This window comes from Artibeus jamaicensis, unplaced genomic scaffold (genome assembly GCF_021234435.1).
Source record: "Artibeus jamaicensis isolate MK-2021 breed Jamaican fruit bat unplaced genomic scaffold, CSHL_Jam_final contig_3207, whole genome shotgun sequence".
Lineage (NCBI taxonomy): Eukaryota > Metazoa > Chordata > Mammalia > Chiroptera > Phyllostomidae > Artibeus > Artibeus jamaicensis.
The window spans coordinates 102,729-391,086 of record NW_026521758.1 but is presented as its reverse complement, the minus strand read 5'-3'; the positions used below and the strand labels follow the sequence as shown (position 1 = coordinate 391,086).

General features: G+C 37.3%; 1 protein-coding gene and 1 pseudogene across 2 annotated transcripts; one reads left to right on the top strand and one right to left on the bottom strand.

Annotated features, from left to right (window-relative positions):
* Positions 1–102,868: 102,868 nt before the first annotated feature.
* CCDC148 (coiled-coil domain containing 148) lies at positions 102,869–218,010 on the bottom strand. Of its 2 annotated transcripts, XM_053663545.1 has the most exons (11): positions 217,755–218,005; positions 152,403–152,465; positions 151,120–151,241; positions 140,886–140,989; positions 134,748–134,830; positions 134,172–134,323; positions 132,942–133,037; positions 132,682–132,863; positions 110,033–110,171; positions 107,664–107,870; positions 102,869–102,934 (listed from the first exon to the last, which is right to left on the bottom strand). In XM_053663545.1, exons 2-11 carry the CDS (start codon positions 152,428–152,430, stop codon positions 102,902–102,904), a joined length of 1,146 nt encoding a protein of 381 aa, XP_053519520.1. In that variant the 5' UTR covers positions 152,431–152,465; positions 217,755–218,005; the 3' UTR covers positions 102,869–102,901. The 2 variants fall into 2 exon arrangements, with proteins under 2 accessions (XP_053519520.1, XP_053519521.1); XM_053663546.1 differs by lacking the exons at positions 102,869–102,934; positions 107,664–107,870; positions 110,033–110,171 and having other exon boundaries at positions 132,678–132,863; positions 217,755–218,010.
* Positions 200,647–201,040, top strand: LOC119044106 (NADH dehydrogenase [ubiquinone] 1 alpha subcomplex subunit 5-like; annotated as a pseudogene).
* Positions 218,011–288,358: the final 70,348 nt, after the last annotated feature.

The following is a 288,358-nucleotide window of genomic DNA, read 5'->3' as shown; positions in this document are numbered from 1 at the left end:
CAGCTTAAAAGTAATTTTAAAGTATTTTCCTATAACAGATCTTAGGTACTTCTTGATGACATTTTTGAAAATAAGTTGAGATTTTATCTCCAAGTCCTATCTTTTAGGAAAATTGTAGGTGAATAAAGAAGATCATTTTACTGTAATTTTTAGAAAATATAGTATTGGCATAGATTGTTATTAGAAGGAAGCAAATTTTTTTTCTGTAGGGCACAAAACTGTCAAATACTACAAAGAACTTGCTTGTGACTGATAATAATTAAAGACTGATGATTAAAGCATAGCCATTTTTTCTTCCTCTCTCCATAAACTTGGTTTCTTAATGTTTTTAATAGAAAGTTTAGAGAAAGATAGTATTGCTTTTATTTCACAAAGTTTTGAAAAGCAGCTTAGGTGGGTTAAGACACTATCAAACTAGTTATCCTGGTAGTGACTGCAAATCGTTCCCACGGAGGGAATGATTCCCATGGAGGGAAGGAAATAACTGAAGGATGCTACGCCAAATAGAGATGCCTCAGGAAACCAAAATCAGATTTACCATATAACCCAGGAATTCTACTTCTGGGTATTTATCCAAAGAAATGTAAAACACTAATTCAAAAAAATATATACATCCATATGCTCATTGCAGTAGTATTATAATAGCCTAGAAAGACAAGTGGATAAAGAAGAGGTGTTATGCATATGCAATGGAATGTTACTCAGCTGCAAAAAAAAGTGAATTCTTGTCATCTGTGACAACATAGATGAACCTAAAGGGTATTATGCTGAGTGAAATAACTCAGCCAGAGAAAGAAAAACACTGCAGGATTTTACTTATATGTGGATCTAAAAAGCAAAATAAACAAACTCATAGATACGGAGAATGGTTGCCAGATGGCAGAGGATTTGAGGGGCTGGGTAAAAAAGGTGAAGGGATTAAGATGCGCACATTTCCAGTTATAAAAATAGTCATGGGGATGTAAGGTACAGCATACAGAACATAGCTGATAATATTGTAATAACTATGTACCGTGTTAGATGAGTACTAGACTTATTGGATAATCAAGTTATATAAATGTCAAATCACCATGTTGTATACCTGAAACTAATATAATATTGTATGCCAACTGTAATTTAGAAATTATTAAAAATTCAAAAGGTAAAATACCACCTGCACAAGATAAGGGAGGGGTGGCAGGGCTCAGTGACGCCAGGCGTCAAAAAGGTGATTGTTATCTAGGTTCACACACTGAAACTGGTTTTCCTGACTCACCAGTTTATTTACGGTCAGTCTGAATAGTGTCATCATTTCTTTCCATGTCGCTGACTTTTTTGAAGCGTTTGAAAAAACTGTATTGTAGAATGTTCCTCATTTTAGATATGTCTGATCATATTCTCTGGGTATCCATTTTCTTTGGTTCCTCTTTCATGTGAATTTTCTGTAAACAGTTTATTATGTCTCAAATGAGGGTTAACAAACTACAACGAGGAGGCCAAATCCAATCCATCACTTACATTTAGAAATAAAGATTTACTGGAGCAGGAACAACCATTTGTGTACATATTGTCTATGGCTGCTTTCCTGATATGAGGGCAGAGCGCAGCCGCTGTTACAGGGACTATACGGCCTACAAAGCCCAAAATAATTACAATCTGTCTGTCTGTCTGCCTTTAATGTTTGTCAATTCCTAGTCTAGAAAATTGGTTAGATTGAGATAAAATATTTTTGGCACGAAGGTGCTATTTTTCATACTGTATCACCTCATGAGGCGCAATGTCAGGCTGGCCCACTATTAGTGATGCTAAATGAGTATACTCGGTTGATTAATGTGGCAATAGCCAGATCTATGAATTGTAAAGGTACATGTTGTTTTCTTCTTCTTTCATTTAGTAAGTAATTCATAGAGCAAAACTTTGCCTCTATATAAATAATCCTATTTCTTAAAAATCTTTCATCTGAAGGTTTTACCATCAATTGATGATCTTTGCCTATATTGTTACAGTAGGGTTTGAAAAATGTGTTTTTCTAAAGCTATCATTTCTTCAACATTTATGAGCTAATACAATATAATAGTCTAAATTCTCCTTATAATTTTCCTACTCCAGAGCTGGAATCAATTTTATTTATAGGTGAAAATGGCATTTAAAATCGATATTTAGGAATGCTCATTGGTCCTGAAGTTTCACTGTTACTAAGACCTTTCAGTGACCCTTTCCAGAGGAAAAAAATTATTTGAAAAAAGAAAAATAGTCCCATTTTTACTGATATTTTCACTTTATATTTAATAGTGTAATTGTAAAAATTTATTTAATATTGCCATGTTTTCTTGTACACTGAGTCCTAGTCCTGTTAATATTAAAATGTACATTTATATACTTTATCTTACCACGAATGTAAAACATTTTAAGTTCATAAAATCAGTGTCACCACCAATAAAAAGCCTACTGAGTAAAGTTTAGGATTTCTTTCCAGTCCTTTTTCCCTTAGAATATATCTGAATGAGGATATACACGGTATTTTTTTCAAAGGTTACTCAAAATATTTTTTTCTTTATGTGGTAATAGTATCTTAGTTGGGGAGGCTATAAAAACATTCTAGTAACAGGATAATTTGAATATAGACTGAATGCTAGATAATACTATGGAATTATTGTTCATCTTCTTGGATACCACAATGATATTGTGGTTAAGTAAATTACTGACCTTATTCTTAGCTACTTAGTGCCAAGGTATTTAGTGGTGAGGTGTCGTGATGTCTGCAACTTTCTTTTAAATATTATGTCACAACACTGTGTGTGTGTTGTGTGTGTATGTGGAGAGAGAGAAAGAGTACAAACAATAAAGCAAATAAGGCAAAGTACTGAAAATTAGTCTATCTGGTAGAAAGTCTTTGTATCACTCTAGTAACACTTCGTTAGACTTGAAATTTTAGCAAAGCTTTGAATTAAATAAAACGGTGAAGAAAAAGAAAGATGATCATTAGTTCAATATGGATTTTAAAAAGTGATCCATATTCACATGCATCCATGCTTTGCCACTTATGGCAAAGTTAATTAACATGTGTATCTTGGAGAAGCTTTTGATTTTGCTCTGTTTTAGCAGAGGGGTCTGACCACACCTGGAGCCCTAGGTGCTATACTGTGAAAGGGAACAGACAAAAAGAAATGCAATCAGGCGAGAACGGCGTGTTAGGTCAAAGAGAATGTCAAGTTCTCCTGGCTTTCCTTCGCTCCAGTTCAGTTATCCAGAGGTTAGCTAAGAACGGAGCCCAAGCATATTAGAACATTTTGTTTTTAAGCAACAGCATTAATGCCGCTCCCTTCTACCATCCCACTAGACCTAGGGTCAGCAAACTTGTTTGGAAAGGGACATATAATAAATACTTCAGTTCTGTGGGCCATGTAGTCCCTGTGTGTGTCACGCTGTATGTGTCACTGAGGCACGTGCAGTCAGAGACAACTGAATGGACATGATCGTGTTCCACGAAGACTTTGTTTATGGACATAGACATTTTAATTTCATACAGCTTCATATAACATGATTTCTTCTTATTTTTTCAACCATTTAAATATGTAAAAAACATTTTTAGCTTGCAGGTAATAAAAAAAATAGGCAGAAGCACTGATACGGCTCAACCAAGAAAACAAAAGGGAAATTCTCACCATTGTGCCTTTGTTTGTCTACCTTTTAGCTGCCTCACTGGGCTTTGATGAAGGAAAGGGGCTCCTTTGGATACTGTGACCCTGGTCAGAGAAACTCTGTGCCCCTCAGCCACTGAGCAGGTGGTAGCAGGCTGCTACCAAACATCCAAGACTAAGGTCCACGAGCTGCTCTAAACAGAAAGGCTCGTTCCAAGTTTGTAATCAGTGTAGTTGGGAGAAGCCATAAGGTAGGTAATAATTACTATCAACCCAGGATCCACATGGAGCTAGAGAAGTATGTCATTCTCTCTGCAAGTGAAGCCACCTCGCCCACTGACTGTGCACCCTGGGGCCTTTACCTTGACAGATCAATCTCATGTTAATACCTCTGTGCAATCAAATTATTTTGCTTCTAGATATAAATGTGTCTTATTTAAACAAAGGTATCTTAGCTACTGGTACAAATAACTTCATAAGTAATAACCTTTATTTACAAAAATTTATATTCTTTGACAATACTCTTCCCATAGTGACCCTGAACTAGTGAGGACATTCCTTTAAACCCTTCTCCACTATAAAGGACAAATGAGTTGAAAACATGCACCTCTAGAAAGAGCTTAGAAAAGAAAGGACTTACAGGGATGGAGGTATATTTGGGGGAAGAGAAATACATGACAATCCTCAACATTTAAATGGGTGTGAAGGGGAAAAAGGTTCAGACTTTTTCCATATGGTCTTAACAATAGAAGGAGGATTAATGTGTGGAAACTAGTGGGACAGATCTGGGCTTACTACCAAAAAATAAGGAAAAAAGGAAGGAAAAAAATCCAATAGCTGTCTGAAGATGAAACAGACTGCCCTGGGAGACAGAAAGTTTAGCATCAGGAAGTACATATACACGTGGGATGCATGACCTCAAAGTAGAGAGGCAGCAGAAGGGATTTAAAAATTAAAATCATTGAACCAGATAACTTTTAAGATTTATGACCTTTAATAATTAGGCTTGACAATTTTAGAATGGCATTTTTTTTATTATGAATAAAAAGGCAAACATAAATAACCAAAAGAGTGAGGTAATTCCTTATGCTTCTAGTTTTAACCACAACAAAGATAAGTGTGGCTCAGACACCTAAAACTGACCAAGGCTCTACCATTTGCCTGTAGTGGTTTACTCTAGTTATATTCATTCTTCCACATAATAGATATTTACTGAAATTGAGTTACCTACAATGTACCAAATATGAGGGCATTGTGGTGAAGACAGATACAGAGTCCACTCCCACAGAATTAACAACTTACTTGTAATATAACAATTTAAAAAGTAATTTCAATTTTAAAAAATGGTAGTTGAGATTGTGCAAATACAGGGTACTGTGATGGTCTTTAAACACAATTACAAATCCTTTGTTACTCCTACTATTGGAAGTTTACATCTCAATTTCCTTCACTAAAATCTGGATGAGCTTATTACTGCTTTCACCTATAGATAAAATAGAAGTAATACTGTGTGATTTTCAAGGCTAGGACATAAAAGGTCATTAGGTGTCTGCCTTGTTTGCTGGAGCCCTGAGGTACCCAGCAGAAAGCCCAACTACTCTGAGTCCTCCTCATGCTTTGAAGAAGTCAATTCAAGCTTCAAGAGACCATGCAGAGCCCCAGCCACACCTAGCTTTCTATGTATCCCAGTCTAAATGAAAGAAGTTACCAGATTATTTCAACCATTCACTCTCAGCCATTTGAGTTTTCCTGGCTGATACTCCAGACACCATGCAGCAGAGACAAGCCATCCTGTCTGTGCCCTGTCCACATTCCTAACCCAATGAATCCATAAGTGCAATAATAATATTATTGTTGTCTCCTGCTAATAAATTATGGGTGGTCTGTAATGCAGCAACATTTCATTACAACAAGTACCATGGAAACATTTCAAGAAGACCTAACCTTGTCCAGGGGCCAGAGAAGGCCTCTCTGAGGAAGTGACAGTTGAACAGAGACTCGAAAGAGTAGGAATTAGCCACAGGAGTGTTCTGGTTAGAAGGAACATTCAGTCTGAAGAGCCAGTGGAGGCAAGAGAAATCTTGGGGCCCTTCAGGAACTGAGAGAGTATAGTAGTCTGGAGAGGAATGGAATGGGCAGGAGTCAGCTGGGAGATAAAAGATAAAGCAGAGTGCCCAGGACTCATCTCGAACAAGATTAAGGCCTGTGAACTTTATCAGAAGTGCTCAGATAAACCACTGAAGGGTTTTCAGCATCAGAATGACTTGATTGGATGTGTTTGCATTGCAGACTATGCTGAAGTAGTGAGAAGTTGTAGGGAAGAGATAATAGTGGAATGAATGGTTAGGATAGCAAAGGCAATCACTGTTTAAAAGGTGAATTCAAGGGACTTATTAAGCCATTGCCTGTGGGAATGGAAAGTGAAAAAGGAAGGAGTCATCTGGGCTTCTGAGTGGGCAGTGAGGTGAGTGGTGGTGTCATTTTCTGACAAGGAAACACTATCAAAGGAACAGATCGGAGTAGGTGATGAATAGCTTCATCTAGGACATGGTGAATTTGAAGTGCCAGGACACAGCTGGTTAAACATTGTAAACTGAGAGGAGAGTATAGAGAGAAACTAATATCGCTGAATTTGTACTTTACCAGGTACTTTACAAATGTTATTTCCCTTAATTTTGATAACAGCCATGTGGAAGTATTCAAAGAGGTAAATAAGTGCCTGAAGTCATAGAGACAGGATGCAGTAGAGCAGAGACTTAATATAGACTTTCTATGTTCAAAGGGAAAGCCACAGGGTACTCTTCCACTTTAAAAAATCAGTGTAGGTGATACTCTTTGGATTTGGGGTCAACATAATCAGTATTTGGTAGTGCCTCTCTGGTCAGTTTAATGGGTGATCTGAAAAACTAACGGTTTTGAAGGGGGGCCAGAGCAAGAGAAAGCTGCCCAGCTGGTTCGAGCCACAGTGCAGACAGCAATGCCACTTGGCCTGATAATGCAGTGGGTCCACTGGTGCACTCCATATTCTGGATGACTAGTAGGATCTACAGAGCCTGAAACAAAATGTTCCGGGTTTTTGTATTGTAGAGACCCTCAGAATTCAGGAGCATGCTCATGTCTTCTTCACGAATTATGATTTTTCTTTTTACAAATAGCTCTTGACTTGCTATTAGACCTTGGTAATTATTTTGGTAGCTATTATTTGTCAAGCAGATACAATGTGATATAGTAAGTGCTTTCATGTTTTATCTTATTCCTCACAACTAGATGAGGGTTGGTATCAACTGGAATTTGCCTTTAAGACACCAGGTGACAGTGACTCTGGCTACTCAAAATGAGCCGAGTGTGACTAACAGTACAGACTAATAAATTGAAAGTGTATTGGGCTTGAGCACAACCTGAAGACATAGGTGACTCCCACAAATGGGTGGCTCATGCTCCTTCCACACTGACATCCCTCCCCAACCCACACCTATGGCCCCTGAGGCATTCTCAATGATTGGCTGACTGAGGAAGAAACAGATAAGCCAGTTTTATAGCTGGGTCTATGCATATACTGGCCCAACATATATGGTGGACAATGCTGCTCTGAGGTGTGCCTGGAAGGTAGTAAAGAAGGGAAATGTTGCATGTTGGTATAATTTCAAGAAGAGTATCTCAACGTTCACTTTACCAGAGGTAAAGGATTAGCAACTACCGCATCTAAGCTACCCAATAAATATTTTTGAGTAATTTAGTAAATGATGAGTTAATAATATTTTGTGGGTAGTAGTTAATGGTTTGGCCAATTAGTCAGGGACGTTGAAAAACTATGGTTGGGGGATTTGTGAGAGGAAGTGTCATTGAAGTTATATAGATGGAGCTGTCTGAATTGGTACAGAGTGTAGGAATATTACATGGACGTGATTTTAAACTGATAAGAACAGATACTACAGTCCTCCATCAGGACTTCCGCCAAGATGGAGGCGTGGGTGGAAACACTTTGCGTCCTTGCACAACCAAACCTAAAAACAACAAAATTTTAACAATAATAAACGCAACCAAACCACACAGAAAATCAACAATACGGAGTCCGAAAACAATGAAATGCTCAGCTAAACCGGTGAGAGGGGCAAAGCCAGCATCGTAGCGGGTCGGGCAGGGAAGATCCCCTGACCCAGGAGGTGCACATTCAGCCAAGGGCCTGGATCCCAGGTGCGGGCTAGCTACAGGCGGACACAGGGAAGAGGTGCAGCTGGCTGTCTGCGGTCGGTAGAGCATTTGCGCGCAGATAAACCAGTGAACAGGTGAGCATTGAAACCGGGCGGCACAGGGTGCCGGGCTCGTACATTTGCGCTCAGATAAACAGGCGGGGGCGAGTGGTGAGGCAGACTAGGCAAGCGGAGAGGACCACCATTGCTCCTTCTCTGACCCCGCCCCCACATACAGCATCACAAACCAGTGACCTGGGCGGCCCCATCCTGGTGAACAACTAAGGTGCCTCTCCTCCTACATAACAGGCACAAACAGATAAAAACATGGCTCAAGAAGAACTCAGATCCCCAGAGCTAATAAATCTAAGCAATGAAGAAATAGCCAAACTATCAGATGCACAGTTCAAAACACTGGTGATCAGGATGCTCACAGAACTGGTTGATTTTAGTCACAAATTAGAGGAACATATGAAGGCTAAACTAATTGAAAGGAATGGTATTGCACAGGAAGCCAATAATAATGGAAAGGAAACTGGGACTCAAATCAAGGGAGTAGACCAGAAGGAAGGAAAAAAATGACCAAACAGAAAAATATGAAGAAACAAGAATTCAAAAAAATGAGGAGAGGCCTAGGAACCTCCAGGACATCTTTAAACGCTCCAACATCCGAATTATAGGGGTACCAGAAGGGGAAGAGGAACAGCCACAAGTGGAAAACTTATTTGAACAAATAATAAAGGAGAATTTCCCCAATCTGGCAAAGGCAATAGACTTCCAGGAAATCCAGGAAGCTCAGAGAGTCCCAAAGAAGGTGGACCCTAGAAGGAACACACCAAGGCACATCATCATTACATTAGCCAAGATTAAAATGAAGGAGAGAATCCTAGAAGCAGCAAGAGATAAGGGAACAGTCGCCTACAAAGGACTTCCCATCAGACTGTCAGTGGATTCCTCAAAAGAGACCTTACAGGCAAGAAGGGGCTGGAAAGAGGTATTCCAAGTCATGAAAACCAAAGACCTATATCCAAGATCGATTTATCCAGCAAAGCTTTCATTTAGAATGGAAGGACAGATAAAGTGCTTTTCAGATAAGATCAAATTCAAGGAGTTCATCATCACCAAGCCCTTATTATATGAAATGTTAAAGGGACTTACCTAAGAAAAAGAAGATAAAAAGGATGAACAGTGAAAGGACAGCAAACTCACAGTTATTAACAACCACACCTAAAACAAAAGCAAATTAAGAGGACAGCTAGATCAGGAGTGAACCATAGAAATGAACATCATGTGGAGGGTTAGCAACAGGGGAGTTGGAGATGGAGAAGGGGTGAAAAGGTACAGAAAATAAGTAGCATAGACAGTAGATAGAAAATAGATAGGGGGAAGGGTAAGAATAGTAGGGGAAATACAGAATCTAAAGAACTTGAGGCACGTGTTCATGAACTAAAGGGGGGATGGTGGGGAAGGGGTGTGCAGGGTGGAGGGGAATGAAGAGGGGGAATAGGACAAATTTAATGGCATAATCAATAAAATAAAAAATATATTAAAAAAAGAACAACTACTACAATTGATTTTAGCCAAATGGCTGAGAAGCAATACATGGAGGTGATTTTAAAGACCGAGGTAGAAGAGGTTATCTGTTATGTGTGCATGTCTTCTTCCCCAGCAGCCTGGTACTTGCTCAAGGGGCTTAAGACAAAATGCTCCCAGCAGTAGAAACAGAAGCTATGCATTGCCCAATTGTCACTCCAAGCTCTTGACAGGGTATAAATACACTGGGGAAACTAGCCAGTGTTTGCTAGTTACATTATATCACACCCATTCTATTATGAGAAGAACAGGAAAAGAATTTGCATTTTCCTTCCCTATTCACCTGTCGGCATCATCTGTGCACTCACCAAGTCCTACAGGACATTTCTTCTTCCTTAGGAAGAAGGAGAAGGGCAATGTGCTGACACCCAGTACTCACTACACCTGTATGCTGCTGTCCTTGTAAAACAGAGGTATTGTCTATTGATGACTCAGGTGCATCATGAGCTGAGAGACAATATTTTGTGAAGTTGGGTGCTGTTTTACAGGTAGTGGTTTTTCTCTGAATTAGTGACTAGTGCATCATGCTATTTCTCAACACTGTCAGAATATGTACATAGGTGGACCAATAAGTACAAATGAGAATGATGCTGCTCATAATTAAACCTAAAGACATATTTGTAAAACTTGTTTCCCATCCTTGAGACTAGTCCCTGCTGGTTTTAACTTCTAATACTTTCATCAGGAGGACAATAATGGTCACATTAAAATAGGAGCTGATGCAAGTACTTGCCTTTGGAGTTTATCAAACCACCAAGCAAATAAGTAGAAAAGAAGGTTACAGTGCTGGCTGAACAACTGACCCATCAAAAGTAAACAGGACTGCTGTTATTTAACAGAGGCAGGGAGAAGTAGATGGAACCCAAGGAACCACCAGGATACCTTCTGGAATTGCATGCTCAGTGATACAAGTCACAACATGTAAGCTAGTCCCTCAGAAACTAAGGTAGAAAGAAGTGAACCCATTAAGTGAAGGACCTCACCCAGCCAAACTGCTGGCCAAAAGCAAAAGGTATAGGTAATGCATAGCAAAGAAAGGCAATTATAAATTTTATTCTGTGATCTTAACCAGATAGAAGGTGTCCACCAGAGGAAGGAAGATAGTCATGACTATCTCCTATCTTCACAGCCTCTGATGTTCCAACCATTTTCAAAGCTCAGTTGTGCAAGATGACTCTGTAAGTTGTCCAGATATCTCTTGATAAAATCTTCTTACTGCAAAATTCAACTAAAAGTGATTTCTGTTGTTTGCAAACCAGACCCCTAGTTAATACAGTGTGGCTGGTCTGCATACTTTCCAAGATTTCTTCCAGCTTTAAAACAAAAAAGTTATATAAAACTCATGTTAGAATACATAAAGTAAGACTATAAGATATATAAAATAAGATTGTAAGCACATTTCCTTCACTAACTTAATAATTCTTATTTAATATTACCTGATAGCTCTGTGTGTGTGTTTTGCAGTAATTCTAAACAAAGGATAAACATCAAGTTCTTGAAGCTATGTTGTAGCCAGTAGAGTGGTGGAACTTCATGAAAGTTGTCATTATGTTTCTCCTAATCCATGACTTTATACTTTCTTCATTTAACCATGGGTGCCAAGTTTCTGCCTACCTAGCCCTGAAGCTTTATAAAATCTTCCTGGAGTTTATATATAAAAGGTCAATATTTCATTACCAGAAAATGCTTAGTAAAACTCCCTAGTTAAGGGGTTAGTGGTAGACATCAATTTGTATACAGTGGTTGCCTCTGTTTCACTCACAAATGCTGTGTGTGGTCTTGGAGAGCACAGCATTCCTCTGCAGCTGAAGAGTAACAGGAGATCATTTGCCCCTTCGTATCAGTGTAAATGATGACTTGGAGAAAGATAATACAGTTTCAAACATCCCAGTGCCCAAAAAGAAATTTTCAAATATCTATCATACTAATTATGGGCCGAGGTAAAAGTCTGTGTTTCTGGGAAGAAAATATGAGATAATTGGTTCTTGAAAAGACCAGAGCATCTAGCTTTTCCTTTATAATTATAGTACCTGTGGTCACTTTATTAACACATACATATAAAAGAAAATAATGGTAGGCACTAAAATGATTCAGTAATGCTTATTTTGTATAAAAATGTATTTTAAAGAGTTTCTGAATATTGTCTGCCCTCTACCAAACATATACATGATGACATCCCATTTTACATCCTAAATAAGTAACTGTAACCAACAGTCATATAACCAACAGACAGACCAACTTGCCATATAATAGTAGAAATCCAGAAGCTTTTTAATGAGAAAGATTTCTAAAATCAAATATCAAAACCATAAACAACAAAGTAAGAGCAGACCAGACTACTAAGCAACAGACCCTCTCTAATTTCCTGTGCTTTGGAAGAGACCGCTGACCTGAAGCTGCAAGGCCCCTAGAACGACCTTCTGCTGAGCATGTCTGCCCAGCTGCTGCTCCACCTGCCCACTGACACAGATTTGCTCATTAATTTTCACATTAAAATAACTGTACATTGCTTTGTTCATAAATTTCTTAGCTTTCCTCTGTCAATTATGTTTGCTCAGCTGCAGTCCATTAAAGGACACTACAATTATGTCCAAATAATCTGTGTATTCATGCCTCAACATATGAAAGCACACACAGAGACACACACATGCCATAGTTAGTTATGCTTTACTAATGAGCAGGTTCTAAGTGTTATTATTATTTGACAAAATTACCTCTATGGGTTGGAACATGGCATGTTGGCTATCAGTGGGGTCTTTTAAATTAATCTTTTAAATTAATGTTAATTTGCCAACACTTCTGACTTCATTTAAAAGGCAAAACAGGCAGGCTCACTAAGAATTATATCTGTTTAATGCCTTCCGGTAATCCCTGGTTGACATCAGTTGGCGCCTCCACTTGGAATGGAGATTGGTTGTCGGAGATTTAATGAACAAGAGCATTCAACTAATTTGGGGAAATCTCATGCTGAGAGGCAAACACAACAAATGTTTGTAAAGTCTCTGTTAATGTCACGTTACTAAGCATACTCTTTAAAACCCTCAGAGATTAGACTATGAACCCACTTTAAACACACTTAATGTCTTCCAATACAACATGCTGTGTTTCCCATATTGTTAAAAAAAGAGAAAAAAACATCTGGTTTTACTACTTAGAAAATGCAATAACTGTCAATTCTAGTGCTGTTGGCAACTACCTCAAAATACTCACTAGATTAACAGTCAATTTAGTATTAGGAAGGCAGCTGGTTCTAGTTTCTTCCTTCCCAAATGGTCATCACCATCTTAAACTTCAAGTGTTGATATCTTACAACAGAAAAATTCTCTTCTTTAGGAAACAATGACTAAAAACTAGTGTTTATTACTATAGAAAGCAACGCTTTCTTCATTAAATGCATGGGCATGCACACCTGCTTGGAGAGAAATGCCCAAGGTTTGTCCTTGTGGAGGGCTTCTTCCATGAATTTAAGCTTTTACCTACATGACTTACCTGAACTATTTCAGTGAGGAAGTAGCACTAGGAAAAGAGAAATAAGGGGTACTTCTACAAAAAGTGGGATCTTGTCAAGAATTTTATAGGTGATTTGGGGCCCATACTTCAGAAAATATGCAAAGAACTTAAATACATTCATTCTTAAACTTCACTGAATTTCAGAATTCCCTGATGATTTTCAAAAACTGTTGCCAAAGATTCTAATTGACTTGCTTGGGGACTGGCTTGGGCATCAAAACTTAGAATGCTCCCAGGTGATTCTATTGAATGGAAATACTGCTCAACTATTACATTAATGTTGGCCAATAATGTTCTTAAGGGCCCATCCCTTCCTTTTGTTGGTTATGCCCAATTTTATTAAGTTTTCTGGTTATGAAATGATACCCAGAGGAACTTCTTGGCCAAGTAAATCTGCTTTTAGAAATCTTTGAAATTATCATCTAGAGTACATAAAATTTTTTTAATATATCAAAATTATTACAAAGGAGATAAATGGAAGAGACAGACTATTTAATTATAAGGAACAGCAATTATAACTGAAATGCCACAACCATATCCATCTTTGTAAAAGCAATCATTGAACAGAGAAAGGAATGTCCATGTTAGCTGCAAGATAGTTTAACTTCAGAAAAGTTACAGATTGAATATTTTAACAAGCATTTATAAACTGTCATAATGATAAGAGAGAGGCCTCTTTGCTCAGAAGGGTGATCTAATTTCTACTTGTTTACTCTGCAACTTTCGATGGCAATGGGAAGCAGTGATGCTAAGAAAAGATAAGGAAAACGAGATATGACCATTATGTGTGCTTGTTTTCTACTCTTCCCTCTGTGTATCTAACATAAAGAACACTTAGTAAAGAAAAAACAGGTCTATAGTTGTTTGTGTGGAAAATAATACAATAAATAATAACACAAGAATAACCTGGGTTTTGCGGACTCACAACTGTAAACCGACTTTTGCCCCATCCTGTGTATATATTTAAAATTACCCCCAAACAAAAGAAACATCAATATCGCAGAGCCATCGCAGCTCACAGAGCTACACACTGCAGTGACTAGGGCTGCGACATAGGCCCCAACAGGCCCCATGGGAAGGCTGTGGGGAGCTAGTGCATTCGCAGCCCTTTAGGAAACAGAACCACTGTATGCAAAGGAATATGTCCTCATGTCTATTTTGAAGATTATTTCTGATACCTGAAAATGATATCTTCTATTTAATACTCTTGTATTTGGATTAGTACATTAACTTCTATACATTGCACATTACTTTCCACTTTGCCCACCAGTTTGAAGCCCACAATCAAACAACGATGAAAATGGAAAAGTATGATTTATTATTTTTAAAACTACTATGGGTTTTTTCTTATTATCACAAAGGTACACCCATTGTGGAAATTTTGGAAAATACAGAAATATAAAGAAGAAAATCAAAACAATCTTTCATTTTATTACCTAGAGACAAAAACTGTTATCACAGGGTTATGTTTCTTTCCAGACTTTTCTTTGTATAGACATCACAGAAAGAATATTTTGAAAATATTAATTCCATCTATATTATTTCTCCTGGAAATCATATTTCCCTTTGCCCTTCCACTGGTACGGAAAACAGAAGTAGTGAAACTCCCATGCGCCAGCTCTATCACTTTCTACCCCTTAGTGGGTCAAACTGCAATGTCTGGGGGCTAAGTAGAAATACTGAGATAGCTTATAAAAGCATCCAAGAACATGGGACTGGTTCCCCACTTTCCTGGTATAAAATGCCTCCCAGGAAAGCCCTGCATTCCATATGGCATCCTGTCCAGTATGACACAGGAAGAGAAGGAAGTGTTTAGAGATGATATGAGAAAACATTTGTTTCTCACAGTTTGCACAAGGTCTTACTGGAAGCACGTGCTGGGAAAACCAAAGCTGGCGAGACCCAGAGGGTCTTACTAAAAATCATCAGGACCAAAGGCCACGGCAGGGTCAGCAGCAGCAGCAGCAGCAGCAGGTGTTGGCCCAAACCCTACAACTAAGTTGGTCCAGTTATGTTACCAGTGAATTGTGTAAGGACCAAAGCCATGCCCCATACAAGAAATACCAAGGACATCCTGGCAGGGGTAGTGAAGACCTTGAAAGATGCAAGGTAAGGAAAAAAGCAGTGTTCAAAGTTTATTTAAACATGACGTCAACTCTATAAGGGAGTCAAAATCTGTAGGCAGACCACCCACTCAACGCTCCAGTGCCAGGAGGCTGCGAAGCTTTCCTGCACACTTCTGCTGGCCAGGATGGTACCATTAACCACATTGGGTTACTCTGCACTTGAAGTGTGACTACTCCAAACTGAAATGTGCTGCAAGTATAAAACATACAGCAGATTTCAATGACTTCATATGAAAAAAAGAATGTAAAATGTCTGAATCATTTTATATTAATAGCATACTGAAATGATAATGTTTCTGAATATATTGGGTTAAATAAAATTTATTATCAAAGTGAATTTCACCTTTTATATTTTATATCTTTAAATGTAGCTACTAGAAAATTTTAAATTATATATGTGGTTTAAGTAACATTTCTATTGGATAGTGCTGCCTTGTACCCCGGGGAGGAGGAGGGATGAAGCGAAATCTCAGAGGATAATGAGGACCCTGAGGGCATCGGAACCCGCAGGCTGCCAGCTACTGCACCCTTCCATTGCAGGGGCTTGCCTGCCCTCCAGGAGACAGTCTGTTCTGCCCAAGGAAATAGAGATAATCCAAAATGAAAGAGCTTGAGATACTTTTAATTAAAAACTTTCTATCTTCCCCTGAAGAAGAGGGTTGGTGCATAAAGAAGTTGGGATCAGTTACTATTTTTCACGCATTTGGGAGTGGTATGAATGAATAGTTGACCTTGCTACAAATGAAAGTCTCTTATAGAATTGATATCATGCTTTATATAAATTTGGAACCTATTTTTTATCATCTTGCATACATTAAGTTATCTCTCCCAACAGGATAAAACTTAATGCTAAGGGAAAGAACCCAGATACATCACATTTGTATAAAATGTCCAGAAAAGGCAAGCCTCTGCAGAAAAAAATATATCAGTGGTCATTTGGGGCTGGGAGAGGGAGTTAATACAAATGGGCCTAAGTGCTTATTTTGGGGTGATGTAAATGATCTAAAATTGGATATATCAATGGTTGTACAACTATATAAACTTACTAAAAATCATTTCATTGTACACTTAACATGGGAATTTATTAAATGAGTTATTCTCCAATAAAAAGGTTTTTACTGTTAAAAGTAGCTGTATTAGTAACCTCCTATCAGCAAGCTGAATTTTTGCACAGTTTTATGAAATGACATGGGAAACAGAAAAGTAGAAAATGAAAACTATCAGCAATCTTGCCTTTAGCAAGCACCCCAGTATCTATCAATTTATTGTTAGGATATTAAAAATGAAATGTAAACATTTAGTAATTAGATAATAAAGACATATTTCAAACCTTATATTATGTGGCCAAATATATATATATATATATATACACACACACATATATATCCATGTGCGTGTATATGTATGTGTGTATATATATATATACACACACACACATATGTATAGATAGATACATAGAAAAACCTATAATCAAATGAATTTATTAGCAAATAAAAGAGACTGAAAACTCAATGACTAAAGCTTTCAACTCGAAAGGACAGGGAAAAAGCTCGGTAATGTTCAGGAGCATGCTGCTTTCTCTGTCTTCTCTCCAGACCCATCTCTAATGAAATAAGCCACCATCTCTTACCTAATCTAAGTCCTTCATAAGCATTTGTAGTCTCTCATCCCCACTGCCACTTCCTATTTCAGACACTGTTCCTGACATAGCTACTAAGGAAAATTTATAATCAGCTTTTTGGATCATCAGTTTCTACTTATCCAAAATAATATCTGAGCTTTCATCAGAAAAAAAAAACAACTGTGAAATTTTCTAAAGAGAAGCCTTGAAATGAAGAGCTATTCGGGAAGCATGGTCATAGATTAGATCTTAAATTTGGCATATATATCAGCTCTCCTTAACAAAATTTCAGTGGAAAAAAAATCAACAGGATTTTTTAGATAAAATTTTATACAATAACTAAGATATTTTTTAAAAGAAAAACAATAAGAGTTCTATCAGATAGCAAACCGAATGGCTAAAAAAGCATGGTATCCATGTTTTCTAAATATAAATATAGATCAGTTTTTATTTCATATAATCAAGAATGTGTATGGATATAAAATCATAATTAGAAGTGTAATATATATGATACAGGTGAAATTTCAAATCAGTGCATAAGAGCGAATCGCCAAATAATTGTTTAGACAATTAGCTATCAATTTAGACCAAAAAATAAAGGTCAGACACTTAGCTCCCATCATTCATTCATGGAACTAAATCCCAGGTGGCTAAATTTTGGAAGAAACACGGGCAATATGTATAGTATTTTAAGACAGTTAGGCAGGTCTGTTTGTAAGGTTACCATGTACCATTTCGAAATTTGTATTTTGCCAAAGTGATGCCCAGGCAGGAGTATAAATGAGGACTGATGTCCAGCTTGGTTGTACTCATAAGCCACATGCCACAGTTCAGAAGTGGAGTTTTTCTTTTTCTAATTTGTCTGCTTCCAAATGAGGCACCATGCACTTTGTCATCACAAGAAAGCACCTTCTCTAATTAGTACAAAAACCTTATATGCTAGCAGCAACCAATAAATAATAGTTAATAATAAGTAGGAAATTCATACGTACATAACTTTTTTTTACACAAATGGTTGCTATAAATAAAATGTGTCCTTTCAAAACTGGTATGTTGAAGTTCACATGCCTAGTGCAATCATAATTGGGGGGTAGGGATTTGGGGGAATTATTAGGTTTAGATGAAGTCATGAGGGTGTGCCTTCATAATGGGATTTGTGCCCTTATAAGAAGAAACATAAAGAGCTAGCTGCCTCTCTCCCCCCATCTTATCAACATAAAACAAGAAGGCAGCTGTCAATATGCCAGGAACCAACCTGGCTGTCAACTTGATCTTGGACTTCTGGCCTCCAGAACTGTGAGAAAAATTCATTTCTATTGTTTAAGTCACCAGCTATGGCAGCCAAAGTGCTAATACAGTGGTATGTTACTATAAAATATATAGTATTTTTGTTGTCCTTAAATTCATTTTTATGTAGGTACAAACAGGTGGCACACACACACATACTGATAACAGAAATGATTTCTACAGAAGAGATTGTATGAAGATAGTGATTAAGGGTTACTTTGATTGAACTTTAATGTTTTATTATAAGAATGTCTTCATATTACATGTTATATCTCAAATAGTTTAAATGCTTAAATATTTTAAGTAAAAATATGTGAGGTCTCATTTTTAAAAGTCCATTGTTAGTAATCACTCATATTTAATGAATATTTACTTCATTCCAGGTAGTATGTTAATATCTCATTTATTCCTTTCAACAACTCTATGAAATAGATACTATTTATGTCTTCACTGAACAAAAGAAGAAACTGAAGTTCAGAGAAGTTCAATGACTTGGCCAAGTTCATGCAGCTATGAAGGGTACATCCAGGACTCTCATGTTGAGAACCTGGAGTAGGACCTTCTCGCTCAACCTCTGTGGCATGTTGAGAAATGAAAACAGGGCATCAGGAAATTAGCAGGTAGTTAAAAGTTTGGCAACAATTTCAATAAAATAATAAGAGCCAAAAATACATTATAATAGATTGAGAAGGGAAATATAATTAATAAATAATATAAGTTTAAAATTTACATTAAACCACATGAAATGGTGAATACTTAAATAATTTTTGACCCACAAAATGTAATTTGCTTATGGTTTAACCTAATATATGTGTTCATTTATGAATATTGTTTTCAAGAAATTTTATCTTAGAATTTAAAATATAGGGAAAAAAATAAAGAAGACATCTCTAAACCCTCGAGGCTATGTATACGTGTTTTTAACAGATCTGGAAACTGTTACAAGCCTTCTTATTCTGACATGAGAAAAGTGTGCCTACAATTATAATATCAAATATGAGATTTATGAATTGTATTTAAAATAGAGAAAAACATTTTAACCAATACACCAATTTTTTAGTTTTAGGATGGTTACAAAAAAATACAACTTCTGGTTAAGAAGCAAAGGCTACCAGCAATTTTTACATGTTGAACTTCATTTCCCTAAATCACAGAATGAGGACTGTGCTTTTATCTATAACATCATCCAAAATATTCTGAGAATTATTTCCTGATATATTATCCTCATTTTTTAATGGCCCTTCTCACTGATTTTTCACTGGCATGCAAACATTGGATTCATAATCATCTTTCCCTTTAATTTATATTTTATGTATTGATTTTAGAGAGAGAGATTCACTGTTCCATTTATTTATGTATTCACTGGTTGATTCTTCCATGTGTCCTGATTGGGATCACATCTGCAACCTTGGCGTATTGTGACAATGCTCCAACTAAATGAGATACCCAGCCACGGTAGAAATTCATAATAATCTTAATTACAACCTTTCACATGAGTTGAACATACAGATCATAGACTCATAACAGTGGATCATTCACTTAGCCCACGAAAGTCATCCAGTTCAAATTTACAAAGGACAAAACAGAGCATTGTAGAGGTTAAAACAGGGCTGTCAAACTCATTTTCACTGGGGGCCACATTAGCCTTGTGGTTGCCTTCAAAGGGCCAAATGTAATTTAGGACTGTGTAAATGTAACTACTCCTTAACTAGGGGCAAGGAGCTTGGCACTGCTGCCGGGTAGGAATACGGTTCTGAGCCAGATAAAACATAGTGAAGGGATTCAGCCCTCGGGCCTTGTGTTTGCCACCTGTGGGTTAAAAGAATGACTTCCCCTAAGTCACACATTATCCAGGAAGATTTAACACTAAAACCCTCATCTTCTGGTCTCTAGTCCTTGGTAATCTTTTTACTATGTTTATAATGTGCTTATTCTATCCTGTTATATAATGTAGATCACAGATGTCAAACACAAGGGTTGGCCCTTGTTTTATCTGTCCCGGCACCTTGTTTCTACCCAGCGGCAGCGCCGAGCTCTTGCTTAACCGTTAAGGAGTAGTTACATTTATACAGTCCTAAAACTACATTCAGCCCTTTGAAGGCAACCATGAGGGTGATGTGCCCCCAGTGAAAATGAGTTTGACACCCTTGAGATTAATCTGATTTTCCTTTTCTTCTTTTCAACTGGAGTTCTGAGTCAGCTAATTTTGATAATTATCAGGACAGGAAGAAAAAGATTAAAATGGTTCAACTCCCTGGCTATGTGGAGAGAGTCTATTAGAAGAATTAGAAGAAACTAAATTAGAAGGTCCCTCTCACTGCTGGGACCTCACATCTGATCCATTTTTTCCACCCTCTCTAATTCCTGTGGCTCACTGTTGTTTCCCCAGCCTAGTTTCAGGCTATCCAATCAGCTTTTCGGCCAGTCACCTTTGCCTTGTTCTTTAGTGTTTAGTTGTGTGTACGTTTTATCTCTGACCCATGGCACAGCCTGTCTTAGTATTTCTACTTACATCTTGGTTTATGCTTGTTTAATTGTTTTCTCTCTGGCTGTTTCACCTCCTAGCCTTGAGCCTGGGCTTTTCTATATTCTCTATTTTCTTTATAATAGAACAAACTCAACTCTGAAGTCCTGAAGTACCTAAAAAATAATGTGAATTTTATCCAGAAAATCTTTAGGAACTTCTTGGCATCTATGTGAAACTCCAGATTCACTGTGCAATCTTGCGATTGGAGTTTGAGATAAGTGTCCTGCAGTTCACAAAGGAAGCTTCATCAATACAAGTGAACATCACTGTGAAAAATGACTATGTCCTCCAAAGTTATTAATAAGTCGAAGGGACAATTTTTTAATTGCTTTATTTTTTTAGAGCAGTTTTAGGTTTACAGCAAAATTGGACAGAAAGTACAGAGTTAGGACCTTTTTTTCCATATTTTTTATTGTTGTTCAACTACAGTTGTCTCTATTTTCTCCCCACCTCTCCCCCGTCCCCAGCCGTCCCCACTTGCCACCCTTAATCCTACCCCTCTTTGGTTTTTAGGAAAACTTTTTTTACATTGACTAACTATAAAGAAAACTTACTGTGATTTATGTTATGAAATGAAAAAAACCTATCCTTAATTTATCTTTTGTGAAAGTCCACTCAGGAGCTAGCAACACCCTGTTATTATTTCTCCTTTCTTTTTTATTTTTTTAAATAAATTTATTTATTTTTTTGAATTAATTATGCTGTTACAGTTGTTCTATTCCCCCCTTCATTCCCCCTCCACCCTGCCCCCCCAACCCCACCATTACCCCCCCTTAGTTTATGTCCATGTGTCTCAAGTCCTTTAGGTTCTATATTTCCCATACTATTCTTGCCCCCCCATCTATTTTCTATCTACTGTCTATGCTACTTGTTTTCTGTACCTTCTCCCCCTTCTCCTCCTCCCACTCCCCCTGTTGCTAACCCTCCTTGAGATCTTCATTTCTATGTTTCCACTCCTGATCTAGCTGTCCTTTTAGTTTGTTTTCGTTTTAGGTGTGGTTGTTAACAACTGTGAGTTTGTTGTCCTTTCACTGTTCATGTTTCTTTAACTTCTTTTTCTTAGATAAGTCCCTTTAACATTTCATATAATAAGGGCTTGGTGATGATGAACTCCTTGAATTTGGTCTTATCTGAGAAGCACCTTATCTGTCCTTCCGTTCTAAATGAAAGTTTTGCTGGGTAGAGCAATCTTGGTTGTAGGTCTTTAGATTTCATGACTTGGAATATTTCTTTCCAGCCCCTTCTTGCCTGTAAGGTCTCTTTTGAGAAATCTGCTGAGAGCCTGATGGGGACTCCTTTGTAGGTGATTGTCCCCTTACCTCTTGCTGCTTCCAGGATTCTTTCCTTCATTTTAATTTTGGCTAATGTAATTATGATATGCCTTGGTGTGTTTCTTCTTGAGTCCAACTTTTTGGTACTCTCTGAGCTTCTTGGATTTCTTGGAAGTCTATTTCCTTTGCCAGATTGGGGAAATTTTCTTTTATTATTTGTTCAAATAGTTTTTCCACTGGTGGTTGTGTCTTTCCCCCTTCTGGTACCCCTATAATTCGGATATTGGAGCGTTTATAGATGTCCTGGAGGTTCCTAAGCTTCTCCTCATTTTTCTGAATTCTTATTTCTTCATTCCTTTCTCTTTGATGATTTTTTCCTTCTTCCTTCTTGTCCACTCCATTGATTTGAGTCCCAGTTTTTTTTTCATCTCTATGGTTTTCCTGTGGAATTCCATTCATTTCCCTTAATTTAGCCTTCATATGTTTCTCTAAGTTGTGGCTATAGTCCACCAGATCTGTGAGGAAGCTGATGACCAGTGTTTTAAACTGTGCGTCTGAGAGATTTGCTATTTCTTCGTCACTTAGATTTATCTGTGGGGCTTTGAGGTCTTCCTGCGACATTTTTTGCTTCTGGCCCTTGTTAGGGAGGAGCAGCGCCTTGGATTCCCAGGTCGCTGGGTTGTGACGCTGTATGTGGGGGTGTGGTCAGAGCGGGGAAATGGCAATGGCGCCGCCGCCGGTCCAAGTGCTCACTCCCTCACCCGCGTGCAACCATGCAACCTCAGTCAACTCACTGCCACCGCCTCCCCACTAACTCCTCCGTGTCGCTCACCCGGTGGGCCGCTGGGTTGCTCACTAGGTCCAATCCTGGGTTTGGAACCCGTGCGACTGGATTCGCGCGTCTGGATTCCGCGCCCAGGTCGACTCCTTTGTAACTCCTCACCCGACGCCGGTTGTTTCCCCACCGGTCGGGCCGAAGAATTTGTTGTTAGCGGACTTCTGAAAAGTTCAGTTTTCCGTGTTCTGGTTGTGTTTTCTGATGCTAATATTTAGTTGTCCCTAAACTTGGTTGTGTGAGGAGGCAGGCACATCCAGCTAAACCTCCATCTTGGCGGAAGTCCAATAAATTTCAATATGCATGACAAATCTCCCCAAGCGGAGGAAAGCAGAAGACTCCTATTTCTCCTTTCTGATGTAACACAATGTTACATCTGAAAAGAGTGCTGGAGAGATGCTGTAGAAGGAAGCAGCTTTTCTTCCTGGTCCTGTATATACCCTTCCCGCCCCTGCCACATGGCTGCCGGCAGCAGGTGTGAGAGACGCCCAGTGGTGCTCGTGCCTGTGGAGTTCCAATGGCCCTCATAGTTTCTCGTCAGATTTTAGAGGTACTCCCACAGTCCAGTTCCCACTGAGTCTTGCAAGCATATCACAGGCTGATTTTCAGCTTTGGCCTCTGCACCCTGGTAGGGTGTTTCCTGCTCGCCTGCTGACTATGCACAAGATCTTCTTAAGACCACCCAGGAACTTCTCCACCAGGCCGTGGGCCACAGCCACACCTTCTACAGTAAGGTCTGAATCCCAAACACTAAAGAGGATGGGAAACAAACTTCCGGATTTATTTCTGCCATGGGAACCCTGCTTTATCCCCAGGGTGTTCTTTATCCTTGTATGTAACAGCTTTTCTGTTAGAATGAATAATTCTTTATTTTAAGCTTTTCCTATTCAAATTACTATGTTGTTTCTGTCTCTTCAGTTACCCTGATTGATACAATAATGTTGGATAAATAATTTTAATTGCTCTGTGTACTCATTCATAAAATAAGGAAACTGGGTTAGTTGATCACAAATGTCCCTTCCAGTTCTAAAAAAAATCACAAAAAACATTATCACCCTGGCTGATGTGGCTCAGTTGGTTGGATGTTGTCCTGCAAACCAGAAGGTTCAATTCCCCGTCAGGGCACATGCCTGGGTTGTGGGTTCAGTCCCCAGTGGGGCACACACAAGAGGCAATTGAACAATGTTTTTCTCTCACATCAATGTTTCTCCCCCACCCTACCTCCTTTCTCCTCTCTCTAAAATCATTAAAATAAAAGCATTAAAAAGCAAAACAAAATAAACATTATCTTTGGAAATTCAGGTGGGTTTTCTATATAGGTACAGAAAAACTGAGTGCAGTAGAACGGATACTGTACAGCACAGTGTAACTGTAGATTGTTTACCCGGGCTTTGGCCAGAGTAAGTGGGTCTCCCTTCTCATCTGAATAACACTTTCCTCTTTTTTGGCCAAAATATTTAGTCACAATACCAGCCAGTATAACTTCATGGACACAGTGGGCAATTAAATACTTCGAAATCTTCTGTGAGGGTTTTAACTAAGAAGTTATCTAAGGAACAGAATTAAAAACTAATGATTCATATATAAATATGAAAGTTTAAAATACATTCTAAGTATCAGCTTACCCATTTGTGAATACAGGTATACATTAAGTGTAAAAATGTTCCCACTGGGAGTGTTTATCCTAACACACCATAGAGGATCCACTCACCACCTCCATTGCCACACAATTTAAATTTTTTCTTTTACCTTTCTCTGTCTTTTGCAGACTGTTCAGCCATTAATTTCTTCAGTTCTTCTAGACGCCGAAGATCTCTCATTTCCATTTCTTGCCAATTCTGTTCTTTTTTAGCCCAGTATTTCCTTATCTATTGTATAAATGTTACATAAAATTTAACAACAGAGATATAAAAACAAGGAGAAAAGTTATAACAACATTACCCATTGGTTCATATTGCAAAGATTGAATTTAAATGGTACTTCATCTTTTTTCATTTATTAGATCTGCTTATAGTATATTGGCGGCGGGAAAAATAAATGAAAACACGAAGGGTCATGTCCTGAGAAACTGTATGCTTTAATGATTTTTGAAGTGGAAATGTAACTTGTGTGGAGACCTAAGGTTTTAATCTATGGCTACAAAAATTGACTTTCAGGGAACCACAATGAAAGCATGTTATTTCCCTAAAGTATATGATCTACCTGTTACTCAAGAATATTTTTATCTTTTTCTGGTAATGCAACCTCTAACAAATATAGCATTAACCTATTTTTACTTTATAAGCATGAGTTTATTTATGCTAATGGACAGGAGGATGTTGAAAGCTTTATGCTTCTGGGGAAGTGGCAGGAGATAGGTGGGAGGAAGGAAGAAAGGAAAAAATTAGCAGTGTTGTGATATATAGTAGTTATGACTTATGTGGTAAAATAAAGGACAAATTTATCAAGCTCAAAAAGGTGAAAGCATTATTCTTGCTAGGCTTGTTTTTCTTCCTTTCTCTGGAGGCAGAATGAGAAAACCAGAATTACGCACATGCTATTTTCAGGGGGCCGAAGCCATTTTTCAGAGTTCTCCCTCTGAAGTGCAACTGAAATGAATGTTTATTTGACAGAGACTCATTCACCATTCTGGCCTGCCCTGTTGTTTCTGGATCAAGAGACTGGTCAAGAGATCTTGCTAGTAAAAAACAGGGTACCTCACAGGTGAATGAATGATAGTACTCCACAGAGGGTCTGTTGTAGAGGATGGGTTAGTCCCACCCCCAATGTGGCATTTTCTCTTTTTAGAAGTGAAAAGCTAACTGGTTTTTGAACTTGCCCTAGCAACATGGTTTCTGACCTTGGGAGGACCAAAAGAAACATCCAGAGCACCATGGCCACAGCCACAGTGATTCTGCAGCAGAGCCATCATGCAGTATTTACTGAAATAGTGGATGAGCTCAAGTTAAAGTAATTTCATTCCAGAAATGATTGAGATCTGAATTTGGGGAGAACAGGGATGAAGCCAGAAAGAAAGCAGTGCCAAAGATGGGGAGTGAAAGAGAGGACAGGGGAGGAAAAGAAAGAAAACTGACTGATAAGGTGGATTTCAGAGTCCTAACTGACAAATGCCAGGGCATGCTATTAGTGCCAGATATGGACTATTATCAGGGATTATATTCTCTCCCTCTGCAATTTATAAGTGATCTTTATTTTATTCTTAAGACTTCTCTGTGTTACCTTATTGTTTCCAGTGAGTATGTATTTCTTTCATAATCAGAGAAACTGAAGCTACTTCAAAACTAAATTTTGAATCAGAACAGATATTAGGGGACAACAGACCAATAAAGTGTTTCCTTACTCCCAGCATTGGCCTTGGAGAGAATTCAGAAAGGGCATTTTGCCAACAACCCTTTGACTACAAATGGATCCACCTAAGGCTGCTAGTATCTGAGGATCACTGACACCAATCAGTGCTCTGTCCTGTGCAGACCCTAGAAGTATGTCACATCTGAGACTTTTTGACATCTCAATACCAGTTATTTTCACTCTTGACTATGGTATCCTCATCTATTGCTGCATCATGAGTCAGTTCTCTCTCTCTCTCTCTACTCCTTCCCAGTTCTTTCTACTAGGCCCTCTGAAACTTCTGTGTCATCATACATTAAATCCTCTACTTCTTTAACATTCTGAACACTACTATGTGGTTTTGAATAAAATTGGGATGTTCATACTCGAATGCCCATGTGCCAAGAGACTGGGAAATGGTTTGGTCATTTTCCTCCTTATTAACTGCTCCTTTCATGTACAATTCTTCTTCCTTTGATGTTTTCACTAGTTGGCTATATCACCCTCTAGTTGTCCTTATCACATGTGTGGGTTTCCAGGTCACTCTCAAACATTCATCAGGAATTCAGGTATGTAAGTCATAGCCACACAAAAGCAGTTGTCCAAACCAACTCCTTCCACCTTCATAGGCAACTTTAGCATCTGCTTAACTGCCCTCCCCAACTGCAAATCTCAGCTCCATGAGTTCCTCTATTCCACTGAGCTATCTCCTCCTCCAGGATTCTGTGCTCATCAAGAACAGCTCCAGGTCTGAAATCTTTAGTTAGAGCCACTGATCCTCTAGTATAGCCTTCATCACAAGGCTTTGTTATTTAGTATACTTGTTTTTCCCCCCCACTAGACAGCAGAAACTGTGATTTATTTACCTTGACACTTTCAACAGCAACTAAAGTATATAGAACATGGTATACACCTAACACACATTTGATTGATAAGTGAATTACACAACTATAGAAACTGGTACCATAGTATGGTTTCAACTGAAACCTCATTGACAATCAGTATTCCTGTTATGAATTCTGGGTCAATGCTTCTCAATTACTCATAGTGGTGTTCTAAAACCTGTTTACTATGTTAATCCTTATACCAGCCTCTATTTCTCTACTTTTATCAGAGGTAATGGAGACTAAAAGACTCCTTCCTTAGTATCCTGCCCCTCAAAGGAAGAGACATCCTTCCAGCTGTATAATACTTATCCCTCCCCTGGGCTCCAAGTCCTATTCCCCAACTCCATCTTCTCTATACCCTTACTTCACAGTCCACCCCTCTCCACTTTGTACCTTCAGCCTTTTGGTCTTCACTGTTTCCTTTCCCTTGCATGAAAATACACACAAATCCCACCCATAAACAAAAATCTAAAATAACTTTTTTAGACTCCTAAGAATGAAGCAACACACCCTTCGTTGTTCCCCTTTCAGTCAAGCATCTTATAATACTTATTGTTCTCCAATTTGATATCTCCTATTTCACTCTTTTACCCATGGTACTCTTACATTTGCTTTTCACTCCAATTTTTCTACTCTAACCAATGACATCCAAAGGATTAAACCAAATGGTTATTTTTAATCCTTATTTTACATAATACGTTCATTTATTTGATTCTATCAACCCTTATCTATAGTCTTAAGACATTATTAACTTTGACATTCATTTGTTCAATAAATATTTATTGAGCATGTGCTTTAAACCAGATATTGTATTATGTATTTGATATGTGGTGTTTAAAGAGAAATAATGGCTATGTTCATCATTGAGCTGGGGCTTTCTAGAAAGAGAGAGAAATGAAAAATATATATATTACACTTTAAGTTCTAAGAAGGAAATAAGTATGGTTGTGATTTAGAAAAAGATGGGTAGGACTATTAGGAGATATATTTTTTAATGACATTTGGATGAAAACTTGAATAAATGACACAACCATGGGAAGAAAGAAAGGGAGACCTTCCCACTGGTGGAATAAAAATTTTAGGTGTGATAGCACTTAGTGGGAAAGACCTTGCACATGTTCGGAGCTGTTGGAGCAGGTGGTGTAAGTTACGATTTGAGGTAAGATCAGCAAGCTAGAGAGGACTAGATATTAGGCAAGGATTTAGTTCTAGAACCAAGGCAAAGCTATGGAAGTGTTTAAAGCAAGGAGTGACAAGATCTTGCTGATATTTTAAAAAGATAGTTCTGGCTACTGAATGACTAATGGATAGTAGAGGACCAAAGAAGAAAGAAGGAAACCAGATAGAAGAAAGGCAAAAATGATCAGGTGGACTCTGGAAATGAAGTGAGATTGCTTCTTGGCCTCTAGGCTCAGATCAATCATAGGAAATGAAGCAATCAAAGTGGATTTGTGCTTTTTGAGTGGATTCACATGTGCATTGAAGGACTGGATATGAAGGTGAAGGAAAATGGAATCAAGGACGCTGCCTAGGTTTTTGCTAGAGCAACTGGTTGAATGATGGTACCAATAACTGAGATAGGAGATTGGAAAAATAACAGGTTTGGAAAAGAATGACAAGCAGGAGCTCAGTATTGAACATTAAACAGTTGAGATAACTGTAAGATTTTAAGTGAAGATTCCATATAAGCATGTGAAGGTATAGATGGTGGCTCAAGGGGTGATTTAGAACTGGAGGTCTAACTAAAGGAGACATCTACTTATGATAGTGTTTGATGTCACAGGACTGAATGAGGTCTCTAGGGTGAGAATGTAGATAGAGAGAGAGCGGCCATCCACTTGAATGCTTATCTGCCTTTTGCATATTTTTATCCACTAGAATAACTATCGTTTTTTCTTCCACTTGCCAATTTTACTCTATCTGTAATCCAGAACAAAAACCATCTCCTCCTTGAAAATTCCTCTGAACCCTCCAGTAAAAATGTTAGCTTCATCGTTGTCATACCAGTGACCTTTGATTAAGGCTTATTATTTTCCATTCTTTGTTCTATCTTGTATTCCTTGATTTATTTTATTGAGGCTCTGCCAGTGGATTGTTACCGATACATTTGGCCATTTGCTATATGCCTGGCAAGCTCTTCTCTGTCTGGTTGCTGGCTAAAATCCTCCTGTCCATCTTTTAAGACTCAATTTTAGCATAGCTTTCTCAGCCTTCCTCCCTCCCTCTTTCCTCCAGACATAGCTAGGTATTCCTTCTAAGGCATTATTATGTATTTTTAGCATAGCACTTTCCATACTGATCTGCATTATTCATCTTTGTATCTCTAGTACCTTGTATCAAATATGACACAATAGGGCTTAATTGATCATTGTTAGCCGAGTGGAAGCTTCTTCTGGTCTCTGGTTCAAGGATAACTAAGTTCTGGATGGGAACAAGGCCAGCGATTTTATTTTGCAGGATGATAAAGTCTGAACTAAGCACTTCCCTAAAGACAGTTCCATTCACTTTTTGTCAATTAATAGGAACAGGAGGTATATATCAAGAATTATTGGCTTTGCAAGCCTCCAAGTTAAGGCCAAGTGTATTTAACTAGCCCCTTGGCACATTTGTTAAAACAGATTTTAAACACATTTTTTTAAAAGAATTCTTGAGTGATCCTTGATAGGGGGATCAGAAAGTTAGTGCAAGTGATAAGAGTTGAATTTAAAGCTTCTCTTTTGACTTCCAGCTAAGGTTTTTAGGGAAAGCTTGCTTTTCTGAATACGGAAACCAGCTCTCATTATCCCACATCTTCTCCTATCAACTCTGATTTGTATCAAATGTTCCCCTTTCATATTTCCACATATTTTCATTTTGGCAAAGTAATGACAGTAAAAGTATAAATAAACCAAAGAAACTATTCCCTATCTAGATTTATGAGCCAAAATAATGCTATGCTATCTTTTCACTGCTTTAAGATTACTTTTATATCCCATCTTACTTTTGTAATCTTTCAAATAATTTATTTCTCATTAAGAACTCCACTACTAAACATGATGTTTATGGTATTGGAGTATATCAGAGTTTAATTTTTGAAACTTGGACTAATATTACACAACCATTAAATTATATTTTTTATTCCTTCAGTCCAAGAATTATTATAACTCAGCATGACATAAGAATTTCTTGTTCACACAGAGAAAGCAGAAAGTTAGTACTAAAGCAGTATTAGAAGGACAGCTTGGTCTATGATTTCAAGAAATCTGTATAATACTGAATCTTTGAACAAATAGACATTTGTACCTTGCTCCCAGGTCACTATGTCAATGGCTCTAGTGACATATGTAGGAGGAGGTCATAATCCTTAGCTAGATATATAAAATATGTTAAATACAAAGTTCAAAATACTCAGTTCCTTTCCTTATACATCACTGAGATAACACATTTTTTTTTTCTGGATTCTAATTCACTTGGCTAATTTTTTTTACCTCTTAAAAAATTTCTTTCTACTTTTGACCTGGAATATATACCCCCACAAAAAAATGATGTTATTACATATAGAAACATAACAGAACCTCTTGATAGAAAGTATTTAACTCTAAATTTTTCTGTTTGATTGATTTAGATCACATAAAATCACCACCAATTGAAGTATGACTTTTTTCCATACAATTATTTGACAATCATCCATATTTCTAAACGTAATTTTTCACACATTTGTGTGAACTTTGGGAAGGTAAGAAACTTGCCTATAATTAGTATTTATTTCCATCTAGTATCACACCTTTTAGATGAGTCATGCAAGATATGCATTTGCCAAACTAATATACTGAAGAACAATATGGAAAGACAACATTTAATGCAACAGTTTTCTTTTATCAACTCATATAAACCCCAAACTACTGATAAAGCATCCAGAAAGACAATAATGATAGGTCATAGATCATCAGTGGTCCAATTCACTTAGTCATGTGAGTGTGGAGGTGCATTTAATCATAACAGAGCATTGGGACATGGTACTTCTTTAAGTCAAATTGTCCATGGAGGCTAGATTGTGCTAAAGATGGACATAGTCACTTCTATCCTCAAAACCTTTCACCCAATGTTAACTCTTCTATAATTTATGGTTTAGATATCTCTGTGAGCTTTACCAGGACTTTCTGAAGCTTGTGAATAAATCTGGTTCCAGGAAGATTACTTAGCAGGGCATTCTTTAAGGGTGAGGATAGGAAAACTCTCTGTATTAGTAAGAAATCACAGCTAGGTCTTTCGTTTTCAAGACAGAAACAGTTTTGCCACTACCTTGTCTGGTTATTTGAACTTACAATAATGTATCCCCATTCAGTCCACAATTCAAACTATTTGCATTTTAGCTGTTAATCAGTATCTTAAACTTGAATATTTTTGCCACTAAGCTCCAATCTGATTTAAAAAACACATCAACCACTGGTAAGAGGGTAAATTGTCACACTCTTCTGAAAGAATAAATAAGAAAATAACTAGTATTAAGGGACCTCAGGAGCAACATCAAGTATTACAATATCTACATCATAGGGGTATCAGAAGATGAAGAGAGAAAGCAAGGGATTGAGAACCTATTTGAAGAAATAATGACTAAAATCTTCTCTAACCTGGCGAGGGGAAAAGACACAAATGTCCAGGAATCACAGAAACTCCTGAACAAGATGAATCCGAAGAGGTCCACATCAAGACACATCATAATTAAAATGTCAAAGATTAAAGATAATAAGACAGTCTTAAAAGCAGAAAGAGAAAAGCAGTTAATTTTCTACAAGGGAGCTTCCATAAGACTGTCAGTTGATTTCTCAACAAAACATTTCAGGTCAGAAAGGAGTGGCAAAAAATATTCAAAGTGATAACCAAGGACCTACAGCCAAGACTATTTTACCCAGCAAAACTATCAATTACAATGAAAGGACAGATAAAGAGCTTCCCAGACAAAGAAAAAGCTAAAGGAGTTCACCACCAAACCAATATTACAAGACATGTTAAAGGGTCTTCTTTAAGAAGAAGATTGAAAATACGAACAATAAAATGGCAATAAGTATATATATATTAACAATCAGTTTAAATGTAAGTGGATTAAATGCTCCAATCAAAAGAAATAGGGTGGCTGGAAGGGAAAGAAAACAAGACCCTTATATATGCTGTCTATAAGAGACTCACTTCAAATCTAAAGATACATATAAAATAAAAGTAAAGGGTTGAAAAATATTTTGTAAAAATGGGAACAAAAAAACCTGGAGTAGCAATAATTATACTAGACAAAATAGACTTTAAAGCAAAGGGTATAACAAAGAAGGAAATGAAGAAGGACACAGCAATTCCACTTCTGGGTATTGATGAGAAATAAAGGAAAACACCAAATGAAAACAACATATGCTTTTATATGTTCATTGAAGCATTATTTACAATAGCCAAGACATGGAAGCAACTTAAGTGTCCATCAATAGATGAGTGGATAAAAAAGAAATGGTGCATACAATTTACAATAGCCAAGTTCTGGAAGCAGCCTAGGTGCCCATCAGCAAATGAGTGGATCAAGAAACTATGGTACATTTACGCAATGGACTATGCAGCAGAAAGAAAGAAGGAGCTCCTACCCTTCGTGACAACATGGATGGAGCTAGAAAGTATTTTACTAAGTGAAGTAAGCCAGGTGGTGAAAGACAAATACCATATGATCTCACCTATAAGTGGAACCTAATTAACAAAACAAACTGGCAAGCAAAATATAACCAGAGACACTAAAATTGACAACACACTGATAGTAATCAGAGGGGAGGGGAGAGAGAAATAATGTGGGAAAGAAGGGAAAAGGATATAAATGAACATGCATGAGAAACCCATGAACAGAGCCAAGGTGGGTGGGGTGAGGGTGGGAGATGGGTGCAGGTAGGGCAGGGGAAAGTGGTGGTGGGAAAATGGAGACAATTGTATTCAAACATCAATTTAAAAAAGTAAAAAAAAAAAAGAAAAGAAAAGAAAAAAGAAACAGTGCATATATACAATGGAATATGACTCAGCCACAAAAAAGGAATGAAATCTTGACATCTGCAACAACATGGAGGGGTCTAGGAGGTACTGTGCCAAGTGAAATAAATCAGACAGAGAAAGAAAAATGCCATATGATTTCACTTAAATGTGGAATCTAAAAAACAAAATAAACAAACAAGCTGAATAGGAACAGACACGTAGATACAGAGAATATTCTGATGTTACCAGATAGAAGGGAGCATGAGGGGATGGGTGACAAAGGTAAAGGTGTTAGGAGTTCCCCTTTCTCCACATCCTAGCCAGTACTTGTTGTTTGTTGATTTACTGATGATAGTCATTCTGACAGGTGTGAGATGACATCTCGTTGTAGTTTTAAGTTGCATTTCTCTGATGATAGTGATGTTGAGCATCTTTTCATATGTCTATTGGTCATCTGTATATCCTCTTTGGAGAAGTATCTATGCATGTCCTTTGCCAATTTTTTAATTGGATTGCTTGTTTTTTTTAGTTTTATAAGTTCTTTAGAAATTTTGGATATTAGCCCTTTATTAAATGTATTGACAAATATGTTCTCCCATTCAGTGGGTTGTCTTTTTATTTTGTTGATGATTTGCAAAAATTTTTAAATTCAATGCTGGTCTCATTTGTTTATTTTTTCTTTTGTTTCCCTTGAATGAATGTGGGGGCAACTTTACCCACAAGTCCCCCCGTCCACCACGGATGAAAGTAACACTACCAAGACATGATATGCTTGGGGAGGAGAGGTAGCCAATTTCTTAGAGGAAAAAGGCCAGGAGTCCCTTCTTCCAGGGGCTTTTATTGGGTTGTAATACACAGGAATACAGGGCAGCAAGGATCAAACAGTACATAACATTTCAAAGAAATCTGAGGGCTTAGTCTGAGTCAGTGTCTATCAGGAAAGGGGGTTGCAGAAACTTTGGGAGACATACTCATTTCCTGCTCGGATGCTTAACATATGAATGAAAGCACTCTTAGAAAAGCAGGTTTCACGGGACTTTTAGGGATTCTTTCTTATGCCAGATTTACCCTAGATACCACTCTAGCAAGGCAAGGAGCTGCACCGCCTCCCCCATCATAGGTTTTCAGGCTTAAGTGGATTAGAGCCAGGAAGCTCTTCTCCCAGAGGACATGGGGACTTGGGCTATGTCAGAATAGCCAGGGGGCAAGGGTCCATTGCTCCCTCTTTGTTGCAGCCCCCCAAGTCCTTCCATGATGACCTCCCAAGTCATCGTGTCTGGCTTAGGTTGCCCCTCTCTGTGAGGAGTCTTACCCATCATTGACCATCGACCATGCAGTGGGGGAAGGGGGAGGAAGCAGAAGCAGCATTTACTACCAGAGACAAGCTTTGTCTCCTAAGCAGCTTGCATTCTGCGGAGGTTGCTCACTCAGTCTTAGCCATGGTTGGGGGGGGGGGGCAGTTACAACTCCTGGAACCAGGCACAGCAGTTCCCAACACCTGAGGAGATATATCAGATAAAATATTGCTATGAGCAATGTCTGAGAATTTACTACCTATATTTTCTTCTAGGGTTTTTATGGTTCCAAGTCTAACATTTATATCATTAATCCATTTTGAATTTAATCTTGTGTGTGGTATAGGAAGGTGGTCTAGTTTCGTTTTTCTGCATATATATATGTCCAGTTGTTGGGAACGCAGATTTGTGCAGCCACTGTGGAAAGCAGTATGGAAATATCTCAAACAATTAAAAGGGAATGGTCTTATGAACCAGTGATTCCACTTCTAGGAATTTATCCAAAGAAACACAAAATACTAATTTGAGAGGATATAAGCACCACTATATTCACTGCAGTGTTATTTACAATTGCTAAGATGGGAAGCAACCCAGGTGTCCATCAGTAGATGAATGGATAAAACAACTATGGGACATTTACACAATGTAATACTTCTCAGCCATAAAAAATAGAAAAGAAATTTTTACCCTTTGTGACATCATGAGTGGACCTGGAGAACATTATGATAAGTGAAATAAGCCAGTCAGAGAAAGGCAAATACCACTTGATTTCACTCATTCACATAATCTAATGAACAAACTGAACTAACAAGCAAAATAAAGACAGACTTATAGATACAGAGTATGTTGACAGCTCTTGTGGGTGCAGTGGGGGTTGTGAAAGGGTGGAGTGATAAAAAAGAAAAAAGGACTCATGGACATGCACAGCAGTGTGGTGACTGCAGGGGAGTGAGGCAAGCATAAGGGGGTTAAATGGTAATGGAAAAAATACCATAAAAAGAAAATTATTATACTAAAAATACGTTTAGCAAGAAAAGAAACAGAAAAGAAAAAAGGTGAAGGGATTAAGAAATATAAACTGGTAGTTACAAAACAGTCATGAAGATGTAAAGAACAGCACGGGGAATAGAGTCAATAATACTGTAATAATGATGTATGGTATCAGACAGGCAGCAGTTTGCTCAGGACAATCACTTCATAACTATATATGTCTAATTACTGGATTGTACCCCTAAAACTAATGTAATGCTTTATATCTACTATAACTAAAAAATAAAAAAATATTTTAAAAAACTAACAAAAGAATTAAGAAATAAATAAAATTTGAGAATAAGCAGGGACATATGGAAAGATTTATATATAGGTATGTCCATTATAGCTTTAAAATGGTAAAAAAAAATTGGAAATAATATAACACCCCAAAATAAAAAGTTGTTTAAATGCAATATTTCACACAATAAAACACTATGCAAACTATGTGCAAACACTATGTGGTAGGAAAACAGGGGAAGATATATATGATATATTGATAAGTGGAAAAATTGGGTTAAAAATAATGTATGCAGTATGATTTTATTCAATATTTAAGCCAAAGTGCCTGTGCCACAAAAAAAGAATATAAGGACATTGTTAATAATTTCCTTTTGGTAGTGATTTAAGATTTTAGGTGATTTTCATTGTATCTTGTTGCTCATTTGTATTTTCCAAACTGTCCACAATGAATATAGAACACTTTATAATTACAAAGTATGCTTTTTAAAAGTCTGGTCAAGAAAAATCAACATTTAGAAGGGACATTGAAAGGACATGACTATTTTTCCTTCCTGAAGGTTCTAAACTCTATTCCTATAACTAGTCAGATGACAAGAATACTGTATATTCTTTTATATAACATTTTCACTTTTCATCACCTTGTATGTGGAATCACTTTTACTTTCTATAGAAAAGTTTCAAAGAACTAACTATGATTTAACTTCATGCCAAAAGCCTTTTAAAGGTTGATGCAATATTATATGAGGGTTTATTTAGATTCCTGCAAAATTTCTACTGAAAATACTATCCACGGGGTGGTTTTCCTCCCTCCCCCCAATACATACAGCCAGCTCCCAATGTGCTGGAATGTTGTCTATTATTAGCAAATAAGAGCTAAATGCTTGCTTTTAACTTTAACCATGTTCAATTACAGCACCCCTTTTTAGTCTTGGTTTGCTGACAAGCGTATTCTCATCCTCTTAATTTTTTGTGTCTCATTCTCTTACTGATTTTCTATTTTAATGATTCTTAATAGGGAACAGATGGCACACTCAAAAGTAGGATAAATCCAGAAGAATGCAATAAGGGGACAATGACACAGGAGGGTTGGAATGCAGGGCAATCACAGGGGTCATTTAGTAGCCTGGCTGCTGAACAGCCACAGACCAGAGTCAGAGAAAGTGGTGTGGGGAGGGCCACCTGACAGGAGCTGAGACATTTGGTGGAGGACACAGCTAGTCAGCACAACTCTGCAAGGCAAGGAGTTGGGAAAACAATTCACCCGACCTCAATGTCCTCCCTTATTCTCGTCTTCAATGTTCCACTTTGACTGAGCCCAACCAGAAGCCGGAGGGTAAGGGAACCATGTAGGACAACTCCCTGGTCACAGGGCACAGTGGAGAGTAGATATGATCCAAAGGGAGGATACCCAGCATGATGGTACTAGTACCTTTTATTATAAATTATTTGGAGGTAGCTAATGTCTATATGCATAAGTAAATAACATGAATCTCTTTTAGTAGTGTTTAATTTGGTCACTTATGTGAGCATTTCTTCATAACAGAGTTGCCTACTCAAATGGGTAATAGATATTTCCTGCTGTGATGTAGTCTTAGATCCTTAGAACATGATGAGCCAAGAAATGGGATAAACACATTAGTTATCTTCCTCTTAATTGAAATGCCAGGTGGATTAAAAAATAACTATTATGTCTTCTTTAGGAGTAATGTCTATTTTCAGCAGGCACATTGAAATATTACATAATGATCAGGTCATATGTTGATATTACTAAAATGAATTTGTTCACAATCTTGTTTAATTTTTCTCTTTTCAGTATTCATTATAAAGGGAGTATATATGCTGAGGATGTTGTATTTTATAGCCTTAAATGTCAGGGAGAGTGAAAAGTGAAAACTAATCAAACCTCAGAGTCATTCAATCATGACTTCTTCTAGCTGCAGTGATTTTAGCAATTATTCAATCCAAATACCTCATCTTACAGTTGAGGAGGCAAAAATCTCACAGAGCCTATATAACTTGCCCAAGGTCACACACCTTGTTAGGGCCTCCTATTTTGGCACATTTTCCTCTATACCTCAACAACTGTGAATAGTTGTATACTACTTGTTCATTAAATTCATTCATTCAACCAATTATATTTACTTAGGGCTTCGTGCCAGGCACTAGAGATAAAGCAACAAGAAAACAGACATATCCTCCCTTTTTATGGTGCTTATATTCTGGAATAGGAACAGAAGGCAGTCAACAGATAGACACATGTCAGGACAATGATGAATGCTAAAGGAAAAAAGTTGGGTAAATGGACAAACTAACAGGGGAGGAGCATGCTATCTTAAGTTTGGTAATCAAGGTTGACTGGGGCTCTGAATGAGATAATGAGATAAGAGAGTGCGTTATGTGTCTTTGGGAGAGAAAAATTCCAGGCAGAGGAAACAGGCAGTGCAAAAGACTAAGGATGTGTGTGCTAGAGTGTTCAAGGAGGAGGAAGTAGGCTGGCACGACTGAAGCAGGATGAGTGAGGGGAAAGTGGTAGGATACAAGATCCAAGAGCTAGTGATGTAGTGCAGGGAGTGGCATTTCTGACGTGACTTTTAAAAACATAACTGTGACTCTTGTGTGGAAAATACAGTGGAGGGGCAGGGTGGGAATGGAAAAGGAGGAGGCAGAGCAATTTATTAGAAGATTAAGAGGTTATTAAAATACCCATATTTCACCATGTAGATGCACACTTTTTTGCCCAATGTTTTGAGGGAAAAATAAGGATGCACGTTATACACGGGTATAATGATTACATACCATGGGTTTAATAATCCCACATATAATGCATGCAAAAATGAGTGTGAGCATTACACAGCAAAATATGATAGTTCTGATTTGAAAGATAGAGTCTTCTATTCATGACAATGGGTAGAGTCATGGGTATGGGGTTTGTGGGGGTGGGGTGGAAATAAGAATCAAAGATAATAATACCCAAGTTTTTGGCCTGAGCACTGGGAAAATAGGTTTCCATTTGTTTAGAAAAGAAATACTTGGGAAGGAACAGGTTTGGAAGGAAAAGAAAAATAGATTTGAGGCAGTGGGTTGTGTGAGTTTGGAGTTCAAGAGCGAAATCTAGACCAGAGATATTCATCAGTATTAGTCAGCATATAAATTGCACATAAATTATATTGGACTGATTGAGGTCACCTAGAAAGTATACATACTTAAGGACTGAGAACCCAGGCCACTCCCAGACTTAGAATAATGAGAAGGATCTATCCAAGATTATTTAAAAGGGGGAACCAATGAGACAAAAGAACAAAAAGAGTTGACTTGTTAGAAGCCAAATATCAAGTTTTCCAAGGAGGGGGCAGTAACCACTTTGAGCCTTCCAAGTATGGTAAGGCCTGAGAACTGATCCCTGGAATTAGCAACACAGAGGGCAAAGCTGTTGGCAAGCACAGCTTTGCTGAATGGAGGGACAACATGGGTCAAGAGATAACGGGCGGAAAGAAGTTAGCTATAGAATAGTGCGATTTTCCTAAGGGAAGAGGGTATGGGGTCAAGGGATTTAAAAAAAAATAGAAGTTATAATGGTACATTTGTAGGTTAGTAGACAAAATTTGTAGAAGAAAAGGGAAAATAGTGGAGGAAGAGAGATTCGAATGAATTTAAATAGCAGAGAGGGAATAGGATACAGTATGTAAAAGAAGGGGCTGGCCTTAGACAGGAGCTCAGATACCTAATTCATGCATTGTAATTGGAGGCAGGGTAAGTCATGGGTACAGACAGATTCTGATAGGTTGGTAGATGTGATATTGGATGCCTACAGAAATTCTCTTCTTGTGAAGTAAGATGTTGATAGGTTTAAAAAATCACATCAAAATTGTTAATATTTTCTTCAGTCTATTTAACAAAAGAACATCACCAAAGAGACAATCAAGGTGTTTTTAATCCATCGAAAAACACACATCTTACAACTGACACTTCAATTGTGATCAAACTACAATAATCCAGTTGCTTATAGTGTTTAGTTATAGTGGATCATTAACCCAAGAAGAGAAATCCTGAGAGAATATTAAGATGATTAAGGAAACAAACACGGCGAAATTGTGTGTACCTATAGAACATAAAAGAAATACTCCTATAAGCAGACTACTAGAGAGTTATAATTATTAGTTATGCATTTATTTAATGGTCCTGAGTAAAGAAGGGCAGGACTAAAGCCATGAAAATGACCCTAAAGCAAATAGTCTGAAACCAAGATCTCTCCAAATTGATTAATAATAAAAATTAACAGCAATCATAATGATGGGCAGCACTGCAGTGTTTAAAATCATGACCTATGGATTTAGCCTTCCTGGGTTCAAGTCCTAACTGTACTACTGCTTAATGGATATATGACTTTGGGGAAATTATGTAGACTCTTTATATCTCTGTTCCTTCACTTATGAAATGAAGATCATATTAATACAGACCCCTTAGGATAATTAATAAGATAAAATGAACATACAGCAGTGACTTGCACATAGCTAGTACTCTGTTAAAGTCAATCGCCACAAATAATCAAGACCTAGCCAGAAAATATAGCCCAAGATTGACACCTGAAGTTAATTTTTAAGACTCTTCTTTTAAAAATATTTATTGGAAAACATTTTACAGGAAAATAAACATCCTAGGCTCTTGATCACCCAGGGCTTTTTTTCCCCAGTCCATCTGACTCTTTAAGTAAAAATAAATAAATAAAAACAAAATAAGAAACTGTGTCCTGACAAACAATAGGAATATTCCATCATCAGTTTTCTACTTTTTAAAAAGAAGTTCGAATGGAAATTCCACTTTTAAAACACAGTCGAAACCAGAAAAGTGAGCTCCTTGGACTACCATCTGCCTTTTTGCTGCCCACTGACCCGTGTACTGAGAGCTGACTCTCCAGTCAGTCTCATATGAGAAGGTTAGAATCAGTTAATTAATAAGGTTATTTAATGTTCATTCCAGATTTTAACAGTGAAACTAGAAACATTATGTATATTTAAAAATTATATAATCTTTTGAACAATTAAACTTTCCATTTTATACTAATTCCTTACTCAGACAATATTATTCAGAGTACTGATATTAAATATTCAGAAAAATAAAGTTTGAAACCCCTGATTGTTTTTAGAACCATTTATACATAAAATATACATTATCTTCTGCTTTGGACCATTACAAAATCTGAGAGTTAATTTACCCATTTGGTGTTATAGCTAACATGTTTAGGGTATTTTATCAGATTCTCAAGTAAAAAGACCAGTAATTAAAAGAAAACCACTCTGTCAAACTTTGACTACAGGCTCACATTTCTAGGAGTTAGTAATTGAGAGACCCTTACACCTGAGGGTAGAAAATATTGATAATTTAACAGATTGGTCCTTAGCCAGATGGGGATACTCTGCCCTTGTGGCAGGTGGTTCCCCTGCAAGGAGGATGATTAATGAATAAATGAGTGATTAAAAAGTGAGAGATTTGGGTGATTAAAAGTGAGAGATTTTGGTGGGTGGATGTTAGAACAAATGTCAAACTGTTCAGAGAGGTTCAAATACATGTTTTCAGAATCCAAGCACTCTATGAGAGTTCTTATATTCTATATTCTCCATTTTATGAAGGTGTAAAAAAGGCTCTCTAAGCCAGTTTTAGATCATTGGTATGTCCCTGAATTACTGAATACTGCCATAGGGTTTTGGTTTGTGTTCACAGTTTGGTTAGTCCCCAGTGATATATGAGGTCTGTGTGGAAAAAGTCCAGCATTGTTAATATAAAGAGAATGGTTTGTGCAACATTGATATAACCTGGCAACCAAGGAGAGTGGACTGGGATGCACATGAGTGAACAATGACAACTTCACTGTACTAGTCAATGGGGGTGGTAGATGCCCTTGAGTGAGCATGTGTACTGTGTGGCTTTTTCATTCAAAATGACTGAGTGAGCAACAAATCTGCATCAAATTTTGTGTTAAGCTTGAACATTCCTCTGTGGAAACTATTTGGATGATTCAGAAGGCTTTTGGGGATTATGCAATGAGTGCAGCATAAATAAAAGTGTGGCAAAAATGCTTCAAAGATGGTTGGGAATCTGTTAAAAGTGATCCATGTTATGGAAGGCCTGCAACAACAAAGACTGACCACGGACAGTGCCAGAACTAGAAGTTGGTCTGGGGATTCCAAATACTACTGTGTCTGAGATTTTGAGGCAGGATCTCCCATGAAACGTGTGGTGGCAAAATTCATTCCACAGTTTATGCCACCAGAGCAGCAGGAATATTGTCCTGCAATTCCTAGCGACTTGATTCGAACCACTACTGATGAACCAGATTTCCTCAAGAAGTCATAATCAGTTATAACTCATGTAGACCCATGAGTCATGGGTCTACAGCTATGACCTGGAAACGAAGGCCCAGTTGTCTCAAGGGAAGTTTCCTGGTTCTCCACACCTGAAGAAGGTGCTGCAAAGTCCCAGCAAGATCAAGACAATGTTAATTGTGTTTTTTGATTAGGAAGGTGTTGTCCATCACAAGTACGCTCCTCCAGGCCAAACAATTAATAAGGAGTTCTACCTCGATGTTCTTATTGGTTGAGAGATGAAATATAATGAAAATGTCCATAGCTATGGACAAGTGGTAATTGGCAGCTTCATCATGACAATGCACCTGCTCATGTATTACGTCTCATGCAGAATTTTTTTGCAAAACATCATATTACCCAGGTAACTCAGCCCCCTACAGCCGAGATTTGGCTCCCTGTGACTTCTGGCTTTCCCTAAAACTAAAATCACCTTTGAAAGCAAAGAGAATTTCAGACTGTTAATGAGATTCAGGAAAAGATAATGGGGCAGCTGATTGTGATTGGAAGAACTGTGTGAGGTCCCAAGGTGTCTACTCTGAAGGGGACTGAGGCATTACTGTCATAGTACAATGTTTTTTGTATCTTGTACCTTCAACAAATGTCTCTATTTCTCATATTACATGGCTGGATACCTCTGGACAGACCTTGAATATTTCATAGATGTAGTCATCCATATATATGTATCTATTTATGAGCACTTTTAGGAAAAAGTACATATATGAACAGAGGGATTTTGTTACAGAGTGTTTTGAACAGTGGAAGAAGAGATGCTGGGAGAGCTGTGTGAGGTCCCAAGGTGCCTAATTTGAAGGGGACTGAGGCATCACTGTCCTATGTACAACGTGTCTTGTATCTTGTATTTCCTTCAATAAATGTCTCTATTTTTCATTGTATATGGCTGGATGCTTTCTGGACACACCTTGTCGTGTTACATAAATTGATAATATTTATATCTTGAATTATTTTAGTTTAAATGGGATCCAGTTAGATATCTCTGTGCCTCTGTGTCTCCGAATATCTCCCTGTCACACACACACACACACACACACACACACACACCCTTTACTCAAGTTTGAGAATGAGCAGCATGAAGGAAAGGGAGTTGGAAGAAACAGACCAGGATCTGGACCAGAAGTTGCTATTTCTGGGGGCCCTTCCTGCCAGGCAATGTTTTCAGGCAGTGCTCTGATTTTAAAGGTTCTTTTTCTCACTACCTGAATCCCCAATATCTATGTAATCTTCCCTGTGCAACAGGGGGGCATTCACTAGAAATGAAAGACAATTAGTCACAGGCATTTGAAGGAAATTACAGGAGACAGTTTCATACCCTGAAGTTCCTGTGGTGCACAAACCCACATAATAGCAATTAAAGGCCCAAACAAAAAAAATTAGTAAAAAGAGAGTTGATGAACCTTAGTGGAGTCAGTGTGAAAAGTTTATACTCTAAGGCCTAAACTTTCATCAAATGTGGCAAAACTAATAACCTCTATTGGAATAACAGCATTCACACTAGGAAGCTCACACCAGCATGGGCCAGATGCCAAAAGTACAGTTTGATGATACAAGACCAGGAAGTAAGAGAGGAGGAGGTCCAGGCATGAATGACTGAGGGCAAAGGTACTATGCAAACCACCCCAAATTAAGGCCTTTATCAGTCCCCACTGAGAGGGGCAGGAGAGTCACACAGTAATTGTTTGTGTGAGTGTGCAAACACAGATGTATACATTTGTATATACCATGTATATGTGCAGATATATTTAATTATTGTATGTAGTTATACTTACGATAGTAGTATACTATTAAAGTAGTTATACTTTAATTCAATCCATTTTATATTTTTAGTTTTTCTCTGTTAAACCTTTTTTTATATATAAAGTTTGAAGTTAAAAGAAATTCTTCTGTATTAATATTAAGAGTGTCTACTGACCTAACCAAGAATTGCATATTATCTTTGTGGCAGAACAGACAAACACTTCCCTTTAAAAAATACCAGAAAAGGGGCAATTTCTATTTGAGTAAAGCGACCTATAGCAATTGCATGAAGGACTGGGTATAATATGTTATATTAAAGGCACTTGGGCATACTTATTAAACAAGTGAATAAATAAATTATTGTCCTTAAATTTCCTAAAGGCCCTCTAGTTTTAGAAGATCTGTGAGAAACACCCTTAATTTCCTGGAAGGGTCTTTTATGTGACAGAATACCCTGATCTTTTAATCTTTTTGAGGTTATAACAAAGGGTTTTATATTAGCACACACAGTCTTTTCTCTATTGCATGCTTTCAGCAATAATCTCAACCCAAGAGTAGGTTTAGAAGGTGAAACAAGAATACATTTTGGGCATATCAAATCTGAAGCAGTGGGATATGTGAGTTTGCAGTTCAAGGGAGAATTCTAGCCTGGAGATATTAACTGGTATTAGTCAGCATTGATGGCACATAAATTATACTGGATAGATTGAGCTCGCCTAGAAAGTACACGCACTGCTAGAAATCCTGTTTATCTCATTACATATGGGGTTCATTACTTAAGAGTGTTTTCCTCCTAACTGCAGGACAGAATTTCCCTAGGCTTTCTGCCACCACATAACAGTGATCCTCTATCTCTAGTTTCCAATAATGTGTTCACTAATTTCTTCTGAGTCCTCACATCTCTAACATCTATATTTCAAAGTGTTCTAGCCTTTTTATAAAGCATGCTCCTGAAAATTCTTTCAGCTCCTTCCCAGTTCCCAATTCCAAAGCTACTTCCATATATTTAGGTATTCATTTTGACAGCATTTCATTTCCAGGTACCAAAATTCATATTAGTTTTTTAAAATTGTTGTGTAACAAATTACCACAAGTTTAGCAGCTTAAACAACACTCACTTTTTAGCTCAGAATTCTCTAAGTCAGAAGTCCGCCACTGTGTGGCTGGGCTCTCTGCTCATGGCATCACGAGGCTGAAATCGAGGTGTTGACAAAACTGAGTTCTCACCTGGACCCTTCAGAGAAAAATCTGCTTCCAAGCTCATTCTTGTGTTTGGCAGAATTCAGTTCCTTACAGTTAGAGGACTATAGGGTTATAGGTTCTCATGTTCTCTCTGGTTGTCAGCCAGGGTCACTCTCAACTCCTGGAAGCCACCCACATTCCTTACCACGTGGCCTCCTCAATCTTTAAGCCAAGAACAGTGGTGGGTCATGTTCTTTTCATGTTTCAAATCTCTGACTACCCTTCCTGTGAGCAGCCAGAGAAAACTCTTTGTTTTTAAAGGGCTCTTGATTAGGTGAAGCCTACCTAGGGCTTCAGAAAAGTAATCTCCTTTTCTGAAGGTTGTCTGTGCCATATAACATAACCTAATCCATGGCATTATACCAGGCATGTACCTCACGGGAGCAGGACACCTCAGGACCATCTTAGAAGCCTGCCTATCACAGATACTCTTCATCGGCTCTTTTATGTCCCAACAATCCTAAAGAAGCAGAGTTTAAAGTCTGGGAGTTTGTTTTTTTATCAGACTTCTGTGTTGACATTTTTTCTCCACCCATAGCTTTTTAGATCAGTATATCATTAGAATAAGAAACCCTGGAGAAGAGACTTTATGATTCCATACTGAATTGCTCATAGGAACCCACAGATCCCACACTGAGACAATGGCTTTGATCTGAACTGCCAAGGTACTGTGGATTCTCTCCCAAGCAGAGCTTCTTGAAATCTGAGAAGCAGCCCTCTTCCAGCCCTCCAGCCTGCACTTTGTTGATGATAGCCTACCCTCTTTTGTTTTAGGCTGTTTCTGCATTTCCCACATTATCGTCAGGATGAATATAATTCTGAGTATTTGCCAAGTCACCTGAAGACAAAGGGGAGCACCCAAGTGCCAAGGTTACTATTCTCTCTCTTTTGTATTTACTGGTGTGATGTCACTTGAAGCTAAGATACCGCAAAATGATAGATTATTCCCCAGGAATATCTCTGAGGTAAGGCAAAAGGTCGAATGGCTGGTGGAGTTATTGTGACTTTCTTGATAATGTCTCCCATCCCTCAGTCATATGACATGGGTGGTTTCAATGCTGAATCAGAAGCTGGCTAAAATTGAAGAGAATTGTGACATGCTAGACCAAGGAAGGGGTAAGTCTCTTTTTCATGTGAGCCTTGGTGGGAATCTCCATTTTGGGAGTGGGGCTGAAACATCCCTTGCCTTGGACCCCCAAAGAACTCCAGGCATCATGCAGCAAAAAAAACCCCTAAAACGCTATGATGTGGAGCAATTTTTATGTTATTCCAGCCACCTGAAGAGCCACATCTAAGTGAAAAAGTGGTGCTGGGACCAATATTACATACCAAGCATTTTAAGGTTCACCTAACCCTGGTAATTCTGTTTCTTACAATAGCTCCCAGGGATAATTTATAGAAAGGCATCATCTTTTGAATTTATCATGACAATAATTTCAAAAGCGTAGAAATGCTTCTGAAATATTACCATTATCACAGTTTTGAATCAAAACTGTCCTTTAGTCTTGGATAAAACCATGAAAACTGTGAATATTGTGTTCATCTAGAGTTTTAAAGCACAGAAAAAAAGTGATCTAATAACTTAGAGGTAGATTTGAAAGGAGCTGGGCACTGACCAAGGTAAACTTTGGCACTGAATACAAATCAAAATGTTATTCCAACAAAAAGGTAGTATTGTTCCCTAAAAGACAAATGATTGGGAAGAAGAAGTAGGAGAATGGTATCTCTTGTTCAGAAATCCTAGGGTGAGGTTTTACACATAGTTTATCTCTATTTGTGCTCTCTTATGAGATGAGAAAGCCGGGCAGGCGGAACAGTAAACTGTGACCAAGCAACCGGTCTTGGGTCAGGGGAATTGCCGTAGGGGGTTTTCTGCCAACTTAATGTTCAACATTAAAGCACTAAAATCTGTCACCAACACATAACACAGCTAAAAAAACAGAATCTAGATTTTTGGTTAGTGTATATAAAAATAGTCAGAACCCTGGTATGTCTGAGTAAACATAGAAATCTCCTCTCCCACTTTAAACACATAAAAATTTTGGGCAAACTGTAACACAACACACACACATACAAATAATGTCCTGAGGTCAAAAATAAACAGAATTAAAAGTCAGAGCAGTGAGAGGGAGCCAAAGCCAAAGGGCTCTTGGTGACACCTGGACCTGAGATAGGTCTGAGAAGTTGGTGGCCAGGCCTTGAATATTAGTTATATGAGCCCAGCACATGTTGGGAGCTAGAACCAAGCTTACAGAGATTGAGAAGTCATGTAGGACTTGTCCACGCACAAAATGGGAGCTGCATATTTATGACCATCCCCAGGGAAAGTGACAAGGGGGCTAAATCTCTGCTTGGGACCAGAGGAGTAAAGGGGTCAGCTGTAGACCCCAGGCTGGGGCTGTGCATCAGTGCTAAGCCAGCACCCACTCCAGCTCCCAGCACAGGTCCCAGGTCTCCAAGTTGATACCTGGAGGACCAACTGGTCCTGGGCCAATAAAAGGCCAAGGGCCTTTAGCAGAGGAAAACATAAAAAAACTCTCTGTTGAGATGGTCTCACTACCAAGTCACAGTTCATAAAGGAAAGCACAGCTCACAAAGGAAAAGCTTAATAACTTCAATTACTTGAGCATTTTAAATTTACATGAAACCTCAGACACTACAGACAAAATGTAAAGACCAATGACTATTGGAGGAAAACATTTGCAACCTATATAATAACTAACAAAAAGACCCAGTATCCAGAATGTGTAAAGAACTACAGATTACTAAGGAACACAATAGACAAATGGACAAAAAGTATGAAGAAGCAATTCACAGATGAAGAAAACTGCCTAATAAACATGAGAAGATTTTCAATCCCACAAGTGGTCAGGGGAAGCCAATCTTAAACAATGAGATATTGTTCACATTTATCAGATTGGCAAAAGTCAATAAGAGAAGTTATAATATAAAATAAAATTTAAAAACCTTAAGAAATTGAAAGCATAGAGATCCTACAAGGTGTACCCTAGAGAAAGCCCCACTGGACGTGTATGAAGTGGCTGCTACAGCACGGTTTTGAGAACAAAAACTTAGAAACTTAAATATCAGCCTAAGAGAAGGGATAAGTGGTAGCGCGATCGCCTAGTTCTACAAAGAAACACCATACAGCAGGAGTGAACTAGGTCTCTGTCTATAAACATGGGTATATCTAAAAAATGTGAGCCTGAATGAAGATATATATCTGAACAATCATACAGTATGATAGTGTTCATGAAAAAAATTAAAAGTCACAAACTACATACTGAAATATGTTAAAAGCAATAGATGGCCTAGAAAGAGAAATAAAAATCATGATTGAGATGGCCTTTGAGAAGGTAAGAAAGGAAATGGTACTGAGTGCATCCACAAAAGAAGACTTTACTTTTATCTGTATAATTAATAAATCTGAAGCAGAATAAAAATATTGACAATTTTAATGTTAGGTGATGAGTAGTAATGTATTTATTATTTTATTCTCTGTATTTTAAAAAATACTTTCTAAATGTAAGAAGTATTTTTTAAAAGAACTTAAATAAAACATATGTCTTTTTCCTATACAACTGCAAGAGATTGACCATGAATTTGGCTTAGAGGTTAATTATTCCTTCCATTACTGTTCTTTAGTTGTGGTTATTGTTGTTATTATGATATTGTTTTTGGTGTCAGGCCAAATGCCAGCAGCTCATCTACAAACTGATAAAGGACTCTGTCCCATCTTTCAAAATGCTTTCTCACACAGACATTTTTTGACAATCATTTACTGCACTGAAGTTAACTAAAATGCTATCGCAGTACGCCTGGTCTCTGCCATGTCCCTACTTAGTACAAGACTTCACAAGTCACAAAACCTGTCTTATCTTTACCTATAGCATCTCTTTTAATCACAAATACCTGTGCTTGTACAGATTAACAAAGAGTTCTCTTCCATGTTCACAAGTCTTTAAAACTCCTATAAACTAAAGGAAAATTCCACTAGAACCTTATGAATCTTCCTAAGAACTGCCTATAAAAATTCCATGCCAAACACCAAGATTAACCGAAGCTCAATCAGGCAACTAAACATTCATTCACACATTCACAGCAATAGTGAAATTTATACCTTTTCTTTCTTCTCTTCTCTTTGCAACAATTCCTTCCTCTTCCACAGTTTCTCCTTCTCCTCTTCCTTTTCTCTTCTTCTGGCAGAAATTTCCATTTCCAGCTTTGCTAACTCTTCCTGCTGGGCTCGCCATTGAAAAACCTGAAGTAAATGGAAATTCATTTCAACAACTACACACATTCCAGTGATTTCATTGATCACAATGAGACTAGGTTCTGTAACAAGCAGATGTCAAAAATTTTCCAAATACACATAAAAATTCTGTATGCACATGAGGGTAATATGTGTGTAAGATGTGTGTGTGTGTTCAATGTTAGGAGGAGAAAGCAACTTTAAAATCACCTCAAAGAGTTTTCACTTGGATTCATGGAGTGAAATCCCAAAGACTGTGAATTGGCTTCAAAGGATCTGTGAATTCTCATGAATAGTGTATGAAAATTTCTATGTTTTTGCACAGCTGTATTTTTCTGAAACAACAGCTCCAGGTTCTGTTTGACACTTTAAAAAAATTCTCAAATGATCCTAAGATCTTGAAAAGTTTAAGAACTACTGATTATTTCATCTTCTTTATTACATAATTAAGGAAATGAGCCCAAATGAGGATGAAAAATTTTTTTCAAGAGATTTAAAATAATTTTTTGAGTACTGACATCAGTGTTATTCGTAGAAGTATAACTGGTATAACAGTTATTGGGCAATATGTAAATATGTATCACAATATAAAATATATATAGCCTTTAACTGACACCCCACTTTCAGAAAGTTATTCAGAAGATGATTGGACTGGTGCACAAAAATGTTCTCACAGGAATGTGCTGCTTAAACACAGAAACTGGAAAGAGTCTAAGTGCCTGGCAATAGGAGACAGCTTAAATTAATTGCGGCACCTTCGTGCGATGACTGCCGTTGGAAAGCCATGCTTTTTATCTACACATCGCTGACATAGAAAGTGTCCATAACATATTATTAGGTAACAAACTGCATTTACAGTATGATCTCATTAAAATGAATATCATCTATGTGTATCTACACACAGAAAGAGATTTAGAAGGAGACTTACCAAAATAATATATTGGCTATTTCTGAATAGCACCATTTCATGGAATTTTAAATTTTTATTATTTTTTAAATTCTCACCTGAGGATACCTTTTCATTGCTTTTAGAGAAAAAGGAAGGGAAAGAGAGAGAGAAACATTGATATGAGAGAAATACTGACTGGTTGCCTCCTTCATGTACCCCATCCAGGGACTGAATGCGCAAACTAGGCTTGTATCCTGACTGGAAATCAAACCAACCCTTTTGGTTTATAGGATGATGCTCCAACCAACTGGACCACGGTGACCAGAGCTGAAAATTTATTGATTAAGCCTTTCTGTGCTGAATGATGTTTTTATAATAAACACATATTATCTTTGTAAGCAAGAAACCAATGAAACTAAAACAAAAACAAACACATATTCCATGTGCACATGTAGCTAAGGAAGCAGAGAGGAGGGAGATAGAGAGATGTACAGAATTCTTTTAAGTAAAGGAAGAAATTAGCATTCCCAATTTAACACCTTATATTACATATTTGATATGCTAAGCATGACTCATTATGGTAATACTTAAAATGAAAACTGAATAAATAAAACTTCCTAAAATATTATGAATTGAAGTGACTAAATAGTCAATCTCCTTTTTGCAGTTTATTCAAAGTTTGTTTTCTAAAAATATATTTGCCCTATATATCAAAAACACCAAGAAAATTCAGACTCTAGGTTTTCAAACACACTTAGGTTTTCCCATCAGCTGCCATCTGGCCATCATATTTACCTTCTTCTTTGGAACATTATATCATATTATATCTGTAACATGCTGCATCAAAATCAAGTGTTCTGTCAAGTGTTGCTAGTAACATCCCTCATGAACACCCAAAGTATAGTCCTCAGCCCCCCTTTCCTGAACCTCAGAGTGGTACTGACCCCTGTTCATCATCTCGTCATGTTTAAAACTCTTTCCTTCCTCAGCCATACATTGTTCTCCTCTGCTTCTCCACAGTGGATACTCCTCGTCTCTTCTTCATGTTTCTTGTGCTCACCCTACACCTACAGCTATGCTGCTACCCTTTCTCTTGACCTCAGACTATGTCCATTATTTGATGTGCACATTCTCTCCTGTGAGTTAACCTATCACTTCTCTGTATCTGACTCTAAAATGTACACTATCAGATCTGTCTTTTTATCTGCAATCCCATCCCAACAAATGCTTCAAGCCTTTGTTATTTATATGAACACCAAAAAATACAACATTCCCCAAATTAAACTCAACATCTCTAACTTTGCTACAGCTTCACACCAAGCCCTGTGCACTCACCTCTTCTTTCAAACATTCTATTTGGCTCTGTGGAACCACAGTATTTCTGTAGTTTCTGATTTTTAATTATTATTTACACCCATCAACATGACTAATTCTTTACATTTTACATCTGACTGAAGCAATTGTGTATGTCTTCAGCTCTGATGTGCTTTTACTTATGACAAATCAGTACTGAAACTACTGAATTTCTATAGGCCACGTCATTGTAATTCCATAGTCCACTCAGTCCATCTGCCAAAGGCATTTAGAACTATACCAAAAAGTTCATGAGATGGTGTCAATTTCTCCAATCAGGACCTGAATAACTCAGCTCACTCACTTCCAACAAATGTCCCACTTTAACTGGCTAATGTGTAATCTCTAGGTAGGTTTTTGCCTGCACCTTCCCTTATTGCTCTTAGCCTCATAGCATAGTCTAAACTACTCCCCCACCTGAATGCCCTCTGTTTCCCCCTATTTCATGAAGTGTTTCTTGGCCCAGCACATGTTCCAAATCTTCACTGACACATTCTCTAACCATGCTCAACTCTCTTTTCTTAATCCCTCTACCACACCATAATTCTTCTTTTCTTGTTTTGAGCATAATGTTCTATTTCTTTTTACAACAGGGCCCATGATATATAGGTATTTTGTCTTCCCTCTATACTGTCTAGCATACGATTGTGCTAGCACATTGTATGTGCTCAATAATTTCCTGCTATATGTTTACCAAGATAAGTATTTTAAGTGAAATCTAATAAATGAAAGAAAAGTGATACTGTTAGACTATATCATTTTGAAACAATCGAATAATGGTTCCTTATTTATGATCATCAATGGCTACTAAAAACTTCACATTAATAGCTGATGGGAAACTTTGTAGTGAATTGATCAGACTGGCAACAACTGAACACATTGCAAAATATAACATCACAGAGAGATAAACAGACATTTTGGCCTCTTGATGGAAGTATACAATATATCCATGGAATTTTCTTGCCAAACAAATAAAAATGAATATGATCAAATCTCTAGACATACTGATCAGGATACAGGAAATTCAGCCAATGGAGAAACATATTAAATAAAAGTATGAGAATGCAATCAGCAAAATTGAAATTTGAAAATTTTAATAAAAGGACTTTAATATATCACAAGAAAAAATGAGAACTATGGATTAAAAGACATTTAAAAAACCATATTGACCAAATACAATAAGTAGATCATATCTGGATTCTGATTTAAATAAACCAAATATAAAAGAAAATTATAAAACAATTAAGATTTCAATATTGATTAGCTGGCTGATGCTATTAGGAGATATTGTTAAAGATTTTAGGGTTTATTATAATATGGCTATACTTTTTTAAAGAATCCTTTTCAATTTAGAGATATATACTAAAATACTAATAGATAAAATGGTATGTCTGGAGGTTTGCTCATTATTAATTAGCCTATAGGCATGGGAGAGTAGGTAAAGGTATAGATAACACAAATTTGGCTAATGAGTTGATGATAATTGTTGAAGTCAATGACAACAGACTTTTGTATGTTTAAATGTTTTCACACTCAAATTTTTATTTCAAAAAATATAAAGTATAATGTATGTCCAAAGAGAGTTATATAATCAAATACTATAGACTCAAGGTTCTCAGACAGTAGGAAAAAAGATTTGAAAGAATGAACTAATAAAAGGAAAAATTGCATATATTTGGCCTTTCTAAGTACTGAGACTATTTCTATAAATTTCAATAGAAAAAGGTTTGGGCTTTGGAACTGCTCTTCTCACCTTTTGATTTAAGAGTAAAACTTATGGGAATTATAATCAAATGACATTTGCATATGTGATATATAATTTAAAGAGGCCAACACATAAATACATATCTATAACTGGAAAAGATTTCTGTTTCCAAAGGCATATATAACAGGAAAATCACCAGACCAATAAAACTTGAATAACCAAGTTTATCCACCAATTTATTCTTCTTTATCAGTTGCAAGTCTAAATGATGCTTCTCCTGGTCTTCGGAAAATATAAGACTATGGTTGTTTTTTAAAGTGGGAAACTTTTGGCCAAGATGAAGGTGTAGGTAGATACAATTTGCCTCCTCGCATGACCAAAAGAAGGACAACAACAGATTTAAAAAGAAAAAATAACCAAAACTGCCAGAAGAATGAACTGTAATGAAGCCCAATGACCACAAAGTTAAAGAAGAAACATTCATCCAGACCCGTAAAAGGGGTGGAGATGGGAAGTCTTACATCTGTGTGCAGATAAACGAGGAGGAACAACTGGGAGCGAGACAGACAATGCAACCCAGGCTTCTAGTGTGAGGAAATAAGGCCTCAAAACCTCTGACTGTAAAAACTTATGCTGGTTGTAGTGGCAGGAGAAACTCCCAGCCTCAAATAAGAGTTCATTGGAGAGACCCACAGGGTCCTAGAATATATATAAATCCACCCACCCAGGAATCAGCACCAGAAGGGACCCATTTGCTTGTGGGTAGTGGGGGAAGTGACTGAAAGCTGGCTGAGAGCAGAGCAAGCAGCATTGTTTCCTTTCACACCCCTTCCCCACATACAGCACCAAAACGCAGCAAAGTGGGGTGCCCTGCCCTGGCAAATACTTAAGGTTCTTTCCCTTACTACTTAACAGGTGTGTCCAAACAAAGAAATATGGCTCAAATGAAAGAACAGATCAAAACTCCGAAAACAGAACTAAGTGATGAAAACATAGCCTACCTATCAGATGCAGAGTTCAAAACACTGGTAATCAGGATGCTCACAGAAATCATTGAGTATCATCACAAAATAGAGAAAGAAGTGAAGGCTATGAAAGGCAAAATAAAGAAAAATGTACAGGGAGCCAGCAGTAATAGGAAGGAAACCAAGAGTCAAATCAACAATTTGGAGCAGAAGGAAGAAATAAACATTCATCCAGAAAAGAATGAAGAAACAAGAATTCAGAAAAATGAGGAGAGGCTTAGGAACTTCCAGGACAACTTTTAACACTCCAACATCCGAATCATAGGGATGCCAGAGGAGAAGAGGAAGAACAAGAAGTGGAAACTTATTTAAAGGAGATAATGAAGGAGAACTTTTTCAATCTGGCCAAGGAAATAGACTTCCAGGAAGTCCAGGAAGCCCAGAGAGTCCCAAAGAAGATGGACAAAAGGAAGCGCATGCCAAGGCATATCATAATTCCATTACTCAAGATTAAAGATAAAGAGAGAATCTTAAAAGCAGCAATAGAAAAGGAGACAGTTACCTACCAAGGAGTGCCCATAAGCCTATCAGCTAATTTCTCAAAAGAAACCTTGCAGGCAAGAAGGGGCTGGAAAGAAGTATTCCAAGTCATGAAAGGCAAAAACCTACATCCAAGATTACTCTATCCAGCTAAGCTATCATTTAGAATGAAAGGGCAAATAAAATGCTTCTCAGATAAGGTCAACTTAAAGGAATTCATCTTTACCAAGCCCTTATTATGCAAAATGTTAAAGGGACTTATCTAAAAAAATAAGTGATAAAAAATATGAATAGTAAAATGACAACAAACTTACAACTATCAACAACTGAAAACAAAAACAAACTAAGCAAACAACTAGAACAGGAACAGAATCACAGAAATTGAGATCACATGGAGGATTATCAGCAGTGAGGGTTTGCAGGGAGAAAATGGGGAATTGTTACAGGGAATAAGAAGCGTAAATGGTAGGTACAAAAATAGATGGGGGGGGGGGGAGGTGGAGAATAGTACAGGAAACAGAGAAGCCAAAGAACTTATATGTACAACTCATGGACATGAACTAAGGTGGGGGAATGCTGGTGGGAGGGAGGGTGCAGGGCAGAGGGGAATAAAAGGGAGAGGTAAAATGGGACAAATGTAATAGCATAATCAATAAAATATATTAAAAAATAAAAACAAAATGGGCACACACACCAAAAATGAAACAAATCCAATTTAGCAACCAAAGCCAATGGGTTGTAGCTGTCAAGTTATACATGAAATGCTGGGTGGGTGGAACTCTCAGGCAAGTCAGCATCAGCCTTCAGAAACTAAATATTGGAATCATTACAATTACAATGGTCAGAGACCCTTAGAGATTTGAGGTTTGACTGAAATCAATAACTCACAAAATCACCTGTAATTATGACCATACCCTCCCCCACACACAAAAAATGAGAAAAGGTTGTTGAAGCTAGCATTATATCCCAAGTAGCTAGAGTTGTGAGAGTTTGATAAGAAACAGGCTCTGCAGCAATTGGTTTCCAGGCAGCAGAGTAAATGGGGCTTTTCAGAATGCACAATGGATACCCGGTCAACATTCTACTGGGGAAAGGGTGCTATTGACAAATCCTTATCCAATGGAAGCCCACAGAGGCAGTCAGGGGATTTGGATAGCTCCCATGTGGAGAGAATGACAACCGATTATGGTATTTTTGAGATGTTCAAGAATAAGAAAGCTGGCAGGTGGGAGAAGAAATCGATATTAGCACAATAGGCTAAAGCACAGCAGACTTCTGAGCAAACACTGAGCAAAAAGGAAGAATAGCCTAGAAGAACAATTTAGTGGTTTTATCTTACAGCATTTGCTAATTATATAGCTTTAAACAGAGCATGTGAACATAACTGTGTAACAATAATAACCAAAAAATAACATTACCACAGTGGCAGTCAGGAATGTGTTATAAGGAAAGCTTTATTTAGATTATCTACAGGACATTTTTTAGGACTTCAGTTAATATTTTAATATTTCTGCCAGAGCTACAGGCTTTGAATGAAATCTTAACCTAACATAGAACAAATAAAGTTTAAAATATGTCTATCTATTGCAAATAATAAATTAAGCATTTAAAATGAAAATGGTTAGTAGCATCACATATATCCCTTGCTCTTAATGTAAAAGTAAAATGGCTCAAGTGAAATTAAAAACATACATATTTTCAGAGTGGATAACATACTAGAAAAACAAGTAATAAAACCCATAAAAACTTCAAAGGTAATAATGAAAATTAACATCAAGGTAACAACATTAACATAATTTTACACCAAAGTTGAGAGCTCTGAAAAAATTCTATCAAAAGGGGCAATGTGGTTCAGTGGTGTCTCCTTGTCTGTGGGGGGTACACTCCAAGACCCCCCTGGATGCCTGAAGCCACAGACAGTACCAAACCCTATGTATACTATTTTCCCCTATATGTACAAACCTATGGCAAAGTTTAACTTGTAAATTAGGCACAGTAAGAGATTAACAACATAGCCAATAATAAAACAGAATGATTTTAATAATATACTGTGATGAAGTCGTGTGAATGTGGTATCTCTCTCAAAATGTCTTGCACTTGTCATACAGCATGGATATGCTGGACAACCAGATGACTCATGCCCTAGGCAGATGGCACAGAACAGAAGATTTCATCACACTACTAAGAATGGCGCACAATTTAAAACTTATACATTCTTTATTTCTGGAATTTTCCACTTAATGTTTTCAGATCACACTTGACTGTGGATAACGGAAACTGTAGAAAGTGAAACTGAAACTGAGGATACAGGGGTACTACTGTTAGTGACTGCACTTGCCTCTTTGTCTTCTTCCACGAGCCAACAGCCTTGTTACTTTGTACAGCTTTCTCATGTATTAATGGAAAGGACTGGATCAGTTGAATTCTATAGTTTCTTTCAAAAAATTGTTTTAATTTAAGTATAGCTTGTATACAATATTATATTAGTTCAGGTGTACAATATAGTGATTTGATATTTTTATACCTTATAGTGTATCACCACACTGAGTCTAGTAATCATCAGTCACTGTGCAAACTTATCACTATATTGACTGTATTTCCCTTCACATTTTTTCTATGTTTTTAAATTCTATGATTCTGATTCTATTTTACATGTTTCTTATGTGGAGAAATCACAATATATGATATGCTCTGAAGTTTTCTTCTGCAAGCAAAATGAGTTGTAATGAGAAACATCAGCATTTTACAGATCTGTTAAATACTAATAGGCAATTAAATATTAATATTGAATCCTATCAGCCATATTTATGGTAACAGTATCATGTGTGTTGTTTCATACAGGATAACTACCATCTGACCAGTGCCTATAACCAACAATAATAAAATATTAAAAACCACTATTTATGAGGGCTTCTTATGTGACAGCTTATGCTTTATTAAGGCATTAAACACATGGTGTGCTGTAATCCTTGAAACAAGCACGCTATCTGCTTCACACTTTATCTGGCCAACTTCTACTTACCTTACTCAAGTCTAAGCTTAGATATCATTTGCTTCTGGAAGCCTTACCTAACTCACCATGTCCAGGACAGGTGTCTGTTCTCTCCTCCCTGGTACCTTGACCCTCTCTTCTATTACAGCATGCATCAAACCATTTGGATTTGCTTGTACCTCCCACAAACTTCTTAAGGGCAAAGACCAAGTTTGTCTTATTCATAGTCTCTTTCCGGAGCACAGCAAGGCATCTGGCACTTGGTAAGGGTCCAAAAAAACACGTTGGAAGATGTACAAATAAGGCTCTGGGGTCACACTTGGAAGTTACATGCAAAATATTTCCCCTTCTCCCTGCTGGATGGAGTTGTCTTCGGGGGGGGGGAAAAGGTACCCTTACCAAATGAAATGCTACCATTTTCTCACTCTGCCACCATGGGACTGTGGATCTTACTTTCCCCAGTTCTAGCTGGTTCTGTGCTTCCCTGTGCTCCACCTCTGACTGACAGGGAAGTTATCCAGGAGCCCTTGTCAGAAATTTTAACAACTGATTCAGCTTTCTAGGAATGTTGGAGGATATGCACAAAGAAGTATAAAGCAAATGTCTGTCTTCTCTCTGCATTTTCCTATAAGCTTCTAAATTCAGTTCAGCTGAGTAAACTTCAAATTTTCATTTCATTACATCTTTAACAGATAGGTCCATTAAATTCTTTCTCAGTGTCCCACTATTCTTCAGTATTACCTAACTATGCCTTTTTTTAGTCTTATACATTCCATTTATGTTTAAACTTCACTCATAAAATGCCATTCCTATGACTTTTCATGCGTTATTAAAGCTTTCTATTCTCTTCTTGGCATTTTTGCTTAACAGAAAAATTTGGTTTTTCCTCTTAGTTTCACAAGACCCTTTGGTTTCTTAGGTGACTTCATAAGCGTATTTTTATCACCTCTCTTTGATAACTGCTTTCCATTTTCTGTGGCCTTTTATTAGTCTTTCTCACTCTTAAAGATTATGCGCTATTACCTGTTTCGTGTCCTTTTCAAATAAAGTTGCATCTAATTGGGTCCTAGAGAGTCTTAGCCTCAGTATAAAATAACACTGGTAAAGAAAGAAATAAATTGAATGTCAAGAAGTAGAGAACTATCAACAGATAATTCTTCCTAAAGGACAAAATTTAGAAACCTACAATTTTATTTATAAAGCTAATGAAGCCAAACTATAAATAGAGTCAGAAAAATGGGGCTAACAGAAAATCCTTTGCCTGCTGACTATGAGATCTAGGGGAAACATATTTCTGGGCTTCAAGTCTTCCTTCAAAAATGTATAGGACTAGGTCAGTTTTTCAAACAGAGAGTCACAACTCATTAGTGGATAATGAAACCAGTTTTGTGGATGAGAACTAGTAGTTTTTACAGAAGAGAATAGGAGAGAAAATATCAGAGTACATCTCATCATTACAGTAATGCATTTACTATAATGCATTTGTTTTTGAATTTATTTTTAGAGAGAGGGGAAGGGAGGGAGAAAGAGAAGAAGAGGAACATTGATATGAGAAAGACACATTGATCAGTTGACTCTCGAACCTACCCTACCTAGCTGGGGACCAAACCCACAACTCAGGCACATGCCCTGATTGGAATCGAACAGGTGACTCCTCACTTCGTGGGACAATGCCCAACCAACTGAGCCACCTAGATCAGGGCTATAGTAATGCATTTTCAAGAATTTTTTCAAGAAATTGTATATGCATGTGTGTATTTTGATGCAAAATACATTTCTCACTGTAAGTCACAGTCAAAGAAACTTGAAAAATGCAGCAGGAAGTTCTCTATAAACCTTTTTAAGATAAGATTCTATGACTCTGATATAAAGACCAAAGGTATTGTCTTTCCATCATTATGCCATTGGCAGTCAACCCAGAAGCATGGTATTGAAGAGAGAACCCAGGATTTGAAATAATAAAACAGAGCTCGAGTCCTGCCTTTGAGACCTATTAATGTTACTCCCTGAAGTATGTTGTTTAACCATTTACGTCAAGTTAATGTAAAATGGTATACCATTGACATACACCATACAGGATCGCGTTTCAAACACCATTAACTTGCAAAAGCAAGAAACTTGGGAACCATTCGATCACTGCCTGTTCCTGACACTCCACATATAATTCATACCAAGTCCTGTTGCCTATACCTCCAACTATCTCTTGGACCCATTCACTTCTCCTCGTCTTCTTGGCCCCCATTCTAATGCTACAAGGATGCACCCTGTATCCACTTTTGTTTCATTCCCTGCCCACATCCTCATCTCACTGCCTGTACTTTTAACAGCTTCTACTGTGCTTGGGGTGGAGTCTAAACTCCCAATTATGGACCTCCAAGGCTGACTCTGCCCATGTCTGCATCCCAACTCAAAACCCCATCCCAATTACAGACTCACCCTCTATGCTCCAGGAGCACTGGCATTCTTACAGATGCCTGAGCAGGATCTACATGAATCTGGCACATGCTATTTTCTTAGCTTGGAATGCTCTTTCACTCCTCTTTGCTTTCCCTCCCCTTTTTTTCTAATCATTACTTACTCGGTTTTAAATTTTAGCTGCAATGTCTATCAAAGACCCACCTTACCCACCTACCCTACATGAGGTGAGGCCCCCAGTTTCCTCCCATAACACTGTTAACTTTTCTTTCAAGGTAATTATCATAGTTTAAAATTAGACATTCAGTCTTCTGATTACATGGCTAGTGTCTGTTTCCTCACTAGACTGTGATCTCTGTGAGGACAGGGACCTTATTCGATTGGCTCTCCACGGTATCTCTAGTGCCTTACACACCACCTGACACCTAACAGATGCTCAACAAATATCTTTGAATAGATAAATAAACGAGATGAGAAAGCATAAGTGCTACACAAATGTTAAACATATTCCTGAATTGTTGCAATGCTTTTCAGTTGAATTTCCTGAATTTAGTGTCTTTGATTCAACCCATTCTGTACACATTTGTCTATGAGAATAATTTTAAAATATGTTTGGTCCCCGGCTCAAGATTCTGTCAATAAGAACTTTGCAGTGGCCACTATTTCAAGTGGCTTTTATAGCTATTTATTTATCTGGACACCACCTTGATCAGAAAGAGGACTCAATCTTATAAGGGGTGTTTGGACTTTACCCTTCATATATCTGACCTTATTCCTTATTATTCTCCAAAGCAAACAGGTTAGCCCTTCCCTTCCTGCTCTGCCTCTTTCTCTCCTCCCATTCCTACACACCTGTATTTATCTCTGTCCTGGGCCTTTGCCTGGAAAGCTTGCACTCCTGCCCATCTGTCCTTCAAGGGCATTCGGGGACCCTGCCTAATGATTTCACCCAACATTTGTCTATTCCATCTCTAACCTGTATCCATGAATAGTATCTAAAATAGTTACCAACCCCTTACTCTTTAATCTATCTTCTTTATTTTCATTTCACTATATAAAATTATATTATCCTAAGAGTTCTTATCACAAAGAATATTTTCTCTTTTTCTTTTACCTATATGAGATGATGGATGTTAACTTATTGTTTACATTTCACAATATATGTAAATCAAACCATCATGCTATATACCTTAAACATAGAATGATATACATCTATTCCTCAATGAAACTAGAAAAAAACATTATATTATTAATCAATTGATTTGTTTTCCTGTCTGTGTTTCTCACTAAACTTTAGGCTCTATGATAGCAGGGACATGGCCTTATTATTCATGTTCTAACCCTCTCCTGGAACAGTGCCTCCTCCAAAGTGCTCAATAAGTATTTCCTGAATGGATAAATAAGTGTCAACAACTCAGATTAGCAATCATATACCTTTTTAGTCTCTAAAGCTTGGGTCCAGATGGCTGCCATCTAGCATGTTACTTCTGAAATTCTATAATTTCAATAGAAAATTTTAGGCTGAACAATTCCTTATACACACTATACTTTCTTCTGTCCATCTCTTCTCCCCTCCTTTATGACCTTTTATCAATATCATAGGCTAAAATCATCATGATTTCACACAGCTGGTGGGACCTAAACTCAGCTTTGAACTATTAATAAGAAAGGAGGCTTTGGAATACAAGACACCAGAATATTTCAAAATACATTAAGACTCTGCTTTAGGGTAAATACCTTATGAATATAAAAAGTTATATTGAGAAAGGTTAGTCATCTTCCCCCAGTGGGTAGAGGGTATTGACTTATTCTCTTTTTTATCTCCCATAGAAATTATCTCAGTGCCTGACACACAATAAATGTTTGACAGTGTGTGTTAAAACATATTTAGTGCTTTGTTATCCTGTATAAGGAGCTTTTGTTAATAAAGCCATAAAACTTCTAGAAGAAAACATAGAGGGCAAGGTCCTTGACATCAGTCTTGGTGATGATATTTTGGATCTAACACAAAAGTGCCAGCAACAAAAGCAAAAATAAACAAGTGGGACTACATCAAACTAAAAAGCTTCTGCAGAGCAAAGGAAACCAACAACAAAATTAAAAGACAAGCTACCAAATGGGAAAAATGTATGAATTATATATCTGATAAGGGGTTAATACCCAAAATATATAAAGAACACACACAACTTAATAGAGAAAAAGCAAATTACCAAATTTTAAAATGGGCAGAGAACCTGGAAAGACATTTATCAAAGAAGGTATACAAATGGTTAACAGGTACATGAAAAGGTGCTGAAAATCACTAATCATCAGGGAAATGCAAATCAAAACCAGAGATATCTCACACCTGTTAGAATGCCTACCATCAAAAAAGATTAAGAGATAACAAGTGTTGGGGAGGAGGCATAGGAACACTTGTGAACTGTCCATGGGAATATAAATTGGCACAGCTACTATGGAAAACAGTAGGAGGGAGTTTCTTCTGAAAATTAAAAATTGAAATTACCCTATGATTCAGTAATTCCTCTTCAGGGTATATATCCAAAGAAAACAAAATCGCTTTCTCAAAGCAATATCTGTATATCTATGTACAATGCAGTATTATTTGCAGTAGCCAAGACATGGAAACAATTGAAGTGTCCATCAATAAATGAATAGATAGATGTGTCATATATACAATGAAATATTAGTCAGCCATGAAAAATGAATTCATGACACAGAGAACAGATTGGTGGTTGCTAGAAGTGAAGGGATGAGAGTGGGCAAAATGGGGGAAGAGGGTCAAAAGGTACAATAATTACAAGAAAAATAATTACATGTGGTGATGGATTTTAACTAAACTTCCTGTGGTAATTATTTTGCTCAGCGTTTGCACAAATCATTATGTTGTATACCTAACATGAACATAATGTTGTATGTCAAGTATATTTCAGATTTTTTTTAAAAAGGTTTTGCTTATTAATCATTTCACATGCATATCCTACTTCCCAATTGGAATAAGTTTCTTGCAGTCTGAGGTTGTCTATGTAATTTTTGTAACTTATAAAATCCACTACAATGCTAAACTCATAGAAGGTACCCTATAAAATTCATTATTAAATATAGCTGTGATCTTACAACATCCTGTAAGAAAGTAAGACAAATTTCTGTGGAGTCGCAAGTTTAATTTCAGATTCAGGAATTTTCCATAAAGTCTCTAATCCCAGAAATGACTTCACTTTTGATTTTGCAATTCAGAGCCTTCTTTACTTGGGCTACAATTAAAAATGAAGTACAAATAAAATATCTAGACATTTGCTTAACAAGACATTTGCCTAATTAATGAAAGTGAAATGGATTACATAGAAGAGTTATTTAGAATCCTTTCCTGTAATTAGGGTAGTATGATGTGTGGAGAGAGAATGTGGGGGTTGTGTATTAAATAAGCATGAGTAAGCTATTCTTAAATTCACAAGTTTACACTAGCATAGTCATACACCTCAAAGCTCTGCTGTTTCCCTTAGAGTTATTATTTTAATGAGCAGAACCTCAAGAGAAATACTCATAGATCAGTAACCACTGGGACAGGTTTTTTTTTTTTTTAATGAGAATAAAACACTTTTGGAGCTATGAAATTGAGACCACTGCTGAGAACAAAAATTAAGAAAAGTGATTACAGAATGTTATAAGAAGTGATTACCGTTTATGGATTTCCTAACTCATAGGACCCAAACAGGAAGGCTTCAATGAGAAAAAATTTTTTTCCCATCGGCTAAGTCCTTTCTAGATATAGAAGAGAATCACCAACAGATTATTTAAAGAACTTGGCAGCACTTTTAATCTCTTCACACAAAGCCATTACATCTCAGCTATATAGGGGGCCAATAAAAGGAGTCAAGCAGAGACCATGAGGAGATTAACTGGGAAAAATCATAAAAGAAAGTGATTTCCATTATCATCAACAGAACCCCCTTCACTTGGGATGTTACTCAGCAATAAATATTTTAAACTAGATGAAGTGCAGGTTGATATGTGCACATTGCCTGAATGCTTTTTTTTAGTCAGAACATTCAGAACACTCAGAACATGTACAAGGAAAAAAACAACCCAGCAATATCTTCTTTAAAATAAAGCCCTAGGAAAAAAGAGGTGAGATGAAGACAAAAGGTAAAGTGTAAAATCAAGAGACCATTACATCCATGCACAGGGTCCTCACCTGGATTATCCTCAAAAGTCCTAATGGAAGTCACACACATCTACTCTCTAAGCAATCACAAGAAGGTAAATCCCATGGTCTTAAATTTTTTTCAAATAGATACTAAGAAAGAGGCAGAATGCTATACTGATATTACAACATGTTCATGAAAATGGGAAATCTTACTCTTTTCCATAAAGTCCCAGTAGACCTCTGAAATGCACGTTCTGAGCACATAAACACTGGAACAATGTGCGTAATTTTGAGTTCATTTGTATTATGTTCAAGATTTAACATTTTACTTCTAAATGATAACTCCACCGAAGCTCATTTGTACATTTTTCTGATTTCCCAGCTTCTTATTACTTATTCTGCAAATGTTTCTCAAAGGACCAGCAATGACCCCTTACACAAAACTCCATACTATTCAGTCGAGACAACCCTGTTTTAATCCTTAAAATCATATTAAATAGAACATACAAAGTAAGAAAGTGTGAATAGAATTACCACCTAGACTCAGAGATTTAGAAATTTGAATTAAGTATCTGAAGTCTATGTTCTATTGCAAGTTTCCTGCTTATAAATAATTAATACCAGCTAGAAATATAAAAACTCTCTGTCATAACAGAGGTAATGTAACCGACCAATAATTCTATATATCATTATGTGCAAATGTCTTGCAGATTTGTAACATTTAAAAGTACTCTGTCTTTTCAAAGGAGTCAGATGAATTATGGCATTTCAGGTTTCTCCACCTGTGATTCCTCTATGCCATGCACATTATATGGATCACATAGGGAAAGGCTCCAATCCTTGAACACAATTATCATTAGCATTTAAATTAAGATATATTCTATGAAATTAACAAGAAAATATCTCTAACTCGTAATGAAATAAAGGCAAATATAATCTTTAAAGAATCAGTAAGATGTCAGAATTAATAACATTAATTGCATATCTTCGGTGGTTTGCTGGATCCACCTCCTGTACATATCCTCTGATGTTCCCGAGGTTTCCTTTATGGTTCTTTCCTTTTCACTCAACCTGTATTGCCTCCAGTACTATAGAGGTGCTTAGAGTCCCCAGGTGCATGGCACCAGATCCACATATCCACCTCCTTGTTGGGTAACCCACAGACCTGTAAAAGTACCACCTTAAAAAACTAACCACTTCTGGCCAAGATGGACTTCAACCATCTTGGACTTCTGGCCAAGATGGAGGTATAGTTGGAAACACTGTGCCTCTTCGCACAACCAAATTTAAGGACTAGAAAGATTTAGAAACAAAATACAACTAGAACAGACAAAAAACTGAACTTTACGGAAGTCTGACAACAATCATTTATCCAGTTCGGTAAGTCAGCGGCTGGCAGAGAGGGGCCCTGACCAGAAAAAGTGGTGGTTGGCAGACCTGGGTGTGGGGAGGAAACAAACGGACCCAGTGAGGCATGCAAGGCAATTAGCTGACTACAGACACATTCTCATGCAGATAAATCAGGCAAAAATGGGCAGTGAGACAGACCACGCAACCCAGAGCCCCAGTGATGGGAAATAAAGCCTAAAAGCACCGACTGAAAAAACTTGTGGGGGTTGAGGTGCCGGGAGAAACTCCTAGCCTCACAGGAGAGTTTGTCAGAGAGACCCACAATGCCTAGAATGTACACAAGCCCACCCACCCGGGAACCAGCACCAGAAGGGCCCAATTTGCTTGTGGGAAGCAGCAGAGGGGACTGATAACAGAGAGACAGCAGACCAAGCACCATTGTTCCCTCTCTGACCCCATACCCCCACATATAGCATCACAACCCAGCAACTGGGTTGACTAGGCTGACCTGCCCTGGTGAACACCTAATGCTCCGCCCCTCATACATAACAGGCATGGCCAGACCAAAAAATTATGGCTCAAACACAAAAAAACAAATTAAAGCCCCAGAGCCAATACTTTTAAGCAACCAAGAGATAGCTAACCTGTCAGATGCACAGTTCAAAACACCAGTGATCAGGATGCTCACAAAACTGGTTAATTTTGGTCACAAATTAGATGAACAAACCAAAGCTACACTAAGTGAAATTAAGAAAAATGCACAGGGAACCAATACTGATGGAAAAAACTGGGACTCAAATCAATGGAGTGGATCAGAGGAAGAAAGAAACAACCAAATAGAAAAGAATGAAAAAATAAAAATTTTAAAAAATGAGGAGAGGCTTAGGAACATCCAGGACATCTTTAAACGTTCCAACATCCGAATTACAGGGGTACCAGAAGGGGGAAAGGAACAGCCACCAGTGGAAAACTTATTTGAACAAATAATAAAGAAGAACTTCCAGAATCTGGCAAAGGCAATTGACATCCAGGAAATCCAGGAAGCACAGAGAGTCCCAAAGAAGTTGGACCCAAGAAGGAACACACCAAGGTACATTATCATTATATTAGCCAAGATTCAAATGAAGGACAGAATCCTAGAAGCAGCAAGAGATAAGGGGACAGTCACCTACAAAGGAGTTCCCATCAGACTGTCAGCTGATTTCTCAAAAGAGACCTTACAGGCAAGAAGGGACTGAAAAGAAGTATTACGAGTCGTGAAATGGGAGGATCTTCATCCAAGATTGCTCTACCCAGCAAAGCTTTCATTTAGAATGGAAGGGCAGATAAAGTCCTTCTCAGATAAGGTCAAGTTCAAGGAGTTTGTCATCACCAAGCCCTTATTATATGAAATGTTAAAGGGACTTATCTAAGAAAAAGAAGGTAAATCATATGAATGGTGAAAGGACAGCAAACTCAGAGCTATTAACAACCACACCTAAAACAAAAGCAAACTAAGTGGACAGCTAAAACAGGAGCAGAGCCACAGAAATGGGACCACATGGAGGGTTAGCAACAGGGGAGTGGGAGGAGGAGAGGTGGGGAGAAGGTACAGAGAATAAGTAGCATAGACAGTGGGGAGAAAATAGACAGGGGGAGGGCAAGAGTAGCGTTGGATATGTAGAAGCTAAAGAATTTATGACACACAGACATGAACTAAGGGTGGGGAATGTGGGGGAATGTGGGGGGATGGGGTGTGCAGGGTGGAGGAGAATGAAGTAGGGGAAATGGGACAACTATAATGGCATAATCAATAAAATATATTAAAAAATACTAACCAGTGTGCTGTACATCTTTTTTATATTATTGTTTAGCCCTTGATATTTTGGACGTTCAATATAAACCCAAACATACATCTGACATTAATACAAAATAATATTGAATGTACACTATAAATGAAAAAAATTATAAATAAACAGGGTGAGATACCCAAAGTATAAAAATTCATGAAACAAGATAGCATCCCCCCCCACCAGAATCACAATACTTCACTCCAAACATGTATGCATGATCTGGGTTGGTGGCATCATAGACCACCCAGCTCCCCAAGCCAAGAGCCACTCTCAACTTCTTTCTCTCCATTAGTCTTCACATTCTACCACTAAGTTCTCCTTAGTATGTCTAGATTCCTTTATCTCACCTCCAGCCCCAAAGCTACAGAGTTTGGTTAAACTTCCATCATCTCTTTCCTAGACTGTGAGAATTATTTCCTGACTGGGCTTTTCCACTTTCACTTATGCCATGTCAGTCCATCCTCCACATTGTGCCTGACTAATCCTTTTATAATGAAAAAAAAATCTGATCAGATTAGTCCACTGCCTCAAGCCTTTCAATGGCTCACCGCTCTCTCCAGCAGAGGCACAAATTCAAATATCTGCTGGGGCCAGGCAAGTGTCAAAGATGAGTGAAGGGGGCTGACTGTAAGACAACAGGTGGTGGTTGCAACTGTACCAGGTGGACAGGCACATGCTCCACCTAAAGACACCCAAGGAAGACAGTTGTTTTTGCCTCTAGCCAGTTGTTGCCACATAGAAATGTAGGCCCCATGTCATCAGATGTTACAGTTTTTCAAGAGAAGCAGGAAAGTCTGAACTTGTATTTACATTTTCCAAAATTGCATTGTTGGAAATATTCCCATATCCTTAAAAACAAATACATAAAGCCCTAATTTAATATTTAAACTATTAGTTTTCAAACTCTCCTCTATAGATAAAATTCCACCTCTTACCATCACATACCATGTCCCCCATTTTCTGAAAAAGAATATTCCTTTTTTAGCCCTCCCTGCATCCAAACCATATTTCACCTGTGATAAAGCAATGCAGTCCTTCAAGAATGCCATGCTCCCTGCCTGGTGTGGCTCAGTGGACTGAGTGAACACCATGTTGTCCACAGTGGGGATCAGCAAAATAATAGATCCTGGCAATGGCTCTCCATCCTTACATTTTGACTCTTTCAAAACCCCAACTTTTCTTCCTTGAGGTCACTTTACAAAATAAATTACTTGCATACAAGCTTGGGCTTTGCCTTAGGTGAAATCCAGACTGGGTCACCTTTCCTCTCAGTCACCTGGAAAGTAACCCAACTTAAAGGGAAAGTAAATTACCAAACAAAGCAGAACCTAAGCTGATACTCTCTGTAATGGACACAAGATCAGTTTTTTCTCTTTGGTGAGTATGATTTTTAGAAATGTCTTCAAACATTAGATATAAGATGGCAAAGTTATATAATTAAGTTGTTGGATTTTTAATACTTAAATATGTTTCCTGAATTAAAAATTTAAGGACATAGGTGAAGATTGTATTCTAGGTTTATTGAGAACAAAATACTAATGTCAACTTGATGAATATTAATATTTAACTTTTATTCTTCACTAAAGTAATTTGTAAATTCTCATTGTTTTATTTTACTTGCATATTTTGTGACAGAGCCTCATGGGAGTGACATAAAAAACAACGGAGGAGGTTTGTGTAGGTTGGTATCTTAAGGAAGCGGGTGTTGCTCTGTGGGAGGGCTCACACCAGGTCTAGAAAAAGGAGGAGACTGAAAACAACCTTTGTGTTATTTAGGACTGAAACAAATAGCCAAGGAAAGGATTACTTTATTTCATATGAGGGGTAAAGCTTTGCTCCTGATAACTCTGGCCACTAAAGCTACACTCAAATGGCTTAGATAAAGCTTACCCCTAAGAAATACCCATATAGAGAACAATTCATAGGTAAACTTGAAATACTGTAGAGGTTTTGACAATAGATATGAATTTTTTGGTTGTCCATGTAAAAGTAGCTTTTGTTAGCAAGCAGGAGAGTCTATTTTTAGAAGGACAGATTTCTCAATTTTCTTGATAACAATACAAGTATAAATCAATTCTTTGGCACAGATCTTTCTGGCACATATATTGCACACATGTGTTGACTATATCTAGGGGCACTTTTGTATGGGGGGTTAATTTCCTATTGTAGAAAGCATTCTCAGTATTTTCATAAAAGGTAAAAGCTGATACATTGGTGAAGAAAAGCCAAAAATGTGTACTATAGTAGAGGACAGTTTCTGAATTCCATTCACAGTTTATATGCATCACAGATGAATGCTGGAGGAAAAGCTCCTGGGAAAAATGAGTAACCGAAGTTGGATGTGATTCCTGATAGAAATATGTAAGAGAAAATTATACAAATAATTGCCTAGTACTTATAATAATCAAGCATCATAAACATTCACATCATCTTGCTTTCATGAAATTGATCTATTCTGTTTCAGCATAATCATCATCACCTTCACTTTCACCAACTAATGGAATTAATGATGCAGATTTTTTAAGTTAATAAACTATTTGGGGGTTTTATGTGTACTCTTCCACATCTCTCAGATAATAAATTCACCAGCATATGAGTGGCTTGAAATACATGTATTTTATTATACTGAAGTAAGATAAAATGCTGACTGCTTACTATTTCTATTTAGAGGTATAACTATCATATAAACCACATACCTTAAAAATGAACTTAGTAATTTCTGCCACAAAAGTAAATTGCTCTTCTCTTTTCTCTATTGCCCTAAATATTTCAGGTTGGAAATGTCAGGCATTTTATGTCCTTTTGGCCTCCCTACAATAAATTGAGTCATATCATCCTTTGTTTTATTTGATTCTTCTTTTCCATTTCCTTTCCTCCTATCCAAGTCCAAAAATCTAGGCCTGATACTCAGCTGGTTAATATCAGGTCCAATTATAAATGACCTCTGAGCTTATAATTACCTAGAAAGAATAAACACAGCATTTCAAGAGGTTTCATAAGGTGATTTATAGTGAAAATTTCTGGGGAAAGCAACCAAGAGCTGTAGCCCAACTTCAGACTTAAGAATGACCTTGGAACTATCTCAGGGACAAGCAGAGCATGTAGAGGCAAATATATGGGTACTAAATACAAGTTGGTTTCCTTGATGGATGAGGCTTTGGTACTTCCTTTCTATACTTCTCATTTATGGAATGTGAAATATAATCAAGGATGAATGAATTGAAGCATCCTTGAACTGAAGTAAAAAAGGAAACCAGCACAACAACTATCCAATTTTTTAGCACTCTTATCTTTTAACACAGATAAGAAAAAGAGGACACTCCATAATGCCTCCACCATTGTCATGTAGGAAACCCTTCCCAGGCAGGGTGAACTCAGATCTTTCAATGAAGTGGCAGCAGGCCTACCCCAGGGAGTAGGAAGGGTAATGCTGTGCTGCAATGGATGCCTGGTGCTTACTGCAGAATGGGGTGGTGGAATACAAGTCTGATGTGGGAAACCAACATTCTAGTCCAGGTTTAAGGAGAGCTGGCCTAGAATCATGTACACCAACCCCCACGTTTCTGCTCGTTCTTTGGGGAAGAATGAAACAATAAAATCCAGAATGTATCTCTTGGACCTTAAAAACCTGTCTTAGAAACAAACTGAAGTCTTGGATACACAAGAGGTAGATTAATTTTTTTCTTCTAATTGGAAGAGGCTGACTTTGGAAGGGGCTAGAAAATGTGAAAAGTAAATACTGGCTCTGAACAAAGAGTCAAGAAAAGATTTGATTTCCACACCACAAATTATGATTTTAGAGTGGCAAACTTCTACCTGAGTACCTTATAAAATCACAAAGAAAATTGTTTTAGGAGTCATACAAACCTGATATAGACTATGTCAACTAAAGGGGGATGAAGATTGGTAAAAAGTATATGTTATGGTGGTAAAAGGCAAGATACATAGAGAATAGTGAAGGAGGTATTTGATGATTATCAATAGTAAATAAAAAGTATTTCTGTTTACCATTGATATCTCAATATCGACTACAAATGAAGTCACATTAGCATTTGCATACAAATTTTACTGTTTCCTGGTACTCACTTTCTCCCATTGGAATTTGGCCCACTGTAAAATGTCCTCAAATGTTTTGGGGATCAACAGAATGTGTACTGACAAGTTCACATCTGGTGGGCATTTGCTCTTTCTTAGACCTCAGAACAGAAGCTGCCATCTTGACTTTGCATGCGCTATGTCTGAAGCTCTTACAGTGGCTTTCTTTGAAAGCCATTACCTGATGCTTGCAAACTCTAGAGCTGCCAACCAGCCCTGCATTCTCTCCAGTCTTCCTGTGCCACAGTGACTCTGGTCCCTTACAGAAAGGAGTCATGCTCATTTCTCCCTGTTTCAAAAGTTTCAGATGCCATGTCATCCCTCTGTCATTATCTCTCATGCATTTGTCTCAGGTACCTGAATACTTGGATAGATACATAGCCTAATATCATAGAATCAATATAGTTTTGGCGGGATCTCTTATTCCAGTGTAGCCCTTGTTAAATATTACAAGTCTCTTGGAGAGGATTCCAACTGCAGTCACTGACTCTGTCTCAAAGAAGGGAAGAGTGTTTTCTCTGTAGCCTCCTGGACCTTGTTCCATGCTATATTCCAGAATAGCAATATACTATATAAGATAGCATTTGTATATACTCCAATATATAGATGACTCCATGCTAAAATTCATCAAGTCTTGCCAGAACTTTAAGATTTTACTGAACTACCCATAGATGCTATTAACCTCTGGTTACAAATGAAATCCACCTAGTCTAGGCTCTGGCTATTCAAACTGTGGTCCATGGACCAGCAGCATAGGCATCACGTGGAAGATGGTTAAAAAATTGTAATCTCAAAAAGCACCCCAGAATGTGCAGTCAAAGGAGATCTTCAGGTGATTCATATTTACATGGGAGCATTAAAAGTAGTGTTATCATTATATTACTAAATTTTATTTTAGAAAATTACATCCTTGATGGCAACACTGCTCATAGATTTGAGTTGTGAATACACATGTGTGTAGCCATCTGTATGTGCAGCCATCACAGCCTCTGTGATTCCACATTTAGGTGCCAGCATCTGACCATGTGGCTTCCAGTGGTGTCACACCCAAACATTTAAACACTGGAATAAATATTATTTTATACTAAGTTATTTTACTTTGCTTCTTTTTTACATTATTGTTAGGGTGTGAGAGTGATTTTATTTTCAAGTTATGTGTTTAGGTTGATAGTATTTTCTGTGGACTTTGTCTGGGGAGAGTAACATATGTTACAGAATACTTGTTGCAAATAGGGTCTGAGGGCACTGACAACCACTGCAGGGTCTGTGGGGAGCCCGCCGCAAGTTTTAAGTAGGGAAGTAACATGGCAGGATGTTTTGCCTCAGGTAGATTTTTCTGGTGGCTGTTGGGAAGATGGATTTGGGGTTGTATGTAAGATTAGTGTTAGAGGAATCAATGCAGAGACTGTTTCTGCAATCCATCCAAGAGAGTCTCAGGAGTGGCCAAAGACTAGAAGAAAAACTAGACAGAAAAGAATCTAGGAAGTAAGGATGAAAGGATTTCAAGAAGAAAGGGGCAAGTCAATAGAGTCAAATGAATTTATATAAATTATAAAATTAGTTAGCTAGGTAGCCACAAAATACTTACACAGTTGGGGACAACAAGGCCAACTCACTTTGCTTTGCCGTGAGTGTTGAGGGAAAGAAACATGGGAACAGAGAACAAAGAAAGAACACTTTCTTGCTTTTCTCTGAGTAGCCTTTTCCTTGTCTTCCTAAGTCCCTGCAAGTAATCCTGTAGTCTTTAGAAAATGGCATTGCTAAGAATCTGCAGAATGATTTCCAATCCCAAATCAAATGTCATATACATCACTCTGGCAGGCTAATTTTCTGTGGCTCATGTCCTTATCTGTAGCTTAGGGATAATAATTTGTCCTCTCTCGTAAGATAGCTTTGATGACAAAAAATATATGTCAAAGCATTTTGAAAAATTAAGGAAGATAACTAAATTGTAATTGTTATACAGTTTATATTTTGACAATATAACAGGTTTCCATTCAGAGCATCTGTATGCACAATTGGGAGCCATGCTGTTCATTTCTAGGTAATAATTAGGTTTCTCCTTTCTTTAAAAAAGAGAGAGAGAACTTTTTGATATTAACACTTCCATGTGACTTCAGACCAGGGATTTGATGTGAACAAAGGTGCCTAACGGTTCTGTGGCTTTTTAGTCTTTTTTCCCACAAATCCCTGTCAATCTAGTTTCATAATCAAAGTATATTCTTTAGAGACATTTGGTGACAGCTGGAAGTCAGAGCTGCAGTTGGTTATATTTATTCAAAGTATTCTGTAAAAGATTCTTGATGGGAAAATTCTAAATTGAAAGGATCTCTGGAGAAATTATTATTACTTTAGAAAAGTGTACGTCGTTGTGATGACTGAAAGGGCGCATACTATGGTGGGCATTTCCCCACAGTGTAAGTTGCTGGCAGAATTGCCCTGTAAATCCTCAGCAGCAGTACTTGTCGGTACCCAAAGAAGGTTATGGCTTGAGCATCTATTTATTTTCAGATCAAAGAATAACCATTATATCTATCGATTCCTGACAAGCTTTCTCTTTTCATGAAAAAAAAAAGCCTAACTTGTCAAAAAAAGGTAAATTGATTAGTTAAATAAAAAGGTTAATATGTAAAATGGTGATGTTTAGTTATAAATTATTTATATGACTTGAAGTATTCCAAGAATCTTATCAGGCCAGGATGAGGCATGAGAAGTTTATGGGGTTTCAATTCAAAACTGCCTAATTGTACCATTGAGCCAACTTTAAGATTAAGTATGAAGTATTATGTTAGGTGAGTTGAAACTCCATTCAGACACACACTATGGCCTTTCAATTATCGCTGATAAGATCTTTTTTCATCCATGCAAAATACTGTGAACTAAGTAGGCATCTGATATGGTTATTTATACAAAGAGTGTCATGGTGTTGGAACAGACTTTTAAAATGTTTCTTAAGTCAGACTAAGCCTCATTACTTTAAAGGTCATGCATTTGTTTTAGAATTTGTTTGTTTTGTTAACATTACAAATGGAAAAAGAAAATGTGATGCTTCCTGTTTATTATCAACCTATATAGAAATTTCAAACAGGACTGGTAATACTAGAAATTCATGGAAAGATGCAAATCCGCTACCGAGATATATAATTGCATTTTACATGTGAATGATAGAACATTAAAGGTGGAGATAATTTATTCCAATTCTCATCTTTTACAGACAAAGAAACTGAGGCCTGGGAATATTAAGTGATTTCAAGTCCACACAGAAAGTGCCAGGGAACAATCTAGAATTCAAGAAGCAAAAAATTGTTAAGTCTAATTACAACAGTCCAATTATGATTTGCAAATTAATATTGCAAATGTGTTAAGAATATTCTCATGGCTATTGCAAGTATTGGTGAAGAATGAATGCAGGGAACAACTCAAGTGGGTGGTGTCATTTTCAGAGATTAAAGTAGGGCAGTACATAACCTGAAAGGCTATTCACAGCAGAATTGACTACTTCAGGTAAAACATCTTTTAGAGGATTTAGGGAACTACTCTCAAGAGCCCTGCATTTCTTTGAAGAAATGATGGCCATTTTACCAAAAAAATGTTTCAGATTAGGTTAATGTTTTGTCATAATTAAGAATAACTGCTGACACAAAAATGCCATTACCATTTTTCTTTCTGACTCACAAGTAAAAAAAAAATAACATTAATGAGATGTTTACTAAATTCCAGGGACTATGCCATGTGATTTATACACATGGCTTCATCTAATACATACTACAATACAGTAAGTAAGGTCTTTACTTCCTCTGTTATATAAACGAGTAAACAAAGGCTTACAGGGTCTGAGGGGGTACAGTTAAGTAATCGGCTTAAGGTTAACAAGCTCCTAAGTGATCCAGATGAGGCATGAAGAAAGTTGATCTGACTAGCACCTCTAGTCCTACCCATTAAACCAGTGTTTGACAAACGTCAGCCACTGGAGTGTTCCTTCATGAACCAGACCCACAGATAACCTGTGGGTATTACCATTTTTATTTAAACTGACTTGTTTTAAAACATGAACACAGTGAAATTTATTTGAAAATAAAACCAATTTTGATAGATTACTCATTTTAGGACAAACTTTCAGCTGAACAACTAAACAATAGCTAATTTTTAAAATAGTAGTAATAAATTCTTAAAGAGCTAACAAGATAGTAAAAAATTAAAGGACCAAATGAAAATTTCCTTTTGGGAATTTGTGTAGCTACTCAAAATCACCAATTCTTTTTTTAAAAACTGAGAGGTGAGCATTGGGGAATCCACCAACTGGTGGAGAGAAAAGCATTGCTTTGGAAAGATCAAGGAAGAAACATGGATTTTGAAGGGCTGCACTGACAAGAGTCTTCTGAGCCAGAATCAGAAAAAAAAATCATCAGAAATTTTCCAAGAGTCATAAGAAACAAACTGTAGAACCCTATCATTACTATGTTTATAGAGATATAGCTTTAATTTTTAAGCAAGAAAAATTTTAAAAGATTTTATTTATTTTTAGAGAGAGGGGAAGGGAGGGAGAAAAGGGGGGGAGTGAAACATCAATGTGTGGTTGCCTCTAGTACACCCCCTACTGGGGACCTGGCCTGCAACTGAGGCATGTGCCCTGAATGGGAATCCAACAGGCAATGCTTTGGTTCTCAAGCCCACACTTTGTCCACTGAGCTACATCAGCCAGGACCGAGGCAAGGAATTAAAAACTATGAATGTGGACATTTCCAATTTTGAAAAAGAAGCAAAATAGACATTCTAAAACTGAAAGCAAAATAGAATTCTACAAGAACCCAAATAAAAAATGCAATGGTGGGTTTAATGGGAGATTAGAAAAAACTGAAGAGAGAATTAATAAGCCAGAAGACGTGTCAGAAAAAAAAACTACTCAGGGAAGAAAAAAACAGGACATAAAATAGAGGCAGTATATAGAAAAGGTTAGCATAGAAACAAAAAATAAAAATATTTAATAATACATTTACATATGCACATATATGTATATGCATATATACATACACACACTGCCAGCAAACTAGGAACAGAGAACTTACTTGATCTAAAAACTTTTTCTTTGAGATCAGAAACAAGATAAATATGGCTCTTATCAATACTCCTTTCAATAGTGTATTGAAGGTCCTAGCCCATACAATAAGGCAAGAAAAATAAGTAAAAGGAATAGACATTAAAAAGAATCAAAATGGTCATTCATAGAAATAATGTTCTACACATAGACAACATAAAATAATATAGAGATAAATTATTAGATTTATAACTTTAATAACTCAATATATTAATATTATTATATTATTGTTGGTTATAATTGTAGAAATTATATTTTATATTTGGGTAATAAACATTAGATAGAATTTTTTAAAGATATCATTTTCAGCAGAATCAAAAATATCAATATGCAGAACTAACTCTAGCAATAGATGCATAAAATTTTGCTAAGAAACTAGAAAATTTTATGAACAAAATTAAAATTAAAGAAGAATTAAAAAAGTTAAAACATACACTGTGTTCTTCATGTGCTAAAACTCTCCATTCCTGACAAATTTATTTATATATTTATGACAATCTTACACTACCCTCACTAGGATTTCTTTCCTAGAACTTGGAAAGCTGTTTTTAAAATGCATATCATGCCCTGACCAGTATGGCTTAGTTGGTTGGGCATTGTCCTGCAAAGTGAAAGGTTGCTGGTTCAATCCTCTGTCAGGGCACATGCCTGGGTAACGGATTTGGTCCCTGGTCAAGGTGTGTATGAGAGGCAACCAATCAATGTTTCTCTCCCCTTGTTTCTCCCTCCATTTCCCTTTTTGTAAAAATAAATAAACAAACAAATAAATAAAAAATTTAAAAAAGAATATCTATAGCAACACATTCTTGAAATCTCTGATGAGCAAATAACCCAAATGTCCATGAATAACAAAATGGATTAATAACTGTGGTATACTACAGTCACTCTCAGTAACAAAACGTTGAGGCAAAGATGACAGATACAAAGCAATAACATACAACTTTATTTAATTCACAGAAGTTCAAATATAGGCAGAAGCAACTTGTATTGGGATACATATCAAGTGGTAGAACCCCAGAAATGACTATTGTAAAAATTTGGTTATACTATTCTGAGGGTGAGGGGTTGGGGGTACAGTAGAGCTATTGCAAGTGGCTGAGAAAAAGATAGAGCCTGAGGGGTAAACTGTGGGTACAGGCTGATATAAAGGAGCTGAGAGAAGCACATGGCTGGGGGCTGGGCTGAGGTAAAAGTGTAGGGGAGAAGGGGCAAAGAAGGGTTACATGGTGAAGGGCCCACCTGGAAGGACCTTTAATGCAGATGTGGTGGTTTAGTGAGTCACAGAGGAAAAGGAGCTGAGGCATGAGGCTAGCAGCTGGGAAGAACTGGGCACAGGGCATGCTGTGGCAGGCAGAGCATGTTGTCATTATATACTAGCATTGCATTCCATTATCTCTCACTCAGCTAACTAGAAAAGCTTCTGAATGGGTCTATCAGCTTCTTCCCTTGTCCTTCAGGCTGTTCTCAAACCAAAAGTCAGAGGGATCTTGTTAAACTGGATAAGTCAGATTATGTTGTTCTTTGCTCACTCCAACCACACTGTTCTAATTTCCCTTCCTGCAGCACAATCCCCAGGGCCTTTGCACTTGCTCTTCCCTTTACCTAGATTTGCCCATTACGTTCCCTCTAGATTCACAGCTTGCTCTGTCATCTCTTTCAGGTTTTCACTTAATTGTCATCTTCTCCTGAAGGCCTTCCATAGTTAATCTATCTACATTTTTAATAACACCTCCCACACTTTGTATCCTTTTGTTTGCTTAATGTTTTTCTCACTGACACTTATCACTCTCTTGTACCATAGATTTTACATATTTATTTTCTTAGTCATCCTAACTTCCATTAGAAAGTAAGCCCCATAAGGGTTGAGATTCAGGGTTATATATTTTTTCATGGGACTCTCTAGCATTTAGAAGAATGCCAGCATGTACTCAGCACTCAGTAAGTATTTTTGAATGAATGAATGTTTGTATGAATGAATGAACAAAAGATCAAATGAATGAGAAAAGCTACAAACCTGTCCATCTTTGGCCTTCTCTTCTCACTCAGCCCATTTTGTCTATTTAACTTTCTAAATATCCCTTTACTTCTTTCTCTTCATCTCTATTATCATCACTCAATTTCAGACCACTGTCATCCCTCACGCAGACCATGGCAGTAGATGCCTGACTTCCCTTCTCTCTGCTAGCCCTGTCCCCATAAAAGCCATCCTCTCCCAAGCTATCAGACTGATCTTAAAACTGGTCAGTTTCCTACTAAAACCCTAGAATGGCTCCTTATCAAACGTGTTGTCTAAATCTCCAGCTCCTTGATGTCGAACACAGGGCCTGCAAGATCCAGTACACACCAACCTCCCTAGTTCTCCTCTCAATACTCTTGAGCCTACACTTTATGAGGAGGCAACAACAACCTGCTTTTGAACTGTGACATGTTGGTTACTAATCTATGGGAAACTGGCTCATCCACCCCCATGGCTGAAATGTCCTCCCACTTCTGATTTTACAGAGCTAACAAATACCATCCTTTAGGATTTAGCTCAGAAGGTGGCTTCTCCCACTGCTTATTACTGCTGTGAACTCTGTAGGCTATGTACTCTGTGATCCCATAATTTTCACACACCTCTCTCCCATGGCCCTTACCACTCTCCATAATAACTGTGTGTTTACATTCCCATGTCTCCTCCTAGAATCTGGATCCTGATGGCGTTGTATTCCTCACTGAATTCCTAGTGCTTGGCACAAGGCAGGTGACTAACTGGATGAGTTATGCTACATATAAAAAATAATTTTTGTAATAATCACTAAGTAAATGGTAACAAGCAACTTGTACTACTTTTAAATACTCAGCCATTCAACATGTCTTTTACAAATTCCATCTTTTGTGAAAGTAAGGAAATAGGCACAGAGCCCAGGTGAATCACTTTTAACATGTCTCTTGTGATTTTTTCATGCCTAGCAATTTGATTCTCTTTATTATAAATGCCTCAGGCACCAAAAGATTAGTTTTCTCATTTTTTGTTCAACTTTATCCCTTCGCTAGTCTGCCTTTCTCACCCACCAAAATAACAACAACAAAAAAAACTACCAGCAAGTAATCATGACCAAATGTAATGTCTGTTATAAGAAGATAAAATAGAAGAAAACTGATATACATTATTTTAGATATTTACAAAATGGGGATTTTCTCAAGTAGTCTGAAGTGAAAATACCCCACAGGGAATTCACTGGGTTGCAATCAGCCTGGTACCAAATGGTCATTGTGTTCAAAGTACTAAATGTTTCACTAGGTAGAAATATTCTTAAATACCATAGATATCAAAACAGAGATTTCCTTCAATAACTAATACATTTAATTCCTTCATTATCATCCAGAGAGTTCTATGAAAATATGCAACACATTAAAAAAAAGACCTCGTGAATTACACTATCTTAAAACAAACTATACTATAAGGCCATAATAATAAAAACAGCATGGTATTGGCATAAAAACAGACATATATATCAATGGAACAGAATAGAGAGCTAGGAAATAAACCCCCATTTATACATTCAATAAATATTTGAAAAAGGATACAAAAACATACAATGAACTAAAGATAGTCTGTTCAGTAAATGGCGTTGGAAAAATGGGACAGCTATATGCAAAAAATCATAAAACTAGACCATACACAATAATAAATTTAAGATGGATTAATGACTTAAATATTAGCCTCAAAGCTATAAATATCCTAGAAGAAAACATAGGCAGTAAAATCTCAATTATTTTTCTTAGCAATATTTTTTCTGATATATTGCTTTGGCCAAGGGAAAGAAAAGAAACAATAAATAAGTGGGACTACATAAAACTAAAAAAGATTTTGCACCACAAAGGAAATCATCAACAAGGTAAAGATAACCGACAGAATAGGAGAACATATTCACCAATACATCTTATAAGGGATTAATATCCAAAATTTACAAAGTACTTACAAAACTAAACACCAAAAACACCAAAAAATCTAGTTAAAAATTGAGCTAAGAACCTGAATAGACACTTCTCCAAAGAGGACATATAGATGGCCATAGACATATCAAAAGATGCTCAATGTCACTAATCATCAGAGAAATGCAAATTAAAACTACAAGGAGATAACATCTCATACCCGACAGAACAGCTATCATTGATAAATCAACAAACAACAAATGTTGGCAGGGATGTGGAGAAACGCAAACCTTCATGCTCTGTTGGTGGGAATGTAGATTAATACAGCCACTGTGGAAAGCACTGTGGAGTTATTTAAAAAATTAAAAATGGAACTGCCTTATGACCCAGTGATTTCACATATGGGAATCACTAATTTTAAAGGAAGATTTGCACCCTGACATTCATTGCAGCATTCTTTTTTTAATTTAAATTAATTTATTTTTAAATTATTTTTCAACTACAGTATTCTTTCTTTTACTCCCTTCCCAGACCAACCCCCTTGTGCCCCCCACCTCCTTCCCCTTTCCACCCCCCTTAGTTGTTGTCCATGTGTCCTTTATGCTAGTTCCTGTAAATCCTTCCCCTTTTCCCCCTGAAATTCCCTCCCCTCTCCCCTCCGGTCACTGTCCCCCTGTGCTTGATTTCAGTGTTGTTTTTACTTTGCTCGCTCGTTTGTTTTGTTATTTAGCTTCTTGTTAATGGTGATATCATATGGTATTTGTCTTCTCATTGCAGCATTCTTTACACTAGCCAAGCTATGGAAACAACCCTAATGCCCATTAATAAACAAGTAGATGAAAGAGCTGTGGTACATTTACACAATGGAATACTATTCAGCAGTAAAAAAAAAGAAGGCAATCTTACTCTTTGCAACAGCATGAATGGATGGACCTGAAAAGCATTATGCTGAGTAAAATAAGACAGAGAAAACGAAGTACCATACGACTTCATTCATATGTGGAACCTAATTAACAAAATGAAAAACAAACAAACAAAACTAACAAACAAAATAGAAACAGACTCATAGTAGAGAACAGATTGATAGCTGTCAGAAGGGAGGAGGATGATGGGGCTAGGTAAAAAAGGTAAGGAGATTAAGCAAAAAACAAAAACAAAAAACTCACAGGCACTGACAACAACAGTATGGTGATCACCAGAGGCAAAGGTGGGTAAGAAGAGGTAGAAGAGGGTACAGGGGGATAAATGGTGATAGATGGAGACTTGACTTGGGGTACATGCTGTATTATAGAATTGTACATCTGAAACCTATAGGAATTTATTAACCAATGTCAACCACATAAATTCAGTGAAAAAGAGTGCAACACCACCAAAAAAAGATGACCATATTTGTCTACTTATAACTTGTCAATAGTAAAATTAAAATTCATTTGACAAAAGATTTCCTGTGCTATATGAAGCTAAGAGCAAGGACTCAGGACTAGAGTGTTTCTACATGATTATTCTCTCATTCACTCCCTGAAGTTTGCCCAACCAAACAATGCCAGGATAAAAAGGAAAATACAATATGCAAATAGATCTGCCTCTGAGTTTCTAGTTGGAGAAAAGTATACCGAGAAACATGAATTAACTCTGGTGTTATGAAAACTATGGGGACCACCTTGACCAGAATCAGATGAGCTTGTACCATGAACTGATTTTAAAATACAATTTTTTAAAACCATGAAAAACATGAAAGCCTAATGTGAACAATTTGAAACACAAGTAGATTATTAGAGGACATAAATGGGTACACAGGACATGTCCTATAGCACTTTTTAAAAAACTAAAGTCCATTTCATACAAATATGACTTATTCAAGGTACATGACATTAATACTGGTGCCTATCGAGTACCTATTATGGATTATAACTGGTGATAGGCAGTAGTGACACAAACATGAATAAAACATATATCCTTCTTTTCATATGTTTCCAGTCCACCAATAAATATACAAGCTTAACATCAGAGGTGATAAATATATCATGAAAGGTGAGCACAGGAACACAGGGAGAACAACGTGGGAGTTGGGGAAAGGGCACATTTACCTAATGCATAATGTATAAAACCAGATGTCTAGAGGATTATAACATACAATTATAAATATAATGTGAAAGGAGCCAACACACATAACACATCTACACACTAGGCTGTGCCAAATGAAAGTGCTGATATTCAGCTATTACTGACCTACAAAACAGCAATTTGACATGTTTTAGCCTATGAGTTTCAAAGCAAAGTTTTATTTATTTATTTTACAAATATTTGGTCATCACAAAGAGAGGGCAGATAAAAGAGGAATGGAGAGAAGGAAGAGTAGACAGCATCATGGGGACTAAGAGAAGCTCATGGAAACAGTTACCTCTTCACCAAGGCTTTTTTTCCCTTAAGTTTTTCCTATAAAATATGATAGAATCAGCCTTGCGAGAGAACTCGAAGGATCCTGTGTTTGTCCTTAGCAATTTATTGGCCATAGAGACTTTTTGCAAAAATGCCTGAAGCAGAGGTAGAGTCTTAGGTAGGCAGGTACCCACAGCCATAGAGTCCTCTCGTTGTCCCTCTTATCTTTTCATAGCTGGACAATAACCACCTAAAATAGACTATATTGTTCAGCTTGCAACCAGGTATGAAAGTGTTGAGTAAGTGCTGGTTCAAAGGAGGTTAGTTGGAAACAGAGTGTGCAATTTCTAGAAAATTAACTTAAAGGGAAGGGGTAGTTTTCTCCTTCAGTTCTTCCTGATGACTGAGGAAGACTCTCTTTCCCATTTCCTATAGTTTTGTCTTGGCAAGATCACATAAATGAAATTATATAGTATGTAGCTTTTTGTGCCTGGCATTTTTCATTAAGCATAATACCTTTGAAATCTGTCCATGTTGCTGAATGGATAAGTAGTTCATTACTTTTTATTGCTAATCAATATTCAACTATATGGAAGTATCATGGTTTATTTATCTCTTCCCCAGTTGAGGGCATTTGGGCTGCTTCCAGTTTTGGCAATTATAAATAAAGATGCCATACATATTTACTCAGAGGTTTTTGTGTAAACATAGGATTTTATCTGAAATAAATAAATATCTCAGAGTAAAATTGCTGGATCACTTGGCAAGTGTCTGTTTAAGAGCATAAATGTTTCACAAAGTGACTGTATCATGTTGTATTCTACCAGCAATGTATGAGAATTTTGGTTGTTCCACATCTTTGGCAATATTTAGCATGGTCAGATTTCTTATTTTAGACTTTTAGAAAGTCTAAAATAAGATCCCACCGTGGTTTCAACTTTTTCTAAGTGCTCTTATTTAGCAACTTTTCACGTCTTATTTGCCCTATATCTCCTTTTGTGAAGTGAGTGGTCAAACATTTTGCTCTTTTATTTATTGGGTTGTTTGTTTATTTATTATTAAGTTTAAAACATGCTTTATAAATTCTGATACAGGTCCTTCATCAGTCATATGATTTGCAAATATTGTGAAGGCCTGTCTTTTTATTGCCTGCACACTGACTTTCAATGAGCAGAAGCTCTCAATTTTGAACAAGTCCAATTTATCTTTTTCTTTCTTTTTAGGGGTAGTGCATTTGGTGTCACATTTAAAAATCTTTGTCCAAACCAAGGTTATAAAGACTTTTCTCCTATGTTGTCTTTCCCTTTGTGTTGTAGTTTTCAGTTTTACATTTAGGTCCATACTCTATTTTGAGTTAATTTTTGTATATATGTATATGAGGCTCATTTGCTTTTGCATCTGGATAAGCAATGGTTCCCACATCATTTGTCTATAAAACAACCCTTTCTTCATTGAATTTATTTTGTATCTTTGTTGAAAATCAACTGACCATAGATGTATGGTTCTACTTCTGAATTCTCTATTCTGTTAAATGGGGCATACTTAATTTTTTTTAGTAAATATGTCTTTACTTTTAATATAAATTTTTAAAAAATTCTGCCTTTTCAACTCCAAGTTGTGGCTTCCTCTCTTAAAGTACCCAGTCCTTGAGATTATGGTTGCCTGAAGTTATATTGCATAAAATCACCATAAAATACAAATATACAATACAATATATGCCATACCATGTATCTTCATTTGCAAAACATCTTATGAGATGATGTTATGACTTGTCCCTGAAATAAAGCTCTCATTATAAAGAACATTACAAAGTACAGCCTCTTTTTAAATTTCATAAAACAGACCCCAGTGCAGACAAACACAATTTTTAAAACAGACATTTTAGGAGTAGGGCTATTTTCAGTATTTTACTTGGAACAAATACATAGATTCATCAAGTCTCCAAGCCCTGAGGAATTCCAATTAGCTACCTGCCAAGAGCTGTGGATAGCATAATATAGCTGTATAGAGGAAATACCATCTGCTTCTGTGACCAAAACTCACTCTAGTATCAATGCCTATGGTTCCTCAGAGCTCTCTTGATTCTGCCAATATTATAACCATGGTTAACCACAGAGAACTCTGATGTCCCCAGCTGCAGAGGCTGTTGGGAAGCCAGTAATGCAAGGGATTCGGCGATAACACTGATTATGCTAATGGTGCATGGCACAGTTGATGACAACAGACATTCATGAACAAATTCCTTTGCCCTGCATCTGGTCACTTAGGACATATTACAGATGGGTAAGTTTTGGGGGTCACTTGTCTCTTTAAGTGATCCTATACAGGGTCCTGTATGCCTACCGGATCAGTTCCAACTCAAACCAGCTAAGTGATGATAAACCGTTCTTGATTCTGACTCCTGCTCATCTAACCTGCAGTCAGCAACCAGTCATGTCAGAATAGCATAGCAGGGCCCAGACATCATCTATGCCAGAGTTATCAGTTATGCTCAACAGAACCCACACTGGTTAGTTTGAGAAGAAACACATTAATTACAGGATTTCAGAAAGCTCACCAAGTCTTTGGAAGGGTCAGAGAAGCAAGTGCTAGACTAAGCTTCCAGGAATACCATCCAGAAACATACATCACAGAGCTGTCTGGTAAAACTCACACTGCTTCTGGCACAATTCAGAAATTGCTGCCACTGATTCTAGAACATCCTGCCTTTGCTCGTGACCACATCAGCAAAATGAATCTCTAGGCCATAACTGTCTCTTCACATAACTCCATGTCCCTTTGTTTCAGTAGTCTGATAATCATGTGCCTTGGTATCATTTTCTTTGCATTTATATATCTTGGGTTTGGCTGAGCTTCTTGAAAATATATATTTGATGTTGTACATCAAATATGGCAAATTCTTGGATGTCATTTCTTCAGTATTGCCTCTATCTCATTCTCTCTTACTTCTTTCTGGGACTTTAATTATACACACACACATACATATATACATACATACATACACACATATATATAAATTAAAGATATATATAATATAGATAGATATAGATATAATTATAAATATATATAATTAAAGATAAAGATATATATGATCTTTTTACTGTGTTCCATACCTCTCATATTCTAGACTCTATTCTGCTTTTCATTTTTAAAACCTTTTCTCTGCATGTACTTGGATTTGAGTATTTCTTCCTAACAAAACTTCAAGTTCAATAATCATGTGTTCTACCACATCTAGTCAGCTTTCTTTAAAGTATATTTTATTGATTATGCTATTAGAGTTATCCCATTTTCTTCCTCCCCATTATTTCCCTTTGCCCTGCACCCCCCCTCCCATCTGCATTCTCCCCACCCTTAGTTTATGTCCATGGGTCATACATGTAAGTTCTTTGGCTTCTCCATTTCCCATACTATTCTGAACCTCCCCCTTTCTATTTTGTACCTACCATTTATTCATGCTTCTTATTCCCTGTACCTTTCCCCCCATTCTACCCCTTTCCCCTCCCCACTAATAACTTTCCATAAGATCTCCATTTCTGTGATTCCTTTCTACTGTTTTCTTAGTTTTTTTTTGGTTCAGTTGTTGATAGTTGTGAGTTTGTTTTCATTTCACTGTTCATATTTTTTATCTTCTTTTTCTTAGATAAGTCCCTTTAATATTTCATATAATAAGGGCTTAGAGATGATGAATTCCTTTAACTTGACATTGTCTGGGAAGCACTTTATCTGACCTTCCATTCTAAATTAAAGCTTTGCTGGATAGAGCAGTCTTGGATGTAGGTCCTTGCCTTTCATGACTTGGAATACTTCTTTCTAGCCCCTTCTTTCCTGCAAGGTTTCTTTGGAGAAATCAGCCAAGAGTCTTATGGAAACTCCTTTGTAGGTAATTCTCTCTTTTTCTCTTGCTGCTTTTAAGATTCTCTCCTTATCTTTTAATATTGGGTAATGTTATTATGATATGCCTTGGTATCTGCTTTCTTGGGTCCAATTTCTTTGGAACTCTCAGAGTGTTCTAGACTTCCTGGAAGTCTATTTCCTTTGCCAGATTAGAGAAGTTCTCCTTCATTATGTTTTCAAATAAGTTTTCAATTTCTTGCTCTTCTTCTCCTTCTAGCATCCCCATGATTCAGATATTAGAATACTGAAAGTTGTCCTGAAGGTTCCTATACTCTGGCCTCTCCTCATTTTTTTGTGAATTCTTGTTTCTTCATTCTGTTGTGGTTGAATGTTCATTTCTTCCTTCTGCTTCAAACTGTTGATTTGAGTCCTGGTTTCCTTCTGTTCACTCTTGGATCCCTGTACATTTTCCTTTATTTCACTTTGCATAGCCTTTACTTTTCCTCCATTTTGTGACCATACTCAACCATTTCTGTGAGCATCCTGATTTCCAGTGTTTTGAACTCTGTATCTGATAGTTTGGCTATCTCTTCATCACTTAGTTCTATTTTTGGAGCTTTGACCTATTCTATCATTTGGGCCATATTTTTTTTTGTCTCAGCACAGCTGTTACATTGTAAGGGTCTGAGCCTTATGTACTTGCCAGGGTGGAGGGACCCCCTTTGCTGCACTATGGTGCTGTAGTGGGGGAGGGTTCCAAAAGGGAACAATGTTGCTTGCTTGGCTCTCTGCTGGCTTTCAGTAACTTCTTCCAGACCCACAAGCAAGATGGGCCCTTCTGGTGCTGATTCCCTGGTGGGAGGGTTTGTGTATATTCTTGGACCCTGTGGGCCCCTCCAACAAACTCTTCTGTGAGGCTGGGAGTGTATTCTGCTGCTTCAACCCTCAAAAGTTTTTATAACCAGGGGTTTTGAGGCTTTCCTTATCCATGGTGGGACCCTGGGTTGTGTGGTCTATCTTGCTATCCAGATCCTCCTGGATTATCCACATGCAAATGTGGCCCATGTGATCTACCAGCCACCACCTTGCCATGTGTCCTCTCTGCCCCAGCTGCCCATGTCAATGAATGCTCTTTCTTTAATTCCTTAGTTGTTGGATTTCCATACAGTTCAATCTTCTGGCAGTTGTGGTTATTTTCATTTTTAAATTTGTTGTTGTCCTTCTTTTGGTTGTGTGATGAGGCAAAGTATATCTACCTACACCTCCATCTTGGCATGAAGTCTAGTCAGCTCTTAAAACTTATTGAATGACTTCTTTAAAATATCATGTATTATTTCTAAATATTTCTAAATATTTCTAAAATATCATTTCTAAAATGTCCATTTGATTTATTTATATATATTATAATTTTCCACTAAAATGCTGGATATTTTCATCCACTTTGTCCATCTTTTCTTCCATTCTCTTGAATAATTAACCATAGTTATTTTGAAGTTTTTGTCTTTTCAGCTACAATATATAAATCATTTTTAAGTCTGTTTGGTTTCTTGAGTATCTAGCAGTCATTTTTTCCTGTTTCTTTGAATGTTTGGTAATTTTTATTGTGCATTGGACATTGTGAAGGATCTATCAAGAGGCTCTAGATTATATTATTCTTCTCTAAACAGTGTTGAGTCTTTAGTTTAGAAGGCAATTATTTAATTGCCTTTTAATAAAATCTAGGTCTTGTTGATGCTTTTTTTTCACTTGTTTATACTATGTCTATTTTAGTTTTGTCCATAATCTTTGAGTACAGCCCATACCTCTAAGGCAAGAACTCTGGAGTTTAAACTGAATGTCTGGAGTATTCCCCTAGATATCTCCACTTTATATGGGCTAGATCTTCACTACCTATACCTCCTGAAAATGTGTGACCTCTAAATCTATTAAATCCTCATCCTTCCCGTAGTTGTTTTCTATTGGCCTTTTTGCATCTCACTCTGCACATTCAGAGCTTATAAGTCATAAGAACGCACTCATGAGGTATTTTTATATGCATTTTAGAGGCTCTTTATCTGCTGTTTATTCATTTCTGGTACTCTAACCCCAAATTTCAGCTACTTTTACATCCCAAACTCCAATCTCTGCTTCCTTCACCTATTAAGTTTCACCTATTAATTTTCTACTTGGGTTATATATCTTCCCACCCTATACTGAAAAATGACATAAGGAAGAAATCCAAAATGAATTAGGGCTCACCCTGGAAGCTTTTCTTATTTCAGTGATATTATCTATCACTGGTTGTCCAATGCCTACAGTTTTTTAAAAAATATTTTGTTCATTTTTTATAGTTGTTTACCATGATACCTGTTATTCATTATTACTTGAACTGGAACTGAAAAAACTCTATTTTGAATTAAAGTGCAATTTACCATCTGATCTATAAAACCTAAGTCTGAGTCTATTTTCCAAAGCCCAAAGAGACTGAAATCTGTGGAGAAGGAAGATTACAGAAGGAATTGATGCTCTGAGAAACTATCAAAGTGTGGAAAGGTTGTTCAAAAGATATTTTTTCAAAAATGTACCTTCTATCATTTGTAGCAACTGTGGCTTCTTGGTTAGGTCACACAATTAGCTAGAGATGGGGATAAAGAGCTCAAAAGCAAGATGAACTGAAGAAGAAAACTAAGTGCCTGTAACTTTGTTCATGCCTAAAATGTACCTCAGTTTTATTACTAGGTTTTATTTTTAAAACCACATTTAACATTTTAGCATATTCATTCTTGACAACTAAGACATTTAATTAACTTCTTTCTGGGAGGTAATTCACTTCTTAATGACTTTGCACATATTTGTTTCCACAGTAAGCTTCCTCATAAATAAGGTAAAAAGAAGGTAGTGAAAATAGTACTATATCAGGAGGTATTGTAAAAGGGGGGGGAATACCTTAAACTTACTACATACTTTACTTCAACAACAGTTACTTAGCACCCACTATGTTTCAAGCACTGAAAAATCTGTTACATTAGAAGAAGGGTATGAGGGAGTAGGGGAGACAGAGGGAATATATGTTATGCGAAGATGTATGAGATGGGGTTCCTCACTGCAGTTGTGTAAGGGATATGGATTTTTCAGTATTCTATAATCACTGGCAAGTCAAGGTTATGTACAAGGGGTCAAGGAGAACCAAAATTAAATTGACTCTAGTCAATAACTTAAGGAATTTCTCCTATAGTAGACATTTGAGCTCAATCTTGAAGATGAGTGGGACTTAGCCAGACAAAGGAAGGTAGGATAAGAATTCTAGGCAAAGCCAACAATAGCATGAGTAAGGGCACAGAGTCAGAAAAGAAAATATTGTACAAACGGAGAGGGAGAAGAGATTATAAGGATTTTGATATTTCAAAATTGTAAAGAGTGATGTGGAATGTGTCAAGAAAGAAGGCTGGAAAGGGAGCTGGGGTCCATGCTATTAAGGACATGGAAAGCCATGCTAGGAAGCTTGGATATTATTATAAGCAAAGTGGTACCACTGAGGAATTGTCATCAAGGGCTGAGATAACCTGAATTACATTTTAGTAGAGCATTCTGCCTGCAGTTTAAGGGAAAGAGTTCAGAAGGGCAGGATGTGAAGCATAGCTATTAGAAGACTGCTGCAATAGTTCAGGAACAATGTTCCAGGGTCCGTTGACAGAAACAAGGGATTAGATAGTTAAGTGATAAAATGTTCTAAATCGGTAAATGGCCAGGTAAAATCATAAGGGGGGTTGGGAGCTAATGAAGTAGAGAGAGAGGAGCAAAGAGCAAGGTCAGCCATGGTTTTAGGAGTAATGACAAATATACAGGCAAACTAAGAATCACTTTAAGATATGGTAAAGTGAATTATTTCTTTAGAAGCTAACAGAGTGAAGAATGTCAAAGAGCAAGTGATCAAAAGAGAAACAAAGCAGAGAGGGCCACTGAATCAGGATGGAAGACTGAATTATTTAACTCAGAGGTCACTGGTGATTATGGAAGAGGGGAGGGTTGTGGAAGCATGAAGGGGTCCAAGGTCCTGAAGAAAATAATATAGATTATTCTTTCAAAAGGTTGATTTCAATCAAAAGGGGAGAGATTATGAACTGCCCAGGAGCTGGAGGATGACATACCATCAAGAGAATATTTGATTTGAATAAGAAAGACTTAACCATATTTATAGGCTGAGAGAATAACCCCAGAGAGTAAGAAAAAAAGATATGGAAAGGGGATAATCATTAGAACAGAGTTTCTAAAGTGTTTATATAGATCAGAATCCCAACCATTAGGGGGAAGGACTGGACATGAACATGTAGAAAGCATCACATCCTGCACCAGGATGAAGGCTTGAGTCCAGCAGCAGACAGACACAGAGTGGGGAGACAAGAATTAGGAGTCAATTTGACACCTCCATGGCTTCTTTTTATTGATAAAGTAGGAGGTGGGTTGTCTCCTGGGAGTTTGGTGGGACAGGTGTATGATGTTAGGCAAGGGTCTTGTAAAGAACAGTGACCTTTGACACAGTCATAAGAAGAATGGGAAGAATTGGCAAACTAAAGACAGTGCTAAGACCTCTCATGCGGCATTGAGAGTCCAGACGACGCTGACTTTTCCTTAGCACATCTGGCCACCCAGCATGGATGCAATGTATGTCACCTGTGAGACAGATCTGGGAATGAGGTTCCCCAGCCATGGCGTGAACACGGCTGCTAAAGGAATAAGTGTGCAACTAATAAGAGTGGTCTAGGCTGGATGCTGGGGAGGGGATGATAGTCTGGGAAAGCTTGGGGATCAAAGAGCAGGTTTCGTGGGAGAAGAATGAGAGTTCTACTTCCCTGATTTTCTTACACCTCTGGTGAGAAGCCTAAGAGCCTCTATTTGCTATAGCAACTATAACTGATAGGACACCAAAATACTAATAAAACTGAGAAAGAATGAAAAAGAGAGAGAGAAAAAAAACTCATTATTTTAAAATTCTTTTAAGCCTATTCTTAAAAGAAACAAATAATTTAAATCAACCCCAGAAGTTCTTTTAAATTCCAAGACTGAAAACAAAATTATGGTTAAATGTTTAATTAATGTTTATCATAGCTAGCATGTTAGTTTTAGAAAGGTCAAATTTATGATACAATGAAGTGGTATTTTTCACATTCTGTGGCTCTATTTTATAGCACATCAGAGCTCCCAGTATAATAAATATCTCCTATTATTCTGTAAGATTCCTGTATGCAAAGCTTTACAGGGCTGAGACAATATTGCATTGCAAGTCAAATGAGCTGGTGTGAACCTTAGGCAAGTCACTTTATCTTTCAGGACTCAGCTTTCAGACTTGTGAAATGTAGGAGAGGGATAAATCTCCAAGTTTCCTTCCAGCCTAAATATGACCATGAGCATAACTTTAAATTACTATTAGAACTGACAGGGTTACCCCTTTTCTTTTATAATATATATATTTTTTGGTCCTAGCTATAAGTTCTTGTACCATAGTCCTAGATCAGGAACAAAAACCCCGATGATAACACTACTTCTATGAGAAATAAAATCAATTTTAGTTGTTTAATTTATGTCCCAATTTCTCCATTCTCTGCCTACATTTAATCCTTGAAGGCTTCATCTCAAAAAATTCAGAGATATTTGCTCACTACCTTGTGATCACAGGTCTTAAGGAGACTCCATATTGTATTGTCTCCATAATCCAAGCCCCCGATTTTGGTGGGTAGGTGCTCTGCAGAAACCCCTGAAAATTTTTTAGATTTGCCATTGACAGTAATATCAGAAAATATGCACCTATTAGAAGGCCTGCAATGCAGAGGGCACTCCATAGACTATGCCTGGTACACTGAACAGCACCATGTGTGGAATATACTCAAAACACAGCATTAGTTTTGTTGTCCATTCAGACAGGATGTTTCTCCTGTCACTGGCTGAAAACTATGGACTGAGCCTATGACTCCCTCTTGGGTTACAGAGGATCTAAGAGTCATTTGAAGTCACAAATATATTTTTTTAATTTTATTTTAATTGTTAATGTACAGTTTTCTGTCTTTTACTCCCATCCCAGTCCATCTCCCAGCCCTCCCCACGTTCCTCCCATTTCCACCTCCCCTAGTTTTCGTCCATGTGTCTTTTATACTCATTTCTGTAAACCCTTCCTCTTTTCCCCTGAAATTCACTCCTCTCTCCACTCTGGTTACTGTCAGCCTGTTCTCTATTTCAGTGTCTTTGGTTATATTTTGCTTGTTTGTTTGTTTTGTTGTTTAGGTTCCTGTTAAAGGTGAGATCATGTGGTATTTGTCTTTCACTACCTGGCTTATTTCACTTAGCATAATGCTTTCCAGTTCCATCCATGCTGTCACAAAGGGTAGGAGCCCCTTCTTTCTTTCTGCTGAGTAGTATTCCATTGTGTAAATGTACCATAGTTTTTGGATCCATTCATTTACTGATGGGCACCTAGGTTGCTTCTAACACTTGGCTATTGTAAATTGTGCTGCTATGAACATTGGGGTGCATAGATTCTTTTGGATTGGTGTTTCAGTGTTGTTAGGATATAATACTAGCAGTACAATTGCTGGGTCAAAAGGCAGGTCCATTTTTAGTTTTCTTAGAAAATTCCATACTGTTTTCCATAGTGGTTGTACCAGCCTGCAATCCCACCAACAGTGAACTAGGGTTCCCTTTTCTCCACAACCTCTCCAACACTTGTTGTTTGTTGCTTTGTTTATGATGGCCATTCAGACTGGTGTAAAGTAGTATCTCATTATGGTTTTAATTTGCATCTCTCTGATAGCTAGTGATACTGAGCATCTTTTCATGTGTCTCTGAACCCTCTGTATGTCCTCCTTGAAGAAGTATCTGTTCAAGTCCTATGCCCTTTTTTAAAGTGGGTTAGTTGTTTTCTTAAGAGTGGACTCCTGTAAGTTCATTATATATTTTGGAGATTAAACCCTTGTCTGAGGTATCATTGGCAAATATATTTTCCCATACACTTGCTTCTATTTTTATTTTAATACTGTTTTCTTTAGCTGTGCAGAACCTTTTTACTTTGATGAGATGACATTTGTTTATTCTTTCCTTTATGTCCCTGGCTCTAGAAGACATATCAGTTAAAATGTTGCTGCCTGAAATATCTGAGATTTTCCTGCCTATGTTCTCTTCTAGGACTTTAATGGTGTCAGGGCTTATATTTAAATCTTTTATCCACCTTGAATTTGTTTTTGTGTACAGTTTAAGTTGGTGCTTGAGTTTCATTTTTTTGCACATAGCTCTTTAGTTCTCTCAACACCATTTGTTGAAGAGGCTATTTTTACTCCATTTTATGTTGCTGCTCCCTTTGTCGAATGTTAATTGTAGAGACTTGGGTTTATTTCTGGGGTCTCTGTTCTGTTCCATTGGTTCATGTGCCTGTTTTTAATGACAGTAGCAGGCTGTTTTGATTCAGTGGCCTTGTAATATAGTTTGGTATCAGGTATTGTGATCCCTCCTACTCTGCTCTTTTTTCTCAAAATTGCAGCTGCTATTCGGGGTTGTTTATAGTTGCATATAAATTTTTGAAGTGTTTGTTCTACTGTGAAATATGCCATTGGCACTTTAATAAGTATTACATTGAATCTGTAAATTGCTTTGGGTAGTATGGAGATTTTGATGATGTTAATTCTTCTAATCCATGAACATGATATATGTTTCCATTTGTTTGTGTCTTCCTTGATTTCTTTCTTCAGTGTTGTATACACTGAAGTTTTCTGAGTACAGGTCTTTTACCTCCTTGGTTAGGTTTATTCCTAGGTACTTCATTTTTCTTTTTGCTGTATTGAATGAGATTTTTTTCTTGATTTCTGCTTCTGCTGTTTCATTGTTGGTATACAAAAATGCTTTTAATTTCTGGATATTGACATTGTATCCCACTGTTTTGCCAAATTCATTTATTAGGTCAAGGCACTTTTTGCCCAAGTCTATAGGATTTTCTATGTACACAACATGTCATCTGCAAACAATGATAGTTTTGTTTCCTCCTTTCTGATTTGGATGCTTTTTATTTCCTTTTCTCATCTAATTGCTGTGGCTAAAACTTCCAATACTATATTGAATAGAAGTCACGAAAGTGGGCAACCTTGTCTTGTTCCTGATCTTAGTGGAAAATATTTTAGTTTTTGCCCATTGAGTATGATGTTGGCTGTAGGTCTCTCATATATGGCCTTTATTAGGTTGAGGAACGCTTTTTCAATTCCCACTTTGCTGAGTGTTTTTATTATAAATGGGTGCTGTACCTTATCAAGTGCTTTTTCCACATCCATGGATGTGATCAGGTAATTTTTGTCTCTCTATTTTTTGTTTATGTGATGTATTACATTTACTGATTTGTAAATATTGAACCATCCTTGCATCCCTGGGATGAATCCCACTTGGTCATGGTATATGATCTTTTTAATGTATTGTTGAATGTGGTTTGCCAATATTTTGTAGAGAATTTTAGTGTCTATGCTCATCAGCAATACTGGCCTGAAGTTTTCTTTCTTTGTTGTATATTTATCTGGTTTTGGAACTAGAATGATGCTGGCTTCATAAAAAGATTTTGGGAGTCTTCCCTCATTTTGGATTCTTTTGAATAGTCTGTGAAGGATAGGGGTTAGCTCTACCCTAAACGCTTTGTAGAATTCTCCTGTAAAACCAGCTGGTTAAGAGCTTTTGTGCTTTGGGAGTTTTTTGATTACTGCTTCAATTTCACCTGCTGTTACTGGTCTCTTCAGGCTTTCTGCTTCTTCTTCATTGATTTTTGGAAGATTATATTTTTCTAGAAATTTGTCCATTTCACCTAAGTTTTCAAATTTCTTGGCATACAGTTCTTCATAGTAATTTCTTAAAATCCTTTGTATTTCTGTGGTGTCAGTTGTAATCTCTCCTCTTTTGTTTCTGATTGTGTTTATTTGGGTTCTCTCTCTTTTTTCTTGATGAGCCTGCTTAAAGGCTTGTAGATTTTGTTTATTTTTTTTAAAGAACAAGCTCCTGGATACACTGATCCTTAGAATTGTGCTTTTAGTCTCTATGTCATTTAATTTTGCTCTGATCTTGGTTGTTTCCTTCCTTCTACTTGCTCTGGGCTGTCTTTGTTGTTATTCCTCTAGTTCTTGTAGGTATAGGGTTAGGTTGTTTGTTTGAAATATTTCTATCTTTTTTAGATAGGCCTGTGTTGCTATGAACTTCCCTCTTAGGACTGCCTTTGCTGTGCCCCATAAATTTTGGGTTGTTGTGAGTTCATTTTTATTTATTTCCAGAAACTTTTTGATTTCTTCCCTAATTTCATTCTTGACCCATTCATTGTTTAATGGCATGCTATTCAATCTCCATGATTTTGAGTGTTTTGGGTTTTTCCCCTTGGGATTGGTTTCTAGTTTCAGTCCCTTGTAGTCAGAGAAAATGCTTGGTATGATTTCAATTCTCTTGAATTTGTTGAGGCTTGTTTTGTGTCCTATCATGTGGTCTATCTTTGAAAATGTTCCATGTGCATCTGAAAAGAATGTGTATTAAGCTTCTTTGGGATGAAGGGCTCTCTCTATATAAGTTAAGTCCATTTCATCTAGGGCATTGTTCAATGCCACAATATCTTTGTTAATATTTTGTTTGGTAGATCTGTCCATTTTTGACAGTGGGGTGTTAAAATCCCCTAATATAATTGTGTTGCTGTCAATATCTTTCCTGAAGTCCTCTAAGATTTTATGTATTTGAGTGCTTCTATGTTGGGTGCATATATATTTACAATGTTTATGTCTTCTTGGTGGATTTTTCCCTTGGGCATTATGAAGTGACCCTCTCTTTATGGCCCTTTTTTTGAAGTCTATTTTTTTTTATAAGAGTATTGCTACCCCAGCTTTTTTTCCTGTCCATTTGCTTGGAAAATTTGTTTGCAGCCCTTCACTTTTAGTCTGTATAGGTCTTTTGTCCTGAGGTGGGTCTCTTGTAGGCAGCATATGTGTGGATCATGCCTTCTTATCCTTTCAGCTATTCTATGTCTTTTGATTGGAGCATTTAATCCATTTACGTTTAAGGTTATCATTGATAGGTACTTATTCACTGCCATTTTTGTACCCCTGTTCCTCTCTCTCTCTCTCTCTCTCTCTCCTCCTTCCTTTCCTTAAAGCATTCCCTTTAGCATGTCTTGCAGAGCTGGTTTGATTGAAGTGTATTCTTTTAGACTTCTTTTGTCTGGGGAGCCCCTTATTTGGCCATCTATCTTGATTGAGAGCCTTGCTGGGTAAAGTAGCCTTGGTTGCAGGCCTCTGGTTTTCATTACTTGGAATATATATTGCCATTCTCTTGTGGCTTTGAGCATTTCCATTGAAAGGTCAGCTGCTAACCTTGATGGGGGAAGGGGTGCAGCTCCCTGCCTTGCTAGAGTGGTATCCAGGGTAATCAGGCATAAGAAAGAATTCCTAAAAGTCCTGTGAAACCTGCTTTTCTAAGAGTGCTTTCATTCATATGTTAAGGGTCCAAGCAAGAAATGAGTATGTCTCCCAAAGTTTCTGTAACACCTATTCCTGACAGACACTGACTCAGACTAAGCCCTTGGAGTTCTTTGAAATGTTATCTACTGTTTGATCCTTGCTGCCTGTATTCCTGTGTATTACAACCCAACAAAAGCCAATGAGGAAAGGGCTCCTGGCCTTTTTCTGCTCCTTTTTCTTGGGGAGAAATTGGCCACCACTCCTCCCCAAGCAGATCATGTCTTGGTAGTGTTACTTTCATCTGTGGCAGATGGGGGGACTTGCAGGCAAAGTCGCCCCACATTAGAGCAACAATCATATGACAGACTCTATGTGACCTGGATAACAAGAATAGGGAGTATAGGACCTTGAGTAGTGTGCTAAAGAAACACAAGTGACGTGAAGGACAGTAAATTAGCAATACACTGTGGAAGAGAGAACACGGGAAACCTGTCAAATGATACAATATAACCAGCCAAGCAAAGAAGACTATACTGAAAGAAGAAAAATACAAAAATACTATTAAAATAAAAGCTGTAAGAATAATGAAAAAATAATAATAATACAAATACGCAATAACATGCAGGTTCTCTGTAACAGCAAAGTGAAATTTGTCTCACTGTCTCAGCTGTTGGGATGTCCCCTCTTTGGGTCCAACTCTGGTCTTTTCACAGTTCCAGGTTTTTTTTTTCTCATTTGTGAGTATTTTTTTTAAAGGCAGAACAATAAAAAAAAAGATAAAATTGGAAAGAAAAAAGGAAGAATAAAACAAAGATGGAGAGAAAAGAGGAATTGAAAGAAAAAATAATTTAAAAATTAAAAATTTAAAGTTACTTAAAAAAGCAAAAAAAGCCTTTTGTTGGTTTCAAACTGGCTAAATCGGTTTTTCTCATCTTGCTGGCTGCAGCAGGCTGAGGGGTGACTGGTATGGTTTTTCTCCCTTCCAGATCTGCACTCAGTCAGCTTCTTGCACACTCCCCAGGGCTAGCCTGGTGCCTCTCCCTGGTGCCTCATGTGTGGGATCCAGGTCTTCCACAGAGTGCTCTTTCCCTGAGGTTATTGCTGTGGGCTCAGTCACAGGCGCATGTGCACTGGGCCAGACTGCCTTGGTCCCACAGGTTTGGGCGCACACCCTTCCCAGTGCTATGGGGGTGCACAGGGCCTTCTGTGCAACCTTGGGATCACTGCCCAGCTGGGTGGGGCAGTAGCCAGAGAGGCTGTAGCAGGAGAATTTCCCAAACAGTGTCTCTCTTTTCACTTTTTCTGTTTGAGAAATTCCTCCTACTCAAGCCTGCCACTCCATACTGTGGCCTGGCCTCTGTACACACAGCCCAATTCTCCAGCCAGACCAGGGACTATCTGGGTCAGGGCCCACCATCGTGCAACTCTCAACTCTCCCCAACCAGCATCCACAGACTCTGTGGGTGTTCACAGCCTCTGTGTGTTTGCCACTTAGTCCTTATTCCCCTCTCTGCAACTTCAAGCAACCAAGTCTCTCCTGGTGCTGCCTTTGCTTGGCTGGGACTGCCCTCCCCTGCCCAGGTCCCTCCCCCCTGATGGGCGCCCATCTGCTGGGGCTATAGCTGCACTGGTCCCTGTGCTGGTCCCTGGGACCTTATTGTCCTGAAGCATTCTCCTTATGGTCTGGTTTTTCAGTGTCTACTACAATTTTTGGTCTCTTATTTTCATATATGCTGGGGTACTGTTGGGTGTTTGCTCTGCTGCTCCGTAGATCGGCTAGGGAGATCTGCTCTTTCCTACCTCACTGCCATCTTTTCAGGCTCACAAAAATATTCTTGATTCAAAATTAAATTGTCCAGTTCCAAAATTAATCAACTCTTCACTCTTTATTTAGAAGATACATCTCCTTTCATTTCTTATATTTTAGATAATCAGTCCACAGACGGAAGGTAAAGGGGGAGGAGAGGTCAAGGAAAGGACAACAGACTTCTCATCACACTGGTCACTGACACTGTCCCAAGCAAACCTGGCAGGTGGTAAATGCTGACTCTTGCCCTCCTGCCAGTTTTGTTGCCATGATGGTGAGCTGAACTGTTTGTGGAAAAATTCCCCTGATGGGGGTCGTACACATTTTCTTCTGTTAGACTCCTTCTCCTTCACCTGTCAGGTTCCCATTTATTGTGGTTCCACTGCACTGTTTGGGGTTCTCCTCAACTCTGGCAGGAACCCTGATGGACACAATAATGTCAAGCAGGATGCCTTTGAAAATTAGCCCCATACACTAGCCAACGATTTCTTAAATAGGGCACATAAAAGATTGATAGGCTCACTATCATTAGCACATTCCAGCAGAAAAATGTTGCTCCAACATTAACTGTAAGAAAAAGTGAAATAACCTAGAACGTTGGAATGTTTTTTGAACCCATTAGACAGCAGAGGGCACAGGGCAACAAAATAACAAGAGAGTTAAAGAAAAAAAGATGGCTCCAAGAAGAGAAGCAACGTGAGAACTGGCTTACCCAAGGAAGAACACCTGAAAAACACAAGGCCACTATAGCAGTAGAGAAGACTGCAGCTAAAATTCTCCTCTCCTGGAAAAGGGGCAGGAAGCTCTCTCCCACACAGTTACCACCCAGACACAAGCCAGGGTTTGTCTGCCTTAAAGAGGACAGGTCACTGAGTAGGTTCTAGCCCCAAGGCCCAGGGACATAGGTCCAGCCTGACTGAGAGTGAGGCTGACCAGGAAAGCAGAATGCTTCTTTCTCTACCAGACTGGCAAGTGTCTAGTGAGAATCTTCTGCAGGGAAATGAATAAGAATGGCAAGTTGCCCCCTGAGGCCCAGGGAAAGCCTAAGGCCTAGCCCTACCATGAACGAAATACTGTGATACAAGTTGCCAAAAACTGGAAATAGCTGGTGAATGGATAACTGATAATAAACCATATCATAGAATACTACTCAGGATTAAAAAAAACTATTAATACATGTTATAACATGGCTTGATCTCAAATGCATTATGCTTAATAAAAAAAGCCAGACTCAAAAAGTTGCATACCGTATGATTACACTGGTGAGGTAAAAATGGAGACAACTGTACTTGAACAATGATAAAAGAAAGAGAAAGTGGTTGCATTTTTATATATCAATAATGAATTGTCAGAAAGGCAAACTAAAAAGAAAAAACAATTCTATTTACAACTGCATCAAAAAATACTATGGGATAAATTTAACTAAAAAGGTAAAAGACCTGTAGTCAGAAAATTATAAGATACTGAAAAAAGAAAATACAAATAAATGGAAGCATATACCATTCTTATGGACAGGCAGGATTAACATAATTAAAATGTTTATACTCCCCAAAACAATTTACAGGTTCAACATAATTCCTATCAAGATACCAATGGCATATTTCATGAACTAGAACAGATAAATCCAAAGATTTATATAGAACCACAAAAGACCTAGAATAACCTCAGCAATATTGAGAAAGAAGAGATAAGTTGGAATTATCATACTACCTGATACCAAACTACACTACATGGCCATAGTAATTGAAACAGCATGGTACTGACATAAAAACAGACATATAGATCAGTGAAACAGAATAGAGAGCCCAAAGTAAACCCACATCCATATGGTCAGTTAATATTTGACACAGAAGTCAAAAATGCACAATGGGATAAAGATAGTAGTCTATTCAATAAACAGTGTTGGGAAAGTTGGAGTGATACATTCAAAAAAAGAAAGAAACTAGAACACTTTCTGACACCATATACAAGAACAGACTCAGGATAAAGACTCTAACGTAAAAATCGATACTATAGCCCTGGCTGGTGTAGCTCAGTGGATTGAGTGCTGGCCTGTGGAAAAAGGGTCAGCATTTTGATTCTCAGTCAAGAGTGACTAACTGTATTGTAGACCACGGCCCCAGAAGAGGGTGAGGGAGAGGCAACCACCCATTGATGTTTTTCTCCCTCTCCTTCCTTCCATTCCTGTCTCTCTAAAAATAAATGAAATCTTTTAAGAAATTGATACCATAAAAGTCATAGAAGAAAACATAGGCAGTAAAATCTGACACCTTTTCCAGTTTTTAAAAAGTATATTTATTGATTATGCTATTACAGTTGTCCCATTTCACCCTCCTTTATTCCCCACTGTCCTGCACCTGCCCTCCCATCATTATTCCCCCACTTCAGTTCACATCCATTGGTCAAGCATATGAGGTTTTTGGCTTCTCCATTTCCCATACTATTCTTAAACTCCCTTGTACCTAACATTTATACTTCTTATTCCCTGTACTTTTCCCCCCATTTCCCCCATCCCCTCCCTGCTGATAACCCTCCATGTCATCTCCATTTTTGTGATTCTGTTCCAGTTATAGTTGTTTGCTTAGTTTGTTTTTGTTTCTGTGTTTTAAGTTTGGTTGTTGATAGTTGTGAGTTTGTTATTTTACTGTTCATATTGTTTGGTCTTCTTTTTCTTAGATAAGTCCCTTTAACATTTCATATAATAAGGGCTTGGTGATGACGAACTCCTTTAACTTGACCTTATCTGGGAAGCATTTTATCTGCCCTTCCATTCTAAATGATAGCTTTGCTGGATAGAGTAATCTTGGATGTAGGTCCTTCCTTGCCTATCATGACTGTTCTTTCCAGCCCTTCTTGCCTGCAATATTTCTTTGGAGAAATCAGCTGATTGTCATGGAGGAACGCCTTTGTAGGTAACTGTCTCCTTTCTCTTGCTGCTTTGAAGATTTTCTCCTTATCTTTAATCTTGGGTAATGTAATTATGATGTATCTGGGTGTCTGCTTCCTTGGGTCCAACTTCTTTGAGACTCTCTGAGCTTCCTGGATTTTTTGCACTTTGTGGGACTCTATTTCCTTTGCCAGTTTGGGGAAGTTCACCTTCATTATTTTTTTCAAATAAGTTTTCAATTTCTTGTTCTTTCCTCTTCTTTTTCTGTCACCCCTATGATTCAGATGTTGGAATACTGAAAGTTGTCCTGAAGGTTCCTATACTCTGGCCTCTCCTCATTTTTTTGTGAATTCTTGTTTCTTCATTCCATTGTGGTTGAATGTTTATTTCTTCCTTCTGCTTCAAACTGTTGATTTGAGTCCTGGTTTCCTTCTGTTCACTCTTGGATCCCTGTACATTTTCCTTTATTTCACTTTGCATAGCCTTTACTTTTCCTCCATTTTGTGACCATACTCAACCATTTCTGTGAGCATCCTGATTTCCAGTGTTTTGAACTCTGTATCTGATAGTTTGGCTATCTCTTCATCACTTAGTTCTATTTTTTGGAGCTTTGACCTATTCTATCATTTGGGCCATATTTTTTTTGTCTCAGCACAGCTGTTACATTGTAAGGGTATGAGCCTTATGTACTTGCCAGGGTGGAGGGACCCCCTTTGCTGCACTATGGTGCTGTAGTGGGGGAGGGTTCCAAAAGGGAACAATGTTGCTTGCTTGGCTCTCTGCTGGCTTTCAGTCACTACTTCCATGACCCACAAGCAAGTTGGGCCCTTCTGGTGCTGATTCCCTGGTCGGTGGGTTTGTGTATATTCTTGGCCCTGTGGGTCTCTCCAACAAACTCTCCTGTGAGGCTGAGAGTTTCTCCTGCTGCCTCAACCCCCACAGTTTTTTAACTGCCAGAGGTTTTGAACTTTATTTCTCCTGACTGGAAGCCTGGGGTGTGCACTCTCTTTGGTTCCCCAGTTGTTTCTTCTGGTTATTCTCATACAAATGTGAGAGCGTAGGTTTCCCAGCCACTGCCTTGCCCATTCAGGTTGATGAGCCATCACCTCACCCACCAGGTCCTCTAGCCACCACCTTTCTGAACTTCCTCTCTGCCCTGATTGCCCATATCCTCCCCTTTTACCAGTCTGAATGAATGTTTCTTCTTAACTCCTTGTTTGTCAGATTTACATACAGTTCAGTTTTCTGGCCATTCTGGTTATTTTTTCTTTTTAAATTGTTATTATCCTTCATTTGATTGTGCAAGGAGGCAAAGTGTATCTACCTATGCCTCCATCTTGGCTGGAAGTCCACCTTTTAATAAAATCTGATATTTTTATTAGCAATTTTTTTTCTCAGCAATTTTTTCTCATATTTCTTCTCAGTCAAGAGAAACAAACAACAACAATAAAAAACCCAAATATGAAACCACCTCAAACTAAAATGTTTTTGTACAACAAAGGAAATCATCAACAAAATAAAAAACAACCCACTCAATGAAAAACACATTTACCAATCTCACATCTGATAAGGGGTTAATATCCAAAATTTATTTTAAAACTCATGCAACTCAACACCAAAAAACCCACACACCATCCAAGTTGAAAATGGGCAGAGAATCTGAACAGAAACTTCTCCAAAGAGGCTAACAGAGATATGAAAAAATGCTCATATCACTAAGTACTAGCGAAATGCAAGTTAAAATCAAAGTGAGATATGACCTCACGCCTGTCAGAATGGCTAACATCAACAAATCAACAAACAACAAGTGCTGGTGAGAGTGTGGAGAAAGGGGAACCCTTGTTCACTGTAGGTGGAAATGAAGATTGATGCAGTCACTGTGGAAGACAGTATAGAGGGTCCTCAAAAAATTAAAAATAGAAATGTCTTATGACCTTGAGATTTCACTTCTTGGTATATATCTGAAGAAATCCAAAACACTAATTTGAAAGAATATATGTGCCCCTCTGTTCATTATAGCATTATTTACAATAGCCAAGCTATGGAAGTAACCCTAATGCCCATAAATAAATGAGCAGATAAAAAACCTGTGGTACATTTACACTCAGCCATAAAAAAAAAAGGAAATCTTAGCTTTTGGGACAGCACGGAAGGACCTAGAAAGTAGCATGTTGTTAAATAAGTCATTCAGAGAAGGACAAATGCCATAATATTTCACTTATATGTGAAGTTCAAAGAACAAAATAAACAGACAAAAAAAGCTGAAACAGACTCATAGATGCAGAGAACAGAATGATACTTGCCAGAGAGGAGAGTGGGGTACTAGGTAAAAGAGGTGAAAAGATTAAGAAGTACACATTGGTAGCTACAAAATACTTACAAGGATGTAAAGTACAGACTAGGGAGTATAGTCAGTAATATTGTAATAACTATGTATGGTGCCAGGAGGATATTGGAAATATTAGGAGGAAAACTCTGTAAAGTATATAGTTACCTAACCACTATGCTGCACACCTAAAACTAATACAAAAGAATATTAAATGTAAACTATAATTGAAGAATAAAAAGAAATAAGTTAAATTAAAAAAGAAAGAAATGAGTGCATATATCCACCATAAGACGTGTTTGAGAATGTATGTAACACTGTCACTATTATAACAAAAACCTAGAAATAGCACAAATTTTCATTAATAAGAGAACATAAAGATTGTGGTATATGTATACAATGAAATACCATCAAGCAAAAAAAAAAGGCAAATAATTACAACACGCAACAAAGGTGAAACTTATAGATGTGATGAGCAAAAGAAGTATAAAAAGAGACTTCCGCCAAGATGGAGGTGTAGGTGGAAGCACTGTACCTTCTCCTACAACCAAATTTAAAAACAACAAAGTTTTAGCAACAAAAATGCAGCCAAACCACAGAAAATTGAACTATACGGAAGTCTGACAATAACGAACCCTTCAGCCAAACTGGTAAGAGGGGCAGAGCCAGTAGCAGAGCAGGGTCAGGCAGGAAAGATCCACCAGACCAACCCAGGAGCACGACCCAGGTGCGCCAGCAGCCGTGGGCGGATCCCAGGTGTGGAGTAGCAGGCGGACCCACTGAGGGCGCAAGGCAGCAGGCTGACCGGGGTCACACATTCGAGTGCAGATAAACCTGCAAAGGAGCAAGCAGTGAAACGGACCACGCAGGCCCCAGCAGAGGGAAGCAGCAGAGGGAACAGCTATTGTCCCTCTCTGACCCCGCCCTCACGTACAGCGTCACAAACCAGCAACCTGGATGGCCCCGCCCTGGTGAATACCTAGGCTCTGCTCCTCATACATAACAGGCACGAACAGACCAAAACATGGCTCAAGGACAACTCAGAGCCCCAGAGCCAATAAATCTAAGTGACGAAGAAACAGCCAAACTTTCAGATGCACAGTTCAAAACACTGGTGATCAGGATGCTCACAGAACTGCTTGATTTTAGTCACAAATTAGAGAAACAAATGAAGGCTAAACTAATTGAAAGGAAGGGAAATGCACAAGAAACAAATAGTAATGGAAAGAAAATGAACTCAAATCAAAGGTGTGGACCTGAAGGAGGAAAAGAATGACTAAACAGAAAATGATGAAGAAACAAGAATTCAAAAAAAGGAGGAGAGGCTTAGGAACATTCAGGACATCTTTAAATGTTCCAATATCCAAATTATAGGGGTACCAGAAGGGGAAGAGGAACAGTCACGAGTGGAAAACTAATTTGAACAAATAATAAAGGAGAACTTCCCCAATCTGGCAAAGGAAATAGACTTCTAGGAAATCCAGGAAGCTCAGAGAGTCCCAAAGAAGTTGGACACAAGAAGGAACACACCAAGGCACATCATCATTATATTAGCCAAGATTAAAATGAAGGAGAGAATCCTAGAAGCAGCAAGAGATAAGGGGACAGTCACCTACAAAGGACTTCCCATCAGACTGTCAGTAGATTTCTCAAAAGAGACCTTACAGGCAAGAAGGGGCTAGAAAGAAGTATTCCAAGTCATGAAGTCCAAAGACCTACAGCCAAGATTGATCTATCCAGCAAAGCTTTCATTTAGACTCGAAGGGCAGATAAAGTGCTTCTCAGATAAGATCAAATTCAAGGAGTTCATCATCACCAAGCCCTTATTATAGGAAATGTTAAAGGGACTTACCTAAGAAAAAGAAGATAAAAAAGATGAACAGTGAAAGGACAGCAAACTCACAGTTATTAACAACCACACCTAAAACAAAATCAAACTAAGAGAGGACAGCTAGATCAGGAGCAGAACCACAGAAATGAAGATCACATGAAGGGTTAGCAACAGGGGAGTGAGAGGAAGAGAAGGGGGGAGAAGGTACAGAAAATAAGTAGCATAGATGGTAGGTAGAAAATACATAGGGGGAGGGCAAGAATAGTAGGGGAAATATAGAATCTAATGAACTTGAGATACGTGGTCATAAACTAAAGGGGGGAATAGTGGGGGAGGGGTGTGCAGGGTGGAGGGGAATAAAGGGGGAAATAGAACAACTGTAATGGCATAATCAATAAAATATATTTTAAAAAACATTTTAAAATGTATAAAAAAGAGTGTTCACTGTATGATTTGATTTATATGAAATTCATGAGTAAACAACACTAATTTATGATGATGAATTCAGAATAATAGTTATGAGTGGGGGGTAGTATGTACCAAAAAGATGCATGAGGAGCTTTCTGACCTGCAGGAAAGGTTCTATACCTTGATCTCAATGATATTTCCATGGGGTAACATATACTTGTAAAACATTCAACAGTATGTTTAAGTTCTCTGTACTTTATGCATTTATGTTTACCTCAATGCAATACAATAAAAAGAAAATTATCACTTACAGCATAGCTCAAGGACTAATGATAATATGTATAAAATGAATATTAACAGGCGAGAAATGTATAAGGACATGTCTTGGCCCTGACCCCTGTGTGCTTTTTTATCAGCCACAGATGGAGAAAAAAAAACATCCATTGGCTCTGTAGGCCGTGGTAGATCAGACCTGATGCAGCTTCTGTTCCTTTTAGGACCACCCAGGTTTATGCAATGGCAAAATAAATATCTTTTTGTTAAAAAACAAAAAACAAAGAGCAGGAATTTTTCCTCTAGTGTTTTAAAATAGGGACATTTGTTTTTATGTGCTATTAATTTGTATACTGTAACATTTGCCAGGTTATTTTCTTTTATCAAGAAAATAAAATTTCTTGTCGTGTCATCATTCTTCCACCATGTCATTTATCAATAAATCAAGATTTGTGCGCTTTACTGTGTGCATGCTATACCTCGATACAATGTCTTTCTAATGGCCCTGCCAACACTCCCAGAGAGGCCACACCCATATGGGGTTTCCCGGACTTAGGCACCCATGACCAGTCTGGGGAATGCAGTTACTCCCAACACAGCAGCCTGTCTCATTTTCCTAACACGGCAGCCACTCTGGTTTTCAGTTCTGCCACAGAGGCAGCTCCTCTATATTTCCCTGTGAGCATCAGACACCAGTCCTCAAGCCTCCAACAACAAGGGTTACCCACTAAACTCTCCAAGTGGCTGTGCAGGCCGCTCACTGGGTCTGAGGGGGAAGAAAACCCCATCTCCTCGTCCTTTCCCTTGGTTGAGGACTCACACACAGCCCTTCCAACATACCCTCTTTCCTCTTCATTACTTGACCTTTATTACATCTTTAATGTGAATGAGAGGCTCACGAGTCTTTGAAAAAACATCAGACATGTACTTTACAATTACACTGCACTTTTCTCTAGCACCTAACTGTGGTGTACAGTATTTATGGTTTGATGTTGGCTATCTCCCAACCAAGACTTCAGTATTAACCTCCGGCTGTAGTAACTCTGGTTGAACCATAATGAAACTGTTCATTGTTGACTACTTTAACCTAAAAGTGCAATTTCATATTATTTGAACTAACAATTTTATTCAAAATAGGCTTTTTAGAGAAATTGAACTCAAGCTGGATTTGAACAAAAGGAAAACGTGGATTCTTAAATGAATACCCAGGCAAATACTGAAATGCCTTCTGCAAAGCATCTTACCTTAGCTTTCAGGTCAGCACACAGGTCCTGTTGCTTTTTTCTATCCTTAGCCAATGTGTTCTCCATTTCATAAGTTGCACAGGCTTCAGCAAGTGTCAGCACAGCCTTCTGTATAAAATCTCTCCTATTCTTATTCCAGTTTGATATCAGGATTCTTCGTTGCTCCCTAGTGAAGCGGTATTGGTGACAACATTTCTCATGTTCAACCTGAAAACATAACAGATAGCTATGATTACACTTATTATACTTATAACAAAAGTGAGCCTATGCCTTATGTTATTGTTACAAAAATGAATAAAATGTGTAACAACTAATTTTTAAAAACTGGGGGCAAATACCTTAACAGTTAATACAGCAACCGGGACCAGGTTCCGGTCCCAGAGTTCCGAGCCTGTGCCTAACTGGTGACTGAGGACCAGTCGCTTAATGTTTTGAAGTCCACATTCCTTGTGTAGGACAGAGTCAAACCAGGTGGCTCTAAAATAACTTCTACTTGTACATGACAATGAATCTACAGGCAGAGCGTTATTTCCCCTATGTATAATTTCAAAAATATTCCATCTTTAAATTACTTTTGGTATTTTAACAACTTCAGTTTGACAGTTTGTGTGAATAAACACAAAAAAAATTGTTACAATAACCCTGACAACTCAGTTTGCCTTGATCTTTGAAACATTTTGATGTTAAGATATCTAAACTTGAAGTAATTACAGCGATGACAGTAGCCCTTCCCATCCCACACCCCTGAGGGACATGGCATTCTCACATCAGGACCAGCAGCTCCTGTTGGCATGAATCTCAACCAGGAGAGAGCTCAGATTTGAGGGGAGGAAGAGGAATACAGATAAGGAAATCTCTGCAGGTGATTTTGAAATGCTCATTATAGAAAGGTGTGTCTTCTGAAATTCAGAGTCACTGACCTAAACAATTCTTTATTTTGCTACTAGAGGCCATGTCTCTGAATTTGATACATTACTTAACCTCTAAATGGCATGAAAAAAAGAAAGTAGCATGCAGGATAAGGTTGGTCCTACCTAAAATAATAATTTAGTTTGGTTAATGAGGTACATGATGAAACAGGCTATGGCTTCACTTAAACCAAACATCAGCTACTAAAATCTGTTCTGTAAACTTTTTAGCTTTGTTCCCCAAAGACAAAAATATACTTAAAACCTCTCAAACATTAAGAAAGGAAATATACATCATGCAGAAATGCATACTAATCAACCCAATGTAAGAAGTAAATGCAAAATCTTATTATGTAAATAGCAGGCAAATATAAACGTCTACAAAGATAAAAATGACAGCTGGTCACAGAAGCAACTAGATTCAACAGGGAAGAAAAAGAAAGTCTTTAAAACTAAAAAGAAAGTCTTAATAAACTAAGACTTTAAAAATTCTAGAGAGAATTATTTATTATATAACATGCTTTTTATATAACAGGTATCTTCTGTTTATAGGTCAGAATTGAAACAAATAATTACAGGGTGGCAGGCTGGGGGAGAGGTTAGATGATGGTTACACTAGCTGTGTGGCCTTTGCTTCAGTCTTTCTTTTATCTGTAAAGTGAATGTAACAATGGCACTTCCCTCACCTACTGGTATGTACGTGACAGGAGTCTACATATGACTGACATAAGGCAAATTCTATATACATTTTAGTATTGTTAGCACTTGCTTAATTTAAAACAATTACAAAAATGCAGATTATGCAATAATCTTTTATAGAATGACCCATTTAAAAGTCTATGTGTGCTTGTTTACATATATACTTTAAAGTGAGTTATTATTAAATCAATTGGTGCTGTGATAACTTTTGTTTTCTTGTCTTGTCATCTAAAGAATGAAACAGTGATTTTCCAGGCCCTTCTCAGGAACATTTTAGTCGTGACTCTGAATTTGAAGCATTTGTGTTTCAGACCCAGTTGGAGGGACCGCGCAGGGTGGTTGTGGTGGGGGTAGTATAGGTAAGAACCAGCCCCCGATGCGACTGTTGGTTTCCCCATGACTAGAAGGACTGAGTGTGGCAGCTCTGTGGATGAAGGAGCAGGCATCCTACTTCCAGGCAAGAAGCAGCGATGAAAAACGTCTGATGGCGGGCAGGTGCATGTACACATACCTGGAGGTCAAACACTAGCGGAGCAGCCAGAGTGAAGACCGCTGGGGCAAGTGAGCACAGAGGAATAAATGTTGCCAGAGGGGTTACCCACACTCTTATGGACCATACAGACTTGAAAAATGACAGACTTTCAACCTATAATCTTAATATTTTCTAGAATGTAGGAAAAACTAAATTTTAGAGCACCATTAAAAAATTATTTTTTACTTAATATAAGAGCCATGAAAACAATTTAACTTGCTAGTACTCACCAAAGCATGCCTAGATTTGTGAGGAAAATATCTTTGTAACATGTCAAGATACAGAGTCCTTCTGCCACAAAGATCTCCAGGATACTGATCCAAAACACATTGGTAAATCCAGTGATCTTCTTCACTTAATTGGAAGTTTCTGGAAGAAACAAAAATGTTACACAATATTGTTAAGCAATAATGAAGTCTGTGGAATCTCAAACTACTCAAACTATTAGCAAGTGATAATGATTACATAAAATTAAAGTTTTTAAACACATTAGGTAAATTAAATGCCTGCTATTGAAAAGTTCCTAAATTCTAATACAATGGGTTCTGTGAATTCTTTATTTATTCTTGCCATAAGTTCCAGGAATAATTTGAAGTTTAACAATGAGACATAGTATTGTTAAAGTATTTATTCCATCTTACCTGTATTTTAAATATAATAACTGATAAATAAAATTTTTAAATATTGGAAAATAAAACTTTTAAAATGCAGATTAATAGGAATTTTGCTTATTCAACAAAATTTCTATTTCTAGACTGGAGGAAAATACAAATGTAGACAATTAAATAAACTTAATTACACAAAGAAAACTAAGGCCTGAGGAATGTACTTCAAAGTTTGACTTTAAAAGCAAACTTAAAATTATCTTTTACTTTACCTTCTCAACATCTCACTTTTGGGGGATGGGAGGTAAGAGTAGACATTGGTAGTGAAAAAATAACCAATGAAATTAAATTTCAAATCATTAATCATCTGTAAAAAGGGTCCCTTCTAGTCACCTTACCAATAACATATCCACCATGCTCCAAAATGTCTTTTTCACCTCAGAACACTCTTAGCCACTGACCTGGTCTGCATTCCTATGTAAAGTACACTTGACTTTTGAATAACATTGGGCATCTACATGGCACAGTCAAAAATTCAGGTAGAGCTTTGGACTCTTCAATCAGCTTTTCCCATTGGCAGATACAACCAACTGGAGAGTCAATACACTATTTTTTATCTCACTGCTGGAAACCTATGGTTAGGAAGCCATAGCTGGGAATGTGAAAATACCATTGCAGTTGAATCACAAATACAAAAATGAAGACTGGAAGAACTGACTGTATTTATTGAAAATATCTTCATATAAGTGGACCCATGCAGTTCAAATTCCTGTTGTTTCAAGGGTCAACTATATTAGCAAAGCCCTATACAGGGTGAAAAGGTTGCAGTATCAACTTGAACTCTAAACTGAATTAATGTCTCTTCATTATTCTGAGATTATTTGCATACTATTACTCCTGTTAAATAACTTGGAATAATCAAGTCGGATGCAATCAGAGGGATTATTATTAGCAATAAATACTTTCTTGATCAAAGATGAAGACTTGCTATTGTTTACTTCTATTATATCAATGATCTTCTACTTTAAAGTTAACTGTACAATTCAAAAAATTTTGTATGTCTTCTATGACTTTGAAAAACATTTGTCAACTTAAAACAATAAAAACCTCTTTACATCAGTGAAACTAATGGGAATTCCACTGTCTTCACACAAGTTCATCTAGTCTGTAAAGCATTTCATTATTCTGGCAAGTAGCAAGAAAGAAATTCTTTTTCAAAGAAGATAAACTCTAACAGCTCTATAATGGGATGAAAAAGGTTAAAGGTATTCTACCAGGAAGGATACTCTGTAGTTCCTCAGTATAACATAATCTGTTGCAGAGAAGGAATTTGAGATGAACACCTTGAGTGTCTCATTTTGTCTGAATCAGTTAGGCACGTATGGACAGTCAAAGGCTTTTGCAAATAAAACATTTCAAATAGGGGTATTAAGCCTAGAAGAAGGCTTTCCTGAGTCTATGTGGCATTTAAAACACCTTCAAGTCTTCAAGAACAATATCTCTGGTCCTTTATGAAGGAACTCATTTTCATTATGACAAGGGCATTTAATAGCAGTTAGCCACATAGCTTCTCTGTTACTCAGAACTCTGGGACTGGAACCTGGTCCTGGTTGCTGTGTTAACTATTAAGATATTTGCCCCCAGCTACAACAGCATTAAGACCTACAGTCCATGTCCTCATTAATGTTTTTAAACTGTTTCTATAAGCAAAAGGTTTTTAACATGGCTTGAATTTCCACCTTTATTTGATTATGAATGTAGGTGGGTGGGTGTGGAAATGTGTGCTGTGGAGCACAAAGTGACAGGATCTAAGTTCAATATTTTTTTTGTTCTTCTGAATTATCATTCATCTATATAATGGATGCTGTTGAAACCATTACACATCACCTTTATTAACTAGAATTTCCATTACCAAGATGCTGATAATTCACAGATGCACCTTCATTCTGTGGAGAACTGCTATGAGCCAGCTGAAAACTACCCCATGTAGAAAGCAACTCTCCTACATGCTTTCAAGGGATACCCACAACCAATGATTGATTTGCTGATGTGGAAATACAAAAGGCCACCCCACTTTCCTCAAGATAGGTCCAACTCTGTGATACCATCTGTGCTGCAGAGCTCCACTGTAGGAGCAGACTGCAGCTCCTTCCTACTGAGTTCTCCTCCTTGCGCAGACATTCTCCCCTGCTGTATCTTGCTTCCCCTGCCACCCTTCTCTGGAGAGCATTGCTCAACAAATCACTTGTTACAATCTCAGTCCCAGCATTGCTTCTACTGAACCTGACCTAAAATAATCTATAAGCAATCCTACCCATAATTTTCTAAAATAGTTTAAATCCATTGGGAAATGAAGAAGTACTTCTAAGCTAATTTCTTTGATGGCCCCTCATATTGAATGGTGATGTAAGGTTTTTCTCAAAGAGAAAGTGCAAATAGCAAACATTTATAAAAATGCCTTTCAAATTAAGGCACACATTAAGCAGTGTATGTTGCTATTAATAAATATAGCAGCAGGAGAATTTGTGGCACTCAGTGCATTTTTATATAATACGTTGCGTGAATGTATCAATTTGGTGTCATTTTAGAGACAACACCAAAACTATTTAAATGTATGAAATGCTAATATTACATTAAAACCAAATATGTCATGAACAATGATCACATCTATTTTGTTCTTCTTTTTGATTTTAGAAGCCTCACATTTCAACAGCTTTTCCCAATTACCAGAATTATGTAATTGTCGGTCATTTTTCTAGCATACATGGAATAAAAACATCTTAGAGGAAATCATATATAAATACTCACAAAATTATTATTTTTAGAATATTTATAGCAGTTGCCACAGCCGCAGGCTTAAATCTTGAGGCAAATATCCACATCAGCAATGCTAATGGCACAGACATGCATCTCCATTAGGATGCTGTTTGTGAGGAAGAAACTGCCCCCACTGTAATAGGTACTGAGTCTTCTGGATGGTACAATTCTAACATAATAGCCTCTTCTAAGCAATCATTTCTTACTCAGTCTCTAAAATAAAAACAAATTTAATATAGCTGCACTTCTAGATTCAGATCTGGACATTTATCTTTCCTAACCAAATCTTCATCTTTCAATTGTACAGAAAAATCTAAGCAAAATAGCTTAGCTGTATAAAATAATGAGGATTAGCTTTTACATCCCAAAATTCTTTTTTTAATTTAACTGCTTTACTGGTGATAATGATGACAGAATGACCTAAATTACACAGATATTGAAAAATATTCTGATCACTTTACCTCCTTTCTGAATATGGAAAAAATGACTATAATTTAAAAAAAATTAAAGACTTTACAATTATCTTAAACATTTGCAAGTTTATAAATATCCTTAGACAAAAGATCTTTGGATTGCAGTACTGTCTACAATTTGTATTTTTTTTTTGGCCATCCAAATTTTCTAATTTAAATTGTTTTGTAATTTTTATCTTTAAAATAGCCACTAACACTTTACAGTTTCAAGACTTATTGGGCACTTCTAACACTTCAGGGAATTTCAGCCTGCATAAGTATGAGATATTTACCACTCGATCCCCACCCAGCATCCCCTGCCTCTAAATATTGAAATCCACTGTTATTATTTTACCATGATTTCCCAGAAGAAGACGTGAGATAAAACAGGTAATTCAGAAATGGAGGGTGACTGGGCTCTGAGAGTTCAACCAGATGAAGGTCAGCTGTCTCCCTGTTTTCACCTATTTGAAACATTCCCAAAATTCAAAACCAACTTAGAATTAATTTAGCTACTAGTTTTCTCAGTAGTCATGTTTAAACTATTTCCTGAAACTTCCATCCAAGATGGGATATATTTTTCCTCCATCCACAACCAAAACAAGGAAACAACAAATTTAAAAACAAAAAATAACCAGAATGGCCAGAAAATTGAACTGTATAGTAGTCTGACAACCAAGGAGTTAAAAAAGAAACATTCATCCAGACCAATGTGAAGGGTGGAGACAGGCAGCTGGGGCAGAGAGGGCTGGAAGCAAAGCAGCTGCTGAAGGACCAGACAAGATGGTGGCTGGCGGAGCCAGCAGCCCCAAATTTGCATGTGGATAAACCAGAAGAAACAACTGGGGAATGAGACAAACCACAGAATCCAGGGTTGCAGTACGGGCAAATAAAGCCTCAAAACCTCTGACTGAAAAAAACTGTGGGGGTTGAGGCAGCAGGAAAAACTCCCAGCATCACAGGACAGTTTGTTGGAGAGACCCACAGGGTCCTAGAAGGTACACAAAACCACCCACCTGGGAATTAGCAGCAGAAGGGCCCAACTGCTTGTGGCTAGCTGGGGGGGGGGGGGGGAGGTGACTGAAAGCAGACAGAGAGCCAAGCAAGCAGCATTGTTCCCTCTCAGACCACTCCCCAACATACAGCACCACAGTGCAGCAAGGTGAGTTGCCCCACCCTGTCAAATACCTGAACTCCACCCCTTACTATGTGAACAGGCACACTGAGACGAACAAATATAGACCAAATGAAAGAAGAGGTCAAAGCTCCAGAAGAAATACAGTTAGCTGATGAAGACATAGCCAACCTATCATATACACAGTTCAAAACACTGGTAATCAGGATGCTCACAAAGTTGGTTGCTTATGACACAAAGTAGAGGAAAAAGTGAAGGCTATGAAAAGTGAAATAAAGGAAAATGTACAGGGAACCAACGGTGAAGGGAAGGAAACTGGGACTCAAATCAACCATTTGGAGCAGAAAGAAGAAATAAACATTCAACCACAATAGAATGAAGAAACAACAATTTTTTTAAAATGAGAATAGGCTTAGGAACCTCTGGGACAACTTTCAACATTCCAACATCCAAATCATAGAGGTGCCAGAAGAAAAGGAAGAGTAAGAAATTGAAAACTTATTTGAAAACATAATGGAGAACCTCCCTAATGTGGCAAAGGAAATAGACTGCCATGAAGTCCAAGAAGCTCAGAGTACCAAAAAATTTGGACCCAAGAAAGCACACACTGAGGCACATTATATTACCCAAGATTAAAGATAAGGAGAGAATCTTAAAAGTAGCAAGAGAAAAGGAGACAGTTACCTACCAAGGAGTCCCCATAAGACTATTAGCTGATTTCTCGAAAGAGACTTTGCAGGCAAGAAGGAGCTGGAAAGAGGTATTCAAAGTCATGAAAGGCAAGGACATACATTCCAGATTACTCTATTCAGCAAAGCTATTATTTAGAATGGAAGGGCAGATATAGTACTTCCCAGAGAAGGTCAAGTTAAAGGAATTCATCATCTCTGAGCCCTTATTATATGAAATGTTAAAGGGACTTATCTAAGAAAAGAAGACAATCAAAAGTACAAACAGTAAAATGACAACAAACACAGGTATTAACAACGGAGCCTAAAAAAAAACCAAAACAAACTAAGCAAACAACTAGAACAGGAACAGATTCGCAGAAATAGAGATCACATGGAAGGTTAGCAGTGGGGAAGGGGAGAATGGGGGAAAAGGAACATAAATAGTAGGTGAAAAATGGACAGGGGGAGTTTAAGAATACTATGGGAAATGGAGAAGCCAAAGAACTTATATGTATGACCCACTGATATGAACTAACATGGGGAAATGATGCGGGGAGCAGAGACAGGGCAGGAGATAATAAAGGGTAGAAAAAATGGGACAAGTGTAATAAAATAATCAATAAAATATATTAAAAATAAACCATTTCTCTGGGATATAGTTCCACTACATAAGATACCTTTGTGGGGGGCGGGGGGGAGCAGCCAATGGTGGCAAATAAAATACATAAGGGTGGTAGGTATCTTAACAAAAACATACCTATAAAAGAAACATTGTGTTTACAAATTGGCTGAAAGTTGTTTTACATTTTCTTGAAGTCAAAGGAGCTTTCCAGTCAAATGGTAGTGCTTTCTCAAGCTAGCTGACACAGTTATCAGCATCTGTGACTGCCTAAAGGTTGGAAAATGACCACAGTGAATACAGCCCAGAGAGAAACTCTTCTCTCTTCAGGTTTACCATTGGTAGTGGACACCTAGTGCCCCCCCACTACAAAGCATGATTGCAGTGAGCCCCTGGTAGATTAATGCAGGTTAAAGACAGCTCTGACATGATCTGCTTGTTTGGCTGCACTGGATCTGACCCAGAAAATATAACTTGACTTTACTTCTTAACATCAACTTTTCAAATCAAACCATCCAAATACCAAATTTAATCAATGTGGTTCCTCAAATTGTCTTCCCACCCATCCACCACACAACCACAGGTCCATTGTCGAAATACAAATCTATTTTTGATTTTCCACCTGCTTTACAGGGAGCTCCCTAGCCTCAGACTCATTTCTGACCAACAGAACCTGCACCTTGGGTTTTGCTTGGGTGTGTACATTGTCTTCCTACCACATCAATTCCCACCCAGTGGTTCTAACCTCTAGGGTCCCTAGGCTCTGCTCAATCTGGCTATCCTGGTGGGAGCTGACAGCCAGAATAAAGTGGGCTCTCAGGATCATGGTCAAAATTCACTGAACCAAATTATCAAAAACAACAAAGTGGTCCAGCAGGTGAAACCAGACCTTGTACAAGCATCCAAAGCCACATTTTTTGAGGGGAGACAGAGAAGTGAAAATATGACAGGGTTCCAAAAGTGATGGCTCCAGAATTTCTTACAGGGTGATTTAGGGATGCGAACCAGTTCAGAAGAGAAGGCTAAGTGGTTTGTTTGGAAGCTGAAATTATTATTTTCATAGCAAGCATGCTGTTTTTACTTACATTTTTTAAAGAGTAGTTTGCATATAAAGCTCAATTTTTGCTTAGAATGTAAATTTTTTGAAGGTGGAATGCACATTTTGGGAATTATGGCAAGACTCCTAAACCATTTTTTTGTCCCTAAATCCATCTACCACTAACTTTAAGAGGCAATATCATTCCTAGTAGAAGTTTTGAGATAGTATGATCAAGATAAAATAGCCTGTTAAAACTAAAAAGTAATGACTCCGCTACCCCATTAGGCTTTAAATAATTCTTATTCATCATAAAAAGTATAAGGAAAAGGTAATTGTAGAGTACATTGACTCTACCCTTGCTGTTGTTCACCAGAATTCTGATTTTATTCAAGATTTACTTTCCTCCATAATTTTCCCCACTTCAGAGAAAGTTAGCTCCTGCTGCCCTGGGAGTGAATCTTGACTAATCTTGAGCCATTTATAAATGCTCCTTCACAAGCTTTCTGTTCCTTTGGCTAGCGTTTGGGATAAACATGAAAAAAAGACCCAATTCTGGCCAATGGACTGTGGAAAGTCTCCTGAGGAAAAAGTTTTCTAGTTCTTAAGACAAGTCACAAGAAAAAAGTCCTTTTCTGCTTCTGAGTGTTGTGATGCAGAACAACAGTTGTCCGGTAGGAAGTCATCCCACCTGCAGAAAGACAGGGCAAGAAAATGCAGAAAACCAGACCTCACTGTACTTGGACTTGAAAACCCCGTATTGTTTAAGTTGCTTTCACTTGAGTTGGATATTCTCTTACTTACAAAGATATCCCATTTGATAGCTAGGTGAAGGATAGAAAAATGACTTTTTAAAAATGTGGCATCCTGCTCTGGCCTGTGTGGCTCAGTTGGTTGGAGTTTCCTCCCATAATCAAGAAGTTGCAGGCTCAGGTCCTGCTTGGGTTCAATCCCTGGTCATTGTGTATATGAGAGGCAACCAATTGATGTTTCTCTCTTGCATCAATGTTACTCTCTCTCTCCAAAAACAATCAATAAATGTACTTGGGTGAGGATACAAAGAAAAAGTAGCATTTAATATTGCTTTGGAAAGAAAGCACTGCAAAGGAGGTAGAGATTGAGGAGATGTAGACACAATGTGGCCAGACACCAGCATCTACAATAACTCTGCTCAGGTTACTGGGAATAGACAGGTGCTCAGAACCAAGAACCATTTTTAGGACAAAAAAAATCCCCCTAAACTAAACAAAAGCCACTCATACTCAGATGAACAGAATCACTAAAGATGAGATCATCTAAAAACACATTATTTGTCACAAAGGGTAGGAGCTCCTTCTTTCTTTTTGCTGAGTAGTATGCCATTGTGTAAATGCACCATGGTTTTTTGATACACTCATTTACTGATGGGCACTTAGGTTGCTTCCAGCACTTGGCTATTGTAAATTGTGCTGCTATGAACATTGGGGTGCATAGGTTCTTTTGGATTGGTGTTTTAGGGTTCTTAGGACATAATCCCAGTGGTGGAACTGCCAGGTCAAAAGGCAGTTCCATTTTTAGTTTTCTTAGAAAGTTCCATACTGTTTCCCACAGTGGCTACACCAATCTGCATTCCTACCAACAGTGCACTAGGGTTCCCTTTTCTCTACATCCTCTCCAACACTTGTTGTTTGTTCCTTTGTTTATGATGGTCATTCTCACTGGTGTGAAGTGATATCTCATTGTGGTTTTAATTTGCATCTCTCTGATGGCTAGGGATGCTGAGCATGTTTTCATATGTCCTGGGCCCTCTGTATGTCCTCCTTGGAGAAGTGTCTGTTCAGGTATTTTGCCCATTTTTTAACTGGGTTGTTTGTCTTCCTGAAGTGGAGTTGTGTGAGTTCTTTATATATTTTGGAGATCAAACCCTTGTTTGAGGTATGATTGGCAAATATGTTTCCCATACAGTTGGTTCTCTTTTCATTTTAATGCTGTTTTCTTTAGCCATGCAGAAGCTTTTTATTTTGATGAGATCCCATTTGTTTATTCTTTCCTTTATATCCCTTGTTCTAGGGGACATATTGGTGAAAATACTTGGATGGAACTGGAGAACATTATGCTAAATAAAATAAGCTGGGCAATGAAAGACAAATATCATATGATCTCACCTTTAAGTGAAACCTAATCAACAAAACAAACAAGCAAGCAAAGTACATATAACCAGAGACACTGAAATTCAGAACAATCTGAGAGTAACCAGAGAGGAGGTGGGAAGGGGTAACAGGGGGACAGGGGGGAAGGGGTTTCAGGAACAACTATAAAGAACACATGGACAATAACAAGGGGGGGTGGCACCAAGGGAGGGAGGTGGGGATGGCTCGGGTGGGGGGAGTGGTGGGAATGCAGACAACTGTACTTGAACAAAAATAAAATAAAATAAATACACATTATTTGTTCTAATTGTTTTTTAAACCTTTCTACTGAGCCAAAATCTGACTCCATTTTACCCCATTTTATGTTTCATTTTTGGAGAGTAAGAACATATTAAATTGCAATAAAGTTGAACCTGAATAAAGTTACTTTAAATAGACATTATGATTCAATTTTCCAGGTTCAAAAGCAAGAATTATAAAACTGGTCTACCTGTTTGGAATAGCATAAGGAAATAATGAACCATCATCAAGATTTCTAAAATTTTAATTACCACATAAAAATGCTACAATATCACCTCAAATCTACCAAAAATCATTAAGAAATTATAAAAATGAATTAGAAGAGTGATGGTACTCTATCTCAGCTTTTTTCCAGATATTAATAATGTTGAACTTTATTTTCTTTTATAGGCACTAATATGGTAAATAAACATAAACCTGTGAGCACAGTGATTAAAATTTCTTATATGACTGGTTCTCCACAGTCTTAATGATGATAGGGTTTCTTCAAAGGATTATATTTACCCACAACTGGACTTCAAGGTATAAGGAATAGGAAAAACTTAAGAACAATTGATTTGAAGTATAAAATAGGTGTTCTAATTCCTCTCTTGTCACAATTTGGCAATTCTGTCTGTAGAAATTTTAATCTTGTGTTTGCTTATAGCTACACAGATTTTATTATTTTAATAACAAATTCTATGTGTATTATGCAGGTTAAAAAATAACATGTCAATGGTCTTGGACACAAATCTGTCAAGCTGCTATGTTTCTATTTTCTCCAATCTGATTTACTCAAGATCAATCTGATTTCATACCCAGTAGAAAACAGAAAGCTTTCATAAATGACTCTCACTCCTTCATCCTGTAAAACCCAGATTTTTCCATCTCCCAAAGTATTAAAAATGCAGCCTCAGGCATCATTACACCGTGTAGCTCCTAGCTCAAACACTTACAGCAAGAAGGGAGGTGTGGGTTGCAGTGGAACCCACAAAAAAAGACTGTTGACTTAGAAATGTATAGCCACTATTTTTAGATGTACTTTTTACATATACACTAAAACAAACATAACACACAGGTGATATACAGACTGAATTACTTAAGCAAAGGCAAACTCTAGGACCAGTTTTGAGGAAAACCTGTAGAAAATGGACCCACTTTTTTCCCTTAATAATATGTATTCCATCACAGCCAAGAGAATTTAAAATATATTGTATTCTTACAACAAGCCAAAAATAGGTTAAACAATTGAAATATGGCTTTTGGGTCAAAAGTTACAAAGTATTTAAGTGTTTTAAATGATGTATTTACTTTAAGAGAAAGCTAGTAAATATACATGACAAAAAATAAGATCTAGTCTACAACTATCCTTGCCTCCCACTACACACACACACACACACACACACACACACACACACAAATTCCAAGGTCAGGATGAACAACCCCTGCTGGAATACGCCAGGAGAAAATGGGAGTAGGAGTGACCCCAAATATTGCATGAATGGGTCATATAACCATTGTGACTAAGTGAGCACATTGGTGTTCAAATAATTGTGCTATTTTTCAGCACAGAATAAGAAAATTCTCTGATTAACCACCCTTGACATACAACCAGGCCAGACTAGAAATTGAGAATGTGAGACTGGACTGATACTTTCCAAAAGTCTGTAACTATATTCTCAGAGAAAAATGCCACCTGGTAATTAAAGCTCCGATGTCTTCACTTGTGAGTTTGTGAAGTCAACAATTATTATGCTCCTTTCTGTCTTTATTTTATATTTATCAGGCAACAGTTGAACATGTAAGCATTTGTTTAATCAAATATTTTTAAATAAAATTATGAGTAGCCATTCACTGTCTCTTGAGTACTAACTTCTGATGCTGGTTTTATTTATTTCATCTTTTTGCCAATTTTATTGGCAAAAAATTCACATAAGGACAGTAAAGCTGCACAGCTATGCTGTGAAGATAAATGTTGAAAAAAAAGAAGAGAATATGAACACGATATGAACGGCGCTATTCACACATGACAGCAACATCCAATGCCCTCATCAACATGCCTAAAAGATGAACAAAATGATAGAAAGTTGTTGGCAAGAGTATATATTGTTTCTACTTTCCTAGAAAGCAATATGGTTAAACCTCCCTTTCTAGGTTTAACCTACTTTTAATACATTATATTTCAATATATGTATCATTGAAAATACTTAATTATTGTACTTTATGACTTTCAACATTTTCAAAAGGCTTATATTTTTCATGCCCTTTCACATATCAATTCCATTTCTAGGAATTTATCTTAAAAGAATAGTCATGGGATTACTCAAAATATAGTGACAGTTATTTGTTCCAAGTTTTTTAACAAATATCAAACTATGTAATAAATAACTATGCAAAACCAGCAGATGGATGGGTTGAATTTTTATGACACAGCCATATATTGTAATATCATGCATGTAATAAAAATATGTTGTAAAAGAATATAGTCAATTTTGGTACATAAAAATGCAACCGATTTCTGAATATTCATTTTACATCCTGCTACTTCACTGAATTAATTCATCAGTTCTAGTAGTATTTTAGTGGAATCTTTATTGTCCTTTGTATACATACAGCATCATGTCATCTGCTCAGCTACATGATTAATTTATCCAAATGTTAGAAAATTAAAATCACAGTCTCATTTCAGTCTAAAATAAGCAATTAAACTTGTCATTATGTTACTAATGAAATATACCCTAAAAGAATCTAAAGTTTTACAAACATACTAAATAAAGAAATAGGCTCAACTGTGGCCAAAAAAATTTTTAGAATATGTTTTAGTAAAAGACAGCATCCATTAAAGGTTTGCTGTCCAACATAGCAGCCACTAACTACATATTTAGCACTTGAAATGTGCTGTAAGTATAAAATATAGGCCACATTTCAAATACTTTGCAGGGAAAAAAGTAATATAGCTCATGAATAACTTTAAAATATTGATTGAATGTTGAAATTATAACATTTTGGAATTTCTGAATCAAATAAAAGAAATTAAAATAAATTTTATCTTTAAACATATGTCCACTTAAAATTTAAATCATATATGTGGCTCACATCTGCAGCTTACATCATACTTGTATTAAACAGCACTGATGTAGTTGTCCATCTCCTGGTACATGTAAATGCTTGAAGTGGTTTGATGTGAGGAAAAGCTTTATATTCAGATGAGCAGAAGAAACGCATTCCTGCTCAGCCATCTACTAACTTAGAAACTTCGGGGGAATTGCTCACCTTCCTCTCAGTTGCACAGTTCCTTCATCTGTAAAATATAGCACTTCTTAAATAGATACACTGAAGGTTAAGATGACATGTGCTTGGTGTGTCATGTAATAGGTGCTCATTAAATATCATTAAGTATCAATGGTTTGCTCTTTACCCTTTAACTTAGATATTTAAAAATATGTATTTTTGCCTTATAAAATAAAAAGAGCGTGTATGCCAAAATTATTTATAACTTTACCACCTGGAGATAACTATTGTTATTGTTTATTTGGGTAGATAAGCTTCTGGTTTCTTCCGTGGCTATGTAGATATACACGCAACACTTACGGAGGGAAGGTGAAAAAGGAAATCCATGTTATACAAATTGTTTTGTGGCCTGATTTTTAATTGCATGGCAAGTTATTGCAACTATCTGTATCATTAAAAATTATTTAATATAATTAGCCCTGGCTAGTGTGGCTCAGTGGATTAAGTGCTGGCCTGTGAACCAAAGAGTCGGAGGTTGAATTTCCAATTAAGGCAGATTCCTGGGTTGCAGGCCAGGTCCCCAGTAGCAGGTGTGCAAGAGGCAACCATATATTCATGTTTCTCTTCCTTTCTTTCTCCCTCCCTCTCCTCTCTCTAAAAATAAATAATATCTTTAAAAATTATTTAAAATAATTGTTAATGACAGTGTGATATTCCATTGTATGATATAACTGATTAAGCTAATGTGCTGAACACCCTTCAAGCCAACAACTTATTTCACTTCTATAATTATTCCTTATATTTCTAAAAAGACAAAGACTATTCACATTTATAAAGACTTTTGATGTCATATTGCTAGACTGTTTTCCAAGAGTTTATATACCAATTGCGTATTTTTAAAAATGCCAGTTTCTCCTATATTTTTAACCTTGCATAAATTTTGTTTAGGTTTTACCATTTTATAAGTAACAATCTGAGTATTTTTAATTTTTTCATTATTTTGATGAATAGAGAGGCTTACATAACGTTGTCATTTGTATTTATAATTATTGCCCCAAGTTCCACAGACTACTGCCATGACACCTGTTGACCTCCCCGAATCTGCATCCCCAGCTTTTACAGTCGTAAATCAACCGTCTCTACTTATTCCTCTGCTTGTGTACTGAGTCCCACTGCTGGGTTATTCTAATCAACATCAAACATACTGATATTTCTTCCATTTTAAGCAAAACAAAAGAACAAACAATAACAACAACAAAGTCTCATCCTCCTTTCTTGCTCTCCTTCACAGAAGAATATTTCAAAAGAGTAATCTTTTCTCATTGTTTTACTCCCATTCACTCAAATCCAACTCAATCAGGCATTTGCTGCCACTTCTTCAAAGCAAATGTTTACCAATGACCTCCACCTGGAGCCACAGCCCCATCAGCCCTATTTTATTAGACTTAGTTGCATTTGTTCAGTGAATGACCCCTCCTCAGCTCACACTGCTGACCACTTTCTTCTCAGTTGCCTCCCAGGACAGCACACTCTCTTGGTTTTCTTCCTGTCTCGCACAGCTTTTCTCAGTGTCTTTTGTTGGTTAGCCCTCTTCTGGTTAACATCTGTAATTCTGGAGAACACAAGATACTAGTCTTCCCTCTTCTCTGTTGTCTCTTCACTCACTGTTTTGGTGATCACATCCAATTTTATGCAGATGACTCACGAACATGAGTCATCATGTTTAGATCTCTCTCCTGAATTCCAGACTCACACAACTCTCTTTACAGTATCTGTACTTGGATTATCTGCTAGTGTCTCAAACTCAATATGTCCAAAACTGAACACCAGAGCTTCCCCATAGCTAAACCCTGTTTTGCTTAGTCTTCCTATCAACTGCAATCTCAGTTGATTACCATCAACTGCAATCTCAGTTGATGGTAATTCTATCCCAATTGGTTAACCAAAAACTTTCTTGCTCTCTTTTTTTCACATACTTTATGAAATCTGTCAGCAGATGCCATTGTCTTTACCTTTCAAATGTGTCCAAAAGCTGATTATTTCACACGATCTCTACTTCCTCATCCAGATCACCATTAGCTCCCACCTCGATTACTTTAATAACCTCCTAAATACTCAATCACTTTTGCCCCTCCCTGCCTCCATCTTGAACACCACTGCCAAAGTGATCCTGAAATGTAAGCTAGGTCTTATTATTCTGCACACTTCTCTCACACTTTTGCTTCTTATAGCTTCCTGTATCTAAAAATTTTTGCACTGGCTGCAAGCTTGTAAATGTCCCATCCCCAAATCTTACTTCTTTGACCACATCTTCTACTACTTTTCCCATCTATCTCTCTGTTCCTTCCATGCAAGCCTCTTGCCAGGCACTCGACCACCTCAGCAAATACTGGCTAGAACACTTACACCCCAAATTCCCATGGCTGGCTCTCTCACTCCCACCATGATTTGACTTTAGTATCACTTTCTCAGCCAGGCCATCCCCAAATTTCTATTCAAGATTGCACTCTGTCCCCCAGTCCTGGAACCTCAGCAACATTTCTTTTACTTGAATCTTTATTTTTTCATAGCACATACACTTTCTAATACACTAGTGTATAATTTACTTAAGTACTGTGTTTACAGTTTGTCTACCTTCATCTTGCTTTGAGTACAGGGCTTTTTGTCTATAATATGCCAGTAGTTGCTCAATAAATGTTTGTTGAAAATATGAATAATACATTGATTCTTTGTCTTCTTTGTTTCTTTTTTTTGTTCTGATGGCTCATCAATCATTTAATTTATGTTTATGTATTAGGTATTTTAATCTTTTGTGACTGATATGTTTCCAGTGTTTTCCCACTTGATGTTTTATTTTTACCCTTGTTTGCCTTTAAAAATTCTTTGAATTTAGAATAGATGATAGGTTCACATGCTATGAAATTCAAAAGGAATAATAAAAAGGGGGTATACAATAAAAATTCTCCTTCACACTCACCCCCCCAGGCATCTAGCACCTTTCCTAGAGGCAATGAATGTTATCAATTTTTGTGTATTTTTCAGACCTATAAAAGCAAATACACATGTATGTATATATGTGTTTATGTGTGAGTACACATTTGATTTTCCCTGTGTTATACAATGTATACAATGTGTATCTTCTTTTGGTAGGCCCAGGGCCCTAAAATTTTTTCAGACACTGTCAGAAATTTTATTTTTTGAATAATATTATTAAAATTACATTAAATTTATAGACTAAAGTGGAAAATATCTGCAATTGTTAAATCTTCTGTTCTAAAAGTAAGGTATGGCTTATTCAAGTCTTATGTCCTTAAGGAACATTTAAAAGTTTCCTTCCTGGGCCTACCAAAAGAAGACAGAGAAATCTCAGATAAACAACCTAACCCTACCTAAAGGAACAAGAGGAACAACAACAAACAAAGCCCAAAACAAGAGAAGGAAAGAAATGATCAAGGTCAGAGCAGAATTAAATGACAGAGATTAAAAAAATAACAATTCCAAGGATCAATAAATCCAGGAGCTGGTTCTATGTAAAGATAAACAAAATTGACAAAGTATTAACCAGACTCATCAATAAAAAAAAGAGAGAGGACCCAAATAAATAAAATCAGAAATGAAAGAGGAGAAATTACAACTGATACCACAGAAATACAAAGGATTGTGAGAAATTACTACAAACAACTATATGCCAAGGAATTGGACAACCTGGGTGAAACAAATTTCTAGAAACATACGATCTTCCAAAGCTGAATCAGGAAGAAGCAGAAAACCTGAATACACTGATAACTAGTGAAAATGAAGCAGTAATAAAAAAACTACCCACACAGAAAAGCCCTGGACCAGAGAGACCTTCACAGGCCAATAATACCAAACATTCAAAGAAGAAGTAACACCTGTACTTCTCAAACTATTCCAAAAACTTCAATAAGAGGCAAGACTCCCAAACTCTTTTTACAAGGCCCATATTATCTTAATCCCAAAATCAGCTAAAGACACAACAAAGAAAGAAAACCACAGGCCAATATTTCTCATGAATACAGATGCTAAAATCCTCAACAAAATACTAGCAACAATACATTTAAAAAATCATACACCATGATCAAGTGGGATTTGTTCGAGGGATACAAGGATAGTACAAATCAATAAATGTGATATATCACATAGACAAAATGAAAGACAAAATTCACATGATCATATCAACAGACGCAGAAAAGGTATTCGATAAAATCCAGCACCCATTTATGATAAAAACACTCAGCAAAGAGGGAACAGAGGGAGGACACCTCAACATAATAGAAGCCATTTATAAAAAAACCTACTGCCAACATCACACTAATGGGCAAAAACTAAAAGTGGTTCTCTTAAGATCAGGAACAAGACAAAGGTGTCTGCCCTCACCACTCTTATTCAACATAGCACCAGAGGTCCTAGCCACAGCAATTAGACAAGAAGAAGAAATAAAAGGCATCCAAATTGGAAAGGAGGAAGTAAATCTGTCATTATTTGCAGATGACATGATAGTGTACATAGAAAACCCAACAGGCTCTACCAAAAAACTACTCGACCTAATAAGTGAGTCAGCAAGTACATGATACAAAGTCAATATTCAGAAATCAATGGCATTTCTGTACACCAACAATAAACTATCAGAAATAGAAACTAAGAAAAAAATTATATTTACTATAGTAACAAGAAAAATAAAGTACCTAGGAATAAATTTAACTGAGGAGCTTTGTAAAAGACCTGTACTCGGAAAAACTGTAAAACACTGAAGGAAAGAAACTGAGGAAGACACAAATAAATGGAAACATATACCCTGTTCATAGATTAAAAGAATTAACATCATTAAAATGTCCATACTATCCAAAGCAATCTAGAGAGTCACCACAATTGCTATTAAAATACCAAAGGCATCTTCCACAGATGTAAAAATTTATATGGAACAAAAAAAGACCCCAAATAGCTACAGCAATCTTGAGAAAGAAGAACAAAGGTGGAGGGATCACAATACCTGATCAAACTATAGTACAAGGCTACTGTAATCAAACAGTCTGGTCTTGGCATAAGAACAGACACATAGTTCAATGGAACAGAACAGAGAGCCCCAAAATAAACCCATGTCTCTACGGTCAATTAATATTTGACAAAGGCAGTGTGAGCAATACAATGGAATAAAGATCATCTCTTCAATAAGTGGTGTTGAGAGATCTGAACTGGAACATGCAAAAAAACCCACTAGACTACCAATTTACACAATACACCAGAATAAACTCAGAATGAATAAAGGACTTAAATATAAGTTGTGACACCATAAAAGTCCTAGAGGGAAATAGGCAGTAAAATTTCAGATATCTCACATAGCAGTATTTTTTGCCAATATGTCTCCTAGGGCAAGAGAAATAAAGGAAAAAATAACAAATGAGACTACATCAAATAAAAAAGTTTCCACATGGCTAAAGAAATCATCATCCAAATGAAAAGGGAACTGACATTTTGGGAGAACATATTTGCCAATGATATATCGGACAAGAGTTTGATCTCCAAAATATATAAAGAACTCATACAACTGAATACCAGAAAGACAGATAATTCAATTTAAAAATGGGCAAAGGACCTAAACAAACACTTCTCCAAGGAGGACTTACAGATTTCCTATAGACATATGAAAACATGCTCAACATCCCTAGCCATCAGAGAGATGCAAATTAAAATCACAATGAGATATCACCTCATACAGGTCAGAATGCCTGTTATTAATAAATCAACAAACAATAAGTACTGGTGAGGATGTGAAGAAAAGAGAACCCTAGTACACTGTTGGTGGCAAGGCAGATTGGAGAAGCCACTGTGAAAAACAGTATGGAATTTCCTCAAAAAATTAAAAATGGAACTGTCTTTTGACCCAGTGATTCCACTGCTGGGAATATACCCTAAGAATCCCAAAACACCAGTTCAAAACTACTTATGCACCCCAATGTTATTGCAGCGCTATTTAAAATAGCCATATGTTAAGAATAGACTATGTGCCCATCAGTCGATGAGTGGATTAAAAACCTGAGTGGTACATTTACATGATGAAATACTAGGGAGCATTAAAGAAAGAAGGAATCTCTACTATTTGTGACAGCTTGGATAGAACTGGATACTATTATGCTAAGTGAAAAAATCCAGTCAGTGAAAGACAAATACAATATGATCTCACTTATAAGAAGAATCTAATGAACAAAATAAACTAATGAGCAAAATAGAAACAGAGACGCAGAAACATGGAACAGACTAACAGCTGCAGAAGAAGAGGAGGGAGTAGGAGCAATGGTGGAAAGAAGGGGAAGGGATTATTCAAAGAACATGTGTGAATAACCTATGAATATGAAAAATGGTATGAGAACAGACTGTGGGAGTGAGGGGGGCTGGATGGAGGAGGTCTAAGGGGGAAACATTGAGACAACTGTAATAGAATAAACAAGAATTAAAAAAGATTAAAAAGTTTCATTCCTATAGCATATATCTTTGACATTAGTTGTTGAATGAATTCTAGACATTCTATATTTATTGTTAGCACTGCACACTGTTTTTTTCATTCATTGTATCTTTTACCTGGTAGTAACTGCAGATGCTTGTCATTTATAAAAGTGCTTCTGTATTTTCAGTTTTAGTTTGGAAGGGTTTATATCTTTTGTAATGGTAAGTATTTATCTAATATTTTTTACATTTTTAAAGAATAGATGCTAAATTTTTAATGGCATTGTAGTGTTCATGAGGACAAGCCACAGAGGGTCTCCTAGATTCGTTATTTTAATGTGCTGCTAGATCTTCTTTGCAAATATTTTATTTAGGATATTTCTGTCAATAGATACAAGTGAGACTGAGCTATTGTTTTTTTTTTACAATATTTTTCAAGGTTTCCTATCAATGTAATAACTGCTTCATAACTCAGAAGTTTTTCTCCTTCTATCCTCTAGAACAGTTAAATAGCAATTAAATTAATTACTCTTTTAAATTTATATTTGAAATTAGTAAACTTTTATTGTTTATAGTAGTTTTAGGTATATAACAAATATGAGCAAAAGTATAAAAAATTACTATATACCTTCTTCTCTCCCTACACATACACAGCTTCCCCAGTACTAGATCATGCACTAGACTGTGTATTTATTACCATCAGTGAACCTACACTGACACAGTATCATCCAAAGTCCACAGTTTGCATTAGATGTTGTATGTTCTAGGTGTTTTGATAAATGTGTAATGACATGTATCCTCTACTGTAGTAAAACACAGATAGTTTCATTCCCCTAAAAATCTTCAGTGCTCTGCATATTCACCCTTTTCTCCTCCCAGCCCCTGGCAACCACTGATCATTTTACTGATTTTACTGGTTCGTAGTTTTGCCTTTTCCAGAATGTAATAAAGCTGGAATAATAGAGTATGTAGCCTTTTCAGATTAGTTTCTTTCATTTAATAATACGCATTTAAGTTTCTTCCATGTCTTTTCATGGCTTGATAGCTTATTTCTTTTTAATGTTGAAGAGCAGTATTTTATTATTCGGATGTACCACAGTTAATTCACCCATTCACATACTGAAGAATATCTTGGTTGCTTCTAAGTTTTGCAATAATTAATAAAGTGGCTATGAACATCTATGTGCATATTGTTGTGTAGACATAAATTTTCAACTACTTTGGATAAATGGTAAACTTTTTCTTTGTGATTTCACTGCAGGTAACATGTTAGAAGGCCTTCCGCACTCTAAGATTACCTAATATTTGTTGGCTTTCCACACAGTTCAAACAGGGCTCTGGTTCCCCGTGATTATTTGGGCTCTGTCCTCTCCTGCTTTGTTGTTTTCCTTCATTCACATGATGTCTGCCAGCAGCAACCTGAACTATGTACTTTCTTGGTACACCCACAAAGAAGAAAAAGCACTATTCCTCACAGTTATCTAACAAAAATTCTGACCTTTGTCCTGATTTGGACCACCATGAGCTAGTAGCTGTGGCCTGAGGAAATGTGGCTACTGACTGGTAAACGATCCCACCAGGGCCTACTTTTGGATCTGGAGATGGAGTCATTCATTCCAAGCCAAATCAGCAACATTTAAAATGCTGGGATTAACCATCATGTCCACTGCCTTTAGCCCAATGAAAACTTATAACTTAAAACTATCTCCTAGACATTTTAACATTCTTATGTCATAGTCGTACACATTTGTTTAAAATATGCACAAACTTACTGATGCAGATGTGTACATACATGTGCACAGTCTGTGTTTTTTCTTCCAAAGGCTAATAACTACAACCAAAAGAGGAAATAGACATATCAAAATAACGGCATATACTGGGCAAACTAGAAGTCTAGTTAATATAATAGTTGAACATATTCACTCTGCTATTTAGAACAGTGTATTTCTATACCTTACTGCCCATCAGCCAGATTGCCCAGCAATTCTGTATGAATTCAAAATAGCCCATTTACTCTCTTCTCCACAATGAAACTACTCCTGAAACCTCACTCACTTTTCTTGATGCTTTATCATTTACTGCCAGCATATTTCTAAAGTAATCTCTTGCTTGATATGTGCATGTAATATGTATTTGAAGGATACAAGTGAATCCTAATCTTCTAAACATTCCAAGCCTTCTTAAAGACAAAGCCATTGTCTATCTAGTCAGCCTGTTGATCCCCCTAGTAAGGAGCTCAGCAGAGATCACTGCATATTAAGGATTACCCAATAAATATTCATCAAGTAGGCCATATCATTAGTTTTGTAAAATGTATTATGTATAATTATATCCGGCAAGCACACTGTTAAATTCATGAACACATAATCCACCAAAGTAGATTCCTGCTGCCCCCATAACATGCCTTGCCACTCTTGTCTTCAGTGTTTTCATCTTCAATTCAACTCAGTTGAACAATCTTTTATTTAAAAGCTGCTATGTGCCCAGATATGCTAGGCACTAAGGATACAAATATTAATAAATTGCTTTGTCTTCAAGGAATCTATAGTCATCATTTAACATCTGTTCTTGGAGCATCCTCCCTACTCCCTCTCTCTTTTTCTAATCCTTGTTTTCTCCCTTAGCATGTGATACATATTCATCTTATTTTCAATTAATCTTCAGTCACATCAATGGATGTTTTCTGAGTGCTAAAGGGTTGTTCTAAGGAAGAGCAGAAATTGAGTTCAGATTAAAAGGGAGGTAGGAAAATGGGTTGTGAAGTATAGATCTTGTTGGAGGGAGGCATTACAAGCTGCTAAGGCTAACTCCTCTGTGTTTAGGAGCTGCCAACCTAGGATAAGCACAATCTTAGCCACCTCTGCTAAGGGCACAAAATGCCATCTGGAAAGAAAGGTCATTTTCCTGATTTTTAAATAACTTAACAGTATATTTGTCATTCAAAATAGGATTATCATTCCCAGGATACTGCCAAAAGTACACCTTTTAAAAAAATGTAGCATGTTTTTTAAAATTTATAAAGTGTACTTTATGTTCACCATAAGACAAAATCATGGCGGACTACAAATAACCTAATTCCGTGGCCACATTTTTTCACTGTAGCCAACGATTACTACTAATCTGTAAGTATCCACTGAAGAGGAGAGTCATGTCTTGAAATGAAAATTCATAGTTGCTGAAATCTCATGTTTGAAAAATGATTTCTTATTTGTGTGGTAAAGAGCTCAATGAGAGGGCTATTTTCAACATTATAAAAAACTTTAAAATCATTATTTCAGGGGAAAAAACCCTTTTTACTCAACAAATAGTCACTCTAAACATTTATTGATTGATTATATTCCAATCACATAGTAACTATGAAAATGGTAAATCAGAAGTATAGTAACTTCCCACAAAAATAAAATTTTAGGGACAAAAGTGTATAATTCAAATAGTTTTATTACCTGTATATGTCTTCTAACTGCAGATTAAATTCGTGAAGTTTCTTTTGATATTTCTCTGTAAAGTTACAGAACTCCTTAAAAATAGAAGATTTCAAATCAGGGTCTGGGCATTCCAAAGCTTCCAATTCCACAGGCAGTTCACTCAGCAAGTTACTCCTTTCTTCTGAATAATGATCTAGGATCTGAAAAAAATTATATGACTATTTTATTTAACACAAATGACAAACTGATAAACAAATTGCTATCTACATCACGCTTACTTTATTACTCCAGTCTGAAAGATCATTTTCGAATTTCTGTTGCTCCAGGCTAAGTCCTTCAAAGACAGCTTTTGATTGTTTCTTCACAAAGTCAACCTATAGAAACATTTAGAAAAAGTAGCAGGCAAATTATGGCTATTTTCTCAACATATATATTTAATTGCATGGAATTTATCTCAAAAGCCAATAAGTGATGAAAAATTAGATAAGAGAAAGTCCCTTTGAAGATGTGTGGAAGGAGATTCAAGAAATGCCATAGCCAGGCAGTGCTTATGGTGGGGTTGGGGGTCTTCCAGACACATAACTCAAAACTGAACTGGGAAGTACAGTGGGGTTCTCACCACTCTGCACTCATGTTTTGGTTTTGTTCATGGTGAGGCAGAGAGTTTAGCAGAATATCTGTTTCAATCACCCTTTCCTTCCCTTGCATCCTTGTCTCTAATCCCCAGCTAGGCATGGGACTTTTAATATTTTTTAAAATTATTATTTATGAAAGCAACACTACAGATAACTGAAGAAAAATCACCTAAAGGCCTACATCTAGTACAACTATAATCATGGAGTTTATGCTCTAGCCAGAGGAGATTGTCAATAAATTAATGAAAAATAGCTAAGAACGTATCAGTAGGAGGTAATGTAAAAACATAGTAAGGTAATAGTGAGATAATGGGGCTTCTCTCCAATGAATAGGACAGGCCACTCAGAGGACAGGACATTTAAGCAAAAGACCTAAAAGGACAAAAAATGCTCTCAGTGAGATGGAGGAAAGAGCCAGTGCAAAGGCCTTGAAACAGAACGGAACCTGGTGTATGTGAGGAGGAATAGAAAGAAGGCCATACCTGTGGCAAGGTCTAGGGGGAAAAGGGGTGTCAGGTAGGAGATGAGACTAGAGAAGCAGAGAGGAGAAAGATGTGGGCCAGAAGGAGCCCTGAGGGGCTTTACCAGGGGGATGACTTGATCACTCTGCATTGAAGGTAGAACCCAGAATGCAATGGGAGGAGGGGCAACAATGGAAGCAGGGAGACTAGTTATGAGGCCATTGTAATATTCCAAGTGCAAAATGAGCATGCTTTGCAAGATTCAAGAATGTTTATGATAATGAATAAACAGAATTTGCTATACCTTCTATTAAAATACACAAGATACCCATGTTGGTTTCTTATCTCTAACTATTCTAGTTGGAACAAAAACAAAATATTATATTATTAAAAGTAAAGGTAATATACTGACCTCTTCCAGTACTTTCACTGAGTTAAACTCAGTATGTGAGTGTGAATGCTGTGGACTGAGATGCTGTCTGTATTTTAGATCTTCTCTCAATTGCTGAATAGGATTTATCACATTTTTAAGATATATGCACCACTGTTCTGATAACTCTTGTTCTATAGTGAAGCAAAATTAAATCAAGGTAACACATTATTTTAAGTTTTTTTTCAAGAACAGGTTGTTAAGCCCTGGCTGGTGTAGCTCAGTGAATTGAGTATGGGCCTCTGAACCAAAAGGTCAGTGGTTTGATTCCCAGTCAGGGAACATGCCTGGGTTGCAGGCCAGGTCCTCAGTTCAGGGTGCATGAGAGGCAACCAAGCGATGATGTTTCTCTCCCTCTCTTTCTCCTTCTCTTACCCTCTCTCTAAAAATAAATAAAATCTTGAAAAAAAAAAAGAGAACAGATTCTTAGAGTACAGATTTATTTTTGGATTCTTTTAGAGAAAAACAAACAGCAGTTAATATTAAAGGAACATAAAGTGAGTGGCCCACTCTCATCTTCAAAACACCCCTTTAAATATAGGATCAAAAAAGTCTCACCAAAATTCCTAAGATCAGAAAGACACTCATTTCCGAGGTTCTCTTCATTGAGAAAAGATTTTATTTCAGATTCCATTTTACACCTGAAATAGACATTAACTCAATTTTTATAACCATAAACATATATAGGTTAAAAAAACTAGTAGTAGACATTTAATCTGATGTGGTTTTATTCACCAGTTTATTTATTCAGACCACATAGACTGGATATTTGCCAGACACAATCAGTGGACATTTGGTCCGTACCAATGATATTTGGTCCATCCAAAACATCCACAAGCATATGTGGTTTGTGCCAAATGGTCCTTGGTTCTGTCAAAAATGTCCTTGCTTGCCCTGGCCAGTGGCTCGGGTGGTTGGAATGTTGTCCCATACACCAAAATGTCGTAGGTTTGATCTTTAGTTGGGGTGTATCTGGGAAGCAACCCACCAATGTTTCTCTCCCACACTGTGTTTCAATGTTTCTCTCCCTCTGTGTCTCTCTCTTTCTCTCTCTACCTCCCTTTCAAATCAATAAATATTTCCTTGGGTAAGGATTAAAAACAATATTCATTCTTAGGAAATGTCCTTGGGTTCAGATAACCGATAGTTTATTTCTATTTTTGGTTTATAGGCTTAATACATAAAAAATACTATCAAAGCATAATCAATAAAATATATGTTTTTAAAAAGCATAATCAATGAAAAAATTTTAAGCATAATCAATAAAATATATATTTTAAAATGCTACCATGTTTTATTAGTCCAATTATTGCCAAGGGTTATACTGCCAGTAATAACCCTTCTTGCCTCAGTAGACTACCTGGTAATGGCAAATGGGGTTAAGTAGATGGTTCCAGGTTGGAATCTTGCAAAAGACCAGAATTTATATTAACTATGTACGTTTTGCACAGGGCAAATATCAAGGCATGGACCAGACGTCTCTGTGGACATTTTGGACAAGACCAAGTGTTCTGCAAGGGAAACAGGCATATGTGAATGCCCTGGGCAGAAGTAACAGTGAGGCAAAAGCAAGCGCGTGAAATGTCCTTACACTATTTCTATAGAGAGAGCTCAGAGCGCTGGGAAGCCGCTGAGGGATATTAAACTGAGCTCGCCTGCTTAGCAGATCTGTGTGTGAAAAAGATTTCCAAGGCAGCAAAATGAAAGATAGGCTAGAAAGTGGTGATCAATAAAAATGGAAGATGAACAGGAGGGGGTCAGGCAAATCCGTATCAACAAGGGGGTTATTTTAAAAGTTAAGAGAAGAGGAGCTCTTGAACTGCTGAAGTAAGAGTAAAAGTATATTTTATTTTTATATACTAATACGAGTAATAAATCTTAATGATCTTTCACTGTATTATTTATATATAGTCATTATAAAGTAAAAACATAACCAGCTTTAAAAAGATATTTAAAAATATTGTAGTGGCCCTGACTGGTGTGGCCCAGTGGGCTGGGCATCGTCCCACAAACCAAAAGGTCACTAGTTGGATTCCCAGGCAGACACATGCCCTGGTTGTGGGCCAGGTCCCCAGTTGGGGGAGCTTGAGAGACAACCACACATTGATGTTTCTCTCCCTCTCTCCTTCCCTTATCTTTCCTCTAAAAATAAATAAATAAACTCTTCAAAAAATACATTGTCTCTCCTTTGTTCATGGCAGATTTAATGAAATCATAGAAATGAGTTTTGATTTATTATGATTATAAAAATACAATATTAAAAATGGCATAAAATTAAAATGGGAACAATTATAATGCTTTAACATTGATTATTTTTGCATATAAGTTTCTAGTTGTTGTCTATATGCATATGTTTTAAATAGTTGTAATTATGTCATGTTTACCATTTTATAAATGTTTTTAAATAATATGTTAAAGGTATTTTAATATAATTTTCATAGTTAGTTACTTAATGGCTGAATATATTCTAGTTACATATGCGCCATCATCTTCTAAGCTAAGTCACCTGCATAGGACAGGGCTTTTTTGTGTAAAAAGGGGTGCTAGTGCAGATGACACTCACTCTGTATTTTTCCAGCATGTAGTTTTTACCAGAAGTATCTTTAAGATTACATTTGAAACTATTAAATGAAAGATGGGTACATAATAATGGAATTAAACCAGCCATTATTTCATAATGGATTTGTTTAAACAAAACACAGCATTTATGAAGCAGCTAGCTTAGTTCCCTTATATTTTCAGCACCCAGAAAGCCATAGTGGAACATCTAACCCAACATAAATGGCTTTGTTCATATAGGAGATCAACCAGCCACTTTGCATGTATAATTCTAGTAAGTTCCATCCTGGTTTCAGAGATTAATAACCCCAATCCATCAGACAAGACTAGCCCATTTTTCTACTTGTTCCAGGGCCCAACAAAATCTGGAAGCAGTTTTTATGCCCTCAAGAACTACCAGAATCTGGGACTAGCTTTGAATGCAAGCTAACATTTCCCAAGTTGTGGTCTATAAAATATAAATGGTATGGGATGCTAGGAAAAAATGGAAAATGGTGAACTAAACAAAACCAGACACATTTCTATAGTGCAGGATCTCCCAGGAACCTGAGTATGCTAATGTGCTTTGAGGTTCTCCAAAAAGGGGATGAAATATAAAGTATTTTCCTAATACACAAGACCGTGAAATTCATTCTTCTCCAGAGTATCATAAAGAATATTTCTGTTTTGTACAATATGATTTAGGAAATATAGATAAAAATTGTAATGGCCACAAGAACATTAAAAACAGTAACTCTAGAGAAGAGAACCCTGCCCTGTTATTCATCACTAAGGCACCAGACATTCACCAAGGCATTCACCCAGGCATTCACCAAGCTGCAGCTCTGCAGTACATGCAGCCTCCTTCCTCCACCTCTGAAGAGGGCACAGGTAAATGTTAGGCAACTTTTCATGTGCAAATCTGCCAATTTAGGTGCCTCCTAATGCTACTTGGCCTTTCCTCTGGTACCACCGACTATGACAGTAATACAAAAAACCCTATGGAGTTTTTGTGTGACCATTTGCCTTGATGATATATTAACCTACTTCCTAGATACGCCCACTTGCAATGCAACCACCTACAAGATAAACCATCCTGGTGAAGGGTGTTTTTGAGTTCTAACAGTGAGTTCAGGAGCTGGGCTCAAAAAAGAGCTTTCCGGTACCCTGAGTTACATGATATGAATAGTGATTGGTCTAAATATCATCTTCTTTTTCACTTCTTAAATTTTTAATTTAATTATTGTTCAAGTACAGTTTTCTGTCTTTTACTCCCATCCCAACCCACCCTTCCAGTGCTCCCCACTAAACGTCGTCTTTAAAGATGCATTTCCAGACAGCATTTAATTGTTGGTATAGCTCTATGATATCCTCTGTGTAAAGGTGATACATTCAATGCTTTAAAAGAAAAATTGTGAGTAAGAGACTACATATATTTCTAACAGATATTTGGTTATAAAAAACATCCCTTGTAGAGCCCGGACCAGTGGGGTTCAGCTGGTTGGGCATTGTCTGCCAAAGCAAAAGGTCTTCAGTTTGATTTCTGGTCACATGCCTGGGTTGTTTGGGACCTAACCCTGACTGGTTAGGTCCCACTCAGGGTGTGTGCAAGAGGCAATTGTCACATCTATGTTTCTGTCGCTCTCTCTCTCTCATCTCCTCTCTTTAAAATCAAAAAGCATTTCCTCGGTGAGGACAGAAAAGTATTGTACTGTGAATATGTAAGCCAGTAACATAGAGTCATTTACTTTAAATAAAAATAGTAATTCTTTATCTCATGGCCAATATAAGTAACTTCCTTTTAAACCTCTAAAGCAGTTGTTCTGAAACAAGAGAGCAATATACCCTGGGAAAGTGTATCAATGTCTTCGAGAGGTGTAGTCTGAGAAAATATTAATTATTAAATACAATGTTCTGAATTTAAATATAAAATGTTATTTTTATTTTTAGAAACTTTATGTGACTAGATTCCTCAGTTCAGATTTCAAAGAATTAAAGTTTGGCAAAATCTTTTTTTCTAGCAAGGCTAGACCAATTAGATGGGCTGTGAATGGAACCCTGAACAATTAGAATGGGGTGCAGGGGAAGCTGCTCAACTCCAAGTACAAGGAGTGCTGGAGTTAAACACAACTGTTCCAATACCACCTTCAAATAAACCTGCTGATTTGACTTCTGCAAATAACTTTAATCCTTTGAACCTCAAGATCTTCATCTGTAAAATGAAGACAGCATTGATACCTACTATGCAGGGACATTCTAAGGAGTAAGTGAAAAAAATTACTTAACATATTACTCAGCACATATTAAATCACATCCCACAAAGCTAGATATCATTGTAGACACAAAAGGTAATTCTGCAGACCTAAGATTCTCAAACAAAGTCTCTTATGATGTAGCATAAGAACATTTTACTTGTAATTTTTTGTTAAAAGAAAACAGATTTTCAAAGGTTGAGAAACACTGATAGACTTAAAATTCCTGATTTTCTGGTGGTCCCTAAATTCTCCCAATAGCCACACTCTAACTTTTCTCCTTTGCTGCTTTTAAAAAATATTATTTATTTATTTATTTATTTATTTATTTATTTATTTATTTTTAGTGAGAGGGGCAGGGAGAGAAACACCAATGATGTACGAGAGAAACATGAATCTGTTGCCTCTTGCACACTCCCCACTGGGGACCTGGCCCTCAGCCCAGGCATATACCCAGATGAGAAATCGAACAGCTGACTTTCTGTTTCACAGGCCAGCACTCAATCCACTGAGACACACCAGCCAGGGCACTTTCACCAGCATTTTTCAATTTCACTGAACACATATTGAAATTAGCCTACTTTCTAGAATAACACAGAAAATTTTCTTGGATCTCCTTTTGTCCAGTTTTCAGCCCTTAAAAGTTTCAAGACATTCAGGTTGTTATTACTTGAGTGTTCCTCACTTCCTTCATCTTTGTGTCATTCCTAGTCAACAAAAGGGATTATGTTCCATAATGACATATACATGCCTCTTTTATCTAGCCCAAAAACAACACATTAAGAAGAATATGAAACAGCCAAGATAAAAACTTTCACCAGTGCCTTCCTCTACATTTGAGCTTCCATTGCTGAGCACCTTATTAAAATCTCCTAATGGCTCTCCTTTTTATCATGTGTCAAGTTATGCAAGTTTTCAAAAAAAATTGCTAGTAAACTCAAATATTCTCCCCACAAAAGGTGGTATTTTAAGGAATAAGTCTTATAAGATAGGACCAGCATAGTGACAAAGTCTAAAGTCATTTCAACCATGAGCCTTTTACTTCACATGTAGGAATCTCTTGCCAAAATAAAAACCTCTTATTAATAAAAAAGTGTCAAAAGTAAAGTTAATGATATTTGGAAATTTGCCTTAGACTAAGACCACAAAATTAATATATTTTGACATAAAATACATACTTCTTTACAAATACCAGCATCATTAAAACTAGTATATATGACTCAAATGGAAGGAAAACACATGTGCCTTCTGTTTTTGCCTTATCCTTTGAGAAGAAATTTATTTTTAAAAGATTACAATCCGGATTAAGTATAGAACCATTATTTTGTTTGAATTCATCTTGAAGTGAATGCTGAAAATAATAACAAAAGTCAAAAATCCAAATTGAATAAGTTAGTCATGATGCAGCTATAATACCTCCAGAAATCACTGAGTAGTAAGTTGAGTCCCTTAGTTCATTTGTTAATTTTTTATTGAAAGCATTTAGATATCTACTGTTCTGTATCCTACAATAAAAAATGACTCCCCAAATTTTGTGACCTAAAAATGAATATGAGGGGAAGCTTGCCCTGTTTACCACTTCATAGGGAAGACAAATAGGTAAACAAAATATTATAACCCAAAGGCTAAGTATAATGTAAGTAAGAGTGGAAGTGTAAAAGAGTACGTAATTAGCAGATAAAGATGACATTTTTCCCTAAGGAAAGCAAAAGCCATATTAACATATTCACTGAATTCCAAATTAAACTAAGGAAACAAAACTATTTTAACTTGACTCACGAACTGTAACTTTCAATTTTGATTATAATAGTTTAACTCACATAGAAAGTTATAGGACATTTAACTAAATAAATGCAAGCCTTAGAAATTCCTCTGTGAACTCACTGAGATTTCCTTCAGTCCTTACCTGACTTCGTTCAGCCTTTGGTGTTCCTGCCACCACACTTGCCTGTGTTTTTTCATTAGTGTTTGTTCCTTAGATACCTTTGAAGTCTGCACTGCTTTTCTGATCTAGATTTAGTGAAACAAAAGATGAGCCATTTCAATGTTTCTTAAAATGTGTTTCCACAATGGAAATGTTTAATCTGTGTTTTTCTGCATCAAATACTTACTCTTTTTCCATCTTATTAGTGCATCTTCTAACCCCAAATTCTGCTTAAAATAAGTGCTATGTTCAACAAAAACCAGGGAAGAGAAAGAGAAAATGGTTTGGAATACTGACCAATTTCAGAACTATGTGTAAAGCATTTATGGAAAAAAAGGTGAGGTGATTCTATTTTCCATATATAGAATAAATTAACACCTCAATTCATAAAGTCCCAGAAATATTTTCCATATATTTTCTCACCTTTTGACATATTTCCCTGCCAGGCATCATGGGCATCATTATTCCCGTTTTACAGCTGAAGACACTGATGTTCAGAAAAGTTAAAAGAGTTGATCAAGATCATAAAGCTCATAAACATCAGAATAGCACAGAGCCTTCATGTATGAATTGGCTTTTATCTGATTCTTCAGCATAGGATGGAAAAAGTCATTGGATAAGTTGTTAGGAGGCCTGGCCATATGACCTTGAATAGGCCATTTTAATCTTTCAACTCCATGACTTTGTAAATACTTTTAAAATTTTAGATAAAAATTTATTTGAAGGTATTTAAAGAAATCATAAAATATCATAAATTTTTAAAATTGAAAATTTTAAAATTTTAAAATTCAATTTTTAAAATTGAAATTCTCCCCAAATTTTATGACTTATAAACATAGCATATAATTAATTAGTGCTTTGGGATTTCTGTTTACAAGGTCTGTCAGGCCTGGGTTTGTTTGCCTACAGACCCATTCTTGGCCATCTCCCCAAATCTGCTCCCTATCAAAGAGCAGCCTGTGTGTCTCAAACACTTCTGTCAGCTGCCTTCCAGCTGGCTCAGCCCAAGGGAGACAATGGCAGTGGGAGATTGAAGGGAAGGAGGAAAGGAGAGGCCAAAGGATTACTCCTGCTGCCCTCTCTACTCTCAGAGGCTTCTTAGGGACCATCTGCTTCTTCTCCATTTGCTCCACCTTTTCTTGACAGTTTTACTATGGTTCCAACTATTTCTGGATGACCTTGGCCCATGAGATGGGGTACAAACCTTGCTTTTTCTAAATGTCCCTTTGACTTAGGCATGGCATGATTTCCTGCTGCATTAATCCCTGTATTGCTTCACAGTCCTGTTTGGCTCGTCACCTCTATCATCCGTGTAATCATTTCCTGAATTAAAGGCCCCTCTACTCATTAAAATCCTCCTCAAGTGGTGTCTGTGTCCAGGTTAGACTCTGATACTCATGGTTATGCTCAACTCATGTACTCCATACTAGCTTTTAAACATCTACAAAAGTGTGGTTCAAATCAGGAACTTGGCGAAATATGCATATATTACATTTTCTCTGCTACTACAACACTTAGTAGCCTGAAAAGCTTTAACAGATCAATACTGAAGATATAAAAACTTCAGAAGACAAGTCCCAAAAAGACTCTTCATAATGCATGCTATCTCTAGCTCTTACTGATTACTTTAACCTTGACTTTATCTTGCTGCTATAATGGTTACTGATTCAAAATTAGGCCTATGAGAAAACAAAATAACCCAAACATTACTTAAAAAACCACAAAGTGAAAGTCAAATCTTTTCTTCAGAAGGTCTTAAGAGTGCTACAATCATGAAATTTAGAAGAAAAGTTCATTCAAACAAGAACAGGGCACCACCAGAACACATTCAGAATGTCTATTTCATCTACCCAAAAAATAAAATGGGTAGTGTTTCTAAAACTGACAATGGCGTTTGCTTCAAGAATGCCTAAAATTCATTCCAACTATTTGTCATCCACAGCCTCTAAAGTTTGTTACAAGAAAAAAAACTTTTAAAATTAGATATCTTTGACATATTTGGTCCGTGTTGTACAAAAAACACATTGGTAAAAATGTAGACACATCTTTATAGCTTAAAAAAATCAATACTGCTGCCTTTGGGCCTAAAGAAAGGCCAATTAAGTAGACTATAACAGTCAAAATAAAGTCACCATTTTTCACTAAACACTTCCAATATTTTAGAGAACATCTATTTTTTTTTTGTAAATTCACTCATTAATTTCATTTTAGTCCTCAGGCCAAAAATAAAGAAAAAGTTTTAAAAAACAAAAAGTTTTAAAGTTGTATCTTTGTCAATATAGAGATTTCTAGGTGATTCCAGTTCATTTTGCTGAACAATGAGCCACATGAAATCAATATTTAAGGTAGATGATGATGTATGCAGAATGCTGATAAATTTAAAATAACAAAAATAGTAAATTCATAAAAGAATCAGAAATTAGGGTTTCTTATGTGCTTTATTGTGATGACCCAAGCTAATAAAACTTAAACAGGCTCCTTGAAATGCCACAAGAGCCCACTGGGCCAGATGTCCATCTTCAGAAAGAAATAGCAATCACTAGGGGACCATTTAAGTGTTGGTTATGTGTGCATATCTGTCAAAATTTATTGAGATGGACATTTAAGATTTGTGCACTTTAGACTTCCGCCAAGATGGAGGCGTAGGTGGAAACACTTTGCTTCCTCGCACAACCAAATCTAAAAACAACAAAGTTTTAACAACAACAAACATAACCAAACCAAAGAAAATCGAACAATACGGAGTCCGAAAACAATGAAACACTCAGCTAAACTGGTGAGAGGGGTGAAGCTAGCAATGGAGAGGGTGGGGCAAAAACAATCCCCACCCCCCGACCAGGAAGGTGCACAAGCTACGGGAAGGCGCAGCGTGGCTGGCTGGCTGAGGTCCTGCATTTGTGTGCAGATAAACCAGTGAAGAGACGGGCATTGCGACAGACCACACAGGCCCTGGCACAGGGCAACAGGCTTGCACATTTGCACTCAGATAAACAGGCAGGGGCGAGTGGTGAAGTGGACCAGGCGAGCAGAGAGGACCACCATTGCTCCCTCTCTGACCCCACCTCCACATACAGCGTCACAAACCAGCGACCTGGGCGGCCCCACCCTGGTGAACATCTAAAGTGCCTCTCCTCATACATAACAGGCACCAACAGATCAAAACATGGCTCAAGAACAACTCAGAGCCCCAGAGCCAATAAATCTAAGTGACGAAGAAAAAGCCAAACTTTCAGATGCACAGTTCAAAACACTGGTGATCAGGATGCTCACAGAACTGGTTGATTTTAGTCACAAATTAGAGGAACATATGAAGGCTAAACTAATTGAAATGAAGGGAAATGCACAGGAAACCAATAGTAATGGGAAGGAAACTGGGACTCAAATCAAGGGAGCAGACCAGAAGGAAGAAAAAAGTGACCAAACAGAAAAACATGAAGAAACAAGATTCAAAAAAATGAGGAGAAGCTTAGGAGCCTCCAGGAAATCTTTAAATGCTCCAACACCCGAATTATAGGGATACCAGAAGGGGAAGAGGAACAGTCACGAGTGGAAACCTTATTTGAACAAATAATAAAAGAGAACTTCCCCAATCTGGCAAAGGCAATAGACTTCCAGGAAATCCAGGAAGCTCAGAGAGTCCCAAAGAAGTTGGACCCAAGAAGGAACACACCAAGGCACATCATCATTATATTAGCCAAGATTCAAATGAAGGAGAGAATCCTAGAAGCAGCAAGAGCTAAGGGGACAGTCACCTACAAAGGAGTGCCGATCAGACTGTCAGATTTCTCAAAAGAGACCTTACAGGCAAGAAGGGGCTGGAAAGAAGCATTCCAAGTCATGAAAACCAAAGACCTACAACCAAGATTGCTCTATCCAGCAAAGCTTTTATTTAAAATAGGACAGTTAAAGTGCTTCTCAGATAAGATCAAATTCAAGGAGTTCATCAGCACCAAGCCCTTATTATATGAAATGTTAAAGGGACTTACCTAAGAAAAAGAAGATAAAAAAGATGAACAGTGAAAGGACAACAAACACAGTTATTAACAACCACACCTAAAACAAAAGCAAATTAAGAGGACAGCTAAATCAGGAGCAGAACCATAGAAATGAAGATCTCAAGGAGGGTTAGCAACAGGGGAGTGGGAGAAGGAGAAGGGGGGAGAAGGTACAGAAAATAAGTAGCATAGATGGTAGGTAGAAAATAGATAGGGGGGAGGGCAAGAATAGTAGGGGAAATATAGAATCTAAAGAATTTGAGACACATGTTCATGAACTAAAGGGGGAGGAATAGTGGGGGAGGGGGTGTGCAGGGTGAAGGGGAATGAAGGGGGAAAATAGAACAAATGTAATGGCATAATCAATAAAATAAAAAATATATTAAGAAAAGATTTGTACACTTTAATATATGTGAGTTGTACCTTAATAAAGAACTGTTAAATAAATCAAAAGAAAAAACTACATACACTAAATTGTAATTTGTCATGTATCAGGTTGGCAAATATGCAAATGTTTAACAAAACACTCTTTGACATTATGGGAAAATATGATCTCACTCAAGTTGCTAATCAAAATATAAAATGATGCAACAATCCCCTTCCCATCAGAAGGGAATTTGGAGATATATAGCACAATTTCATGAGTTTACCTTTACTTACAGGAATCTCTCTGAAAACTCTAATAGCAAATGAATAAAAAGATAAATGAACAAAGCTATTCAATGCAGCACTATTTGTAATAGAAAGAAACTAGAGCACAAAAATTCCATCAGTAAGTATTCTTGCCAAAATAAATTGAACCTGAATCTGATCAAGTCTCTAGATAAAACTATCAATTTACTGGAAATACAAGAGACAGAAAAACATGTTAACTGACACCACCAGGATATAATCAGCAAAATCCAAACTGTAAAAAACTATAAAAGACAAACTACAAAATTCTGTCAAGAAATAAATGACAAAAACACAAGAAGAGTAGGAAAATAAAAATAAATGCAATATATGGATCTTATTCAGATATTGATTTAAATAAACTTTAAGAAAAATTTGATAAAATCAGGAAATATAACATTGACTGGACATTTGAAATTATTGAGAAAATTTTAACATTTTCAATGGCAATAAGGTTTAGTTTTTTTCCCCCTAATTATTTTAGAGACACACACTAAAAATACTGATGGTTCAGTATTATGATGTCTGAGATTTGCCTCAAAATAATCTGTAACAAGGGGAACTTGTGGGTGGGAATGTAGAACAAACAATAGCCAAGAGTTAATATAGTTGAAACTAGATAATGTTACATGGAGATTAATGATACCATTTACTCTAAATTTACATATGCTTACAATTTTCCATAAGATAATGTTTAAAAAACAGAAATAGTAGATAGATAATTGAGTTGGACAAGAATAAACATTCATTCTTACTAAGCAAAGAAATTCAAATAAAAATAACTGTGAAGATTTCTTTTATACTTAAAATGAGAATAAACAGTTAACATATAATGTATCAACAACTGGTCTCATCCTGGCCAGTGTGGCTCAGTTGGTTGGAGCATCATCCCATAAACTAAGTCATGGGTTCAATTCTTGGTCAAGGCACCTTCCTAAGTTGCAGGTTTGATACTCAGTCAGGACGTGTACAAGAGGTAATCAATCAATGTCTCTTTCTCACACTGATGTTTTTGTCCCTCTCTTCCCCTCTCTCTAAAATCAATAAGCATGTCCTGAAGTGAGGATAAAAAAAGTTTGTCTCAGGTTTCAGCCTGATGTACTATTTGGCCTCAGGTTCAATTTCAGCCTTTGAAAAACTAGATTACTCAATGTTCACATCAGTGTGTCATCTGGCATTCTAGAACTTGTACATGATCATTGACACAGGGATTATGTAGGTGACTATCACATCCACTCAGTAAAAAATACCAGCAATACAAATCAGGCAAACTTTTTGAATTTATTGCTAATTAACAAATTTTTGTTAATATTAAAAATATAGTTAAGTATTCTAGACATAACTCGTTGTATTTGAAGCAAAAATTTCAGAGGCAAAGGCCTCCTTTCAAGAGCAGATACTGAATCCTATCAAGTCACAGCTTTACACACATAAGCCCATCAATTAAGGCTAAACTCTAATACCTCAGTTGTCCTATCTTTCCCTCTTAGTTTCTGGGTTGTTATTGTTCAAGTACAATTTTCTGCCCTTTGCCCTACCCCTCCCCACCATCCCACTCCACCCCACCTTGTTCCCCTATTTCCACCTGCCTTGTTATTGTCCATGTGTCCTTTATAATTGTTCCTGTAAACCCTTCACTCTTTTCCCCCATTATTCCCTCCCCTCTACCCTCTGGCCACTGTCAGCCTATTCTCAATTTCAATGTCTGTGGTTATATTTTGTTTGCTTGTTCATTTTGTTGATTAGGTTCCTGTTAAAGGTGAGACCATATGGTATTTGTCTTTCACCGCCTGGCTTATTTCACTTATCATAATGCTCTCCAGTTCCATCCCTGCTGTCCCAAAGGGTAGGAGCTCCTTCCTTTTTTCTGCTGTGTAGAATTCTATTGTGTAAATATACCATAGATTTTGATCCACTCATTTACTGATGGGCACTTAGGTTGCTTCCAGCACTTGGCCATTGTAAATTGTGCTGCTATGAACATTGGGATGCATAGATTCTTTTGGATTGGTGTTTCAAGGATCTTAGGATATAATACAAGCAGTGGAATGATGGGTCAAAAAGCAGTTCCATTTTTAGTTTTCTGAGGAAATTCCATACTGATTTCCATAGTGGTTCAGTCAGTGTACAATCCCACCAACAGTCCACTACAGTTTCCTTTTCTCCACAACCTGTCCAACACTTGTGTTTGTAGCTTTGTTTATGATGGCCATTCTGACTAGTGTGAAGTGGTATCTCATTGTGGTTTTAATTTGCATCTCTCTGATGCTAGCGATGCTGAGCATTTTTTCATATGTCTCTGAACCCTCTGTATGTCCTCCTTGGAGAAGTGTCTGTTCAAGACCTTTGCCCATTTTTTAACTGGGTTGCCTGTCTTCTTAGAGTAGAGTTGTGTGAGTTCTTTATATATTTTTGAGATCAAACCCCTGTCTGAGGTATCACTGGCAAATATGTTTTCCCATACAATTGGTTCTCTTCTCATTTTAATGCTGTTTTCTTTAGCTGGGCAGAAGCTTTTTATTTTGATGACATCTCCTTTGTTTATTCTTTCCTTTATGTCCCATTCTCTAGGGCCCATATCACTGAAAATATTGCTCTATGAAATATTTGTGATTTTCCTGCCTATGTTATCTAGATATAACTTAAAGCAAAAATGTACTTATGTGCTTTAAATGTTAACGTTTGATCATTCAGTTTTAAGTACATTTACATTTAATATTACCGAAGTGCTATAGCAATTAACAATAATTTTAAAGTTATTAGTTTCATATGCAGAAATATGAGCACATTTAATTAGTAAAATAAGGAAATGGATTGATAATTAATTCAAATATTAAGAGAGAATATATTATTATGTTACTTTTGGAAGAAAAAATATTATTCTTAAGCAAATATATATTTTATAAAAATTCAAATAATATGAGAATAACAGAGATGATATTATGTTCATGATTCTAATTTGTGTCAACAATTTGGTATATTAGCATTCAAAACATTAAACGAAATAAACTTTAATTTCCAGTTCTCTAATTTTATTTAAACCCTGAGTGTTTCCAAAAATAAAGTTGTAATTGGGAATTGTTCATGTCTTACAAGAGTGAATTAAAAGCAAAATGTCAACTTGCTATCTCTAAATTAAGCAAGAAGGGAAGACTCCACAAAGCATATAGAACATTCCCAATACATCTTCCTTAATCCAGATATAATAAAAAATGAAAACTGTATAAAGAAAAGAAGAAAGTGTTTGAAAATGATGAGAGAAGTAATCTAGCAGCTGACAATGATGAGACATTATTGTCCCTACACGTAAGGTCAAACTTTATAGTACTCATTAACTATTAAAACTTTTAAATATACATATATCTTAAACTTTTAAATATTCTTATTCTTTGATACTTATTCTGTTATCAAAGAGAAATTCACTTTGTAAAAATACCAATTTTAACACTCAACCATTCCACATTCAGCCAAAATGGTAGTATTTTGGGTACATGGTGGATGGATGGATGGACAGATAAAAAGAGAGACAAAAGAAACACGTGGATAACAGGATAATATTAGGAATATGTTTTACATGTGATATATGAATATATATGTACATGTTCCAATATTGACAAGGGTATACAGAAAAATGTTTGTGGAGGCATCTTTATTAGAACAATACTTTAAGAAAGAGCTAAAAGACATTCATACTTTTTTGCTCAAAGATTCCAATCATGGGAATTTATCCTATGGGGGTAGATTCTAAAGCATGAAAGGTGTCCATGCATGAAGACGTTTACTGTAGTATAATTTCCTATATAAAATTGGTTATAATCCAAATATCCCCAAATTGAGATGTGATAAGGCAGCTGTCCCCAACCTCTTTGCACCAGGGATGGGTTTCCTGGAAGACAATTTTTCCATGGACTGGGGTGGGGGATGGTTTAGGGATGATTCATCTGAATTACATTCAAGCTCACTTCCTACTGTGTGTCTGGGTTCCTAACAGGCCCACAGGTTGGGGATTGCTGTGGTAAAGCATGTATCTTTTTCTGTTTGGAGTACTATTCAATCCTGTTTTTGCTCAATTCAGTTTTATTGGCTGGGAGATCCCAATTCCTATGTCCCTCCCTCAGAAAAGCCTTCTTACCCAATTGGAATCAAGTCTTGTTATTATACACCAGATAGCATGTGTTTATTGGAGTATATACTTAAAGCATTTTTATTTTGAGGCTTATTTGAGAAATGCTGACTTCCCTCCTCCTCTTTTCTGCAAACAGTATATTCCATGATGGTAGGAGATATATATTGTTCCTCACTGTATCTTTGAGGCACATGATAAATATTTATTTACTTAAGTAGGGTCAAGGGTGGAAAGTAGGATGGCTGGAGTGGGGGGGAATGGAGATAACTGTACTTGAACAACAATAAAAAAAGTGAAAAAATATATCTACTTAAGAAATTAAATATCATATAAGAATTAAATATTTTCAAGATTATATGGTAAAATGTTATGGGAAATCTATATAGGATTTATGTCTATGTTTACCATGGAAAAAATTAAATATGTATGTATATGTTTATATATATGTATGTGTGTATATTATATACATACAATGGGTCAGAATAAAAGTAAGAAATATGAAAATAGTTTTATTAGGATGATAGTTATACAAGTAATTTTCTCAAAATTTCTTTGAATGTCATGATAACATTAAATTATCTTAAAGTTATATCAGAATCAAACAAATAATGCCCTACTTTTTAAGTGGTCTTCTTGGTTAGAAGGAATATAGCTCATGGATATATTGGTAGTGTCTCTAGAATAGGGTATCAATAGTACTTTGGATTTATAACAGCTGCCGTTTTAAAAAAGATCTTAACAATAAAAAGCCATGCAATACTAATGTAACACAAAAATATTAAATACAAATGAAGACTTGTAAACTACTTAATATGTTGCTTTGCCAAACCAGATTTTTAATGCAACCAAGCAATTTTTAATGTAATGCTATTTATAACATACTCTATTATTTTACACAAGAGGAAAACATATTGCATGGTAATCCTAAACCGTACATGGTCCTAAAATGCACAATCAGTTGCACATAAACTCCTTTCAAACCTAGTTTAGATTCACCTTTTCCTAAATCATGGCAACAACAACAAAAAAGGGAATTCTAGAAAAGTGGCACCTGAGGGCATATTTGAATGGTGTCACAGAAGGGACATTAAATCAGATGATAATTCACAGCTAGCATTTACTCACAATTTTTACTTTTCAGATTAAGTGAGAAATTGTTGAAAGCTAATTAAGTATCAATCTTTCTAAAAATAAAGTTGAATCCAGATCTCTTAGGTTGTTATGAACATTAAGTAATGAATGTAAACTGCACAACACTCTGAAAGCATTCAATAAATGTTAGCTGCTACTCATTATTATTAATAGTTAGAAGACTCAAAAAACTATTTAGAATGTTATTTATTTTCACATTTACATTTAAATATTTTAGTTGCTAGCATTTCAATTTTATAAACCTAGAAAACACACACACACAATTTCTAACCTTGAGCTCTGTAGAGGCAGCAGCTAATTTTTTTTCTTCAGTTAATGCATGCATTTGCTGATAGTCTACTGGTTTATACTTAATGCTTCTCATTCCACTTTTCAGATGAAATACCAGATTATCTGTTTTTCATCAAAAACAGAAAATGAGAGAAATAATACCATGTTACTGGGAGTCAAAATATAGTTAGAGCAATATGCTGACTACAGGTCTTATTTTTAAATATTTTAAGGTAAATATAAGAAGTAATATATTACAATATTCACAGTATATTAGACCTGTATCTCTAGAAACTTAAATTATATTGCCACTATATTACTTGCATAAACTTATTACTAAAAGAGCATGAAAGAATACTTTTTTTCCAAATATTTTATTTATTTATCTTTAGAGGGGAAGGGAAGGAGAGAGAGAGAGAAATATCAATGTATGGTTGCCTCTCATGTGTCCCCTGCTGGGAACTGGCCTACAACCCAGGCATGTACCCTGACTGGGAATTGAACTGCGATACTCTGGTTCGCAGGCCCACACTCAGTCCACTGAGCTACGCCAGCCAGGGAAGAATACTTTTATTTAAGCTAGTATATTAAGAATTTTTTAAAATTCTCAATATAATGTCAAAATACAAAGTGTGACCATTTCTGTAATTGAAGAAATGTTAGGCAGCAACTGTACATATTTAAGTATCACATTATAATGAAATTAAGTAAATAAATTTTGTTAAGTCATAGCTGTATTTCTCAGAAAAACTGAAAAAATTTTCAATTAAATTTGAGAAAAGGTTGAAACTGAAAGCCAAAAAGTTCAGTGGGCCAAATAAGACTAAAATGATATAAAGTGTTTGGGTAGGCATTCTCCACACAAATACTTAATTTAGTGTATTAGATATTTTGATAAATGAAAGCAAAAGCAGAGGGCACTTTAAGGTCAAGTAACATAAAGAATAATAACCTGATTACTTCAAGCAAAAACTGTACTTTGCTTCAATTAGATAAATAATGTGCCATGTAGAGTAAAAATATTTATTATGTATATCATGCATCACATGACTATAAGAAGGCTGTAAGTGATTTAGGACAACTACAGTGGCGGAAAGCATGGTTGTCCTAACCACTGTCGAAGACGAGTAAAATGCCCATTGCATGAAAACTGAAGAAACCTCCATGTGATCCCCCACAATGAGCTATCCATGATTAAAATTTTGGAAAATCAACATTCCAATTTTATATCATGCATAATCCACCATAAATCATAAAACAGACTTGGAAATAGACAAAAAATACCTGAGCTATTGTTTTCCTGCATTGTCATGAATGGTCAGTCTCTTTTATTCATGTTTTCCATATCTGTCAGAGAAACAAGAGACAGGTAAATTTTACAATCTGATTCTTAAAACATTTTGAAAGATGTGTTAATCGTCGTATTTTTTAACATAAGGCCCAGGACTGGGTGCTGTAACTCTTGGTATTTTATTAACATTTGCTTCTCCTTGCTTCTAGGAGCTTCCTTCCATTAGTCTTTCTCCCTGTTTCTTTCCTGTTTTTTGATCTCTCCTTCCAATTTCTAGCCTCTTAATTCCCCTTCCTTGGATTGTGACCGATAAATATTTTGTGATTAAAACTTATGTATGTTTTCCTTTGAGTTCCTAGGAGGAAAGAAACCACAGAAGGAATAAAGTAACTAGCCAAATTACTCACTATTTCTATTAAGCAGTATTGCACTTGTGGTGGACCTGGGAATATGCCATCCACTTCTAAAAAAGCACCCAACACCCCACTGTCACCTCCTCCATGGCTGAACTCAGCTGCAGAGAGTCCAAAGGCATACCACTGCTGGGCAGCCCAAACCCAATGACTAAGCAAGGCAGGGATATAAAGACCCAGTAGTTTGGACCCAATGTGGGCCACTCTGAGGGGCAATACGTGTTCTAAACTTCCCTGTAGGGCTGGCCCACACTTTGTTGAACTTGCAGTGAAATGGAAATTTTTATCTGTCTGATCCTACTTCTTCCTTCTTCCTTTCGCAGGTATGGATTCCTGGATAAACATCTAGTACTCCAAATTCGCCTCAGCATCTTCTTCCTGAGGACCTACTGAACTGAACCGAACACTCCCAGGCATCAGACTAGTCAACTGAATCCTTAAGTAACACTACCTATTTTTCACAAATTTTTGTTCCATATCCACTAGGTTGAACTACCATGTCCGGTGGCCTTCTCAGTAACCTAAACCTTCTAAAATGGAAGGAAAAGTGGCACAAGTCCATTACTTCTGGAAACTCTACCAGGTTAACCAAGAACCATGATGATTACTTACCAACTTTAGGAATATAGGGATAATCTCCAGTGTGTAATTTCTAAAGGGTCTCTACTCAAGGGATTCTTTTACCAAATCTTTAATAACATTGACAATTCTCCCTACAGTCTTGTTTCTACTCATACCCACATTCTATCTATTGAGATTCTTCTTCCTTTTGGAAGGTATTACACATCTGCTCTGTCCACCTACACTGCCTCCTGCCACCATCACCTCCAGCCCAGGCAGCAGCAGCAGCAGTTTCACTTTGCACCCTAACTGTTAATGCCCCACACAGCAACCAAAGTAACCTCTGAAAATTCTATTTAAATTCCTTCAGTGGTTTCCTATTACCCTTTAGTACAGTATCCAAACTTTTTTTGAAAAAATATTTTCTTTATTTATTTTTCGAGAGAGGGGAAGGGAAGGAGAAAGAGTGGGAGAGAAACATCAATGTGTGGTTGCCTTTCATGCGTCCCCTGCCGGGAACTGGCCTGCAACCCAGGCATGTGCCCTGACTGGGAATCGAACCGCGATACTCTGGTTTGCAGGCATGCGCTCAATCCACTGAGCTACGCCAGCCAGGGCCAGTATCCAAACTTTTAAAATGGCCTATGAAGCCCTTCCTGACTTGCCCTCAGTCATCTCTCCATCCTCATTTTATTCACACATTTCAATCACCCTGGCCTTTCTTTCTCAAATGTACAAAGCTCATTCTGCCTTAAGGCCTTCCCATTTGCTGTACCCTTTGTCTTAAAAGACATTTTCTTCCTCTTTTTACATGGCTGTTTCCTGCTCAGCCTTCAGTGTGACCAACATGTCATAGCCTCAGAGAGACCTACAGAGACTTCGCCCTTTAAATAAGGAAGAATCCCTATTTCTCTCTAATCCTATTCTTTCCTTTCCATAACAATTTGCATTAGTCTTCATATTTGCATGTTTACTGCTTTGATATCCCCCTCCATAGACATGTGGCCCATGTTTGTCTTATTTCTGATTATATCCCTAGTGTCTACCACACAATAGTAAATGCTCAATAAATATCATTTGAGGAAAAGTAGCTGGTGGTAGCTGGATGTCTTCTAGTCCCTCAGGAGATCTGTGATAACAATTCCTAAGTCCATACTATAGTCTCCCTCTACGAATACCAACTTTTCAATTTTTAAAAATCTGCTTTGATTGCATAACCTACAGACAGGAATGGCAAAACCAAGTTTAAAAACAACAAAGTTTTAGCAACAAAAACACAGCCAACAACTATATGGAAGTCTGACAACAACGAACCTTTCAACCAGACCGGTAAGAGGCACAGGGCCAGCCGCAGAGCAGGATCAGACAGAAAAGATCCCCCAACCCAGGGGCGCAGGCAGCTGTGGGCAGATCCCAGGTGTGGGGTAGCAACGGGTGGACCCAGAGAAGGCACAAGGTGGCAGGCTGACTGCGGTCACACATTCACGCACAGATAAATGAGCAAAGGAGCGAGCAGTAAGACAGACTGCACAGGCCCGAGCGGTGGGAAGCAGCAGAGGGGACCGCCATTGCTCCTCTTTGACCCTGCCCCCACATACAGCGTCACAACCCAGCCACCTGGGTGGTCCTGCACTGGTGAACACCTAAGGCTCCCCTCCTCATACTTAACAGGCGTGAACAAACCAAAACATGGCTCAAGAAGAACTCAAAGCCCCAGAACCGATAACTCTAAGGGACCAAGAAATTGCCAGCCTATCAGATGCACAGTTCAAAACACTGGTGATCAGGATGCTCACAGAACTGGTTGATTTTAGTCACAAATTAGAAGAACATATGAAGGCTAAACTAATTAAAATGAATGGTAATGCACAGGAAACCAATAGTGATGGAAAGGAAACTGGGACTCAAATCAAGGGAGCAGACCAGAAGGAAGGAAAAAATGACCAAACAGAAAAATATGAAGAAACAAGAATTCAAAAAAATGAGGAGAGGCTTAGGAAACCCCAGGACATCTTTAATTTTAGGGGTACCAGAATTACAGGGGTACCAGAAGGGAAAGAAAAAGAGCCATGAGTGGAAAACTTATTTGAACAAATAATAAACAAAAACTTCCCCATTCTGGCAAAGGCAATAGACTTTCAGGAAGTCCAGGAAGCTCAGAGAGTCCCAAAGAAGTTGGACCCAAGAAGGAACACACCAAGGCACATCATCATTACATTAGCCAAGATTAAAATGAAGGAGAGAATCCTAGAAGCAGCAAGAGATAAGGGGACAGTCACCTACAAAGGACTTCCCATCAGACCATCAGTGGATTTCTCAAAAGAGACCTTACAGGCAAGAAGGGGCTGGAAAGAAGTATTCCAAGTCATGAAATCCAAAGACCTACAACCAAGATTGCTCTATCCAGCAAAGCTTTCATTTAGAATGGAAAGACAGATAAAGTGCTTCTCAGATAAAGTCAAGTTCAAAGAGTTCATCACCACCAAGCCTTTATTACATGAAATGTTAAAGGGACTTATCTAAGAAAAAGAAGATTAAAAAGATGAACAGTGAAAGGACAGCAAACTCACAGTTATTAACAACCACACCTAAAACAAAAGCAAACTAAGAGGACAGCTAGATCAAGAGCAAAACCATAGAAATGAAGATCACATGGAGGGTTAGCAACAGAGGAGTGGGAGAAGGAGAAGAGGGGAGAAGGTACAGAAAATAAGTAGCATAGATGGTAGGTAGAAAATACATAGGGGGAGGGCAAGAATAGTATGGGAAGTATAGAATCTAAAGAACTTGAGACACATGGTCATAAACTAAAGGGGGGGAGTGGTGGGGGAGGGGTGTGCAGAGTGGAGGAAAATGAAAAAGGGGAATAGGACAACTGTAATGGCACAATCAATAACATTTAAAAAAATAGTTATTAAAATAAATAAATAAATAAATAAATAAATAAATAAATGAATGCCTCCAGAGACCAGGTAAGTTAAAAGCAGAAAGGGACAAGGTACACAGCCGTAGGGAATAGCAGAAAACATGGAAAATGAAACAGCATTTCATACCTAACCGTAATCAAATACATTAAAAAAAAATAAAGGTAATAAACAAATAAAGCAAGTCTCTCAAACAAATTTACAGTGCACCCAGCAGCCAGCTTGGTGAGGTCTGGCCTACTGCATCTCACCTCTAGTTTTCATTTCAGTCTCCCACCCATAACTTAACCATCCAAGTCTATCATCTTCATCCAGGAGAGACCTCATCAGTTCTCTAACTGATAAGTCTTAGTCTTTCCTCATTGGGTAGATTAGCCCCTTTAGATTTGTCTTGTTTACTTGGGATTTAGGTTGCAAGATTGAGGCCCAAACAAAATAACATTTTGCAGACTCCCTTTTGGTTACTCTAGGTCTAATCCTATTTATTTTCTTCCTCCTGGCTTTCAGAGGAAAATTAATAAGCCCACATAATGTTTCTCACCATTTTTACATAGTTCAAATTTTAATTATGACCATAGAACCTTATGAGATAGGGTAGATGACAAAACAGCTTCAATAAAAGCTACAGGAACTACCAGAAAGTAGGACAATCCCCTCATTGGATTTATGGCTTCAAAGCAGCACAGAGCAGCACTGCCCAACACGGTGACTAATTTCACTTAACAATTACCCCTAACCTCATTATACATGTGTTGTAAGGCATTAGCATGCTAAACAACACATCCCATGCCATTCTGATCATCCCATGATGATCAGAAACACAAAGTTGGAATAAAAACACAAAATGTCCCACCAACCTCCTCTGAGAAGTCTCCACCCCTTTCCTGGGAAGATACTCGGCCCAGCCCCCAATTAAATGAAACTCAATAAAGAAAACAAATTCTGCTAAAGGGGGGCTGCCCTGTCTGTGGAATAGCCCATTTTCTGTCTCACTGCTTCACTAATAACTCACTTTCTTGTTAAACTCAATGATGGCTCAGGTTTGAATTCTTTTCTGTGCAAAGCCAAGAACCCATGGTGGGTTATGGAGCCTTGGGTCCCCAAACCCCCAGAATGCCTTCATCACTTACACTAGAACATATTCTGGTGTATCAAAATTGCAAATAAAAACCAATCTGTCTTCATAAACTTAAAATGTAGCTTCTTTTCAAATATATAGAAGACCAATGGCAACAATATTTACATATAAATCATAAACAACTACTACTTACAGTTCAAGAATGTTGAGGGCCACTGAACTAATTATTAAGTGAGATATATTATAAAACTGACTTAATTGTAGTGTTTATCAGGGAATTAAATACACATTCAAATTTAGAATATGAGAAGTTCATGTATAATCTACTAGTCTAACAAATTGCCAATTATAAAAATAGTCATGATGGCCCTGGCTGGTGTGGTTCAATGGACTGAGTGCTGGCCTGAGAACCAAAGGGTCACTGGTTTGACTCCCAGTCAAAGCGTATGCCTGAGTTGCAGGCCAGGTCCCTAGTAGAGGTCATGCAAGGGGCAATCACACATTGATGTTTCTCTCCTGTTTCTCTCTCCTTCCCTCTCTCTAAAAATAAATAAATAAAATCTTTTTAAAAAGTCATGGATGTAAAGTATGGTATAGGGAATATAGTAAAAAAATATGGTAACAACTGTGTATGATGCCAGATGGTCACCAACTCTATCGAGGCCACCAATTTGAAGGTATATATATATATATGTCTAATCACTGTTGCACACCTAAAACCAATGTAATATTGTTATGTCGACTGTAACTGACTTATCACTTAATAAAAAAGTTCTTACCACAAAAAGCAAATAAATTTATAATACAGTCTAACTTCTCATTTTAGCATTTGAGATGATTGAGTCCTCCCACAAAATGACCAAGGTCACAGAGAATTTAAGCCTAAAATCTCATATTCATAGGGAAAGAAATCTGAAAATGAAAGTTTATTTCATAATCAAAATGGTGTCCTAATCCAATCTGACCTGAAATCTATTGGTAGGAAAATTGACCCAAACAGAAGTTTGTCCGATTTAATGTGAATACTCAGACATTTATGAAAAAGTGTTAATGCACCATTTCCTCAACTAATAAATCCTTCTATTCCTGGCTGCAAATTCCTGTTCTCATTTGATTGGGTTTTGATATGCACAGGTGAACCAACCCCTTCATTCTGGTAACAGTGTTTATCACTGGTAGCCATTTTCAATGTTTTATTTTATATTCTTTCAAAGATTTTCTATGCATACATGAGTATCTATCCAGTTTCTATACAAAATGCAATATATATCTCTATGAGTTCATTTTATTTTTGTTCCAATAAAATTTTTTCTAATTATATTTTATTGACTATGGTATATAGTTGTCCCAATTTTTCGTCCTTTGTCCCACTCCACCCAGCAATCCCAGCACCTCAGGCAATCCCTAAACCATTGTTCATGCCCCTGGGTCATGCCTATAAGTTCGTCAGTTACTCCATTTCCTATACTGTACTTTACATCCCCATGGCTATTCTGTAACTACCTATTTGTACTTCTTAATTCCCTCACCTCTTCATCCATTCCCTATACTCCTCCCCTGTCAAAATGCTCTTTGTATCCATGATTCTGTCTCTGTTCTTCTCATGTGCTTAGCTTGTTTTTAGATTCAGCTGTTGATAGATATGTATTTATTGTCATTTTATTGTTCATAATTTTGATCTTTTTCTTAAATAAGTCCCGTTAACATTTCATATAATAATTGTTTGATGATGATGAACTCCTTTCATTTTTTCTTGTCTTGGAATCTCTTTATCGGCCCTGGGATTCTAAATGATAGGTTTGCTGGGTAGAGCAATCTCGGCTGTAGGTCTCTGCTTTACATGACCTTGAATATTTCTTGCCAATCCCTCCTAGCCTGCAAAGTTTCTTTTGAGAAATCAGCTTATAGTTTCATGAGAACTCCCCCATAGGTAACTTACTGCTTTTCTCTTGCTGCATTCAAGATTCCCTATCTTTAATTTTTGGTATTTTAATTATGATGTGTCTTGGAGTGGGCCTCTTTGCATCCATCTTGTTTTGTACTCTCTGTGCTTCCTGGACTTGCCTGTTTATTTCTTTCATGAGATTAGGGAAATTTTCTTTCATTATTTTTCCAAATAGATTTCCATTTTCTACCTCTTTCTCTTCTACTTCTGGAACCACTATGATGCAAATGTTCAAATACTTGAAATTGTCCCAGAAGCTGCTTACACTATCCTCATAGTTTTGGATTCTTTCTTCTTGTTCTGATTGGTTGTTTTTTGCTTTCTTATGTTCCAAATCATTGATTTGATTATTGGCATCATCCACTGTACTGCTGCTGTATTTTCCCTGTAAATTGTTCTTTCTTTCAATGAATGTATCCCTCATTTCTGACTGGATCTTTTTTATGCTGTTGAGGTCCTCATTGACTTCCTTGAGCATCCTTATAACCAGTGTTTTGAATTCTGAATATGATAGATTGCTTATCTCCATTTTGTTTAGTTCTTTTTCTGGAGTTTTGATCTGTTATTTCAATTGGGGTAGGTTTCTTTCTCTCTTCATTTTGGTAGCCTCCCTGTGTTTGTTTCTATGTATTAGGTAGAGCTGCTATGACTCCCTGTCTTGGTAGAGTAGCCCAATGAAGTAGGTGTTCTCTAGAGTCTAGTAGCACAGCCTTGCCTATCACTCAATCTGGGTACTTGAGGTTCACCCTTCGTGTGGGCTGAGTACACCCTCCTTTTGTAGATGAGCCTTGGTTGCTGTTGGCAGGTCAATGAAAGGAATTTACTCAGGCCATTCAGGTGCAGGGACTGGCTGTGGGCACTGACCACCACCCTCTGCCCTCCATGGAGGATCAGCTGTCCAGGGGTCAGGTGGTAGTACTCCAAAGTGGTCTGTAGTTTTCCACTAGGTGTGTAGGCTCTGGGATTTCCTGGGTAGTGCAAGCCAAGGTCAGTCCCCACCTCTATTCTGCCTGGGGCCACCCTGCATAAGTTATAAAGCAGTCTGAGATGGCTGCTACTTGTGCTGGGCTTGGAGAGTCCCAGGGGAAGACAACCTGTGAAACCAGTCTGGCTGCTGCTAGTGCTGGGCCTTGAGCCACTAAGCAAGTGGTACAGGACCTGGGTGGGGGCTTACTGAGGCTGGCTGTTGCTTGTTTGAAAGGACTTAGAAAGTTGTGAAGCATGAGCCAAGACCAGCCACTCATACAGAAAAGTCATGGTTAACAGTTTGGGTAGGCCAGAAGTTGGGTAGAATAGAGTCTCAGAGAATCTCCAGAATGGAACAAATAGTGTAGCCAGGTTGATGGAGTCTCAGATATGGTACCTGCCTGCTGGCTCTGTGGCGGGGGAGAGTTCAGAAAATGGACAGTGGCTTCTGCTCACCTTTCTGTCAAAGTAAAAACTGTTCTCTAGCCCCTGCCTTGATGCCAGACACTTCAGTTCCTCGCTCTATTCCACTGCTGCCTTTCAAGCTACTACCCTGTTGCAGGACCTCAGAGGGTCTGAATCTGAGTAAGTGCATGTGTGGGTTCTTTAAGGGGAACTATTTTGGACTCAGGAAGTTTCTTCCACTGACTCAATTCCCACTAGTTTTTGCAGCCAGAAGTAATGGGGACTTACTTTCCTAGTACTGGAACCCAGGGACTGGGGGCCTGGTGCAGAGCTGGGACCAGCCTCTTCCATGACTCTGCCTTTCCTACCAGTCTGGATGGATGTTGTTTCCTTAATTTCATAGTTGTCAGATTTCCATTCAACTCAATTTCTGATGATTCTGAGTGCTAGTTGTATATATTACTTATAATTTTGATGTGGTTGTGCAAGGAGGCAAGCTGTGTTTACTTATGCCACCATCTTGAGCTAAGAGTTGCTTTTTGTTTAATGACTTGATTATCTATCCAGGCAGGCAACCTAGAAGTTTTTCAGGAACATCGAAGTTCCACAGAATGGAGCTTCTCATGCTCTTACTCCCACTATGTTTCCAAAGTTATTTTAATCACTTTACAAGACCAAGAGAAAAGACATATATACCTATGTTTATGCCTAGTTTAAAGAAGGACATAGTATAAAACACTGGGGAAGGAACAGGGTGATTTCCATACATTGAGGGGCGGGATAGAATTTTGCAATATCCTTTTATCTGTCTTTCTGGCCCCAGCTACCATCACACATGTGCCTGGTTTGTTTATGCAGCATAACACATTCACAGATTCTGAGGATTAGGATGAGGACATCTTTGGGGAGCTATTGCTCTGCCTACCACAGGCATTGCATATTCTACAGGTGGTCTGGAAATCTGTACAAAAATTTTAGAGGGTATGAATTATGATACCACTCAACTGATTAAGGGGTAAGGAATAAAAGGGGTCACAAGGAAGCAAAAAAGACACTCAAACTCCATGTATATAGAATGAGAAAGCGGATTACAAATTGTCAGAAGGCTGACAAAGTCTTCAGGTTAAGCATGCCCAAAATGGCAGGCCAAGTAAGAAGGACACACATTCACACACACTCTACATAGGAAAAAAGTTTAAAGGATATAAATAGACCACATTGGAGAGGATACTACAACTGGAGGTTAGGTTCAAAGGGGACTTTAGATTTATGTATAATGAAATCTTCGCATTTTTACAAAGAGAATATATATAGGTCTATTTATACAATTAAGAATAATATTACTCTCAAGTGCCTCAAAAACTCAAACATTTCTGACCTACCAAACAGTTTCCCACTGCTTTCTAGAACAAGGCTCAACATCGGCATAGATGAGAAGGATCTTTTAAATCTAGCCCTTACCTATTTGGTCCCTTCCTTACCCATTACCCCATATGCATGTTACACTCCAGCATATTAAAGCCATCTGCAGATCCCAATACACAATGCCTGCGGTAGGCAGAACAATACTCTCCAAAGATGTCTACATGTTAGTCCTCAGAACTCTGACTATTTTATATTACATTGCAAAAGAGAGTTAAGGTTTCAGCTAATCAGTTGACTTTAACTATGGAGATTACCTGGGATTTGCCAGATGGGCCTAATATAATCACCAGGATGCTTATAAGAGGGAGGCAGGAGGTTTATAGTCAGAGGAGATGGGATGAAGGAAGCAGAGGTCAGAAAAGAAAGATTGGAAGATGCTACCCTGCTGGCTTTGAAGTTGGAGAAATCAGACCATGAACTAAAAAATTCAGGTAACCTTTAGCAGCTGAAAGACACAAGGAAATAAGTTCTCCCTTAGAACCCCAGCAAATGCAGCCCTCCTGAAACCTTGATTTTAACCCAGTGAAACAAATCTGATGTCTGACCTCCAGAATTATGATATAGTAAATTTATGTTGTTAAAGCCACTGAGTCCCTGGCCATTGGTTACTGAGTGATAGGAAACTAACAATGCTTTTTCATACCTCCCTGCCTTTGCTCATGCTGTTACCTACACTTGCAGCAGCTTTCCCTATTTTTGCCTCTCTGGCCAATCAGTGCCTACCTATTTTTCATTCCCATCTTATGCATGTTACTGGAGCCTCTTTTAATCTATATAGAGATGATATTCCCCCCTCTTGTACTTTGTGTATACCCCTACTGATGCAGTTTTTCATTTATTCAAAAGTTATTGAACATCTATCATATACTAGACAAAGGGATATAGATTTATTCAGGCTCAACAGAGATGCCTGCCCTGGCCATCTGAACTGAGGTTGCCCCCCTCACCCTCAATCATTCTTTATATCCTCAGTCTAATTATTCTTCTTCATAGCACTTCGAAGTGACATTATACCATGTATTGATTAGTTTGACTATTTGCTTATTGTTTCCTTCTACAACTAGTATATATGCTCCATGGAAGCAAGGCCTTAGATGATCATCTCTATTTCCCCAGAGTGTCTAGAATCATACCTGACATGTATTAAACACTTAATATATATTTGCTGAAAAAGTGTTGAGTGATGGCATTACAGACCACAGTCCTATCCCTAATGCTTGGTGGTATTAGAGGCAAACACATAGTTTTTACCTCCCCTTCTGCAATTCTTAAAATTGAGGCTTACCTGTATGAGATAAAAATGATTATCGACAACAAATTCCAAACCTAAATGTGCAGTGGATTGTTGTGCATGTCAAGAAGGAAGGAGAAACAGTCATACTTAATCTTAATGAGTTTCAGTACTGACTATAAGTTCATATTAACTGAAGTTGAAGGTGCCACTGTTAAGGTGCCAGTCACAGCACACAACCCCCCACATGCAGAAATATGGGCAATGTCTGTATTTATTAGGAATCTAAGGATATCTTACTCTCCAAGGGCTTAAGGGTAAAAGGGACATTCTTTGCATAATAGACATATTACCTGATCTTTCCTCCAACATACTACTGAATAAGAAAAATAAGGTGATTCATGATATATAACATATGATACCATTACATAAACATGCACAGACATGAAACAATATATGCATATCACACACACGCTCACACTCTACAAAGGAAAATATTCTAAAGGACATACAACAGAACAAATTGGAGAAGATATTGCAATGAGAGGGTAGTTTCAAAGGGCATTTTAACTTTATCTGTAAGGAAGTCTTTGCATCTTTACAAAATGAATATATATAATTATGAGTAATAAACATTAGTCCAAAAGGCCTTCTTTATAAATCATTATATCACCTATTGTAGAATTAATGCAATTCCACTTGAGATCATAAGTGATTAACCAGTGGTTGTCAGTGAGAGTCCCAGAGCCTGTTCATCCAGTCACGCCATTTCTGAACCTGCCAGTGTGGGCTATTCGGAAGCACCCTGACCCTACTAAGTAGCAACAGCCTGGTGGAGCCCAGTCTAAAATATCCCATGAACTTTATTTTTAATTTGGAATATAATTAAATAATTTTTATACAAGTTTTTTTGTGCCTTGTATAAGATACTTTTTTTGATATCTTTAACAAAACGATTCAAAACAGAGTACTTTTGCTTCTGATTAATGGTCACAAATGCATTTCTCTTTCTTTTAATTATAGGCATATTCATTTAAAGAAAACTGTTACCATCAAGGCCACAAGTCATGTTATAGAGTTCAACAATTAAATTGAATATTGATGTGCTTTTCACTATTACTGCTGAGGAAATTGTATCATCTAAAGTTTAAAAATGTGGCAGATACAGCTAACTGCTAATATCCGTTCTCTCTTGTTTTCTTCCTAACAGAATCCAATTTTCCTCAGAGTTAAAATATTGGCCTTTCTTGATGCCTCTGAGGCTCTAGGTGACGCAGTTCAGGCCAAAGAAATATAAGCAGAGGACTGATGAGACCTGGGGACAAGACTCACTTTTTCATATTGGTACTGCCCCTTCTTCCTTGTCCTTCCTTCTTCCTGCCTAGAACGTGGACGTGAAAGTAGGTATAAGTAGCTGTCAATGACAATGCAGTGAGTTCTACAGTGAAAGATATGCACTATTTCAAAGAAGAAAGCCAAAGGGAGCCTGGGGCACTGGCGATATCAAGAATCTGCTGCGCTATTTATGGACTACTTCTCCCTGAACTTGTTATGAAACAAATAAATCCCTGAGCTTCTGCAATCAGGTTCTGTAACTTTCAGCCAAACAAAATTCCCAACAGATACAGACTGAAATTATCTGAAGCACCCAGGAGATCTTGATGCCCCTCCATATAGAGCAGTATAAAAATTATTCTAGAAAAGTACCCATCAATACAGGCACAGGATAAAATACTAGAAAATATTCCATAGCTGCTCTTCAATAGTATCATGAGAAAATTAAATCTAGTAAAACTTCTTATTTTAAAACTCCAATAGTGTTTTATTTGCAATTTCAATACTGCCGAAAGAGAGTAGGTAAAAGGATGTGTAGGTGGTTCTGGAAGTAGAAACAAAAAAAAATCCTCAGAAACTTCATCTCACTATCAAAAGGTAACACAGAAGAAGGTATTTGTGGGTTTTCAGTACTCTAGAATAGTTTTTCCACAAAGAATCAATTATGAGAGAGAATTTTTTTAAATGCTATATAAAAGCTTTTTAAAATTTTTAATAAAAATAACAATCCACCACTCTTTAACAAAAGAGAATATAAAACCCTGTTAAGAGGCTGTGTTTGAAACATGGTAATACTAGTACATTTTGAATAAATGAAATAATTATAATAGGTAAGAAATATTAATTTTTTTGTGTTATTGCCAGTTAAGGAAAAGGTGTCTCAACTAAGACAAAAACAAAGAGAAAGATTAAAGGAGTTCATCTTTAAGTTTACAGGAAGGGAGTGAATGAGATATATGAGACATCCATGCAACAGGAGGTTTTAAAAAGACATTCCTATAGAAAACATTACATTAGACCAACAAAACAGTTCATTTAAAATGTCATTGAAATCAAAACTGCACATTCACAAAGCTAAGGTATGCCTTAACTCTAAAGTAGCTGGACTTTAGAGTAAGGCTACCAAAGACTGAATTCCATCACTCATAAACTAGGACTCTCAGCAACTTACTTAAATGGTGGATAAGACAAGAATTGTAAAGATGTCAACTCTCCCAAATTGATTTATATAATCTCAATTGAACTCCTAGAAGATTTGTGTGTGTGAAAATCGGCAAGCTAATTTAAAAATATGTATAGAAATGCAAAGGACAAAGAATAGCCAAGGGAATTTTAGCAGAAAGCAGAGCTGGAGGATTTACAGTATCATATAACAAAATCCATTATGAGCCCTGGCTGGTATGGCTCAGTGGATTGAGCACTGGACTGAGAACCAAAAAGTCACTGGTTCAATTCCCAGTCAGGACACATGCCTGCATTGCAGGCCAGGTCCCCAGTGGGGGGTGCTCAAGAGGCAACCACACATTGATGTTTCTCTCCCTCTCTTTCTCCCTCCCTTCCCCTCTCTAAAAATAATTAAACAAAACATTTTAAAAATCCATCATGAAGGTGTAGTAACTAAGACAGTGTGTTATTGGTGCAAGGATGGACAAACAGGCCAATGAACAGTATAGGGAGTCAAGAAACAAATCCATACACATCTGGTCACCTGATTTATGACAGAGCTTAGGCACAGTGCTTGGCTGTGTGCAGTGAACAGTTTTCACTAAATGGTTCTGAGTGAGTTGGGTGTCTATATGGAAAACACAAATCTTGGCCCCCTACCTCCCAACATTCAAAAATTTCAATTCCAGATGTATTAAAGATCTAAGTGGGAAAAATAAAAAATAAGACTTTTAGAAGAAAACATATAAGAGAACATATTAATGGCCCTGGACTTAACAAAAATTTCTTAACAGTTCATAAAAAATTGCTAATGATAAATGGAAAATGTACTAACTTGGGAAATACTAAAACTGTGAACTTTTGTTTATCCAAATATAAAATTAAAAAAAAAGTTAATGTTAATTAAATGTATGCTTAAAGATCAGCTTTACTTAAAAAGATATAAAGAAAAAAAACAACAACAAAAAAACAAATATAATGTTAAGGGAATACAGATACACCATTAAGGGAGTATAGAATATAGATACTTTAAAATACCTACAATTTGATAAGGAAAATGCAGACAATCCAATAGAAAATGGGGCAAAATATATGAATAGACAGTCCATAAAAAATGAAACCCAAGTGGCCAATAAACATATTAAAAGGACTCATCTTTATTCATTGGGAAAATCCAACTTAAAACCACAATGCAATACCTGGACACTAGGGTAGCTGACATGACAAATAAAACACCAAATGTTGTTAATAAAATACCAAATTTTGGTAACCAGAACATTCATACAGTGCTAGTGGGAGTAGAAATTGATACAGTTCTTTAGAATACTCATTGACAGTTCAGCTACTATGACCCAGCCAATCCACACCTACATGTACCCAACAGAAATGTGCAGATATATTCATCAGAAGATACGTATAAGTATATTCATAGCACCACTATTTGTAGTAGCCTCAAACTAGAAACTACCCAAATATCTATCAGTGGTTTTAATAAATAAACTGTGGTATATTCATAAAGTTACTCTTTGACTTTTGTTATTGGGGAGGAGGCTGTGTGAGGTGGAGAGGGTAGTAAAATGTTCAGCAACACTAGTGCCTTCTTAGGTCAAGAAAATGATGCCGTTGGTTCTGTCCAATGGGAACTATTTATAAGGAAAGAGCACATGAACATCAGGCCGTGTTTACCTCTGAAGTATGAATTAACTGTTCCAAGACTTATAAATTACCAGCTGAGGTTAATTTGACATGTGACAAAGTTGACAGATTTGATGAGAGGCACTCACCTAATTTTAAAAACAAATCTGAACATTTCTTTTTTTTAAATTAATTTTATTATTGATTATGCTGTTACAGTTGTTCTATTCCCCCCCTTCATTCCCCTCCACCCTAACCCCCATCCCCACCATTACCCCCCTTTAGTTCATGACCATGTGCCTCAAGTTCTTTAGATTCTATATTTCCCATACTATTCTTGCCCCCCCATCTATTTTCTATCTACTCTCTATGCTACTTATTTTCTGTACCTTCTCCCCCCTTCTCCTCCTCCCACTCCCCTGTTGCTAACCCTCCTTGAGATCTTCATTTCTATGTTTCCACTCCTGATCTAGCTGTCCTTTTAGTTTGCTTTTGTTTTAGGTGTGGTTGTTAATAACTGTGAGTTTGCTGTCCTTTCACTGTTCATGTTTTTTTTGGTCCACTCCCCTGATTGAGTCCCAGTTTCCTTTCCATTACTATTGGTTTCCTGTGCATTACCATTCATTTCAATTAGTTTAGCCTTCATATGTTCCTCTAATTTGTGACTAAAATCAAGCAGTTCTGTGAGCATCCTGATCACCAGTGTTTTGAACTGTGCATCTGATAGTTTGGCTATTTCTTCATCGCTTAGATTTATTGGCTCTGGGGCTCTGAGTCGTTCTTGAGCCATGTTTTTATCTGTTCGTGCCTGTTAGGTATGAGGAGCAGAGCCTTAGTTGTTTACCAGGGCAGGGCCACCCAGGTCACTGGTTTGTAACGCAGTATGTGGGGGCGGGGTCAGAGAGGGAGCAATGGCGATCCTCTCCGCTCGCTGGGTCCACCTCACCGCCTGCCCCAGCCTGTTTATCTGAGCACAAATGTGCGAGCCTGCTACCCTGCGCTGCGAGGTCTCAATGCTCACCTGTTCACTGATTTATCTTCAAACAGCCAGCCACCCCTCTTCCCTGGGATCCACACCCTCAGCTGCCTTCGCACCACCCAGGTCAGGGATTTTTTTGCTTAACCCGCTCTGCTGCTGGCTTCACCCCTTTCACTGGTTTAGCTGAGCGGTTCATTGTTTTCGGACTTCATATTGTCAATTTTCTGTGTGGTTTGGTTGTGTTTATTGTTGTTAAAACTTTGTTGTTTTTAGATTTGGTTGTGCAAGGATGCAAAGTGTTTCCACCTATGCCTCTATCTTGGCAGAAGTCCTCTACATACATTCCAATGTCTTTTATAGCAAAAAACTACAGTTCAGAATCAAGTATTGCATTAAGTTGTCATGTCTCTTTAGTCTGCTTCAACCTGAAATTGCTGTTTAATCTTTGACATTCATAATCTTGACACTTTTGAAAATTATAGGCCAGCGATTTTGTGGAATGCCCCTCAACTTAGATTTATCTGATGTTTCTTCATAATTAGATTCAGGTTATGCATCTTTGGCAGAAATATCACAGGACTGATTTGCATTCCATTGTATCCTCATCTGATTTCTATTTGTTCATTACTGATCAATTAAATCAGCATCTGCCAGGTTTCTCCACTGTAGATATTCTTTTTTTCCACTTCTAATTAGTAAGTATTTTGTGATGGTTACTTTGACACACTGAATATATACCATTTCTTATTAAACATTTAATGTATGAGTTTGGCTACGTCTGTATAGATTCATTTTATTCCATGGATTGCACTCTGTTACTATAATTATCTTGATGCTCAAACTATGCTCAGTTTGGCCAGTAGACCTCTTCAAATTATCTTCAGAGTTTTACATTTTTTAAGAAACCACCCATTTATTAGATATCCAGGTTAGAATTCTCGGAAGGCATGGATCAGTTTTTTGCTCAGGTTATTGAGGCAAGAAAGTGAGAAGTTAGGAAATTCTTTAGCAAGTAGAATAGGGAAACTGAGACAGCTGATTCAAACTGGCCTCATCCAGCACACTGACTCACCTGCCCTCAGGACAGTGAGGTTCTGATCAGCAACCAATAATCTCAGGAATGAAGCCTCGGGTCTGTTGACCACAGAGACAGAGTTTTGGTCAAACTAGAGATAACATCTAGGCCTCACTTGTGTTTCAGCTCCAGACGCAGAAAAGCAATAAAACCAGACAAAGCAATGCCATTGCTTTCATCAGGACAAGATGCAAAGACCAATGACTCCCTGTCCTACTGCCTACCAACCAGTCGAGACCATGACCCTGACCCTGATCCATACACTCATTGTGATGAGTCAGCATATTAAACAACAAACCTGGAAAACTGATGAATATTCTATTGAGATCCTCTCAAGATCTCCCATAAAATTCCTGCCTTTAGAAAACAGACACAAAAACTTTAAGACAAAGAATCCACTGCATGCTCTCTCTAGAGCACAACTTCGACTTCTTTCTTCAGGTATTTATGTTTGCTTTCTTTCTCCTAAGCTCTAAGGGTTCCTATGAGACTTTCTACCAGGCGAGCAATGGGCAGCAGCAGCTCATCCAGGCTAATCCCCTGAATCTGTGTCCAAGGGCCCTTCTTTTGCCTCTGTACCTTGTTCCTTGAGTCTATGCAGTCCAGCCGGCTCACTTCTTCTGCCTGTATGACTATCTTTCTAAAAGACCAAGGCAGCTCCCTAAGAAATATTAATGATAGTCTAGTTATGACCTACTGCCATACACTTCACTGCTTCCTTCTACATGAAGGCAAATTAGTCATATGCAATGTGATTATGAAGCAGATTGATTTTTTTCTCGTAAGCTTTTTTCAGCTCTAGACTCCAAGACTTTAACTTTCAAATTAACAGATGCACCTTTATGTGGGAGTACCACAAGTTCAGGTTGAAAGTATTTTGCCCATTGCTCTCTCAACCAAGAGAAATACTCCAAACCCCATAATCTTTAGAATTAGCAACGTCCCGCAGATCCAAAACCCCGGATAGTTTCTTCTATCTCTTGCTCTTCTCTGACACAATTGATAAAAGTCAATACCTAGTCCTCTGAGGTCACCAATTGTCCATTTCTTCTTCATGGACTCTCCCCATTTGCCTCTTGCTTCCCAGACTCCTTCCCACAGAGTCTACTTTCCCTCATTTTCTCAGATATTCAATCTGTTTTAACCTTCATTCACCTCTAATTTGCATCCATCTCTAACAATCTGCCCCACTGCTGTTCTAGTTTTTGCCAATCTATCTCTGTTAATCAACTTAAACTCATTGTTACATCTAAGCTTTATACTCAGTGTCCTTGCAGGGAACAAAAAAAATACATATAAAAATAGACATATGGTTGAGGAGTGCTCTATCCTTTTGAAAATATTCTTTGAGCACTTCATTGACTTCTAGAATAATATTTTTCTAGTTTCCTCTTGTGCATCACTTGTCACAGTCCTGAAATCAGCTATTTTTCCAAGGAGCTCTGATTCCTTGGGAGACAGCATTTCAAAGTCAATATCTAGATAGCGGATGTGCTCATGACTGTGAAGTGCCACTACTCCTTACCCTCCCTATGGGCAAAGCTAAGAAATGCACAGACACACATACCCCTACATTTATTTCTACCCTCATTTCTCTTTAAAAGACAGGTAAATAGATAGGTAGGTATACATGTAGACAGAGCACCATGCACATTGACATTTCCAATAGCCAGTATAACAGTATAAAGCTCATTCTAGTTTTCTCCTTGTATGTATGTGTAACTCCTTATGCCAACAGTAAGAAATCCAGTCTGCATTACCCTAAATATCTTTTATTTGATCAACTCCCCATGTATAAGCAATTTCCCATTTCTGATGCCATCCTCCTCTTCACAAATGTCTTCCTACCCAGCTTGAGTTCCAACAACCCACAGCAGATGCCCCACCACCACCATCATATAAGCTCCAACATACCATGCAGACTACATGTTTCCAAATAGAATCCTTCCTCACCTTGACTCTTGATTCTGCCCTTTGCCCCACTGCATGGATATGCCTTCCGCTCCAGTTAAGTTTGAAAACCTCATGTCAGGCTTTCCCTTCACATATATTCAAGCTCTTCTCATGCTGCTTGGAGTCTGACACACTGCACTGGGTGCTTCCACCCCATTTCTCTTGAGTTCTGACATCTACATCCGGCTGCCCCACCACATGGATATAGGTCCTTATCCAGATGGGTCTCTGATACCAGCACAGGTCAGCCCTCCCAAATTAATTCCCTCTGCACCACCCTGTTCCCATTTGGGCTCCAATACCATGCTTTGGGCTATTGTTGTACCCTCCCACTCCTAATGTAGAAACCAGTATTGTTCTGTCTCATCTAAAGGCTTTAGGAGTGATTTTTCAGGAAGGAAAGCTTTCTCTTTCACTCCTTCAAGAGGAAATTGAGTAGAGGAAGCACCGTTTTCTTAAATAGCTAGTGTGCCTCAACAGAAATTCTCTACTTTGTTGCTACTATGATTTAACAGTTTTCTACTGACAACTCTAAAAATATTTGATATATAAATTAATTTCTTCTATTAGTGGTCACAATCTTAAAACAGAAACCAGCCAACCTTTATGTATGTACAGTCTTATTTACAATAGTCAAAAAACTGGGAATAATCCAAATGTCCATAAACAAATGAAAGGATAAACTAATAGTGATTCATTCAAAGATGGTAAAAAAAAGAAAGTTGAGCTACTTATATTATTGATGAATCTCAAAGTAATTATGTGACAAAGAGAAAACCAGGAGAAAAACAGTAAAAATTTAATGATTCTAATCATAAAAGCTCTACAAAATATAAAGGCATCCATATTAATGGAAAATAAATCGATGGTTATTTGGAGGTCTGTGAAGGGCAGAGAGAGAAGAGAAATTATAAAAGAACATGAGGCTAGCCTTTTTATTCCCAAATATTGAAACCTAAAGTCTTTAAATTAATGAAAGTAATTAATTTTTAGTGACCATAAATATAAATAATCAATGACAAATGAAAGTAACTGTACCTGTTATGCCTACCAAGAAGAGAAAATATACCAGTGAAGAGTGTAAGATCTGGATCTAGAATGTTAGATTCAAAATCCAAAACTTAGGTCTATGGTAAGTTTTTTTTTGTGCCTCAGTTTTCCCACCTATAAAATGAGGATAATAGTTGTACTTTCTAGAATCATGAGAATTCTGGCAGATAACATTAAAAAATATCTTAGGAGAGCATCTGGCATCAAAAATATTATTGATAATATTAGTTATTAATGTTATTGCAAGGATATTCACATCTGAAAATGTGTCCATAAACTCTATGACCCTCAAACTGTGATTTGAGAAACAAAATATTAAAATGTAGACTCTGCCACTTAGGTGATCACTTGGCACTAATGTTATTTTAAATTCCCATGCACAAAAACAGTCATCAAAATTGTATGAATGGATTTAAGACAGTATATTTTTATACTTCCTTAATGATTGTGTCTGAAATAGAAACATAAAATATTTTAATTCTCAAGAGAACTTATAAATTTCCTACCATATGTTGGTGACCTGAAGTGTGAGAATAACTTATTATGTTTTAATAGTTTTTCATTCTCTCTACAACTTGAGGTAATATAAAACAAATAATAAATAGTTCTTTAATGAATTTGATTTTAGTTTAAATAGGTGGGTCTTTTTAAATTACTCTAAACAAGAATAACCTAAAATACAAAAGAAAAAAGAATGTTTATGTATGATAGAATTCATGTTAATCAACTTAGAATGAGAAAATTATGATAAAGTTAATTGAGCTAATCCTAGATAAACTCCAATTTTCAACCTACATTCTCTTAAGGGCTAGTTCATTACTCCTTCAAAAGCAATTCTCCATAATATCATAAGCTAATTAAAGTATAACTTCATTTTCCCCCATTTTACAATATTTTCACCATAACACTAAGTGAAGAAAGCTCTGTAGGATCCCTACCTTATGTATTTAGATCCACCCTGCTCTCTAACTTATTAGTAATTATTTCCCCAATATTTAAAATGTGTTTTCAGGAGAAGATTTTCACATTTTGTAAATTCAGCACAAAAATTTAGTAGTAAAGATGAAATGTCCTGCTCTGAAAATGAGCTGGCACCTCCTTTGCTCACAGTCAAATATATCATTGTCAAACCTGACTCAGGCTGGGCTCTGCTGTGGCTAGTGAAGAAGGAGCCTTAATTGACTGTCCTGAAGAGACAGAAAAGACTGTATTGATCATTCTCATGCTTCAATACCTATGTTCCGTTTTACTAATCAAGGTCATTTCTTAGCACTTGTTTCAGAGAAAATTCTAGTTGTTTGATGATTGATGATGGCCCACTTTTCAAAAGAAGTTATTTTAAGTTCTACTCTATTTACATGCTGCTTGAGACTATAGTAGATATGAAATAACTGCCTTTTGTTCTCAAGTGAAAGCCTTTTAAAAGCACCAAGAAAATTTAATACAACTATGGCTTGTGTAATTTCGAAATGTGCACATTATATGGCTCAATTCCTCGCAGACAGAAAGCTGGAAGGAGACTCCCCAGGTGGACAGTTTTCACTCAAGACAAGAGGAGGATAGAAGGAATAAAAAGGCATTATCAATCACAAGGAACAGAAAACCTAGGGGCCAACTGGACCAGGAGGCGATTAAGATTGGGGGAAGGCTAGGGCTGGGAGGTCCAAGATCCGAATGAGGGAAATAACACTGAGAAAAAGCAAATGGGGATACCACCAGAAGGGTAAGAAAAGAGTGGTGGGATTGCAAACAAATTGCTTTGAGTAAAACTATTTCAAACCATTTTCAATAGCCAAACTCTTTTCTAAACAAAATTCCTTCTCCGAGATTTTCAACTTCAGGCCAAAGAAAGCCTCAAGTCAGTCCTTATCCAAAGTTCTAAGTTCTAAAGTTCTAAGATATAAATAAAGCTTAACAGCTGTCATAAAACATGTTTTCCACTAAAAGAAAGCAGGCCTGCAGTGAGCATGTATGAAGTTGACATGCTGAGCGAGGGAGGTGGTGAATTTTTCTGAGGCCCACACTGAACCCTGCCCTTCCCTTGGCTTCCTTTGTGCCACCTCTGTTGGTATTCCTGAGCCAATAATTATTTTTCTCTTAAGCTACATTGCATTGTGACTAAGAATGCTGAAAAATCCTCAGGCAATGTAAAGGTTTGGCAGGAAGTAATTCATTTTTTGCAGAACCTCTTAGCATCTCTGCACAGTAACTAGGTTACTTAGAACAGGTATGGAAAGCCACCACCCTAAGTAGTAGCAGAGATATAATATGTGGCTGGTGTCAAGGATGAACTTACACGGAATTCACTCATTCATTCGAAACACATTTACTGGGTTCCATCTACGTGCTAGCCACTGTACTAGACACGGGGATCACAACAGTGGATGAAAGAGACATTTCTCTGCCTTCATGGTGCTCACTGTCCAATGGCCTATTGTACTCATTGGCAGTGAATTACAGAAGGCAGACTCTCCTTGTTATTAATGGTTGCTACCATAATAATGCAATAAAAATATTAGTGTTCAAAGTGAATACTCCATGTTTACCATGAATATTTAATTAAAAGATCAATACCATTTGTGAAATGCCTACATTATTAGTTCTAAGACATACGAGGTTAGCTTATGACTACCACAAAATCTTAGAGAACATTTAATTAAGATGACATACATTAATTAAACATATGCTAGCAAAATAATGAGGTTTATTTCATACATTGTTACTGAATTGTTTTGTTCCTTTAAAATATTGGAAGAATTGTATCTTTCTTTACTTTTGAAAACACAAATTGCTAGCTCATATTGTTTTCCTTAGCAGTTAATATTATTATTTATGAATAGAAATGATGAAAGGGACCCTCTATTAGGAACCCAGAACTTCAATCATAATCCTTAAATAGTAAAACAATCCAGTCCTAAAGTGAGTTTTTTGGTGCAGTATCATGATATTAATTTGAAGGACTTTTGCCACCATATTGAAGGATGAAGCCTGAGCTTGCAGGGTTAGGGGAGTAAAGTTGTAATCATTTACCAGAAAAATACCTTTGGGACTTTGACCACACTAGAGATAAATAAAATTATTCAGAAATTTAGGCGAGCACTTCAAAGTTCCACCAAGTTTCCACCATAACAGAGGTGCATGTGAAAGGTGTGAGAGGACGAGAATCTTAGCGATGAGGTGCAGTTTTAGGGTGAAATCACAAAGAGAATGATCCCACATTCTTCCATTCAACTGGCACCATCTCTTTCTCTGAGACAGGAAGTGATGACCTCACCAGACATATTTATGCTACAGGGTCACAATTTCACTACATATACTCACACACAGATCCACTTCCTACAGCTTAGTCACCTGATTCTTATCTTGGTTCCCTAACTCTAGTTTGGGGATGCAGCAGGTACCAGCTTAAAAAAGAAAAAAATGACTTAGGTTTCTCTGCAGAGCATTAGCCTTTAGGCACTGGTTCTTCTCTTGATTTATTCACTCACTATTTCCTGAGCATATACCAGTGACTGTGTTAGATACTGGAGACACAGCTCTAAGCCTATGGCAGCGGTCTCTAAACTTTTTCATTACATACCCCTAATCATTTTGTAATATGCTTTGTCAATAATGAGTATTTACTGTTTGTAAATTATTATAATATTATAGATTATTGCTATTATTTATTCCTTTCATCTAATATCTCAGGGCAGCTCTTAATTACTTTAAATCATCTGTAAAGTACAATCAGATTGCTATTGTGATGGTTTTTACCTATAATGGGTCTGATGACAGGTCCCCCTCATATTATTGCCCACAATCACAGGCTATACCGCTGCTGACGAAGTCTTCATAAAGGAATCAGCTCTGGCTTTTTCTTGTCATTTGCTGTGCCTACATTACAAGCATTATCTAGAATCCAGGGATCTTTGTAGAAATATATTTTATGAAGGTTAGCTTTGGTTTAATAAAAAAAAAGTTAACATAATTTTTAAATCCTCTTAAAACCAGGTAAAAGTAATAAAATTTCACAATATGCTGGATATGAGCAAATGAGTGAGATGAAATTTGGTATAATGAAGGACTAGGTGCCAGAACCTGGATGGGTCTATGCATTAAAAATTAGAAAAGCTTATTTTATTTCCCTAGATTTGAAACATATAGAAATAGAAGAGCTAGCACTGACTTCCCACACCTTCCTTCGCAGGACCGACCTGCACTCCCCCTGGAAGAATGCTGATCTGTAGAGTGACACAGAGGCTCTGGAATTTGAGATATTAGAACACAAAGGACAGACAGCCTCAGTTTGCTTGAGGCAGAAGGCTGAGCTGGAAAAAGGTAGGGGCAGGTGATGTGAAAGGTGACTCTTAAAGACTAGGAGAATGGTTTCATCATGTATAGGGAGAAAGAAGACCTTACAAGACACAGCTCTTTAAGTCAGGGGGGCACAAGAGCAGGACGTGTTTGCAGGAGTACAAGCAAGCAGTTCTGCACGGCTGCACGTTCGGGTGCCAAGTGGGCAGCCTCAGCCATGGACAGAGAAATAATGGATGAAAGGGGATTGACAGAAATCTGCTGGCGCCAAGAACACTGATGGCTTCAATTTAGAAAAGGGCAGCCAAAATTAAATAGATAAGCTGACGGGAGAACAGATCACAGAAGTGGATAGATTTTTAAAGAGAAATCATTGAGGGGCATGTCATATTAAATGACATTGCTGTGTAGCAGATTTCTTGGGAACTAAATAAATGGTTTTTATCTCCAAGAATATCACAGAGAATAGAGCAAGTTACCCATAAAAGCCTTTCCTAGTACCAGATGTTTGTGGGTTAGACAAATGAAATAATTATATAACAAATTTGATTTTAAAGGACATAATGACCATTTTGCCTTGAATGACCAAAGAGCTTCCTGAACTCCTAGTCCCAGACATTTCTTTTTGCAGCCTTCTTACTCTTCAATATCTCTAAGAAACCCTGGAGACTGATCAGTGAGAGGTGCGTGGGGACAAGGACCTGAGTCTGTATCATTGAACCTTATCCCATTTATAATCACTGTCTACCAGTTTTGAGTTTATTTATAAAAAGTTCATATGTTCACACCCTGGCTGGTGTGGCTCAGTGGATTGAGTGCTGACCTGCGAACCAAAGGGTCACAGGTTTGATTCCCAGTCAGGGCACATGCCTGGGTTGCAGGCCGTGTCACCAGTAGGGGATACACAAGAGGCAACCACACATTGATGTTTCTCTCCTTCTCTTTCTCCCTCCCTTTCCTTCTGTCTAAAAATAAGTAAATAAAATATTTTTAAAAGTTCATATGTTCATACTACTCATATCAAATAATCACATTGTATACCTTGTATATCTGATAATTCAATAGTGAGTTATGCCTCAGAAAAGCTGAAACAATGCTACTTTTCTACTCCTGGAAAATTCAAACTTTTGTAGAAAAACAATATACTACATTTACGGTAGAACAACAATTACTATTGACAAGTAATTAGAGATTTGAGTAGAGGATCTCAAGTTGCATCTGAACCCCCACAAAAGAATAATTTTTTTCATAACTGGTATCTGAAATGAAAGAAAAGGGGAAGAAATTAGAACTATTCTGGAACTGCCAAGTACTTGGAGGAGACAGAGGATTCATGTTACACAGAAGCATGAGTAAATTCCACAAGGTTGGCACATTAAACATTAAGGGGCTGTTTTGGACAAAGCTGTTTAATAAATAACAGTGAGCACAAAGGCTTAGCAGATGTCAGGGAAATCAGCACTGAGTCACCCTGAATTCTTCCGCCTTACCTCATCATCTCCTGAAGAAGAAAAATAAAATCTGGGGAACAATACACTCCTTGGGGTGAAGGAAAGAAAGACCGAGTAGGACTTTGAGAGTCGGCCCCTTCTCTGCTCCCTTTCATGTATCCTCTACCCTCAGGTTGACCCTTCTCCTTGAGGTAATTACAGATTTTACCACATAAACAGTAAAATTCCCCCACCTTGTTCTCACCATACCTTGACAGCTAAGAATTTTTTGTTTCCTCTACTTTAGCAACAAAATTCTTGTTTGTTCTTCTTTTAAAATGAGTTATCTTATAATTTAAAAAAATACTTTAAAAACCCATCAGAATTTTATCCCTCAGAAACAACCATTTTGTTATTACTTTTTCAGCTTTTTCTTTTTTAAAACTTTTTTTCAAAGATTTTATTTATTTCTATTTAGAGAGACGGCAAGGGAGGAAGAAAGCAAGGGAGAGAAACATCAATGTGGGAGAGAAACACTTATCAGTTGAAGCATCCTGTCCAGGGACCAAACCTGCAACCCAGGCATATGATATGTCCTGACTAGGAATCGAACTGGTGACCTTTGTGAGGAATCACTTTGTGAGATGACACCCAACCCTTTGAGCCACACCAGTCAGGGTTCAGCTTTATTTTCTTTTTCTTTATTCATTGGGTCTGTTTCTTAATCTGACAATTAAAAAAAAGGAATAATTTTTTAAAGATTATATATTTACTTGAGAGGTACAAAATATGTTTAAAATCTTTTCAAAGCAAAAATGCTGCATTCCTGTAGTGTAAATATTAACCGGCCAAAAAGCACCAAGCAATAACATGGCCTCATCTATCTGAGGAGACCTCTCTATGCAAAAATGAAGTAGCTAACAAACTTGTGTGTTCACTCTCCTGCTTCTGAGGCAGTCGGAGGCCTGCCCGTGTGACAAGAGGAGCCTATTTCAAGTTCTACCATCCAGTGACTCCACGTGAATGGGGACCATGTTTCAGAATGGCCTGTTTCTCTTTCCTGCTGTCCCAGAAAAATTCCCATGATGTCAAGTACTTGTTTGAGGATGCAATCTGATTAACTTCATGTTAACATGTGAAAGAAGGAAAGGTGGCTTGAGCAGGGACTTTCCCAGTATACTTGCTAACACAAAAGTGTCTCTAAAGACTAGAATTTCAGGCTGAGTGCTAAAGTGAAATGGAAGAATTTCCAGGACTGTGCAGAGATAATTTTGATTCAAGGGACTATTCTGCAAGGAAACCTAAAATCACAACATGGAAAGTGTGTCTTGGCTTACTTCAGTTCTAGTGTCATGCCTGTCTCCCAGCAACAGGGGGAGTAAAGGCAGGAGAGGAGAGCTGGGCAGCCAGACGAGGGGTTTTGGCATCATGGACATGCAGATTCAAACCCATCTTGCCTCTTAAAGGAATGTCTTTAACAAGTTGTTGTTGCTATTTAACTTCTCAAACCTCTTTCCTTACCTATTAGCAGGGTTGTTATGGGACTCAAATGAATAAAATAGAATATTTACAGTGCTTGACACACAGTAGGTACTCAAGAATAAGAGTTATTTAAGTCATGTCTTTGTCTTTGCATACTATTTAATAAACTGGCGTTTTCCCAGTCTTCCGTGAAGCAATAATAGATGGAGTGGCAAAGGATGGTCCAACTAATTACTGGCCAATGAAAACAATACAACTCTTACTGTAAATTGTCATCACTCACTGAAATGGTTATAATGTTGCAAGTTTTTTTTTACCCTGAAAGAGGTCAAATCTGGTCCCTAAACATAATTATTTTAACCTTCACAGTGGTTAGTTTAGTTGAGTTGTCAATATTTAAACCAGGAAATATGATATAAAATCTGTATTTTCATCACCTTTTTAAAAATTCATGTTTCAATAGCTTATTCCCTTATGAGACTAACTGATAGAGTAAGCAGCAGTTAGCTTTTTTTAGCTAGGGTTTATGTTCTTCAGTAAGCCAGCGTCCTCACCAGGCCTTACCGCACTCTAGCATCGAGGAAGAATGTCAGTTGTCATTTATCATCCAGCTTGTGCTGTTGCCTTGCTAACTATGTGCTCTCTCTACTAATTTTCATATTTCTGGTTTGCCTCTTATGGAAATTTGAGTTAGTGACTTTTGCCACAGAGCTAATAATTAATTCCACAATACTACACAGCACTGTATTCAGGTTCTAAAATCACATAATCAGGATTTAAATGCTGGTTTTCCAGATTTCTTGTTATGAGACTCCAAGTGAGTTATTTTACCTCCCAGAGTCTCAGGTTCTTCAACACTACAAGAGAAGTAGTAACTGACCCATCTCACAGACTTATTAGGAGATTTAAATATTGCAATGCATATAAGGAGTTTTTCATCATACCTGGCTATAAAAAAGTGCAATAAATGTTAACTACTACAATGAAAGAGTTGACAAGGACAACAGTGATGATGATGATGATGACTGCTGCTGCTGCTACTACAAATTACTTGTAGTAGTAGTACCACCATAATTACTGCTACTGTTGGTTAAGAAGAATAAAAACACTTATGAGCATTCTTCATTTTCATTTCTGCTTTCTCAAGCTGGAAACTGAAACTCACTTAGAAAGCCCTGGGTAATCTGGAGCCTTTCTAAAGTGGGAAAGGCTAGTTTCTATCCACCATTGTGAATGAGGAAAATGAAAAAGCTTCCAATCTCAGATGGCAGAACCACTAGCAAAAGCCTTACTTCTCAAGCCCTGGTGAAGAAGGCAAGAACCTGTCTCAAAATTCCGGTAAGACATATGTCTTGGTTAAGCCAATGCAGCAGAGAGAAATAGAGTGGGACAAAATAAAACCTCTAAAGATTTGAGGCTAGACAACCGGAAAGGGGCAAGGGAGGTATACCAACGTTGATGCTGACCCAGGGAAAACAAGGCTTTCTCTCTGGGAATGACGTATTGGGACGGAGCAAGGGAGGAGATGGAGAGAATGCTGGCAGAGTGACTGCAAAGAAGAAATGTAGTACAAACTATGGCCACAGCAGACAAGAGACAGGAGATCAGGCAGATGGTGAGAACTCCGCCAGGTGTGAGGGCAGTGTCTGAAATCACTTCTGCTTAGGGCTCAGCCCCAAGGCAAACCTTATGTCATGAACACAACAACTAACAACCATCTTTTACAAATTACTTTAATATTTATCATTTGATCCCAAACTAGTTATATGAAGTGTTATTCTCCTATTTTACAGATGAATAGTGGAAGAAGAGATTAAGTCAATCGCTTAAAGACACAAAACCAGTATATGGTGAAGATTGCTAGAGCTTAATTCTTCTGAAACCAATTACTATGCACTGCACTGTCTTCAGAAATTGCATTTGTTCACCATGTGGTTTTCAGACTTGTCTTTTCCTTCATTATTGTCCTTATTTGCTTAAGGAAGTTTTGCTGTTTTTTAAATTTAATCTTTATTGTATTTTTTATTACATTTAGTCTCCTTATACCCCCTCTCTCCAACAATCAGCACACTGTTGTCCACGTCCACAAGTCCACTTTCCTTTATTGTTTTTAATACAGATAAGCCTTGGTTGAATATAGAAGAAAAAAGTCAAAAAATAAAAGAAATGTCAAAGCCTGGGCCAGCATAACAAAGCAGATCAATTTCTTTGTGGTGTCAGGCACCGAGTCATCAATGGTCTCAGCTACAGATTAGAGTAAACCAATTTCTCCACCACCATCTCAGCCCCAGGTCACTAGAGTTGGGAAATATATGTGGTCATATTTTGATAAAAGATACATAGTAACTTTATCTAAAATATCTTCATCCCCCCTCCCCCTACCAATAGATAAATGAATCTTGTATTATTCTAGTAGGAATGGAGGATTATAATCAGGAAGAAAGTGAAAAGTTGAAAAATGTAACTCAAAGGAATATTTTCTTCCAGAATATGCAACTTGCCTGTTTAGACAGTATAACTTTGCCAAGAACTTTTCAATTAATGCATGCTTCCAACACTGATTAGAAAGTAAAATGTACTGCCTTGAACTAGAGTAATACCTTTTTTTAATGGGTCATATGATTTTGCTTGAAGAAAGTTTTCCAGAGCTGAGAATAGAACATGTCTCTATGGCTCCCAGTCTAGTGAACTAAACAATGTGGCTTCTTAGTTTTTAAATGGTCTGTTTTAAAATGAACAAATCTTAACACTTCATCAAGCTAAAAAAAGAAACAAATGAAAAGAAATAGTCTCTTAGGCCAAGAAAATGCTGAGATAGATCTGAAGTTACCTGTAAGGCTGCCAAGTTAAACCGAATCAATTGATTTCATTTTTTTAAATCAAACAAAACCCACCCCAAATATTTTTTTCTGACTCAAAGTCTGCATTTTGAAATTACACAGATGAAATGCCTATCAAATCCAATGATATACAATAGATTCACAGGAAATGTTGATATTTCACAAGACAGAGATTTAAGGATCCAGTGTTTAAGTTTGTGAGACTGGGCTTTCAGACAAGATGCGCATGTGCACAAAGACACATGCGCCATCACTGAACACACATACGACGCGGTTCTCATTTCAACAACCATGGGAAAGCACCTGTGCCACACATAAATATCTATTACATCACCAGTTAAAGTATAAGTTTTTGGGTCTAATGACCTTTACAAGAACTAAACAATAAAGCCGTTCACAAATCTGACAGACAGCAGCTTTTCCAAAGCGAAAACAGTGAAGCACTGTCTCTAATGCACCTATCAAACTAAACGATTAAAATGGCAGATAGTACAAAATTTAGAAAGCCATTGTAACATAACACTGCCAAGATTACTGGTCTTGTCTCATAAGAAAATAAATAAATAAAATTCATTTGCAGAGGCATTTATTTAAAAAAGAAAGAGAACTAATTTATTTATTTAGCAAATGAATAGACTGAATAAATTTAAAGCAATCAAAAGATACTCAGTGGTCCTCAGATCCTCAAACGGCTGCCAAACTAACTTGGACACTGGCGATCACAGATGGGTTCTAAGTTCTAATAACACAGTCTTTACAACAAACAGTTACTGTGTGGACCCAACAGGGCTAAATTCAAGTCCTGGTTCCTCAGTTACTATTTGCATGACCTTTGGTAAGTTACTTAACCTTTTACTTCTGTCTTTTGTGACATAAGTACCATAAATATCAGTTACTTAATGGAACTTATGCTATAGGCAGTTATAAAGACAATTATACATATAAAGAGTTTAGCACAGTGCTTAGTTTAGAGTAAATTGCCCAGTAAAGATTAGCCATTGTTATTATTGGGAAATCTCAGAGTTCGAGTGATCACATAATTTCTTATCCAATCCAGGACACTTCTGAGATTAAAGAAGCTCCATTAACAATACGGTGGCAAGGATGGAAGGTCACCCTAATCATTGTCTGTGCAGCACAGTCTGGTAACATGGAATGCTACAGACCAGGAGCAAGCTTTCAGTGATATACAAAATGTAAATAAGGATGCCTAGTTATGTGTGAATAAAAATATTAGCAATGAGGAGAAGGAAGAGTGCAAGTTAATTGGAAACTCATTTTTGTAATCAGTTGATAATATGATCACACCAAAAGCATTGTTAGTATTTAAAATTTTTCAGCATTCTAAATTGAAAAAGATCAAACTCTTCAACAGCATCACTTTACAAAACATTTTGAAATTAAGAGATTTTTATATTTGCATTTATCATAAAACATCCTCAACCATTTCTTAGATCTATACGCGCTTTCCCAGGTGGTATCTTTAGCATAGCTTTTATGCTAGAAATTAAGCTAATTTTAAAATTATGGAAGAAACAGCATAGCAGTTATCTAAATCATCCAGTCAGGAAGGGAATATCTTGGAGAGTGCACCAGAATACTCCAACCTCTTGAGAAAACCACGCTTCCCCTCTGGCATCCTTAACTCAAGAATTGTGCTTCCAGCAAATGAACCAATTCATTCTGAAACTTGTAAGTGTGCAATCAATAAATGTTTATTTAAAGTCATCTTGGTAATTTTGATAACTATGGGGAGGTCTTGTGAATGTATATGTAGATGATTTAATTAAGTCTCTTTGCAAGGAAGAGTTAGTTGCCAAATGACAAATGAGTTACTAGCAAGATTAAAAGAACTTAATGAACAGAATTTTAAATTTTGCCACTTTTTGAAAGAATGGGAGAAAAATAAGAATTCATATTTGTGTTGCTTTGTACTTTCATTAGTAAACATAAAAGGATAAACAAGAAACTACTAAAAATTGTTACATATGAGACCACAAGGAACCAGGGGAACAGGGATGAAATGGGGTAAGAATTCTCCTTGCATACAATCTGAATTATTGTAATTTTTGAATCATATCAAGTATTAGATTTTTTAAAAAGATTTTATTTATTTATTTTTAGAGGGGAAGGGGGGAAGGAGAGAGGGAGAGAAATATCAATGTATGGTTGCGTTTCGTGCATCTCCTGCTGAGAACTGGCCTGCAGGGAACCGGCCTGCAACCCAGGCATGTGCCCTGACTGGGAATCGAACTGCGATCGTGTGGTTCGCAGGCCCACGCTCAATTCAGTGAGCTACACCAGCCAGGGCTAAGTATTAGATATTTTAAATTTTTTCAAAGAATTTTTAAATTTGCTATTTTAACTTTTAAAATGTCCAAAAGAAGCTGTCTGGAATCTACAAGCAGACTTAAACATAGACAAAGATAAAGTTCCTCTATGCCTCTTACAATTACAAAGTTCATTGAGAGATCCAAGATGGCACCAGGGTAGGTGGAAGGTGGACTCACCTTCTCCCAGGACCAAACTGGAATTACAACTAAATTATAGGACAATCATCCTCAGTAACTAATTGAAAACTAGCTGAAGAGACTTATTATAACCAAAGACTTATGGAGGGAGCCACACTGAGACCAGTAGGAAGGGCAGAGCCCAGAAGGGGCTGAGGTTCCGAAGTCATCTCAGCTGTGGATGATTCTCCCTGAAAAGCTTGAGGTCTCAACCCCAACCTGGGCTCCCCAGCCCGGAGTGCTAGAGCCAGGAAGGGGAAACCACATAACATCTGGCTGTGAAAATCTGTGGAGATTCTGTCTGTCATGGAGAGACAAAAATCCACTAGAGTCACAGGCATGCCCTTAAAGGGCCAACACAAAATTTGGTTCACAGCCACTCACCATGGGCTCCAGCAGGGGGAGGATAGAGTAGCCTAGAGTCATGTGAGAAAAGTCTAGGGTTTGTGGCTCTGGGGAGAGAACTGAAGGGACAGCTGCCAGGATCCATACGCTGAGTCCTTCTTCCGTACCTCAGAGGCCATCTTTCTTGGGTGGAGCACTCCCCTACATCAGTGAGGAAAGTAATAGCCCCACCCTCTGGACTCCCTCTCTTCCCACCCAGTGGAGCTCATGCCCTGCTGAGTAGCTGGCCAGTAGTTGGCCAGCTGTCTTGGCTAGGGTGTAGAGGTCTGGACAGACTCAGAGAGTATCAGTGACTGAGTTGTGTAGCTTTGGGCCAGGGGCCATTCTCCCACTTTCCTGTGAACCTGACTGGTCCTTACCCCTCATGGGAGATCTGTTAGCCCCACCCTCCAAGCTCCTGGTAGCCCCACCAACCCAACTCTTGGGGGCTATGCCCTGCTGAAAGCTGAGCAAAGTCTGGCACAGACTGAGTTGTGTGGCTCTGGAGTCACACCTCCACCTTCCCAGATCATCACTTCCTCCTCATGGGAGACCCACTAGCCCCGTGCTCCCAATCCCCAGAGGCCCTACCCTGCTCCGCCTGACACAGTCTGGGACAGACTGAGTTGTGTGACTCTAAGACAGGCCCAGGTTTTCCTCACGTACCCAAGCAATACTGAGCCCTTCCTTCACACAGTCAAATAAATCTTGGTCTGGTTAGGTCTGATAAACTCTGCTGGCCTCACCCCAATGACTCCCTGAGACCCCACCAAACCACAAAGGTGTGAGAGCACCCACAAAGTGGCAGCTAGAGCTGGTATACCTGGAGACATTTGCTAAGTTCCCTCAGATCTAGGACTGGCACTGAGTATCAGTTATCAGTCTGGTGAATACCATTCACCCCTACCTGGTGACACACTGCAAACTTACCACATACAACTCCAGTAGCACAAGAGGCTCTTTCAGTGACTAAACCTAATAGGCAGCTAGAAGGCAGAGACAGGCAGATGCTGATCTTAAGTGCCTTAGGACTTCTGCTACCTGCCCCAGACCCGGTGCTGGTAAAAGATGGCCTTAGTTAACAGTTTAATCCTTCTCCACCACACATCCAGACCCAGAAGAGGCAGCTAAAAACTGTGAATAGTTTATAGCTCCAAAAAGGTTGCCTAAGGTCAGTCACAGGTAGAGCCTGGCATTGATCTGCACCAAAGTCACTCCCAGAGGGCCAGAACCAACGTACCAGTGGTCAGAGTCAGACAGCACAGCAAGATCCAATAAGATACACAAGTGACATATCCAAAGGGTATGTCACTTGGCAGGCACCAGATCTTGCTGAGGCTAATTACACATCATGTGGTAAGTACGTGCACAGCCTCAGGTCAGGGTAGAGGCTCAGAGTCAGCCAGCCTGAGGGTCAGTCACATGCATGAATGAATCAATAGCAATCAAGACTCAATTACAACAGGAGGGCTCACATAACTCACACAAAAGGCACTCCTGGAGCACCCACTCAGTTGATCAAAATGGATCATTTAGCTCCCACAGAACACATACCAATACTATTTAAGGCCACCCTACCAAGACTGGGAGTCATCACATATCTACCACATGTGTGTAGAAACAAACACAAAAAGGCAGCCAAAATGAGGAGACAAAGAAACAGGCCCCAAATGAAAGAACAGGAGAAGCCTCCAGATAAAGAGCCAAATGACACGAAGGTAAGCAACTTATCGGATATAGAGTTCAAACAATGGTTACAAGGCTGTTTCAGGAAACTTAGAACCACAAGGGACTTGTAGCTCCGGCTGTCAGCAGATCTCTCAACAGAAAAATTTCAGGCCAGAAGGCACTGGCATGAAATATTCAAAGTGATGAAAAGCAAGGCTATCATTTAAAATTGAAGGAGAAATAAAGAGCTTCCTAGACAAAAAAAAGCTTAAGGAGTTTGTTAACACCAAACTAATATTACATGAATGGTTAAAGGCTTGTTTGAAAAAGAAGGAGGACAAGGAAGCAGAGCTGGAGGGAGACAGGAAAGAAGAGGAGGAAAATTAAAAGAATAAATTTTCAGTAAATGTATACCTATCAATAATAATTTTAAAATGTAAACGGCCCTGGCTGGTGTAGTTCAGTGGATTGAGCTCAGGCTGTGAACCAAAGGGTTGCCAATTCAATTCCCAGTCAGGGCACATGCCTGGTTGCAGGCCAGGACCCCAGTGGAGGCCATGTGAGAGGCAACCACACACCGATGTTTCTCTCCCTCTCTTTCTCCCTCCCTTCCCCTCTATCTAAATAAATCAATAAAATATTTAGAAAAAAATGTAAATGGCTTAAATGCTCCAATAATAAGACATAGGGAAACCAAATGAATAATAAAGCAAGACCCATATATGCTGTCTATACGAAACCCACCTTAAAATGAAAGATGCACACAGACTAAGAAGTAAATGGAAAAAAAGCTGGGGTAGCAGCACTTATATCTGACAAAATAGGCTCTAAAACAAAGGCTATAGCAAGGGACAAAGAGGGACACTCAATAATGAAAAATGGAATAGTCCAACAAGAAAATATAACCCTTGTAAACACTGATGCACCCAACATAGGAACACCTAAATATGTAAATAAAAATCTTGGTGAAATAAAGGGACAGAATGATAGTAATACAGTCATAGTAGGGGGTTTTAACACCCCACTGACATAAATGAATAAATCTTTCAGACAGATAAATCAACAATAAATGTGGTCTTAAATGACATACTAGATCATATAAGTTTAATTGATATCTTCAGAGCATTTCACCTCAAAGCAGCAGAGTATACATTCTTTACAAGTACACATGTAACATTTTCTAGGATAGACTACATATTAAAACACAAAACAAGTCTCAATAAATTTAAGAAGATTGAAATCATATTTAGCTTCTTCTCTGACCATAATGGTATGAAACTAGAAATCAATCACAAGAAAAAAAACGGAAAAACACACAAACACATGCAAGCTAAATAGCATGTTACTAAAATATGAATGGGTTAGCCAGGCAGTGAAAGATAAATACCATATAATTTCACCTTTAACAGGAACCTAGTCAACAAAACAAAGAAGCAAAATATAACCAAAGACACTGAAGTTGAGAACAGGCTGACAGTGACCAGAGGGGAAAGGGGAGAGAACAGGGGAATAGGGGAAGGGTTTACAGGAACTAGTATAAAGGACACATGGACAATAACAAGGGAGGGATGGAAACAGGAGGGAGGAAGGGACAGTGGAGGTGGGGGTAGGCTGAGATGGGGGTAAAAGGCAGAAAACTGTACTTGAACAACAATTAAAATAAAATGAATGGGTTAACAATGAGATCAAGGGAAAAAATCAAGACACCTTCAAACAAATGAAAATGAGAACACAACAACCCAAAATATATGGGACACAGAGAAATCATTCTTAAAAGGGAAACTCGAAGTATTACAGACCTATTAATGTTAAAGGAACTTATTTAAGGAAAAGAAGATTAAAACTATAAACAATAAAATGACAACAAATACATGTATGTCAACACTTGAATATAAAAACAAACCAAGCAAACAAGAAGAACAGAGACAAAATCATGGATATGGAGAGCATTTGGATAATTGCCCAATAAAATGGGAGAGTGGGGAAGGAATGGAAGAGCTGAGGGGATTAAGAAGTACAAATAGGTAGTTACAGAACAGCCATGGAGATGTAAAGTACAGTATAGGAAATGGCCAAAGAACTTATATGTATGACCCATGAACATGTTTTGATGATTGCCTAAGGGAGAAGGGAGTGCTGGGTGGAGGGGGGCAAAGGGGCAAAAATTGGGACAACTGTAGTATCATAATCAATAAAGTATAAACAAAAAATGGCAATCTAAACAGATACAAATAAAGGCAGAGATGAAGTTAATATTTGATCAGCAAGATCTTATTACCCAGATTGTTACAGAATTTGCAAAAGGAGATAAAAACAGAGAACAAAGCTGAAGAAAATATTAGAAATATGTGCAAATATTTTTAACTTAGTTACATGAACAAAATATGTTAGATGTTTAGTTAATTATCATTAAACATTAAAGGATAGCTCAGTAAGATTGAACCATGATTTTTACATTCTTCAGACAAGTGAATGACTTCCATATTTACATATTTTATATTTTGTTAGAACAGACACGGTAAGAATAATTTACAATAGTTATAATTATTGGATAGTTTGTTAGACATTGTAATAGTTTAAAGTCAGTCATATGGAAGAATGGCTAGGATTCATAAATATATGTACAGTTGAGCTGTATATGAATGTGTGTGAATATGGTGAGTTCTGAAACTATTTCTATGGTTATTTGTGAAAACAAAAAATAACTAGGCTTTGTATGTGAAGGCAATCTGGCTGAAACATCTGCCTTTTTACTGATTGCCGGGGTGGCTGCGTGTGATGGTGCTGGCTCGCACCAGCACCTCTTTCCTCCTTGATCTCTGTGTGTGCATCTCCCACACACCAGGCTGCTTTGTGCTTTGTGACCTTCTCACTCCGATTCACATTTACTTGGACAGTTTGAATCCTAGGAACAAATCAAAATATTGAAGAAGCTCTGGCTTATAAGATACCTGAAAAGTCTTTACAGAGATCCAAAGACTCTCCCTATCCTCCCTACTGCCTGAAGCCCATCACAAATCCAATTCTTTGTAATATAACAGAGCTGACACACAGCATTGGGCAGGGAGTTCACTGCACAAGTTCATCTGGGAATGGAGAAATAGAGGCTGAAATCACAAATATGCTCCGCTTTCTAAGCCATGTGCCCTGATGTGGGGCTGCATCTGACTGTTTTTAACTTATACAGAAATGTCCTGTGGGCTACTATGAGTCCTAGGTCATAATCTGATGTACAGGTGAGAGACTGGCCGTTTTGTATTTCCTGGTATTCTTCCCTTCACAATGACACTCTATACGCTACAATACACACTTTCAGGAAGTCAGTTTAAAGTACCACACTTGAGAGTACAGCCTGTTATGTATATAATGCTTCCAGTATAATCAGTGAGGCCTGTTTTGTCTAGATTAATACAAGTATGTCTTCTTTCTTGAACTTGCCTCTTTCTTTGTTTTTCTCCATCTCACTCCGCTGTTTCTCTGTCTCTCTGTCTCCCTTCTACTCCCCTCTTCCCCAGTCAGTATTTCTCTCTCACTCTCCCACCCTGACCTCATCCCTAAGACCTTGAAGAAAACAAAATTCTTTCTGGCTGAGTTTTTGGTATAATGCTCAAATTTGGGTTGAAACAGTTCTTTCTGAAGCCATCTGCCACCCAAGCTGTTTGCATTCCTCACTGAATTCCCATTTCTAAAACTAGGGGGAAATAAAGGGCCTATTTGCCAGCTTTCTCTGAATTCACCCCTTTGACTCCAATCTGCCTATAGTTTTTCACTGCTGGCTTCTGGTCACCTCAGCTTTTTCCCTAGGTCTCTTTTTTCTTCAATCGTATTTCTATGAGGGGTCACCTGGTCTCAAGGTATCTGTCCCTCTATTTATTCCACCAACAAACTGTCAACTTCTTGCTGTTTTCATTAATAACATCCCCCAAACCACAGGTGTACATGAGATTTTTTAAAAACAAAATGACATATTAAGCAAAAGAAAAAGTAGTACAATGACAATATATATCCTATTTAACTAGAGAGAGAGAGAGAGATGCATTCAGGAAAATGACATGGTTATTAAATTTTTAGCTATAGAGTGTCTGAAAAAAAAATTAAGGGTAAAGGCATTTAGGTATGGAGCAAAATTAAAAGTAAAGTAGGCCCCAAATGAAGAATAGATCTTAAACTGGTCCATGGTTTGGTTCCATTATTACATGTCAGGGTTAGTAAAAACTTTGTAATTACATGCAAAATTTTGGTGTGCTACTTTTCCTGAGGAGAGATTACACATATTTCATCAACTTCTCAGAGGGAATCTGTGACCCACATAAGCTTAAAATATTAAAAGAGAGTCAATGATGGAAATATCAGGAAAAAACACCTCACTCTAAGTAATTAACAAAATCATCTAATATTTAGCCTATTTTAAGTACAGATATTAAATTCTCTGTTATAAATATTAAAATGTCTCATCATTGTTGGGAGCAAAACGATAGGACTCCGTAAGTTTTTCAAGCCCCATTCATATCGCTTCACACACGGCTGACAAACGTGAAGGTATTCTTTAAAGTAGTTCTTCCTAAGCTTCTCTGGTGATGTGAATCACTTGCAGTGCTTTATACTTAAAAAATAATGAGTCCCAGGGCCCTAACACACATTCACTGATTCGAAATTTAGAAATGAGAGGCCAAGGAATTTTTCATTGCTTTTTTTAAGATTTAATTTTGTTAGAGCAGTTTTATGTTCAGAGCAAAATTAAGAGAAAGGTAGAGAGATTTCCCATATACCTTCTGCCCCCACGCATGCAAACAAATAAGCCTCCCCCTATTATCAACATTCCCCAGCAGAGTGGTACATTCTTTATACTTGATGAACCTTTCTTGATATATCATTATCACTCAAAGTCTATAGTTTACATTACAGTTTACTCTTAGTGTTGCATATTCGATGGATTTGAACAAATACATAGTGACATGTATCTACCATTACAGTATTGAACAGAGTAGATTCACTGACCCCCTAAATCTTCTGTGTTCCCCTTATTGATCTCTTCACCCTGGAATGTTTACAAGAAGTGTGTCAGATGATTCTTATCAATAGGAAGCATTTTATGGTAACTTTCCAAAGTTGTTATTAATTGATGCCCTTGTTTATCACATAAAAACAAATGGACTAAGAAGGAAAACCAGAAACTTGTGGTTTATTTTTTTTTAAGTATCATCAATTTAAATTTAGTTCCTTTCTTTGTAAAATTCTGAATGAAAATGATTAATAAGTAATAATAATTTAAATATTTTGACCTTTGTAGAAATATAACAAGAGTTAGGTAATTTCATAATTCATATATAATCAGATACAAAGGTTTTCTACTTAATTTTTCCAAACTAGGCAATAGAATACACTTACTGAAAATATTTGAAGGGCATTAAGCATGTAAGTCTAGGAATCTGATGAATTATGATACCTAAAGTATTAAAAATTATTAAAGGAATTTCAGCATAAAAAACAAAACATTAAAAGAAGCAACAGGTGGTCGAGTATTCTCTTTCAAACATATTATTCCATTAAACTAGTAGCTTTTTTTTACAAAGATAATGCTTTTCTAATGTATTAAAGCCGCCCCAGGGAAGTTATTTATAATGGCCACTCTAATGGACCAGCCCAGTTAGTGTACTCTACAGTGCCAACCTTAATAACAAACATACTGGGAGGAAATTTCTTTCTAACTTTAAGTATTTAATTTTTAAAATTAATGTAATCAATTCAGTTTGTCAAATATTTGTTTAGTATCTAGTGTGAGCCTGGCTCTAGGCTAGCTACTGAAGATAAAGCAATGAGTAAAGGTACAATTCCTATTCTCAGGAAGCTAGTCTGATTAAGAGGTTGGGTGCTAGTTCCAAACAGACATGAATTTAAATGTAAGCTTTACCATTTACTTACAATATGTTTTTGATCAAGGTGCATAATTTCTCCCAAACTTGGCTCATTTATATGAAATTAAAATAAAGATATGTGCCACCTGGGCACAGGGTGGGGAGTGGGGAGAAGCTATCTTGTAGATATTCTAAATTTTTTTCTCATGCTTTGTAAAATTTTGGGCAAACTAAATCAGAGGTTGGCAAACGTACCCTGTAAGAGGTCAGACAGCAAATATTTTAGGCTTTGTGGATCACCTACAGTCTTTTGTATTTATCCAATTCCATAGTGTAGTATTAAAGGAGCTATAGATAATATGTAATTTAAAAAGCATGGTTTCTTATGGAAAACTGTACTTGAAAAATAATTAAATAAAAACAAAAATAAAAATAAAATAAAAAGCATGGTTCTAATAAAACTTTATTTACACAAACAGGCTGCTGGTCAGATGTGGCTCTTACTTCCAGTTTGTCAACCACTGGACTAAATAATTTGTGAATTTAACCTTTCAAGTGCTTATTTAACCTGTTATTATATTTGCCTTACTAAAATGGTTTAGACCGGAAATAGTGAAAAGAGGATATACCAAGGAGTTGGAGAATTAAAGGATTATAGAAAAAACGGGCTGTCAAAAATCAAGGAAGTTGTTCAGAAAGGAAAGGCAGTACCACCCAGACTTAAAGTGATTCATCAGCAAAGATCAAGCTGTACAGAACAAGATTGAAAACTTAAAACATTTGTGCAATAATAGTGGTTATAATAGTATTATACACAGAATAATACACCACTATGCAAAATTGCCTTTGTAGCTCTAACTTGCTTTAAAAAGCAGATGTATTAAAGAATTGGGCATAAAATTTAAAATGCATGCATAATTATTTTAAATTATAAATACAAATAACCACAAAGAAAAAAATTAGTATCTCTTCAAATACTACCAAACCAGAGACACTATTTCACTGAATAATTTTAAATGTGTTAGAAGCAATCACTCATCAAAGGATCCTTCTGGAGCTCGAAGGATCTGCTCTTCTTGCATTCATTCACTCCCTGAGTTCACGTTACATTGCCGAATCTGCTCATGTTGGGCACACTGTAATGCTCAGTGCCCAAGGGTCTTCACCACAAGAGTGTGTGTCAGGCACATGTGAATAGCTTTCTGGAGATCACCTCAAGGACTCCTCCCCACAATCTGAAGAAGCAAGCACTGTTATTATGTCCCTGTTAGAAATGAGGAAGCTGAGGCACAATAAGGTGAAGAAATTTACCCACCATCAACTAGTTAATCAGTGGCAGAATCATGGTATGAACATGGAATTCTGTCTCCATCATCCATGCTCTAAATCTTTAGTGCTTTTCCTAAAGAAAAATAAGTACATGTACCTCCTATCACTAACCCCGCAGTTGGTCTTCTGACACTACTTGGTGCTGTTGTGATAAATAAAAATATAAAAAGTATGAATGTCTCTGCCACTCATGAAGAAATAAAAAGAACAACGGTTTTAACCATTGTAAACCCTGTTTATTGACCTTTGGTAATAAGTTTGAGTCCATACTTGAGTCTACAAATTTATTATTGTTTCTGTGGGGGGTCACAATTTAACCATTTAGGTGTCAGAACAGTTGGTGGTTCTGAACTTTTTGGAGGATCCAAACATATTGCAAATATGACACAAGTCTCAGATACTTGCCCCAGAGGAATGCACATAAGCAGTGCCGTGGCCCTGGAAGCGCATGACTCAGATCTCCTTCCAGACAACTGTTGCCTCTAGCAGAGCTGATGAACACTCCCAGCTGCTGCCCCTTTGTATCCAGAGTCTTCACAGCAAAACCACACTTCCCCTGAGACTCCACCCCCATCCCCACTATCAGCTGGGCTGAGATGTTCTCAGACTATACTGAAATTTGAGACTTTCTATCCAAAGCTTCCTTCCCTTTCTTCCTTTACAGATGTCAGAGCTGCAGTGTGATCTCATTTCTAACTACTCCTGCTTCCTCTCCTTATCCTCCATAGGCATTTCCCCATAAACTGAGCTTGTTTGATCCTGTCTTGATGTCTGTTTCTTAGGGACCTGAAATACTATTCACAAGCATATAAAATGTTGTGCACTCTTTCAGAGGATTAGTAGAACCTCAAAGTCCATTTGTAAATCCCTTGGAGCATAAGAACACTAGGATAAGAACCTCTGCAGATGGTACAATGAAAGTCAAATGAGAGATAATACTAAGTCAATATCTGCATTATTCTGCTCATATAAGAATTTAGCCAATGATTTAAAAAAAACCATATATAATCCAAATGAAAAACAATGAACTATACTTAAATATTGGTTAAATTATAAAAATTATTATTTTAAAAAAATTTAATGGAAAACAGGAGAGCCACAGAAACAAGTAAATACTTTTTTTTTTAATGTTTGAATGTTTTCTTAAAAACTGGTTTTCTAGAAAGAACACTGGCATCTGTAATACTAAAGCCTGAGGTCAACACCTGGCTTTGTCTAGGCTTGCTGAGTTATGTCCTACAAGCCACTAAGCCCTTCTGGGCTAAAGATGCCTTGTCTCTGAATGAAATGAAGGTGTTGAACTAGGCAACTTCTAAGGAAACTTTCAATTCTTAATATTTTATGATAATATATGTTTCTCTATGTGGCATAATGAATAAATATTGCCAGGGAGATAAAACTAATTCTAAGGCAAATATGAAAATATCAATAGTTATTTCAGAAAAAACTGATGATAACTTTAATTTTATTTGAAATCCTCGAGATCTGGCCCCTGACTCCTTTTCCAGCATTATAAACTATGTTTTAGCAGCACCTTTTTTGTGTTCTTTGTCCCTCCAAAGGTCATTCCTGCCTCTGGGGCTGTTCCATCTGTTTGGAAAATAGTTCTGTCAGTTCTTCAAATGGCTTGCTCCTTCTCATAGTTCATGTCTTGGTTCAAATGTCACCTCCGGCAAAAGATCTTATATGACCAGACTATCCAAAATAACCTACTCTAGCTGGTTACCACAGTTCAGTGAAAAAGTGCTGGCCTGTGAACTGAGGGGTCCCCAGTTTGATTCCCAGTCAGGGCAAAATAACCTTATCTGTTCCACAACCTTCTGTATCAGAAAACTCTTTTCCTATCAGCAGTTATCACAATTTCATTGTTTCATTATTCATTTCTCCACACTAGAATAGAATTTCTAGGTGCAAACATTTTATCTGTCTTGTTGATCATTATATTCCCTAGAATGATGCCTGGAATGTAAGATGTACTCAATAAATGTTTGTCACATGAACAAATGACTGAGCAAATAAATATATGGATGCTAAAAAAATGCACATTTTAATATTTAGAAGAGTGAAAGGAGTTATAAGAATTACCCTTCTTCAATTTCTATTCAGGGTCATATAGAAGCAGAATATAAACTTGGCTCTGTGGGTTGTTTTGCACCATTCGAGAAGATAATAATTCAAATGTGAGCCAGAAATAGTATTAGTATTAGCTTTTGGCTGGGCTTTTTGGGAGGTCAATAGAATTGTATGCTGATCACTACCAAGATCATGTTCTACCTAACTGAGCAAAAAGGCTTACATTACTTAACTTTATTTTGGAAATGAGTAAGTATCAAAATAATTATACTGACTTCCAAAGAATTAAAAATCACAATGCCTAATAATAAAATCATGAAATGGCTTTATGAAAATTTAATTACTATAGAAAGGTTATATAAGAACGAGTCATAGAAGTTTAAAGAAACTTTTTTACAAGATAGTCCTTTCACTGAATTTGATGTCATAAAGTCCAAGGAACAGACAAATTTAAAAACAACTCTCAATTTTCCATGACAGAGTCAGCTTTTGGCTCACAAAGAAGTAGCAGATAAATTCTGTCTCTGCCACTTACTAACTACAGCTTTGAGTAATTCACTTAATTTTTTCTAGGCCTCCATTTACAATTTGTAAAATAGGATTAGTAATGTATGTTTTGCATCAGTAGTAACATTGTTTGGGGGTCTCATGATACTGCTCTAAAGCACTGAACTTGGGACTAGACACATGCGAGATAATAATGGCAACTAAGCAAGACAATGAAAATGCATTGACAATATAAGTCTGTGGTGCTTAGGAGTATATGCCTCCTTTGTGAAAATAAATAATCTGTACAGTTGAAAACTGACTGAAATATTTTGAAAGTAGGCCTTTTTTGCCCTAGAAAGACAAGTGGCAAACAGCAACTTGGAGGTAAACCTTTTAACCATATTTTTTAAAAATAGAAATTTACCTTTATAATGAAAGTTTACTGAAATCAAATTCTTCTGATATTATGCTCATGTTATTATCCTCATTTTAAAAAGCTATTCAGAATATATGAAATGATGCACATTAGACAATAATTCATAAAGTGGTCAACAAATTTCATTTAGAATCTATAATGCCCATGATTCTATAAAAATAAAAAGGCAATCATTGACTCATATTTTTGTTCATTCATTCAAAAAAGCTTATATACTGCCTAGTGCTAAAGACATGAAGCTTATTTTCACTGGGGACAATGTGGCAGTGGTATCATCATTAGTTTTATAAAATATACACAAAGTACATGTTTAGAGGGAAAGGAATATTTTCCCAAAGAGATGATATGAGCTGAAATCTATAGATAAATGAGAATAACTAACCTAGAGTAGGGTGTGATTTGCAGGTGGGAAAGGACATTCTAAACAAGGGTAATAGCATATGCTGAAATCCTATAGCAAGAAAGAAGGTGACATCTTCCAAAACTATAAGAAAGCTAGTGTGGTTGGGGAACAGAGTAAGGAGTAATGTGGTAAGAGAAGAAAGAGAGGTATGCAAGGACCAAAACATTAGAGTTTTTTAGGCCTTTTTTAAGATTAAGGTCTCTATCTTAAAATCGGTGAGAATCCATTGAGGAAGGATTTAAGGTGACATGCTCCATCCTGGAAGATCACATTAGACTTAGGTATTGAGAACATATCTGGGTGGATAATTATAGGGGATATATAAAGTACAGTTAAGAGACTGTTGCTAGATCAGAAGACAGGTGATATTTCTCTTGAGCTAATTCAGTGGCAATGGTGAGAAAAAGATGAAGTAAAAAAAATTGAAAGGTAAAACTGACAGGACTTGCTGATGGAGACAATAAACAAAGAGGCACATTCAGGGATGGAAAAGGAAAAGGAAACAGTTCAAGATCTCTCCCTTATTTCTGACCCGCACAACTGGATAAAGTGGAGGTGTAATTCACTAAAGCATAAAACACTGGAAAAGGGCCAGGATTGGAAGGGAGGTGGTGAGGGCATGTAAGAAGATCACAATTTCATTAACTTGATTTTGAGTTGTGTTCAAAACATCCACACAGCATGAGGATCCAGAGTATGTAAGAGAGGTCTAGGCTGGGGCTAGAAGGTTGAGGGTCCTTGGTAACCTTTAATGTTGTTATAGGTAAGATGTCCAAGGACCAGAATGAAAGATTTTTTAAAAGGCAAGGTGGGGAAAAATCTATAGCAAAGCCTTGAAAAATTCCAATATATTATGCCCAGGAAGAGGATGATGAGCCTCAAAAGAACTCTTAAAGGAAATGGCAAGAGAGGAAGGAGAAAAATCAGATTAGTGTGTATTCCAAAAGCCAGTGTGAACCAATCTTTTAAGAAAGAAGAAGCCAATAATATCTAGTATACATACACATACACACAAAAATGCATATCTGTTGAAAAGTTTTTCTAAGGAATTAAGACAGTAATACCAATAATAAGAATAACAAACCAGAGTTCTACTTCTGACTATGATGGAGTGTCACAGATCAGGCTTATCCTTCCACTGTAAGCAACTAGAAAACTGAACAAAATACCTTAAGCCCATATTTTCACAAACTGGAGAACAAGAAGACCATGTTCATGATCACTAAGAAAAGAGAAACATGCTGAGTGGCACCCATGATTTCCCTGGCTCTCTGCCATGAGTTATATTCTAGACCATGCAACAAGGATAGGGTTTCTCAAGCATTAGTAGGATTGAGGAGGCAGAGACTTGCAGTCAGGGAAGCTGAGACATCTAGAAGTTGTGAATCAGAATTCCTGAAAGCAGGGAGTGAAAAAAGTTCAGCTCCATTAGCCTCTACAGGCTTCTCCTTGAGTCTTTGCTGAATACTAAGAGATGGGTGCACAGGGGAAGACAGTCCAAGTCCAAGCAAATATTGAATGGGAATATGTATGATGAGCAGCTACTAAAGTTCACACAGGGATGGGAGATGCTCCTTCTACTTTTCACCGGCAATAGTGAAAAGCCCTTGTTAATCACCCAGGGCATTCAGTAGAGACTCCAGGAAGTTATGCTTTTGTAGTAAGGCTAAATTTTTGTTTAAAGTCTATTCAGCATTCATTCTACCAAAGCTTGAAACAAGCCTTGACCTGATCCACAAGCCTTCATTGCTTGCCAAATAAGACATACCACTAATTTAAAGTAAGACAAGAAAATCAAGACACTCAACAGAGTAACACTCACAATGTCTAGTATTGACTCAAAAAGCACTAGAAATACCAAGAAGCAGAAAAAAGTCAACCAATAGACACGAAAAAACAGCAAATATAAACAGATACAAAAAATGACAAATATGACAGGATTAGTATTAAAGAAATTGGGAAAAAAGCTCTAATAAATGCTATAAATCTGCTCAAGTAAAAGAAAACAAGCAAAAGAGATGGAGTCAAATGGAATTTCTAAAGATGATAAAATACAATATGTGAAATGAGAATTCTACTAGATGCTATTAACAACAGATTAGATACTGCAAAAGAAAATAATCAGTAAACTTTTAGATATAAAAGTAGAAATTATCCAAAATAAAGCAAAGTGGAAAAAAATCAGCAGAGCCACAACGGTCTGTGGGATTCCAAGAAGATTAATATACATGCAACAGATTCCTGGAAGAAAGTGAGATCCAGAAAGAAATATTTTAAAAACTAAGGGTCAAAATGTTTCCATATTTGAAGAAAATGATAAAACACATTCAAGAATTCCAACAAATTCCAAGGCTAACATGACAAACTTTAATAAAACCACACAAGGGCACAATAATTACATTACTGAAAACCAGTCATAAAAAGAAAATCTTAGAAGCAGCCAAGATGGGGGCAGGGCATACAGTACACAGAGGAGCACAGATAAGAATGACCACAGACTTGTCAGGAACGATACATGTTAGAAGGCAATGACACAACTTCTATAAAGTGCTAGATGAAAAAAGAAAAAAACAACCTGTCAACCTAGACTTCTACACACCTTAGTGAAAATATGTTTCAAGAATAAAAGCAAAACAAAAGTATTTTAAAAAGCAAAAGTTAAAAGAATTTGTTGCTGGGATACCCACACCACAAGAAATGTTAAAGTTTTCCAGGTGGGAAAAAAATATACCAGATAGAAAATATATACAGTGATGTTTACGTTACATGTGGGTAACAGAGGAATTAGAACAATGACAAATGGTAAGAGAAGGTGAATAAAAACATGGTATGATAAAGGCCATATATAATGGGTAACCTGAAAGAACACTGTAAAAATAAAAATAGAATACTAAGGTGCTATCATGGTGGGCTTCCGGAATGTGACCACTGGCTCTGTGGGAATGGCTGTATGTGACAGTCCATATATCAGGCTAAGAACATCATAAAGAAAGATTCTTGATGTTCTTCAGAAAATCCCTAAAAATGTAGCATACACAAAGTATACAGAACAGATTATAAATGAGAAGCTGGGTAGTTATAAAGCGGAACCAGATGTTAAAAAATTAGAAGACCAACTTCTGAGTGGCCAAATAGAAGAGCTGATTCTTGGGGCTGAAAATGAACTAAGTTTGGTGAAAATGATGATACAATGGAAACCATGGAAGGCTTTAATGGAAGATTCTCCTTGTCAGCTAATGGAAATGGCCAATACAATTATCATCAAATGATTTCTGTGTTAATGGAAAACTGATATAATTAAATGTTCTGCTATATGAAAAAGTAGAATACCAAAAGCTAGGGAATTAATCCAAAGAAGCAGAAAAACTCTAAGAAAATAAGCAAAGACTACATGGTACAAATAACAACAAATAGTAAGATGGTAGGCTTTAATCCAACCATATTGGTAAGTGCGCTAAGAGTAAATGATCTAAACACTGCAATTAAAAGGCAGAGACTGTGAGGTTGATTTTTTTTTAAAAAAGGCCAACTATATGCTATCCAAAAAATATACTTTAAATATGTAGACAAGTGTAGTTTAAAAGTATAAAGGTTGGGAAAGATACACCATGTAAACTTAATATAAGAAATCTGGAGTGGCTATCTTAATATCAAATAAGACACTGGAACAAGATATACGACCAGGGATTAAGAGAACTTTACATAATAATAACAGATAATAACTCTATAAATGTTTGTACCCCATAACACAGTTTTATAAATCATGAAACAAAAGCAGGAGTAATTGATACAATAAATAAATAAATCCACAATTATAGCTGGAGAGTTCAAAACTGCTTTCCAAGTAATTGATTAAAGTAGGTAGAAAAATTATTAAGGGTATGTAAGATCTGAACACTATCAACCTACACCCTGACCTAAATGACATTCTTGGAACATTCCAACTAACAGTAGCAGAATATATATTTACTGCAAGCGCAAATGGAGTATTAACCAAGGTAGATGATATTCTGGGTCTTTTTTAAAAAATATTTTATTTATTTATTTTTAGAGAGAGGGGAAGGGAAGGAGGAAGAATGGGAGAGAAACATCAATGTGTGGTTGCCTCTCACGTGTCCCCTACTGGGGACCTGGCCTGCAACCCAGGCATATGCCCTGACTGGGAATCGAACCAGGGACCCTTTGCTTCACAGGCCTGTTCTCAATTCACTGAGCCACACCAGCCAGAGTGATATTCTGGATCTTAAAACAAGTCTTATAAAATTAACAGGGTTTTAAATTATATAGAGTATGTTCTCTGACCAAAATAAAATCCTAAACAGAATTAAATTAGAAATCAGTAACAGATGAAGTAATGGAACCCCCCCACAGTGCAAAATTAATGTATTTTAAAAAACAGCTTTATTGAGGATAACCGATATGTAGTACACTCCACATATTAAACTATACAATTCAATTAGTTTTTAAAAAATTTTTATGCCACTTTTTAAAAAAAGATTTTATTTATTTATTTTTAGACAGAGGAAGAGAGGGAGAAAGAGAGGGAGAGAAACATTAATGTGTGGTTGCCTCTCACATGCCCCATACTGGGGACCTGGCCTGCAACCCAGGCATGTAACCTACACTGGAAATTGAACCAGGGACTCTCTGATTCACAGGCTGGCACTCAACCACTGAGCCTCACCAGCCAGGGCTAATTAGTTTTGACATATGTAAATATCCATGAAGCCACCACCATGCACAATTAACACATTGACCATACGCATGATCCCCAAAACACTTCCCATGCCTTTTGTCATCATTCCCTCTGCCTCTCTGCACTTTCTATCCCGAAAACACTGCTAATCAGCATTCTGTCATTATAGACTAGTTTGCATTTTTCCAGAGACTTATATAAATATAATGACACCATATGTACTCTTTGTGTGTAGCTCTTTAATTCAGAATATTTATCTTTTCTTTTTTAAAAGTGTATTTTATTGATTATGCTATTATAGTTGTCCTATTCTTTTCTCCCCCTTATCCCTTACTTCCTGTGTGCCCCCTCCATCCAGCATTCTTCCTTCTTAGTTCAAGTCCATGGGTTGTACATATGGGTATTCTTAACCTCCCTGTGTCTACTATGTACTTCACTTTTATGCTTCTTATTCCCTGTACCTTTACCCCAATTCTCCCTGCTCTCCTTCCCCACTGGTAACCCTCCATGTGATCTCCATTTCTGTTCATCTGTTCCTGTTCTAGTTGTTTGTTATGTTTGCTTTTGTTTTTGTTTTGTTGTTAGGTTTGGTTGTTGACACTTGTGAGTTTGTTGTCATTTCAATGTTCATAGTTTTGATCTTCTTTTTCTTAGATAAGTCCTTTTAATATTTCATATAAAGGCTTGGTGATGATGAACCCCTTTAACCTGACCTTATCTTGGAAGCACTTTATCTGCCCTTCCATTCGAAATGATAGCTTTGCTGGATAAAGTAATCTTGCATATAGGTCCTTGCTTTTCATGGCTTTGAATACTTCTTTCCAGCCCCTTTGTGCTTGCAAGGTTTCTTTTGAGAAATCAGCTGATAATCTATGGGAACTCATTGGAAGGTAAATGTCTCCTTTTCTCTTGCTGCTTTTAAGATTCTCTCCTTATCTTTAATATTGTCTAATGTAATTATGATGTGCCTTGGTGTGTGTTTCATTGGGTCCAACTTCTTTGGGACTCAGAGCTTCCTGGACTTCCTGCAAGTCTATTTCCTTTGCCAGATTAGGGAAGTTCTCCTTCATTATTTGTTCAAATAAGTTTAAATTCTTGCTCATCTTCTTCTCCTTCTGGAACTCCTATGATTCAGATGTTGGAACATTGAAAGTTGTCCTGGAAATTCCTAAGCCCCTCCTCATTTGTTCTGAATTTTTGTCTCTTCATTCTGTTCTGGTTAAATGTTTATTTCCTCCCTCTGGTCCAAACCGTTGATTTCAGTTCCAGTTTTCTTCCTTTTGCTGAGTTCCCCGTATATTTTTCTTTATTTCATTTGCATAACCTTCACTTCTTCCTCTGTTTTGCAACCATACTCAAACATTTTTTGTGAGCACCTGATTACCAGTGTTTTGAACTCTGCAACTGATAGTTTAACTATCTCTTCATTGCTTAGTTGTATTTTTGTAGTTTTGATCTATTCTTTCATTGGGTCATATCTCTTTGTCTCAGAATGCCTATTATATTATAATGGGCAGAGCCTTAGGTATTTGCCAGGATGGGGCAACACAGGTTACTGCACTGTGGCACTTTATGTGGGAGAGAGGTCTGAGAGGGAACAATGCTGCTTTCTGGGCTCTCAGCCAGCTTTCAGTCACTTCCCCTGGTACCCACAAGCAAACTGGGCCTTTCTGATGCTGATTCCCAGGTGGGTGGTTTTGTGTGCCTTCCAGTTCCCCATGGGTCTCTCCAATGAACTCTCCTGTGAGGCTGAAAATTCCTCCCACTGTCTCTACACCATAGATTTTTACAGCCAGAGGGTTTTGAGGCTTTATTTCCCAGCTCTGGAACCCTGAGTTTTGTGGTCTGTCTCAGTCCCCAGTTGTTCCTCCTGGTTTATATGCATGCAAATGTGGGACCATCCACTCCATCAGCTGAGGGCTTATTGTGTGTCCTCTCCACCCTGCTTGTCCATCTCTGCCCCTCCTACCAGTCTGAATGTATATTTCTTTTTTAACTACTTGGTTAGTGGACTTCCACACAGTTCAATTTTCAGACAATTCTGCTTAATTTTTTGTTTTTAAATTTGTTGTTGTCCTTCTTTTGTTTGTGCGAGGAGACAAAGTATATCTACCTACACCTCCATCTTGGCCGGAAGTCCTTATATTGATTTTCATCAATGTTTTTGTATATCGGCAAATCCTTCCTTGTTTTATTAAGTAGTATTCTATTACATGTGTACAACACAATTTATTTATATATTCATCTAGTGATGAATATTTGGGTTAACATAGACAAGACACTTATTTAACTCATGGCTCAAAATAGAAATCACAATGAAGATTTTTAAATATTTTGAATTGAATAAAAATAAAAATACTATGTACTAGAATTTGTGAAATATAGTTAAAGCAGTGCTCAGAGGAAAGCAATAGCCCATTTGTAATTTGATTTTTTTGTTATTAAGTTGTTTATCAATTTCTTATATTGCTGTATAATATGTGACTTTGTCTTATGTTAGTATTTGAAATAAAATACTAACTGAAGTTTTTTTTCAGGATATATATATTTTTTAGGCTGAAGATTTTTTAAAAAGAATATATTCTTTGCTGAGATCATATGGCTTGGGAATTTTAATTCCTACTTTTGTTGACATATGGGTATTTCTTTTTGAACTTCAAATACAACATTTATGGTCTGAAAAAAATTGTATGTGCTAATTAACTTTTGGTCAATATTGTTTAGTATTATATTTTCTTTCTACCCTAGAAGAGTATGAGGAAATATGAAATACTCATTGATTTATCCAGATTCAATATTGTCATGTTCATCAGGTATGTGCTGTACCATAATTTTTTCAATGTTATAGAATTTTGGCTTTTTATAAGTCAAAATATTTTCCCATGCTTTTACTTTTTATGTGACATATTTGTTATGCTCACTCTATGGAACATTAGGTTAATGGTACTCCTTAATCAAAATGAATAAGCACTCCCTCTTTTAAAAAACTTATTTATTATAGTTAAATATTGAGGTAGAAACTAGGCTTTGCATCCATATTTGAATCTTGCCTATTAGAACTGGTTGTTTTTTCTTACTAAAGGAGCTGTTATATTGTTAAAAAACTGCTTTGATAAAGAATTTTAAAAGAGCCTCATTATCAAAAATAAAAATTTATTAAAGTTAAAAGAAGTAATTGGTGAATGGTTTATGAATGGTGAATTCTATTTCATAGTTTGAAAGTGCTAAGAACAGCCCTTATATAGTTAGCAAAGAAATGTTTTCATCAATTAACATTCTTTCCTAAGAACAATTTTTTTCCAGTGCTATTTCTCAAACAGAGTATTAATTACATAGATAGTCCTGCCCAAAGAACAGTTCCTGAGAATTTTTCTTTAATGTCTTAAAGTATAGTAATCATGGCTTGCTAGTACAGAATTATGACAGAAAACAAAAAATCACATTTCAAACAGAAATTTTATTTGGAGAAAATGTTGCCATATATAGTCATTCCTAGAAATTAAATGAAAGGCACATCACCAACAAATCATGCCAGTCTCCCTCTTCATCACGATTTTGCCCAACATTTTACATCACAAAATAATGGAAGGGAAGTGACAGCAGGTAAGGAACAGTGTTGTCTCAAAAGGCCCCTGAAATTAAGACACAACATTCCCCTCACTCAGAGCTGTCCTTGGCTTCAGCTTTACGCTTTCCTCTTCTACCCTGTGCTGAACTGATTACCATTTTACAAGGGCCTATATAGAGGGGTGCAATAATTGCTAACATTTATTGATCAGTTACTATGAACAAGGCACTATTATAAGAGCTTTATCTATTTTGATTCATTTCATTCTCACAATAATGTTTGGGTAACACTGCTATTCCTATTTTACCAAATATTTAGAAAACTGAGGTCCAAGGTCATACAGCTACTAAGTGGCAGAGACCAAATGCACACCCAGGCAGACTGGCTCTACAGCCCATGCAAATAATTTCTCTCTTTTAAAAAATTTTTAGCCCTGGCTGGTGTACCTCAGTGGATTAAGTATGGTCCTGTGAACCAAAGGATCACAGTTTGATTCCTAGTCAGGGCACATGTCTGGGTTGCAGGCCAGTTCCCAGCAGGAGATGCATGAGAGGCAACCATACACTGATATTTCTCTCCCTCTCTTCTCTCCCTCTCTCCTTCCCTTCCCCTCTAAAGATAAATAAATAAAATCTTTTAAAAACTTTTAAAAGATTTTATTTATTTTTAGAGAGAGGAGAAGGGAGGGAGAGAAAAATCAACATATGAACAATACATCGGTTGTATCTCACACACTGAACAATACATCAGTTGCCTCTCATACACCCCTAGCTGGAGACCTGGACTGCAACCCAGGCATGTGCCCTGAATAGGAATAGAACTAGTGATCTTTTGGTTCGTAGGCCAGCACTCAATCCATGGAGCCTCACCAGCCAGGACTAATGTTTCTACTCTACTCCCTTTCAGTGAAGGGTGACAACCCACAGATGGTGCTCCTCAACATGCTTAGAAGTAGATGGACCTCGGTCAGGCTTTTATTTTTTTAGTAAACAGCTGCTCCCTTGTTAAGATAAAGAGATAAAGATATGTCCTAGAGGCAGGGAAAGGAAGGCAAGATATAAATGGGAATTAAGGGGAGAGTCAGAACTTGAACAAAGAAAAGAAGTCTTTTCAAAGAGAGTTTATGGAACAATGAAAACAAAGAAAGTGATGGAAATAGACCTAAAGGCTACAGCAAAGTGATAAATAATTTTGGTGAATTTCTTTCTAAAGGAAACAAAGCCAAGATCTAGCATGAGATCGTGCAGAATTTCATTTTATAAATAAATTATTCTGAGCCCAGAAAAGATTTAAGTCTGACTGATGCATCTTACAGATCCAGGGAGATTAAATGCTTTGTTCAAGACTTGAAGAAGCAGGTAGCATGAGTAAGGCTAGAACGAAACCAGCTCTCCTGAGTATTAAGCTTAGTGCTCTTCTACCAACTGTATCAGCTTTTAAAACACAGAAGTAGAAGTCAGTAGGTTTTGACTCAATTCCCAAAACATAAAAAATAACTACAGTGATTACACATTGAAAACTAAATACAAAATACCTGAAGCTATTACCTTCTCAATAGTCAAATAACTTGTAGAAGAGCAGTGTAGAGAAAAGTCATTCATACATACAAGGAAGAGAACTCTTGGTATAAACTGCAAAATTTCTTCCTCTGTTGTTTTATCCTTATAATTTTTTTAATTGACATTATTTAGTTTTGGAAAATTTAGTCACACACATATATTGGGCAAACATATAAAGTGAAATTTCTAAATGATATTAATTTTTTTGTTATTACAGAGATTGATATGGTTGAATGGACAGAGTCTTAGGCTGGTAGTCAGTTATATGGTTAGCTTTAATACTGGCTTGTAATCTCTAAGGTTTTTACCAGCTCTATAATTCTGTGATTTTAGAAAACTGGTAATTGAAATAACATTGAATTAAAACACAAAATTAAGTATATTTGACAAATGAGCTGATGATATACCATCTAACATAAGCATATAAGAAAACCACTATATGGTTTCAAAACAGGGAGATTTATAAGAATAAAATGCTGATGATTATGTTATCTATGACAGTTCAGACTATACTAGTTAATAAAGAAATTTTTACCTAATGTTAACAAATGGAAGGAAGCAAACAAAAGAAAAGTTTATGTAAAGTAGAAAAGAGTCCTTTTCTGAGATAAATTCTTATATCCCAAACATCGCTTTATGGTCAGAGACAGATAAAAGTAGCATGCTCATACTACAAGTTCAGAAGTTTACATCTTTGACATTTTTAAGTTAATGTTTGTGAGATTGGAAAAGTATATTAAGCCTTACTGTCATAGATGTGGGACAGACAGTGGAAATATAAGTGACTTTTCCAAGGCCAAATAATAAATCATTGAAAGCCTAGGATTTTGAAGTCAGGTTTTCTACTGACTTATCAAATACCCATTAATTCTATGTAGGTAGATTTTTTTTCTCCTCTCAAATTCTCTACATTTATAACTATTTTCTTGGCCTTCTTTGAATTGTATATTTGCTATTTATGTCTCACTTTCACATTATTTGGATGTCTCTTCTCACCACTCAATATTTCACTGACTTCTCTCAGGTTGCATCCCAATAATTAGTGTCTGTGATGATGCTAGAGATTCAAATGTGGTTTATTGGATGTAAATGTTCTAGGTGAGCTTCAAGACAAAGAAAAGAGCAAAAGAAAAAAGCATAGAGTGTAGTCTTTCAAAGACTTAATCTTACTATCTGGGATAGATATAACAGAAAAACTTAAAACAAAACAAAAACAAGAGGGAAAGAAAGTATATTTAATTTAAAAATATTGTAAAACCAAGGTCTCCAACCATTCCCAACCACATACCTTTATTACTAAATATCTTTGAGCACACACTTCTAAAATTATTTATTATTAATTATTTAAGAGTAATATTGTCTTAATATTGTTAATTATAAAACATAAATACATGAAATCTATAAGGAGATAAAAGATATTTATTATTGACAAATAATATAATATTTAAATATAATTTAGTGAAATTAAGTGATGGAAAATATTGCATTACCTTGAAAAATCTTGGTTTTAATACCTGGTCACAGAAGAATTCAGAGTCTAAGTTCAGATTATTCCCATCTTGATTATAAGGGCTAGAGTGCTAACATGGCTACTGCAAAAAAGATATGGAAGTAGCGCAAAATTGACTTCCTGTACTCAATCATGATACACAAATTTCAATTCCATTCACTAATTATTGAAAGGTTGTAATTTAGTCTTTTTCTCTGATAAATTTCTGATTTCCCTGATAAGTTTCCTTTGCAATTTTTTTCCCTTTAACAAATGAGGTCTAAATCCAATAAAATGCTATTTGGAAGCTTTTCAATCACATTAGAAAATTGTTTCCAAATTTTTAAAAAAACCTCAAATTTACTGAGTGTTCATATGAGAACAGGTATGTTCTCATATGATAATGTAGATAATGTACTTATGTTATTTTTTATTTGCAATATCTTTATTGAGATCTAACTTACATTCTGTAAAAATATATCCATTGTTAAGAGTATAATGCAATTATTTTAATAACTTTTAAATACATTTGAATAAATGTATTTAAATACATTTGTTCAAAAATTAATAGTTCAAAATACATTTAATAAATGTATATATTTATAAAATTTTTAAAAATGAATTATGTGACCATCACCATCATTCCTTCCATGACTGAAAAATTTCAGTCATGACCATTTGCATTCTATATTTCTATCCCAACCCAAGGTAATCATTGACTTGTTTTCTGTCTCTGTAGTTTTTTCCCTTTTTGGCAGTGTCATATAAATGGCATTATGCACACTACGGCCTTTTGTGGCTGGCTTTTCCCCTCCTCATGTTGCAGCATGAACAGGTAGTTCATTATTTTTATTGTTGAATGTTATTCCATTGTGCCACACTTTATCTAGTCATTAACTGGCAGGCATTTGAATTATTTCTAGTTTTTTCCTATTATGAAAAAATAGTGTTGTTATTCATGTAAAAGTCTTTGCGTGGACATAGGTTTTTGTTAGTAAATTTCTAAGGGCAGAATTGCTAGGCCATATGATAAGTTTACATTGATATGTTTAAGAAACTGTCCAATAGTTTTCCAAAGTGGATATGCCAATCAGCAATTTATAAGGTGTCAGTTTTCCCACATCCTTATTGGTATTGGTGTTATCTCTCTTTTGCTATATCCATTTTAGTGGTTGTGTAGCAGCATTGTATGTGGTTTAATATGCATTTCCCTAATGATAAATTAGTTGAGCATCCTTCATGTGTTTAAATAATTATTACTTTTTGTTAACATGTCTACTCAAATATTTTGCACATTTTTAACTGAGTTGCTTTCCTTCTTACTTTGATGTTTAGAAGGATATGTCCTTTACTGATTATGATTAGCAAATATTCTTTGCTAGAGCAGTCTGCAGCTTATCTTTTCATTTTCCTTCTGTCTTTTGAAGAACAAAACTTTTATTTTTTTATTAAGTCTCATTTATCAATTTCACAATGTGGTATCATATCTGAAAAATCTTTGCAAAGTCACAGAGATTTTGTACTATGTTTTCTTCCAGAAGTCTTATAACTACTTCTTAGGTCTATGATGAATATGGAGTTAATTTTTCTCTGTGAAGTAAGAGTATCAGTTCATTATTTTGCATATGGCTGTCCAATTATCTCAGCAATATTTATTGAACAGATACCCCTTTCCCTAATAAAGTACCTTGGCATCTTTGTTTAGAATCAATTGACAGAAATATAAGGACTTACTTCTATACATTCTATTCTATTTCATTGACCTAAAGGGTCACAGTTATTCAAATACTATGTTCTACTATTGTAACTTTATAGCATATTTTGAAATTAAATATTTTAATTCCTCCTGCTTCATTGTTTTTTTGGTGATATTCTTGTTCTTATGTATTCCATTTTAAGACTGGATGGTCAATTTGTATTGTACAAAATGTGTTTGCTGAGATTTTGATAGGGATCATATTGAATATATAGATCACAGGTCTTATACTTCTTTACTAAAATTTATTCCTAAATAGCACATTCTTTTTCATGTTATAATGAAAGAAATTATTTTCTAAAGTTCATTTTCAAATTGCTAGTTCCTAGCATATCAAAATTCAACTGATTTTTGTATATTGGTTTTGTATTTTGTGACCTTGCTAAATTCAATTCTTACTCCTAGTATTACTGATTTTTAAAAATTCTTTAGGATTTTCTATGTATAAGATCATGCCATCTGCAAATAAAGATAGCTTAAATCTCCTCCCATCCCCAATCTATATGCCTTTATTTTTTTCCCCTTATTAGTCGGCTAAAACCTCCAATACAATTTTAAATTAAAAAGATGAGAGTGGACATCATTTTATTTTCCATCTTAGAGAGAAAGCATTCAGCCTTTTACCAGAAGTGCGATGTTAGATGTAGGTTTTTCATAGATGTACTTTATCACATTGAGAAAATTCTCTTCTATTGCTAATTTGTTGGGAAGTTTTTATCAAGAATATCTATTTGTGTCAATCGCTTTTTGCATGCATTTTTATCATTTTTTCTTATTTAAAAAACCTATTAAACTAAAAAAAAATATAGCAGTTCTTGACTTCTGGTTCCTGACAAAGTGATGTACTTAGCAGATGCTGTTGACCTGCTCCTTCAGTCCAACCCGAGTTGCACAGAAGCTGTAACCAGCTGTGTGGAAGCTCTGTGGTGACAGCTGACCTGGTATGTACAGGAAATAGGACCCCATGAGTGGAAAGGGTCATGTGCCATCATTGGAGGACAGGACCAAGAGAGGGCTCTTTCTTGCATGTGATTTATTGTCTCTCTGCTTCTCTAGTCAGCTTACTGCCACCTTTAATGAAGCAGACAGAGAGCTTTGGAGTTAAGAAAATAATGCAGTAATATTCTCCAAGAATTTATTTTGGGAGAACTTTGAATCTAGTGTTTTAAATTACATTTAGTGTGGTATCATTTGATGCTTCAGAGCTGGAATTGGGTCAAGAGCTGCTTCACAAATGGAGATTATTGACTTTCCAGGTTCCCTGCCTCTAACAGTCCCCTTTTGGTTTAGGCTTCACTCAGAGCTGGGTCCTGTATGGTAGTTGGCACACTTTCAACAGAGATCAGTTTATGAGGACAGTCACCTTCGTTTTGGACAGTTTTGCTAGATACAGAATTCTTGATTGAGATGGTGGGTTTTTTCTCTTTTTTTGTCTTTGTACTTTGAATATGTTCTTCACTGCCTTCTAGTTTCTTTTGTTTCTGCAAAGTAAACCATTAATTTTATCTTGGTTCCCTTGTACACGATGAGCTGTTATTCTCCTGTTGCTTCAAAATGTTTTCATTTTTGATCTTTCAGCAGTCTGTAACGTACCTAGTTGTAGCACTTATGTTTATTCTATTCAGGATTACTGTGTTTCATGGATCTGTGGATTAAATTTTTTTTTAATTTGGAAACTTTTGCTTCCAAAAACATTGCTTCCTCAAACATTTTTGTATACCCTTCCAGCCCTCCTTTCCTTTTTGTTCTCCTAGCTATACCACAATTTCCAGAGGCTCTGCTCATTTTTCCTCAACCTATTTGTCCTTTCTGTTTTTCAGATTGGATATTTTCTTTTGGTCTAGTATTTCCATTTGGCACTTTTATGTAACTTCTGTTTCTCTACTGAAAGTCACCATTTGTTGAGTCATTTTTCCTTCAAGATTTTCAATGTATTTGTAGTAGCTGTTTTGAATTAGTTGTCAACTAAATCTAACCAAATCCATTCAGCTTGTCTACTCACAACATATTTTCCTAAATTGGGGTTATACCTTCAAGTATTTTTTTGCATGTCTCATAATTTTTTTGTTGAAATTGAATATTTTAGATACAATATTATTATAGCAATTTTGGACAACCTTTGGTTTTCCTCCTGAAAGACTTTATTTAAATTGCTGGAACCTAAACTTCATAATCCGTTTTCCCTGAGTTGTGGGTCCAGTGATCACTGATGTCTCTGATAAATTCTCCTATTTTAATTTTTTTATCCTGGTTCCTAAAAAATTACTATAAATGCATAAAGTAAATATAAATTGTATCCTTACTAAACCAATGATGTGGCAAAATGATTCTACCCTGAAAAAGCAACCATATTGCTAATCAAAAAGCAATCTTCTCCAAGTTCTTCTCTTGCTCTTAACTTCAAAGGAGAACTGAAAGTTGAAGAATACAAGGTTCTGATGCTGTGGAGTGGGGCTAAATAAAGCTCTTTCACCCAACTTAGGCTGGTAATATTTGGAACTAGACAGATCATTCACTTTCTAGTTTTTACTTGTTAGAATTTTTCATACTGTTCCTCTTCACAATCTAAAAAGATAGCCATTACACATGTTTTGTTTTGTTTTTATAAAGTATTTCCATTATACTTTAGTGAAACCCTTTGATTATAGGGAACAGAGACTCACTAAGGCAAACCAGGAAAAAAATAGCTTAAGGATGACTATAAGAAACAGAAATCTTATGGATCAATAAAAAATGAAGTATATTCTGGCTTCATGGATAGAATAGCAATCCAGAAAATAATAGGGCCAAGGCAGTTGTTCTCTATGGCTCACTTGTTCTCTCAATTCCAAATTCCCAGATGAAAAATCTGATTGACATTGTTACAGGTTATGGGTCAGTGGTCAGCCAATGAAGTGACTACATTTGAATCATCTCCTCACCAGGGCTGATACCATGGCAAGATGCAAGATCATGAAGCATGCAGCACCACCTACCTCAAGTGCTATAGATATAGATAGTTGGAAACATGTCTGTTATACTTACCAGATGTTGAAGCCTTTTTGATTTTATGAAGTTGTTAAATTCTCATGATTCTACTGTGTTCCAAAACACAGAGCAACCTGAATGTTTCAAATGGAAAAAATGTAGGTACCCCTTATTTAACCTGCTTGACAAAGCTGAGTTTCAACTGCTTTCCCCCATACATAGAATTTTATAGCCTTAGCCATGAATATAACTTCAAACCAAAGTACATGCAGCCAATCCGAATCACACAGGTCCCCTCCTTCATACAGGGTTTCAGAGAAGCTCTGGTAGAGACGAGATCCATGGCCTTTTCCCTCTTATGAGCCTGCATGGCAAAAACCTCTCTACTCTGCCACACATTACCTCACTTTTTCCACATTGAGCCTCTAGTCCCATCTTTTTCTAATTACCTCCCAGTATAACTGATTCCAATTTTTCATTGTTGGAAGTCAAATTCTTCCAAGGACTAAAAGAAAGAATTAATGAATATGAGCTCTCCTTAGTGTAGGAAGTTCTTCAGTAATCTAAAGCATTGTGAAGAATATAGTCACGACCATGATGCGTATTCTATCCTCTAGGGAGAAGGCTCATACACAAATAAGTATTCCGTGGAGTAGAGAGTGTTAAGTGCCACAATAATATACTAAAGCATCCCCTCTAGAGTGGGGTAAGGTCAGGACATTTTCACAAAAGTATTATTGGTAACTATTGGTCTGGGCCTCTAAGGATGGGGAGGATTTACATATTCAGAGAATGAGCTGGAGGTAGGGCAGAGTCGACTCTGCAATCCTGAGCGTAACTATTATTAAGCTCTAGCATTCCTTCTCAGGAACAGTTTATTCACTGCTTATTTTTCTTCATTTGCAACCTTGCCTATGTTTTAACATTCCTCTGTAAAAACAAAACTCTCTGTCAATGATCACTACTTTTTGGAATTATTATCTTCACTGCCCCCACCTCCTCTATACACGCCATAGAATGAGAAGAGACAGTGCTTCTGCTGCCCCATTTTCCTGGCTGCCTCTGCTAATATGAAAACAAGCATTGGAAAGTTATATAATTTTCATAATCATTCTTTCTGGGTTGGTAACTAAAAAGTTCACTTAGATACTGTTTATATTTGTTTTTGAGGGTGGAGCTCACCAAATTTCTTCCTTCTTTCCAACATTTCTGACTTGCTCTGGGCTCCAGTCAGCATGAACACAGACCCCTCCTCCTTCTTTCTAACCTTTCTAACTTGCCCTAGGACCTTCTTCCCACTTATTCCCAGTAGTTAAACCCACCCAGGTGGTATAGCCAGCAGGTAAAAGCTTCCCCTGCTCAAGTAGATTATTTGCATTTCTATGGACCCTCTGAGTGGGAGAAAATGGTTTCTACGCTTCCCTGGAAATCTGGAATTTCAGCACTGCTTGCAAGAGAAGGGCAATTTTGCAGGACAGAACTTTACTGGCAAAATGAGTTAGGATTTTGAGGAGAAAGAGCACCATCTTCACAGTCATTTTGGTTGTATCAAAACGTCAGAACTTTGGAGGTAAAAAAAATAGAAGCCTCAAGAAATTCCCTTCAGACTCCAAAAGGTGAAAGAAAATGCCAATAGGTGGATATGGAGGTGGGATAGAAGGGAGTTATTTTTACAAAAGGTCAGATATTTAAAGCATGGGGGGGGAGGAGGGGAAAAGAGGTAATATATGACCTAAGAGAAAGTATAATCAGTAAAGCAAAATTGTGGAGGGGTAAGGATGACCATGTTTAGAAGCACAAGAAGAATATAAGCTTTGAAGAGAAGGGTGGATACCCCTTCTCAGTCAGGAATGATGGAAGTGATGACGTGAAAAAACTGAGACTAAGGTTTAGGAAAGTTAAGTTGAGGAAGCCGATGGTGGGTGCCTGAATCAAGTATGAAGCAAAATAATTTGCAGAACTGAAAGATGACCAAGTATAGTGGTTGGTGGTTTATGGATAGTAGGAGAAGGACAGGTTTGGGAGAAGAATAGGTTTTAGATAAGCCTAATTGCATAATAAGGATAAGCCCATCCTGCATAATTATCCTACTGATGAGAACAGAAATTTAGAGAATCAGTGACAACCCAGCCAAGGCTAGATAGCATAAATTTTTAGTGAACAAATTTTTTTAACCTTATCCAGCAATGTTTGGTGGTACAGGAGCAAGTTCAAAAGAAATTTTTCAAGTGAGTATAACAATTAAGAAAAAATAATGTTGAATGAAAACATTTTAGGGGACATTACTCCTGGTGGATTTTAATAATGTTTTAAATTACAAACACGAAATATAAAATATCAAAACACTCGTCAAACATATGACCAGAAAAACACAAAAAGAAAAGATTATTGAAGTAGAAACATCAATTAGTTCTTGTTCTCTTCATTCCATGCTAGCCTAAGGCAACAAAGCATCATCTTTTCCCTTTCATTAGGTGCCTCCTTCTTTCATTATTATTTAAAAAAAAACCAAATGATTGGTATTTTGTTAATACATTAAAAGTGAATCGTATAAAATGTGCATTTTACTTGCTCTGTTCTCCTATAAATAAACCAAAAAGCCAGAAGTCAAAAAGCATGATGATCTAATTTCCATGAAGGCAAAGCAGGAGACAGCTCTCCATGGCCCCTGGTGACTCCTTCCCAATTCAGTAAATATTTAGGGGGAACATTCACATATTCAGTTGTTTTGTTCTGCAGTCCAATTCTGCACAGAATTGTGAACTAAGTTCAAATTTTACTACAAATTATGAGAAATATTTTTGCAGTCAGGGTACCACCTTAATAACTCTTACCTATCTATGTTTATAATCTTCCAACACAGTAAGGTAAGAAAACAGAGCATATTATTCAAGTTAAAACTCAGGACCCCTAGTTAGATGTATGTAGCTGGCACACATTAATCTGTTTCTCTCAACAAAATATTTATAATTTCCACAATCCTATTAGTTTTTTTCTGACAATAGAGTCCCTCCAACTTAAGAGGCCGCAACATAAACATGGTCTTCTTACTAAATAGGTTAGTATAAAAATGGCAAAATCACCAGAAGAAGGAACCGAAGAATACCAGTGGCTATATGGTAAAGCAACATAATGCTTGAAAGCCTGATACATTCATGAAGTCCCACTTTCATACACAGTATCTAAATATGAAAGTTATTTACAAAAAAATTGGTACTGACAAACTTACACAAAGTAACTTTAAATAAAAGCTTATTATTACAGAACAACCTTTTTGTGTTTACTGTTTCCAGGGCTCAGTGTTCTTTATCAAAATTAGAAATAAACTGGAAAATACCTGGAGAACAGAACCCACCAACTGTAATCTAATTCCTTCACTCACTTGTGAAATCATTAGAATCACGGCTTGACTCTGTCATCTGTCTTTTCCTATCCTACAACCTCTTAAGGAAAAGAGTAAACACCTGTCAAGCTCAAGTCCAGAATGCACACACAGACGGGTGTTTAATAAATATCTTTCAAGAGAGAAATTAGAGGTTTGCTTTGGGAAGTGGGGAACACATTATAGTAAGTGTTGAGCTGATGATATCCATTATACAATACTTCAGCCCATTTCCTTACCAAAATATCATCCAAAGGAAATCCTTTTAGAGCACCCTTTAGGTAGGGCTATAAGTTTGAAGACACAAAAAAATTTGGCAAGATCTGCTCCAGGGAAGGGGGAGTGTTTGGGATGAACAAGTAGAATTCAGGAGTTTCAGTGACGTCAAGCAGCAGCGATTTAAGGGATGAGGTGGAAACTCACCTGGAGAAGCAGTAGCTGCACACAAGTCAAAGGTCAAAGGGCATAGACTCAGGGGCTCCCCAGAAGCAAGAAAAGTGAAACGCCCACTCCTAGACTCTCACCTTCGAGTATTCGCTTAAGCCTTAAGGGCTCAACTTGTTCCTGTCTTTGACGCCAGGGGACAAACCCTACCTTTCATAGCTGGAGCTGACGGGAAGGCGAAGCAAAAACTGCGCCAGATTAAAGAACCCCTTCCGGGAATCCCTCTGTACTTCTGCCCATTGCCTCCGGCGCCCAAAGCTAGAGACACCTGGTTCACCCTCACTCCACACCTTTTCCAGGCCCTCTCACACTTAACAGCATCGGTCTCTATGGCGACCTGAAACCGCAGTTTCCATTGGCCCGTTCAATATACCGACCGGACCAATGAGAAGGGCGATCATTTTTTTCCCGACCAATTGGGTTGGCAGAGAGCAGGTCCAGAGACGGCGGCGTGCTGACGTTCCCGGGAGTCCGGGGCTGACTGGGCAGGCGGGCTGGCGGCTGGGCGGGCGGGCGGCGGCGGCGGCGGCCTCTGGGCAGTAGAGGGGGCTCCGGGGCTGAATCTTGTGGCTACCGGCTGCGGAGGCAGTACCATGGGCACGGGGTAGTGGGGCAAGTTGGCCGCCGCCGCCGCCCGGGGTGGTGGGAGAGCCGCTTCGGGGGAGGGGGCGGGTGGGGGAGGGAGGGGCGGGCAGCCGCTCCGCCGCGGCACTTTTTTAATTTTTTCGGGTGCCGCATCGGCGACCCTTCGACGCTGATGTCTCTCATCCGTGGAGCGACGACGGCCACTGCCTAACCTAGAAAGTAAGTGCTCGGGCTCGCGGGAGGGCGCGGAGACTCCTGCCCGCGAGAATCCCCGCCCTCGCGCCCCATTCTGGACCTGCCTGCGAGGGGTGCGGGCGCCTCCCTCCCGTTACTCTGGCCCCACCGCCTCGCGGCCGCCTCGGCTTTCCTGCCCCGCCTCGTGTTCCTGCCTGCACTCGCCTGCCTGCTCCCCTCCCCCCGGCAGGCGCACAAGTTTCACCTTCCATTTGGTTTTCCCGGTGATTCCTCTCCTCGGATCTCCCCTACTCGCCACTCACTCCCCTTACCCAATGCTGGCGTTTGCGGGTCCAGAGCCCCCAGCCCCGAACTTGAGCGCCACGCGGAACCCTCCTGGACGTCAGTCCGGAGGCTTCCCCGCTCCTGCCCGGCTGGCACGCCGCCCCGTGCCCCCAACACCCCGAGGCGCCCGTCTTTCCCGGCTTTAGAGGCCGTCTCTTCATCTGTTTGCCTCAGATCTTGCATTCTGGCCCCCTCCCCTTCCTCCCACATCTCTTCTGCCTGCGCTGTCTCGCCTTTGCCCCCAGAGTCCCGTGCTCCTGCCAGTCCTGCCCACCCTGCTCTGTCCAGTGCGCCCCTCTCTCCTCGCGGCTTGTGCTCACGCTCAACCCCTCCTGGTTCCCCAGTCCGAGCTTCCCTGGCTGTTCTGCGCCGCCGCTTCCTGCCGCTTCCTCCTCTCCCCGCCTGGAGTTGAAGTGGACCTGCGTGTGTCCCCCCCCCCCCCCCCCCCGGCGGCTCGGGTGTCCCTTCCCGGCGCTGGGACTGTCTGGCCAACCCTCTCTCCTTTTTCTCCTACTGGGGAAGCCAGAGAATGAGCGGCTGGGCCGGGATTTGGCTGCATGTTGGTTGGCTGAGTGCGACACACAGCGAGCGCGGGCAGTGGATGCGCCGCGGCTGCCGTGGCCGCTCGGGGCGCAGCAATAGGCAGGTGTCTGTGTGCGGGCGGGGGGCAGGGACGCACGCCACGGGCTCTTCGGCTAGGGACAGATCGTGCAGGAATGTGAGGAATGCACCAGGGGCATAGTCCACAGGGCCCGGCGCGGCTGCACTAGCGCCTTCCTGGCCCAGCGCCCGCCGCGCAGCCGGAGGTCACCGGAGCATCTTCGGAGCTGGTGAGGTTCGCTCGACTCTTCTCCTCCCCTTGCCTCTCTCCATGCGGCAGAGAGGGCGGCGGAGGGGAAGCGCGGCAGTTCTCTTTGGCTTCAGCTTGCCTTTCGTCTGGGTTTTTGCTGCATTGGTCTCCAGGACCGTGAATTTGGGGGCGATGGCAGTGTAGCCAAGGTTATTGATCATTGCACAAGGTTCTTGGCAAGTTTGGTCTGCAGGGTTTGAATTGTGCCTGTTTTTTTTTTTTTTTCCCTAAGGGGTTTCTGAAAACCTGCAGGAAAGGATGCCGAAAGGCTCTTAAAGTAATGAGCTGGCAGCTCTATCAAAAAATGTCTGTTAATGTTCATGGACAGGGATGTTTTGCGAAAGAGATCTTTAATGCATCACTTTGCTATCATAAGAATTGTAATTTTTTTCCTCGTCATACTGGGCTGTGTTTAGCCCTCTTATAATACATAATGAATAGAAACAGAGAAGCAGTGTTTGGTCAGCGATGGGACAGATAGAACTGTCTGGTACAGTTAAATTCGGGGCGTGTCAGTTACCATTGAAAGTAACACGGGGACAGCACAATCATGTATATTTAAAGATGTAATTTATTAGTTGAGGCTGCAGTTCTTTTTGTTACTGAGTTGAAAAATAATAAATACACCCCTACAACTTTTAAAGAATGGTAATTATGTGTAAAATAAAAAATGATTAGTATACATTTTGATTAAATTTTATTTTTCTTAATGCAGAAAAGGAAATTTTTGACAGTAGATTCTTTGAAAGGGAAAGTAGACTGTTTCTCTTTTTGCATGCAGTATATTGCTGTAGAAATATCTTCATTTCTGGTGCCTGTGAAACAGTTACGGAAAATGGCAAAATGAAATGAGAACCACTGGTGTTCAAAAATAAGTGTTTGTGGGTGTTGAAAAACACACTATGTGTGTGACACAGTTTGCCCTGGGGGTTGAGTTTACTATAAGCCTCTCCACACTCGGTTATTTTGTATGAGATTCAGGCATGTAATAAGTTAATTGCCCAGATGCCTTCTGGCACCTACTGTGCTTGGATCAAGGGCATTGAAAAGTATGAGGTGAGCACCTTTCAGTTAAGGACCCACTGGAAAGGAGAAATAGAGGGGAAAGAGAGAAAAAAAATTGCGCTGAGAAAGGTCTCAGCATGTCTTTTGGCTGGTACATTGTATTGTTTTTCAGGTATGTCCTTAATAAGTGTGCCTTCTAATTTAGAGGTTTAAACACTAAATCAGCGATTTTCAGCTGATGTGCAGCAGCACGCTGGTGTGCTGCAAGGATTTTTAACGCATGCAGTGCTTGCGTGTTTAGTCAGGGGCACTGACCTCTTTTCCCTTTAGATTGTCAAATAAAGAAATGACAGCAGCCAACACAACAATAGCCATTTGGTGTGAATGAATAAAAATTATACCTATTTTTGTCAGATTGACAAAATATATATTTTTTGGTGTGCTGCAGGATTTTAGTAATTATGTGTGCCATGAGATGAAAAATGTTGAAAATCACTGCTCTAAATTATAGTTAGCGACACTGTGCAGGATATTAGGAGGTGTTTGTAGATGCCAACAGGAAACTTATTATGTAACAATATGTTACAGCAGAGTTTAACACGTGCTTATTTGATTCGATGTAAAGATTAGAATGTAAAAGCACATTTAGTTTCTCTGCTACATTGGAATTGAAATAACCTCTCCGAGTATATACATAATGTACAGGATTGGCTTTGCAAGTTGTTATACCCATTCAAATGAAGGCAGACTTTCAGTTAGAAGTATATTCTACTAGTTATAGGTATTTGAAGAGACAAAGTTTTAAAACAAATGATCATTCACAGTCAGAAACAACATAAATTGTGTTTGACCAAGTACATTACTTCCCCATCTTCCACAATTATGTAAGAAGAAAGGTGTGGCATTTCATATTTTATGTTATACTGAAGATTCTAAATGGGGGAACTGAGTGTCCAGTTGTCTTGATTCTTACCTATACTTTTTTTGGAGGGAGATAGGGGAGCAAGGTTGTGATGGAAAGCATAAGAGAAGGTAAATAGCAAGTGGGAACATCTGCTTAGCAATCATCCTCGGGGAAAAAAATATGTTATTGCTGTATTTACAAACTGAATAAAACAAATCTAATTCAATGACTAGTGCTAACATCATAATTTGAATTTAAAGACTATACTACCAAACTCACTTTAATAAAAACTTTAGCAGTTGTAACACTTTGAGTATTTGGATTAAGTCTAAATTAAGCCAGAAAAACATTTTTTTCTGAGCTATACAAACTGGAAAAGTAAATTTAATTAAAAACTTTAAATGAACATAAATTTTAAAAAATTGAGTTATCGCCCATTTTAAAATGGAATGATTTCCTTGCTGTTGAGCAGAGATTGATTTAAAGATTATATATATATTTTTTAGAGAGAGGGGAAGGGAAGGAGAAAGAGAGGGAAAGAAACATCGATGTGTGAGAGATACACCAATCTGCTGCCTCTCATGCCCCCAGCTAGGGACCTGGCCTGCAACTCAGGCATGTGCCCTGACTGGGAATTGAACTGGCAACTTTTTGGTTCCCAGGCTGGCCCTCAATCCACTGAGACACACCAGCTGGGGTGGGATTGATTTAAATAAAGAATTTTCATACCCTGGATGATGCTAATTATTTGGTAAGTCAGTCTCACTTTAATGCTTTGAAATATTAAGATATTTTGAGAATGCTTTGTGATTTTTTCCCTATTACCATCAAAAGGTAAATCCTAACTTGCCTAATTCTAAAATGAACAAAATATCTTCATACTTCACTGAAAGATAAAATAGAGGTTATTCTAGGGCATAAACATCCATGGAATTATATGTCACTTTGGGAGTTGTCTTCACACCTTCAGTGTATTGGGAGATAATTACTTCTTCAGTGTGTTAAAATAGTTGTGTAGTGCCTTTTCTGCACTTTACAGGGAAGGAGAATGTGAAACACAACACCAGTGGAGTGGGTATGTTTGGAAAATGAAGTAACTATTTTATCATCCAAGCTGTGACTACAAATATTAATGGAGGGAGGATGGAACGCAGGAAGGAAGAATGAATGAAGGAATGAACGAACTATAAGCATATCTAAATCTAAGGTTCATATACTGCCAGTAAGTGTTGGTAGCAGTCAGCAGGTCAGTTCCATGGCCAGCAGTAAGAAATAACAGGCTTCTCTTAGGGTCAGGAGATCACACCTTCAGTCACAAAGAGCAGTATTGCTGGTTTCAGTTGAGATGTTGTGTAGCATTCAAATGTTGCTTACATGGCTACTTTATTATTTTTTTAAATATTTTATTTATTTATCTTTAGAGGGGAAGGGAAGGAGAGAGGGAGAGAAACATCAATGTATGTTGCCTTTTGAGCGTCCCCTGCAGGGAACCGGCCTGCAACCCAGGTATGTGCCCTGACTGGGAATCGAACCTCAATTGTCTGGTTCACAGGCCCGCGCTCAATCCACTGAGCTACACCAGCCAGGGCTTCACATGGCTACTTTAATAATTCAGTGGAATTATGTTAATCTTTTAGGTACTATGTTACCATAACTAAATTGGGGATTTTGCATGATGGTGGACTTCTCTTAACAGTGTTGCAGACATTTCATTTGCCATTGGTCTTAGTTTTTTTTTTTTTTTTTAATTTAGATTTACTTTTATTTGATATAGCAAATAAATGTCAGCTACATTGCTCATCATTTTAATTTTCATAGTCTTGATACTATTATAATTTGTTCTGGCTCCTATAATTTATAGCACATGATAAAATGTTATTAGAGTTTGGATTTAAATTTCTAATACTATAAAATATATAAATTAAAATAAGGAAGTGTCTGAATTCTTTTAAAGCCTGTCCTTTTTGTGAGTCACTTTTTCTCCTGATTGGGTAGACGCCAGTCCCTGTAGGCATAGATTATATAGCCTTCACAAAGTTCAGAACTCAAGAATGATGGGTGGGAAGGGGGGAGGGGCATCAGTGACCCTCTTTTATCAACAGCCAAGGCATGTTTGACTTCTGTAGTTATTGAATATAAATTTAGTGATTTGCAGATAGTCAAGGGTGTTTTCCGGATCTTCAGAACCTGTAGGCCCTCCTCGTCTGGTCCCCCTGACCCCGCCAAACACACACACACACCACCACCACCACCACCACCACCACCAACACCACCAACACCACCAACACCACCAACACCACCACCCACCCACCCACACACACACACACACACACACACACACACATCACCACCAGCAGCAGCAGCAGTGCGTCTGTGTGCTTGGAGAGACAGAGAGTGCCTTCTCTGGGATGCCATTTATTTACATGGACTGTAAAAGTTGGTGCCTAATGTTCCAGGTTGAATTTAGAGTGGCTGTGGGGGTTTTTTGCTCATAAAATTCTATTATATATGAAAGTTAGATAGAATATGTACTTGAAGTAGGGCAGTCAAGGTATAGTGCAGGCTTTGGGATCCTGGCCTGGAACTTGGAATACAGGTTTTCATAGACACCTACAACCTATTTACAAATAGACTTTTAAAACACTAGGTAGGTGGTGTCTGAAATTCTGTCCACTATAAGCTCTCTTAAATTTTACATGGGAGGGGGACGAAAAGCCTCCTAAGCCAGAAATTAGGAGACCTGCTGCTAAACCTTATGACCTTGGCAAACCATTTAACATTGGGTTATAGTTTCCTCCTTTTAAAAATGCAGGGTTTAGATTGCATTGATCTATGATGTATTTCAGCTCAAGATTCCCAAAGTCCTCACTGTCTTTATTTTTTTTTTAAGAAAAATTTTCCTAAACATTCACATATATAATCAGTCTTGTTCCCCCTCTTAACCCAAATCATAGCAAAAAAGAAGTTGGGGTTCTCTTTTGAGACTTTTGAATCTCTTTCATGTTCATCTTAAATAGATTTTTAAATGTCATTTTGGGAAATGTGGGGAAGGGATTAAAGCATGTAACGTTTTCCACATCTTTCTGTCATAGTTAGCAGCCATATTGTTGTAGTTCAATTCTGGCATTTCTGTTTACTAGGTGTGTAACTGGGTAAGTTATATCATCTCTCTAGATCTTATTTTGCTTGTAAAACAATAAAAGTATCCACCTCATGGTTGTGAAGACTCAATTAGCTAATACATTTAAGTTATTGTTTCTTTTTCTTACATTGTGGTTGTGGTACTTAATGATGCTCTCTGTAGCATCTACTATATGCCAGGCAAATTACTGGCTTGCTTTCTGTGATCTTAGTCAATATGATTATGGATCTAAGCAGGATATTTCAGGGAAGAAATAAACTATTAAAGAAAATTTATTATGAGCTTCATAGTTTGCAAGAGAGTGTCTATTAGGAAGAGAATCCAGAAAAATACTGTAAATCGAATAAGGGCCTTTATTTGCTTTTTTCCTCTACTACTGAATTTATTGGGATGACATTGGTTACTAAAATTATATAGGTTTCAGGTGTACAATTCTGTAATACAACATCTGTATATTGTATTATTTGTTCACCACCCCAAGTAATAAGGGCCTTTTTAAAATAAGAAAGTTATAGCTTCTTTGAGTTGGCAATACTTAGAGGCATGTAAACAAAATGAACCCTCAGGTGTAGGAGGTTTGGGTAAACACACCTTAATAAACTGCTAGGTTTAAAAAGTGAAGACTGATAGTATCATATTATAAGAGCTAGAAGTGGAAACACTTGCAAAATGTAAAACATGCTTGTAAACATGTATACAACCATTGCATTTGTAACTCTAAGAAGCAGTCATTTTGTATCCTGTCTTTGTAAGTCAGTCTGTGAAGGTGTTAGAAAGTGTCATTCACTTAGGAACTAAAATGCAAGCTTGTAGCTCTTTCAGCTACCTTATCTGTCCAAAATTAATCTCACCTGAAATTCGCAGGCAATTACTAAGACAAGAAAAACTCCAAGAGAAGTTTGGAAGATAATTGATGTAAACTAACAGACAGGGGGTTCATAGATTTCAAAAAGCTATAGTTCTAGCCCTGGCTATGCATCCCTTTAGCAAGTTATTTAACTCCTCTGAACTCTAGTTTTCTCATTTATAAAATGAACAAGTTAGACTAGATTCTTTCTAGAGTCCTTCAAGTACTCATATTTCACTACTCTTAGAACATCAAGCATTCTCCTTTGGCTACATTTTTTTTTTCCTGAGCAAGAATGTACTGTCTTCTCCTCAAGAATTGATTGCAATTTACCCTCCAGGATAAGGGGGACAATTCAAGTTGTATACCTGAAATGCTCAGCTCCTAAAAATATGTGTTGGAGCCAGACAAACTGACTTTGTACTGGCTGAGTCAGTGGCTACCCTTTTGGATTCATATGTTAACAACCGGTCTGCTTTGCACATTTGAGGTCTAGCTCCTGATCGAAGCTAAATTTTCCAAAAGTTGGATAAAAGTAGAAGTGGAACATAGGTGGTAGTCGTCTTAAAATGAGAAAGAACCACTTGCCATTTGCTTTGGTTTGATTTGCCCTTGAAGAAATTAAATGACTGAAACAGTTGTTCCTCTGAAAACATGTTACCATTCCATGAGTACTTTATGTTTAAAGAAATTCCCTGGTCCGTATCTCATTATAATATATAGGTACTTTCCATTTGTTATGTATAGATAACCTACCAGTGTTCAGAAAATGAGATGGATTTCAACAAGATGTTATTTTACTAGTATTAGTGCTCTTTGATTTTTGTGTGTATTTTTTTTTTTAAAGATCTTATTTACTTATCTTTAGAGGGGAAGGGAAGGAGAGAGGGAGAGAAACATCAATGTATGGTTGCCTTTCATGCGTCCTCCGCTGGGAATTGGCCTGCAGGGAACTGGTCTGCAACCCAGGCATGTGCCCTGACTGGGAATCGAACCGCGATTGTCTGGTTCGTAGGCCCGTGCTCAATCCACTGAGCTACACCAGCCAGGGCTTTTGTGTATTATTTTTGAAAAAACACAGTTTCTCCTATATTCCGCTCTACCCTACAAGGGTGGAGATGGGAGAAGGAACTAATCCCTATAGAATTTACATATATATACATTCATAAGAAGTAGTTTTTAAAACATTGAGATTGGCTGTTTCCCTTTGCTGATACAGTGAAGACGAGAATCAATTATACTACTAATGTATGCAATATTAAATGAACTTTTAGTGTCATGGTCAAAGTACTTGAATAGGCTCTTCAGTTTCCATACCTTCATGAGAATTGTAAACACTCCTATAAAATGGAAACCCATAATAACCACTTTGTAGTGAAGTGCATCATGTTTTCTGAAACCTGTACCCCAGACTGAGTGGGAAAAAGAGTAATCTAGTTAAAAGTAATCTTCTTCCTGAGTACCACCAGGCGTCCAAGCTAGGGAATGAACACCATTAGTGCTTCACATATTTGCTGGAGTCCTACTTTGTGTGAGATATATGTCATTCATTTGAGTCCAACAACACTCATTAGTACCTTGGTCTGTATCAGATTGTGCTAGACCTCATAGACAAAAAAAAAGATTTCCCCCAGGGAGTTTTGCAATCTGTGTTGGATGCAGTATTGAGAGTCTCTACCTTTGAGGAATCTGATTAATTTTTCAATCTACTTGGGAAAGATAGGACACATGAACTGGGAAAGATTGTCCTAGAAAACTTTGGTGTATTAATAAATATGTAAAATTGTTCTGTAAGTGTTAAAGGTTGAACTGTAAAATGATTTTGCATTAACAAGGTTTTAGCTAAACCTACTTTTTAGGTGTGTGTTGCTTGACATATTACCAGATTCTAGATAAACAGCTGCATTAACTGTCAGTGACTTTCTTTGGAAAAAGCCTGTGTTTGAAAAGTGCTTTTACCAATGATAAGATAGTGCTGTCAGAAAAGGCTTTAATCATGAACTTGATTATTTTGGTTATTTTTCTTGGAATAAGAAAACCACATGGCTTATGTAAAATAATTGATCACAATGAAAATGCATTATTTATAGAGAACCTTAATTTATGCCTCAAGACTTGCCGTTTAAGTAAGTTCTTATTTTCATTTTCATGCAGCCATGCTTTGGTTTATTGTGTTTTGTACTTTTCTTTGTGCAATTTATGTGCCTTTGTAAGTCCAAACTCATTATCTATTATTGCAAACATTCTCTTCTGTTGTTATGAACAAACAGAAGAATGTTTTGAAAATCTCTCGTGACATCTGCTAGAATAAATGATCTGATTGAATTTTACCTTGACTCTCAGAATGATGCACTGATGGGAATTTTCCACTTATTTTCAATTTGTCAATGACTAAATAAGCAAGAAAGTCAGTTTTTAAAAAACACTGAAAAAGGAATCAGAAAACCTAATTTAACTTTCTCAAGAACTGCTATTATTTTGAGACCTATGATAAACAACTCAGCTGGTAAAAGTCTACCTTAGACTCTCAGCAGATGAAAAATATGTCAGTCTGAAATTTTGGGACATTATTTTGGCAGGTGTCCATTTTCCAAAATATTTTTTTAGAGTCCCTTGTTCAGAACTCTGAATACAATTTCACAGAAGCAACATGATCTATACATCAACCCTCCTAAATGTAAATGGAGTATATTGGTTCCATGTTCCCATGGCCTCCTTCCCTAAACTAACTTTATAGCAGGGACTTAGTCTTTTTTTTTTTTTTTTTTAAGTTTTTTAAAAAATATTTTATTTATTTATTTTTCGAGAGAGGGGGAGGGAAGGAGAAAGAATAGGAGAGAAATGTGAATGTATGGTTGCTTCTCATGCATCCCCTGCTGGGAACTAGCCTGCAACCCAGGCATGTGCCCTGACTGGGAATCAAACTGCGATACTCTGGTTCGCAGGCCCGCGCTCAATCCACTGAGCTACGCCAGCCAGGGCGGGACTTAGTCTTTTAACATGACTTGTCTTGGCCTCTGTTTTTTTTTTTTTCTTTTCCCTAAATACCTTGAATGAATGGGTATTGAATTGTAATCTTGGCATGTCTTTACTCTTGGATAAATTTCTCTGTCTAATATGGGCCCTCTTTTCTTTTGTAAACTGTTCGGTCTTATTAGGACCCTCAAAAAGATCTACCATGCATGTTTCAATGGGAAAAAAACTGCACTGTCAAAAACATTACCTTTGTAATGCAACTTGCTAGATAAATAGTTTGTTATATTAAATTCCTTAATAAAACATCATTATCAGGTTTTAAACAGATCGAGTCACTCATTTTAGCCATAATTGCTTGGATTGTAACTGTGATGAGGTAAGTTTAGATAGTGCACTTTCTCAGTCTGTTCATATGCAGCCATCGAGGGCCAAGACCAGCTTGCTTGGCCAGGCTTTGGCAGTGTGACACTGAGCAAACTTTTCATATCCTTGCCTTTTGTGAACTAGTAAATACCTTTTGTATACTCAGCTGATGAAGTGACATCAAATGTAGGTATGATTTTAAGCACATGAAGTTTTTCAAAGGAGAAATGTTACTAAAATTACACAAGAATAATTAGTTCTATAAAGTTACATAAACATTAAAAGTAATAAAATAGGAAATTTCATAGCTTGTTTTGACCTAATGTGTTTAGCAAATTTTGATTTTTAACAGTGTAGTTAGAAATACTCTTAAATGTTTTGGTGGTTCCTACCTCAAGTAATCACTATGATAAAATTTGAGTAAATCATAATTTTTTAAAACCAAACTTTATATTGTAAGATGATTATGAATTAACATGCAGTTCTAAGAAGTAGTACAGAACATCCTGTGTACCCTTGCTCAGTTTCGTTCAGTGGCGACATCTTGCAGCTGCTAGACAACAAATGCTGATGAGGATGTGGACAAGGGGAGCATTTGTGCACGGTTAGTGGGAGTGCAGCCACTGTGGAAGACAGGGTGGAAATTCCTCAGAAAATTAAAAATGGAACTGCCTTTGGACCCAGCAACTCAACTTCTAGGAATCTATCCTAAGAATCATGAAACGCCAATTCAGTAGAATATATGCACCCCTATGTTCATAGCAGTGTTAGTAATAGTTGCCAAGATCTGGAAACTGCCTGAGTCCCCATCAAGTAGATGAATAGATTTTTTAAAATGTGGAACATTTATATAATGGAATATTATGTGGCCATATAAAAGGAGGGAATCTTAACTTTTGCGACAGCATAGATGGACCTGGAGAATATTATGCTAAGGGAAATAAGCCAGTCAGAAAAAGAAATACCACATGATCTAATTTATATGTGGAATCTAATGAACAAAATAAACTGAACAACAAAATAGAAACTGAGGCATGGACACATGGAACAAACTGACAGGTGCCAAAGGGGAGGGAGCAGGGAGGCCCTGAATGAAAGAATATGAGGGGATTAGTCAAAGAACGTATATTCCTAAACCATAGACACAGACAGCAGTGTGGTGATGGCCAGAAGAAAGGGAAGATGGGAAATGAGTGGAAATGGGCAAAGAGGGGAAAATGGGGACATCTGTAATAGTGTCATCAATTAAAAAAAGAACCGTGGTGCAGTATCACAACCAGGGTATTGACATTGATGCTGGCAAGATGCAGAATATTTCTGTGACTAAAGGAGTACCAGGGTCATGTTACCCTTTTATAGCTACACTCCCATTTTTCTTCCATGTTCACCTCCTCCTTAGTCCCTAGCAACCACTAATTGTCCTTTATTTCTATATTTTTGTTATTTTAAGATTGTTAAGACTGTAACTTTGGAGGTGTTTCTTTTTTGCTCAGCATAATTCTTACAGATCCGCTCAGATTGTTACATGTTCCAGTATTCTCTCCTGTTTTATTGCTGAATAGTATTCCATAATAGGGATTCTACTTAACTACTCACCTGTTGAAGGACATCTGTCTGGTTTATTTTCAATTTATAATAATTTTTGGCTTATAAATAAAGCAGCTATAAGTAATCTGTGTACAGGTTTTTGAGTTATCATAAGTTTCTGTTTCTCTGGAGGAAATGCCCCAGAATGCAATTGCTGGCTTCAATTATAATTTTTTTAACTCTTTCTATAATTATACCCTGAATTCATGAGGCCTTGGTAATATAAAAGTTAAATTTATGGTTTCAGTAAATTAGAAAAATTGTCTATAAAAGCAAGTCTTTTATTTTTTGTTTTACTGAAGGCTTTACAAATACTCCCTCCTGAGTTTATTTTTAGCAAAATTTCATCATTGATTTTAAGTGGAATTCATGAAGTTTGCTTTGTCGTTTGACTTCAGGATTTATTGGGTTTTCTTTTCTGTTAAATTTTGTTTTATTTTAGATATTAGGTCTATTTAATTTCCAGTAACAAGACTTTATTTTAAAACATAATCATTAATGTTGGATCTTTCAGAATTTACCTATAAATGATGTAAACAATTGTAGGTAATATTCTTACAAAAATAAGTTTACTTGTACCATGCTAACAGGCAAAGTGGGGATGTAACATGAAGACAGTAGCTTTGTATGTGAGTGGAATCCATCCAGTTGTCAGGTGGAAGCCAACAAGCACATCTGATAGTTTCATAAGCAAAGGCTCTTCTTTCTTTCCTAGAACAGAGGGCATTTTCAATAAAGCATAGTTCTTTCATTTTCCCCCAGTTTTCTTCCTGCTTTTTGTGTGATTATTGTCTACAGTTTCTGCCAAAGGAAAACGTTGAAATATCTGGCCCAAATATCTTCACAATTGATAATCTGATTTTTTTAACCTTTAATGTCAAATATGTTTATTTTTATAGTTTAAAATACCACAAGATCATTTAATTGGTTTTATTTTACGTCTTGTTCTGTATTGCTTATGTTTAATACTCTTATCGATGCTTTTAGCATTCACAGTCTTCTGAAATCATAAGCTAAGAGGACAACTGATGACTATGATCGCTATTAAAATAGAGCTATAACATAGCATTCTTCTTTAATACTGCTTTTAAGTATTTGACTCTTTCTCTGTATTTGACTGATATAATCATAGAGCCCTTTGATTTTGTAGAAATATGATCTTCCCAACAGGTCGTATTTTTCCTGAAGGCCTTTATAGATAACTAGTATGCCCTTCTCTGACTGCCGAGCCTGTGGTTTTCTTCTTCTTACTCAGTTAGTCCTTAGTGAAGCCATCCTTGGCCCTCTGTCCAGATTTAAATCTTCCCATTTGTGCTTCCTAGCACTTCGCACATAGCTCAGCTGTGAACACATGTCACATTGTGTTCTAGTTGTCTCTATGTCTGTGTCTCTTGGCTATGTTGTGAGCCATACCCAGGTTAGAACTGTGTGACAGTCATCGTTGTAATTTTCTCACCTAGCACTGTGTGTGACGTACATTAGGCATCAGATGCTTGCTTTGGGTAAATGAGTAATTTAAATACTTTGTTAAAGCCTTAGTATGCCCCTCTTTCCTCAGTGACTCCCCATTGTTTACCTTGCAGGATTGCTTCAAACTCCTTAGCCTGCCTAGCATTTATGGCCCTGCACAATCAAAGCCTAATGACTCTCCTTCCTGAACATTCCACATCAGCAAAAGCGGTTTCTACTCACAGTTCTCTGCCTCCCTGCACCCTATGTTTAAGTCTTTGCAGTCCCACTGGACCTAATTCAAATCCTCCTTGGTACGTGCGTCCTCCTCAGACCACTCTGGTTGACTGATGGTCGTCTCTTCCCCAAATGTCTTTACTTGTTCCCTGGCTTACCGTGATGAACTCTCCATGGTGGTTGGTTTTTCTGTTATTGGATTGGGCTGTTAGATTCTACTGGTTGACTTTTGTCTCTTGCCTCCCACTAGATTTTAGTTTTCTTAAGGAAGATTTCTTGTCTTGAACACTTACTATATAAAATAATAGATTGCACTAAAACATTTCAAGTAAAAGTCACTCGAGAAGTAGAGGTCGTGTCTTTTGGAGATGTTGGAGGGCAAGGTCAGCCTCTTACTCAAGCACACTGAGATGTGCATAAAAAGTCTCACTTGTTCTTCTTTCATTAATAGTTATTTTCTAAGCACCTAGTATGTGCCTGTTTTTGGTATATGTCATTTAGATTTTTTGGAGACCTCATTCACCACATATGCTACAATCGAAATGAAGTTTTGATGGTTTTGTTTTTAAAAACCCTATTTGCCAAACAAGCTGTATTAAGTGGGGTTTTGCTTCTCTAAGTTGTCTTTTATTTTTGTATAGCACTGTCCCACATTGAAAAAAGTGGAAACTGGTTGAGAAAATGAAATTTTAGCTCTTGAAATTTTAACAATGGAAAAATTATGTTTCTAAATACACAGACACAGTTGTGATGGTCAATATGGTAGCCACTGACCACACAAGCTATTTAAAATTTGAAGTTATCTACACTAGCCACATATTAAGTGCTGAATAACCATGTATGGCAAGTGGCTTTAGTAAGAGGCAGATACAGAACATACCTGTTGCAGAAAATTATATTGGAACCAGTTATAAATAATAAAATGGTAGGTGCTTTTAGAGTAACAATGCTAAATAACATAGCTGTCCAGTTTCCATCATGTTATATTAATTAATATTCATTTAGTTTTTCCAATAACTCAGTAAAACAGGCAAGATATTACTTTTATTTCCCAAACAAGGAGATTATAAGTAAGAGAGTCACATGAGGAATAAAAAGAGGTGGTGACTCTTAAAAGGTATTAAAATATACTGTAAGTTGACTTTGTAGTTCAGTTCTATATATTGAGATAGTATTAGTAAATATTTCACTAATGAAATATGGAAAACATTTGATGTACAAGAAAGAATGTGTAATATTTGTCTTTGCTTAAAATCGAATCAAATTTTTTTAAACAAACTTTGTATTGGCATTATGTTTTGAAACTTTCAATGGAATTCAGTGAATTCTAGTCAATAATCATTTATTTCTCAGGCCTAATACTAGATGTGGGGAGAGTAATGGAAATGAACATGGCCTAGTCCCTTTATTTACATTTTATACTAAGTACATAGGTCTTAGAAGTGATATTATAGTAACAACTATACCTCAGAGACTCCAGAAATACCATTACTGACTACAGAAAGGCTTTAATATCTTTATCTGTGTAGTAATTTTAAGCCTGCCAAAGCTTTATACTCTCCTCTATTCATTCTGTATGCCAAAACCTATATGGGCAGCAAGACTTGTCCTCAGAAACTTGTATTAAAATTTTTCCATGGTTCTGGGAGTAAAGAACAAAAAAATTAGGCTGAACATCTTTGATTCATACTTTCACTTTAGAAATGAAAATGAGAAACTTCCTGGAACACACAGAAATTTGGATAGTCAGAGTAAGTTAATCCACATGTGAAATATATAATTCATGCAGTATTTAGAGTATCACCTTATTTACTAACTACTGGAAAATCAAAGCAGAGCTTTTTTTTCCCTAATTTTTTTAATGCTGACATAGACTACTAATTATATCTGATTTTTAAATTTCCCTAAGCAAGCTTCATAGCCAAAAATATATGCTTAGGTATATAATTTGACTTAGCTTTAAGTGCATATATCTTAACATTTCATGATTTTTATTATTTAACATATAACAAATCTGTACTGTAGCTTATAGTCCTTTTTCACTGCTCTTAAACCAGGTGACTGACCCTCCTCACAGGGAAAGTACGGGCTGTATCTAGTGTGCAGGTCAAATTCAATCTGGTTGTATAGACATTAGAATTGGTAGAGTCAGTCTGAGGATAGCTTTTGTTCCCCTTTTTGAATTCATTTTAATTTTTAGTTTTGTATTCAGCTTCTTAAAGCTTTTTGGAGTAGAGAGAGAACTGAGGAAGAATGCATTTTCACTCTATATCTTTCAGAAATCATTTGATAAGATATATTTAAATTGGCTATCTGTAAAATGAGACTGAATAATTTATACATGTTTAATTTTTCAGTAGTCAAAAAGCATTTCTTTTTTAAGTTTAATGTGGTATGTGAAATGGAATTACTTTTTGATGATTAGTGCTTCTCTTCTTTGAAATAATGCTTACTTCAATAAATGGCAGTTAATAGAAGAAGGAAATTATCCTGATTCCATAATTTTGAATAAGACTGAAGAAATATTTAAAAAATTTTATTGATACTTGGGTTGGATGCTTCTGCTTCTGTCATACCAACTAAGAGAAGGTGAATCTTCTAGTATATTTTCTCTCCTATGTCTGAGGAGCTTCTGGCACTGCAGTGATGTGCACAATTTGAAATGAAGCACAGTTCTTCATGTCAGTGCTTAAAGGTTTTTTTGTTTTTGACAATGATCAAAATGTTAGACATTTCAGTGTGAATAGCTCTCATGATCCAGAAAATATGAGCACACAGTTTAATTGTTCTTGATTATAAAAACTAAATCTGACACTAAATTTAATCCAGGAATCTATTCAGGTAGGATCTCCCCCCTTATTTTAAACAAAAAATTAAACTTGCATGTCTAAGCAGCTACACCAATGTAATATACAGAAGGAAATTCATGCTAAGTGATTTATAACTTGTCTTAACTCACTGATTATTATCAATCCCACTTGACTTTCTTGCTACATCTATATCCATGCTCAAGTCTTCATCTTAAAACTTTTTTTTCCCCACTAAAACCCCTGGTTGGCTATGATTTTTCTCTCCTTCATCTCCAAGACTCAAAGATACGTCTACACTGGGTGGCTCCATAGTGTTTGGTGAAGAGGGGCTTATGCCAGTGGCCTGGCTGAAGATTGAGACCACCAATGTCTTGAAGTTGTTTTTAACAGGAATGCTGTTTTTAAGTTTAAGACTGTTCGTAAAATGGTGTGACATACATGGGCTTTCACCAGTGTTCTAAGGAAGACAGGGTGCTTTGTTTATGTCCTTCCCTCACCAGTTTAAGGCTTCTGTTCCATAGTAGAAGTGAGAGAAGGATGGTGGAGGAGTTTTGTACCTCTCTCACAGTGGCTGCTCTTCCCCTGTGCATCTGGTGGGAGACTGTCCCAGGACTCTGGCCAGTCATTGATGCTGCTAGCAGCTGGGGAGGTCCACAGAGAAAAACCTGAGTGCAAATTTCACTGCCTGTCCCAGGCCTTAACGGGTACTATGTTCTCTTTCTTGCCTACATTTACTTTTTACCAATATGGTAAAAATTCTAGCTCTTTTTTTAACAGCATTTAGCAGCATCTGCCCCAGGTAAGCAAGTTCAACCTTGCAAGTGCCTCTCCTTTATATCATGTAGGTTGGTTATAATGAGTTTTCAACTCTAATGAGTTGAAAAAATGGTTAGTTGGCAGATCATTTGGTGTTTTTGTTGCTGTCATCAGGGTGAGATCTCTGCTCTTGCTTCTTTACTCCTGGAAGAAATGTTATGTAGTATTTATTACAGCTACTTTGAAGAGGGTAATCTTTCCACTTGAAATGCCAGAACCCTGGGCCCCACTTTTACATCCTTCTATTAAAGGATTTCTGATAATCTGTCTATGTGCTGTCTTCTCACCAAATTGTGGACTAAAATCATGAAACTGACTTTATTACTTTTCTAAATCATTAGTACCCAGCAGAGCTCTTGGCACAGAATGGGTGCTCAGTAAGTGTTTGTAGTTCACACTTTAAGGAGGAAGGGCATTTCATTTTTCTTATTGTACTTAGTGGTGACAGCATATTTTTTCTGTGTCCTACCCACATCCCATGGCACTCACCACAAATTTATTGTCTTCTGACCCAGTAGCTTTCTACTTGCAAGCCTCTGGGACTTTGAGCCTGAAGGCTTTCCTGCCACAGTTGAAAATTCAGGTCAGAAGTGCCAAGTTATTATCCCCAGGAGTAGCCCTTAACCATTAACCAGAGGGAGCTGGACAGGTACTCCAACTTCTTCTTTGAGCATCGTGATTACCCATTAGTTGTGACATCTCTGAGGCCTGCCCTCTGTGTGCTCCCAGAAGTCCTCAGAAGGCATGACACCCATTGCTCTCAGCAGTAACTTACTCATTAATGCAGCCTGTATTGACTTCTTTCCCTGGTCTACCTCATTTGTCCACCTCCCAGGTCAATTTCTTGCACTCAAATCCTGTCTTGGGTTCTGATTCTGGGCAATTTCAACTCAATACAGACAGTTACAATTCACATAAATACCACATTTGAAATAGTTTTATATATTAGGAACAGTTTACAAAGTCATGGAGACTTAAAAACACTTTTTTGAAAGGAGTTGTAGCTTTCAATGGATTTTCAAATGGTTCTTTACTTTTCCCTCCCCCCCCAAAAGTTAGCAGAAATTGAAATGAAGGAAAAAGAAAGTCCTTTTTTTCTTTTTAAAAAAATATATTTTATTGATTTTGCTATTACAGTTGTCCCAATTTTTCCCCCTTTGTCTCCCTCCACCCAGTACCCACTTGCCTCCAGCAGTTCCCCCCTTAGTTGATGTGTGTGGGTGATGCATATAAGTTCTTTGGCTTCTGTGTTTTCTGTACTATTCTTAACAGCCCCCTATCTATTTTGTATGTACCAATTATGCTTCTTAATCCCTGCACCTTTCCCCCATTCCCTTCCTTCCCCATCCCAGCCAGTAACCCTCCAGATGATCTCTACATGTATGATTCTTTTCTGGCTCTAGTGGTTTTCTTGGTTAGTTTGGTGGGGTTTTTTTTTTTTTGATTCAGTTGTTGATAGTTGTGAATTTGTTGCCCTTTTAATGTTCACAATTTTTATCTTTTTTCTTAAATAAGTCCCTTTAACATTTCATGTAATAATGGCTTGGTGGTTGGTGAACTCTTTAATAGTTTTACCTTGTTTGTGAAGTACTTCATCTGCCCTTCCATTCTAAATGATAGCTTTACTGGATAGAGTAATCTAAGTTATAGGTCCTTGCTTTTCATTTGAATATTTTGAATACTTCTTGCCCCTCTTTTGTGACCTGCAAAGTTTCTTTTGAGAAATCAGCTAATAATCTTATGGGAACTGGTTTGTAACTAGCTGTTTTTCTCTTCCTTCTCTTAACATTCTCTTTAACCTTTGGTATTTTAATTATGATGTGTCTTGGTGTGGATTGCCAAATTAGGGACATTTTCTTTCATTGTTTTTTCAAGTAAGTTTTCAATTTCTTCCTCTTCTCCTGGCATCCCTGTGATTCACATGTTGGTACATTTGGAGATGTTCCAGAGGCTTCTTACATTATCCTTGTTGTTTTGAATTCTTGTTTCTTCTTGCCATTCTGGTTGAGTGCTTATTTCTTCCTTATGTTCCAAATTGTTAATTTGAATCCTGCCTTCCTCTCCTTCACTGTTGATTCTCTGTGGATTTTCCTTTATTTCACTTAGTGTAACTTTCATTTCCTCCTTTATGTTGTTGCTGTACTCAATGTGTTCTTTGAGCATTGTGATTACCAGATTTTGAGCTCTGCATCTGATAGGTTGATTATCACCATTTCATTTAGTTCTTTTTCTGAGTTTTTGTTCTGTTTTTTTCATTTAGGCTGTATTTCTTTTTCTCCTCAATTTGGCATCCTTCCTGTGTTTGCTTCTGTGTATCAGATAGAGCTGCTTTGACTCCCTGTTTTAGTAGTGTAGCCTGTTGTAGAAAAGGCACCTGTAAATTATGTGGGGTGATGCCTTAGGTATTCACCAGGACCAGACAACCTCCTTTGTTGCTTTGTGGCTCTGTGTGTGTGGGGGGGGGGCCCAGAAAGGGAACAATGTTGTTGTATGGCTTCTGGAGGTTTGCCAGGCACTCGCCCCATTTCTAGTCACTGCACCCACTCCCCGTGTTTAACTGGCACCCTGGTGGTGCATCCCAGAGTGGGTTTGTGTACATTTTAAGACCATGTGGGCCCTTTAAGCAGAGTTTCCTGAAAATCTAGCAATTGCTTAGGCTGCCCCAGCCCCCACTGGGTTTTACAGCTAGAAGTCATGGGGATTTATTTTCCTGGCACTGAAACACTGGGCTGTGCAGTCTGGCCTGGAACTGGGATTGCTGGCTCCCAAGATATCCCTCCTAGTTTTTATCTACTACATGTGAATGTGGGACCACCTCTTTTGCTTCTACTGCTGCCTCTCTGTGCCTCACTGCATCCCCTCGTCTCTCTGCCCATCTTCACCCCTTCTACTCATCTGGATGAATGTGGCTTTAAATCCTTGGTTGTCAGACTTCCATACAGTTCAGTTTTCTGACAGTTCTGCATATTGTGTGTTTTGAGGTTTAGTTGTAATTCTCGCTCTGGTTGCATGAGGAGGCAAGGTATGTTTACCTACACCTCCATCTTGACCTGGAGTCTCCTTTTCTTTTCTTTTTAACTTAACCTGTTAAAGGCACTTACTTTCCTTTCATAGGACTGGTACACTGAATCTTTTTAAATGAGATCAGGAAGTCATTGGGGCATGTAGGTACCCATGTGGTCATATCTCAGTAACTAATTTTTAAAGATATAATTTCAGGTTCACATTTGTGTTACTGGTTATCATCATCCATTTGCATAGCAAAAATGTGCTGTCATGTCACATTTTACCATTCCTTTCGTACTTTTGAATTGAGACTCGTCATCTAAATTTTCATTGAAATAAAATAGTGTTAGTCTTGGATTTGAGAAGTGCTATTTTTAATATAGAAAAATCACTTTCTAAATAATTTTAAAATTATAAATGTGATTCATACTTTTGTAGAAAAATCTTCAAATGCAAAGAAGCACACAAAAAAAAAGTAAAACCCACTATATTTACCTGCATCCAGAGGTGAGCACTGTTAGCATTTTGTTATAAGTAATCAAATTCCTTTTAAAATTTATGGTTACATTAAATTTAAGCCACAGATATAATGGCCACACTTATTTGAAGATAACTGTGAGGATACTGCTGATGAACTTAATACTTAGATAATCAAAGACTCTTGGACCAAGGAAGGATGTTAGCAATCACCATATGTTATCCCTTCTTTTTATATGCAAACAACCTGAGGTCGGGAGAGGTGCTCATTTAGATTCATCTGCATGCCTGGACCAGGAGGCTGGGTGCTTTCCTCCATGGTTGTGTCTGCAGCGTAGTCATCCTTTGTCAGAACCGTCTTTGCAGGCTAGTCCTCCACTTGGCAGGTACCAGATTTCCTCTGTAGGCCACATCTCTGCCTTACTTCTTAAGACAATCAGCTTTCTGTTCCAGTGGTCACCTTGCCTTAGGTCACTGTGAGAGTTACTAGGGAGGCTTGACTTCAGGCTGAGTGTCAGGAAACAGTGACAGGTGTGCAGTATCTTTGGAATCCATGTTATGAATATCATTTTTGTCACCCAGTCTCCAAAACAGGTCTGTCTCAGAGCTGAGAAACATACCTAAGTCTTGACCAAATACTGTGTGAATATCCCAGAGTTATCAGCCAGATCATTAAAGATATATTGAGCTTATTGAGAGTTAACATCTTTCTCTCATTTTATGGATTAATTTTATGTTTGATTTTAGGTTTTAGGTTGAATATTTTTTGTTGTTTGAAAGATTTTATTTATTTATTTTTAGAGAGAGGGGAAGGGAAGGAGAAAGAGAGAAATATCGGTGTATAGTTGCCTCTTGCGCACCCTTTATTGGGGACCCAGCCCACAACCCAGGCATGTGTCCTGACTGGGAATCGAACCAGGGACCTTTTGGTTCACAGGCCTGTGCTCAGCCCACTGAGCTACACCAACTGGGGCACACTGAGTATTTTTTAAACTCCATATAGTAATTGCTACTTTATACTTTTAAGTTTTGGAAGTACTAAACACACACTCAGATACACGTATTATAGAATCCAGATGTAGCCTAGTTTGACATTCAGATGTCTTCAAAAAATAGAATCAATCTGTTTTGCATATTCAAAATGTACCTTTTTCTGGAAAGTAAATACATTGTAAATCATTTTTCTTAATGACTCAAATGCTCAATATAAAATCAGTCGAGTAGTTGGTCCCTAAATAATTTATTCTCACTGTGTCACCAAAACTATTCAAATGGGTTGAGTAGTTCTCTCTCTGTTCTTGGATTTATTATCTTGATGTAAACCCCCTACCACTTCTATTTTGTGCTGAGTAGCTGGCCTTAGTACTTGAAGCTTTGGTCCAGTGGTGCATTGTGATGTTGACAGTAAATGAGAAGTTGCTATTGAACAAAATCTTAGTCCCTAGAAGTTGAAAAAAGAAATTGGTGAGGTGGCAGTGAGTGATGTGCTAAAGAAATTTGCATCAGGATTCCTCTTCTATTGGTGTAATTCTGTCAGTCTGCTATTTTGAGTATCATATCTTGTCATTTTATTTTAATCTATGAATTAAACTTGGTGGGGGGGATTGTTCATGCTACCTAGCTAACCAATTTAAAAATAATCTCTTAGGTGGCATAGTCAAACCCTGACATGATAGTATTAGTTGGATACCAAAAAAAAAAAAAATTCAGTCCTGTGAAATGTGGAGTTGGATCATTACAAGGTTAATGAAGTAGCTAAACTAAGTCAGACTACAAAACTAGCCAATCAGTTATTCTAGGAGTAGTTGTGTAGTTGTGAAGCACTTTATCACAAGGTTATGCTGTGGGGTTTTTTATTGTTACAGAAAGCCTTTTCATTATAAGGTACAAGACTTGTTCCTACCCTGAATTTTTGGTGACCAGAAAGAAATTCAGTATAGGAATCAGCTGGTATCTATTAGTCATTATATTAAAGGAATGTAATAAAATTATCATCAGTAACTACAAAAATCTTTGAGGACTTATTAGGTATCTCTGATTTAGGAGCACTGGCAATAGCCCCGTCTTTAGGTCTAGAGTCTGAACTTGACCTCTTGGTTTGGCTCAAACCTCTTTCAAACTCCTAGATGTCTATATACATAGAGTTGTGCCTGATAGGGAAGACACACATGAGAGCTCAGTGCATTCCATAAGCTTTTACTATCTGCCCCATTATGTGCACCAAGAAGAGGCAGAAAACTTCTTGACAGCAGTTGATGGGTCCAGCTGTTGCAAGGCCACAGGAAACGTTCTCAAAACTGCTGGTACAATAGCAACATCTTGGGCAAAGTATCATGCTTCCTACTAGCTAATTTAGATGAGACTCCCTCCCTCCCCTCCCCTCCAAAAAATTTAAAAGCAGAAAATGATCTAGGCAAACTCAGCCAGAGATATGGTTTTTACAAATAGGGAATTGGAAGAAAACCATGTCAAAGTAAAGGAACGACTTCCCTGCAGCAGAAGTATCAGCTCCCATGCCTTCGAAATATTAATTACAGCCTGATTTCTCTGGAAGTGAAGCAACAAGGGACAGACCATGTAAAGAAAAGTGAAGTACCAGTGTTACATTCAGGTTCCCTGAGAATCTGTTGTTATATCGATCAACTGGGATTAGGCTGAGGTTCAATTTCCTAGAAATAATTTCCAATTTTAAAAAATGGATAAAGCTCCATGCCTGTTAAGCTGTAGGATTGGCTTCTGAGGAATGCAAATAAATAAAGTAATAACCATGATAATGCTTCAGATATGTTACTAATAAGCCGAGGACAAAGTTTATTCTCTCAGCTCTTGTGTTCTAAAGAGAAGTTTCTGGTTCAAGCAAAAACATTTTCAGTCTTCTAAAATAGACTGGCAAAGTTTGAGATCTTAAATTTGCAGTTTTGTTTTTGAAAGGGTGTGGTTTGAAGTTTAACCTCATGTTACCTACCAGATGTGAAGCTGTCCGGAAAAGACGACTTTTAGCTTTATCCCAGATTAGAAATACATCATCACTACTTAGGTTATTTTGAGTTTGTTTTTAATTAGCAAAGGAGTCAAAAGAATTACTTCTGTACCTTAGAAGTAATCACATTATGTTGTATATTTTGTTTCTCCCACTCAGTGAGTTTCAATAATGTAAAACGAGGTGTTCATACTACAACATACTATGATTGACATACTATGTGAGTGACATGCTGTGACTTTGAATTTCAGAGTTTAATAAGCATGTCAAACATTACTGAAAGGTAGTCACACGTTTTAGAGTTGCGGTACTAATCAAGACAAGTGCAATCATTAGTATCCGTCGTCTGCCTGCTGCTGTCCACCGCTCTACTTTGTCGATGTTTTATCTTTTTCTATTCAGCAGCTTTGTAAATGTTTTGATTGAATTATCTAAGCTATCAGCAATGGCTTAAACCTTAATCAGCATGGTGAAATACAAACAATATATGAATTATCTACACTATATTTTGGTAGTTGTTAAAAACAAATTTGGACTTCTGGACTAATTAAAACTGGTGATCATAAGACTCTTTGTTTAGGGTTTTTAGGTAATATTTCAAAGATAGAAAAATACAGAGAATAATATAATGAATAGCCCTGAAACTATCCTTCAAATTTAGGAACTCCTATTTTACTAAATTTGTTTAGGGCTTCTGAAGTTGGTATTTTATCCTTTTCATTACATTTTAATTTTTACTATATTTATATATTTTTTATAAATATGGCTTTTTAAATGCTGAAAATTTTGTTATGATTGATTTCTTATGTCTCCTCCCCCCTCTCCCCATAGAGTTAATAAATTCCACCCACTAACTACTTCGTAAAGGACTTGTTCCCATTACTTTTCTGGGCTGGGCTCCCAAGCCAGCATTCTCCAGGAGTTTTCTATTATTTTTCTTTTTCCATTAGTAGGAGTTACTTAAGCAGCATTATTTTTTTCAACACTATATACGCTCCATCACTTTAGATGTTCATTAGCTAACTTTTAAAGGCAGTATAAATTTCAAATTTTATTTTTCATTGATATATTTCTATTTAAGCTTCCATAGTTAGTTTGAAATTTTTGTATTTAAAAGAAGACTTGAGATATTTATCAATTTGGAAAAGAAATTCAATGAAAAGCAACTATTTTAAGGGAAAAAAACTTTATTTCAACAGGTGGTAATTTTGTTCTGTCATTGATGACAGCAAAATAAGAGTTTATGAGTATTAATTACTTTTTGATTTATTATTTAGTCTTTGATTTACTGTGTGACCCAACAAGTGATCCTTTTTTCCCCTAAGACATGAAATAGAAATGTATTTCTAAAGACTATGATTTCTCTTTTAGAGTTTTGCAAATTTTGTACTTCCCTTGTCTTTCTTGTCTTATTCTTTACTCCAATTTCTCTTCATATCTTTAAGGAGAGAAATTTTTGGTCCATTTCTCATAGTTACTTGATTTAATGTCAAAAGCCAAAACCCAGGACTTGCCCATAATTTTGCTTCCCAGTTTTGTATCAGTTCTGGTGTCAACCAGGGCTGCTTGGTGGCTGACCTTCCTTTCTCAGATTTGCTCTTTGTCAGCTGAGGAGGAGGTTGGAAAGAAAGGGGCTCAATCTTTCTTCTCAAACTCCAGCTCAGAATTGCTGCTGTTTCACGGCAGGAGCCAAATTATACACTTCTCCTGCATCTCTAGGTCAGGAAGTCATACCTGTCTTATTCTGCTCAGAAGTCAGTGCCAGCTCAGAGGTTTTCCTGATTTCTGTTCAATGTTTCCTTCTTAATATTAAGTAACTAGCAACTTTTAAAATTTGTATCCTAAAATAGCAGTGATTTGCAACTGGTGTGCATACAGCAAGAGGCACACTAGTGTACAGTGAGAATTTTTAAAACATGCAATGCCTGAGTGTTTAGTCGGGGGCACTGACTCATTTTCCCTTAGATTGTCAAATAAACATGACAATAGCCAATATAATAATAGCCGTCTGGTGTGAACAAATCAAAATTATACTGATTTTTTGTTAGGCAAAAAAATATACTTTTTGGTGTGCTTCAGAATTTTAGTAATTAGTTTATGTGTGCCATGAGATGATAAAAGTTGAAAATCACTGCTATATAGAATCTTTGTTTACAAATAATCTGTTTACATACAATATTTATTAAAATGCCAGTATTTCTTTTTTTCTTTAGAGAAAAAATCCTAAACATATTTAAATAAAAATTATGTAAATAGCAAACTAATAAAATTGTAAAAGCAGAAATTTAAGTGCCTTTTAAAATTGAGACACAATTTGCAAACCATAAAATTCATTCTTTACAGTGTACAGGTCAATAGTTTTTAGAACATTTACAAAGTCGTGCGTTACTACCGTATGATTCCAGGACATTTTCATCACTCCCAAAATAAACCCTGTCTCTGCTTAGCAGTCAGTCCCCATTTCCTTTTCCTGCCAGTCACTGGGAGCTCCTAAACTCGCTGTCTCTATAGCTATGCCTGTTCTGAACATCTCATATAATCCTGTAATATATGTACTTTTGTGTCAGGCCTCTTTTTTGTAACATGTTCTCAAGATTCATTCATGATAGCATGAATCAGGAATTCCTTTTTATGACATAATCTATTATGGATATACTACATTTTGCTTATCTAGTTATCAGGTGATTAACATTTGGGTTGTTTTCATGTTTTGCTATTAGGAAAATGCTACTGTGAGCATTTTTGTTTGTTTTTCTGTTAGACATGTTTTCAGTTCTTCCAGGTACACATCCAGGAGTGAGTTGCTGGGTCATACGATAACTTTATGTTTAACTTTTAAAAATATATATATTTTAAAGATTTTATTTATTTATTTTAGAAAGGGGGAAGAGAGGGAGAGAAACATCAGTGTGTTGTTGCCTCTCGTGTGTCCCCTACTGGAGACCTGGCCTGCAACCTAGGCATGTGCCCTGACTGGGAATAGAACCCACAACCTTTCAGCTTGCAGGCCGATGCTCAATCCACTGAGCCACCCCAGCCAGGGCTAAAATATTTATATTTATTTATTTTTAGAGAAAGGTGAAGGGAGGGTGAAAGAAAGGGAGAGGAACATCTCTGTGTGGTTACCTCTCACACGCCCCCTACTGAGGACCTGGCCCACAACCCGGCCCACAACCCAGGTGTGTGCCCTGACCCTTTGGTTTACAGGCTCTCATTCAATCCACTGAGCCACACCAGCCAGGGCTATGTTTAACTTTTTAAAAAGACTTTCAAACTGTTTCCAAAGCAGCTGCACTGTTTTACTTTTCCATCAACAGTATCCTAGGGTTCCCGTTCTCCACATTCTCCACCCGCACTTGGTATTGTCTGTCTTTAATTACAGCTTTCCCAGTGGGTGTAAAGTGATAACTCATTATAGTTTAGATTTACATTTCCTAATTTAGTCATTCGAGCATGTTTTTGTATGCTTATTGGCCATTTTTATATGTTCTTTTGAAAAATGTCTGTTCAAACTTTTTGCCCATTTTTAATGGCTTTATTTCAAGTATTTTTATTACAAATAGTATAATTACTTTTACAGAGAGAATATTTTCTAGGAATGAATGATAATGTATGAATAAAATACATGACCACCTAATAGCACATAAAAACAACAAAACTGATTATACAAATGAGCATTATCTACCATCTGTATTATTGAAATGGTGCCAAATTAGTCTATAGCCTCAGTGTCAGATATTAAAGCATTATTGTTAATGTTAGAGATATTTCATTCTACTTAGAGTAATATCAGTAAAGTTTATAGATTAGTTAACTGGGGCCTGTTTATGCCTTAATTATCTGTCTGTGCTAATATGTATTCACTGTCCACATTTGGTTAATCAAATTGTCCCACCCTGTATATAACATAATATTATAAAGACTGTCAGTGTAGCAGGTTGGAAAGTAAAATTTTGTTCATAGAGGTATTGTTTGAGGAACCTGCTATGTGGAAGAGTGTTTTTTGTTGCTTAGTATTTTGAAACTTACTAAGTTCTCTATTTAAAAAAAATACTATGGGTAAAGTTAATTACTGTTTTTAACTCTTGTATTTATTACCACTTATAATAACCAGTTGAATCTGTGGAATTATGTTCCACTCTAAGGATTTATATGGGTAAAATTAGGAGATAGAGAAATTAACAGATATCTGAAAGTTATTGGTTTTCATCAAAAATTCTGTCAAGTATTTTAAAACTGCCAGTAAAATTTATTATTAGCTGATTTGAGTTTTATTTTCTAATCTGTTGCCAGCTGACTGATGAATCTGTGGTATGGGTATGAACACTAAAAAGTAAACACAGTAAGAACACTAATAGTTGCACATTTTTCAGTACCTTTTGATACTGACCTAACTTGGCATCAATTTACTTGCCTTAGAGAACCAAAGCATTGAGGATCTGCTTTCTTGGTTTGGCTAGTATTTTAAAGATGTTTATAGTTCAAGGTTAGCATTTCTTCTTAATATGTGTATTTTCTATTCTTAAGATTTTTTTCCTTTTGTTTGCACATTCTGAATTTAATGGCCAACTGCCCGTTCCACGTTGGATATGCCTCTGTATTCCTTTTTCAAAGAGGACCTTATTCCTCTGGTGTATTTCTTGTGATAAAGATGGTGACAATTGACTTTATATCAACTGACTTTTTAGAAAGTTGTAATAAGTGCACTTTCCTTTTTTATAAGCAGGTTGTTAGCCGTGAAGCTATTCTTCGAAATGTAGTTGTAGGTAAGTGCAATAAACAAAAGATTATCTAGTTCTGTAAGCACTTGAAAACTTCTGGTAAGTGGGGTGTCAGCATAGCCTCAGATGGGCTTGTTAGAAGGGAGTGCTTATAGTAGGAAAGTTCTGCAACTGCCAGTCATAATAAAAGATACTAAGATATTATTACTGTACTATCTGGTATGACATACTATGTCTCCTTTCAGTGTACCTCACTCAGTTGTCCCCAAGTGCCAGCTCTTTAAAAAAAAAACAATTCCATTTGATTATATCACTTCCGTATTTACATGGCTTAGCACTGCTCTGTGATAAAGACTCAAAGTCTGACCATGACCTACAAGGCCTTGTGTGACCTGCCACCTTCTACGTAGAGCTGCCAAAGTGGCAGCCTGGCCTGTACACAAGTTCCGATTTCCAGCTTCTTTTAAAATAATAGTCTTTGTTTATTGAGTGCTTACTGTGTGGCCAGGAACTATTCTAAATATTTTACATCAATTAATACATTTAATGTTTACAACACTACGAGCCAGATATTATTAGTCCTATATTATAGAAGAGACTGTATAGAAATACCTAACAGTGAAGCATATCATCTAGACATACACAGCTAGGAAGTAACTGCACTGACATTTCAGTTTAGACTATTTAATCTGAGACCCCATGCTCTTAACCACTCACTTGCTCCCTGAGATGGGCTGTCAGTATAACCAGCAATACCACTGTTCATAACTTCACATTTATTTTTAGGATTATTTGATTGAAGTCTCTCTCCCCCACAAGAGTAAGCTCGATGATGGAGAAACTATGTCTTTTCTCCTTTCATCGTTGTGTTTTTGGAGTTCATTACAACCATCTGATCTGTAGTAGATGGTTAGTATATATTTGTTGAATGAGTAAGTGAAAGTCATTTAATGTGACCCATCACTGTGCTTTAACATGAGACCAGACCCTTTTAAAAGCAAAAATATTTAATCCTCTGTTATCATCTGTAAAATAAGGGACTAATACTGAAGTTTCTATAAAACATCTTGGATTCTAATTCAAACTATATGTAACTTTGTAATGGCCAAAGATTTGTTTTTGTACTTTTGTTTTGATTACAAGTATGAAAATAGTTGTTAATTAGCTTCTATTTAGTAACATCTATCTATAATGTTAGTAATAAAAATATATTGGCATAAGTAATCTAAATAAAGTTTATAGTAATTTATTTAAAACTTTAAAAAAACATTTTATTTTTTTATTTTTAGAGAGAGGGGAAAGGAAGGAGAAAGAGAGGGAGAGAAATATCAATGTGTGGTTGCCTTTCACTTGGCCCCCACTGGAGACCCAGGCCCACAACCCAGGCATATGCCCTGACTTGGAATTGAACCATGACCCTTTGGTTCACAGCCTGTGCTCAATCCACTGAGCTACACCAGCCAGGGCTATTTAAAACTTTTAAACAGCATTCATATTTTTGTTACAGAAAGAAAATATGCATTCTGATTTTGGCCACATTAATTTTTAATTTCTAATTAAATATAATCATCAATAGTGGAGTTCAAACTAAAATAATTACAAATATGGAATTTGGTAAAGAGAATTGAACTTTATAATATTTAATTTGTAATTATAGTTAAATTATTTTGGAGCTTGATTATTTTAGAATAATTAAAATTACTTGGCAGCTCAATTTGTAAATTCTTTTATGATGGACTAATCTTTCTATTTGAATATATGTTGAATGAGAAGATAATTTTATTATATTAAGTTGTGTGAGGTAGGGAGACAATTTTGTGTCATGAAAAAAATGTTCCCTTGCAGGTTATTATTAAAGTAATAAATCATGATGAAGTCAAGAAATTGAAACAATACAACTGAACATTTTCCATTGTATCAAATCTAATGAGTTTTTGGGAAAGTTAATACTCTAGTGGCAGTAAAACTGAGTTTTAGGTAAAACTAAAGAGTAAAGGACAAAGATTTGAATGACCATGAAATCCTTAAGACCTACAGATATATCCAGCTTTTAGAGCAGTGTTTCAGCTTAACTAGGTTTAGGAGGTCAAGTAAATTGTGGAGTTTGGAACATAGTCGCCCCTATTTCAAATCCAGCTCTTCTCCACCATGTCCCTATAAGGCAGAGGTTTGATTTTAAAAAGCATAATAGATAAATCCTTGCTCCATGGCAAACTGATTTGGGAAGCAGTCTAGAAAGATACTCAAAAGATATACCTTTGTGTGTCACTAGCAACAAACAGGTTGTCATGTGACTGACCATTCCACCTGAGCATGAGCAGTGTGAAGCTGGATCATAACAATAAAACATGGCAATCCAGTGGCAGTCTTCTTGGGTTGAATAAGACTATTTGGGCAACAATCTCTTTAATCATAACTCTGCATGCAAAGAATGGTTGTGGTGAGAAGTATTCTCCTTGTGATTTCTGTGTAACTTCACAGTCCTGTGCCTGTTTCCAGCTCTGTGCTATTTCTTATGCAGTGTTACACCAACATCCGTATGGAAGATAGAACTAAACAGGGGCAGGGGTGCAGCAGCCAGAGGATGGCGTTTATCGCACAGTGATCCAACCTGTGGTAGTGACCGTAGCACTAGCATGTCAGCTTTGTGTGATAGTTAAAAATTATTACAAATGATGTACTGAAACCTTAAGGTATTAAATAGAATGTTTTCAACTGGCACAAAACCTTGTTAAAAGCGCATTTGTATAAACTATTCAGTGGTTCTCTAATATTTGATCATTTACTGGTTATCTTCACCACAATTTTTGGACGTATGTAATATAGTAAATACAGTTTACACACCAGGAGAAATCTGTGATGTGCTTAAGATCTCACAACTGTTGCGTAATAGAATCAGAAACCAAACCTTAGTTTTTGGATATGAAAAGGAAATGCCTTTGTTTGAATACACTCTTGCTCTGAGTTATTGCAAGAGATGCCATGTATTAAAAAAATACCGATGAATTTAGAATTTTGGTTTGGGTATAATATTTATATAATCGTTCAATTTAAACTTAGATATACTTGTGCTGAAAGAATTTGAATGTTAGAATAGTTTGTGCAAATACATTTCCACACCTTTTTCTTTATACTGTTTTTGATTGCTGAATAAGAACATTGCATATCTGCTGCTGGGCATACTCCTGGCTCATAGGGACTCAGTGGTGTCAGATGAGTGGAATGGAATGAGAAGGAAAAGAAGAAGGGAAGGGAAAGCAAAGGAAAGAAAAATTAATTTTGCAAGTGTTTTTGTCTTGTAATAAAAGCTTTCTTGAGAATGAATATGGTGATGAAATATGTCACTAAATAAGTTAAATAGAGAACTCCTGAGATGTACCTAAATCATAAATGAAATGTTGATTTGTTTCTTCAGTTAATGGGGTCATTCACTTATGAATTCATTCTGTAGAATCAGACTATAGTCTAAGTAGGTAGACCCTTCATTTTCCCCCCTAATTTCTTCCCTCTAAACCCAGATTTCATCACTGCTACTTACTAACTTATTTCTAACCATCATTTGCGTGATCCTACAGTAGGTTTTATACATGTGCACTACAAATCAAATTTTACATTCTCATGAAGACAAATTATGAAAATATTTTTGAGGGAGAGCTGTAAGGTGCAGGTACTGTATAAACTTTAAATGTACGAAAGTTTAATAATTTTTTGAGCCTACTATATGCTAGGGGCATCCTCTTTTTTTTAAGCACTCACTAACTAGCACATGTTATTCCTGCTAGAATTTCTTCACCTTCTCAACAATTTGTTTCCTTTAAAAGTGACTGTTCATTTGGTTGTACTTTTTTGACTACTGAGGCTTTTTTAGAGATGCTGCCATGCTGCATTCTCATGTGTACCTTGTGATCTTTCCTTATTTTTCTTTCCATACAACACAGTGCTCTCCCACTTCTAAAGAATGTGAGAAGCACTCACAGAGATGGGATCTTCCCCATATCTGTCTCAACTGTTTGACATTCAGTGTCTCACTTATATCCAGGTGTTTGGTCATATATGATAGACAGCTTTTAAGATAGCCCCCAGTGATCCTCACCACCTGGAATTCATGTCTTTGTATAATTCCTTCCCCTTGAGCATGGCATACATTTATTAACTTATATTGTAATAGAATATTCCTCAGGATTACATAATGTCACTTTCAAGAATAGCACTGTTATCAATATAGTGATTCTTGATAGGTTTGTGGTGAAAGAACTTAGAGTCTGCTCCTGAGCCAGTGACTGTTTAAAAAGAGCTGTCCAAAGGATATCTGGAAACAGGTAGGAACTGGTGAACAAGCCACTGTGCCTTCCAAAGAAGGCTTGCCTTCATTTCTATTGACTACTTTAGTGGTCTTGGAGAACATACTACATCTTTCTGAGCCATTATATTCTCATGTCTATAGTGGTTGAAGTCAAACTTGAGGATTTTGATGAATCTCTCTCCTTTTTTTAAATCTTCCTACTGTGTCCCAGGCTTCTTTATTTAAGATCAAAGTGGTAAGTGATGTGGGGATTAAAATCAAGAGCATCCCAAACTCCCCATCCTCCACCGATTGTGTTCCCAGTTCGTTAGTGAAGGAAGAACTGAACCCCAAAGATCTGGAACAATTCTCAGGTTCTTTTCTCTAGCTCTACCCTGAGTAGTGACAGACACAGAGGGAAAGGTTTCTCCCTCAAGGAAAAGGACTGAGAACTACAGCCAAATAAAGTGAGTCTCCATTACCTGGGGTACCAAAAATGGGGCCCTGGTGCTGAGGAAAAGATACTGTTCTCCCTGAGAACAGAAACCTGGAGGCCTCAGAATCCTCTTGTTGAGACTAGTCACTGCTCCATTGTTTGCCCTCTGGCAACTATTGCAGACCCACACTCTCAACTAGGTCCTTCTCTAGCCCAAGCTTAGGGGCCTTGTGGCTGATCTGCTATAGGGTGGGCTTTGGGCACTACAGGAACATATTCTCCAGGTTGTGCCTGACTAATTTCTAGATACCCCTTTGCTTTCTCTTTCAGGCCTACACACAGGTCTCTGTTTTGTATATCTCCTGTAGATTCTGGTTGTTGTCAGCTTCCTTCCACCCATGGCAGGGGCTGCAGCTTACACGTGTTCTCTCTAACCTGAGGTCCACAGGAGGCCATCTCACTGCAGAACTCATATGGGGGGCACAGAAGAATCCCCCCACACCATGGACCCTAGGCCAAGCCCCAGACCGATTCCCCACTGTTAGGAGGGCTCTGGAAGCTCATCCAGCTCTCAGGGTCAGCCCATTCTGGCTTCTGCCCTCCTGGCCCATTGCTTCCACTCTACTGCCATTGGGGGTGAGAAGGCAAAGTTAGAAGCCAGTGTCCCACCATGGGAAGGACAGTGCCCCAAGCTGGAGCCTGGTGAAAGGAAGGCTCTCCAAGGCACTGCTCTTGATAAACCTCTTCAGTTTACTTCCTCTACATCCAGGAATCTAATATTTTGCTTCTTAATTATTTTTTTTAAAACAAGAAGTTCCATCCAGGTACAGGGAAGTTAATTTGTTTCCTTCAGAAACCATATAATTTTAGATATGAAATTTATGTACCATCTTAATTCTTTTAGTATTCTGCGACTGGATATTCACATATCTGAGCTGTTTCTGAATTATTATTTACAGTAACTTGCTAGAGTTTATACTTCTTAAAGTCATGAAGTCAGTTTTAATGTGATTAGACTATCTTAATCTTTTTGAGTTTGTATCTCTGACAAAGAGTTTTCTGAAGCTAAAAACTCCTTGTTAGGTGAAAATGATATGTGTCCCTTTCTCTACACTGCATGTATTGTATCCCATACCCCCACTACACCCCCACCACCACCACCACTTGGAGTTCCTCCGGCATGCCTGGAACCTTCTTCTACACTCTAAAGTGTTTCTGGTGTCTGGGGCTCAAAATGTTGGTTCCCCTGACCCTTGGCCTTTTGCCTTAGCTCTTGGCTGGATGAAGGCAGATGGTTCTTTGCCAAGAGTCCCTTCCTTCTCAGGTTCAAAGTTTATTAACCTTTTTTTTTGAATGTCAGAGTATCAGAAACTAAATTCTGCTACTTCATTTAAGCCCTGTGTTATTCATGTGGCTTACAAAGCCAAATGTGGCTTATAAAGTTTTCTTGCCATTTGGAATCAGGGGAAATAATTTGTAAAGTTATATTTATCAAGTAAAACAAAAATATATATGATAAAAACATCTACCAAAACATTAGCAAGATCTAGGAGGAAGACATTCTGATGGGTGAGGGAAGTCGGGATTTCTCAGGTCCTGTTCTAGGGCTCTAAATCCCTGGCCACAGCCCTCCTTACCCCAACCCGTTATCAAACTTCTTCGGAAAAATAACCAACAATGTAAACCATTTTTTTCACCCGTTGGTGATTATTAAGGAAACAATTAGGAGAAATCTTGTCCTCTAATTTCATTTCTAAATAGGCATACAAGACATAGTAGGTCAAACTATTGGATTTATGTAAACTGTTTTTTAGTCAGTTTAAGAGTGTGCAAATAATTAAAACCAGATGGCATCTACCTAGGATTTTTGAAGGGTGAAATTGGTATAGCTGTAGCCAATATGTGTGAATTTAGCTTATGAACAATTACTGTGCCAGCAGATTGGTTGGTGCCACTGCGAACATGTCGACAGCAAGGGGATTTAGAGCATTAGTTGTCTGGCTTTTTTTCCCTGCTAGGCTTCTGGTACCTCTGTGATAACAGACATAGTTGGCGAATCAAATTTTAAAAACTCTTCACAGGGAAAACAAAACTGATATTTCCCAGGACAAGCATTTACTGGAATTTTTTGAGAGGGTTAAAACCTACATAAGTAAATTAGATATATTTTTCATAAACTTTCAAGAAACCGATCACAGATGCTCACTTTTTAATGGCTGTTTATAAAAATACTGTTGGGCTTTAAATGGTGAGAGTGCCTTACCTGTCATAGGTGGTTGAAGTCAGGAAATGGGAAATACCAAGTCGGAATAAACCATCTCCTCTTCCTCGGTCCCTGTTCTCTGCTCAGCTTCCCACAGCCTGCTGTTTTCCTCCACTGCTTTGCCTCAGGCTTTGCTTGTGAAGAAAGTCAATTCCCGGATGAAGGTGTTCCATACATCATCTTTCCCAAGCAGCACTTGACCCCATTGCCTACCCATTCCTTGGTGAAATTTCTTCCTTGCTATTAGAATATAATTGTATCTCCTTTTATCTTTCTGACTCCCATTTCTTAAGTTCTGTTTTCAGCTGACTACTTTCCTGCTTATCCTCTTAAGTTACCTTTCCTCTCCTAATGAAAATATTATTTATATTTACAATGGAAAATATGAAATAATAAAAAGGGTAGAATCTCCAAAATTTCAGTACTTAGAAACAATGTTTTGGCCTTCTTTCTTTACTGATATGGGATCAGGCTGTATAAATAGTATAAATACATAGCATTTTAGTTTCTCCTTACTTAGTATGTATTTACCAAACAATTTTTAATGTCACTGTTTCAAATTTTAAAAATTGTTATAATTAGTATACAAGTAGTTAAAGTCAAATAATACCAAAAGGCGTATAACAAATAATCCTTTGATCCCCCTTGCCTCATACACTTTTAATTGTTTTAGTTGTTTTTTTCTGATACTCATCTATTTGTTTTTAAATAACATGTTTATACTATGAATCACAGATAGTAGACATCATCTAATTATTATATAAGTGTAAATGTCTGTCTTATACCCCTTTCCACTCTTTTCATTTTTCTTGTATTTATATATCACATTAAAAAGTTAAATCTCTATTCATTGTTTGCCTTATTTTGATTATTAAGTATTACTTATCAATGAGCCAACTAGTCATTGGTTTTTATACAAGTTTTTTTTCCCTCCAGCATAAATATATCCATAATTTTTCCATTTTCTTAATTTTGTTTTGATCTGTGGCCAGCTATTCTCATACCCTCCTTCAGCCTCTTAGTACCATTTGCTGTGTGGTGGTCAGTCTGGCAGATACTAGTGAGTTCCATCATCCTTTTCTGACCCACCTGCTTGGGGCCAGCTCTCTGTTTTTCTGCCCCACCCGGGGATGGTTGCTCTGTGGGCCTCCTTCACAACGTCACTGGCCCTGAGTAACCCTCATCAAGGGAGTGGAGGGATTCCCGACATTCCCACATGTCAGGAGATAAATTCCATGATACAGTAATGATGTTACAAATTTGGGGATTTCAGAAGCCCTCTAATCCTGATGCTAGCTGTGAGTGTGGTTCACCCTACCCTTCTGATTTGTGTGTGCCTGCTCATTTGTTAGCATACTTTTCCTTGATGTTTTAGAAATGCTAGTCTAGTCATTGGTTTTTTTCTCATTTCTCCTTCCATACTCCCTGCCTCCTTCTGGGGAGTAGATCCCTTCTTCATTTTCTTTTCATTCTTCTGTGTGATTATTGATTGCATGTTGACATCTTTTGGGAAGAAGGGAATAGAATCTAGGGTGCAAAATTCATTTAAAATGAGGCTCACATTTTCAGACTTCAGGAAGTAGGCAGACTCTTGCCATTATAAAACCTAGATCATTTTCTTAAAATATAGGAATTTTAAAGCAGGGGTCACCAAGCCCAAGGCTACAGACTGGTACTGGTCTATGGCCTGTTAGGAACTGTGCCACACAGCAGGAGGTGAGTGGCCAGCTAGCTAGTGAAACTTCATCTGTATTTACAGCCACTCCCCATTGCTCACATTACCTCCAGAGCTCCACCTGTCAGATCAGCTGAGTCATTAGATTCTCATAGGAGCACAAACCCTACTGTGAACTGCACATGTGCGAGATCTAGGTTGTGTGCTCCTTATGAGAATCTGATGCCTGATGATCTGAGGTGGAGCTGAGGCAGTCGGTGATGGTAGTGCTGGGGAGCTGCTGCAAACACATATTATCATTAGCACAGCAGTTTGACTGCACAGAGAACATAATAAATCAGTTACTTGCAGACTTATAGTAAAATCACTGAGTGGCAAGTGAGTTGATGTGCTTCAATTGTACAGCTGCATCTGGTAACAGATTTAAAGTCAGAATCCAATATTTATTTTAGTCCACGTGTAGCCTGCCCATTACTTTACTTACCCTTTTCTTTTCTACACTGTGCACTTATCTCAGTCAACAGTTTCAGTAAGCCCACAAGCTAACCCTAGCTAAAATAAGTAAGAAACGAACATCGCTGGAGAGCTTCTTTGAAAGTGGGGAGAGACCCAATGGTGATACAGCAGAAGACTATAAGACTGCCAACAAAAAGAAAGCTGCATTTAAAAGACCAAGATTCCTACTTAAATTACAGGTTCATTGCAACAGATGATTCCCATTCTCCAAACTTATTTTGTATAATGTGGTGGCTGGCTATCCAACAAAACCATGAAACCTTCAAAACTGCTTTGTCACATGGTGACCAAGCACCCTGCATTAAAAGACAAGCCTTTGGAGTTTTTCAAAAGAAAAAAAACATGAATGTGAAAAGAAGCAATTATTGAAGGCCACCACTTCATCAAAAGTGTCTGCACCAAGAGCATCATTATTCTTCGTGGCTAACCACGTTGCTAAAGCTGAGAAGCCCTTTAGCATTGGTAAGGAGTTGATCCTGCCTGCTGCTAAGGACATTGTCATGAACTTTTAGGAAAGGCTGCAGTTCAAAAGGTGGCATGTATTCTTCGTTTGACTTGTACCGTAACTAGACAAATTGGTGAAACAGCAGAGGATATTGAGGCACACGTGTTAGGATTAATGAGTCACTGTGGTGTATAATCCAGGTTGACAAGTCTACCATTGTTGACAACAAGGCAACAGTGCTTGTTTTTCTGCAATATACTTTTCAGGAGGATGTGTGTAAGGATATGTTATGTGCATTTTCATTGCTAACCCACACCACAGCAGGAGAGCTATTCCAGTCTTTGAATGATTGCATATCAGGAACCTGAACTGGTCATTTTGTGTCAGTGTATGCATGGATGGAGTGGCTGCCGTGACTGGACAGCTTTCTGGTTTCACTGCTCGGGTCAAAGAGGTCGCTTCTGAATGTGAGTCTGCACACTGTGACATCCATAGAGAAATGCTGGCTAGCCAAAAAATGTCAACTGAACTAACGTTTTGCAGGATGTGATTAAAATTATCAACCACATTAAAATATATGCCCTTAACTCACATCTGTTCATACAGCTCTGTGAGGAGGTGGATGCAGAGCATACACGTCTTGTCTTGTACAAAGAAGTGAGATGGCTTTCTAAAGGAAGATCACTGGCCAGAGTTATTTAGTTATGAGAACTGCTGCAGAGATTTGTTTTAGAAAAAGTCACCACAGGCAGCACATTTCAGTGACACAGAATGGTCCGCAAAACTTGCTTACTTGTGTGACATATTCAGCCTGCTCAACGAACTCAATCTGTCACTTCAAGGGAAAACGACAGTGTGTTCAAGTTGGCAGATAAAGTGGCTGCATTGAAAGCCAAACTGGAATTATGGGGGCGACAAGTGAACATTGGGATGTTTGACATGTTTCAAACATTAGCAAAGATTTTAAAAGAGACTGAGCCAGGGCCTTCTTTCTCCCAGCTGGTGTGTGATGATTTATCAGTTTTCAAAAGAGCGAGCATTACTTCCCAACCACAAAAGACTCCCTAACTGGGAAGGAATAGATTCATGACCCATTTGTGAATGAGGCAGGTGAACTGACTTTGTCTGCGCTAGAAGAGGATCCACTGCTTGAGATCACAGATGACGGTGGCCTCAGAAGTATGTTTGAGACAACTTTGAATCTCCATATGTTCTGGATTAAAGTTAAGGCGGAATATACCGAGATTGCCACAAAAGCACTGAAAAGTCTTCTTCTATTTCTAACATCCTGGCTTTGTGAAGCAGGATTTTCTATAGTGACAGCAACCACACCGAGATTACAGAGTAGACTGGACATAAGTGACACACTGTCTCCCATCACCCCATCTACTTGGAGGAAAACAAGCTCAGGGCTCCCACTGCTTCTGCATTATGGTGAGTTGTGTCATTATTCTATTGTATATTATAATGTAATAGTAATAGAAATAAAGTGCACAGTAAATGTAATGGGCTTGAATCATCCTGAAACTATCCCCACCCACCCACCTCCCACCTGGGTCCATGGAAAAATTGTCTTCCATGAAACCAGTCCCTGGTGCCAGAAAGGTTAGGGACGGCTGCTTTAAGTGATTCACTGATGGAGAGGGAAAAGCTGTGTACTCTTACTTCTCATTACACTTCAACTCCAGATGCTCATCTATTACTTGCTTTAGGCATGTTGCTGTTTTCATTACTTTAAGACAATAGGTTTTATATTTTGGTGGGTTTTTTAAAAGATTTTATTTACTTTTAGAGAGAGGGAAAGGGAGGGAGGGAAACATCAGTGTGTGGTTGCTTCTCACATGCCCTCTATTGGGGACGTGGCCTGCAACCCAGGCATGTGCCCTGACTGGGGATCAAATGAGCAACCCTTTGGTTCTCAGGACAGCACTCAATCCACTGACCCACACTAGCCAGGATAGTCATATAATTTCATCATGTGCATTCTTAAAGTTATTTCACCTTAGTATTAAAATTGTCTTTTTTTTTTTTGTAAACTGGAAGGGGAAAATAACTCAGTTTAAACCAGAAATACTTCTTAGTAGTAAAAAAAGGTGACCCTTTATAGTCTTACCTGAAATTCTGTAGAAATATCATCTGTGTCATAAATGTACTGTGAACTAGAAAGCTATTTGCAATAGTGTGAATAAGTAATTTTAAAACATACCTTAGTTATTTGAAAGTAGATGAGCAAATTATGAACTTGATATGTCTGAAGTGGTGATTAATAACAGTAAGGATGATTTGTTTTGAAATAAAATATTTGAACTAGACAATCACAGAAAAAATTGTTTAACACATGATGGTAGGTTACTTTCATTATTCAATTTTTTTATTTAGAAATTTTAATATGAAATTTTCTAAACCAGTTGCATGGCTGGTGTGGCTTAGTTGGTAGGAGCTTCATCTCATAACCAAAAGGTTGCAATTTGATTTCCAGTCAGGGCACATACCTAGTTTGCAGGTTCAGTACAGTTTGGGCATATGGGATCCCTGGTCCATGTATCTCTGCTCCCCATGCTCCTATAGAAGGCAATCAAACAATGCGTCTTTCTCCCATCAATGTTTATCTCTCATCCTTCCTCTCTAAAAAGCGATGGAAAAATATCCTCAGGTGAGGATTTTTAAAAAAGAAGAAAGAAAATTTTTAAACTAACTGCAAAGACTTTTTCAAGGTACAAAGTATTTTTATTTTAGATAAAGTACATCTTGCATTTCTTTTACCATATTTTGCCATGTATAATATGTACTTTTTTGCCCAAATTTTTGAGGGGAAAAGTAAGTGTGCATGCACATTATACATGGGTAGTACTAATTCTGTATCTATGTAAATGTTCTTAGTTCTTTTATTTATGCTATGTGTTAAAAGTGTAAATCCAGAAAACATTAATGATATCTTATCCAAAATAATACTCTGGAATACAATAACCAGTTAGTTTTGTTGTTCTTACAATGAAATTGCAACGAAAGCAATTTCAGCCAGCGATTCAATGAAATGAAATGAAGAGTGGCGTGTTGTTGTCCACAGAGTAAGATACATGATGCCGATTTTTATCCACATGATAAGGTAGATAATGCCACAACATTGAATTAAAAAATTAAAACGAAAGGTTTTTTCCTGAAAGTTTGGGCCAAGAGCATGGGAGCACATTATACATGGCAAAATATGGTAATTTGTAAGTAAATAGTTATTAAAAACCAGCTAGAAATTATAATGTTGCTATTTGCTTCTGTAAACTTTGAAGTATTTTAACTCTTTTGAATCTGTTTCTTTTCCAATGAAGTGAGGATAATTCCTAAATTTCAGGTTTTGTGGGGATTTCCTGTTTAGCACAACAAGGTTAAATAAATGATTACTCTGTTTTTTAAACTTCTACATTTTGGGTAATAAAATAAAATGATTAAAACACTATTGTATCTTTTTTTCTAAGACCGAGAAAGTCTAAAAATGATAGGATGCACCCCCCCCCCGGCCCCCCATAATGGTGAAGGTCAGATAGTTGAACTCACATTGCCAGAACTCTGCTGTTGAGGAAGTTGGCAGTAGGCATCAGCAGCCTTAAAAAATAAAAAAAAAGTACATTTGTTCTATGAGTTCTAATGTGTTGTAAGGCAGTAATCACTCACATGGACAGAAATTGTTTTCAGCTGAGTTGTTTAGAGTATTAAAAACTATAAATCTAAATATGTTAATATACCATGCAGTAAACCTCTATGTAGCCATTAAAGATAGTCATATGTTAAAAATAAAAGGACAGGTGTATGTATAAATGTTTAACCTTTCAATGTGGTAAATTGATATCACTTTAAACATATTTTTTAAATAACTACAGTGATAGGGTAACTTTTGCCACTCTGAGCTGGACTACATTTTTGAGTCCCTTTGTTTCTCTTGGCTCTTTGCCTAGTTTGTAGGTCCAAGTTCCTTTCCCTTGTCTGCTTTTCCTACTCCTTTTTAGTTCCTTGGTTTTGTTTGCCTGGTGCTAGATATAAACCACATGCAGAAAATACTGACAAAGAAGAAGTTATCTCCTCTTTTAAAAAGGTCTTACAAATTCTTTAAAATGTGGCTTTAGAAAATGGTCTCCCAGTTTTTCTGGAAATTTATAGTGTGGCGATTAAAAGCTTAAAAGTCAGGTAGGCTTGGGCTTGAATACAAACTGTCATTTGTTAGGTGTGTGACCTTGAGACATGTTATTTTACTTCCTTGCTTCTGCATTCTCAACAGTAAAACAGGGATAATGTAACTCAGTTTTGTCTTGAAGATTAAATGATATAATATTTGTAAAGTGCTCAGCACTGTCTGACTCATATAGGAAATATTCAATGGATGGCTGCTGATGTTGCTATTACAGCATTAACTCTTCACAGATGAGATGCAGGCCAGACATCATGTTTCAAATACTGTTTCAGTTCTTTAAATCTCAGTAAGCATTGCTTTCTCAGTGTATGGTCACCAACCTCCCCACCCCAAACAGAGCAACAGATGTTACGCGTGGGATAAAACTCAAAGATTCATCTAATGTTTTATGAGTATTGTAAACATATATGGAGTATGGCAGAAAGAGAATGAGGAAAAGAAAAAGCCAGTGTATTATGAATGGATGATTGCCTTGAGGCAACGTGAGGATGGGCCACATGGGGGGATTCTGAATTGCACAGCTTTCTGTATGCTTTTAAATGAATGTGAATATAACATTAGAAGTTTCAAGGTGATTTGAAATGGGCAAAGAAAATCTATCCAGAGGTAAAAAGCATTTTTACAGTCTTTACTACATTCTCATGATGAACTCTGTTATTTTGGTAGTTTGCTTCAGAATGTTTGTTATGAAATGCTTTAAAAGTGTTAACATTTATCATGTTACTAGTTTTACATGGTGTTCCAAAAATGTTAACTGTGTTGTGAAAAGTAATTTTGTTTCTTGGGCCTCATTTTCCCTTTCAGCATTCCTCTAGTGGTTGTAATCATTGGGGATTCAATTTATTATGCTGATGGTGGTTGTAGTCATTTCTTCTGGATGCTTCCTCTAGTGTCTGGGAATCCTGCAGCATTAAACCAGGAAAATAAGTTGGTAGGGCACTCTTAGGCTATTCTAGAACTTACTGTGGTCTGCTTTGACTTATAGACACTTCTGCTCCTCTTGTTCGGGTAGGGTTGTCACGCCTGTGACTGCAGTGGGAGGGTGGTGAGTGGTGTTTTTCTCTGGGGGTGGGAGATTGGAGGAGTTGCAGTTGCTCTGCCTCTCCTCACCAGACATAGCTTTCTGTAGCACAGCTGCCGAAGGGGACATCACACAAAAGAGAGCAGAGCTCCCCTTATCACCCACAGATTGAGGCCATGGAGCTAATACATCAGTTCTGTGCTCCTGAGTCCAACATAAGTGTGGAAGCATATACAGTAAGAATGGTAAAGTACTCCGCATGAAAGAGGCTGCGGTAGGGTTCTGAAATTACAACTACTTTAGATTCCTCACATTTATTGAGCAATTTATTGTGGTAATTAATGGGGGAAGGCTTATGAAGCTTCCTTTTAAATACATAAGACTAAATGATGCAATGGACTTTTGTTGTTGTTGTTGTTGTTGTTTAAAAGGCCCCTTTTCTTTAGCACTGTAGATGCATTCATTGCATGAGGGCACACAACCACCAACCCAAGGGGAGAGTGTTTCAGTGAAGCCTCCACGTTAAACCCCGAGCTGGTCCGACAGCCTTCCTGCTGAGCCACCTGTCCCATCCTGTACCTCTATCAATGAGGCCTGCCACTGACTCCCCTTGCTCAGTTTCCTAGCTTATTCTTAAGACAAGTTATTTCCTTGTGACTCACTTGTATCTCTAGCTCTAAAGAAACTGTAACTCCACTGAGTTTTGGCCAGATAACATTTAACATGTGTCTGTATTTAAGTTAGAATAGCAGAGGTCAGTGTTCTGATAATCCTGAAGGATAGTTGGGCATGTGTCCACAGCACCGAAGGAAAATTTGTATTCATTGTGAGTGGTAAAGCAGAGCACCACTGACCTCTACTACAGTTTGAAAGCTCCATAGCCTGACTTCCTGACAGTGTATTATAAATCATGCCATTGTCTTAGTACTTATTCTTCATCCACTTGGTTAGAAACAAGGTCAATTATTTCTGGGGGAAAAATGGTAATACTTGGACCAAGTAATATACTACCCTTACCCCATAGATTTTTTTCTCAGACTTAATGAATAAAATGAAAGATACTAAAGCACAAAGACAACAGAGAATAAGAGTTAGAAAGTAGGATCCGTGAATTGAAGTATCACCTCTTGACACTTGAATTTGCAATTTCTGATTCTATTACTATGCACAGTAGTATCACATTTACCAGAAAGAGAAGTTTGTAATCTGCTAGAAATGTTAGAAAGTTCTAATTACTATACTAATGCTAGAGAACGTAGTCATGAAAGTCATCCTCAATAATAAGTAGTTGGCATTTCTGTGTACTGTATATAAGGTAATTTAATATATTTTATATTCATGAATAATCAGGGGCAGAGTAATCTTGCATGTTTGTTTCCTAAGTACTCTATTTTTAGCTCTGCTATCTTTTCTCTTCTGCAGTAAGCTGGAAGGCCCTAACCTACAGTACAGTGCACACCCCTGTAGCACAGTAGCAAGTGTGAAGGCCCCAGTCAGCTCAGTTGCTTCTGGAGAGAAAGCAATCATCCCAACTGCCAGTAATGATAACCTTGTTGATTATACCAGTGAAGTTCTATTACTAATCATTCATAAATGGTCATTTTTGCCTTAAAATATGTTTTTGTTGTTGGGTAAACATGCATAATAGCAAAAAAAAAAAAATAAAGATAACCCATCCTCACTAAAACCTGTGTTCTATAGCAAAAAGGCACAAAAATCTTCTATTTATAGATATTTTGTTTCCCAGAGCAACAGAAAATGCTGTTCTTATTGGCAGCAATGCCATGGAAAAATATAATCTTGCAGATGGGAATAGCCTCCATTTTTTTTTTTATGGATGTACTTCCAAGTCAAAGTCTATGGCATCAGCCATGCAGTTTTTGACAGCATCCATGAAGGCGAGGTAACTCTCCTGTGGTGCCATCCGGGGCACCCTGGACTGCAACTTCTCTTGCTACTTTGGGGCCTGAGCCTGAGCCAAATAAAAGCAGCCTGTAGCTGATGAAGTTGTGATTCCAGACTAGGTCCTTACTCTTTTCTGCTGGCCTTCTCCATCAGAGTGAACTACCAGACCCTGCTGTAACCCTGATGTATTCAAACCGAGCTCCTAGCATTGGTTCTTACTCCTGTTTTCCCTGGTTTCATTTTGATACCAGACATAAAGCTATAACTCATCTTTGATTTTTCTCCTTCCCTTGTCCCCATGTCCAGTCAGTTATTGTCTTATTAACTTACTTGTTTGACTTATTTCCATAATACTTCTGAAACCTGCATTCTCAGGGCAATTCCCACTTCCATTTTTCTTCCTGCCTGAACTTCTGGGATAACCTCCTATTCCCTCTTCCTTCCAGTCAGACTAACATGATGTAGCAAAAGTGGTCTTCCTGAAACATAAAGGTCATGACATCACTCTTCCATTTAGATTTTTCCATTGGAGCCCTAATGCCCCTCATGCAGGGTCAGACTTGGCCTACAGCCATCCTTGCATTTCCCAGGATTTTACATCATCCCTGTTCAGGCATTTTGTCATTCAGTCGACATGGAGTGATCATCAGCCCTACACACATGTACAGCATGTGGTCTCCATTGTTTCTGACTGTGCTTTTCACTCTGCCTTGAATCTTCTTCCCATTTCTTTACTCACTGTCCAAGGTCTTTGTACCCTTCAAGGCTCTGCTCAGGTATTTCTTTCACAAAGGTGTTCCTGATCTCCTGTACCCTCCTTCCTCCTGCACACATGTACATGTACACACCATTTCCTACTTTATTTGTACCTCTTTTTAATTACCTCAGATGTTTTTAACAGTGTATATATGGCCATATGTCTTATTATTGACTTCTGAAGTTAATTTCTTTGAGGTCAGCATTAGCCTCTGATTCACTGTTCTGTTTTCCATGGTGCCCCACACATAGATCATTTAGAGATCTATGATTTTTAAATGTATTCAGAGATCTTGATTTTTAATCTTTCCACTTATCTGTGTTTTTCCTCTACAAAATGCCTTTGATAGTTGGTAATATTTAAAAATTGTATAGGAAATAATGGTAAAAACAATCCTTGACCAGCTTTAATTAAAGATAATATTCCTTTGTGATTAACCAATTTTATGAGGATTTTGTGTTAATAGTTATGTTCTGTTTAGACTTATTATAATAGACTTCTTATAATAGAAGTGGAATGGAGACATTCCTATCTTTTCATACTTTGCAGTATAAATCTGTAAATTAATCTCATGTGTTAAATACATGTTTAATATTTTTAACAAGCCGTGGAAGTTTGTGTATTGGTGAAGAAATTCTAAGGGTTGTCTACTGTGAGAACTGATTTCCATTCTTCTGTTAATTAGAAAAGGGTTCTCTAAGAAAACATTTTAGATTCCAGTATGAGAGGGAAAGAAATTTAGAGGGATGTAGGTATTTGCAAGAGGGCATAGACTAATGAAAAGGTACTTATTTATGTTCTGAGCAACTATGACAATTGTGTCTTTAGTCATTCTTTGTCAGAAGCTCTGTTTTAGACAGAATGGACACCAGAGGGTTATGACTGACCCCCAAATCTTTTTTTTTTTTTAATTTTACCTATTTGTTTGTGGAGAGAGAGGGAGGGAGGGAGGAAGAGAAGGAGAGAGAGAATCAGTGATGTGAGAGAGAAACATGGCTCAGTTGCCTCTCACATGTCTTCCAACCCACAACCCATGCCTGGGTTGTGGACCAGGCCCACAACCCAGGCATGTCTCCTGACCAGGAGTCAAACCAGCGACCTTGCACTTTGCAGAACAACACTCAATCAACTGAGCCACACCAGTTAGGGCCACCCCAAATCTTAATGCCCAGCCTCCTTGCTTTTACTCTGCTGCTAGAGGCTACCTCTGACTAGGAGCCATTTTGTTGAGCCCTTGCTTTGTTTGAGATCCCAGAAGCTAGGAAAGTTTATCAAAGCTGCCGTAGCTGGGCAGAGATGGATTTTAGATAGTACTTGGCAAGGGACCACAAGCATCCTCAAAACTCTCCAAGGAAGGATCCTGACTCAGCAGCACTCTGCCAACACCGTACTCCCTGGGGCAGGATTCCTGACTTGGCTGCACCTGGCCCCAGGGCCTCCTGAGTTCTGGCTTCAAGTGGGCTATTTGACTTCTGAGATGTGTAACCAAAAAGGGCAACATTACCAATGATATAACCTTTCACTTAAAGAACAAAACAACAAAAACCCCAACATTTCATTGCCATGCACCCCTGCCTTTTTGGTCTTTCTGGATACCCACTACATTGCTTAAAATGAACCGTTTTATTTCTAATTACTTCATGCCAAGTTGCTTTATGTGCTTCTGTTTGTCAGCATTCCACAGATACCACACTACTCAAAGGTGTGCTTTAGTGCATCTTCACAGATTTCTCCAAGCCTGCTCTGCAAAGTCTCCCTGCTGGAGATTCTCCTGTAACAGCTGCTTGCATACCCTGCTGACATCCCTCCGCAGCACATGTCCAGCCAACTGAGCTAAACTGGAGTGAATGTGCCTTCCTTGTTGGGAACTAGCTATGCTCCGGGACTTTGCCACTTCTGTCTTGCTGTCTGATGTTGAGTGTTTTGTTGAAGAAGCAGACTTAAATATTTCAGTGAAGGCAGAACCAAGTTTCATTAGCTTTGTGAAAAGGTGCATGATTATTTCAGTCCATCCAAATTATGTTGGTTTTGATTCATTTTCATACTCTCTCCTCAGCACATGAACAGGTAAGGTTTTCTTGCCTTACACAGGTTGTGACTTTGATCTTTCCACTTTCTTTTTTTTTTTTTTTCTTTTTCCATTGCTTTGAGGCAGTGGGGAGAGAAAGAGAAACATGGTTCCTTTCTCTTATGCAGCCCAACAGAGGATCAAACCCACAACCTGAGTATGTGTCCTGATTGGAAATCGAAGCTGCATCATCTTGGTCCACAGGACAGTGCTCCAGCCAGCAAGCCACACCAGCTAGGGCATCCACTTAGTTCTCAGTCCTTAGTATCTTTGAGACTACAGGATCATTTGTATGGTCACGCAGGGGCTTCCCCAAATATGTACTTCAGGAGCATGGTTGCTGGCATCGGGCTGCTTCTGGACAATATTTGTAAAGCACATTTCATCATGCTTACAGTTTAGCTGAGGTTTTTCTGAAGGCTGAGAGCAATTAGCAAAGTAAAATAGAGTAAAATGGAAACCATTTATTTTACTTTGCTTAACTGCACTCATGATGAAAAGTTGACCATCCACGTGGATTTAAAAGACTAAAAGAGTGAAACCTCAAGGTCCTAGGGAGAACATAAGAGCAGTCATATTTTAGGAACTGGGATAATCTAGGTTGCCTGATGATGGGAACTTACCAGATATCTGGTAACTTGTATCTGGTACTGATGGTGGTTTCCGGGAATATAAGGGTCTGGACTCTAGGACCATTAAAACCCAGCTTGCTGCCTTGTAGCTTAGGGTTCATAAGAACTCTGGTTCTAGTCTCTTCTGAGATTGATATATTTTCCCAATCCTAATGTGTAGGCTCCCCGAAGAGCTTGCAGAGACACTAGAACTATCATTCCCAAACCATAGTGCAGTTGTCTCTGAAGTCCCTTTGAACTTTCAAATTCTGTAACAGAATGTCTTACCTTCAGTTAACTGCCTCTGCTCTTGCCCTGACATCTTACCAGTCTCCATGTCCCATCTTGTCTGAAGTTGAAGTGTCTTCTTATCACCCCTCACCTTCAGCATTCTTCATTCTCCACACTCACCTCCAGGTGGATCACTGCAGTCAATTTAGCTGAACTTCTGCCACCAGCAGACTGCTTTCCAGTCCCTTAGCCCAGCTAGTCTCATCCCAAACATAAAACTGCTGCCCTTTGGAGAAATACCCAGAGGCCCTCAGTACAGTTGGAGACAGAAGGTGGTTCACAAAACTGTGTTAACTTCACATGCTAATAGTGCTGACGGTGATTCAGAAGGTTTGTTTACATGTGGTACAGCCTCTACAGTGTGTTAGAGATGGTTTGGGTAAGAATGAAAGTAGATGTTCATAAAAGCAAAGAATAGTAAGCTATCCCTGTCTTAAGATAAACTTTTGGCATGAATCCTTGAGACTTTCCGCTCTGTGTGGCCTTCTAATTATATGTCTAAGAATGCCATATGAATTCTTGGTATAAGGTGTTAAAGACTCAAGGTCTATCTTATACCTCTCTTAGTTTTTGCTATTCACATCTGTTTTGCAAAATCTAGTTTGACCTCCCCTCTTAGGAATTTTTCAGCCTAATTAAAAGTTTGAGCCGTAACACATGTGAAGGAATTGGAACAGCTCCTGGAAACATTTGTCAGATATCCAAGTTGTTAACTGTACTTGCTACGCTTCTGATATTTCATGGATGCACATAAACTCATGTAGATGATATGACGAAAGGAACTTCAGTGCTTGTCTTTAACTTTGTTTCATATTTAATTTAATTGGTAGCTAACCAACACTTTAGCTACTATACATTCCCTTGATTCTCCTTTTACCTCTAATTTCATCCTTCTAGGATTCAAAAACATTGTGATAACCTATAAACCAATATTATAATGGCCAATTCAAAGAACCTGCTACTGAAATTAAATCTTGCAAGTTATTTTATAAATTTATTAAAATAACATTATATTCTTAAATATAAAGTAATATTTTATGAAATCATATTTACGTAATGGGAATATACTTGTAATTTTTAACATGTTTTTTTAAATTTAGATTTTACATTTCTCACTAAAGTTTTATTCAAATTTTGGACATTCCAAGTATTTAAATACCTCTTATTCTTTAAATGGATATCAGTTGGGCAAATCTTATACCACTCATTTACTTTGAACTATTCTTAATTCCAAGCCCAATAAATGACAATTTTTAGTTCATTACTGACAGTCTAGAAGCATTATTCATGTAGTTAAGAAGAAATTATGATCTTTAATATTTTTGTCTTTTTTTATTGTTGTTCTACTACAGTTGTCCCAGTTTCCCTCGTTCGTGCTCCCTTCCCCCCGCCTCATCTCCCTCCCCCCACGTCCACAGTCAGCCTCCACCCTGTCGTCCATGTCCATTTATACCTTGCTTTTTAACTAGGCCCGGCCCCTTCTTCCCTCCCCTTTGCACCTCCTGCCTTTGAAACTGCATTTTCACTTTTATGTACACAATTATGGAGCACTTTGGTTTTTTATTACTACCTCTAATTTGCTATTTTGAGACAATGATTACGAACCTTTATTGAGTATGGGACTCATCAGCGGGGATTGTCAAGCGCAGAAAATACAGATCACTGTTCTTGCTCCTGGCATCCCTGATAGGTGTGTGGTGTTGCTGATTCTTCCGGACTACACTTTCAGGACCACTGGTTAAAATGCTAGAAAATAGTGCTCTCATGATTTTCAAATATAATGAATTTGAGGTACAAGAGAACATAGAGAAGGTAAGAAAGGCTTACTGTAGCTTTTATGATTCACAACATTTAAGTTGTCTTTTGGCCACATTCCTTTTCTTGCTGTTGTCAGGATATTGCCGTTTACTTGTTTTTATTTAAATGTATATAGTTCTAACAGTATGACTGGTATTACTTGATAAATGACCATATGCACATTAACTAGTTTAATAATTCAAGAAGTGGTAAATGAAGCAATACAATGTCTATTAAACTATTAACTGCAGGTGTATTAGAAACTTGTTACTACAGATAGGTTCCTGGTAAGCACATGGCCCAGTCCCTGATAATTAGTAGACTCTCAATAAATGCCGGGGTGAGCAAAGGAGTATACAAGTAGCCCGTTTCCCCACAACATAATCAACTTACTTCTTGAAAACTTGGCTGACCTTGAGTATCTGAGAGTTACCTGGTTAATCACCTTTACCATTTATTTGTTTCTCATGATTATCTTCTGGGGATGGATATTCCACTGATAATTTAGTCCTTCTACTATACGAGTGGGGGACTTTTCTCTTACATGTTAGTAACACTTAGTTGTTTACAGGAATAAGTAGTATTAACTTTAAAAAGTTCCTTGGGGATTATTTGGGTTCACAATTTAACCTGGTTTTACAATCTTCTAAATATATATACATTTTAAAAACTATTAGCTAATCTGGAATGTAAGTGTATAGCAAGTTAAATATTATTTGCATATTCTTACAAACAGAAATTTTCAATTCTTTATTATTGCATTCTAACCAAATTTATTATGATAGTCTCCAAAGTAATGAATACATGGAATATTTATGCAGTGTTACATTTTCCAGTTATTTCAGTGCAATTTCAGTGATGTTTCAGATTCATTTTTGATGGTTCTGCTAGTTATTATAACAGATTAAAAGTGACTATAGATTGCCAGACAACCTATTCATCATATTGGTGTTCCCAAAGATGCTTTTTTCCACAGAAGGAAAAGGACAGAAAAGCTTAAGAACGTTTTCAAGTAGCATTAAGAGAGTTCCATTTCTGTCTTGCACTGATACCATGATTTCATGCATTTTAGCTTATAAAACATTTCTGTACTGCTCCTGCTTACTTCATGAGGATATTGTAAGAGTGAATTAGATAACTACAATATGAGGTTGAATGGTTTAAGATAATGAAAAGAAAGGTACGCAGTAAGCCACACATTTAGAAATGGGCTGTGGGCATACTAAGTGTGAGTGTCTGGAAGGACACCATGTTCTTCAAGAAAACATGAAAGTTGGAACCGAGCTCAGGTCTCCAGAATCATATTTCTAGTGATTAGCCTAGAATTGATCATTAAAGCGTTAAGATTCCACCACCTCCCCCACCCCCAACCCTGCCACCAAAGTAGATCTACCAAACCAAACCAAACAAAACAAAGACAAACCCTTAGGAACATCTAGGACTCAGGAAGTATTGAGAATCAGAGAATTGAACCCACATTATATGACCAGGGCTTCAGCAAAACCAAGGTTCTTCTACACCCTGCTGCCTGCTGATGGCCATTGATTTTGATAACTAGTGAACAAGGTCTTTACTATAGTACTTACATAGCTTATATTTGAGATGAGGAGGGGATGAGAGAAACAGATCAGGTAGTAATAAGTGTTCAGATGAAAAAGAAAGCAGGGTGGGCAAGGGGGGAAGGTGTGAGGGTCATGGAATGACCAAGGAGGAGGATAGTCAGGGTCAAGGTCAGTGAGTTCTGTTAGATGAAGTGACTTAACAGTATGAGATAAGAGACTAAGACTTAGTCTTATTAAATGGAACATGTCAGGGCCTGGCACAGCAAGTACAGAGTCAGTTAGAGGGAAAGTCGGAGTGCTGTTGTACCTAAAGTACAGGTGTGGGACAGGGGCATGGTACGTGGCTATGGCCCATCTCTGTGCCCGCTTAACTCCTGTGGGGAAGACCAGAAATACTCAGGAGGCACATCCTTCAAATGTGAGTTGGAACAGTCCTCATACTGAAACATTAGCTAAAACATTTAGAAAAGAGTAAGTCTGAACTATTGTCCTCAAAGCTATACTGTGAAATTTGAGTTTTTAAAACCTTGCATAGTATGAAGAAAGTGACTCATTTTTCTTTTAGGATTCTTTTGCTTTGGTTGCATGCTGCAACTGAAAGAACCCTGCCCTGAAAACCAGCAGACCCATTAGCGAGACTGGGCAAGTTGTGTCCTGGCTCAGAGCCTGCCATCATCTCTCTATTGTGCAATCCTTGATGTGAAATATTAAATAGTCTTCCTCAGGGGAGCTTCCCAACTGACTGTGGTTGAGGAGATGAAGGCCCAGGAGGCCTATAGCTCCTGCTTTTATCCTTTTTTATGTACTGATGTTATTCTAGGTTATTTAGGAAAAACAGGTTAAGAAAATAAGGAATTTGGAAAAGCAGTTAACTAAATGAGCTTTGAGGTCCTTCCCATTTCTAGAATTCTGTGATGCAATTTTTATTATTCCTCCAGTGTATCTTGCTACCACATAATTTAGCCAAAAAAATGTTTAGATGTGTGTTGGTGACCTTCTGCATTTGTAACAGAAGTGCTTCTTGACTTTGGTATAAAGGCTTCCTTAGCGATAGTTTCTATGTTTAATACTATTTGTTTTGTGATTATTTTTGAAATCTGCTCGAGAATTGACATTAGTTTTTCAAAGTTGTTACTTGTCTGTTTTTAGCCTTTTCGTAAACTATGAGTTGGAATATTCTAAAACTCTGAAGAGAATTAGAAGAGAAAACTAGAGTGGAACTTTTCCCTGTTTCCTCTGACCAAAGTGCTAATATGAAATGTTACCAAGAAGTTTCTGTAGCTATAATTTCACCTTGTATACTTTGAGAATGGGTGGGCCATCCAACTGCTGGTTAAAACACTTTATTTTTGACCTGGGAAGAGAAATCAAAAGTGCTTAATAAAGGAATGGCCAGGTGCTGAAAATACCATATTTAGTTCCTGGTCTTCATGATTGAACTCACTTCAGAGGACAGTCTGGTGAGGTGTTGTCACTACTTCTTCTCTCACAAGTAGCAGTGTGGAATCACAGAAGTCAGGAGAGGAGAAGGGCCCAGTGGTTTCTCTGGACTACATAAAGCCTGTTCCATCTGGTCGTAGGCTATTTTGCTCTTTTCTTTCTTTCTTATTATTATTTTTGTTTTGAAGGTCAAAGTGACATGTCCAGGACTTGGATAAAAGTCCAGGACTTTTATATTCTATGCATTTATCACAATCCATATATTTTGCAGTGCTGCACATTGATTGATAAATCATAAATACCAATAAGTACCACAAATGTTTGGCGATATGTCATATTGATTCAGAATATATGAATATTCTCTCTCTGTAGAGAGACCTGTGCTTCTCAGTATTTCTTTCTGTGTGACTGACCACTGTGAAGGTATGAAATGAGTTTATGCTATTGATGGGAGTGGCTTTGTTGTGATGTAATTTCAGGAGATGCTCATGGCAGCTGTGAGTCGAAAGTAAATTGAAAACCAGCTGGTTTAGGTATCACAATGGTGAAGATCAACAGAGTACTGTGAAACTGGGACTCAGTTATGGCAACATGACACTATCATGGAAACTAACTTAGATGTGTTTCATCTGACACTCTCTCAGTTTGATCCCTTGCTTCAATTGCTTCATTTGAAAAAACTCTCCTTGTGACCCAAGGAATTGCAGGTCTTGACAAGAGTAACAGTCTTTGGCTCTTTGGTTTAGTATTTTTCAGTTTTTCGGTGACCATCAGATTATTGAAGTTTAAAACATTGATGTCTCCCTCAAACTTCTCTGGTTTCTCTCACAGATATCAAAAGAGTAGAGGAAATATATTTTATTAAACAAGTGATAAGAAAGTGATGTTTGGGCTATGGGATTCAGAGACATTCTTGAATGTGAATTACTAGGACAGGCGCTCGAAATCATTGTTGCCAGTTGAATGTGCTATGTAATGTGAGCCCAGATCTCTCCGTGGTGAGCTTCATCCTTTTGAAAACTTCCTGGACCCATTCTCAATAATAGACTTTCTGCACCTCTGATTATTGTACTAGACCACAGGGTGCGTACTGGCTTTCTCCTTAAGCAGGCACACCCAGCTTCCCCCACCCAAAGCACATTTTATCCTTTAGATATTCCATATGAGACACTGAAAATAGAAATGAAGATGCCAGTAGGGGAGAGTTAGAAACCAGTGCATGTCATAGGCAATTGTTAATGCCCACTGACAATTCTTGTGTTTTGTGGTAGTTGATAATTGATATGTAGGTGGATACTGAGAGACCTAGCTGCTCTCAGAATAGTGGCAGTCTCTCAGAAAAAGGAGAGAATTGTTGGGGTATAAAAATGAGCATATTGCCTTTTTTCCTACCATCTTCACCAAACGTTAAATTAAATTAAATGTGTTATTTATCATGGTACCTCTGATGTTCAAATTATATATGCCACTGTAATTCTTAGGATTTGTGAGGGTCCACACTTTGATGTGAACAGATGGTAGTTTTGACACAGACTTTATAATCCTAGTGGGCTGTTTGGGCATCAAAATTTTATATTCACGCTATTACTTTAATTGTAGAGAGATTCTAGGGTGGCTGTGAAAAGTTGTCCAACATGTGTTCTCTTTCTTTGCATTGCCAGGGTTCTAAATATTTATTAACCATTACTTATTTATAATCTGTAATGCCATACTTTATTGGTGAGTGTTCCACCTTTCAGATGGCATTAGGTAATTCTCTGTAACATCTAAGAGCAATACTAGCATATCCCTATCACCCCTAACAGTGAACTTCACATCACAGTTTATGATCTTCAGATTAATAAAGGCAAGTCTCTTCCCCCTCCCAATTAACATGACATAAAAATGCATCTGGGAACAATATTTTATATTCAGTATTTATTTTTAAGATTTCATTATGTCACATTAATTTACATTGTGATTATGAATTTGTAATCAATTCAGTTTGATAGACAAATTATCTTTGCACTCTGAATAAATGAAGTTAAACATAAAAAAGTAACAAAATTGTAAGACAATGTAAATAGAGTCTTTGAGATATTTTACCACACTTTTAGAATCACTAAATACTGCTTTTGATCTATTCATTAATCAGGGCACAGATACCTGTATTTTTATTAGCAATAATAAAAACATGTTATTCAAATGTGGAGTAATCCAGTCCTTTCATTTTTCTGCCCATTTAATCTGACTAGGTGATGTTTCAATATATTAAGACAAAATCAAAACTCTGATAAAACTTTCTGGATTATTATGGTAATCATAGTTCTGATTTATTGGGTCTCATTAAAAAGACACTTCAGTTATACACTAGATCTGCAGCTGAGAATTTAGAAATACCAGTGTGACTACACTGTGACACAAGTTGTGTTATCCACTGCAGTTGGAATGTAGCTTCCTTGACTTGTGGTTATTTTCCTAAGTTCTTTCTGACATTTTTAGTGCCAACTATTGAACAAAAGACTTCTTTAGGGAAACAGTTTGTTCGGTGGTTCTTTGAATGTGAGCCATCTAACACATTAAATGTTTTTTCAGTAACATAGCAGTGCAGTGCCGGTTTCTGTTTTCAGCTCCTCCTCACTTAGTAGAACCAGTTCTGTCAGCAGCAATTATGTGACATGCCCCAGCACATGTGTTGGACGACACCAAAGAAGATACCGACAGAGAAGACAGGATTCTGGATGCAAGTAATTTAAGTGTAAATAAATGAGGGGATATTTTAAGGAACAGGTGAAAGTGGGTGAAAATGAGCATGGTGCATTAAGACTTTAACTAGATTACTTGGGGCTAGAAGAGTGAGTCAGCCCCCCAAAAAGGACAACTGCAGAATACAGAAAGTGCCTTCCTAAGGATGAGGCACTTTCAAAGTATGTGTGTGTGGAAGGAAGCAATGGGTCGGTGAATCAGGAGGCAGTGAACTTGGTTTTATGCTTGCTTGTGGAGTTGGATAGGACAGGAGGTAGAGTAGCTGTGCTCAGGAAGCATCAGGAAGTGCAGGGCTGGAGCTGTGGGAGGAAGTGGGTGGAGGGGCCAGTTCCACTTCCCCAGCCTTCAAACAGCTGATTGAAGACATAGTACCATATGGAGGGCTGTGCTGAGAGGGCATTGCTGCTAACAAGGATGGCCACAGTTTGGGGACAGATACACTCAGAGGGGCACCTCTCTAACTTCCACGTAACTTCTGCTTCTGATTTCTCTAGTGATCTGTACTACTTCATTTACCATCATTGTTCCCCTACCATTTCATCCTTCAAAGTCCAGTCAGAGAAGACCTCTGTGAGATGGAGTGAGTTGAGGGAGGAGCTCTGAGAGGAAATGTAGGAGAGGATGTCCAAGCATTCGTAAAACCCATGTTAACAGTCTCTACTACATAACCAGTCATCACAGAACCTTTAAGTTGATGGTCTTTATTCTCCATACATGTTGTAATCAAAAGTGTCCTTTTGGTTAATTTGAGATACACAATTTTATTTGAATGCTGAAACTTAACAGTACTCTAAAACAAACACATGTTCTACCCTTTGGAAGAAATGATTAAATTTGCTGTAAATTTTGGAAGAAATGAGAATCTGCTGTAACTTTGAAAAATTTAATGTCCTCTTTGTCTGATGAATAACACTTTCTTAGTTAATAAATAACTAATTGTATTTATATCAGAGAGACAGAGACACCCAAGAACAGTAATGAAGACATTTTTAAAGTGAAACATTTGTTTTGCAGTTTTATTTTTGTTCAAGCTTTCATACAGAAAACATTTATTTACCTTTCATCTGACTATATGTGACATGCCACTTAAATTTTGTAAGTGAAACAGCATACATAAATGCAAGCTAATCAAAATAGATACCCACTCTGAATCAGTTCCGTTGGTATTTTAAAAAATCCTGAGTAAAGCATTTTTAATCATAAAACTGGATTGTATTCAAGCCAATAGAAATAGTATGATATGAATGATATCTTTTTTTTAAATTTATTTATTTTTTTGAATTGATTATGCTGTTACAGTTGTTCTATTCCCCCCTTCATTCCCCTCCACCCTGCCCCCCCAACCCCACCATTACCCCCCTTTAGTTTATGTCCATGTGTCTCAAGTCCTTTAGGTTCTATATTTCCCATACTATTCTTGCCCCCCCCCCATCTATTTTCTATCTACTGTCTATGCTACTTGTTTTCTGTACCTTCTCCCCCCATCTCCTCCTCCCACTTCCCTGTTGCTAACCCTCCTTGAGATCTTCATTTCTATGTTTCCACTCCTGATCTAGCTGTCCTTTTAGTTTGCTTTCGTTTTAGGTGTGGTTGTTAATAACTGTGAGTTTGTTGTCCTTTCACTGTTCATGTTTCTTTAACTTCTTTTTCTTAGATAAGTCCCTTTAACATTTCATATAATAAGGGCTTGGTGATGATGAACTCCTTGAATTTGGTCTTATCTGAGAAGCACCTTATCTGTCCTTCCGTTCTAAATGAAAGTTTTGCTGGGTAGAGCAATCTTGGTTGTAGGTCTTTAGATTTCATGACTTGGAATATTTCTTTCCAGCCCCTTCTTGCCTGTAAGGTCTCTTTTGAGAAATCTGCTGACAGCCTGATGGGGACTCCTTTGTAGGTGATTGTCCCCTTACCTCTTGCTGCTTCCAGGATTCTTCCCTTCATTTTAATTTTGGCTAATGTAATTATGATATGCCTTGGTGTGTTTCTTCTTGAGTCCAACTTTTTTGGTACTCTCTGGGCTTCTTGGATTTCTTGGAAGTCTATTTCCTTTGCCAGATTGGGGGAAATTTTCTTTTATTATTTGTTCAAATAGTTTTTCCACTGGTGGTTGTGTCTTTCCCCCTTCTGGTACCCCTATAATTCGGATATTGGAGCGTTTAAAGATGTCCTGGAGGTTCCTAAGCTTCTCCTCATTTTTCTGAATTCTTATTTCTTCATTCCTTTCTGTTTGATCATTTTTTTCTTCCTTCTGGTCCACTCCATTGATTTGAGTCCCAGTTTCCTTTTCATCTCTATGGGTTTCCTGTGGAATTCCATTCATTTCCCTTAATTTAGCCTTCATATGTTTCTCTAATTTGTGGCTATAATCCACCAGATCTGTGAGGGAAGCTGATGACCAGTGTTTTAAACTGTGCGTCTGAGAGTTTTGCTATTTCTTCGTCATTTAGATTTATCTCTGGGGCTTTGAGTTCTCCCTGCGACATTTTTGGTCTGTTCTGGCCCTTTAAGTGGGAGAAGTGGAGCCTTGGAGTCCCAGGTCGCTGGGTTGTGACGCTGTATGTGGAGGCGTGGTCAGAGCGGGGAAATGGCGCGCCGCCAGTCCAACCGCTCACTCCCTCACTCGCGCGCAATTAGGCAACCACAGTCAACTCGCTGCCACCGCCTCCCCACTGGCTCCTCTGTAGTCGCTCACCCGGTGGGTTGCTCGGTCGCTCACTAGGTCCAATCCTGGGTTTGGAACCCGTGCGACTGGATTCTCGCGTCTGGATTCCGCGCCCGGGTCCGACCGAGCCCTCCTTTGTAACTCCTCACCCGACGTCGGTTTCGCCCCTTACCGGTCGGGCTGAAGAATTTGTTGTTAGCGGACTTCCGAAAAGTTCAGTTTTCCGTGTTCTGGTTGTGTTTTCTGATGCTAATATTTAGTTGTCCCTAAACTTGGTTGTGTGAGGAGGCACGGCACATCCAGCTAAACCTCCATCTTGGCGGAAGTCAGTGAATGATATCTTAATTTTTAAAAAAAATGTTAGGATCCTCTCTGGCTCAGTTGGTTAGAGCATCGTCCTGTGTACTGAAAGATTGCAGGTTCGATTCCTGGTCAGGGCACATACCTAGCTTGAGGGTTCGGTTCCTAGTTGGGGTGTGTATGAGAAAGCAAGCAGTCGATGTTTTCCTTTCACATCGATGTTTCTCTCTCCTCCTTCCTGTCTTTCTAAAAGCAGTGAAGAATTGTACTGGGGATTAAACAGGAATTGTCCAGGTGGGGATTAAAACACAGTGTTATGATTCACTAGTCAGGAGGAAGTTTTCTAGTTGCTTGTTACAAATTTGAAGGCAATCCTAGACTATTATAGAGCGTTGGGCAAAAATAGGTTTACAGTTGCATTGTGATAGTCTTTTGAGTTAATAAAGCTATTGTAATAATCATAACCTGCATGGCTTTCCATATGAACAACTGTAAACCTACCTGTGCCCATTCCTGTATATGGATTTTTGTGTATCTGTACCCTGGGGTGCTGAGACTAAAAATACACAAAGCACTGAATTTTAATAAGGGCAGGCTTTATTTAAAAATAGGGATAATTGTCTAGGTGCTTTCTGGATAGCATGTGTGGAATACTGAACCGTATTATCCTGAAGAGGTTTTGAAATTGTTTGCACTTTAGATAATTAAATGCACTGTTTTCTGAAAGCAAAAATTTTAAGCAGATTATTAGACATAAATGATACCCCAGAATCAGGCATGGTTTTACAGAAGTAGATTTAAACTAGTGAATATTGAAAGAATTGAGTCTAATTAATATTCATATTATATAATCATAATGCAAGCACAGCGGTGGTGGAAATTGTGGAATGGTTGCCACATAAAACCTTCCTAAGCAGCTAATTAGGGAACTGTTTTCATCCTGTTCTACAGTGACCAATAGACGTATGTTACTCACAGTGGCTAACCTTTTCAATTGGGAGTTTTGTGTTAACTTGTTCTTAAATTTCTGAATTGGAATGACTTACCTTTCAGCTGGATTGTTGTCTGGGGAGAACAGCTATTGGTGGAGACAAGGCCTCCCCAAAATAACATCACAGAGCTTCAGAGTCACTGCAGCCTTGACCTTGTCCTCAGCTTTACAGTTTTAAAAAGTGGAACTAATATATAAACCAAACTGCTAATTTATTAACTGACAATAACCAAGATGTCCATGTTTGCCAAATAGGCTGCTCCCTTCTGGCATCTAGATAACTGTTGAACCTAGAGTCCTGTCAAAGGTAAAGAAATAGTGTCACAAGAGATTTCATTTCAAGACTGTCTCTGTCCGTTACAGCAAAATGTCTCACTTTTTTTTACTTCCTTGGGGCCAGAATCTAGATTTTCTTTCCCTGTGCTTCATACTGACTGTTCCTTCTCCAATTCAGCTGGCAGTTATGATAGATCATGATTCTGTTCTGGATGCTATAGCCTTTTCCTTGATAATTTTGTGAAGTTCTTTAGGCAAATGCATTTACTGTGACTCAGTTTTTTTCCACCCATATTCAGTATTATCCTTATTTTACTGATTTTTCTAAATTTCTTCTGGGAGCAGTCCAGTTTTCTGACTATGGATTTTCAGGAGCAGCTCCCTGCTGCATCTGGATATGCCCTGTGAAAATATTAAAGCAAGGAGGGTTGTGATACTAGAGGACTTCTTTGTACTTTCCTTTAACAGACCACCTGGAAATGAAGAATGAGGTTTCCTAAGATTACAGTAGTCACCATGACTTGGCATGTAAATAATAGAGGAATAATTGTTTCTATTACAGGTTTTGAAGTCTTCTTAAATGAAGGTGCTCTTCTCCCCACAGTTGCTTTTTAGTTCTTTTATATGTTTACCACTTCTGTTGTCTTCTCTGATGTTCTCTAATTCCAGGCCACGTTACCACCTTCACTGGGGCAGTGGCCTGATTCAGTTGAATTTGCTGCCTCAACTTGCACCATCACAGTAGGCAGTCCATCTCTTTCCCTGTCCTCATGGTTCCTTCACCTTCTCATCTCCAAAATTTTCTTCCCCTTTTTTTCTCCTCCTCCCCCTCCCAACCCCAAGTTTATACTGTTAGTATTCTCTGAATGCAACACATTGTGATATTTTATACTTCTCAGTCTTTGTAGTAACTCTCATCTTCTCTGATGACTCTGCTACTGTGGTATGTTTTACACGTCTTTATTGGTGCAGTTTTCACACTGTTTTTATTCTTTTCTTGCTAGTCTTTGAGCTCCTTCAGCATCTTGATGGTTCTGAATCCTCACACTACCTGGCATACAAAAGCTATTGCAGTGGCAACACAGATTTGTTGTCATTCTTCCCTCAGTTTATTTCATTCTTTCATTGAACAAACTCTTAATGAACACCTATCATATTTCAGTCACATTTATTGGTTCTGAAAATATACTGGTGATCCTGATGAAAATCAGCCCTGCCCTTACTGAACCTGCAGTATATGGTCAGGGGATACAGAACAGTATAGGCAATATTCAGTATATACAGAATGGGAAATTGCAGTGTAGTTCACTGCATGCTCTATCTGTCAACAACAAAATTCTAGAGGCATTATAAGGTTGATATTTTTTCTTGTGTTTCCTTTACAAAGCTGTTTGGAGATGTTAAGTGTGAAAATGTATTTATGTTTTTGAAAACAAAATATGGTATCAGGCATACAGAATCTAAACTGATTAAAGGAAACTGAAAGATAAACATCATTTCTCTAACTTTAGGTTACCAAAGATATGAACAGAAAGGATTGTTTTACATTTGTTAATCTATCTACTTTATTTTTTAATGCCTTTTTAAATCTAGAATTTTTTTTCTTCATAAAGAGCTACTTAAAGGCATTAGAAATGATTAGATGTGTCATTGTTTAAATCAGCATTGTTAAAAGTGACTTAAACAGAACATTTCTGGCCAACATGGAGGCATAGGTAGAAATGCTTTACTTCCTCGCATAACCAAAAGAAGGACAACAACAAATTAAAAAAAAAGAATCAGAACTTCCCGAAAGTCTAACTGTATGGAAGTCAGACAACCAAGGAGTTACAGAGTAAGCATTCATCCAGACTGGTAGGAAGGGTGGAAACGGAGCAGCCAGGGCAGAGATGACAGCAAGGCAGTGGGCAAGGCAGTGGATGGTAGACCTGGAGGTTCCACATTCGTGTGTGGGTAAGCGGGGAGGAACAATTGGGGAAAGAGACAAACCAAGCAACCCACAGTTCCATTGTGGGAAACGAAACCCACAAAAACCTCTGGCTGTAAAAACGTGTGGGGGTTGTGGCAGTGGGAGAAAGTTCTCACTTCACAGAAGAGTTTATTGGAGGGGACCTACAGGGACCTAGAAAATACACAAACCCACCCACCTGGGAATCAGCACCAGAAGGGCCCAATTTGCTTGTGGGTAGCAGGGGAAGTGACTGAAAATGGGACAAGAGCTGAGCAAGCAGCATTGTTCCCTCTTGGACCCCTCCCCCAAATACAGCATCACAATGCAGCAATGTGGGTTGCCCCTACCTGGCAAATACCTAAGGCTCTGCCCCTTACAACATACCAGGTACACCAACACAAAGAAATACAGCCCAAATGAGAGAATAGATAAAAAAAGCCAGAAAAAGAGCAAAGCAAAGTGGAAATAGCCAACCTTTCAGATGCAGAGTTCAAAACACTGGTAATCAGGATGCTCAGAAAAATGATTGAGTAAAGATGCAAAAGAGAGGAAGAAGTGAGGGCTATGCAAAGTGAAATAAAAGAAAATGCACAGGGAACCAACAGTGACAAGAAGGAAACTGGAACTCAAATCAACAGTTTGGACCAGAAGGAAGAAATAAATATTCAACCAGAACAGAATAAAGAAATAAGAATTCAAAAAACTGAGGAGAGGCTTGGGAACCTTCAGGACAACTTTAAATATTCCAGCATCCAAATCATAGGAATGCCAGAAGGAGAAGAGGAAGAGCAAAAAATGGAAAAACCTTTTGAACAAATAATGAAAGAAAACTTTCCCAATCTGGGGAAGGAAACAGACTTCCAGGAAGTTTAGAAAGCTCAGAGAGTCCCAAAGGAATTGGACCCAAGGAGGGACAAACAAAGACACATCATAATTAAGTTACCCAATATAAAAGATGAGAGAATCGTAAAAGCAGCAAGAAAAAAGGAGTTACCTTCCAAAGAGTTCCCATAAGCCTATCAGCTGATTTCTCACATAAACCTTGTAGGCGAGAAGGGGCTGGTAAGAAGTATTCCAAGTGATGAAAGGTAAGGAGCTACATCTCATTCTATCCAGCAAATTACTCTATTCCATCATTTAGAATGGAAGGGCAGATAAAGTGCTTCCCAGATAAGGTCAAGTTAAAGGAGTTCATTATTACTAAGCCCTTAGTATATGAGATGTTAAAGGGACTTATCTAAGAAAAAGAAGATGAAAACTAAGAACAGTAAAATGACAACAAATTCCAACTATCAACAATTGAACCTAAAAAGGAAAACAAAAGCAAACTAAGCAAACAACTAGAACAGAGTCACAAAAATGGAGATCAATCACATGGAGGGTTATCCACAGGGAGGGGTGAAGGGAGAAGGGCAGAAAAGGTACAGGGAATAAGAAGTAGGTATGGTAGGTACAAAATAGACAGGGTGAGGTTAAGAATAGTATAGGACATGGAGAAGCCAAAGATCTTACATGTACGACCCATGGACCTGATCTAAGGGGGGAGGGATACTGGTGAGAGGAGGGTGCAGGGCAGAGGGGGGACAAAAATTGAGACAACTGTAATAGCATAATCAATAAAATATGCTTTAAAATAAGTGATTTAAACAGATATAAAATCAGTGGTTTTGATGATACTCCAATTCAGAACTTAACTTTTGCCTGTGCTTTTAGTAAAGCACCTTTTACAGCTTAACATCCTTCTTGAACTGGACATGTTTTAGGCAAATTCTTACATAAGTTCCACATGGAGAGTTGATTTCCACAACCAAATTACTAGTATGTACCATGTTCTTAGTCTGTCTCTAATGAATGTTCATGATACAAGCATGAAAAATATAATTAAAATGTGCACCTGGCCTGGTTGCAGGCTTGCTTTTTCTTCTGGAAAATAATTTATTCATTCTTTCATTTAGAAACTACATTTTCCATGCAATCGGTATCCAACTTATAGCCCAAGCACGATTTCATACTTAATTTTGTTGGCAGGAATCTTTATTGAAAAAAATAATTTTATGAATCATATTCTTAAAAGTACTTAGTGTTTTTCTTTTAATAGGCTGACATTGGAAAACCTGGGGAGAGGCAGTTTTAATTGTGAAGGATAGAACAATACCTCTTTCTAGCTACTTTTGCTCATTTATAAGTGATTATTATATTGCGGGTTACCTAAAGTATGTTCCTCAGAATTTTAATGGGTGGTCCTCAAAAAGAGTGAAGGTCAAACAAGTGAGATACTGAGTTAAATAAAATTAAACGAGTTCACTTTAAGATCTCTTAAAGTCTTTAAAATGCTCTACACCACTGCCTCTCAAACTTGAAGGTATGTATAAGATACTAGGGGTCTTTGTTTCTCTCTTCTGTGTAGCATTCCATCATGTAAATGTACCATAGATTCTGATCCACTCATTTACTGATGGGCACTTGGTTGCTTCCAGTACTTGGCTACTGTAAATTGTACTGCTATGAATATTGGAGTGCATAGGTTCACAACAAGCAAGCAAAATGTAACCAGAGACATTGAAATGAAGAACAAACTGATAGTAACCAGAGAGGAGGTGGAAGGGGATAATTGTGGAGAAAGGGGGAAGGGTTTTCAGGAACATGTATAAAGGACACGTGGACAAAACCAAAACAGGGTAGGATCAAGGGTGGGAAGTTAGGAATAGCTGGGGCCGCAGGGAGTGGTAGGGAGGAATTGGAGACAACTGTACTTGAACAACAATAAAAAGATACGGAAAAAATTACCGGGGGTCTTATTTACATGATGATTCTGATTTAGTAGGTCAGGGTGAGGCCTGAAATTCTGCATTTTTTACCAGCTCTAAACTGCTGCCAGTATGACTGGTTTACAGATCACACTTTAGCAGGGTATTTAGGAAACTTTTAAGAGGAAGCATGCTCTGCAGTATTTTCCAGACTTACATTGGAACATTGTTTTTGACATACTAGAAGTAGCCATGGAGCATGACTTTGAAAACTCTAAATTTTAAATTGTACCCTTTAAATTGCAAATTTATAACTTAAGTAGAAGTCTAACACAGGAATTCTAAAAAGTGGAATACAGAACTTTCTAGGTTATTTTGTGCTAGACAGCCTAGTATAAATCCCAAGACAATGAAAATCATTTAGCCACTTCATATAAAAAGAAAAATCAGTATCATGAATGAAAAGGACAACTACTGCATAAGGTAGCAGATTGTTACTAGACTGTATATCTTTTATTTTTAAAACACCCTTATTGATACTTGGAATGTCAATGGCCTTGATGAAACAATTTTACTTTATTTTTATTGCCCCTAGTAATTCACTTATAAATTACCATATTTCTAAATCTCCAAATGTGAGGTGCTAGTGATTTTATTAGTCTTTAATCTTTGTTAACATAGTATTTGATTTGAAAAACTAAGATAAAAATAAATCTTTTATTTAAACATCTTGAGATTTGATATGACTTACCAGGTCCTTAACTGCAAATGATACAAAACAGTAGGGATGTTTTTGAGAAATCTGTTGAACTTAAAGCAAATTCTAAGATATAAAATCTTAATTAAATTAATTAATGCATCATTGGTGGGCTTTTTCCCACCTGGGTCCTTCTGCTGCACCTGAAATAGTGTTCCTTTTTATTCATGCCTATTGAAACCCTTCTTCGATTACCTGCCTTCTGTATTTGAGCTCTTAGTGCCTTGTTTATCTCAAGTTGCATTTTATTGTAGTTGTTTGTTTATTTCTTTTGGCTTCCCTTTTACACTGTAAATTGGATTAGAAGTCAGGGTCTTATTCATCTTTATCATTTCAATAACACAAACTTTATAATGTACAGAAGTGGAAAATCAATAATGCATTGACTAAATTATATCTTTATAAGGTAATTCAGCATGTGAAATTTAATTTTTTTATATCTTATGATACTTAAAAATGTTATTTTTCTTCATCCTCATTTCCTGTCTTCATGGTTGTGTTAGTATCACTTATTCTTCTTGTAACAAGTCATTCTAAATCTTAGTGGCTCAGTGATTTTTAAATTGCTCACAACTCTAGGATGCAAGGAGGTTCATCTGCTCGTCTTAACTTGGGCCTGTCCAGATGGCTGCAGTCAGCAGTTGGTCAGAGCACTTTCTAAGGTGGCCTGTCTTACATGTTCTGAGGTCTTGGCTGGGAGTGGCTAAGATCTGTAGGCATCTTTTAATCTCAAGCTCTTTCATATTTCATAGCATAATGATCTCAAGGTTCCAGAAGGCAAAGCCTCAAGACCTTCTAAGATCACATCTGCACATTCTGAGTCTGAAGAGGCCAGCTCCACATTCTAGGGGTGCACAGTGGGATCTGCCTTTTCCCTAGAGGACAGAGAAAACACAGTGACCTGGAGTTACTCTGTATGTATTTCTTCCCACTAAATTAAATAAGAGCATTAGTACAATTTTATTTTTTTCAGTTCCTCACTTCCCTTATGTTGGTATCGTGTAGAGTTTAAACTTAACCTTCAACTTCTTAGATTAATTACTTAGCACTGTACCTTGTGCCCTAATCCCTCATAATTGCTTTTTGGTTGCGGAACTTCCTTTGAAAGATTATTGAAGCTCCACACTTTGAATCGTGGTATGTTCTAAAATGCCTTTATTTTGATTTCATATTTGAGTCATATTGTTTGGTCAGTACCAGAAGCTCTTGCTTTATCTGCTGTAGTTAATAAGAGGCCTGGTGCCAAACTGATTCTCATTACTTTGTAAGTAGTTTGTTTTTCCTCCATGGTAACAATTACAATATTTTCTTTATTCTCGGAACCAAGAAATTTCTTTGGATTGGGTCTGCATGTTGTTTATCTTTTTCATTTATTTTCTTCACTTATTGGCCCATTTTAAATGATTAGTTTTCAGCTGTCAGAAATTTTCACATACTTTTTAGTATTCTCCTTTTTTCTCTCTTCTTAGTACTACTCTTAATAAATTATACTGTAGTCTCCAAATTATTTATCTTTTTCATCAGTCTCTTTCTTTTTAGTCCTTGGGACAATTATTTAGATCTCTCTTATGAAAGACTCTTTAAAAAAATTATTCATTTCCCTGGCCAGGTAGCTCAGCTGGTTGGAGCATTGTCCCGATGCTCCAGGGTTGCTGGTTTGATCCTCAGGGTACATACAAGAATCAACCAATGAATGTATGAATGGGTGGAACAACAGATTGACGTTTCTCTCCATCCCTCCATTCCTCTGTTTCTTAAAAAGAAATAAATAAAATTAAAAAATTATTCATCCCATTGTATGACTTTTTTGTTTTTATCCTATAACTTACCCCCTGCCAAGGTCTCTGACTTTTTCTCTTTTATGCATACAGCTTTTAATTTAAACACAAAGTATATTACAATCATTCTTCCTGTTACACTTGTTCTGTTTAAGAAATTTGAGCTCTTGGACATTGGTAGCTGTCTAAGGCCCTGTTCTCTATGGATCACTCCTTACTTGCCTATGGCAACTGTTTGAGCATGTCCAGGACAGGGGGTGGCTGTGCTGTTTTTCTACCCTTGGTTATCTGATCTTCACCTAGACCTAAGTAGTTCTCCCGCCAAATGCTCCAACCTCTAAAGCAGGCCCTTTTCCCTTGTGTTATGGTGACCTCTGGTTATTTTGTCCTAGGCCCGCAGCCATTATTTTTCTGACTTTTTGGTAGACTGAGGGCATTTTTTAAGTTTCTGCACTAACTTTCTTATCGTAAGAAAGAAAATGTTTTTTTTGTTATTTCATGGCATTATGAATTGAGAAAGAGTCAGGGTTACATAGGATACTCAGTAATTTTTTCTGCTCTTACTGTTGTGATATTTTGTTCATCTAATGCTTATTTAACATTTTTTAAAATATAGGTAACACAGTATTATATTAGTTTCAGGTGTACAGCATAGTGATTCAACATTTGCATACCTTACCAAGTGATCACCATAACTCTACTAACCGTCTGCCATGAGTCAAACTTACTTCAATATTATTGACTATACTCCCTATGCTGTACTTTATATCCCTGTGACTTATTTATTCCATAACTGGAAGTTTATACCTCTTAGTCCCTTTCACCTTTTCACCCATCCTCCCACCACCCCTCCCCCCACCCCAGACCATCAGTTTGACCTCTGTGTCTGTGAGTCTGTTTCTGTTTGTTTTGTTTTTTTAGATTCCGCATGTAAGTGAAACTATGGTATTGTCTTTCTTTGTCTGACTTAGGTCACTTTGTATAATACTTTCTAGATTCACCCACATTGTCACAAATGGCAAAATTTTACAACTGATTAAATATAACGTTATATTTGTATACATACACCACTTATTTATTGATCGACAGACACAAGTTGGTTCCATATCTTAGCTATTGTAAATAATGCTATAATGAACAAATCAACATAAGAGTACATGCATCTTTTCAAATTAGTGTTTCTACTTTCTTTAGATAAATATTCATAAGCAGAATTGCTGGGTTGTATGGAAGTTCTACTGTTAATATTTAAGGAACCTTTGTACACTTTTCCATAGGGACTGTGCCAATTTATAGTCCTAGCAACAGTGTTGGGTGGGTCCTTTTTCTCTGTATTCTTGTCAACACTTACTTTTTTCTTTTTTATAATAGCCATTGCAACAGATGTGAGATAACATCTCATTGTGGGTTTGATTTGCATTAACCTGATAATTAGTGATGTCGAGCATCTTTTCATAGTCTGTTGGCCATCTGTATGTCCTCTATAGAGAAGTGTCTGTTCCAGTTCTTTATCTATTTATTAATCAAATTTTTTATGTTGAGTTACATGAGTTATTTATATATTTTGGATATAACCCCTATCAAATATTATCATTCACATTGAGTAGGTTGCCTGTTCATTTTGTTGATGGTTTTCTTTGCTATGCAGAAGTTTTTTAATTGAATATACTCCCATGTGTTCATTTTTGTTTTTGTTGCCCTTGACTAAAGAGACAATATCAAAAAATATATTGCTAAGAACACTGTCAAAGAGTTTACGGTGTATGTTCTCTTCTACCATAGGATTTTAATTGTTTTGGGTCTTAAATTTAAGTCTTTATTTGAGTTCATTTTTGTATATGGTATAAGAAAGTGATCCATTTTTATTTTTTTCATGTAGCTGTCTAGTTTTTCAAGCACCATTTACTGAAGAAACTGTCTTTGCCACACTGCATATTTTTGCCTCCTTTGTCAAAGATTTATTGACCATATAAGCTTGAGTTTACTTCTGAATTCTTTATTTTGTTCCATTAATCTATGTGTCC

Excerpts from the sequence above, each read along its gene's own strand:
- CCDC148 (XM_053663545.1), bottom strand. The coding sequence starts at position 152,430 with ATGACAATGCAGGAAAACAATAGCTCAG. Across the intron at positions 132,864-132,941 it reads TTTCAGACTGGAGTAATAAA|ATCCTAGATCATTATTCAGA; the intron begins GTAAGCGTGATG and ends AATTTTTTTCAG. Across the intron at positions 110,172-132,681 it reads CAGTTAGAAGACATATACAG|AAACTTCCAATTAAGTGAAG; the intron begins GTAATAAAACTA and ends TGTTTCTTCCAG.